The 288,358-nt window shown below is 38.9% G+C and overlaps 6 protein-coding genes and 1 long non-coding RNA gene across 8 annotated transcripts; 5 read left to right on the top strand and 2 right to left on the bottom strand.

Annotated features, from left to right (window-relative positions):
* Positions 1-40,000: 40,000 nt before the first annotated feature.
* Positions 40,001-42,070, top strand: foxl2a (forkhead box L2a). The gene has a single exon (XM_041796606.1). It carries the CDS (start codon positions 40,215-40,217, stop codon positions 41,133-41,135), a length of 921 nt encoding a protein of 306 aa, XP_041652540.1. The 5' UTR covers positions 40,001-40,214; the 3' UTR covers positions 41,136-42,070.
* A 22,109-nt stretch (positions 42,071-64,179) lies between these two features.
* LOC121526417 lies at positions 64,180-133,012 on the top strand. Its single transcript, XR_005993316.1, has 3 exons — positions 64,180-64,455; positions 96,652-96,731; positions 132,941-133,012. It is a non-coding gene; the product is annotated as an uncharacterized LOC121526417 (long non-coding RNA).
* Positions 133,013-133,083: 71 nt separating this feature from the next.
* On the top strand, positions 133,084-191,347 carry pik3cb (phosphatidylinositol-4,5-bisphosphate 3-kinase, catalytic subunit beta). Its single transcript, XM_041805741.1, has 22 exons — positions 133,084-133,159; positions 137,609-137,837; positions 144,303-144,532; positions 148,849-149,028; positions 152,475-152,642; positions 158,469-158,558; positions 160,853-161,107; positions 161,216-161,312; positions 163,314-163,444; positions 163,804-163,854; positions 164,714-164,902; positions 166,535-166,656; positions 168,195-168,338; positions 168,452-168,551; positions 172,350-172,546; positions 172,634-172,743; positions 172,939-173,017; positions 179,449-179,616; positions 179,979-180,102; positions 180,193-180,338; positions 184,100-184,232; positions 189,623-191,347. The coding sequence occupies exons 1-22, from the start codon at positions 133,118-133,120 to the stop codon at positions 189,758-189,760; spliced, it is 3,123 nt and encodes a 1,040-aa protein (XP_041661675.1). The 5' UTR covers positions 133,084-133,117; the 3' UTR covers positions 189,761-191,347.
* A 12,022-nt stretch (positions 191,348-203,369) lies between these two features.
* On the top strand, positions 203,370-235,662 carry LOC121526424 (period circadian protein homolog 2-like). 2 transcript variants are annotated; one of them, XM_041813005.1, is made up of 22 exons: positions 203,370-203,533; positions 210,882-211,451; positions 219,641-219,733; positions 220,042-220,196; positions 220,416-220,537; positions 221,861-222,062; positions 222,941-222,992; positions 223,377-223,519; positions 224,453-224,531; positions 224,901-225,007; positions 225,832-225,985; positions 226,077-226,185; positions 226,279-226,558; positions 227,014-227,167; positions 227,263-227,399; positions 228,103-228,309; positions 228,402-228,647; positions 229,131-230,236; positions 230,405-230,627; positions 230,787-231,024; positions 231,175-231,325; positions 233,122-235,662. In XM_041813005.1, the coding sequence occupies exons 2-22, from the start codon at positions 210,997-210,999 to the stop codon at positions 233,272-233,274; spliced, it is 4,566 nt and encodes a 1,521-aa protein (XP_041668939.1). In that variant the 5' UTR covers positions 203,370-203,533; positions 210,882-210,996; the 3' UTR covers positions 233,275-235,662. The 2 variants fall into 2 exon arrangements, with proteins under 2 accessions (XP_041668939.1, XP_041668948.1); XM_041813014.1 differs by lacking the exon at positions 203,370-203,533 and adding an exon at positions 205,014-205,205.
* Positions 235,663-241,375: 5,713 nt separating this feature from the next.
* her13 (hairy-related 13) lies at positions 241,376-246,821 on the bottom strand. The gene is made up of 4 exons (XM_041811513.1): positions 246,636-246,821; positions 246,384-246,470; positions 246,216-246,297; positions 241,376-242,622 (listed from the first exon to the last, which is right to left on the bottom strand). Exons 1-4 carry the CDS (start codon positions 246,720-246,722, stop codon positions 242,156-242,158), a joined length of 723 nt encoding a protein of 240 aa, XP_041667447.1. The 5' UTR covers positions 246,723-246,821; the 3' UTR covers positions 241,376-242,155.
* An 8,944-nt stretch (positions 246,822-255,765) lies between these two features.
* her8.2 (hairy-related 8.2) lies at positions 255,766-256,967 on the bottom strand. Its single transcript, XM_041813567.1, has 4 exons — positions 256,896-256,967; positions 256,683-256,778; positions 256,515-256,593; positions 255,766-256,130 (listed from the first exon to the last, which is right to left on the bottom strand). The coding sequence occupies exons 1-4, from the start codon at positions 256,956-256,958 to the stop codon at positions 255,766-255,768; spliced, it is 603 nt and encodes a 200-aa protein (XP_041669501.1). The 5' UTR covers positions 256,959-256,967.
* Positions 256,968-262,655: 5,688 nt separating this feature from the next.
* On the top strand, positions 262,656-285,427 carry cab39 (calcium binding protein 39). The gene is made up of 9 exons (XM_041812223.1): positions 262,656-262,866; positions 267,692-267,847; positions 269,645-269,809; positions 272,561-272,679; positions 276,860-277,028; positions 277,450-277,509; positions 278,101-278,166; positions 281,958-282,101; positions 282,186-285,427. The coding sequence occupies exons 2-9, from the start codon at positions 267,734-267,736 to the stop codon at positions 282,372-282,374; spliced, it is 1,026 nt and encodes a 341-aa protein (XP_041668157.1). The 5' UTR covers positions 262,656-262,866; positions 267,692-267,733; the 3' UTR covers positions 282,375-285,427.
* Positions 285,428-288,358: the final 2,931 nt, after the last annotated feature.

The raw sequence follows: 288,358 nt of genomic DNA, 5'->3' as shown, positions 1-288,358 counted from the left end.
AAGGCCTGCCTCTAGACCTCCAGCTGACAAGGAATATTTGTTATTTTTTACCTGCTAGTTGTGTTTGCTGGTGATGTCTGTTTGAAGCTATTTGAGGTGTGAAAACAAGACAGTAAATGTGACTTCATCCTCCATGGGTAAGACTTTTCTCAAGAAGCTTTATTGACATTTGTCACAGTCCATCCAGACAGTACAAGGTTGTGCTTGACCACGGGATTGTACAGTGTGAGCGAATCATGTGTGATGGTTGTGTGTTATAAGCAATTTAGTTGCACAGCATGAGCTGACAGTCCGCCACTGCCTTTATAGAGTTAACCTGAAATACCACACTGTACGCCCAGCTTACTGGACATGCTACAAAGACACAGACTGAAATACATGCACAAGTATGCACTGATGGTGAGTGAGGTGATGCTACAAACAAAAAAGCATCCAAGCAGTCAATGCCTTGCTCAAGGGCCCCTTGGCAGAACTCAGGACGTGGACTGGCACCTCTCTGGATACCAGACCAAACTCTAGACTTGTTCCAAGCAGGACTACAACTGATGGCCCTCTACTTCTCACTTCTAGTCCTTGCAATAAAGCTACTGCTCCCCTCAGTTATTAATATATAAATGTATTTTTCTTTGCAGCTTACATTTTTCTAAAACTTTGGATGATGTGTAGTTCTACTGTGGTCTGTGAGATTTTTTTAGTATTCTAAAGGTATATCAAGAGACAAGCATCATAAAAACAAGCTTATGCTTGAACTGTCTCCGTGTGTGGGATTGTTTTATATGTAACACACTTGTCCCTGTGCTAATATACATTCACAATAATAAATAAAACTGACCTTATTATCTCTCCTCTTGGCTTGATACCCTGTGTGTTTCTGCAGCCTCTCTGAACAGCCAGGAGCTGTTTTGAATAACACATCCACTAAACAAACACAACAGACTGTTATCAGGCTTGGATCAGCCGCTCAGACAGGCACTAACAGCTTTCTGGTCCTCACAGCAGTCCACAAGGGGGCAACAAATCTGGGCCACATGTGTGGCACAATTAGGAACTGTGTCCCAAATCCAAAGTGGATAGTTCTCATTCCAGTAAAAGAGAGCATCCATACTCAAAAACAGGGTTGATGTTCAGTGTTGTCCCACAACAAAGAGAAATTTAAGGAGCTGATTAATAACAGACAAATTCCAAATATCTAAGGATGGTAATGAGGCTTGTGAAGGAGGATAAAATTCCTCCTTCAGAAGCCTAAAAAAATAAATAAATAAAAGACTGATATTTTCTATAAAGTTTTTTCCAGTGCCTGTAAATGATATGTTGGGGTGGGCATCATAGAAGACAATTTACAGTATTTTGAAAAATAAAACCTTTTTAGAAGGGCCCTCAAAGGATAGATTTTTTTAAATCATGGTTGATCTCAGAACATCTCCCTGCAGCTAGATTTGAAATACTTCCACCACTGCTCCTCAATGTCCTCATTTCACTTTAAAAGAAAAACAATTAGACAGCTCAGTGGTCGAGTCAGAAGTCATCTGCACCATGTTTTATCAAACATTTACCTTTTTACTGTTCCCTTATTTTCTTGGCTTTCTTTCAAAAATATCATCACACCCACGTTGACTGCCAACTGTTACTACTTGAAGCCAAGCCCGAATTCAAGAGAGGGGTCTGGCCCCTCTCACAGACCATTGCATCCTTCAGAGTGGATTAACACTAACATTTTCATAATATATTCAGGATTATATATTCAGGATTAAGATATCTGTTAGGTGACCAAAGTTAAATTAGGAGTTACAAGTAAAATCTAATAATAAAAACTTCATACAGCTGACTAAAAATCTGCTTACAAGAATGAAGCTCGTTTTTCATGAAAATCTTAAATCTTAACAGACGACATCAAATCACCCCAATATTAGCATCTTTACATTGGCTCCCTGTTAGTTTCAGAATTGATTGTAAGATTTTACTCATTACTTCTAAAGCACTAAATGGTCTGGCTCAAAATATATATAAAGAACTTTTAACCCCTTACGAGCCAGCCCCACACCCTGGGATCCTCAGGTGGGGGGCCCCTGGTCGTTCCAAAGTCGAGTCTTTCTCCATCAGGGCCCCTCAACTTTGGGACGACCTATCTAAGGACATAAAGCGTGCAGAAACAGTCACTGCTTTTAAATCACTTCTTAAAACTCATTTTGTAGACTTGCTTTTTACCTCCGCCAAGGAGGTTATGGGATCGGGTGGATTTGTTTATTTGTTCGTTCATTTGTTCGTTTGTTAGCAACATAATTTAAAAAGTTGTGGACAGATTTTCATGAAATTATCAGGAAATGTCAGAAATGGCATAAGGAAGAACTGATTAGATTTTGGGAGTGATCCGGATCACCATCTGGATCCAGGAATTTTTTAAGGATTCTGTACTATTGGGAGATAGGGCTAATGGCAGAGGTCTGCACTGTTACCACTTTACACCAGGAGATGGCGGACATGAATAACTTCAATCCCAGCAGCGTTTTTGGGTGTGTTTCCATTCAACGTTTTGGAGTTTATAGAGTTTGAAAGACACACACTCGGTTAAGGAGACGAGTCGGCGCTTAACAGAGAGAAAGACAGTGAATTGTAGCGAGAATACTCACAATGCTGGGAGTAATAGAGGAATATTCACCCTCTGCCATGACTTCCAGTCCTCTGGTGAGACCATGGGTGCATCGGATGGCACCCGTAGTGAAGCCTATGCTTGAGTGCCAATGAGTAATTGGCAAATGCTCTGGTGGGGGGCACATGGGGACGGATCCAGGAATTTTTTAAAGGATTCTTCACTATTGGCAGGTAGGGCTAATGGCTGAGGTCTGCGCTCTCCGAGTGCTTTTCTAGTTTGTGATGTCGTCTTCTTACTCCTTCTTATTCCTTTAATCATTTTTCTTCCTTTTTTATCTCTATTTGTATATTACTATAATTACTGTTATTGCTATTTCTATTGTTTTTATTATTACTATTATTATTATTATTACTACTACTGTTTTTTGTTTGTTTGTTTTTTAGCTTGTTTTAATATATTTTACTTCCTGTTTGTGTTTTAATGTCTGTTAATATTCGTATTGTTTTGATTTCCTATTAATCATGGCCTTGGATTTATTTAGGCTGATCTTATTGGTTTATGCATTTACCCTCTAGATGCTTGCATTTTCCTTTCTCTTAGCTATTCTTTTACATTTATGTTTCATTAAAATTCAACCTCTCTTATTGTTTTTTAGTTGTTATTGCTCCTCTTTTAATTGCTGTTAAAACTTTGAGTCCCCTCGGTCTCAGGTTTTTGTTGCTGGGTTCCTGTGGTGGCTTTCAAGCCATCCTTTTACATCCCTGCTCGACCTGCAGATGTGTTTTCAGCTCACCTTAGTAGACACATCTGTATTGCATGCTATATTTTGTCATGCTACAAAAGTGTCATTTCTGACATTCAGCCCTGACATTTGAAAGCTACAACGCCACTGGGTCAAAGTCTGGTGAAATTGGTGTACTCTGATCCAGCCTTAAATTAAATCCAGCTATGAGCAAACACCACAGAAGAAGAAAACAGAAACAGAACAATTTTCATTTTAAATCACTTCTTGGATATTTGAAGTATAATTTCATGTAAATAAATGTGCTAATTTAGTGTACGTCATCATTGTTTTTGTTAAATTCCCCGTTCTCCTCCCTCCCCACAGTCCCCCCTGCAGGTAGCCAGCCCTGGTAATACCAAACATGCCCCACAAAGGCTCATAATTGCCAAGTGCTATTAGATGGCCAAACGGGATCATTTCTTCAAAAGAAACATTAGCTGCCTTTAGGAAGGAGTGTGAGGGATTGGGGATTGCTGCTCCCCCCTAATCTGGCAAGAGACCCCCACAGTCACACTCCTCCACCTGGCTCCCATTACCCCTCCACAAATCCCTAATCCCTCCGTTTGTTTTCCCGGATAGAGACTGAGAAGAATGGAGGAGAGAGGAGGCCAAGGAGAAAAGGGAAGGCAGGAGTCGGGGTCATGGGTGATGGTGATAATGGTGATTTAACTGTTATTTGTCTGTGCTGATTTACTGCTGTTTCATCTTTACATTTATTGAAGATCAATTATGCCCTAGTTTATCTCCAATTTATCATAAATCTCTGTGTCTGGTGCAGTGTAAATTTTGGCAGCTATTTTAAACTTAGTCTTGAGATTCAAATGTTTTTTTAAGGTTTAGTCACAACACTGCTTTTCATACACTCATTGTATTTCAACAAGTTACACAGATTTTATCAGAGCTGAAGAATTTAACTTTGCACAGCTCCACTACGACGTCATTCTAATGGATCCCAGTCAGTCCATATTTCTGACCAGTTTCTTGCAAGTTCAGGTGTTAACCAATGTGAAAGGTTTTTTTGGTTTGTGAAATAAAGCTTTTTCCCTTGATTGAGCCACAAACAGCAGCTCACAGGATAACAGACACCTTTCATCCTCTGTGCGTAGAGTCTAACAAATACACAGAGAAGCGTGTGCCGGGGTTAATCTCACAGCTGACTTAACCTCTCATTAATATGAAATTATAATGCCAAACTATCATCCACTGAATTAATTTAGCTATGATTCTATTTCATGTCATCAAGAAGTGAAATTGTGATCTTGATCACTGACGTTTGAATTGAGCATGGTTTATTAATCCTGTGGCGTATTCACCTTCAGCTCTCGTCAGATGGTTAAAAATGCTCTCGATGCTGTAAAGAAATCTTTTCACTAAACACTTAATCCTGCTCTGGACACAGGCTGTCCTGTGACATGAGAGCGTGTTTGGTGCAGCACTGTGGTAACAGTTGGCACAGTTCATGACGCATAAAGAAATGCCAGGGGGATTCAGATAGTACACAGACAGAGGAACGACTGTATAGGGCTCATATGAGTTACAAAGTCAAGTTTCATTCAGAAGGAGAAGTGCTTGGAACTCTGATCAGGCTCAAGATTATATGCCGTGAGTGATAACTCTCCGCTATGAACGCCAGAGTCAGATCAGATATTGTATAAATCTGTTAATATTTTACAGCCTAAAAAACGATACTAATAAATACTGAGTCATAAACACATATAAATTCATGCTCCATGTGATGACGTATGAGTGACGTATCCTTGCCCAGGCCTGGATGCACTGAGCAGTGTGAGTGTGGGCCAAAGGGGGGTCGGGAGAGGGGGTCAAATGGGCTTTAGCACAGCACAAATATGGCACGGTACAAATGACCTAGCGTGAGTGCGCCCTTAATAACAAAATAGGATGAAGGAAAGGAAAATGGCACTCAAACCGAAGTTAGCTACTGCAGCTTACAGAGAAGAACTGTTTGGAAGAACAAGCTTTTTTGTAAATGGCTCATCATTTCAGATGCTCATCCCACAAGGTTTATTTGGTTGATAGTTTATCAACTTTTCAATTAGGAATTTCTTATACTATGTTAAAGGGGCTCAGCTAGCCTCTTAGCCCAGTACGAGATTACAGACAAAAGTGACCTGAAAATGTGGACATTTCAGGTTTGGTGGACAAGAACCATTAAATATTATCATGATGGTGTACGAGAAAAGGACACCCAAAGGGTGTTGGTGGGGGTCATCAAACACAGCCTTGTTTGAGACTATTATGTTAACAGTTAAGAAATAATAAAATAGTTCCATGAATCAAATATAAAAGGTTATTATAACTGTTGCATTACTGTTAAATGTTCTCTACCTCTTCTTGTGTCCGTTTACTAACCTTGTTTTTTTTTTTCTTCCAAAAAGAAATTTGAAAATTCTAATTTACAAAATAAAGCCATTATCAACCCTCACAAGATTATAAAGACATCCTCTGTGAATATTTAAATTAACAGAGGTCCCCAGGTAACACTGATCACATGTGAATACATTTTGAAAGTGATCTGGATCATGTTACAGATCCAGAGTTTTCTAAATTTACTTTGTTAAATTTCATTCATGACCATTTTGAACAAGGAGCTGCCTTGGCACTGTGTCAGTTTAGTGCTTAGGAAAAGGAAACATTTCCTGCACTTGCAGTTTCCCATTGAAAGAATTTAACTGGCGAAACCAAAGTTGACTTTTATTTTGAAGGGGCATCAGACTGCTTACAGGAAATGTCTAAATTTAGTATTTGCATTTGAACTCTCAGATAAAATGCTGTTTACAAAGCAAAGCTGAACATTTTCTTGATTTTTGATCAGTGTGATAAATGATAAATTCAGTCAGTAGTGAGAAATAAGGAAGCCATTAGCCTGTGTGCAATCACAATCAAGAGATGCGGTATCTATTCTACTTATTATTTTAAATTACAGTGAGAAACATCATTTCCACCTGGGACGAGTCTTTTAAGATGGAGATTGCCCCCAGAAAACGAGGTCATCTGGGAGTATTTGTGATAATGATCCCCTCCACACCAGGTAAATCAGTTAGACTGTTGTAAAAATACGTTTTTTGTAAAGGTTAGGAATCACATTTAATGTACTGTATGTAGAAGTTTTCTGATGACAACTGCAGTATAGAGATCCATTTAGAACTGTAAATACTTTCCTTCATTCCCATTCAAGCCTAATGGCTGTCCCCCACTTCCGACCCCCAACAGACATTCAGGATCATGCATAACTATCACTGCCTGTTGTGGGGGCAGTGTTGAACCATGTAGCCAACACTTCAAGCCAGAGCAGCAAAAACACAATGAAGAATAATCATTTGAAAAATAGCAGAACTTACTCTGGCTTTCTGAGAAAATGTCCCCAAATATTGAGTGAGTTGCAGGGTTGCCAGGTCTGGGTGACAACAAGCCCAACACTGAAATTCAACATAAGCCGGTGAACCTCTGCCACACCACATACACTGCTTGTGTCAGTGCAGGTGAGCTGCTTCTGTATGCCTACGTGCCGTTGGTTGTGTGCCATGTTCTTTGTTTCCCTGCTTCTCTGCTGGTTGGTGTAGTTGCATTTGCGGGTAAATAAAGTTGTTTATTGTGCTTTGGATATTAAATACACATACAAAAGACCTCAAAAATGGTTCTGCTTAACCCGGGGACAAAAAAATCTACCCGCAGCAGTTCATAAGAAGTGGCCCAATTCAGACCTGGCAACACTGGTGAGCTGTTAGAAATGTTTATTGTAAAGTAAGCTCACCTGCACACAGAGACAGGCAGACAAAGCAGCAGCAAAGGAGTCTAGATTAAAGGGATATTTCGGGATTTTTGAAGTTGGTACATATGAGGTACTTGGCTATAGTAGTTGCATTAGCCTCCAGTGATTTCTGTGAAAGTTGCTCCTGTGGTTATTACGAGCTCAGAGAGACCGAATAATGGTTGTTGATGGGAACGTTTTATCCACGTAGTTTAACCAGTTTTACGTAAAAATGGGCCAAGAAAATATGTTGGCTTGCCTGTATGCTGTCAAATATGTACAAAGCGCTTAATTTCTCCAGAAGAAAAAAAAAAAACCTATGTGTCAGGCACTGATTTAGGATGCAGCTTTCGGCATTTTGCCTCCTTCCGCCACGCACTGATACCCTCTGATCAGCTATGTGGGTCTGCGGTCTTCTACAGGGTTAATAATACCGCAACAAACTAAAACAAAGATAACAGACCCTTGTTATAACCACAGGATCAACTTTCACAGAAATCACTGGAGGCTAATGCCACTACTATAGCCAAGTACCTCATACGTACCAGCTTCAAAAATCCAGATATATCACGTTAATGTTTCTGTGACCACTCCTGGAATGCATGGGTCTAGTTTCAAGCGTACATTCTTAGGTGCATAAATGAGCCTTTAGTCAGGTTTTAGTTGCCAAAAACTTACAAGAAACCCAGCATGATCAGACAAGTTCATCTTGTTGGATAGATATCCTTATTTCTCAAATGGATATTGAACTAAATACTCACTAGATATCTGCATTCTGAGTAAATTTGAGCTTATAAACTCACCAGGAGCCTGCCATGTTTTGTTCCACGCTGGTAGTGTGGCGTCATAGATCCACAGCGCTCGTCACCGTATGCAGTAACCACTGTTTCAGACATTTTTTCTGCTTGCAGCTGTTGCTGCCATAACAGCTTGTATACCAGACACAAGATTGTTGTGTGTTGATTTTGTCTCCCTGTTGTCTAAACTCTGTCATTCCTCCTAAGTTTTACCTCAATAAAACTCCCTACAAGTGACTGGATTCAATGTATAGTGGAAGCATGCCGGGAGCTTTTCAAAATAAAAGCATTGTGACCATACGAAGGGAGGTCCTCCAAAGAAATGCTAAAGTGGACTTTTACTTTGAAAAGCGTAAACCGGAAGTGCTTTCGTACTGTGTTTATCTTTACCTGAACCATGTAAAAACAGAAAGCTTCATAAAGAGTTGGCGTTTGGGGAACAACTTCATTAAACATCAAACAGACACACTTTAGGTCGTGGCCCTCATCTGGGTTATCAAGAAACGGATTTCAAACATATTCTGCAGATGTGGAATAAATATAAAAAAATAATAAATATTTGCTACAAGAATGTAAATATGGCTCTGTATTTAGCATTTTCCTGTCTAGATGGACAGATAAATGCTCATGGTACAAATAAAACATAGAAGGGACCTCAAATTTTAAAATTCTCTGTGTGTGAGATGTGCAGCGTCTCTGAGATGCAGCCATAACACTGGCTGCCAGTCTGAAACAGCGGTTACTACATAGAAACGGTGATGAGCGCTGGGAAACTGGGACGTAACACCGCCAGCATGGACCAAAACATGGTGGCATTCTGGTAAGTTTATAAGCTTAAATTTACTCAGAATGCAGATATCTAGTGAGGTTTTTTAGTTAAATATACATAAAAGAGATACAAAAACCTCTCCAACAAGAGGAACCTCTCTGATCATGCAGGGTTCCTTTTAAAAACATTTCAGACAGTTTTAGTCGTGTGGACATTTAGGACATCTGACTAAATGTGGACATTTAGTCAGATGTCCACATTTGAGTCTTTAGTTGTGGTTTTAATGTTAATTCTCTATGAAATAATTAAATCTGCTAAATGTTTAACTTAAAATAAATGTAAAGCACTCATATTCATGCACCACCAATATCTGAATTGGAATAAATTATTATGATGAAAATAATGATGTACTTTTTGTGCACAGTTGAGAAATATCATGGATTTTGAAAGTCAACAGACCAGCACTAACATTTTGAAGAAAACTAAACTTGCTTTGTCTCTGTTTTTATCGCTAAAGATCTGCTTTTAGCTGAATTTAGTGTAGTCTTCCTCATGATAAAAAGGTACTCAAAAAACCTTTACAGTCATAGTTTTTGTCGACTAAATTAACACTGGTCTGGTGTGTGTGTATGCGCTGCCGGCCTCAGCGGCCTGCTCTCTTTAATAAAAGTACTGTTTGTGTTTCTCCTGATTGGGAACACATTGGGACTCGGTCGGGCCCTGCCGGGGCTGGGGTGCCGGGGTCTCAGGCAGACCGGGGGTCCTGTTCTCCGGGGGTCTCTCCTCTGGTCCTTCCTCTTCTCTCTTCAGAAGTCCCGTCTGCTCTGGGGGCCACATGGGGCAGCGGGGTCGCCCCTGAGAAGTGTCCCGCCGCGGGATGACCCCGCACTGCCTCTATCAGGGGGTAACCTTAGTCCCCTCCTGACGGACCCCCTCCTCTCCCTGCAGGGATGTAATACACACTCACACACGCACAAGCTGCTCACCAAACAGCCACACAGGGTGATGAAATACACGTGCACTCTCGAAATTCACATACGCAGCCATTGTTCTCTCTGTAGCAGACCGTGGAGCGCTCACATGCACATTTACACCCCTTACCCTGACACAGACCCGCTCATCACCACAGAAACCTTCATGCAGGTCTCGCTCTGCTCTACCTGTGTGGCTTCAGCTCTGTTGTCTTGACGACACACTGTGTTTGAGATCTCCACATCAGATTGTGCTAACATGATCAAATTCAAGCTGTTGGAGCTTTAAGGCTCAGTGAGACTTGAGAAAAAGGAGCAAAATAAGTTCAAAATCAGCAAAAAGATGGAGTAGGGCTGAGGGGATTTTACACCCTTTTTAAGTTCCTCAGTCTAAGGCTCTTAGTGGAGACAGTCAAGATGTGCTGTTTGTTATGGTTTAGTAAGGTTTGACTTTTTTTTCTCATAATTTCAACTTTAATCTCAAAGTGTGCAGCATTATTGATTTTTCCTGCACCCCTGGGCAGGGCCACCCATACAGGGGGGAGAAAGGGGAAAACTTTGTGGGGCCCAGCCAAAATGGAGGCCCATGGCGGCCAGCAACAGCTTTGTTGGGGTTCAGTTTTTGGCTTGCTTATATTTGAATCAGGGTTAAAAGATTCAATCATTTTAATTGTGATTGATCTCAAAATTTCTGTAGTTAATCACAATTAATTAATTACATCAGTTTTATCACATTTTAAAATTCTGCTCTTTTTCATTTAAACTGTTTTTGTTTGATTTTGTTTTTTTTCCATACTCTTAAGCTAAAGGTTATCAACTTCCTGTTTGGATACAGATCTGCTTTTATAGGTAGATTGAATATTTTAATAGGAATTTAACCAGAGAAAAAGAAACTTATGGATTGTAAAGAAAGAAATCAACACTAACAAGGTAAATGTTTGAAAACACAAGATGCAGGTGACTTTTGACTTGTCTACTGAGCTGTCTGAGTTTTTAAAGTGAGATGAGACATTATGATGGAATCATTTTACATCACTGTGTAGTGGTGCAGTGGCTTAACCAGTTTGTTGAAAAAAGACAATGAAGCAACCAATTAATTGCAATTTTTTTTAAGTAGTGCTTTGAATATGGACCTTAATTACAGTGCAATTAATCTTGGCTGCCCTACTTCTAACACAAAGTTGATGACTAGTTTCATCCAAGTTTGCATGGTGCATTCAAGACTGTTGGATGTTTCATTGATGCTTCAACACAGCTTAACCCATTGTTTATTTCCCACATGAATTCAGTCCAAAATATATATATATAAAACAGAGAGGAAAAGAGCATTTTACTTTCCCTATCTCTCCTAACTGTCACATTTTCATACTAATACTATATCATACCTCAAAAGACCCCTCCCCTTTTCTACATTTGGTTTAAACCAAAAGTAGTAACTGAAGCATGTACACAGACTCAGAGTAAAGCTTCAAGAGGCAGTGAATCACTAAAGTATTCATGAGAGCATTAGCGCAATAATGTGCAAACATGGACTTTTATGGAATGATTCAGACTAAGTTAAACTTTCACAGGTGAAAAATTATCAAAACGGCCTTATTAGCCTCCTGGCTTGCTATTTCACACTATTTTTGACTTATTTTTAGTAATAAATGTTCTTATTGAATCAAAAGCGAATAAATGAGTTGCTCAACAGAATGAAATTTGTATCAAATAAAGTAAAACACAATACTGGGAGGGCCCCTGCTCCTCCCTTAAAAATGTCTAAATGGTATAGTCCAGCGCTGCAAAATAATGCAAGTAAATTTGATTGAACCATAATAAAAATATTGCTCACAAATTGAGAAATTATTGTTCAAAAATACATTAAAATATATTGATATTTGTAAAAATGACGCAACATTTGATGTTTGGCTAGCTGGTTAAGGGGGGCCCTGTGAAATATTCTTTCTGGGGGCCCCAAAATCCCTAGCTACGCCCCTGGATATTAATAAGAACTGCTCAGAGTTGCATGAATCATGTAACAGCGAGGGTTAGGACTAGTTTTTTACCACTGTATCATAGAGGACATATTAGGTTGCTGATTTCTTTTATTAATGGAAGAAAAACAAAAGTTGAAAATAAAAAAGGTAGGCTTTTATCAGTGATATGTAGATGTTTTAGACCTTAACTTACCAGGAAATGTCAGCAGAAAAAGATTTGAGTAATTCATTTGTAGCTTTGTTGTTACACTAATAGGCAAGTATAAAAGAAATAAATCCAAAAAATGCTGAAAGGCTTACATAATAGTAATAATAATCTAATAACACCTGTATTTATTGAATGCTTTTTCAGACATTCACTCTTTCAGAAAATCCCATGGGGGAAACTTATGTTACTACATATTTTTGTTGTCTTTTTTAAAAATCTCACATGCTTCTCTTGTTAATGAAATGGTTTGTTCAGCAGTAGGACTACAAGGCACAACCTCTGAGCACCCCTAAAGCTCTGATCCTAAAATCGCCCACATATAAAGATAAAAAATAGACTCAGACAACCAAAATGAAGCAGTTGGATGAGAAATAATCAGAAATTTGCATTTTTAGGGATGTAGAAAGAAAGCCTGGCCCACCACGCCTCCACACGACCTGAATAGCGAACACATGGACTCTTTATTAGCTCATGGAGTTAACAGGCAGCAGCGGCGCTCTGACATGAGCTCATGTGTTTGGACAGATCTGCTGAAGGTTTAAGACCAGTACCGAGAGCCTTATCTGATCCAGAGATAAAGTCTCGCACTAAGAATGAGAGGAAAACACACACAGAGGCAGCTAGTGAGAATGAATGGTGAGAGGAGAGCGGAGGAAAAGAGAGAAATGTGGAGAAAGGAGGAAGAGAAAGAGAAGATCCGGTCCAGGTCCAGGATAGACACTGTAAGAGCGTGTCCTTGGAGACCCCCGGCTGTAGAGTGGACTCTGGGTGTATGTCGGGGATGATGTCAGTGTGAAATACAAACGTGTGGACAGATATGAGAACCAAAGCACCACTGACCTCACAGTGTGTATACGTGTGTGTTTTTGTGTGTATATATGGATGTTATTTTAAGATGAGCGGTTTTATGAATGAGTGGGACATCTGTGTGAGAGAGGGCTTCATGTCAGTGTTCAGTTCAGCTGCTAGTTTTGATTTAGTCTTTAGAGGAGCAGTTCTCTTCTGGTCCAACCTCAGGACCCTCTTCTACTTCCTAATGATGAGTCATTTTCAACCACTCTGTTTTCTTTAATAAAACAAAGGTTGTAGTTTAGACCTCAGATGGGACAAAATAAGGACTGAGTGAAGAGACAGGACGTGTTCAACACTAGAAAGGCTAACTAGAAAGACTGTGAAACATCATTCTGACTGTTAGATTGCAAACTCTATTATCTGCAATAATGAATACCAAATATAACCAGAAATACATTTATTTTATTAGGGTATCTTTCTTATTTTTTTTTTTAAATAAAAGAATAAAAAAATGCACATTTAACTCATTCATATGGACTTTTTCCAATTTGTCACCATATAAAGCAAACTGTAATCATTCCATATAAAACTACTGGTGCTTTTTGATAGATAATTCATCTAACAGAGTGCAGAACAAGAAAACAACAATCGTTGTCTCTGATTTGCTATAGTGATGGGAATCCCATCTCTTTCAGTGATCCAGATCATTTGGCTTGACTCAACAAAAAGACCCAGCTCCCAAACTCTCTTCATTCAGGTACCAGTCTGGCTTCATGGACCTGACAATTTAAGCACTGTCATACCATATGACTGATATTTGGACAGGTGTTTTACTCCAACTATGCTAAGTTTTTAAAACTGATGAAAATATATCATTATTTTTTAAAATGTACTGGATCCCCACCATCAAACACAAATCGTTAATGCATGGTCTGCCTGTGGTAGAGGACAAAAGATCATCCCCACTAATTAATCAAATAACACAAATCGTTAATGCATGGTCTGCCTGTGGTAGAGGACAAAAGATCATCCCCACTAATTAATCAAATAGCACACAGACCGACACAATCTATATAAAATAAAACTGGTAATAGTAATGATATGAAACGGCTCTCAAATGGGATCCTGCTCTTATTGCTCACATAGAAGAGTGTGATTATCACTTACTTGATTTTTTAATGGTTTTTTTTTTTTTTTTTTTGGTTATAGTTTATTAAAACAAAATGCACTTCATCAAGTCTTCACCCAGGAGAAATATAACCAGATAAGCAAAATAGCAAAGGAAACTTGTTATATCAAATAATATTTTCATTTATTATTGTTAATATTTTTGTTGTTATTACAATACAACTATTTTATCATATTTCTCTTATTGTTTTATTATTTTTTTATTTTTTGGTATAAAACTATTTTTGTCTGTGCTAATTTTGCATGCCACTGGTATCAGGCCAAAACCTAGTATTTCCATTTTTCTTGATTTAATTTTATTTTTTACATAAATCTTTGCTAGTGGTCACACTTCACACTTTCAGTGGGTTATTATGGATTTTAAATCAGTATAAAATGTCAAAAAGATGCTTACTAACACCATGCAGTGTTAAAATTAATAACAAAATGCCCTATTTTTTAATTCCAAGAGAAGAGGTCATTTTGAAGATACAAGGTTTTGGCACACCGGCAGCGATGCTTATTTAGACTTCTCTGTACTAACATATTTAGCTTTGATTCTTAAATTATGAGGTAAATTTAGTTTATGAAACCATGATGAAATGTTTTGACTACAGCCAAACTGTGTCCTCTGATGTGTCTCATCATAACAGCAGGATAGAGGTGATGGTTCCCCGGAAACTGTCACTGAAACCAGCCCTTGATCAGCACCACAGAGCGGCACATTTATCCAGACTAATAACAGCCTAAAACCTCCTCAGCCTGGTTCAACTAAACTACTAAATATCTCAGATTCGTCCAATAGGCTGCTTACTCTGTGAGAAACAATGAATGTCTCTAGTGCAGTTTCTCAAAATAACATTTTAAATGGTAACAAGACACTTTAAGGAAAGTCACGGAGCATTTTAACTTTTACTTCAGTAAAGTCTGGTGTAAAAGGGAAAACAGTCAAAACGAGTTCATCATTGCAGAAGCCCTACGAGGACATGCATATGTAGCCTGCTTTCTGTTTTACTCTGTTTAGCATGAAAACTTGTAAATAATGGCTGTTTAGAGATTCTTGACAGAAGTGAGCTAAATTAACTTATCATGGCAAACAGAGTACAATAAAATATCTGGGTGCATGCTGAGGACAGGGGCGTCCAAAACACGGCCTGCGGGCCAACTGTGGTCAGTGATTCACTATTAACTTCTAAAAATAAAGTGTCCTGCATTAGGACAGGGAGCTTGTGTTGTAAGAAAATAATGCAATCAACTATATTTGTTAACATTTTCTATCAAAAAGAAGCATATTTAACTCGGTTAAAAGCTAAATTGTGTTACTGCATAGGCTTATTCTTGATTTTGTTATCTATTTGCAGACATGGATTTGTGGCTTAAATGAGAGCCAGCATCAATGGCACAAAATCACAACCAGAATGAAATCAAATGAAGTAGAATTACAGCAGCAAATACCGACATGAATCATTCCCTTTTGCCCCGATGGTGCTGCATCTTAAAACACCTACATTCATGTAAAGTTCAGCTTAGTTCTGTGTGCCATTGGTATGTGTCTGATGAGCCATCAAACATGTTCTAATACTAAGAGTACTGTAACTTACACTGGACTGATTTTACCAACTTTGGCACACTGAAGATGAGGGGTATCACAGTGGCCCCGTCATCCTGACATTTTTCAGCATGCAGCCCCAGGTAAAAGAAAGTCCAGACACCCCGACTTTGGGCTGACAAACATCATGACACATTTTGCAACATATTAAAAACAGCCGATGATTCATTTTGGGGTCCCGAACTAAAGTTTGAGTCCAGATTTAGTCCATGAAACAACATTTAAGCCAAGTTTTAGTAAAGAAAAAAAAATGTGTTTCCATTTTAGTCATCAGTTTCATTGAAACCTTGTGTAAAGTGTATACTATTTACTTATTCATTCATTTATTCATTCATTTATTTTCTTTATTCTAAATTAATTTAACCAGGAAAAATCTCAGAATTTATGGCCAAGAAATACAGCAGCAAATCAAACAAAGACACAGCAAACACAGACATAAATCAACCAAATTTTGGGTCACAGAGCAGAAAGTCATCAGACTAAACACCCTCAGCCTGATGCATCTTCTTCCAGTGCCTTTGGTCTACTTTTAAAAAGATACAGAGAAAAAAGCAGCGTACCTAAAACAACTTTTATCCATTTGAAGATGCATTTTAGGGGCAGATAGCAAAAGCAAAGTAACACTCACAGGCTCGACAGAGGCAGATTTAGTATGTTCCAGTGGCCAGTGAAGGCAGAGAAACTCGATCATACAGAGGACAAAGGTGAGTTAGATTACTGTTTTACACCTCAGTGCTCAGTATTGAAAATTTGCATGCATATAAATCATCACTGTCATCAATCAGAGGTGTGAGAGTGGCAGCTACACATATTTTATTCTTTGCAGAAATAAAAAAGAAACTTTAAAAAGCCTAACAGGAGGCTTAAAAGACAGTGACTCCTCAATCAACTAAGATATATGAGACGACGCAAACTCAATCACATCTTTGTAAGACCTTCAACATAAACTGATAAAAGTGCCGACATACCCTGAATGAAGGACTTTTACTTGTAGAGAAGTATTTTCTCTGTTGGTTGAATCCTGTTGATATTGAAACCTTGTGTGTGGCTCTGGGGTTGTGATGATCAGATCTACGCATATTAACTGAAATATGATAACACACGTACTGCATAGTTTATTCAAAGAGATGATAAACGGTAAAAACACCCGTTTTCTCACTTGAAAGAATCACACTATTTAGTGAGATACCGTTAATTCAGGTTCACATTAAACGATTGAAACGTCTGCCTTCTCTACATACAAGTAAGAGAGGGCCTCAGTGATAAAGGCTGGGACTCTCTGCTGTAGGCCACCAGGCCTGGTCCATCCTGTCCTCAGAAACACATCAGATCTATGAGCAGGACTAAAGAAATGTTAGGAGAGATCTGTTTCTGGTTTACCGCTTTGCACCACACACTTAAACCCCATCCAGTGTTCTGAATAATCCAGGAAATGTCATCTATTTCATCTACTTTCTCTTTTTTTCATATTCTATTTCAAGTTTTCTCAGTTCGACGTGCACTCATGAGTTTTTGCAATAATAATTGTTTCTATAAGCGGCAGAATCCGCTTTATCAGCCACATGGAATACGGCTGTGGAATACTTTTGGAATAGTTTTGACACAAACGTAGTCAGAAAAAAGTGAGTTCAGCTCTGTTCTTTACAGCTGCAGCTAAAGGCGAGCTCTGCTCTCCAGGACTGTTCTTATCCTCTAAAATCTGAGCGTCTCCCTCCTGGGGAGATAACGGGAAAACAAAACGCTACAGGAACACTTTTGTACCTGCAGCTATAAAACCTCTCAACTACACCAGCATAAGATGATGCACTTTAACTTTGGACGGCTATTTTAGATTTTAGAGTGGAGGCCTGAGAATATATGTGGTATCTTGATTTATCCGTTTAAACATTTTAAATTTAGTTTTTAATATGTTTTTTTTTTTAGATGTGTACTGAACTGTCAGTTAATGTTGCTGCGGTTTGTTGTTATCTTTAAAATGATGAAATGATGATGTCCAGTCTACAGGACAAATATCCCTTATGAGGTACCGTTAAAGACTTTTTTCAGTGATTTATTTGTGGGGGATCTGATGCCTTTATTTATAGAGAACTGTGGATAGAGTTGGAAACAGAGAGGTGATAGTGGGGCTGACATCTGGGTAAAAATAGCTGCAGGCTGGACTTGAACCCTGCCTGTGCCTTAACCATTCAACCAGCGGTTCCCAACCTGGGGTCAGGGGACCCCTAAGGGGGGAGCTGAAGAGCTAAGGGGACCACAAGGCCACGTCTGCTCTGACGTTGTCAAATTTGCTTTAAAATTGGTTAAAACATGCTGACACATGTTGAAGGTGACTAGTAGCACTAAATTATGAAAAATATTAAAATCATGAAAAATGGTGGTATGAGGTTTTGGCCCAACTCTGGTCAGATATATTATTTTGAATTATAATTAGAAACATAATGTTTGACAGCATACAAGGGCCACTAAAAAGACTTTTACAAATAAAGAGAATCCTTTAATTTTTGAGCCAAAAAGTCAAATATTTGGAAAATACATCAACATTTTTTGAGATTATAAAATCATATATTTGCATGAAAACAAACTCAGAATTTCAGAGGTTAAAAAGTTGTCAATTTATGGGGAAAAAACTTGAAATGTCTTTGTTTAAATAGACTTAGATTTTGCATTTTGACATTAGAAACTCAGAATAAAAGTCAAGTTTTAGTTTATATAATTTATGACTTTTAAAATAAAGTATCGTTTTTGTTTTTTTTTTCATTCCCCAGTTTTTAAAATTGAGAATTTTAAGGTTTTTTCTTTGAAAATGAGCAGATCCTTTACTTCATTTTTCCAGACTGGCTCTAATACACTGTCTGAGTAACAGATAGTTTATAAACAGATCAAGAACAAGCGTAGCCCTACTGTGTAGGGATATTTTCAATGAAAACAATTTAAATTCATTTTTACAAGTGGGGCTTCCTGTTTCATAGTTTTGTGTAGCCCACAGGAAAAAAAGGCCAGGAACCACTGCATCCAACATGAAGGACTTTTATTTGTAGTGTAGTACTTTAACAGCAGGGATGGGATTAGTATTTTTTTTTTTTTTTTAATATTGATTAATTGATTGATTAACCCCCTTAATGATACTCCATTATGAACCAGGTCTATTTTTGGTCGTCTAGTCATCATTTAAGTGGGCCGACCTTGCACACATTCTAACCTGTCACCTCCTTTAGCTTGCTTAATACGTTTTCTCCTGCTGATTTCACACAGATTTCACACACAGACTTGATACCAGGTTTTAGTATGGAGTAAGGATGATGAAGCTGCTGCAGCCATACCACGAGTCTGAATGTTTGTACCAGCAGAGGCAGAGCTGAGGGTTTCAACCATTTACCACATTTTGGTTTAATTTGATGTAAATATCACCACTGGTGAACACAGAGGAGCATCAGAATCAACCAACCTAACAGCTTGTGCTCTCTCAGCCACACTGCATCACAGAAACACACAGATAAACACATGGACGCCTTCTCTCACCTCACCTCTGCTTGGGTTTAACAAATTACACACCTACTTTATCTGTCCTATCTCCCTCGTGAAAAAAGGCTGTCAGCGAACATTTATGGTCATGTTTGTTGTTGATTAAATTAACACTGGTGTACATCGGCACTGCAATAAAATATTAAACATAAAAGTAAAACATAAAATGTTTAATTAATAAACTGCAGTCACTGTCACTTTGAGTTTTCTCATCACTTCTATTTAAGCAGCATTTTAGCTGTTAAACTTTCCCTAATCCTTCAGGGTATTTTTTAATGCTTTTTCCAATGCAAATTGCAACCAAATGTCATTTTATGGTTTAACTTTACAGTCTTGCAAACCTCCAAAGACACGGTTATTGTTTAAGTTTTTTGGAGTTTCTTTAAGTTGATTTGTAAAGCCAAACAAAGAGGTAAATTTGGGATCATTTAAAGGTATTAGACCTGATTTTTTTAACCAAATAACTGGCTAAGAAATACTTTTTTCCTTTGCATTTTACCAAAAACGTTCACACAGTTTTGTCACACTATTTTTACTATATTTCGAATATTTTACTAAAGACATGAACGCTGTGGCTTAACCACTTCCCCGTTTCCCCTGAATTACGTTTGACTTCTTGCACATCTGCATGTCTATCCATTATTGGATCATTACATCTGCAGACAGCACACATCAGTACCAGACCTCAGTGGTCGCTGCTCGCCAAGGCTTTGGTGCCCAGCGTGATGTTGCTTCCTGCAGGAAGAGGGAGAGCAGAGGAAAAGCAAAACAGGACATCTTCAGATCTGTCGGGGGAGCAGCCCCTCTCCTCCTCCTCCTCCTCCTCCTCGTCTCTGCCCTTAGGGGAAAAGGCACCAAAGGAAGCGCTCCCTCCCTCCTTTTATCCCCCCTTCTCTGCCCTCGCCCTGCTCCGCTCTCCCCGGGATGTGCTCTTCTTTTTTTGCTTCTAATACTCCTCTTTCCCCCAGAATCAAACAGTGATGGATGTCACCTTGCATGATCTCAGATCCTGACAGACACCTGTTTACAGTCCGGAGGTTTTCCTCACTGTGGTACTACTCTGTTAGAACTCACTTATCATGTAAAATAACGATAAGTAAGGAATAATGTTGGTAGTGCTTTTAATACTAGGAGCCGTTGCAGAAATGTGGAGGGCAAATATCAAAGTAAGGTCCCTCCACATTCAGCTAAGGACAACCAGAGCAAGTGAACACAATATTTCTTTAAGGTAAAGCTAGACAGCTACAGGATCTTTATTTGAAATCTAAATTCCCATAAAGCTAACAGTACCCACCTATCACTTCTTATAAGAGCCCCATAACTTAAACTCACCACATCTAAATATTTCAACATGTACCAGATGTTATTTATGAAAATAAAAATATATGCTCACAAGTGGGGCAATATCCATTTTTATTAACTTCATGCCATTTTACCTCAGGATACTGCACACATTCATTGTTCCAATATGTCTATAAGGATCTTCCTAAACATTATTTGGTTGTTATGAAGACATTTTGGGACTTTTGGACTCTGTTGTTGGGCTCAGGGGCCCTCCAAAAGGACTTTTTTTGGACAGTCAAACACTATTTTTATGCTATTTTAATTTGCCTAGGCTTCTTATTTGCTCCAGGTCTTGAGTCTGGAGTGTTTTCTCAAAAGCCCCAAAAGTTTATAATGGTTTGAAATGAAACCATTAGATGATGACAAATTTATGGACCTTTGCTGGTCCATAACACAACATGGACATCATTTCATTTTGCGGCCAAATTGTACCAACTGAACATTTCCCCCCAGGCTTGTTTCCACACTTGAAAAAGAATATTCATGTGTTCATAACCATAAACACCGTCTACAGTCAGAGAAGAAAAATGTGTGACTTTAAACATATGTTAGGCTTTCTGTGTCTTTTAAAAGATGATTAATGCCAATTATAACTTTTACACTGAAGACCAAGCCTTCCTTCTCGTGCGTTATGTAGCTTTAATATAAGGAGATGGGCAGTTTTTATTCATTTTTGAGAGACCAGAGAGACAAAAGAGAGAAAAATCATTTATCAATTTTTAAGACTTTTTAAGACCCCGCAGACACCCTGCAACTATTTACTGTCACATTAATAATTTCATATTTAATCATTTGTATTTAGGTCTCATGTACACCCTCATGAGAGATGTCTGTGTCTGGTTTGATTATGGAAAAAATAAAATAATAATGTGCTCAGTGAATTCTCTCTGCTACAGTAAAATACAAGTGAACATAATTTTGAAAACATTTATGAATAGAAAAACAGACTTTTTTAGAAAGTTACAATGACTGAAAAATATTAAATCTTGTGATATTTGTGGCATTCTTCACCTTATTGTTATTTTTTATTTATTTATTTATTTGAGATTTTTCTTTCTCTCACTTTAAAAAAAAAAAATAAGACATTATACTTTTGATGCTGCAATTTATTTGATTCCCACTTCCATTTCACTTCTGCAGTTATGCTTTTTTATAAATTTCTTTAAAGCACGTTTGATGTCTCGTTCCCCAAAACATTCCTAATCCTCATTTTATCTACATGTTTGGTACATTGACTAAAACTTCTTTAAGGCACTTTACCTTGTACATCACCAACTCCACCTGCTGGACTGAATTTTCAGACTAAAGTAACATAAACAAACATGGCCAAATGAAATCTGTATTCATGAATTAGACCTAGTCATATACATGTGGCTAGCTAAAGGAAAACTTGAAATCTCAGATGCATCAACTGCAGAAAGCACAACCAAAAACATGGAAATATGCAGACTTCAATGTAGATGAAGAAGTCAGAGCGCTGATCTCAGAAGGATCAATACCTCTATTGGCCTCATGCATCCAGCAGTAATAACTGTGTTTCTGACTGGTCCAAGTGAGCCTGAGGGGACTCGGCCGCGTTCCAGTTGGGAACAGTAAATATAAACTCTCCTCTCACCCTCCGCTCCCGGCTGATCCGCTCTGAAACCATCCTCAAGGTTACCACAGCCACTGTGTGAGCTGTTTGTGTGAGTTTGTCTTTTTGTGCGTGTGTGTTTCATTGCCTGGTTTTCCTGTTTGTTATTGCGGTCATGATGGAGCGTAAGAGAGCTGGAGTTAAAGGAGGTTTGTGTGGGGTGCCGTGTGCAGCAGATCCTGCAGAGAGTGACACTCTGTTGGCCGAGCAACGTGTGTTTTGGTGGTTGCATGTGGTTTAGACATCCCATCCTCATAATATATTCAGTGGATGTGTTTGAAGTCGGCCGCCATGGCCTCAAACACCATCCCTAAGTACTGGCGATATCACGCACTGAATGAAAATGAAGGCCAAATTCAGAACCACAGAAAGTCCCTTTCGGACAGTTGATTGCCCAATAGCTCCGTTTGTTTACGGTAACTTTTTCAAACAAAAAAATGTTAATTTTGCCCTGGATTTTTCTTTTTCCATCACTGATTCATCTGTTAAAACCACACACTTTGTTTATTAATCTGATTATTAATCCTATAAATGTTTCACATTAAATCTCATTATCACATGTGCATATGTAGCACTAAAAACTGGAAATTTGGTCAAACATGGAAAAATGCGAAAAAAAATTGCTAAGTTGAGAATCTGTCTGCACAATCCTGTGTTTACTTCAATTCAACTGCATATGATTGTTGGAAATATTACTTTAAAATCATTCTCTTTTGATGTTTAGACCATTTTTTCCCATTGTATGCTACAGGTATCTTTTGCGTAGCAAAGCTTGGGAACCCTGGTTAAGACCAACCAGGTAGACTATTTGGACATTTTCAGTCATATTCTATTGGCATCTGCCTAACCTCACAAACAAATGATTTATATACTCAACACAGCCTCAAGGGGATCATATTTGTGAGCATTATGTTTAAAAAGGAAGCCCACACTTGTAAACAAGTATTGAGCTTTGTTTGTCAACAAATCACAAGTTGCAAAAGCTCCCTGGTGCATTGAAATACAATGCATCTGTGTCAGCCTCTCAGCTGTAGAAAGCAGGGACCCCAGATTAGACAGGGTGCAAAGAACACACTGCTATGATTTGGTACCAGATTCAGGCAAGAGAATATATCCATCTATTCATCCATTTTCTATACTGCAAATCCCGTTGGGGGTCATGGGGGTGCTGCAGCTTATCCCGACTGTCAATGGGCAAGAGGAGGGGACCTCCCTGGATTGGTCACCAGTCAATCGCAGGGCTGACATATAGAGACAGACAACCAGGCACGCTCACACTCACACCTACAGCCAATTTAGAGGGCTCAATTAAACTAATGAGCATGTCTTGGTGGTGGGATGAAGCCGGAGAACCCACGCATGCACAGGGAGAACATGCAAACTCCACACAGAAAGGTCCTGACCAGGAAGCGGACCAGAGACCTTCTTTCTGTGAGGCAACAGCGCTAAGACCCTGCTCTGTCATGCAGCCCCAAGAAAATAAATGCTTGGACTGAAAGTAAAGACTAAAATGTGAGGACTTTTTATGGACTAAAACTAGACTAAAATGTTTTTTGAGATTTTGTTGACTAAAACTAGACTCAAACTATAAAGGGTAGAAATGACTCAAATACGTGTGACTAAAACTAAAGGGCATTTACTATAAAGACTAAAAGTGAGACTAAATTTTTAAAAAATTAACATTAGTTTGGATGTCGTCTGTTGTCCAGTGATCCCTGCTGGGATTATTTGCTTATGTTTCTGGTGGATTGTTGTTCAAGATGTGAGACATGTTTGCACCATGAGTGAAGTTATCCACTGAGTCAGATCTCTGGCCCATTAAAAAACATCTCAGAAAGGACATCAGAGGCTGTCAAACAGGGGTTGTCTGATTAGTCTTACAACGCTTTGGGGAGGTTGAACAGTGAGCCAATACCCCTGTTATTTTACCGTCTCTTCCATGTGGTCATCACAGACCAAGGCTCTGTACATGCAAGCTCCAGGATGTTCCACTGCTGATATTACCTACCCTCATAGCTCATGGCCCCTAATTTCCCCCACAAACCAAACAACTAAGGTGAACACTACACACCTGCCCAGACCGCCCATAAAGGGGGATGAAGGGGACAGCTTTCTGTAGGGCCTACAGAAGTCAGCAAAATCATAAAGCAAAGCTGTGATAACCGTATTTAATATTCAGCATGATGATACGAACTCTTATCAAAGCAATAAAAGTGAATTTCATCTATTTATGCTGTAGTAGCCTTTTTCAAAATGCACACTCCTTTCCTTAAAACAGAATTACCTTTCTTAGTAATGCAGATGGGCACACTGACTAAACCATTTGGAGAGTAATTTTAAACTTCCTAGCCAAGCCATGATGTAAACAAAGTTAAGGACAGCAGAGAATAGAGTAAAAGGAACCGAGAAAACATTATGGGAAAAAGTTAAGTACTTGCAAAAAATGGCAAAATGGATTAAAGGCATCATAAATGGGTGAAAGGTGGCAAAGTTGGCAGAAAAAAGCAGTGAAGAGGGGTCAAAGAGTGGCAATAATGGGAGAAAAGTGGCAAAATTTGGTTCCAAAATGAAAATAGAAAGGGAAAACATGTGGAGAAATGGCAAAAAATGGTTTAAAAGTGGCAATAAAAAGGGCATGAAGTGGTAAAAACGGATTAAAAGCACCATAATGGGTTGAAAGTGGCAATGTTGGCAGAAAAAAGTAGTGAAAAGGGGTCAAAGAGTGACAATAAAGGGAGAAAAGATGCAAAAATTGGTTCCAAAAATGAAAACAGGGCTAAATCATGTCAACAAAATGGCCAAAGGGGGTTAAAAAGTGGCAGAAATGGATTAAAGGCATCTTAAGCAGGTTAAAAAGTTTAAAGTTGGTAGAAAAGCGGTGAAAAGGGGTCAAAGAGTGGCAATAAAGTAGCATTTGTTTACAGAAATGAAAGAGACAGGGCAAAAGCGGGTGGAAAACTGATGAAAGGGGCATAAAGTGGCAAAAATGGATTGAAGAGGGGAAATTGGGTGAAAATTGACCCAAAAAGAGTCACAAAAATAGCTGAGTAAACAAATGAAAAGGGGTTACTATTGGCAAAATGGGTTAAAAGTAGCAAAAAATTGGTTAAAAGTGGGGAAAAAAGTGCCAAAATGAGTATAATCTGTGGTCAAAGGGTGTTAAAAAAAAAAGGCTGCACAAATAAATATTTTCAACATTAGACGGGGTCATAGTTTGGTACACTTTTCAGCTCCAGAGGGAGGAGACTGTTAGCCAGGATGCTAGCACCAATGCTACTGATCCAGCACATTTGCATTGATATCAGCAATAAATCACAACTGTGAAGGGCCGAATCTCTGGGTTCTTCAGGGGCCCAGCTGATTCTGTGGCCATCTATGCCACTGAGGGAACGCAGACACAGGTTATAAACAGCTGAATTACTGTCACTTTGATCAGCTGTCAGATTTTATCTTATGATTTTTAGATAAAGCACCCAGCTCAACCTTACGTCTAAAGAATCTGAATGATAAAGCTACGATGTTACAGGTTCATTTAGCACACTTTTGTCCTAAGTGATAAAGATCTAGAAAGGAGGGAATAATACAAGTCCCAAAAACAAGTGTGAAGAAGTTTAAATTATATTTGTTATCATTAAAAGTCCCATCAGTAACATCTTTATTAACATTATCATCCTCAAGGTTTGATATTCCCAGCCTTGACTTTCAGATGTTAACTGTTACACAGACCATAAATTACATACAGGTAGTTAAACCGCTCATGTTGACTTCATTTTCCAGTGTAATGCATGGAAGCTGTCTCTTACAGCAGCTTCTGTTAGACCAATCAGCAAGATTGTCATTAGCAGAGTAGCATAGCATGGACCCTGAAGCTATACCTCAGTTTAATGACTAATCAGGAGATGGTTAGATAAAAGAGCAGCACAAGAGCGCTACAGAGCCCTGATGAGAGAGTGAGAAAGCAAGCAGAGAGAGCAGAAAGGCCAGCTGGTGTTCAGAGGAGACAGTCTGGCTTCCCGTTGCTCGCTTTCCATGCAGCGATTAGATAACATCTCTTACCTTATTCACTGCAGCCCACATACACTCTGCTCCTTTGTACACGGGCAGGGTGGCATGTCAAGAATAACCTTGCAGGGTTGCTCTGGCAACGGTTGGGTTCAAAGGCAGGCTGCAGGGTGTGTCTGAAAGTGAAAGAGTCAGACATGTTAGAGGAGTGTTCCTTATTTTGGCAATAAAAATCTCAAGAATGTTATATTACTCATGAAAAAAGACAAACCTAGTCATGCAGCTGAATATAAAGGGTTGATGTGCCTGAAAGGAGTCTGATCCAGGACAGTTAAGGTGACATGATACTAGGGATGAGTCAAACAAGGCAGCAAAAATGGTTGTAGAGATGATTATTTTCCTTATGAATATTTTCCTGATAGTTCTTTAAGTCAAGATTAACCCATAAGAGCCCACATCTATTTCTCCTCATAGGGAAATTATGGGGGCATACCACAGACTAAACAGAACAAATACAACACATTTCTGACTTTTTTCCCCAAACACCTAATGTTAAAGATATGAAATGTTACATTTATGTCACATTAGGCTTTTATGGTTTTTCATTATTATTGTTATCTATTACTGGAACATGCATTTACCTTCCAGTCTTGATTTTTAAGTAACACAATTTAGCTTTTTATTTGTATTTTTACAGCAAAGGCCAAAATCAATTAGATTTCACAATAAAAATATTTTTCAGGTTTTTGAACGGGCCCTCCACAGTTGTGATTTAATGATAACATCAAAGAAGTGTACCGGATCAGTAAATCTAGGCCTTTCAGCCCCATTTTTTAGATACTTACCTCATTTATGCCACTTTAGAACCCCACTTCCATACGTTATCTTTCTCTTTCTCTTCCATACTTTATCTTTCTTGCCACATTTAACTGCTTTTCACTGCTTTCCACCCATTTTTGCCTCTTTTTGCATTTCTGCATCCCATTTGCCTTTTTTTTTTCGTTTTTGTCTCTTTCATATTTTTCTGTGACTGCATGCTACTTTTTAGCCAGTTTTTCCCACTTTTTACTAGCTTAGCTGGCGTTCTCAGCTCATTTATACCACTTTTTGGTCCATTTTCCCCCCATTTGTGCCACTCTTTAACCTATTTTCACCATTGTTCACCCATCTTTTCACCCATCTTTCCCCCTTGTTACATTATTTCTGACATATTTCTGCCAATTTAATCACATTTTTGCCTCTTTTGAACCCTTTTCACCATTGTTTCCGGTCATTTTTCCACTTTTTTTTTAATCAATTCCATTTTTTTTACACTAATTCATTTTTGTCACTGTTTTGCCCTGTTAGGTATACCTGGCCAATTTTTGCATTTCTTGCTACATTTAACCCATTTTTGTATTTAAATACATACATTTCTAAAATATAAAATATGGTAATCATTAACTTTACAGTGAACCATGATTTTGCTGACTGCTGTGGGCCCCCAGTTCAGCTGGGCCCCAGAAAGCTTTCCCATCTATGCATAAACCCATCCGCTCATGAGCGGTCTTGCCACCACATCATTATGTTCAGTGTGTTTCACTCAGGGACTTCATAATTAACATTTAGAGGTCATGTGACACCTGTGTTATGGTGGGATCTTATGGGTGAAAATAAAACAGAAATAGATGTTTGCATATTAAATGCACAGGGAAGGTAATAAAAATCCTGCAGGTTTGCACCATGTATCTCATCAAAAAGTACTCTTTAGTAACATTTAATACACTCTTGGGTATGTTACATCTACTCTTCTTTAGGATCAATACAACTTCAAGACTGAAAACACTGAATTAGGTTTTCAATATGAGCTAGAAAAGCACTCAGAGAGCGCAGACCTCCACCATTAGCCCTATCTCCCAATAGTAAAGAATCCTTTAAAAAATTCCTGGATCCAGACGGTGATCCGGATCACTCCCAAAATCTAATCAGTTCTTCCTTATGCTATTTCTGATATTTCCTGGAAATTTCATCAAAATCCATACGTAACTTGTTGAGTTATGTTGCTAACAAACTAATTAACTAACAAACTAACAAACTAACAAACCCTGCTGATCACATTACCTCCTTGGCGGAGGCAATAAATTGGACAATATTACACAGATAATTCCTCCATTTTTGTAATCATATCATTCACAGTATGGAACTGCATAAAGTTTATGAGGAATTAGAGAAAATGGGAAACTTGAACAAGAAGAAGATATTTATTATGAACATCACCTGTTCATAAAGAGATGAAAAGAAGTGTTTTAAGACACCAGGATGAAAAATGTTTGTTTACATGTACAGGACAGGTATAGCAAAGAAAAAGAAGTACCTCTTTGTCCATGGCAATGATAAAATCAATGCAAACTCTAAGTTCCTCCCAGTTGTTTTAAGTTTGATAGGGATTAGCATGTAATGTGGGTACACATCAGTACATCTCTGACTCCATACCAGCGACAACCAGGGGCCAGAAACCCTGCGTTTTCAAGTTGTCCATCAGTCCCTATGAATGGGTGGATACGCCCAGAGACTGCCAGCAGTACTCAGGATCTTTGGACTGGCACAGCACGACGGGCGTTATACCAGATCCATCCAGCCTGTTCGATGGCCCATGTATTTGAAACACTAGAACATCATGGAGGCATCATATCTCCCACACGTTGGGTTGTGGGAGATTTTTTGGGTTGCCAAACGATTTAGCCAGAACTCCTTTGCAACAGTTTTTAATATATTTATTTCTAGACTACACATTTTAGCCACATGGTGGGTTCTACCCTATAACACTAACCCTCTCCACCATAACAGACACAAGACAAGGCTCTACCAGCCACTGGATGGCAAAAGACATTGTTCCAGACCAGACAGCCACAGAAGGCCCAGGGGTCACGTATGCAATGAAAGCCTACATGATGGAGGTGAAGGGGCTTTTTTTCAGGTTTATAAAATAGAAAATTCTAGGTCAGGACCAAACTGAGTGTGGAATTAATGTATCTGAGCTAGCACCAGTCATCAACCTAACCAACCAGCCACAGAAAGCAAACTTGGCAACATTTTTTTTTTTTTTTTTTTAAGATTTATTTTTGGCCTTTTTGCCTTTATTGGAAAGGGACAGTGGATAGAGTTGGAAACAGGGAAGAGAGCAGGGAGAGACATGCAGGAAATAGTGCCACGGGCCAGATTCAAACCCGGTCGCCTGCATATATGGCACGCGCCTTAACCACTCGACTACCGGCGCGCCAAACTTGACAAGATTTGACGTACAGACAACAAAGTTGTTGGGTTGGGGAAGCTTCTATCTTGCAAAAAGCGGGTAACCAGAAAAAAGTTTGGAAAAAACTGCCCTAGACCATTATTACTTCCCACATTCACTAGATCATCCACCCTAAAGGTGTGACCTTGGTTATATTTTCAACTGATTATTTCCCATACCCCTGGTCAATGCAAGGACATCCAGAGCACAACCAGGTTGTGTCAATCCTCCTTTCTGCCCAATGGGGCCCTCAGAAGGGCTTACTCACCATCATAGGCCTTACTGCAGCCTCAGATTTTGGCCCAAACACGAATACAGTACTGTTACTGTACAGTACTGTTAGCTTTCTTTCCCACAGGGCTTTAGAATGTGTTAATGAATTGTTTTCTTGAGATCATTAACCAGAATAATAATCAATAAGTAAATAAATTTATAAAAATATTAAAAATGTATTCAGGAAAATTGAATAAAAGAAAACTTATGAATGTCTTCTTTGGGTTTCCGTTACTTTGCTCAGAAATGGGGGAAATGTCACCAGAGAGCTACTTTTAACTGTTTACATTATTACCAGGGCTGCCAAGATTAAATGCAGTAATCATGATAAATTAGGATCAATAATTTATGCATACATTTTTTAAATCATAATTTACCAGGCATGCTTAATTGTTCCTTTTAGCACACTTTCATTAAGTCACCACAACATATCCCTGAGCCACAGTGATGTAAAATAAGTCTACCACTGCTTCTTCAACTTAATGTCTAATTGCACTAAAAAAAAACTGACAGCTCAGTTGATCTGGGAACTATTTTTTTTACCTTTTCACTTTTTTCTATTTCTTTTTCAGTCCATAAAAAGTTCTTTTTTTCTGTTAAGTTAATGCCATAATCTTCAGTCTACCTACTGTATAAATGCAGATGTGTATCTAAACAGGAAGACTTCGATTAAAGCCAGAAGAAATATCCAAACGGACACAAAAACAGTTTGAAATGCAAAATAGAGGAATCTTAAAATATGATAAGTAGTTAATTGTCATGCACTATAGAAATCCTAAGATTATTTGCACTTAAAATTGCTGGTAATTTTCAAGCCTTAATTTGAACAAAACAATGCCAATCATTTGGCCTCGTATTTGGGCTAGAAGCATGGATCAGCATGGTCAGGTATGTTCTACATAGTGAGTAGATATTCTTCTACCACCTCTGGCTATTATGATAGAGCTGTCTCAGAAAAGAGCCACAGTGACAGTAAACATCTTCCATATATCAGATATCATTTCTCAGCAGGGCAACACGTAGACCACCAGAGCAGAGAGCTACCCCTACCACAGCTCAGACAGCACATCTCTGCTGTTCTGCACCATTACCAAACACTATTCTCACACGCAGCTCAACTGTAAAGGTCACTCTGTTCACCTCTGATTCCCCCTCCATCTTTCAACTGCACAATCCCCTGTCGAAATAAAGGAAGTGTGTGAGGACATAAATGCATTCATACAGCTCGTGTGAACGAGTGCGAGCGGTGTGAATGTGAACGTCTGTTCCCGTTTCCTGTCAGTCCATGCTTTGATCTGTCTTCAGGGTGTCAGCTGGCAGCCATGTTTGTTTGCCCAGGGAGGTAGGCTACCTGTGTAATTACCTCTAACGAAGTGACTTGTTTTGATTTGGCCTGAAATCTAATCCTCAGCCGGGATGAAGACGTGGAACTGAGTTCGGGGTTACTTGGGGTTTTTAAAGTGCGAGTCTGGCGGTGACTAGTTGACATGTTTCAGGGTGAAGCAGGTTCAGCCAGCGAGCTCTGATAATCACCAGCTCCTCTCCTTTATCTTTCTTTTTTTCGCCATCATCTTATCTCCTTCATAGCCTCTCACATTCAGATTGACTTAATGCACCAGTCCAAAAAAACTCTTGTTGACTATAAAGCTCTCTCTCAGCTCGAACACGCTCTCAGTACTCACATACTTCAGCTCCTGTGAATCATTTAAGTCCTGGCAGTGGTTCAAGAAAACCTCAAAGAGAATCTTGTTGGCAGGAGGCTGCAGCACTTCACCTCTCAGGAAAGGTTAGTAACAACACAATGTGGCTACCCTCTCCAGGTCAAAAAGAGGCGACTTAATAGCACTAGAAGTGTGCTAAAATTCACAATATGTCTTTCTAATTCCTCTATTCTTCTAATGTACTCACTCTGAGTATGTTTAAATACTTACCTCTGGACTTCTACAGGTTAATAAATAGTTTACATTAAACATTTGTGCCTTAATATATGCTTAATATGTTCTATATTTAGGTCTAGCTAAAGCAAGTTTATTTAACTCTTGCTTAAAATGGAAAAATGTTTGGCACAAAGGTTCCCGGTGAAGGTCTGGTGCAGAAGGGTAACAAATAAATGACTTTTGTAATTTAGACAGTGTGCTGGAATTTTCTTGAATTTCTTAGTTGGATCTTTTACTTAACCATTTGATTAATTCTCTAATCTAGTGTTTTTAAAATACAGTGCATGATATTTCTGCTGCTGCAAAAATAAAGATAAAAAAGTAAAATAAGAATATACTTTACTTTTGTTTTAGCACTGATAATTACAGTTTAAAGAATTAATGCATTGATAACAATCAACTAAGGCCCAAAATTGAACATTATTTATTTTAAATGAAATAAATGGCATGCTTTATTGTCCATTTCAGAACACTTTGTCTCCCTGCAGCCACAGTGATGTAAGATAAGTCCATCACTGCTCCTTAATAGCTCATTTCTGTGGAGAAAAAAACCTTCACAGACAACTAAGTGGACCATTCAGATGTCATCTGCACCTGGAGTTATCAACCATTTACTTTTTTGCTGTTCTCTTGTGTCCTTTTCAAAAAGTGGGTGTGCATCCGAACGGGGAGTAATTGCCCTCAGTGTGAGAAGGTACAAAAGTCCAAAATGAAATTCTGAATTGAAATTCTGATGATGAATCATGATTAAAAAAATTAATTGTTTGATGACCTTACTAGAATAAAATGTTTTTAGAACACAATTTTTTTAGTTTCACTTTGTTATGTTTTGTTTCGCTTTGCTTGGTTAAGTCATGATAAGCAAAGTTAAGTTAAGCCATGTTTTTTTGGGCTTTGTTTAAAATAATATTTATTTGGGGGCTTTTTAGCCTTTATTTGAGGGAGAGGACAATGGCTAGAGCCCAGCGAGAGAGTGGGGAATGACCTGCTTTGTAAGCATTAGGTATTGAAACCACTAGTTCATCTGTGCCCCGTGCTTGGCTTAGTTGAATTTATTATTGTTTTGTTTAGTTTTAACTTTGCAAAGCTGATGGATTGGCCAGATTCCATGTTTGTAATCAGTAGGATTGAGGGAAAAAATCGATATAGCACAGTATCGTGATATTTTGCATGGCGATATATCGTATCATATCTTCTGCCAAGTATTTTTTTTTTTTTCAAATTAATTGCTAATATAAACTTAAGTCTATGACACTGGATAAATAGCATCAGTTGCTTTTCTGCCCACTTGATGATGCTGTCACGCCCTCTGTCCAGTGAGTCAGAGGAGACGGTCATACAGCAGGAGAGAGTAGGTATAACCAATATGGCAGCACCAGGGAAAGGACATTAGGGATGAAAGCAGGGCATGGACATCATGGACATGACACATGGGGTTTGCAAGGAGTGCCGCATGAAAATGAAATACTGTAACACCATAAAAATGAGGGCAAGGCTGAAGCTAAATCAGCTAAACAGTTGAAAAAAATGTATAGATGCATACATATCGCAATATATGGTATCACAATACTCTGTGTATTGCAAAATGTTTAAAGTTGCAATAATATCGAATCATGGCATAGGGATTGTGATAATATCTATCTTGGGGCCATTAGTGATTTCCACCCCCAGCAATCAGGTAGATCCATCATGAAAAGCTTTAAGCTGATTCGTTCATTGGTCAAAAGATAACCTGACCAATAAACATCATTCTAAGGAGAACAAGGCTGCAGCTACAAGCGAAATTTGGCTGAACTGCAAGCCTGTAAACAATGGCGACCAATGAAAACATCAGTGTGAATGCAGCTTTAGCAGCAGTTTTAGCAGAACAGGACAACATTTACCTATTGAAAGGAGAGCGAAGAACCACGCTGGAGCTTTTCTTGGCGCAAAAGATGTTTTTTTCCTTCTTCTACTGACCGGCTTAGGCATGAGTTTCATTTACCAACCGGCTCCACTGATAGTGCACGGTTACATGGCACACCAAGACTTGGCTAGCCACAGCATTTGAGAACCACTGGTATAGGTGATAGATAGTTCAAATTGAACTAGTAAAGTTGTTAGGTCCTGTTGTGACGTTATGTCCTGAAATTGCTCAGTGTGCAAAAGGTAACCTCTGCGGATCACCACCATTGCTATGCTTTCTCGTCAAAAATTGCTTACATGACATTATTTCTATTACACAATGCAAGTGGTAAGCCAAAAGTGCTGAATCAGATTAACAGATTGGCTGGTTGTTTTCTTGATTGACTGATTAATTGCAGAAAATGAAACATACAGAAATTCCTCAGTATACACATCATATAATGTGGTTTTAATGGCAGGACAGATTTATAAAAAAAAATTCACTGTATGGTCATTAACACTAGAATATATCAAATAAAGATATTTTAAAAACATAAGAACCATGAATCTTTTTGGATTGATTTTGAAAAATTGCATTCTTGTATTTTCATGGGATCTTTGCTTTTTTTCCTGCATATGTCCGAGTCATAGTTACTTTGGAAGGCCATAGAGCTTCCCATAAGCTTCCTGCAGCCGATAAGAAACGTAAACACACTGGGCAAGAAAAAAACCATCAGACTCGGACAGGAGCTAATGAAGGCTGATGGTAATGTAGAGCAGGGGGCTCTGCTCTCACCCAATGATCTGTGTGTTTATAAGAGAGAGGATGGACTGTACAAAGTAAGGAAGTGTCCCTCACACACCACCCGCTGAGCGTCCCCCTTATTAAGACATTTTTTTTCTTATGACAGCGCAACAGCTCAAAAGTGAGACTATGTATGCATGTATACACGTGTTTATTTTCCTGTGCACCCCCCTCCATCTGCATCCCCCCTTAACCTTAATCCACGCAGGCTGGGATGTAAAGGAGATGGGTGGAATCTGTTGGTCAGTGTTTATTTGCTCTGTCTCTCTCTTCTTTCTGAGAGGAACAAGAGTCATGTTAGAGGAGCTGCATGAGGGCTGAGGGGACATCCTTCTTCTTCATCCTCCTCCTCTTCACCTCATTTCTCTGTATCCCTCCTTTCCCTCCCCCCAGTCATGTCTTAATGCTGTTTAAGCAGGAAAACCAGATGCAAACGAACCAGAGACCAACAAAGAGAGATCAAACAGGGCCAAGCAGTGAGAGAGGTCTATCCTAAACATGTGGTCCAAAACAGATGATTATAAGCACGGCTCTTAATCTCTGATGGGAGTCTTGGTATTGCAGATAATTCAGGAGAATCATAAACTATAATTATTTTTTCTAGACAATAAACTAACCTCATTTGGAATTCATTATCCATTTATAACTCCTGCTTAGTAATGTAGTAGTGCCTGCAGATGTGGGTAACCACCACATTTTTAAGTGACCTACCTATCAAACAAAACATAACTGTCCTGCATGATAAACAGACATGTAAGATAGTTTTGTATGATTAATTCACCAATAGTATTCTAATATTATCTCTCAGCTTCTGCAGTGTCATTGAGTAAGGATCACGATAGAACAAACAGCCAAAGAAGAGCAGATTTCACCATTACCACTGGCAGACACACAACTACATGATCATGCATTTTGAGTGAACTATTCCACAATTCTCAGCAATGTTGGGGTAATGCATTACAAAGCAACACAACAGTGTACTCAGATTACTTTTTATTGTCTTTGCATCATAGAAGGGGGGTGTAGAAGTGAGCATTCTCAGTGCAAACTGAAACATGAGTGGTAGTATACCTGCATATACCCTGCACTACACCACTGCTCCCACTGCCTCAGCAGAACAAAAACCACTACAGCTCACATCCCCAGTTTCATCTATTCAACCCATCACCCTCTGGCAGGCACTACAGGTCCAACAGGACAGGAACAAACAGATTTAAAGACAGTGTTTCCAACAGCAACAACTGGACTCCAACATGCACTGAACCCTCATCATATTCCTCCAATCAGAACTGCAAAACAGTAATACATTCCCATTTCAACGGATGCAGAATAATTTACTCACGGTGCAATATGTATTTCACTGTGCTTATTTATGTTTACATGGTAGGTACCTACTAGCTCCTCTTATTATACATCATCATTATCTTTACTGCATGTGCAATGTATACAAATAACCTTTTTTAATGTGAAATATATATGTAATATGTGTTAGACTGTCTTGGCACAAGTTGTACATGCCTGAATGTTGTGCACTTCCATGGAAAGCATTTCTAACTTCCCTGTTCATTTGCATACTGACAACAAAAGCTTTCCTGTTTTATTTTCTGTGCTGTTTTTAACCAAGCATTCCAAATTGAACTGGTTCCCAATTTGTGCGCAACAACACACGAGTTAAATATCTTTGCTGTTTAATAATACTTTGCTTGTGCACATTTTGCATTGTGCATTGCTTTAACAGTACTTTCTATGTTTGTACTTATTAATTTTACTTTCTTATTGTTTTCTTTCTTATTGTGTGTTTTTTCTTGTTAATATATATTTTTCTCTTTCTACTACTTTATTTTGTTTGAGAGCAACTTTACTGTACAAAATAAATATAGATTATTATTTTTCAGATAAAGACTGGCTGCATGTAATTTTGTTAATATGATACTCATAGGATATTGATGTCAAATTACATTACTTTAACTTACCCATTAACAGCAAGAAGGAACTCTGAAAACAGATGTGGACTTATCAAAAAGAAACCATTTTAATGTCAAAAAATGGAGAACATATATACATACATATATATATATATATATATATATATATATATATATATATATGCTTATAATAATAATAATTGCAATAATAGTCATATAGAAATAATGTTTTTTTTTTAATTGTAATAATTTTCCTGTATTTTTTTTTTCTATCGTGTGTTGTAGATCCTGTTTGAAGCGTCTCTAGTCCCGGGTGTTCTGCGGTCCCGACCTGACCCGGTGGATCCGTCCGCCGCATTCCACCCGCACGCGCTCTCGTAAACATCCTAAACCAGACCTGCGAGGGCAGGAAGTGCGCGAGGACAGGAATTCCACTCTTTCAAACTACATTACGGCCGGTTACAATGATGGCTTCTCAGTTTATTGTACCACACGCACACCGCGAGCAGGTTGTAAAAAAAAAAACACACAGGGGAGCCTTTTCAAATCAATGAGGGAATATTTTAGAAAATTTCACCGCTAAACTAGGAGTTTGAGGATTTCTGCTAGTACTTTTTTGTCATTATTGATATTAGAGGCTCAATAATGCTTTATATCTAGGCCCATGTCATCTGATCCTGCAGAGAACAGCCTATAGAAATGTCTTGTCAGTAAAATAAAATGTATTCAATAGCACTGTGACTCGGTCTGGACTATATAATAAATAAATCAGACTGATTTTTATTCATTGTTTTTGGAAATGTGTGCATGGCTGTGTTGATTAAAACGTGTTGGAGCGCGTTGATGCTGACGTAGCCTGTATTTATCTGAATAGAAATCACGGACTCTCCTTCTCGTGCAGCCCTGAAAACGCATCTCATCCTCGCGCATGTTGCAAAGCTGTAGCTGTGAGCTCATTTAACAAATAGGATACGTGTTTTTCCTGCCTTCTCTGCTTTTGCAGGCAGATAGATAGAGAACAGGCCTACATTAATTTTGTTTGTTTGTTTTCAGAAATAACTGTTCAGGTTATTTAAGAGGCCTACAGTGTGGCATTCAGAGTCAATTTCCTCTTGAAAGTTGATCTTATTTATTATTTAGGGAATCTACATGACCTGGCAGTATTTAAAGTGAGGCGAAGAGACTGAGAAGATAAAATGTCAACTTGTGTATGACAGCTACCACACTAGCCTGCGTTAGCTTTTTCACTTATGCCATTATTCCCCTGATTAATTGCCAGTACACTCTTTGGTTATTTTAAATCATGTTTGTGTGTTTATTTACCTCCTACTAAAGTCACGGCCTATAACAACAGGCAATACTATCAAATTAGCATTCCGGCGCCTCACTGAAGCTTACATGGAGTTTCGTGTTTCAGCTCCTTGTTTTGTTTACGGATTGTCGACATGCTAGTTTCAAGTTTTGTTGTGACGTGACGCGCGTGACTGCGAGAGCTCAGACCCTGGAAGGTAAAGGGGGAGAGATTCACTAATACAATGAGTCCGGATTAATTTAAAAACAATTAAGTCCGTTCATAAATACACACGTTTCCACAAGGAGAATTTATCCTTAAAATAAATCAAACTGCGGTGCTAATTAGAGGTCAGCCACGAGGCCCATTGTTTGGCTAATTAGGCTAAACATCAAAGAGGTCTAATGGTAGCATAGGCTATTTGTTAAATTCTGCTGCAGACAGGCTAACATTTGTATTTTTTCAGCACTACAGAATACTTTTGGATTAAGCCTAACATTGAAAACAGAAAACAGCACACTAATCCTCCAGTAATAATTGTACAAGAGTGTTGGCTACGTGCTAAACTGTTGCTTTTTACCCAATTAAGTTTGCTGGTGACGGTGTTTTTGTGCGTTACGTGGGCCTGTTTGAACCGGAAGGAGTTTGTTAAAGGTGCCCTCTGTTTAAGGAGAAATAACGTGAATTTAGTTTCTTTTAAAGTGGAAATAAAGAGTATTAATGGACGTTTAAAAATCATGTAATACATTAAATTTAACTTTAAATTTAAGCTATTAAGACGGTTTTAACTTTATTTCCCCAAGTGATAATTCGGTGTTCTTTGAAATGGGCTAATTTAACGAACAATTAGCACAGTTTAACTCCTGTAAAGCCTCATACCTCAAATAATAGCTAGAAAAAAAATGGAACCGAGATGTTTATTAAACCTTATAACAAATTTTAAAAAGAAACACTGCCACAAAATTTCATATATATTATTTTTTGGAAAACATTGTGTTTTTGGCAACATACAATCCATTGGAGGGCTTCTTTTTTTTTTTTTTTTTTAACCATTTAGCAGATTTGACACCTTTTTTTTAGGAAATAATTGATCATATTTATTAGCTAGTGGTCTCGCAAAATCAATTATAACTATGTATCAAAGGGTTAATAATAAAATAAGTATTTAAACGGAGATATGCTTCTCTAAAAGTGTTTTTCTTCAAATTGCACATGGTGAATTTTTATTTTTTTATTTTTTTATTTTTTTGCAGAAGCAATGAAGAAGAGAGGACTACAGAATTTCTCCCGGACAATAGAAGACTAAACATCTCAGAAAGCATGAGGGAAACTTAAACACTGTGACAGAGGGGGTCTATTTCGTTGTTTTTCCTTTAAAACAAGCATGTGTCCACGCATGGGCAGTAGCCTAAATGGCCAGAAGTAGAAAAGTTAGATTTCTATAGTGAAATGAAGTTTGAAAATATGTTAGAGAATATCTTTTATATAACAGACAATCCATCCTAACGTATCTGGGTTAAATAGTGTCTTAATTGGCCTTAAATTTGCTGACTGGATTTTTGGCCTCTGGCTTTATTTGATAGCCGTATTATATGTTTAATCTGACATTAAACAGTTTGAATGATGTCATGTTGTAACTAAGCCGCAGACTTACAAAGCAGGGGTGTATTAGTGGTGTTGAGATTATCAGGAAATGCTCTCGGTCTTAAACATGTGAACAAGACATTGAAACAAGAACAACACGGCGCTGTAACGCTTCTAACTGGGACTGTGTGGTAATTGCACGTTGAGAGATGGCTGGCTCTCAGCGCGCCTCAGCTGCTGCGGCCTGCAGGCTGCAGACTGGCTGCAGGGCGATGACACACATGCCAATGCTGTTCCACCTGCAGACTCCCAGAGCACGGAAATACACTCCTAGAGAAAGCCGAGGGGACCCTCATGGGTGGCCGGAGAAATGAATACCTCCTCTCCTGTGCTTCCCTCTCTATGTGAGATAATGAAGCTGCACTGTCTGCTGCAGGATTTCACAGCTCTGTGGACGTGTTGGAGATTTAAGAGTGGGAATAGAAGCCAAGAAGTCAAAAAAGGAGTCAAACACAGCTTTGGTTTGTTGAGTTATCATTCAGTTGCCGAGGTGAGAAATGCATGCAGAAATCTGTGACACTGTGCGTAATTTCAACGATGTACAGAAAAGAAATAAAGAAAAAAATGTAAATAAACAGTCTCTCTCTTCCTGGTTCATCATCTTCTTTAAATAAAAGTCAGAAAGTCTGTGTTTACACTAACAAATTCATGCATTTCCCCCAAATTTCTTAGAAAATGATACGCGCAAATTTCTGATCTTAATGGAAATAAACGTCCATATTTTCCAGCAATATCTATAACTATTTCAAATTCTCTTGCAAGGTAAATAAATGTAATTTTCTGTCCCAATTTTTCTATTTCTTCATGGGTGTGATTAAAAAATCAGTCTGTTCTGGAGAGCTTATTATTTTTTCATCCACTTTAAGCACCGGAGGCGGAACTCAAATGCGCACAAATCACAACACACTACGTCGCAGCATGGAGAGCATTGGAGCAAAAGTAGCCTGTCAGTGTGCTTGAGATAAAAGAGGAAAGGGCTGGGCTTACACACTCTCAAAGCTCAACTTGGATTGCGCCTCCATCAGAAACCAGTTTAGAAAAATCCTCGCTGAAGAAGGTCTGCTGCATGTCTCCCACCGAGCTGCGAAATAAAGGTTTCTTCTTCTGCGCAAACTTTGGAGGAAACGCGTCCGTTTGCGGCGCATCCTGGGGTTGTGCAACTTTTCTTTGTCCGTCAAGGTTTGGAGCGTCTTGAAGAGGTTTACGCATTGGCATTTGGACTGGAGTTGTTTTGTTTTGGTGTGCGTGATGATGGCCACTTACCAAAACCCGGAGGATGACGCAATGGCATTAATGATCCACGACACCAACACGAGCAAGGAGAAAGAGCGACCCAAAGAGGAGCCGATCCAGGAGAAAGTCCCGGAGAAGCCGGACCCGTCCCAGAAACCTCCGTACTCCTATGTGGCTCTCATCGCCATGGCTATCCGGGAGAGCACGGAGAAGCGCCTCACTCTGTCCGGTATTTATCAGTACATCATCAGTAAGTTCCCCTTTTACGAGAAGAACAAGAAAGGTTGGCAGAACAGCATCAGGCACAACCTGAGTCTCAACGAGTGCTTCATCAAAGTTCCGCGGGAGGGCGGCGGGGAGAGGAAGGGGAATTACTGGACCCTGGACCCGGCCTGTGAGGACATGTTTGAGAAGGGGAACTACAGGAGGCGCCGCAGGATGAAGCGGCCCTTCAGACCTCCACCGACGCACTTCCAGCCGGGGAAGTCCTTGTTCGGAGGAGACGGCTACGGCTACCTGTCCCCGCCGAAGTACCTGCAGTCTAGCTTCATGAACAACTCCTGGTCGCTCGGCCAGCCGCCCACCCCCATGTCCTACACGTCCTGTCAGATGGCGAGCGGCAACGTGAGTCCAGTGAACGTGAAGGGACTGTCAGCACCTTCCTCTTATAACCCTTACTCCCGCGTGCAGGGCATGGCTCTCCCCAGCATGGTGAACTCTTACAACGGCATGAGTCACCATCACCACCCGGCGCATCCCCACCATGCCCAGCAGCTGAGCCCGGCCACCGCGGCCCCTCCTCCGGTCTCCTCCAGTAACGGAGCGGGCCTCCAGTTCGCGTGCTCACGCCAGCCTGCGGACCTCCCCATGATGCACTGCTCTTACTGGGAACACGAAACCAAACACTCGGCGTTACACACGAGGATTGATATTTAAAGTTTACCGAATTATCTGTGTAAAATTAAGACTGAGAGTGATTCCTGTGATTTCAAAACTGAACCAAGAGTATTTTTTTAAAGAGACCTTGCTGACGAGCTGTTTGGGTCCATGAAGGCCGATTAGGAGGTATGCGCAAGCTGATGTTGAGGAGGCTTTACAAAATGGGACCTGGAGCTAAAGAAGCCACCAGGACGCACCAGGTAGCACAATCTCATGGAGCCATTTCGTGCGCCTGTTGGACTCATGGCCATACACCTTGGTATTGTAGTCATAAATGTGCCTTTTCACCTTTCACGGGGATACACGCCGTTGAACTTGTTCAGCTGTGTGCGTAATGATCTCTTTTACGCACGGCTTTGCCAAAAGAAACAAGCTCTAAAATGCTTTAATGTGTTACTAAACCAGAGCCCAATTTGGCTTTCTAAGTAGCTCTCAGCTCTCAGGCCTGCGTGCTCAAACCTCACCTCCTGTCATGAACTCTAAAGGGGTAAAAGTTCAAACTCTGGTTAGCGATCCAGTAACTATCGAAACAGAAAACAACCCAGGGTTTTCATATTTTTGATCCCTTGTTTGTATGATAAAAGTGCCATTTTGACGCCAGCAGTGCCAGGCTTTGTTAATCTTTCTATTATTTTTTTTTTTTTATAAACGTGATTAGCTGTGTTGTCTCATTCATGTTGGGGCCATGTTTCATTTTAATTAGCACTTTTCCCTCTTTTCTAGGTTTGTGAATTTCTTAATAAACTTGTATTTCTTAAAGTAACACAGTGGTCATGAAGTAATCTGTTTTTACGCATTTAGGCTGTGATAACCACTGTTGTGTTCAGGGAAAAAAACAACCAACAATACAGAAGAACAAAAGTCTAGGTGCTTCACTGTCAGAATAGTCTTTTTTTATTTATTTTTTTAATGAGGAAAGTCTAATCTTAAAGCACGCATTAAAGTCACGGTTAACGCGTAAAATCTCTGCTACTCCGGCACAGCGTCTCCAGGAAAATGAATCCATGTTTATTGTAATTATTTAGAAAATTATTGTTATAATTATTATTATTCAGTTCGTTAACAGTTAAGATTGATTACATCTCCAATACCATGAAGAACGTGAATATTAAAAATAATATTTTTTTAGTATCACTGATTTGTTTGTCTCATATCGACAGATGCCTTTTAAATTAAATAATGTGTTGAAAAGGACACAAAAGATTTTCTAATTTCATGATTTCACATACAGAATTTTTACTCCTTTATTACCAGTAAAAATCTTTATTTTTCTCATTTTCCCTTATTATTCCATGTCCAGAAAAAAATTGCAGCACTTCATATCGACCAACGTCCTCTGATCTATTTTGTAATATAAAAATGCATGCTTTCTTCTACATATTACAACACAAACTAAAGACACAGATGTGTTATTTAATTGATCCTCAGCTCTGTTTATTGCAATAAATTCGCTAAAGAGCCAGTCAGTATTTTTCTCCATTTGTCTTACAGTCTGATTTTACGCAGCAGATTAAAGGATATCAGCGTTTTGGCTATAACAGCAAGGGAAGCCAAATTATAAATAAAAACATGTATTTTCTACATTATAAGTCAAAATATTGACTATTTTACAACATAACGTACAGTGCTTAACAAATGTATTAGACCAGCTGTCATATTTGTCTCAGAGACCATCCAGCATCATGAAGTGCTGTTTCATTTTCAGTCAGCTCTCCACGTTTTACCATTTTGAACAGGAATGAGGGATTTCAAACTGAATTCACCTTTTTATACCCAAATTTGAGCCGGCTCACTGGGCTTCTCTGAGAAGTCAGAAATGAATCAAGCATAACATTCAACCACTAAAACTCATTTTTCTCTTCAGGAATGCAAGTAAATAACTATAATTTGACATATTAATCAAGAAATATTAATGTTCTTTACTATTTTTTCAGTTTTTTTGTAAATCAGTACATTTGAAAATTCGTGGATAACAATAATAATTCTATTTTAGCATTAAAAATATCATTTGGGTTAAAGAGCTTCTACATATTGGTGTATTAACCATTGCAGAAACATCAAAAATGATTCTGGTAATTACCAATGCTGTTAATTTGGGGCAGCTGTGGCATAAACCTTACTTTGGTCAGGGTTAGGGTGCTCTAATACATTTAGTACTGTATGTATTTCCAGACATGGTGAAGGTGGCTGCGTTTTCCTGTGCTTGTCGTTGTTAAACAGCATAATCAGTGGACAAACAAGGCTCTCTAACTGTTAATGCTGGTGTTTATATGTCAGTTAAATAAGACAGAAACTTTAGAAGGATAAAGCTCAACAAAGACCGGAAGTGTATTAACGCGAGACTAACTAACGCTGTAAGGGTTGGAAAGGTAGCAGACAGGAGGACAGGAGCCCTGCTGTCCTGTCAGAAATCTGTTTGCTGGGGGAAAATAAACTAAAGTGAAATTATTACAAATATGCCAAGATATTTTAAGAGCAGAATGAGACATAAAAATCCTGTTATAGTCGTGTCTTAGTGAGTGTGATGAGTTACGCACACGCGTCCCCGTGCGCTCCAGAGCTGCACTCATGACCAAAACAAAGAGATATGTCGGTGATCGTTTATAAAGCAGCTAATCCCGCATTAAACCACATTATCACGACTCTTTAGCAGAGTAGTGTCGTCTGTGATGGACGTCTTCATCTGAGGGATGATTCACGTCCAAGCCAGCACGCGCACCGAATAATAACACACCACCACTCACAGCTAACATGACTTTATGCAGCGCGAGGAGGTGACTCACCTTGATCCTCTCTTTGCTCTCATCAGTGAATGTCAAAATAGAGTCAAAGAGGAGAAGACACACTCCGGAAATAGAGAACACTTAGACATCAGTGTCAGTGAACCAAAGAACCGAAATAACCTAAGAGTAGGGCTGAACCAGTGATGCTGCATGCATGCATGCTTGTTCGTCTCTGTTTGTTTGCTAGAATCCTCTTCAACCTTGTTCAGGTCTTAAATATTTGATAGAAATGACTGCTGGGGCTTTTTAAGCCTTGTAATCATGTCGACTCCTGAAGAGAGAGCAGAGCCTCTTATCTCTTTGCTGTTTTCTTCCTGTCAGTGCTTTACTCTGAGAAAAAGGGAAAAATCTCCTGCAGCCTTTGAGCGGTCAGACTGTTGCTCACCATGGAAACCGTGAACACAGGGGCTTAATGGTGCTGCACATTACACCGTCACACCAGTCTGAGGCATTTAAACGACTGGCTATAGAAAGAGAAGCTGGTTCTACTGGTGGGCTTCTGTCATGCAGAGGCATCAGGTCAGTTCAAGTGTTTGGAATTAATTGATTCATTAGTGTGTGGTGCAGCTGGGATAAAGAGCTGCACACACACACACACACACACACACACACGTGAAATAAAATACACATGCATATTTACCTGTTATTAATAATTTGCTCACTAAAGCTTCAGATGGTGAACATTTATTTTTTTAAACATGAATTCATGCGCAAATGAAAACCAAAGATTCAGTAGAAATAACAGCAGGGAAAGAGTCACGTGACTTTAACATCTGAGTTAAAGGAGCAGGATGAATTATAATCCACAAACACAAACTGAAGAAAAATAATAATGTTTGGCTGTTTTCTGTGCGTCTCTGAGCTTGAAGCTAATGTTAAAGTTTTTCTTCAAAATCCTTTAAAAAAACAAAAATATTGAAATAATGTTGGCGATTTTAGACATTAAATAATTTTTTTTTAAATTACATTTTGGGGTTCAGTAAGACCATCACAGACTGTTAACCCTTAAAGCCTGTTTGATACATACCTTTATGATACCTCTATCTAATCAATGTGATCAGTGAATTACAAAAAAAACTTCTGAATACAATCTGAAAAATGATTTTAAAAAATGCCCTAAAGTGGATTATCAGTTACCAAAAACACCTAATGCATCAAATGAGATACAAAAATATATATTTGTTAAATTATATGGAAATTTGGATCTTTTTTTTTTTTTTTTTTTTATTTCAGTAGAAAGTGAAATAAACATTTCATTAAAGAAATAGACTTTTCTCGCTATATTTGTGTTTTCAGGCTTTAAGGGGTTGGAATAGCATATTTTAAAATGGACCAAAGGGGTTATCACACTCTTGTAAATGCTATTCTTACACTTGTAAAATAAAATTTAATCTTAAAAAAAATAATAATAATTAAATTTGCCACAAGCAGTTTTTTTTAATTCATCTAAAGTTTGCAAGTTGCATTTTGAGGAAACTTTGCAGCTCTGTATCTTGAATAAAGGGAATTTCAACTTTCAGTTCTTATCAGTTAAAGCTTTTTAGGCTACTCAACTGTTTTCTTTTTTCAGTGTCAAAATCTTCTTTTTAGCCGCATTTTTTTATTTTGTACTCTTAATTTATAGCAGTTGGGAAGATTTTACTGAGAGGCTTTTCTGCTCTAATTAATTAGCTTTTATTTGTCCAGAAAAACTGAAGGCATTAATTCAAAATTTTGAGGTACTTAGACAACAGCTAGAATCCTCCTACTTTTAACCAGTGTTTACATCAGATGTGCCATAACGCATCTGAGAGGACAGGTCTTTCAGGAAGAAGAACTTCAGTGTGAGAAAATGACCAGTTTATCACTGGCAGACAAATAAAAACACTTCATAAATCAAGCTGTAATCCTGCAGCACTAGGATGTCTGCATTTCTCATCACGGGTAAAAACAGATTTGTTGTACTATGTTAGATGCAAACAAGATCTTTTCCTGCTTCTAGCTTAACCAGCTGTTTGAATCAGCCACTTTTACGCATGCTGAAATCTTCTAAAAGCTGAAATACAAATACTACCAGATTAGGAATAACGCTCCCTGCAGCCATGCTCCCTGCAGCGTGCGTAACGCGGACACTCCTCGGTGCCTCTGCGCGCAGAGGGAGCGTGGATCTGAGCCTGAAATGTAGCTGTGTATTCTCTGCTTCCTCACATTAATGTTTTGTAAACAACAAGGAGATAAGGGCACGTTTGAAAGGCAAGTGTATTCTAAACACTCTTCTTAAAATAATAAATACAAGTGTTTGACGTGAAATTACGTTTCCAGCCTTTACGCACACCACAGGCTGGATTAAGTGGCGCTGAAATCCTGCAGGATTAAAGTTACTCTGCGTTTATTCATGCAATCTATTATCCTGTTTTTTCATTCAATATTGAGAAGCTTTGGCTGGGTCAGTTTAGATATTCTCAGGGTTGTAGGCCTGCGCTTTAAAGAGCGCATTAATCAACATATATAGATGCAGAGCAGATAAAAGGCTTTTAAATTCTAATTTGTGCTTTATTTTTGGGTGTCTCCGTGCTTTTTTTGTTAATTAATCCCCAATCATGCTGCCCCGCGTGCACTCCACTCCCCCTGCATGCATGCTTCCATTAGGCCACACATCTATACATTCACATGAATTACTAAGTCAAACTGGACTCAAGATGCTAAACCCAGTCTCTCAGCGTGGACTCGGGCGCGGCAGGTGTGCATTTGCGCAGAAAGGTTGACAGTTGAGCCGGGCTGCGGGAACAATGGGCCTGCATACAGGATGTCTCCGGGGCCGAGAGAGATAAGGCCAGCTGAGGTTCATGGCTCCCATGTAGGCCTGATCTCAAATAAAGTCCTCTTTCACACTGATTATACAGCCAGGACATGGAAGTCTGCAGCCCGATCACACATTCTGGAAACATTCTGCACATGCTGTGCATGCTGCTTGAAATATCAGTAAAATAACTGGTAGTTTTTGACATAAAAATATGTATATAACTGCATTGTGATACAAAAAAGAGCCAATCGGGAGCTTTTGCCATGCGTAATCAAGCTGGAATTTACTTTAAGAGGGCATTTTAAGACATAATTAAAAATATTCAAGCAACAAAAATTTAACTATTTCCATTCCAAAACTTTCAGTTATCAATTTAAATCGACTTGTTTGCTTTATCATGCTGAAATAATAATGCATTCCAGATCAAATCTACAAAATATGCACCGCTGTACACCACTGACTTATGTCTGAGCTGTCTTTGTGCTTTAAAAAGGCCTTTCTGTTCATTATTTCTGCTCGAGGTGAAAAGGTTTGTCAGAGTTCGGTTTGACTTCCCTGCGTCTTTTTCCGCCGAGCGCGCGCTGAATAACCGTGATTGCGTCTTTTGTTGTGCTCTCCCAGATGACAGATTAGAATCAACAAGACGAATGAGGTCAACTCCACGTAGAATCAGCGCATCTGACCCTCGTTTCTCCTCTTCACTGAGAGGAGCGAACACACCCCGCGCGCACTCACGCGCGCGGCTCCATGTACCGGGCTTCGTTCCGGGTATGACAGCCTGCACGCTCCACGGGGCACCGGCGATGCGACCCGGCCGGTCGTGTCACGCGCAGGTTGAAGGTTTCCCAATGCCGGCACACAATTGAATTCCTGACATTCTCGCGAATGTTTGAGATTGAGGAGCAACAGTTTCCACCTAAAGCTGCGCACATCAGCCCAGCCCCATTGAAAAGGAGAGTGGGGGGTCACCACTGTTTGGTATACATCTGCTCCAAACAGGAAAATATGCGAAGATTTGATTCGCAGAAAATCCGGCAATTGTTCCAATCAGCGTGAGTTTTTTTTTCTTCTCTTTCTCTGCTGTAGCTGCAGAAATACTACAAGTTTGATATCGGAGCTATTCCTACGACATTACTCAACACAGAGCTGTTTATTTTCCCTCTGGTGAATCTCCAATGTAATCAACGTGTCACAGTGATCTACGTGATGTTTTCACTGACTTCTGATCTCTATCTTTATGACAAGCCCGTGAGACAATAGATTACACATCATAATTCTTTAATACGCCAAAATAATGACAATAGAGTGTGTTGATTGTACTCCACAGTTTATAAATAGGAACTGTGCGTTTTGTTAGAGGGCCCCTGGTCAGCAGAGGTTCATCTAATGTCTAGAAATACTGCTTCTATAAATACACACCAGTGTTATCTATTCACAGACTGACATCTATTCACGGAGAAAATCATCACGCACTGACCTCTGTTTAGCCCCAGCCGCTCAGATGTCACACCCCTACCCAGGTCTGTGGACATGAGGGGGGGCACGGCTCTGATTCTGACCTGCAGACCAGAGGAGACTTATGCAGAAAAGGAGGGTTCACTGGTATAACACAAGCTGTAAGGATGTCCTTTGGTTATTAAAGACTTCTTAAAATACAAGATGTAATTCATTTGGATGAACAGAGAAAAGGGAACAGTAAAATGGCTGCATTTACACACTAAAAGGAACTTATTTCTATCATATATTTCTTGCACTATCTGCTCACAGAGTCATCACAGAAGGTAGGGGAGACCAGGGTTGGTTGTCCCATGTCAAAACATCTGAGAGAATTCATTCCCAAATATGATGGAAGCATGGGGTCTTCCTGTAAAATGGGTGTCCCAATATAAAAGTAGTAAGCTAACACCCATTAAAAACACACTGATCAGGGCGCAGATGGCCCAGTGGTTTGAGGGGCGTCCCAGGTACACAGTCAGCCCAGGTTGGGATCCGGCCTGCGGCCTCCCCACCTCTCTCATCCCTGTTTCCAGTTGATATTTTTTATTTTCAATATTTTATTGTTGCTTATGTAACATAAACAAAGTGTGACAGTGTTGACAGCACCAAATATTTTTGAATTATATAAACAATCCCCCCAACCCTGCCTGTCCATATCCACCCTAAATCTCACAAAAAGAATGAATAAATAAATAAATAAATAAATAAATAAATAAATAAATAAATAAATAAATAAATAAAATAATAATAAAAAGAAAATGTGACAGGAAATGGTTAAAATAATGGTAATAAAATAAAACTGAATTAGGAAATTATAGTAATGATCTGTTTCCATATCTGTCCACCATCCTCCTCTGTCAACAAACAAACAAACAAACAAACAAACAAACAAAAAACGATCTATGGGGACAGTAGATTTAGCAATGGGTTTTTCTAGAAAACTACAGTTTAAAAATTAGGGTTGTCAAGAGATTAAAATTTTCAATTCTGATTAATCTCAAAACTTTTATAGTTAACTTGTGATTAATTGCAAATTAACCGTGACCCTTTTCTCTGTTTAAAATGAACCATACAGGAATATTTCTAAAGATTTATAGGTCACATATTATGCAAGATACACTTTTCTAAAATATGTACCTTTGGCCTGTCCACAACCCCCCAAGAATCAGAAAAATCCACTTGCTCCCATCCACTTCTTTCTCCACCTTTTGTGCTGAAACAAGCAGTTCTCAGATTTTCCCTTCATGATGTCATGTGGGGGGTTGGCTCCGCCCCCAGGTCCAGTTGGCCCTCCTCGCTTGGAAGAAAGTTCTGCCCTCCTCTTCTGATCCTCCTCTCCAGCACAACAGGCAGACAGATGGGGGTACTGACCTTTATGAACTTTATTGAATAATATCACAGTGTAGTGTCCAACTTCAGACTTCTGGGAGTGAACTCCTCTGAACAACGGCTTTCATACATCACACATGTACATAAAGGACAGGGTCAGTAAAGTCTGAAATCACTTAAAGATCATTCCCTGGATCCTGCACACTAAAAAATACAGTAGAGAATTTCAGCCTCACATGGGGGGAAATAAAGGCTTTTCATCAAGAGGGCTCAAAACAGGATGGTACAAAAAACAGGTAATAAGTACTGTTACAGAATAACACTGCAGATTACTGGGAGAAGTCAAGTCTCCAGTGGTGGTACTGGGTGTTTCAGACTCTACAAACTCCGGTTAACTCAGCTCATGTCGCCAGTATAAGCACAAATAGCTTCAGTCTTATCTGGCATGATCTTAAAGCTGAGCTTGCCATTCAAACGTCCTTTATCAGTTTCTGCTAACTTGCACTGCATCACTACGGCACAGCTTCCTGATTTCACAAACTATAGGATGGGTCAAGGGTCATACAGAATGCATGTGTGTTAACCATGAAAAAATAGCTGTGTTTAAATGAATCTAATTTTTAAAAAAAAACACAACAAGGGGTTTAACCAATGTAGAAAGTGTTTGATGAATTCTTGTAACATCAGCAATTTGGTTCCTGAAGGAGGCTTCTGAGGCCTATCTACAAAGTCCGCCATATTGAAAATGCCATCTCATGCTTACTTAAGGTCTTAAGGTCAACCACATGTAAAGCTGTGAGTCCATGTCTCTTGGTTAATGGTGTTTTTGTGAGCAGTGGAGACAGTGAAGCTAGCCAAACATGCACAACCACACATGTCTATGGTATCCACAATGCTCTTTAATGGTTACAACACATCAGCTTTACAAAGCATGGTTTTACAGCGGCTATCTCATCGTACATGAACAAAACGGTAGTCACACAAACACCTCTATTACTGTAGAGAGGAGAAAGGAAAACAGGATCTTGGTTACTGGCATGCATCCTAGTATTAATGTCATCAACTTAAAGTTTGACCAATGAAGACTATGTATGACTAACGGCAAAGACTAGCTAAAAATAGACCTTTTTTAAAATAAAAACCCTAACAAGAAGTAAGTTTAGTTTTCGTTGAGGTTAAAATGAAACAGTGCTGGACTGCTGGTGGATCAAAGTTTATACTTCTCCTCTGTGCATATTTAGTAAAACATAAGGAAAGGCTTATCAAGGAGCATTCAAGGCATGTCACTATTTTCTGTATTTAAAGTATTTATAGTGTATTGATATGAGTGTTTCATGTTTTTGTTCATTTTACTGTATGGCCACTTAAATCAGTGCCAAGGAAAAGTTTTGACTGAAAGTAAGACTGAAGTCTAAGGACTTTTTAATGACTAAAACTGGACTAAAATGTTTTGGGGTTTATCTTGACTTGAATTAAACTTCTGAGAGTGGAAGTAACTGAAATATGACCAAGCAAAACAAAAAAAAATCTTAAGACAAAGACTAAATTGAAGTAAGGTGTGAAAACTAACACTGGTGCAGGGGTAGAAAAAGTACACGACTACTGTAGTCAAGTAAAAGCACAGGTACTCTGGTGAAAATGTACTTAAAGTAAACGTACTGGTCTAGATATCAACTCAAGTAAAACTAAAAAGTATTTCATTCAGAATGTCCCTTAAGTACTGAGTAGGTACTGAGGAGTTGAACAGTAAAATATGATCTTCTTATTGGTAATTACAACATGAGACTATGAACCTCTAACCAGGTATTCAGGTCGAGTCACACCTCTATCATTAAAGAAACACAACAGTTACTTTGGGATGTAATGTGGAATCACACCCTTGCTATAAGGGATGCATGGTGTTGGATTTTTACCAGTATCTGTAATGCCGATATATACAAATCAGTTTTAGCCTATATTGATTACTACATCAATATTTAAATGCAGTTCAGACCCCAAACTCCATTCCTGCAAACAAAGTGTAAGGAATAATGATGAATAAAGAAAAAATACTTCAGCTGACATAGGTCTGTTGATCCAGCCTAAAACTCCACTAATTTATTTGTTCTTATTATACAGCTGATGTAGGCAGACGTTCGAAGCTAAAATATCAGTAAATATCAGTGAAATGTTCCAGACCTGCAGATACTGCAGATTTAGTTTTAAGCAATTATCTGCTGATACAGATGTCATGCAGATAATATCATGCATCCCAACTCACTATGTGCTACTGTGTAGTCAACAGAGGTGGAAAAAGCATAAGATCATTGTACTCATGTAAAAGTACAGTTACTCTGATTAAAACTTATTTAAGTAGAAGTAAAAGCACTGATTTCAAAATGTACTAAAATAATACAGAAAAAGCTATTCAATTATTGTAATTTGAGTAAATGTAATAAAAAAAAGATATTCTTTTATTAGTGCCACAAGGGGAATTAGTGACTTTCCACCTCTGCACTGGTGCATTTATATTGATAGTGCTGCTCAGACTGACCTCAAGAATAAAAGCATCCTCTAGTTGCTCCCCTGGTAAGTGAGCAACACAGTATCACTCAAAGGTACCAGTGTTAATTTCGTCAACTAAAACTCTGACTAAAAATGTTCGTCGACAGCCTTTTCTTCCATGACCAAAAACTAGACTAAGACTAACAAAAATAGAGCCATGATGACTAACTGACAAAAAGTAATTTTAGTTTTTGTCAAGATGACTAAAACTAGATTAAAATGTAATGTAGTTTTCATCAGACATTCAAAATCTGTGATATTTCTCTGCTGTGGGTAAATCTGTCAAGAAAATAAATTCTTGGACTAAAAGTAAAGACTAAAATGTGAGGACTTTTTATGGACTAAAACTAGACTAAAACTTAAAAGGATAAAAACGACTAAAATGTGACTAAAACTAAAATGCATTTCATTTAAACACTAAAACTAGGACTAAAATTAAAAGCGCTGCCAAAATTAAGACTGAAAGGTACATTTGTAATTTTGACTGTCATGCTAGAACCAGACAGAGAGGTGGAGCTGAGACCGGTCTTGATAAACAGCCATGCTGTACTGGCTCGAAGTCCTATCAGCTATGCCCCTAATTATGCATTACTTGCATTTATTTTTTATTTTTTTACCAAAATGGACCCCTCGTTAGAAAATCACCCACTTTACAGTGTATGCTCCTACACGTTAACTTTCCAACCCAAACTTTTTTTGGCTGAGGCTGTAAACATATTTAATTCTGCTGTAAAAAAAACAGCTTTTTAACATGTGTGTGTTTGTGACTGCTGGTGCTTCTGCAGACTGCCTCAAGTGGACACTCATGGAACTGCAGTTTATTAAATGTCAGCGTCTGCTGAGGTCAATGTTTGGATTAAAGACACAGGTGACTTTTTTTAGGTTAGAAAAGCTAAAGAAACAGAATAACTTTTTTTTCTTCTTTTTGGCTTTTTGCTTTAAATTGATAGGACAGTCAGGAAGAGAGAGGAAATATGGGGAGAGAAAACTGGGGGAAGACGTGCACCAAACAGCGCCACGATCAGAAACTAATCCTACATCCAGTGCAGCTCTTTACAAGGGTACCTGCTCCACCCACTGAGCCAAACCTGCACCGAGACACAGAATAATTTTAAAATCAGATCTGGCTTCATAATAATCTCATTTGCGCTTTGTAATTGTGTTTTTTTATTTATCATAATAAGCAAGTAAAATGAAGGAATTAAGTGCTATTAAAATATTTGTTTTGTGTTTATTTTTGTGTAATTGGATCAGCGAGAGTAGGATTGTATATCATAAAAAATATTTGAGAAAATAACCATATTAAAGAGAAGCATGCACATATGTCCAACATTTACAATGTGAGTCACATGTGTGACGAACAGCCCCTGGAGCTGTCACACAGTCATCCCCATATTACCTCTTAAAAATGTTGCTAGCTCTTCCATTGCTATACTGTAACCGGCAAGTAATCAAATCAAAGCCACTACTTTCTACTTTCCCACAAATGTTTAAATGTAAAATGGTGTACAACATTGGATTTTTAATACAAAAAAACTGTGAGATATTTATGTGATGCATAAGATTCACAAAATGTTTTGTCACTTCAACTCTTCACTCAGACTCATCAGTGTTTGGTGTTTTCTTCAGACAGTGTTTGGTTTAAAATGTGCAGGGCATCAGACCAAACACTAGAAATAAATATAATGATGAGACAGCCTACCCCGGTCTCCCCTACTCTCAAAGAAACGTTACCAAACAAACAGGTTTTTTAAAAAGTAATTACAGTTTCTTCTGCCAAACAAACCAGTTTGAGCAGACAAAAGCAGCAGTCAGTTTTACACAGCTGATTCTTCTTTGGATGTGGCGGAACTTGCCAGCTTATACTGTAAAGGGAAATGCGATAAAATGCTTCCGTTCCCTTGATTATGAGCTGCAAATCGCTTTGTCGGGATTTAAATGGCAGCTCTTTTTTCCCAGCCTGCACTGATGGAGTCTATTTATAAAAGCCCCTTCTTCCTTTCTCTCCCCCCCTTAAAAACTTCCGCAGGGTTGGCAACAAGAAGCTATTAGGATAACTCTTCTCCTGTTAACATTCCAATTAATCAAAGATGAAACCAAATGCCCGCTGGGATCATTAAGGCCCAGCACCTGTTTGTGTGATACTGTAGGCTGGATAATAAACCAGTGCGTGGTAATGGTCAGACTTTGGCTGACCTCTGGGGATACTGGGATACATCGAATCACTGCAGCACAGTTAAACATCAGCCCTATATCACTGATAGAAATATAACCTTATTCGGATATGGATGCCAAACAAAGAGCTTACTTCACAACCAAAACAATTCCATAATGCTCAGTCATTTGTACTATCAGGATTTCCTTATGTTTCAAAACAGCTCAGCCCAGGCCTCTTATTGCATGACAGGAATTACACAAATTTAATGATGCAATCCTCAATTCAATTAAATGATGATTCAGTGGATTATCGGCTTTTATAGTAATCTCTCTAGCAAATGTGTATTTCATTGTTACATTGTTATTCTAATGTCTTATAATCACAATTTGTGTACTGGATCCCCCTCTATTAACTATAAAGTTAGCTACACAGGAAGTTGGCTGCAGGCTTGACCTTTGTCCCGCCTCCTCACATGCCAAACTCAGATCCCAGACTCTGCAATTCAATTCCAGCCATATTTCTTTCAAGCAATTACATACCTCTTGGCAAGGCCTCACAATTAAACAAATGAAGATATTTTGATATCCATAATTATACGCATTCACATAAGGTACCCTTTCATGTTAAATATGCTTTTTATTACACGCCTATCAGCTGTGATGAGATTATGCACAGAGAGGGTTTGGACTGAGTTAGGGTACATTTAATCGAATAAGAGGAGCAGTAATGGAAGCATGCTGGACTCAGGATTACACTGCACAGGCTGCTCCCTTTGAGCCCAGCTTGTGTTTGCTAGATTTCAGACAATGAGGACGTCACGAGGGGAAGTCCAAGGTGGGGCCTTTGACCCCAACCCACCAAGCACAGCCTAATTTTGACATCACTCTGAAGTTGCATCACTCACATTTGCAGCCAGAGCAGAATGATTAAATGCACCCATGAGTGAGCTTGTGATGGTTTGGTTCTGATTATGGTGTGATCTGTACACATGGCACTATAACAAGGCAAGTATCCATGAGCAGTAATGACAGTAAATACCATTCATTCAGCTCTCATTGAAAGCAGTCACAATGGGGCCTAATTTCTAACAGAAGTTAACCCAAATGTCCTCTCCATGACAGAGCTCTTCAGTCCTTTATTAAACATGACTCATAGTTCCCTTTAAGTCTGCTCTATTGGTCTCTGCTGCCCCCTAGTGGTAGAATAACATTAATATAGCCCTTTTGTAATCATACTCCCCTTTCCTTAGTGCTGGGATTCAGTGTGAGGATGTCTGCAATATTTTTATCATTTCATTCAGTCCCTCAGAGATTAATTCAAATGGTCCAATCAAATTGGAATAAATTAATCTTAATTTGTTTCCCCTGTAATTTCATGTAAACACAACCGTATTAGACATATTCACTGACCCCCATACTGAGGGCGAGCTGAACCATTTAAAAAATACATCAAATTTCACTAACTTCCTTATTTATTTATTTTTACTCTTGAAAATATTTTTCTGGGCTTTTTATGCTTTTATTGACAGAGGAGAACAGTGGAGAGAATCAGAAACAGGGATTACAGGGCGGGGGAGAGACATGCAGAAAGGGGCCACGGGCCAGACTTGAACCCTGACCAACCATGTACACGGGGCGCCACCTACACACCTGGACCACTTGTACCCCTTATCTAGTTATTTTTAAATCAGCTATTGAAAAACATTTTTTAAAGATTGCTCTGTAATTTAATAATCTATATGACAGTATTAAATGTAGTGACTATATGTCTATAAAATAAAATAGAATAAAATAAAATAAAAATAAATTAAACTAAATAATTACTGATATTAGACATAATCAGCCACTGATGCACCCTTGGGATGCAATGCACACCGACAAAAGAAGTCCATTGTCTCTGCAAAAAAACTTCATTTTGATCTTTATTTTCCAAAAAGGAGGTGCGCAATAAATAAATAAATAAACAAATAAAAGGTTCTCATGGCTTCTACTGCCTCTCTTGCACTGGTAAGACTAAAACAAAAAAGCAATAAAAAACAAAGGCCTACCTAGGTGCATGCTGATACTGTAGTTACCTACCTACATCATCAGATGCCTACAGCGTTACCAAATCACCCAACAAAATTAAATTAAAAATAGTTTGGAATTAAATATACCAAACAATTAATTAGCAAAAGAAAAATACCATCAAGAATATATCCATAAATAATATAAGTGAACTACATATGAACTGCAAAAACCCTCCTATAATATACAATTAAATTATTTATAATTCATGTAAAATGGATCAAATACACGGCCCGTTTCTGGTGCAAAAAATGAACTGATCCTAAAAAATGTGCATTTTTATCATCCCCCATTTGTCTTCCCACACCACAGTGGTGAAACCATTACCAGAGCCCAGATGCACTAAAGTTTTGGATTGTCCGTTCATCCATCCATTTTTACATCTGAGCAATTCTTATAAAAGCTCTATTTAAAAAATCTTTAAGGAATTTCCTTTAGGCTGCACCAATGTCCTCTCTGACTCAAACCTGACTCAAGAACAAACCAATTAGAATTCAGAGATTTTAAGTCAAAGGTCAAGGTCATGGATATCTCACTTGAAATGATTTTATTAAAACTTAGCACAAATGTCCACTCCACCCCAAGGACAAACTGATGGCATTTTTGATGTACAAGTTCAAGGTCACCTCTAATTTTGTGAGCACTCCACACGTAGAATACTTTGAGGGATTTTTGTCAGACTTGGCACCAAATCACTACTGTATCTGAGGGTAAACTGATCAGATTCTGGAGGTCAAAGTTGAATATTTAAATATGCAACTTTTGCTTATTAAGCCTGTTTAAATGTATTCAGTTTATGCAACCACAGATTACACCAGTGTGCTAGAATATTTTGTAAACAATATGTCTGCCTACACGAAATAAATCTATAAGTATCACAACTGCTGATAATTTTCTCTATTATTTTCTGTAAAAAAGGGAGAATAGAGCTTATGACTCAAAAAGCCTTAACTCATGCACAAATAAAAAAAATAAAAAAATATTGGAGACAGTTGAAACAAGACTTTGAAACTGTCTTCAAGCCATGGCAGCAGAGATCATCATGTGCTGGTTATAACACGGCTGTTTCTCATGTGACTTTGTCATCTGCACCAAAACAAGGATTCAAGTTAGTGATTCATACAAAACAGATCATGGAAAGATGACTTTATTGCCTTTAGAGCTATTTCTAATTTCCAAGAAATGCAGCAGTACTGCATCTTTTGTCCCATTGGTCTGCTTGAAGTCTAACTGAGCATGTGCAGTGCTGCTGCTGTCTCTCAGGCATGTTAATGTCTGGAAAAATAAAACATTGCAAACATTAACTTGCAGGCTCCCTTAATTATGCTGGCTTTAAAAGGAACCCTGCCTCTTGACTTTGTCAAATTAACACCGATGACTTTTATAGGTATGATATATAAAGAAACAAGGTTTCTTCATTTTGGAGAGAGATACCATTTCTGTGCAATGCATTCTGGGTGCTGGTGTCATCTGGCTGTATTGCTTTCTTTTCACATATACTGGAATTAACTCGCCTCAATCTAATTCACACTAACTTCACACAAACTTCTTCTCTTGACTTAAACTGCACAGGTTTTTAAGAATGACACTCCATAGGACAGGTCAACATGTTTATACTTTAAAACCATGTACAGTTTTATTGATGATGACATTGAGGAGGAGGTAACTGTAATGCAAACTGAGATTACTATGATTGAAAAGATGTGAGAAGAAGAAAACTGTAACCACACAACTACACTACCCAGACTGCATTGCACAAAAATGGCTACCCACATAAAAAAATCTTTTTTTAAATACTTGGATATTATTTATACAACATGTAGAAGGCACTGGTGTTAATCTAGTCAAGTCGACATGTTTTAACATACAGGGTTATTTTTATAATGATGCCTGTGGCACTGATGATGGACGGGAAGGCCTGGCTCACAATCACCGTTCCAGTTCATCACAAAGGCGCTGGATGGGATTTAGGTAAGGGCTCTATGTGGGCCAGTCAAGTTCTTCCACATCAAATTCATCAAGCCATGTCTCTCTAGTCCTTGCTTTGTGCACTGGGGCACAGTCATGTTGGAATAAAGAAGGGCCTTCCTCAAACTGCTGCCACACAGTTGGAAGCATAGCCTTGTCTAAAATGTTTATGCTGAAGCATTAATACTGGCCCCTCACTGGGGATAAGGAAAAACAGCCCCATGCCATTATCCCTCCTCCACCAAACTTCACTTTGGCACAGTGCAGTCAGGCAGGTAACTTTCTCCAAGCAACCACCACACCCAGATTCGCCTATCTGACTGCCAGACAGAGAACCATGATTCATCACGCCACAGAAAACGTTTCCAGCATTTCAAAGTCCAGTGTTGGTGTGCTTTACAACATTCTGACGCTTCTTGGTGATGTGAGGCTGGCATGCAGCTGCTAGACCATAGAAACCTATTCAATGAAGCTCCCGCTGCACAGTTTTTGTGCTTACATCAATGCCAGTAGAAGTTTTAAACTCCTCAGCAATGGAATCACTAGAGTGTTGGCGACTTTTACCTACCATGCACCTTAGCGTGGAATCTTATGTGGTCTGCCGTATGTATGAATGTATGTGAGTTGCTGTTGTTCCTGAACTCTTCCTTTTTCTAATAATACCATTTACAGTTGACTGTGGAAAATCCAGCAGGGATAAAATTTTTACAAACCGTCTTATTGCAAAGTTGGCATCCATTACAGTACCATGTTTGAAGTCAGTGAGCTTTCTAGAATTACCCATTTCGTATCACACATGTTTGCGAATGGAGACGGCATGGCTAGATGCTTCAATTTTAAACGCTTGTGGCAACAGGTCGGACAGAAACACCTGAATTCAATAATTTACAGTGTGACCATGGGTGTAGCACAGGGGGGATAAAAGCTACTGATTACCCAGGCCCACAGTAGGGAGGGGCCCTTGAGAAACCAGCTATAAAAAGTGTGTTTTTCTTTTATTTATTTTCAGTAATAAGTGTTCTTATTGAATCAAAAGCAACTAAATGAGTCATTCAACAGACTGTAATTTGTGTCAAATAGAGTAAAATACAATGGTGGGGGGGGGTCCTGATGGTGTAGTCCAGCACTACAAAATAATGCAAGTGAATTGGATTGAACCATAGTAAAAATATTTCTCTTAAATTGGGAAATTATTGTTCAAAAATACATTAAAATTCATAGATATTTGTAAAAAATTACACAACATTTTATGCTTGGCTGGCCAGTTAAGGGAGGCCCTGGGGGCCCAAAATCCCTAGCTACACCCCTGGTGTGATCAAATAATTTTGTTCATGTAGGCCTTGTCCACACAGAGACAAAAACAATCTATTTTTTGTGTAATTTTTAAAGTCCATAAACATTACATTGTTTCAAGAAATGTCTATGCCTGGCATATGAGCGGCGCTCCAACTGAAAAAGAAATCTACCAAAAACAGAGGAAACTGTGGCGCTAGAACACTCAAACCATTTCTCTTACTGAAAACTTTCTCCTGGATGCCCTTCCTGTCGCACTACGCCGTGGCTCTAAGAACATGTGGATGCAGTTCTCCATGAACATTTGTTGCTCAAGGTGGTACTAGAGGAGCAGAGGACACGGTTATCTTGTCCTGTAATCGGCCATTATTGTTGTTGTTGGCGGGTTAGCGCATGCGGGTTAAGAGGGCTATCTATATTTGAAAAACCTGGTTTTTAAAAGCACTTTTTCAAAATGTATCAGACTGTGTGTTGTAGTTAACCAGTCTGTCCACCAGAGGGCAGCAGAGCTAAGCTTTCCAGCTAATAGTTTTCCAAGAGACTCATATTTGACAAATAATTCCTTGATATGGATTTTTCGTGGCTTGCTGTTTTTGTTAAAGGGATTAAATGATAGTTAACAACTATTTAAGAGACATAAAACCGTCCAATTTAAAATTTCTTGTTGTACTGAAATTAAGAGATTGTTCCACAATCCCCTCGTGGATTTCGGTGAGGAGGTTAAAAAAATATTTGGTTTCTAGGGAATCACAGCTCAGAAGTTAGATACGGGTAGTACTTGCTAGAGGAAAGCCGGCTCAGATGCCTCAGAAGGTGACACAGACCTGCATCAAGTAGCTGCTGATAAATGAGAGAAGATCCGGCCTTCAAAATAAAAGCCTCAACGGGCCGTTAGAGAACACTGGGAAAGTTATCAGTGGGGTTTTTCTAAAGACAGCTTTTTTCCAGCTAAGGTTTGTTATTAATGAACACTGCCATGGTGTTGTGCTAAAGGAAATTACCGAATGATTATTTTTCATATATTGGTAACAAAAACTTATGCTTGTTAGAGTTGTTATGATAACAAATTTGATAAAAATCCAGCAAGGACATGCCCCAGTCTGAAAAATATAAATACCCAGATGCTTCTACAGTAGCCTACATGATCATCACCTCTTGAAAGAGCATCTAAACTCAGACTCACCACATTTAAATATTAACAAGGCCAGATGCAACTTATATAATAAAATAAAGCTTAATGTATTTAGGCTCACTATCGGTGTGCTATCTTTTCTTCTGCCACAGATAATATATTTTTCATTTGTCATTTTACCACATGGTCACCCACTAAATTACTGTTTCAGTATGTCTACAACGATCTATTTAATTATAATTACCTTGATAGGAAGACATTTTGGTGCTTTTTGGACTTGAACCTTGGGGCTAGAGCTCCTCCTCTGGGACATTTTTGGATCATCACAATCTATTTTGACACTATTTCATTCACCCTCAGTCCCTTTACATTTGAAAATACATGTTATACTCAGGGCTAAAAATAACTTCTCTGACTTTTTCACACTAATTCCTAATACCCGCAGGTTTTTCTTTTATTTGAATGACATTTAACAAAAGTAAACTGGTGTTTTCTTTTGGGGTTAAGCTGTAAGAGGTGTCAAGAGTGCAGGTTCAGGAGAGTGGAGACATTTACAGCAACACTCAGGGTCTGCAGGTTTTTATCTGCTGCAGAAACCGACTAGCAATAATGCCGATGTCTCTATGTGACCTCAAAGGAAACAAGACCACATGAAAAAGGTTGATTTTTCCTGTATTTGCATTGAATAGTTTGTTATATTTTCCACTGTATCAATGATAGAAAAAGAAATATGCTCCTTGGACAAAATAAGTACATTTTCTATGAAAAAGATTCAAAGTGAGCCATATCATTGACTATTTAAAGTCATCAGGATATATTTCTTTAAGAAACTGGGTGGGCTGCACATGAGCAGTATGTAGATAAAAGATGGATCATTTTTCTCAAAAGGGTTGCCAAAAGGGTTGCCAAAGGTTATACAAAATACAATACAAAAAAAAACAGGTTTTAATCTAGATTTTCCAGAAGTACAATTTATGTATAAAATTGATCTGTTAGCAAAGTAATTTTTGGTATATCCTCACATTTGATGAACACTAATAATGATTACGTCTTCAGGCTCCTTAGAGCAAGAGGCCTCAGGCATTACCTTGTGACAGTTCTTGTTGTGACTTTACATATAGAGTTTACGTGAAAATGTTGGTACTGTTCAATACTGTTGATCGTTTAAATAATGGACATTGTGTTAATATAAAATACATGGTGTTTAAGCGTATCTCAATAAGCATGATCAGTTTTGACAACCCTATCTAATGCCATTTGCTCCAGCTGTGTCAATTTGATTCCCATTTTCTGCTGAACAGATTCAGATAGACTAAGTTTAATCTGATTGGCAGTTTATCAGGGTTGTAACTGCGGGAGACATGCTGCTTAAGTAAAAAAAAGAAAATTAGTACAAGGCTGCTTTGCTGGATGCTGTGGTATGGTAAATTAAGATAAGAATGGTTGAATCTTGTGATGAAATTTGAAGCCTACTCAGTAAATAAGGCTGTTTCAAGTGCAGAATAGTTGGAGTGGGGTGTAGTCAAAGTCGGGACACTTTGGGAGTTTTTATTTCTATTTCATTTTCACTTTTTGTTTTCAATTTTAGTTTATTTTGTATAAGTTTACCACTGGTTTGTTAGTTTAGTTTTTATTAGCAAAAATAATTCCTTTAGCTTTATTTTTTTTTTATTATTATTTTTAGTGTTAGTTTAAAGGGTTCCTTTGTAGTACTATAAAATACTTGTCAGGGATGAGTCCCAAAATGGTCAGAAAAAGTAAACATCAGACAATTTGAAAAAATAGATTAAAATAGGCTACTTTTAACCTTTCATTTTACTTTTTCAACTATGTTTGACACAACTCAGGACATAAAATCAACATTTTGTGAAGTCTTGGCTATTCAAATCAGACCATTTTCAACTCTACAGGCTTGAGTGTACGTAGCAGTCAGTATAATGTGTCAAAGACTAAAATTAAGGGTTTTTTTGTCCCTAAGTTATTGTATTAGGGTCCTCCCCTGCACTTCAGGCAAGGACCCTATTGTTATTCATCCGTTTCTTTCTTCTTATTAGGGTCCTTGGACCCCTTCTAGCAAGAGCTAGAAGGGAGCAAGGACTCTATTGTATCTGCTCCGTTTCTTCTTATTATTATTCCCACGCCTCTTTAAACCTTAATTTGACCGCCTAAACACAATCAAAAACTCACCAAAATTGGCACACACCTCAGATTTGGTGAAAAGTTTGATAAAATGAAAAAAATAACCCCAAACATGCCAAAATGTGCTCTCTAGCGCCATCTAGGCACACTAAAATGGTCCTCATGGCCAGTAGGAATGTTGTAGAGCGATCAAACCAACACTGAAACGCTCCTCTCATAGAGACCCACAAATCATGCTCTGACACCCCTAATCTATCTCAAACAGGAAGCTGGCAATTTGCCTTTCAAAATAAAAGTTTCCAGGAAAATTGGTCTCCAAACAAAACGTAAAAACGCCAAGGCCTTGAAACGGGCGGAGAAGACACACTGGGCCATGCTGATCAAAAGTTCTGAAGGAATTTGCTGTTTCTCGAACGCTTTTTCGAAACCAAGCCCTCAAAGTTGGTCAACCCCAAAGAAGCCCGCCCTGCTGCTCCCATTCAAATGAATGGGGTGAGAAGGATTCAGGTCCACATAAGCTGTGGCAGTTGGGCCTCTACACAAAAAACCAAAGGTCCTACAGCTTTTAAAATGACATGGATGGATTCCTGACAAAATTTACTACAAAATTATCTTATTTTTAGAGAGATTTGGTCAAAATTGTGGCATCTGTGAGGTGAGGTTCAAACAAATTTCAGTCAATTTGACTCCTGAAAAAAAGAGCAGTTGGTGATGATGTCACTCACTGATTGACAGTTCAGTGCAGCTGGTCATGTGACTCACTGAAGGCGGGAAAATGGAATGTGTAATACACACCCATTATAAAGTCTGAGGCTCCTGACAGAGCTGCAGGTACACACCTCAGTCTAACTTTTAACAGGCCAAAGGGTCAAAAAGGGATGAAACCCTCAAAGTGGAGGTCAAACGGGCATGAGGGACGTGCGACAGGCCGAGGACCCGACCAATGCTGCTTGCAGCTTTAATTTTGGTTAATTTTGTAAGTACCCAAAACTCTTTAAGTAAATTTATTTATTTTATCTTATTTTATTTTATTTTATTTTATTTTAGGGGCTACCACCCTATCGGTCTATGTCGTCTTTTCTTGTTATGATTTTAAACAAAAAACAACCAAATTATACCTAATCACCATAAAGACAGACCCAGATAAAATGTTTAGCTATGAATGTTATGATTTTGAATCTTTATGCTCTAGTTCCCATACACAATACAATAACAGTCAAAAACGATGTGAGTTCAGCTAGAGGGCGGATTTTCCCTTCAGTCGAAATGTTGCAGCTCTGCTTCCACTGAGGCTTTTATTTTCTAACGTGCCGAGCGGAGGTCCTATTTTGCGTCAGTGACTCGGACTTGACGGCGGTGGCGGAGGGAGAGCTGGCGGAGGAAAAATCAGCGGCAGTGGTTCACCTTCTGAAACAAACAGGAAGCGACACCGCGCTCCTGTCCACCTGCAACGGCCGAGGACTGCGTAGGGAGACAGCCGGGCCGTGGGTTTCCATGTCACGTAGACTTTCTGACGTGAGAAACTACTCTGTGGTGAAGACGTAGCTGATTTATTAACTTTCGGCTGTTCGTTCCGCCGGTACAGGCTACTCTTCAACGACCTCACACCGTAGAGAAACTATAAAGGTAAGTCCGCACTCGTTCTTTTACGTGATTGATTTCAGCTGCGTCCTTCTCATCTGCTGGGGGGACGTCACGACTAACTCTGTTTGTCGTTCTGTCAGTTTAATGTCGTGTGACGTCCTTTGAATATCAGCCTTGTCACGAAGATTACACGAAGTTATTTCAACCAAGCTCCTGATTTATTTAACTTTTAACGAGTCTTTATTTAGCCTTGAAACATCTGGTTGCCTTGTGTTGTCCTTCCAGCTGTTGCCTAACAGAGGGTTCATTTGGAAATGCCTACAGCCTTTAAGTTCCCAATTCATGCCTGTCATCTGTTGCCCTTGGTCTATATTGAAGCCGTATTCCTCAGCAAACCCTTTTAGTTTATGTAAGATGTAAACATGGCTTGTACTTTGTTGGCTGTCACTTTCTAACGGAGACAACAAACTTGTTGGATGTATGTTTACCAGGTGCTCCCTCCATACTGGAACAAGAATGCAGCATTATAGCTGCCTCTGCCTGTAGGTGAACCTGATGCCTCACAGAAGCACTTCTGGCTCTTATAGGATTTATCAGAAGTCAAAACAGTGCATTTTCAAATTTAGTTGTCTTTAGGACACATGTGATGACCTTATCTCATGCCTATAATCAGGAGGTCTGCGTTCCTTTTGATTGTATTTGTCAGCCTTTCCTACTCTGACCCTCTGTGTAGCCGTAAAGCCCTAGTTTGAGCAAACACTGATCTAGAAGTCACAGGGATAACAGTAAACTGTGTCAGTGGTGATGGCTGTCTGTTTCATTTGAGGATGTGAAACTTTGGAGAGCAAATCATTTAGTCAGCATTTCTGCTACCCACGTTGACCTCAAGAGACAGAAGTATGCAAGAAAAGCGGCATTTGAATGGCTTAAGTAGTGTCAGCCTTCTCATGTTGTGGAGCTTGTGTTGATTCATAAAAATAAGCCTGAATCAGTTGTGCTTCATCCAGGTTCAGTACCTGTCCAAACAAGTTGGCTGACAAAGTAACAGGCAGGCTTGAATCAGTGATAACATGCATATTAAACAGGGCTGCATGATTCTGGCTGAAAGTGATGTGTAATATCCTTTCGTTCTGTGATATGAAAATACTGTAGGAGTGTAGTGGTTCACTGAGGTCACAGTTAAGTTCCTACCTCAGTTTTGAGAATTTAATGATTCAGAATTCATCTGAATTTCAACACAGATGACGATGCTTCATTTTGATACCCCACCACCCCAGTGTGACACCCCCCCCCCCCACGCCACTCCATATGAGAAGCAAGAAATGTGATGGAATTTGATTTAGGTTGATTTATGGTTTAATTTCTTATCCCGTGTCTGACCGGCATCTTATAAAGTTATTTCTGCCCAACATTTACAATACCCAGACAGCTTTTATTCTCCTGCTGACTTTCAATGTTGAAAAGTATCAATTCAGGCAGTGACAACTTTTAACTACACAAACTTATTTACACATTCAGGCATATCAGCAGACATGTTCATATCTGCTGATAAAGCTAATTGACTTTCTAAGCCATTATCTACTGATACTGACATAATATAATGTATGGTGTGACCTGCAGCTTTGATGGCAGTTGTGTGTGCTGTTTGTGTGTTTTTTTTGTGGTTGGTGACCTTGTGTTAAGCACAAAGCAAATAGTCGGCTTTGTTTGATATTGAGTGATTTATTTAATACTTTGGTATCATATTTCTGCAGGAACTGCTGTTCTCTCAAAGTCTCTGTGTGCATTAAAGACATGTCAGGAAATGAATCACTGATCAGAGCTACGTCACTGTTTTTCATGGTTATTTTCTAGTTAAAGAGATACACAACCACACACCACAAAGCCCAGGAATACACACGTACACTTATGGACTTAATAGTGAGTGGGATGCAACGAGAGAGAGCACCCTGTGTAGTTGTGGGTTTGGTCCCTTGCTTGGAGGGCTCTTTATGGAGCCCTGAAGGTAAAAGTGCATTGTTTAGGGGTCTGCCATGGTGACCCTCAGGTGCAGGCCCTTGTAGACGGAGGTACCACCAACTTCATAGATCTCTAAGTTTATAGGCTATAAATCAAATCACCCAGTACTATGACAGCAGAATAAGTCATAATTGTAAAGAAAATGTAATTTATCGCCATACGAGTAATTAACACATTGCAAAAGCCTGAATATATCACAATAAATACGGAAAAATATATTTTATTCAAACAAGTGTTGCTGTAACACTTGGCTTGTATGGCCATTTTAACTGCTGCCTGTGTCAACCGTTTCTTTCACATCATTTTGATAAAACTCAAGCCATTAGATAAAACGTTGATGCCGAGTTAGTTTTTGGAAATGAAGATAGCTTTTGATATCTTGATTCGGGAGAAATATGTTGCAATAAGCCATAACTGAAGCTATTGCAGATCCATTAATAATAGTTTAATTAGATCATTTATTCTCATCAGTCTGTTGAGTTGTCATACATTACAAAATCCACATGGGTGGGGGTTAATATTTGCTAAGCCTTTACTAGACACAGACATGTTTCATAGAATATTATTTGAGTGTTTTGTGGACCTGATTTTCATCAGTGTCTTGGAGGTTGCCGTTAGTTCACTCCACTGTTTGGCATAATACATTCTTCATAGTAAGATGATACTATCATGATAGACAGCTGATCTTTGTGTTGATGCTAAAGCATGCTGAAATATGATTTTAAAATACTGTTTTAAGACCACAAACAACACACCACTGATTCTCATTAGAAAAACATGAACTTTGTTTTCTAAATGCTGGGATCTGTTTCTGTTTTTATGTCAGTCCTTGTAACATCCAATACTGTTTCTTTCCTTTCTAACAAGAGAAAGCCTGGCACATACTATTTTTTGTAAAGATTAGGTTTTGGGTGCCTTTATTAGATTGGACAGCTAAAGAGAGACAGGAAATATGGAGCGAGAGAGTGAGAGGAGGCATGCAGAAACAGCCAGAAATCCACACTGACCTGTGCATTAAGGACTGTACTGTCTTTACTGTAGGGGGCATTACATAAACTAACAGATCATCGACCATCGTCCCTCATTTTATACATCGTTGGCATGGCTGTGTTTGCTGTGCTTCTTTCATTAGTCAGCTTGCTTCCTTTATTGGCTATCATTCTGTCCAATGTGTTGATCCACAGAGAGATGCTCAGCTGTCCTCTGTGTTTCCTCAACACAAAAGATGGTGAACATGTTTAGTATTTACTGTTTTGAAGACAACAGAAGCTCTAGCATTATTTGTAGTTTAGATAACTTTACCAGGCTGACACATTTTGGCTTGTAGCCTAAGGCTACACAGTTGTTCTCTAAAACCACAGGTGCAGTGATCATATCTCTACCTATCTTTTGTTTTCTCTAAGACTTTATTTGTCCTCCATGTACCGTGGCAGTTGGTAAAGTTGTGCCAGAATGACCAACTTCAGCTCTGATATTTTACTATTTCAAATTGGGACAATCCCTATTGTCTTCTGAGCAGATTGGGGAGAGTAAAATCACTCTTAAAACACCACGCATCACAGAAAAGTCTGGCAAGACCTTCAGATAAGTGGAGGTTTGCTGTTTTCCAGTGTGCACCCAGCCTAAGTTGATTATTTTTTTTACCTCATTATCAGATTAATGATACAGTTGGTTTCCACATATACGGATTTTTGTCTTTGTGTTTTCCTGGAAAAACAAGAAAAAATGAAATAGCAGAAGACTGTTGTTCACTCTTCTATGTGTAAAAATATAAACCATAGAAGATGTGTAAAATTCTTCCAACAGTAGAGGTCTACAGTTTTTGAAGTTTATGAAGTTTACAAAGCTTGCAAGGATAAAAGAGAGTGTGCATTTCCAAAAGACTGTAACCCAGTGTGCTTCAATGTGAATCAGTCTGTGAATCCATGTAGTATCACAAAACTCGACATAAAACTAAAGTGTGACAGCATTTTCTTCCTTCACAATTTTCTCCTGTGCCATCCCAAAAAGCTGATGACTCAAACTTGGATCAGTGTTTGCAGGGGAGGACATCCTCAGAGCCACACAGCATGTGACAAAAGAGAAGACGCATTGAGTATCAGCTAGGTTTAGCAGCGTGGTATTTCCGTCAGGCAGTGATCCCAGCTGCCTTGCTTTGGGTGGGTTCTGCCTTCAGGCCTCTGGCCGAGGTAAAGTTAGAGAACACTGATAAGACTCACTGACGTCACTCCATAGACATCAGCCAACAATGCAGCTATTTACTCCAAGCCAGATTTAGTCCCAAAGCAGGCCTCTCCCGAAAATCTGGGCACAAATGACAGCAGAATTTTAAATAACTGTGCCACAAAAAGATGGCAAAAACAAGTTTTAGAACAGTGATAACGTCCACATCTTGTACCACTGACCTTACATAGTTAAACCCTGCAGAAATGTGATGTAATTTTCTGTGGAAGACTTCTTATTGTTTCAGACTGAGTAACTTGAACATGAAGGCTGTTTAATTAGAGCTGAATGTAAGGTTGGCTGTAGCTGGAGAGAGATTGTGTTTCTGCTTTTTTTAATCACACCAAATGGAAACATTATGAGATAAAGCTTAATACCAGACTTAATTTACATACAAAAGTGCATTTAATCAGAACTATTGTGTATTCCTTCTGTGTAGCATACAGCTCTCATGAGCAAAGACTCTATAAAATGAAAACAAAACATGAGCTGTAATGGAATATTGCATCATGGTTAAACCAAACATACCACACAGTCTCTGAGAGATAAGTTTACTTTGTTTTGGCTCTTCCCGACCATGTTGGATTTCAAATGAAACAAGGACTATCAGGTGAAAACTGCTGACTCTGAACCTGAGGATTCCTCTCATTCATGCTGGCTGATGCTGGTGTGAAAGCTTTAAGTCAACACTTGAATATTTATTGTTGGAGTAGAGTTTCTTAACACATACTGGCTGTTTAAAAAAAAAAAAAAACATAAAAGAAGGGCTGGGCAATTAATCACAAAGTAGATTAAATTGCATTATGACCTGCTGCAATTTACAAATCACAGACAGGCCAATATTTCTTTAACTTGAAATTTGTCAAAATAGCAGTCTAATGCATTCATTTTTTTTTGCTGCAGCAGAGATTTTATGCACATTTTGCAAACATTCAAGTGTCAATTTTTTTAAAAAAATGATTTACAAAAATCCTCCTTTTTATGTTTTATGTATGTTTTGTCTCAGTCAAAATGAGTGACAAAAAAAATGATCATCCCTTTCAATTGATTTGAATTGAAGTAGTTTATTCTAATATTGATGAAGCTTAGCATTAGTTCATGGAAGTCATACCCTCAGCTGTGGTCAGCTTATGACCAGATTCACCTCCCCCACCCCAGCTGCCTCCTTTATAGCTTAAAGCTTATTGCACTCTCATATTCAAATTCATGCTTCTATTTTTGCAAATCGTTAATCCCTACATACAGGGAAAGTAGTGTTGCTGTGTTAAAGACCAGGAACACTATCAGGCAACAGGCGCTGGGCAGGAAGCTGAAATAGTAAGAGTTTTGCTATACTGTGTGTTAAGGATGGAAATTGTAATATATCAGAGAATTTAACCCTTTCCAAACAATTTGAAATATCACAATAAAAGGGAGAGATGTGGGTCCATAATCCAAGCTAGAAAAACTATTTGATAGCTTATTAGCTTCCACTGGGCCAATGCTTATAAAGGCATTCAGCAACCCTTCAGCTAATACTACTACAAGTGTTTACATTGCTAAATGCTAACATTATGTTGGTAGTTTTGTGCATTGTGATAGAAAAGGCAGATGGTAATATTTGCAATGTGATGGTTGACTGTTAATATTGGCTTCGGTCAGCACAGTTATCACATAAACATACTGACAAACTGAAGTCTGTTTTATACTGTTCTCATTGGAGAGCTTTAGCAGTGTATCATATTTAAGAGCATCATTCGGTCGTAGGCAAAAGGCTGCCAGCTCAGTATTGGTGATGATCACCGCAGTGATGATATTCCATATGATAATTCCTCTTATAGAACAACAGAAACACAGGCGGGAAATAGTTGGAAAACGTAAAAATCAACAGATTATCCTTGAACTCCACCAGCTCAACTGTTACAACTGAGACTAGACAGTAGTAACCCAAACTAGACCAACCCGAACTACCCACCTCTACAGTCTGACTGCTAGGTGTCACAAAAGCCTAGTTCAGACCAAGGCTGGGTTATTAATCAAATTTAGATTGAATTGCAAAAGGTGCAGCTTGTATTTGGCCTGAAATATGTGTTGATATATCAGTTTAATACTGTTGTTGCAGCAGAGATGTTACGCTTGAAACATCATGCAAACATTCAAGTGTTAATATTATTTTAGAATAGTTTTTCAAAGATCAGGGTTAGGGTTAGCTAACTAACCACATGACCAAACCAGCTGACCACCATAATACAGCATGGCACAGTCATTGCTGAACCATAAGTGTCTTGTTTTATGATGGTGGGAAGCCAAAATTATGATTAATATTGAAGCTTGATTAACTGCTAAGTACTCAGGATGGGGACTGATATGATTTATTGATATTGATGCCATTATTGAATCTTCTTATTGATTCAGTTCTTTATCAATTCCCTTATCAGTTCCTTCCTGTGAATTTTCTGTTTTGAAAAAGTAGACTACAGGCTATGTTTTCACTGTTAACAACTCATTTTTTGAGTCTCTTTCTCTCTGACACTGAACAGAATGTCTATCCCACCTTTAGTGAGAGCCAAAGATAAGCACACTTAAACTACTGGCTATAATAAACAGTTTTGATAACTAGAAATGTTAAATATAAAGTGTTTGGGAAAAGAACGTGCTAAAATAAACAAAAATTCTGTTTTGTTAGACATGTCTCAGTTAACACAAATTACTCCCTGGAGCTTCAATCTCTGAACTTGAATTAGAAATCAATACTGCTCATTTTCTTTCAAAGATAAAACCTTAAAATAAATATAAAACTAGTCTCTGGATCCTAGATCTCTGGGTGTATGAAGACAAATTGAAGTCTTGTATAAAATTAACAGTCCTTGTGCAAAAAGATGCATGCCTTGCATGAAATGAATGTTTGACAGATGTTGCACGTTGTGCTGTTTGCATAATTTGAAGCCACTTTAGCCTGTTTTTGTGACTGCCACGTTTACTTCTCTGGTGCTCTTTTTTTGTTCCCGCTGACTGCCTCTCATGAGATCAGGTTTCTCAAGGCACGTGGAAGTAAAGCATTGATAAAGGAATTGCTAGGATTAAATGTCAATGGCGTGGATAGATTGAACAAATCAGAACAGTTTCTTGACTGGAATTGATTCTCGATTCCCATCCCTACTCGGTACTATAAGTTCCTACAGCCTTGAATTTCTTTGCTTACGGGCATAGCTGATGGAGGGGACAGGAATCGTAATCAGGCTGAAGTTGCCATGGAAAAAAAAGACGCAATTATTTCCAAAATTCACAGCATGATTTTATCTATCAAAATATTCTACATGTTGCCATTTAATTCTATTAGCACAAGATTTCCATTTCTCCTTTCACATCAATCTGCTTGCAGCATCCTGAAACCAGCTGTTTACTATACGACTAACTAAACTGCAGAGAACACTATCAGACAGCCTGACTGGAGCTGAGACAGCTCAGTTCAGACTAGTGCTGCACGATTTGGTGATGATGTGTGATTGTGGTTATACTGGACAATATTGCCACTTTCCCATTATGATATTGTACATAGTATAAAGTATATAGTACATAAATGGTACCATGAGTCTACTTGTTTGGTTATTAAGACTGCAAAGAATAATGATCGTTTTGAAGTGTGTTTTTCTTAAAACGTTTTTAAAACATTCAAATATTAGGTAGTGCAAAAAATTCAAATCATCAAGTTCATTTAGCACTGCTTTAAATTACCTGATGTTTTCCAAGGTTGAAGGCCTTCTACATAATGTAATAGTGGCACTAGTCAACTTACAGGCCTCTCTGCAGGCATTTTTTAAACCTTTCAAGTGCTACTTTATACAAACAATTAGTTGCAATCTATTATGTGGTTATGTAATAGCACAGCTTGACATTGCAATTGCAACTAGATTAACCACGCAGCACTAGTTCAAATAGCTGCAACTGTCCTTAGCAACATTCTGAAACAGACTTGTTGCATAGTAAATCTTTGGTCTGGTCTGGCCTGGGCAAAATATTCCCAATTTTCGACACTGTACCTTTAAAGCCCTGTACTGCCAGTGTGTTTTTGTTCTGCAACATGTTGCATTGTCAAACTCCTGAGTGTTTTGTGTCAGTGGTCCTTGACCAGCTGATTTTCTCCTGATGAGTGTGTTCTCTACCTTTTCATTTTCAGTCTCGCTGATGCCTGCTGGGTTTGAATGCCGTTTAATGTTGCTGTGGCACTGAAAGGCAGCTTTATTTAACTGCAAAGAGAAAGAGAACTGCAGCAGCATAAGAGAAAATTCTGTTTCGTTTATTTTTTTTATAATAATGCATTCATATGAAACACCCGTGATATTTCTAATGGCCCATTTTTCTATACAAATTGTATGCTCTATTGTGAGAGTCTTTGCCTGACGTTAAACACCTGTGAATGCTTGCAGCTGTTGTCAGTTATTGTTTGTATTATCCTCAGTATTTTGTATTTCACCCTCTCTACCCCCACTGAACTCTCTGACACTCATTCGCACTTCCTGCTGCTGTAGTTTTAGAGTAATCACTTGTCATTACAGTGAAAGGCTTGTGTAACATCCTCTCTAGAGCAGGATGAAAAGGGAGTTGTTAGGTGTGTTTTAATATTTTTTGTGATTGTGTTCAAGCTAGCTGTACATTTTGTCTGGTAGCTTGCATGTTAACAAACGTCCTGATGAATTAAGAATGTACAATTTTTGCCTGTTGATACGTGCTGTACCTTTAGAAAGCCAGAGGTAGAAGTAGAAATTGCCATGGCAAAGAATGGGGCTGACGGAGAGATGAGAGCGGTCTGCAGGAATTCTCCACTTTGCTGCACAGCAGGCCGAGACCTGCCAAGGAATGCAGGGAAGACAGCATGAGAGGCAGAGAGGGAGACGTAATGAACAGAGAGAGAAATGTCAGAGGAGGTACCGGGAAGTTTTTGACAGACAGACTGAGATATTACATGGAGGAAACTACAAAAAATAAAAGGAAATGTCCTCCCTTTATTGGTTTTCTATAGCTAATTTGCACACAGCAGAAACATTAAATCATTGCAGTAAATCAAGCAAGATTGAGCCATCACAGATGTGTTCAGAGGAACATTCAGTCACAAAATTCCAAAGTGCAAATGGTTCAGGATTTTCCTTCTTATCTTCCTGATGGATTACACTGAACTGTCTTACCTTTGATGAGTCTACTGGTCCCTCAGAAAATAGTTGAATTGGCACAATTTATTTATCATGAAAAAAACCCAAACCATATGTCATTTAGTATATTTGAGACAATTCATCCACACTATTCAATAATAAGATTGGTTGTTGTAAATGCCAATGAAATGTGTAGCACTCTGCAGTCTGCCACAGTTCTGCAGGTAAAAAATGTCACATTAGTTTGCAGAGAAATGCTAGAAGTGCTGACATACTCCCTGTTTACCTTGCAGGTAAACATCCATGTGCATGTGTTGAATGTGGTTACATATCGCTCCATTCAAGCAGTTGTGGGCCAGTTATTTGATAGTACAGCTAAAGAGAGACAGGGACAGGGGAAAGCTGAGTGAAACTGAACTGTTACAGACCAGGAGTTCAAGCAGTGATTAGTGCTTTTAGGACTTGTGTATAGGAAGGCAACTATGTTGAGAATAGAGGAATCCATTCAGTGGCTTACTGCATGTATACTGATTTTAAATTCACCAATGTATTGATTTTATATATTTCTGTCCAAGTCAAACTAGGAAATGTCAGTCAGCTGTTACTGCTCAGGATATAAATTAGGCCTGACTGATATGATGAAAAGATGCAATGTGCAGTAACGTGCATAATATTCAGTATTTGATTATGATGATATTGCTTGTGATAAACCAACAAAGGGTGTCAAATGTGCACACTCACTATAAACTTCCTATGTTTCTCTGCTTTACACTGCATTCCAAATGATTATGCAAATTGGATTTTAGTGTCAGGAATATTCAGTTTGTTGTTTTTCAATGAAATTCATGGATGGTATTGTGTCTCAGGGCTCTTTGGATCACTGAAATCAATCTCAGACAGCTGTGATAATTAGTTTTAATTAGTCCAAACTACTTAAGAAGGACGTTCCACATTATTAAGCATGGTTTCAGCAATATGAGAAAGAAAACGGATCTCTCTGCTGCTGAAAAGTGTCAAATAGTGCAATGCCTAGGCCAAGGTATAAAAACATTAGATATTTCAGGAAAACTTAAGTGTTATCATCGTACTGTGAAGAAATTTGCTGGTGCCTCTGGAGTCCCACCAACCTCAAGGTGTAGGATCGTCCAGAGGCTTGCAGTCGTGTATATACCTACTATTCAGCCACCCCTAACCAATGCTCACAAGCAGAAATGGTTGCAGTGGGCCCAGAAATACATGAAGACTCATTTTCAAACAGTCTTGTTTGCTGATGAGTGCTGTGCAACCCTGGATGGTCCAGCTGGAGGAGTAGTGGATGGTTGGTAGATGGCCACCATGTCCCAACAAGGCTGTGACGTCAGCAAGGAGGGGGCGGAGTCATGTTCTGGGCCGGAATGATGAGGATAGAGCTGGTAGGCCCCTTTGGGGTCCCTGAAGGTGTGAAAATGACCTCGGCAAAGCATATAGTTTCTGACTGACCACTTTCTTCTGTGGTACAAAAAGAAGAACTGTAGCAAAATTATCTTCATGCATGACAATGCACCATCTCATGCTCTAAAGAATACCTCTGTCATTGGCTGCTGTGGGCATAAAAGGAGAGAAACTCATGGTGTGGCCCCCGTTCTCCCCTGACCTCAACCCTATTCCTCAAGCAAAAGATCTATGAGGCTGGGAGGCAGTTCACATCAAAACAGTAGGGCTGACCGCTTCCATTTGATTGGTCGATGTTTGGTCGAAAAGCTTTTGTCCAACCAATATCACCCCGGTCAGTTTAATTCATCTGTCAGCAAATAGGCTGCGTGGTATCATCTCCTTTCATAATCTCCTTAAAGTGTTCATGTTAGCCTTAGCTTCTTATACAGACAAAAAAGTAGAGGAGATAAAAGGCGATGTTTGCTGGTCATTGAGTCCTGACGAGCGAACTTTTTAACTCTCACCTCCGTAAATAAACGCTACATGCTGTCTGCTTCATGCTCACAAATGACACAGCGTGGGCTGGAAAAGTGATCTGTTATTCGTTTCCATTATAAATGAATGAAAACAATGATCTAAGGTTATTTTGTAGGCTGTATGAGTTCAAAGAGTTACCGAGCTGGAATCGTGGAGATCATACGATCAAAGGCAGGTAAACGCTGATTGTCTTTCAGTTACTTATTTCTTTAGTACGACTTGATTAGCCTAAAAAAATATATAAATGCTTTAAAAGGCAAAAAGGCTCTCTTATCCCTTATTGATGTGAGTCCTTACTTATAGTACTATCAGTCCTTCTCCATTGTTTGTTGAATAGGGAAAATTGCAATACATTTGAAAAGAGTGGTATGAACTGAGTACAGCTGGAGATGAGTAGTTATAAAGGTCATGATTCAATCTGTTTTATCCATTTTATATTGCTGAATAAAATGGCAAATTAACTTCGCAGATTTCACCACAGATTTCAATACTAGATTCATATTTAAGTTGAACTTGCCACAAAGTTTTAGGGCACTGATCTGAGCAGATAAAGTAGAAAATTGTCCTGTAGCAGGCTAGCAGCTGAAGACAGCGTTATGATTGGACTACTCCCAGCACAGCTGGAGTCTTTTCTCCTTAAGGCTGACAGTTCAAGGTACTACATTTTGGTTTAAGCAGCACAATGCTGATGTGCTCTGAGATTATGTTTTCCTTGAAAAGTGGATGTATGTTTTTACACTAATGAGAAGATTAAATAATGCTATTTCCCAGAACCTGTGAGACTCTACAGCATGCTGTAACCTGTTGATAAGCTAAAACATTATTGATTCCTGGGCTTTGAAAAAATACAGAACTTTGTTTTTAACTATCTCCATCCCTATCTAAGTGGTTAATTTTTCACCATCTAGTCTTTGTGTTCCACATTTCTGTTGCTTGTCTCTCTTGTCTCATCCATCAAACTAGCTACCCATTGCGCTGGGAGCATGTGTGCCAGCTGGAGATTCATCTGATTGGCCTATTTATCCAGGACTCCATTTGGTTGGTCAAACAATGCCAACAGAGTAATGACTTGTGCATATGAAATGTAGTTCTAACTCATTGGCACCTTAGATGTCTTTTGTGAAGTATTTTTTGTGCGTTTTCATATCACAGTGATGATGAAAATGCAGTTAATTATTAAGAACTGTTCTTATAACTCTGCTTGCTAATGAATACCCAGTACTTTGACACGTCCACATGAATCCTTCTTGAGACCACCTCATGAAGCCGTCTCAGACCTGGTGTCTGAGTCCAGTATGCTTGTGGCCACACTGACTAAATGGAACCTGGTTTTGGTGTCATATCTTTTCTGATAAGGGCTTGGTTCCCTGATATGAAATCACCCTCAAACAGGTGAACAAACTGTGAACATGCAGTCATGCAGTGATGTCGTGCAAATTCATGCTTTCCCCATGAAGTCATTGGTTTATTAAGTCCACAAAGTCTGCAGAGTGTCAGGAGTTTATCTCTCCGTCCATGTCTCTCATTTCTGTGTTCCTTTCCTCCTGTTCAACTGTATGACGTGCGGCTGATTGCAGCCTGCTACATCATGGTGTCTGCCTGGGTTGTTATTATGCTGTGACAGTTCTGTGTTTCTGGGTGAGCGACAGTCCCGTACCCAAGGCTCAGACGGACCTTTGCTCAGTCAGACAACAGGAAGGTAACTGATTTACAGCAACCAAGAGGAACTTTTGACAACAGACACTCACACTCCACCCACCTCAGGGCAGCCGCACAATAGCACCTTAAAATAGAGACTGAAGCAAGAAGCTAAATAAAGAGCCATAGGAGGAAGAAGAGCGTAAAGACTTAGAATAGACAGACACCACAAAGAGATGCACTGTAGACCTGTTGCTCCACTCTGACGATGGCTAAACCCCTTTATGTGTGCATGTTCATCTGTGTTAGAGACTTGTAAACACCCCACCGTGCTGATCAGTGGGTGTGTATTGTTTTTTAGAGATCAACAGACAGTGCTCTTTTGTTTACGGTGAGGCACTGATGACGCATGGTCAAATGTAATGGCCCTGCAGACCACACTCGGTTTGGGGAGTGTGTGAACTGTGAGCACTGGTGCATTCCTCTTGCATTCCTTTTGCATGTTTTGAGCCCATTACCTTAATCGCCTTTGCTGGACAATTTCCAGACTCTAACTTAAGACATATCTCAGCGAAAATATTTCCTTACTGATTTGACTAGTCTGATAATGGAGCTTTGTGCTTGGTGAAGCAGAGGTTGTTTTCAATTCATAGTTGCTGCTTTTACAGAGTCAAATTCTTATCATGAAGATGAGGTCAATCTCATCAGGGTCTTCAGCCATAATTTGGTAATTGTTCATTTTTATAAAGATTTTGTGAGATATGTTTGAAATAGAAATTCTTTTAAGTCACCAATAATGTATAAGTTGTACAAACAGTGGACAATCTAAGTTAATGATTTTAAAAATAACAAGTATTGAACATTTTGAGACTCTTAATCTAAGTGCTTTTTCACACCTCTGGTTTGGTTGACCTGGTCTGGATCATGGACCATGTTCTCACATTGCTTCATAAAAGAGGGGCTCCTATGTTAACATGTAACTTTGCCTGTTAAGATGTTTTTGATTGAAATAACTTTTGATTTCAGTAAATATGACCTCCTAATGCTTCAAATTCAACAATTGACTATTTTCAGTTCTTTACAACCTATAAAATCTTCTGAAACTCTGTTGTGCAGAATAATTTTGAACCATGCATCTTACGTTTTTTTTTATTATTGAAGAAAAATAGTTATCATTAGGAGGTTTGTTCAATGAAATATTAATTTTGCTCTAATGTTTGATGACATGAAAATACTGTCATTTGCATCAACTATTTAGGAAAATCTTAGAAAAATATCATTTGCATAACAATTTGGAACAGGGTGTAGGGCCAAAAACATGCGCCAGTCTTCCACAGTGAAGTTGGTGCTGAAACTTTACACTGGTATTGGCTCATTCTCAACAGTTTGATGGCTGAATTGGTACTGGGAAGGAAAAATAGTAATGGAGCATCTCTAGTTACTTCTCCTACAATCGTTTAATAAATGGAGCGTTCATAGCCTACCTTGGACTGTTGCCCAGGTAAAGTCTGTGTGTTAGAAAAGCTGCATTCATCAACTTTGTAATATTTCTTCTACAGACTGCAGTCTGATGAGAGGAAGAAAGGAAGACACTTGCACAACTGCCTCTGAAGCTTTGTGATGTCTAACTGTGGTTTATAAAACATATTTGTGTGACAACGGTAGCTGGTTTGACCTGAAAAGTTCAATGCTTCCTGCAGTATGTTTGGATTTGGGTCAGTTCATGCTCTCAATAAACAAATCACACTAGTATTTCACTATGAAAACACCTAAGAATCTCTTTGAAGAATTATTTCTTTTGCATTTGAGGGCAGTTTTCAGGAGCCTTTTCCCATAAATTACCCCCTGAAATTGTTTAGATAATTTTCTGATATGCCTTCATGCATCTCTAAGAAGGATGCAAGTGATTGGCACGTTCTAATATCAGGTTATTTTAGATGAAGGGGAAACCTTAGTGATATATGCAGGAGGAGAGGAAGCTTTCTGTAAAGGTGACTGTGATATAACTGCAGTATTTGTAAAGATCTGGATGCAGTACATAGGAAACCGTAAAAAGTGATAAACAATCAGCTGAGAAGGGCAATTAAAACTATTGAGCAGCTTAACTCTGCTCACCCAGCTCATTTGATCAAGGCTATCATCACTCACACCAAGCAGCGACCTTCAGTGTTTAAAAAAATGAAGTCGCTGCAGAAGTGCAAAAAACTGCATTTCTACAAGAGATGAGGCTGACTGCAGAAGCACAGGAAGTCTCACATACACCCCACATAAAAATATTGTTTTACAGTAGAAATAAATGTCCCCTTTACCAAAACAAACTGTTTCACAACACCAGAAGTTGCCATCTTTGTTGCATCCGTATGAGGTAGCCTACACATATAAAAATGAATATCAGAATATTCCAGGACTTTTATCTCTTAAATAAACAGATTTGTGGGGAACAGTTTGTGTCTTTATGGGCACACACTGCACACTTTATGAGGGGGATTTTTCTTTAAACCTTGTTCATTTTTGGTTTTAAGAAGGATGCAAGTTACAAAAGTGAAATAGTAAGCCGTTAAAATCAATTTGACAAATACTCATGCAAAAGGAAAGACTTGGTCCTAGAAATACAAACTGGTACCTCATCTGACTGTGCCAAAACCAATAAGGAGATGGAATTCATTTTTTAATGAGGAAATTCTGCTTTGTTCCCTTATGAAACAGGGCTACTGAGGAGAGAAAGTAAATGTGACAAAAGAGAGTAGGAATGACATGTACGGAATGGTCATAAGCAATAAGTTGAAGCAATGACCAGAGCACTGAGGATTTTTCCCTCTGGACATGGGTCACCTGCTCTCCAGCTGAACCAGCATCCTGAGGCATAACATTTATTCACACATTACATCATTGTCCCCTCCTGTCTCTGTCCTAGAGGTATCTGTTTTTTAGTCTGACTGGCTTTAACCTTGATTTTCACTGCTTTCTGGTGCATTAAACATCCTCATACGTAAACTCTTTTATGCTGCATGCATACTTTACCCATAAGGCCTCAGTCCTTTTTACGGAAGGCTTTTTATTTCCCGTGTCTATTCCTGGTGGGACTAAGAACTCTTTAATCAAGTTGCAGCTTGTATATTGTAATTGTGAAGCCCTTTGGCAATAACTCTCTATCTTCATGAATAGTGTTAACTTCCTGGCAAAACTTCCTTTTCTGTTTGGTATTTTTATCTGCAGCATTAAGGCTGACATCTTTGTCCAGACATCTGGGAGTTTTGTTTAAATATTTAGTCTCTCTTCGACTGTGAATTATGATTTACACAGCATCTTTATTTCATTGGTATGAACCCAAAAACTAACTTAATGTGATTTACTCAGCATCAAGAGGGATAAGTTCGGTGAAATAACGTCTCAATACAGAAAAGTAAGCCAGGCTTTTTAGGACTGCCATCCAAAGGAAATAATCTGTTTAAACGTAGAAAGAGGAGAGTGAGTGCTACACAGTTTCTTAAATGTCTTAAACATTGAAACCAGGATCAGGTCTTCAGGATGAGAGGACAAAGACATGATGCAACAAGAAGAAAAATGACTAGCCAGTTTAATGCAAATAAAGCCCACAGTAGAAACAGCAGTCAAAACTGAAAACCCAGGGCACTTTGTTATAAAAATTAGGGCTGGGCAATTTACCCTAAATATGGCAATATGGCCTGCTGCAATTTACAAATTGCAAAAGTTGCAATTTTTCATTAGCTTGAAATATGAAATAAGTACCAATTTTTATGTGCAAAATGTGAGCTTTAACATTTTTTGGAATAAAAAATTCCTGCTTTACTAATGTATATGGTTTTCTTATTTAAAATGAGATTGCATAAATATGTCTATCCCCTTCAATATAGCAATTGATATCAAATTTGCAATATGAGCCAAAGTTTTTTTTATATTTGTTTCAAATAATTTTTCCCCAGTATATTTTATCTAATATTGTGTAAAATTATGATTTAGAATGATTTATTGCTTGTATTTATTCAAAATATATATGATGAGGAACCTAAGAATGATTGCATATTAAATTGCAATTAAAATATTGGGGAGAAAAATTGCAATTAGATTGTTTTTGCAAATTTTCAGCCCTAATAAAAGTCATTAATTGAACAGGGATGTCTTCATGTTCGATGTCCTGATGAAGACCCTTTTGAGTTGAAACACATAATCATTTTTTTCATTATATTTTCTTCGTTTTGCATTTTATGTTTGTTTGCTGAATGGAGATCAGTCATTCCGATGCGTTTTAGGTGGTGTGGGAATCTGACTGCTGATTGGCTTTCAACAAGTAGTACCCTGCAGATGTGTGGCACAAGTTTAAATGTGAAATTCAAAATGAATTGTCAGCTGATCTTCTGTGCAGATACCCTTTTGCTGAGAGAAATCATCCTGTTGATGAGAGCTGGTGTGTCATTAGTGCAGGAAAAGTTGTGATCATTAATTGTCAACATGGACTGTTTAATCAAAGCCTATTGACTGGATTGGACATTAATATGCATCACAGACCCTGAATGCTCTTAAAATGGAAACCAGAACACTTTGCATGCTGAAAATCACAACCTTTATGTAACTGCTCTACAATCCTGTGTAGAATCAGTAGAGATAACTGTTGGAGTAAATATGCAGCTCTGCAGTCTCAGGATGGGAACATGCAGGAGGTTTATGACGCAACCCCAGGGTAAGAAAACTCATCTGATTACAACTGAAGATACTCCTTCTCTTTATGGCCAGGCTGTTTGAGAACATTAAGAAAATTTACGAGTGATTGACCCACCATTTAATAAAAAATAGAGGGCGTATTGGCAAACAAGGTTTTTAGTGTAGGAGACAGACTATGGAAGTGGTCCAAGGTGAGGGACAGGGAGAAACTTGGCTGCGGATGCCCACGGTCATTTAGCATTCAGGCATTCCTCACATTCCTCCAACAGAGAGAGGGTGGTGGAGAGGAAGGGTGTGTGAGGGGGGTGGTATCAGTGGAGAGAAAGTCATATCAAACCTGGATTCTCACTCTGGTGTTTGTTCATTGATAAGAGGAACACACATTTGAAGGAGAGCTCTGACTTACATTTTTTGTTGTATTTAGTTTATCCTTTTGTGTGAGAAACCACAAACATAATCCACACCACTAACGTCTGTGTCCACTAATCTGTGCAGTGTGCTGGAAAATGTTTTCACAGTACTCAGAAAGAACTCTAATTTAGCTAAGAGTTGTTTGATGCAGCGTTGGTTCCAGGTTAGACTGAATAATATCCCTGCAGGAGTGTGTCCTCTCTCAGTAGGGAGTGACTTTACTGCAATTGATGCTACTTTGGCAAACTGTGTCAGTTTCATCAGTGTTTTCATCAGTGTTTGACTTCTCACATTATGAGCAAGAAAGCTCCTCGGCCCAGTATGGGGATGAAACTTTTCTTCCCATATCCCTTGTTATGGACAAAACATGTCTGTATCTTTATAAAACCAGATTTGATTTACAAGGTAAATATAGACAATAGAAAAATCTACATTATTTCCAAAAAAGTCCAGACTTGCATTGCAATTATGGGGAATTTCCTGGGGATGGGTTGTAGTACTGCATCTGAGGGTATTTTAAAAAGTCACTGTATTGCTTTAACTAGCAAGAAGACAGAGCTGTGTAATTATTTCATATTTACAATAAATGCCTTGAGAATATGTGTCTGTTTCCTGGGATGCAGATGGCCTAGTGGTTTAAGGCGCACCCCCATGTACTTGGGCAGCCCGGGTTCAAAGCCTGTGGCCCTTACCCGTATGTCTCTCCCAAACTCTCTCGTCCTTGTATCCCACTCTATCCAATGTCCTCCTCTATCAATAAAGGCACAAAAAGCACCAAAAATAAATCTTATAAAAGAGAACATGTCTGTTTCCAGCAGCAGCGCCACTGTGTGAAGATGATATAAAAATGATAACAGAACTTCTGTTCAAGAAGGAGGTCAAACAACCAACCTAACAAAGAACAAGTCTTGTTCATAGCTCATCACAATGTCACCAAAGTCAAACTGTTTTGTCTAATTTGATCCATGGAAATGCAAGTTAAAATGATTCAAATCTTCTTTTTGGGGTAAACCAGTGACATGAAATGATCTGAAGTTTATGACTAGTAACTGTGCATGCTGCAGCAGCAGCATTAGATAGATCAACGTTTTTTAAAGGCACATAGATCTAGGGCTGGGAAGTTAATCAAATTTTAGATTAAATCGCAATATGTCCTACTGCAATTTTCAAATTGCAAAATGTGCACTATTTCTTTAACCTGAAATATGTGTTAAAATACCACTTCAATACAAATTTGTGCAGTAGAGATATTTTCCACCTCTCATGCAAACATTTAAGGGTCATTTTTTAGAACTTTGATGCAACATTTCATAGGAGCAAAAATAAATGCAATTAAATATGTTTTAAAGATTGTTCTGCCTCACTTTAATCTATTTCATGTTTTTCTGGATAGAATATAGAATGAGTTATTGCCTGTGTTGGTTTGATAATACATAAGATGAGGAACTTAAACATTACGTGCACATTAAATCACAATTACAATATTGGAAAAAAAAAATCCCACTTATTTTCTTAAATGGTTCAGCCCTACATAGAACCTTACCTCACAACCCTAGATCTTGTCTGTAAAGAGTTAGAATTAGAATTTCCCATACTTACTCTGAATGAGGGGAAAAACAGAGCAAAATGTACCATTGCACACAGAGGCAGAGGAAAAAAGGAGACAAGAATTCATTTGAGCCTCTGTCCTGATGTAACTCAGCATGAAAACACTTGCAGCACTACAGCGCACTTGTAAAAACATCCTGGATTGAATCAAATACTACGCTGCTTGTGCATGCACACTGGAAAGTGCTTGGTCTGACCGGCTTCTTGGATAATGTGGGGTTTTTTTTGAACACCTGGGAGTGTCACCATAGACGAAAGATTTTTTCAAATGTTTAACAGTATGAAAATATGGAAAGAAAAGAAAAGGAAAAAACTTTAAGTGAACAAAATAACCAACAAGTACGGATTAAATGCATAACATATCCTTTAATAAGGTGTTAACATGTGTTTAAGTGTTTGTTAAGACTGTTGATGGTTTTATTTGTGCCTGATGATGCTGCTGCAGCACCAAGCATGTTTAGACATAACAATAAGATAATTTCAACAACGCTGACTTACCCCCAGAAAGACAAATTGAAGTGTTTTAAATCTGCATTGCCTTGAAACACTTTTAACAGTTTGACTTCAGTGAACAACTTAGTACTGAGCCACATATGGAGCAGGGCCTACCTGTGATGTGTGAGTAGATGAGTGAGTCATTACACAGCACCTTTGTTTCTAGATGATAATTAAAGCAATACTACAGCTATTCTTAAATCCCCACAGATACTTTCTCACAGTATCAACTCCCATTCCTAATATTTGGTGCATCAAAAGTAACAAAGTGACAGGGCATGATTGCTTTGGATAAGAAGTGTAGCATGTTAATTACAGACCTTAATCTAATTATTTTAACTTGCGAATGCTTATAGTCCTAATTGATAGACACATTTTTTTCTGCAAATCTTTTGCCCAAAATCTGAGGCTAGTTTATTAGACTGAAAGTGAAAAACCACACTGCAAAAGCTACCATGGGTCAGAAAGTCCCTTTTAGGAATTTTTAGGAGGAAAATATGACTCTCTTTAATGGTGAAATAATTCAAGACTGAGTTTGCACTGCTAAACAACAGGTTTTGATTGTCTTGGTGAGAATTTCTTAGTTGCTAAATTGGTGATCATCCACAGTGTTGCAGCATTTACTGTAAGCTCCACATAAGCAGCAGAAAAGGAACAGCTCCACTGGTACAAACAGAAGAAGAACTGCCCCTGGGGGTTTGATTCACAGCTCTGCAGGTGATCTGACGCCCTGCAGTGATGTGATCAATGCTCTGCAGAGAAGGGCGTGACCTGAACCACACAGAGAGAAAGAATGAGAAAACACCAAGAAAACAGCCCCGAAGATACAAGTGATAAACCACATTTTCACTCTTAAAAGAAATCTGATTCAACTCTTACTTTTCCGTCATTAAACCCAAAATATTTTCAGCATCAGCCTCTGAAAACACTCACTGACGTAAGAGTGAGTTTGCTTCCATTAAAAAGAAGCAGAGCTAGCTTTGGTTTTAGCCCTGCAGCTGTGAGGTCGTCACTGAAGCTCTCAATAGTGAATCCTCTGTGCGTCTGTCCTGAATTTCTGCTGATACTGTAACCTATAAACCCACCACTGTGGATCATGTGATGCTTTGAGATGAATCTAGTCAGGGAGTTAAACATTGACTCTCTCTAGTCCCAGGTTTTATCATTCCTGGAGCTGGCCATCCCCCTACATAGTTAAACTGTGAGGAAGACATTAAAACGATTTTTCTCGCCCTTTTTTTTGGTGGGAAACACAAAAGTTTTGATTTTTTTGTGGGGATGCTCAATTATGTCGGCATGATATCTGCAGATAGTAGCTTCAACACTCGATTATTGGTATCAGCAGATTTGAACATTTCTGCCAGTTTTACAGCTTCAGCTCTACATATCACAGAACATTTGGGTAGATTAAAGCAAAATCAACAGTCATTTCTCACTTAAAATGTTTCTTCTGACATCCTGATGTCTTAAATTTTAAATTTCACTTTATTTTTAAAAATGGAGATTATTCTGAGCCTTTTGGCTTTTTGTACATGTGCATTTGGCATTTTAGGTCACTGAAAATGCACATTTTGGACAGCGTTTTCCGAGGTAAAGATTTTTGTGAAACTCTAAATGCAGCTTTTATATGTGGACAGGGAAATATTGTGTGAGGCTTGTATTTCCACTGGTTTCTTCTTCGATTGACACCACTAGTATACAAGATTATTTGGCTGTAGTGCACACAAAACATGTTGATGTTTATTGCCAAAATTCGTACATGTTGAAGAACAGAGATGCCTGAATGGACTACAGAGTTCACTGCGGCTTCATTCATCACTCCAAAGGCACAAACCTCACCACCATTGCTTTGTTTTGGCCTAGACCAGTTACTGGTTGTTGGGATAACTTGGTCATTGCAGGGAAATGGCAAGAAAATGTTTGTGTGTCAGAGACATTGATGCAACATTGTTACCTGTTCATTGTAGGACCTTCTACTGTTGACATGAGGCTTCCAGCATAAAATGTGTGTTTTTATGTGGACAAAGATGTTTTTTCTACAACTGAGCATTTGTGGATAGAATTATTTTTGCAAATGAAGGAGGCAAACCTCTGTTCAAAAACACCCTCCCACATGTGGTCTAGGCCTGGGGCTAGAGATACAGTCATGGACGAAAATATTGGCACCCCTGGAATTTTTCCAGAAAATACACCATTTCTCCCAGAAATTGTTGCAATTACAAATGTTTTTTGGTTTACGCATGTTTATTTCCTTCATGTGCATTGGAACAACAAAAAAATCTGAAGAAAAAAGACAAAATTGACATAATTTTACACAAACTCAAAAAATGGACCAGACAGAATTATTGGCACCATTTCAAAACTGTGGGGAGATCATTTTATTTCCAGCATGTGATGTTCATTTAAACTCACCTGTGGCAGTAAAAAGTGCTGGCAATCTAGAAATCACACCTGAAGCCAGTTAGAATGTGTAAAAGTTGACTCAACCTTTGTGTTGTGTGTCTGTGTGTGTCACAACAAGCATGGAGGAGAGAAAGAAGAGCCCAGAATTGTCTGAGGACTTAAGAAGCAAAACAGTGGAAAAATATGAACAATCTCAAGGTTACAAGACCATCTCCAGTGATCTAGAAATTCCTTTGTCCATTGTGTGTAATATAATCAAGAAGTTTATAACCATGGAGCTGTGGCTAATCTCCCTGGATGTGGATGGAAGAGAAAAATTGACAAAAGAATGCAACGCAGGATAGTTGGAATGGTGGATAAACATCCTCAGTCAACTTCCACACAAATTCAGGCTGTCCTGCAGACTCAGGGTGCAAAAGTGTCAGCTCGAACCATACGTGGTCATCTGAATGAGATGAAGCGCTATGGCAGGAGACCGAGGAGAACCCCACTGCTGACACATAAAAAAGCCAGACTGGAGTTTGCAAAAATGTACCTGAGTAAGCCTCAATCCTTCTGGGAGAACATTTTGTGGACAGATGAGACTAAGGTAGATCTTTTTGGAAAAGCACGTCATTCTACTGTTTACAGAAAACAGAATGAGGCCTATAAAGAAAAAAACACAGTACCTACAGTCAAACATGGTGGAGGTTCAAGGATGTTTTGGGGTTATTTTGCTGCCTCTGCCACTGGGTGCCTTGACTGTCTGCAAGGAATCATGAAATCTGAGACTATCAATACATTTTGGGCCGCAATGTAGGGCCTAGTGTCAGAAAGCTGGTTCTGGGTCAGAGGTCATGGGTGTGCCAGCAGGACAATGACCCCAAACATACCTCAAAAAACACCAAGAAATGGTTGGAGACAAAGCGCTGGAGAGTTCTGAAGTGGCCAGTAAAGAGTCTGGTCTAAATCCCATTGAACACCTATGGAGAGATCTCAAAACTGCTGTTGCAAGAAGCACCCTTCAAATCTGAGAGACCTGGAGCAGTTTGCAAAAGAAGAGTGGTCCAAAATTCCAGTTGAGAGGTGTAGGAAGCTTGTTGATGGTTATAGGAAGAGATTGGTTTCAGTTGTTTTTTTTTCCAAGGGTGTGCAACCAATTAAGTTGAGGGTGCCAACAATTTTGTCCAGCCCATTTTTTGAGTTTTGTGTAAAATTGTGTCATTTTTGTAATTTTTCTTCAGATTTTTTGTGTTGTTCCAATGCACATGAAGGCAATAAACACATGTATACCAAAAATGTTTGTAATTGAAACAATTTCTGGGAGAAATGGTGTATTTTCTGGAAAAATTCCAGGGGTGCTAATACTTTCGTCCATGACTGTATACTTGCTCTTCACTACGCAGACGTGGAGGCATCATGGCTTCCATGGATTCCCCTGGTCAGTTTGACAGATTGGCTGTGCACATCCTCAAAAATTTACACAACATGTAGGCAAGATGTAGTATGCAAGTGTGATAGAAGTGGTATAAAGGCAGAAGAGATGGGATAATCAACACAGCAGCAGAAACTGACAAAAGAAGTCTGCAATTCTCCACATCTTTACAATGTGTTATTGTTACTGCACAGATAAAAACATGTCTATTAAACAAGCTGGGAGGGATGAATAATAATCTAAAAGTTAGGGTTTTAGCTTCTAAGAATAATGATGATTAGATTGGTGTTACACTTCTAACAGTGACCATGTAAACTGGTGACTTTTAACCTTGCAAAGCAGATTGATATGCCTGTTTCTGTTTTTCTCACTGGTGAATCCATCTCGAAAAGCTCCCGTTTGAACCATTTTGGCCCAAGTAGAAAGTGACAGGACCAATCAGCGTTGAGGGGCAGTAGTTTCGTGTGCTGGGAGTCGTGATGTAAACAAGCAGCAACAAGAGGTCAGTGCAATTATGGCGGAAGAGCTTAGCGTGGATGCTGCTAAAGCGCCAGTTTTATCAGAACTTGTCAACATTTCTTAATTAAAAGAAGAACAAACAACAGCATGTACTGACATGTCTACAGTCGCCATGGTTCGCGTTATGCAGTTCTATATGGAGTTTTGTCCTACAGTAGAGGCTCAGCTTGTTAGCGGCTATGCCACGTGTTTTGTTGCTCTGATTGGTCCATAAAGATGTGACAGACAGAACGTCCATCCAATCATCCTCAGAGTTTTTTTTTCAAAGGCCCTGCCCTTTTCCAAACGCTGTCTATGAGTGGATTAAAAGATGGATGTGTGAAACAAATCCATCTGGTGTGCCAGGTTAGGTGACTTTCAGTCATGTGACTTTTTGTAGTAATTTAGACTTTCATTAAATTAATATTTGTTAAGTATAGTCTGACATAATAACAAAAAAGTGAACAAGTGTCATTCGTGTGGTTCCTTTTTTCATCAGCTGCTTTAACATCTACAAAACACCAGTTAGCATGGTCTCTAATTAAAGCATGACACCAGACCCATTAGGGATGCACAATGATGGATTTTTGTTGATATACAATATTCCAATACATACAGATATATTTAGCTGATATTTGTATTTAAATATAGCTCTGACCTAAATTTTTAACACACTTTAAAGTGTAAGGAATGATGATAAATAAAGACCAGCTGATATTGGTCTGTTGGTCCAGCCTAAAACTCCACTTATTTGTTTGTATGGCCAGTATTTACAGCTGATAAAGGCAGCTTTGTATAGCAAAAATATCGATTGTAAATGTCAGCATAAAGGTTCATATCTGCTTTATCTTTTCGTACATAAAAGAATGCAAAAGGAGCACACTGCAACAATAAACTCCTTTAGGTGCACAACAAAAGAAGATTTTCAGAAAATATCCCCGTTTTTTTTTTTTTTTACAATGCTGGAGAAGGCTATGAGTCGAAATGCATCCATTGTAGCAACTGCCTTTTCTTAGTAGTTTCTTCATTCCACATATGTAGTTTACATCTCACACATCAGGTAGTTGTGTATGGCCTGAGCCCCCTGTGTGCCTTCCAGTGGTATCCTCCATTCGCACACAACCAAATATGCAGGTATATAAAAATAAAGTATATCTCCGGCCTCAGGGTTACAGATTACATCCGGAGGGACTTGATGCTCTTTACTGTGACAAACAAGTTTGGATATACTGCATAATAATTTCTGTATCAGATGCAATCAACCTGGAAAATCAGCATATTAGATATTGGTTCAAAGCCAATACAGTGCAAACCATTCTGATTCAGAAGGGTGGAAATATCTGACCCACGCGCTGACATCAGAGTTGTTTTTGTCCCACCCCAGCAAACAAGATAGGGCATCAAAACCACAGAGAATAACAGGAAGTTTACCAGCTTAATCAGAGTGTTTGCATGGCATGTCATCAGAGTGTATAGCCTCACTGTGTGTTTTTCCTGCTGTATATTTGTTTACTCTATCACATCTTGGGTCAGATGGCTGAACTCTTTGAACTGTAAATAGATGGTGCTGATTGAGGAGCATATGGGTGGCTTTGGGCACTCTATCATCAAATTTAGAGGTCATGACCTTGACTTTAACAGAAAAGACTTTGTAAGGGCATGGTAGGGAATGAAATTTGAGAAATTACCTAATATTAAAGAGTGCATGTTGGCTATAAAACACTGTTTATACTGTGTGTGTCTCTCTAACGTTCCATATCTGTGTTTACAACATGTCTCCTAAATCCAGAATAAATCCAATAAGCTTGTTGTCCACTAAATTGGCACTGACTTTTGTGAGAGTAGCTCGTAGCTACACATTTACAAACTTTTGTCAGAGAAATGGTGTTTGAAATAGTTTTCCCTTGAATAGGTAACATACACAAGCAGAGTAAAGAGTGCATTCAATGGAAAATCATTTTTCGAACATCACTGGCAGTTATTAAAGAAGGTTTTAGGATTTAGACTGGGATGTACTTTCAGGTTTATTAGCTTGCTCCCTCCATCCATTCACCACTTATCTCTTTTGGGGGCCGGGGGGCTGGAGCCTATCCCAGGTGTCATTGGGTGAGAGGCGGGGTACACCCTGGACTGGTCAGGCAATCACAGGGCTGACATGTAGAGACAGACAACCAGGCACTCTCACACCTACGGCAAATTTAGAGTCACCAGTTGACCCAACAAGCATGTATGTGGTCTGTGAGAGGAAGCTGGTGTGAACCCACGCTTGCACGGGGAGAACATTCAGATTTTTCTTTTAGAAAAAATATCCAAAATTTGTGAAAAATTATGCCAAATAATATTTCTCTATTAACTTAAAATCCACAAAAGCCATGACACGTTAGAGAAGAAAAACACTGGCCTAATACCCTTAATTCTCCTAGATCCTTACAATAACGAAGCCTCCTGTTTTTCTCATTAAAGGATGTCACCTTGCTGCAACATTAGCTGTAGGGAATTCCTTCTCCCACTTACGGCTCTGCACGCTGCTGTATCTGTGAGGTTTTATTTTGGGTGCTAAAAGGATTTCACACCTTGCAGATGTGACTCAAGAATTCCTAATAGCTGTGACTGATACTTTCCTTCATCCGTTTTTCTTCCACAGTTACTTTAGAAAAGTCACCTTTCTCTGCCTTTTAACCACCGTCAAAAACAATGAACATCTCAGTTGTTTCAGGTGATAACTGCTGAACATTTCTAAAAGTAGAAACAGTGACTCATACACTTAAAAAGTTAAACTCACAGCTTCTGCTTGTTGTTTCAGAGGTCTTGATGGATGGGGATTCTTAATGTGACTTTGCAGTCATTTCTCAGCTGTAACCATAAGGATCTTGATTACTTAGGATTTATTGGGCTTGATATTGAGAGGAGGCAGAAGAATGGTAAGAGATTCTGTAGTCCAGGGTGAAAAAAAGACTCAGTCTGGATCACAGTGCTGCTAATTTTGTATTTTTCACTTGCATTGCCTCAGATTTGTTGCTGTGTACAGCTCCTATTTTGCTAATACTATACATCATTTACTATTATATTGCAGGCATGCATTTGTTTAATTTGATGTAGGACTATCATTGTGTGTATCATTGGAGTGTGTGAAGACAGCTCAGCAAAACCATCTGACTTGTGCAGCGTACTGGTGAGAAAGCAAAAAACAAATAAACAGTGAAACCGAGGAGGAGTTGATGGAGATCAGGAAATATCTGAACTTTATGTCAGATGATCTTAGCAAAGTGGCAAAACAACAAGGTATGCTGCATGACCTGATGAATGGGATAAAATAACAGAAGAACCTCATGAGAGAAAACGATAAGAAAATAGACAGCTTGGAATGGAGGATATAATCATGAATGGACTGGAAACTTCACACAGAAGCTACAGCAGCGCTGCAGCAGGTGGAGGTAAAGCTGGAGAGGACGCTCCAGCGGAGGAGCTACAAACGCTGGAACAACAAGTTATAAAAATCCATCTGCGTAAGAAAAAAAGACAGTAAAGCAAAGCCTTCCATCATTGTTTGGTTTCTGAGCTCCTGAAACAGGTCGAGAAACTAAAGGGAACTGGTGCGTTCATATATGAACATCTAATTAAAAAGAACGCTGAAATCGCCTGACAGGCATGCAACCAAGAAAAGAAACAAGATACAATCGAGGTTTACAAGAAATGATACGATTGAATGGCACAGCTGAGAAAGCAAAAGATGTAATGATAAGAGAACTCAAAGACCTACGATCATAAGTTGTATCTATACAGTAGTGGGTCCTGGGGGGGGCAAGGATTACAGGAGGTCGCCCCCCCCCCCCCTTAGGGGACCCTGTCTGTTCTGACCTTGTCAAAATTAGATGTGTATATATTCCTTTAAAAAGAAAGTAGATCATGATTAGAAATATATTGTACAAAGCCTGTAAGGGCCACCTTAAAAGACAAAAAAGAGGATCTGTTAATTTTAAAGCAAAATTTTGGTGACAAAAGTTTTTGAGATTATAAATTTTTATATTGACAAGAAAGAAAAATCAGAAATTCAGAATTTAAAAAGTCATAAATTTTAAAGGAAAAAAAAAACAAATTTCCAATTTGATGAAGTTTAAAATTTTGACATTTAAACTAAAAAAATTCAGCTTTTTAAAATCATAAATTTAGAGTGTTGTAAAGGCAAAAATTGACCAGAAATCAAACTGAAAATAGTGGTTTGATTTTTGACTTTTCTATTTCAAAAGTTTTGGTTCATGTACATATACGATTGTGGTAATAGTAAGAAATGTATTTTTTTCTTGTAAGTGAATAACTTTTTAAACTGGAGACTTTTTTAATCTTTTACTCAGAAATTAACAGATCCTCTTTATCTTTATTTTTTTCAGTGATCCTTATATTTGTAATAATGGATAATGTATAGCCTACATAGATCCCTTTTCAAGAACATGTGTCTGTAAGCCTTTTATGTAGGGATTTTGTCAATGAAATCAATGAAATGGATGTGTACTTTTTCCAAGTGAGTGGGGGGCCTAAAGAACATAGGCTGGTAACTACTGCTGTAGAGAAGTGGTTCTCAAATGGTGTGCTGCGGCACACTGGTTTGCCTTGAGACGAGTCTAGGTGTGCCGTGAGATTTTTTGCTACTATAGGTCATATTTACAACTATTCAGCAACACATGATTGATTTTTTTTTAAATTTACATTATCAGTATTTTATAAACATTTATTTCCATGTACGGCTGCAATTTCCATTCACCTAATTTAAAAATCCCTATAACACCTTAAAAGGAACACCGTCCTGAGCGTATTAAACCCCAATTATTAATTAATGAGGAAGACCCACCGAAAAAAAAACAAAACAAAAAAAAAAAAACCAGCCAGTAGACAATATCATGATAATTATTTGTCATTTGGCTTATATTAGATAATAGATGACATCGTAATGAACAGATGAAGTCAATATTAGGAAATGATTTTTTAATGCATGCTTGATAGGTTGTTTTGCATGGAAATAAATATGGTGTGCCTTGAAAACTTGGCTGGATGTTAGGTGTGCCTTGGGCAAAAAAAGTTGGAGAGCCACTGCTGTAGAGCATCAGGATCATGCCTTTACACGTTCAATGACAAACTAGCTGCCATATTTAGCAACACAAATGATAAAAACACACCAATACTCTGTGGTGATTTTAATATTGATCTGTTAAACCCAAAAGGACATTATCTTTATACACACGATGTACAGTAACAGCCTCACTCATGTCTTTTATAAAACAAACTAGAACAACAATAGCTACAGCTTTTTGAATAGATGAAATATTCACAAATAAAGTAATTATATATGATCTATATATGATTATAAAATAGTTGGATGACTGTTACAAAGAAAAACAAAAGATGAATACATTTAAAAGATAAGGCACAAAACGTCTAGAGCCATCGCTGCTCTCAAGGTGGGCTTAGGACAACAAAACTGGAGTGAAGTGTACATTATTAAAGACCTTGACAATGCATAGTGAATTTGCTGCCCTGCTGAAGCTATTTAGTAAAGAGGATAGGCATTATAAGTAAATCCCTTAAATAAATCCCTCATTGTTTTTATGTTTTTCATTGGGAGTGTTTTTCCTTTATTTGGTAATGGAAATAAACTGACTGACTAAAATTAATGATAAAACAAAAAGTGTGTGAAAAAAATAGAATTGTATGTATTTGTAGTGTTGCACAGTTATTTAACAATTCACTGCAGCATAAGGCGGGTTTATAACTTAGGGACTTTGATGATTTATAAATTACCTCCTGATGTCAGGGTTTCATACAATGCATTCGCACAGAATAAAGTCTGTAATGTACCTGGATCTAGACATTTCTGAAGAAGATCATGAGAGTGCTGCATGTCTGATTTTAGATCTGTAGCGAGCCTTAACTTGTGAACAATCTCCTGTAACTCTCCCAATACATATCGAGGTTATATAAGTCACCTGTGTGTGTGTGCAGCTGAGCAGATAGAGGAAGAGAGACAGTCGAGCATCCCTCCATTAATGTACGAGATAGGGAGCGTCTACTGTTAACTATAAACCTCTCCTGATACTTCTAACAGTTTAATGCAGTTGATGCCGTTGCTGTTATTCTGCGCTCTGTAAATTTAGGGTCATTATGCATCTATGACAACCCTTCTCAGCTGTTGAGGCCTAACCACTGAATGTTAGTGACACATTTCAAATTGTAATTTGTGTTATGCATGAATGGTATGTCTAATAATATTTATATAGATCAGGCATTTAAAAAAAGACAGTAGGAAGCAGAGCAGAAGTGCTGTGCATAAAAAGAGAGCAGCACTGTAGGCACACACAGAAACAGCAGAGTTTAGATGAAGAAGTTAAGTTAAATAAAGACATTTTTACACATAAGTTGAAGTTAACTGGAAGAGAAGCACTGTTTATAACCTATATGTGTCTAAACTTAGTTAACAATGTCCTGTGCAGCCGCCATTATTTTTTCTACCAGTAAAAGGAGCAGAAAAAGCTGCACAGATGTTGAAAAAAAAAAAAAAGTATAATTATCACCCTAAATTATAGAGATGCAGATTCACATGGGATTAGTATTACCTGTGGACCTCTGTGTGTGCTGAAATATGATATGTGATTTGAATTTGCATCTTTCTGTGTTCAATTCACATGGGATTATAAACACAGATGTCCTGCTTGATTATTATAAGTTACCAGAGGTCTCTAGGTAATGTGTAACCCCGGAAAACAAGGCATAAGATGGTAGAAAAAAAACAACAACAAAATGACACGAAAAAAGTTTTACATACAAAATAGTGAGATTTTAAAATGTGCTATAATGGATGTGATTAATCAGAATTAACTAGAGATATTCTGAGATTAATTGAAATTAAAATGTATATCTTTTGACAGCATTTTATGTAATGTTTTATGTTGTATTTTGCAATAGTGCTGCATAATTTGGTGATAATGTGTGATTGTGATTACGCTGGACAGTATTGCAATTTGTGATTATGATACAATACATAAATGTGTTCCATGCAGACACATGCATTTCAACTTAACACAAACAAATATTAAGTTGCATTAAAACAAATTTAAAAAACTGAAGTTTTTACAGTACTACTTTCAGAATAACTTAATATTTTTAGATAAATTAAAGTGTCTGTTTTTAAAATAAAGCTACCTCTATAAAGTACAGTAGTGGCACTATAGTAAACTTAAAGGCCTTTCTGCAGGCACTTTTGTAAACCTTTTGGTACAACTTGATAGAAAAATAATTTCTTTATTTGTAATTATGTAATTGCACAGCCCGATATTATGATTGCAATTGTGATTAATCGTACAGCACTATAGTGCAGTTAATGCACTGTTACTGTTACCTACTCTACATGATTGAACTGAAGAAATCACTGAAAGGGGTTTGATGGTACACAAAGAGAGAAGAGTGCCCTTGCTGACCCCTCTTCTGTGAGCGCGCTGTACTTTCTGTTGTCTTATCTTGAATGACTGGCGGCTGGGGCCCCATTTAGGGGGGAGTCTCCATAGGTACAGAGTCTCACTCACTTAATATTCTTTTGTTTCCACTGCTGTTGTCGAATCAATCTCATTTCTCCACTTCCTCTTCCTCTTTTTTTTTACACTTTCTCACCTTCTCATAAACAATATAAACACACACATACAAAAAAATCTGCTTCTGGATGACTACTACAATTTGCGGTTTGACCCCCCTTCCCCTAACAGTCAGTTTGTTCTTTCCTCTGTTCAGATGCAGTGTCCCAGCCGCTGTCCAGACACCCCCAGTGAGGAGCAGAGGCACAGGAAATAAGAGACTTCAGGAAACAGCAGGTAAAACCTCTGCCGCTCCTGTGTGAGAACATGTCCTGTAATTATCTTGACCTACTTTACCTGTGCTGCCGCCGCTGCTGTGTATGTATACTGTACGTGTGCGTGTCTTATTGGAAGAGGAGGAGCAGAGCGCTGACTCGGCTGGAATCTGGGAGAGTGGGCCTCGTCCTGACAGGCGGGGAATGTGTGGAAGTCAGCCAGCATGCTTGACTCTCATGTCAGAGATCAGTGTTACACCACCTGGGTGCACTCTTACTGCATTATCTTTTTGTTGTGTCCCGCCGACTTGATCCATTATGAAATGTGTAAGGGCACTGAAAGAAGTGCATCTTTAAGAGCATTTTTTTTTGTTTTGTTTATTTGTTTTTGCCACTTGAGCTTGGTGTAGTATAAAAGTCACTTTACTCCTGTGTTTCTCATGGCTCTCTTTCACCTGGCTGTCTTTTTATTTAAACAAGAACTGAACGTTGTGCCACCTGAAGCAACATATTGGACAGTTTACAGCTTGTCACATTATGTTCTGACATTGGCAATAATGCAGACTAAACATGGGTAAACCTATGTTCTATATAATGTTTAGATGGATTTTAATCTCGATTAACAGGCTACAGTTTGATTCAATGGTAATTAATTGAAATACAGAACTATTGAGTCCGGTCAGGTCTGATCTGATCAGATTAAATGCATTTTGATTATAGAATCCCATTACCTTTTTGCTTTACAAAACTTAGAAAAGGGTAAAACAACATAACTTCAATAGGCTGAATGCCTGAGTTTTTTATTGGTTAAAGAGACAACATAACTCTCCTGTAAAGGTAAAAACTCTACACAAGCTGCATGAGATTAACAACGCTGAGCAAAAGCATGGCTGAACAAGCTATGATGATAAGCAGCAGAGCCTCAGTGAGCCAATATCTCACATTGAAGCCAGTGCATCCACTGATGCATGTTACATTTTACCAATCCAGGGGATCCACAGGCCAACACGCTTGGATTTTTGGTGCAAAGATCAATTATCTGAGTCTGATTGGTTTATCTTCATGCCACTAATACTTACAGAATATCTCAGAATAAAAGGATGTCCATAGCCAAGAGGGCCAAGTGTTTGTTCTTGTGTGTGTTTCAGGCCTATGCATGTGCAGCTTGTTTCACAGTAAGGGGGGAGAGGTTCACTTTCCCATATTGAAAAAAAAAAAAAAAAAAAAAAAAAAAATCAAAATATGGGTCTTGGTTTAAGGCCAGTTGCCTCATGTCTGTTTGTCTGTAAACCAACATGCCACTATTTTGTAAGGTCAGTCACAGCAGGCATGGCTGCAGGAAAACTGCAACTGTAATGCCAAAGCCATGCAAAGTTGAGAAGGATTATTTCCTTATTCTAAGTATTTGGGGCATGTAAAGATTGTCATAATAATTACAATGTTACTGCTGGACTATCAGATCTCAGGGGAAATTCAAAATGTTTCAACCACAGGGAACCAAGAGATTTCCCAGTTTTGCTGAAGTTGTGTGTAATGTGCTTATGATCTGCAGCCTCTTTAGTGACAGTTTCTCCTAAAATACATCACTTCACCAAAGTGAATCCTCAGAATTAACAGAATGGACATCATTTGCATTTATAGATAAATAAAAGCAACTTTCTCCCCCTACAGTTACCCTGTGCACTGATTGGCAGTCATGTTTTTAGAACTGATGATTTGATTGGTTGGACTGCACCATTAGAATTCACTGTTAAAGTAGTGAAGTGTGCTTCTCTCAGCTCTACTGACCTAATTTATCAACCAAACCCCAAGTGGTGTGTGGAGGCCTGCTGCTTATCGGTTGTGGCATAGTTTGATCATTACAGTTTGTCCTTTTTGAGTGTTGGAAAATGATTTCCTGCTACATTACATTTGTTGCATATTGAAGCTCTGCTTTGTGATTTGTTGAACCATCAACAATGTTTCTGAATAGGCTCAGTGATCAGTGCTGAAATAAGAAGCATCATTCAGTCAATGCTGCTTTTCAGATCTGATTATTAGCCATAATGCCATAACCATGCAAGGCAGACTCACCATGAGCTACCTGAGTTAATCATTGATATGTAGTCTAGGGTATTGGTTCCCAACCTGGTGTCCCCCAGGGGAGTTGCCAAAGATCTTAGGGGGGTGCAAGGCTTTGTCTGCTATGAGGCTGCCAATGTTAGATTTGCAAATATTGACTAAAACTATGATAAAGCAGTTATTAAGTAGTTTATATAAATGTCTTTAGATAAGAGAAGCATGCATAGGCCTTTTTAAGGGTTCTATCAATGAAAGAATTGAAATCTACGTTGATTTTTGGCAGCAGTGTGTCACTTTTTCTTCTCTCTTGGGTGTTCGGGGACATGTAGGGGGGTGCTCCAAGGAAAACGGTTGGGAAAACTGGTCCAGGGTCCGACCGATCTTGTTTTTTTCAGGGCCGTAACGATTATTTTGTCATTCAGGAGACAGATAACCAATGTTTTGACCTGATGTGCATTTATCACGATTAACAGAATTTACCTAATGTGGAAAAAATAACGCAATACAGCAGGGAAAGAGGAAGTGTGTCACTGTGTCAGTGGCACCCAGGCTTAAGTGCTGATTGGCAGGTACAGAGGGGATGATGCACCTTGCAGTTTAGCCAAATTAGCATACTTTTTGATTCATTAATTGCATCAATTATTGGTTAATAAAGTGCCGATACTAATAATTAGCCAAATGCCAAATATTGCCATCAATAATTGGCCGGGCTGATAATTGATTAACCCCTGATATGGTAGAGCACAAGTTCATAAGTTATCCACATAGTCTTAAGAAAATTAAGAGTAAAAAAAAATGAGAGAGAGAAATTATTTGCAAGCATGATGTATACCACTACATTGCTATACATCATGAGGAAGCTACTCAGTTGCTCTGCAAAATTTTATCACAAAATATAGAATTTAAATGCTTTGTGGTTGGATGTCGATGTTTGGACCCTGACTGATCAACAGTACTACTAGATCCCAGAATACATACAGTAGGTTTTTATCTGGAAGAAATGGACTAAGGGTGTAGTTTCTCTTTAAATCTAAAGTTCACTCATTTTCGGTTTTCTACTAAGAATCTCCCTTTTTTCTTACTCTTTGCAAGCTTTGCATGCAGGATTGATCCTTAAAGTGATTTATAGATCAATGCATGTGGAATAATCCTCAGTTCCAGCCTTAGTTTCTGTTCTCTGCCATGTTGGCATGTTTATCTTCAGCAGAGCTCACAGAGCAAACATTGTCTGAACTTCCTCCTCCACTCAGATGACATGCTGAATAGGGTTGTGCAGGTGCAGCCTCATCAGCTACATGCATGAAAATAACATTCCCTGCCGGCAGCATGTGCAGGTGTACAGTAACCACCAATAATCAGTACGGATACCTTCCCTTTCGATTTGTCCATCCGCCTCCTTCACTCCCACTTAACGTGGAAAAAATAGCCTGATCCGATTACTTCTGCTATGTTCTGTCTCCGGAGATCTTCCGCCAACCCTCCCGTATTACCACCACAGCAGGGACGAGGTTTAATGGCAGTGCAGGCTCATTACATGGCTTCTACTTAGATGCCTCACTTGTGTTTTTTTCCCCAGAAATGACCTTAAGTATTAAAAGTGACTCAGACAATCCAAGGAAGCCCTGCCCTTAGGCTCATTCTTGGTTGTGTGTTTGGGTGGCATTATACTCTCAGCAATGACCTTGCCACCCCGATGTATTTCAGTGTATAATTAGACTAGCTCATGTTTTCTGGACAATACTGCATGTACTAGCACAATTTAATTATAGACTAGCAGCAAAGATGGGCGGTGTTCTTGCATGAAACATTTTATTTTGATGTCTGGAGGAACAAGAGATGCATTCGTATGTCCATCTCAGTCGATGGCAAAGATCACACAGTATATTTGGCATTGACTCTGGCTTTTGTGTGTTGTATTAATAGTAAAAACCAAACTGATTGTTGTGGCAGAGCAGCCTAGACAGATGGGTGGATGTCTAAACTGGAGGGGCGGGCATCAGCGTGTGATTTACTGCTGCTAAGTGTTCCCAGCAAACCAGTCACCTCTACAGCGAGATGACAGCCGCAGCCAAGACATGTCTCCCATTCCAGGCTTGTGTGTGTCATTCTGTGCCAGTGTGGGGCCCTTTGTTTATGAGGGAGATAAATGGTGTATTGGCAAGATGCTAGGAGACTAATCCTGAAAAATCAGCCGTGTGTGTGGGAGCCATCCCTGCCACATTCACACCACGGAAGTGTTATTTTTTTTGCTTCTTTCTCTCTGGTCCAATCTTCATGGTGGCAGCTGTGGAGGCTGTGTGTCTGCATTAAAACTATCCTGCTCTATTTTTACATAAAGACTATCTGCAGTTAGACGTTCAGCCTTCACTGACCTCAAACAACCTCTCATTCAGCCCTTTCCTTGTCTGCCCTTGTTTTTCCTGTCCATCAGACTCTTCTGTCGTGGTTGTTGATTACATTAAAATCTCTGTGCTGAGATTTTGTAATGCTGAGGAATGCTGTTTAAATCATACACTGTAATGTAATAACATCAGCATTAGCCATATACATCCTGCCTGTCACATCATTCAGCCTGGGGCTGTTGACAAAGAGGCAGATGCTACCTGAGGTTACAGAGGCGGATATGTGCTGCTGCTCTAAAAACAACAGGAACTACGTTATCAAAGTTTGGCCCCATGATTTTACTTGATAGCAGAAATTAGCAGCAGATTTGGCTGCCACATACACTCTAACACATAAGCAATCATAGCGACTAGTGGTGTTTTTATTCACAAAGACATCATGAACATTCATGTTGTATTTCAGTGTGACATACTACCAAAGCGCTACATCATTTTAATTTACTGTTTTCCCATGAACAAGACTGATTTCTGCTGTTTTAGTTTGATCCTGGCTTCTTTATGTACTTTTCCTGTGATAACAAGTTTGATTTTGAGATCTCATGAAATTCTCTGGAATTAAGGTTATCACCTGAAAACATCTATCCAAGTAATTTTCTATCTGGTCATGGTTGCAGAAGGCCAAGCAAACTGACCCAGATGTCCTTCTTGCCAGAAACTTTTCCAGCTCTTTCTGGGGAATCCAGGGGGTTAATGGACCAGGATGGATAATAAATCCTCCAATAATGAATACAAGAATCTGCATTATCTCAAACTCTACTGATCAAAGCCCCTTAAGTCTACCAACTATAGAGACCCTTACTCACCACTCCAGAGCCTATAAAACAAATTACCAGGGAATAGTTGTCACACAAAATAAGGTAATAATGGGGCTAAAAAAATCAAACATTAAAATGTATGAAAATTGCCAGTTTAAGTGTTTTTTCCTGTTTTAGTCTGATAGCCTACAACAGTGTCAGAATCTAAAAACACTCTGGATTAGACCAAGAGTTAGCAGTTTTAAAGGGATTAATTAGCAGCTGTTTTGACTGAAGATTAATTGTTTTAATCTGATTTAAAGTCAAAGTGCCAAAACAAATATTCCCTAGTTTTCTAAGTTGTCTTTGAAAGAAGGCCAAAAAAATGTTCATGTAATGAATACTACCGCAGCAGCCATGCTGGTCATCATTTTTCATTCATGTTTTAGTGCTTCTCTTTAGACTCATAGTTTATTCTCTTTGAACTGATTCAATCATCGTAACTGTGAAAATAATTTAACTGTAAAACACTTAAATTAACACACTGTAGGTACTACTGACCTCTGGGTCAATACCCAGCACAGAGACTGGGGTGCTTTTTCAGAATAGCTATCCATACAGATACCTATACAAACAGAATACCTATATACATACAAGCAAGTAAACTACAGTCAGCCTTTAATGTTGTCTCGAGAAACCTCTGATTTAAGACTTGTACTTGTTGCCAAGGAGACCAGAATGATGCTCAGGATAGTGCTCAGAAATTTACCTTAAAGACCCTGTAAAGTGAAATCCAAAATGTGTGTCTTAACACACTAGAAATGTTGGAATATGGTTGCTGCAAACACGTGACAACACTGAGATCTACATGTGACTGAATTTTGGATTTCGACTGTTAGAAAGTTTTTCACCTCTTTCCTGGCTTGGTTAAATTTGGGCAAATATTTATGTGGACTGGTGATGTCATCGGCCCACAACAGGGAGTTACCCTGCCCCTAAAGCTACAATGATAACTAGAAAAGCACTCAGAGAGCGCAGACCTCCGCCATTAGCCCTATCTCCCAATAGTAAAGAATCCTTTAAAAAATTCCTGGATCCAGACAGTGATCCGGATCAGTTCAGTCTGTTGTTACATGATATCACTGCCTTCATTGAAAGTTAACAGTCAGTTTAGTCATCGTGAGGTAAACTTGCCAAATCTATCAGCCACAGTGGTCTCTGGATCATTTGAAGCATCGTAACAGAGATTTGAGCCAGAAAACAGACTGTCTGTTCTCTGGCACAGAGCCAGGCCAGCACTTTATGGTAATATTCTTCACATGCATGCAAAAAAAAAAAAAAAATTCTAAAAAATTTCATTTTAACCACGGTAAACCCATTTTTACCAGTTTCTATCAATTTTTCATTACATTCCACCTAGCTAATTTCTAACAATTCTTTGCACTTTAAAGCCATTTCAGCCACTTTTTAATCCCTTTTTTACTTTTTTATGGGCCCATTTTTGCTTCTTTAATCCATCTTTGGTTATTTTTGCCACTTTTATCTAAATTTTGCCACTTTTAACCGATTTATCTCATCCACATTTTTTTCCTTTTTTTTTTTTACCATTATTAACCAATTTAAAAATTTTTAACCCATTTGATATTTTTAACAAAAGTTATCATTTTAAGAAGGCGTTTTCAAAACAAATTAATAAATAAAGATATTTGTTGTTTTAATAAGAGTGGTTAATATTCAGGTCATATACAAAATATGGACATCACAGCTTAGCTTCCCAATGGACTATGATTTTGCTGACCTCCATGGTCCTCCAGTTTGGCTGGGTCCCAGAAACCTCCCTCTTTGTCCTTACTTATGGACAGCCTTGTCTGCACATGACTATTCTTGAATTTGCATGGCTGAGTTCAACCACCTTCAGGTACAGTGGGGTCCCCGGTCTCTGGCACCTTTATTTTGGGGGTCACGGGCTGAAACGGTTGAGGACCACTGGTTTAGAATATTTTAAAGCCAGAACTCAAGAACATTTGACCAGTGTATGCACGTGTTTTTCTGCTGAAACCTTTGTTGTTATGTTCTGTTTTATTCATATGATTTTGCCTGGACTCTATTGTCAAAGATTTTTTTGTATCTCAATGTGAATGCTCCTGCTTAAATAAAGATTAGATTAAAAAAAAAAAAACAACTAGTCCACTTTGGTCCAGTCAAGCTACATGAAAGAAAAAATCAATTTCCCTCTCCAAGTTTTAGAGATTCAGTTTAGTATGACTTCAGCCAGACTAACATGCTTATCTGCTTTTAAAATCTAAACTAATGCAGAAATGTGACTTTTTCTAACTACATAGAAACAAACTGATAGACATTCATGTTCATTTTTACTTCACATTAACTGACCAAAGACATGAAATATCCCTGATGATATGGGCAGACACTTTTTATAGACCTCAGGTCAGTTTATTTTTTAAACCTTAACTTAACCCACATGTTCAAGTCAGGTTTCTAGTCCATTTAGCCATTTTAACCCAGACTTTATGAGACACTGCCTCAACAGAAAGTGGCCACTGTATAGATATATTGTCTATTGGACTGTTTGTTGGATAAATAAACTCAATAAAACATGTCAAATTGGTGTTTTGGAAACTGTAAAGGAGATTTTCACTTGTTCATGAACATAAAATAGCAGGACTAAGTGTGCTATGAGAAACTGATAAACACTGTTGCTGTAGCTATGCTATGGCACTTTTCTTAGGGTGATTACTTGGATGAATGAGCTTGAACTTGATTTTCCTGAATTATCAGGAATGTGTAGTCATTAAAAGGTTAATGTTATCAGTAGTGGAAAATTTTTTACCTCAAAAAAACAAACAAAAAAAAAAACACATGTCATCTACCTCAATAGTGGCTCATTGTTTTCTTGTCAAATTTTCCATGGAAGGCTTCCTTCCTCTCTGCTTTTAAAAAAGAAGCTGTTGTGTCAAATGGAACAAAGGCTAACCTTTTGTCATGCTCATAGAGCAGCTGTTGGTACACAGATCTACTCATCAACACAACAGGAGGAACCACAGCGGCCATTTTCAGTCAGGCTACATCGTCTGTGATCAGTGGATAGTGAGGGTCAACCACCAGTTATTCAAATAGCTGTTTTAGAAGACATGGAATGAAGAAGTCTCCCATGATTTTCAAAATAGATGCTGTGGTTTTGTTTTGATGACATCAGCTCTGTAGAAGAGCAGGTTTTATTTTTAAATGTTCTGAGAAATCAAATGCTTTAGGTTCATTGTCAAGAACAGATGACCACAAAAGAATCCTCTTGTTCCTTTTTCACAGAATCCAAACTGTCTTTGGTCATCGCCATCAGTTTCTCAACGGCACAAAAGCACAGCACTTCTGTTTGCATCCTTCAAAATAAAAGCCCCCAAATTATCGTACTTTTCCCCAGGGGTAACTAATATTGCAGCTTGACTCTATTGCCCCTCCAGCCCTCAGAGCTTTAACCGGAGCCCGGTTTGTCTGTGTGAGGCCGAGCTGGTCAGTGCTTTGTGTTTCCATCCGTGTGGCTGTGAGCGAGAGAAATGCTGTAAGGGGGACGGTTTGTTGTGAAGGGTTGATGGGGGCAAGGGCATCACAAGGGCAGTGTTTGTGCAGGGCACGGGACCGTCCTCACTGACACGCACACAAACACATACAAACATGCACGCTCACTGGCCAAAAACAGAGGCTTATTGTGGACGCCAAGCCCGGTCGGGTCCACTCACTACAGTCACACATTGTGTCACACATTGCCTCTTGAGCTCTGTTTTTCCTCCCTTCGCTTCTCTCTGTAGCCACCCAAATTACTGTCTATCTCCTCTCACTTCCTTCAGCAGGATGATAAACTTGTTTCACTTCAGATTTTACCACTCATCCTCGCTGTAACCCCTTCCAGGCTGCAGTCATCTCTGAACTTCCATTTCTTCTTAACAGACTCCTCCTCCTTTCACTTTGAGGCATCCTCCCATCCCACCTTTGTTTTGTCTGAAAACGCAGTTTTGTATCTCCCAACTTGTGTCTGTAAAGTTAATCAGACTCTTAATCCCATAATAATCCCACATTATTATGCAGGCAGTCAATAAAATTAAAATCCACATCATGTTTAATAACTCTTGAAGTATAAGCTGTGTAATTAAAATGTATTAATGCTGATCACTGTGTGGGGCTGTGAAATTTGCAATATTTCATCATCATTTTCTTAAGATTGGGCTCCTGATGGCTGCATGCATGCATTTGTGTTAGGTTTAGAGCCCAATAAGCCTCCTATATGATGTTATTGTGTATGATTGGGTTAAATGCAAAGTACTAAGTAGTCTGGAGAGTAGAGAGCCACTTCACAAGTACAGCCCATTTACCGTCTCAGCTAATTGATATTCTTTGTAAGAACTGAAGTATCCATGGTTACTAATGCAACAGTATGGCTCATATCAACCATCATTGCTCTCTGTTTTTCTTAATGTAAGCCCTGTTTTTTATTAAGCACATAAAGCTTTGAACTTCAATAGCAACTTTTTAAATTACTCAAATGTTCCATCAAACTGAAGTTTACTTTTGACTACATTTGCACCTATCAGTTAGTATTTAAAAAGACAGTGCTGTGTGGTGAGCGCATGTTTAGAATAAATACCTCAAGAATGTGGGTTGAAGACTTTTGTTTCAGTCTCAATGATTAGAGCTCACAGTGGCAAAATCCACTATTCCAAAATATTAGGATACTGTGGAAAATTACAATTACAATATCATTAGATTTCATGTATAGCTTATTCACTGGTCTGATAGATCCTTTACCTAATCCTGCAGTATAGTTTCACTGTTAAAGGGGACATATTATGCAGGCCTGTCCACAATCCCCTCAAGTACCAGAAAAATCCATTCCCTTCCACCCTCTCTTTCTCCACCTTTCAGGAAATGTGTGCTTAAACAAGCTGTTCTCAGATTTTCCCCTCATGATGTCATATGGGGAGTAAGCACCGCCCCCAGGTTTGGTTGGCCCTCCCTGCTTAGAAGAATTTTCCACTGGTTCAAATCCCTGTCAGGTCCTTCACTTTGGATAAAAGTGTTTGTATTATCAGTAGTGCCACATCCATTCTGAGAGGGGTGTGGTCAGGGGCGGAGTCAGACAGCTCATTATCATTTAAAGCCACAGAAAGACACAGAAACAGCTTGTTCTGAAAAGGACTTGAAACAGAGGGGATTTTAGACATGCAGAAGTCCTATACTAGAGTGTTTATTCAGCAACAAACTTCACAGGCATGTTTTGGGGACCTCTGAGAACGATATAAACTTGTCTTAAAGGGTAAAATATGCCCCTCTAAGCTGCTTCAGACAAAGTGAAGTTCAATAACTAGCAGAGCTCTATCTGTTTGCTGCAGAACTGTTCATTTTATCATCTTTTTGTCCATCCAGCCTTCACAGTAAGGTAATAATAGTCCAGTAGTAAATGAGACGCCATGTGGGAGTTCTTGTCATTGTTCTCAGATTTTCAGTAACAGCCAGTCTAAACACATTTGGTTCACAACTATTTATCTATCTGCAACAATTCAAATGTGGACAACAAAAGGCGTTTGTGTGCTTCAGCAGGGACGTGGGCTGACGGGTGCATGAACGGTTAAATAGACCGGTCTCTGCAGCCTGCAGTCTATTGTTTTTGGCTTTTCTGCTGAGAAACAGGTTCACTGTTATGGCATTCTAACATTTTTATGGAGCTGTAGCCATCAATTTACAACAGCCATCACAAAATTCTACTTAAGCAATAGCTAGCATTGCCAGATGGCGTTAAACAAATCCAATGTGAGCCTCTACAAAGTAAAATAATATCTTTGAAAGTTACAGTATTATTGCTGCAGTCTTGGTGCTTGTCTTTCAACAACACAGCCTGACAATGTCCAGATTTTCAGTGACTCCATTTCTGTGTGCTGCACTGTTGCTACATTAGCCCAACTACAAATATCTGCAAAGTAAACACCATTAGTGCATCCTCTGGAGCAGAACCCATTCATCCGTTTCTGGTGAGTCTCACTTTGGCTGTAAATATGAAGTTACAGTTGGGCTTTGGTCAAGATTACTTCAGTGATAGAAGCCCCCCCAAAAGGCAAAGTTTTGTTGTTTTTACAATGAACGGATCTCAAGCTGTCCTTGCCACTGCTCTGGAGCAGGGGTTCCCAAACTTTCAGCCTGAGACCCCCAAAATAGCAGCGCCAGATACCGGAGACCACCACCGTCCTAGGAGGTGGCTAAAACATAAAACATGCAGAAAGCATCATGTATGAATTTACATTTTAAGGAGTTTTTTGTGAATATTAATTACATTTAAGCAGTATTATAACTTCAAAACTATGGTTTTATTTTAAATCAAACTTATTTAAGGTTTTTTTTTTACAATAAAGGATAAAATATACTGCTTAGAAATGTTTTACATTTCTCTTGGCTTTTTTTGGAAAGCATCCCCAAACCCCTCTCACTGTACATAAGGGTGGTTGAAGCATAGTTGAACCCAGCCATGCACTTTTTTTAAACTTTACTTTAATTAGAGTGTAAATCTCACCAGATTACCATATTTTTATTTTTTCCCCTTTAACTATTTTATGTGTGTTTTTATTTTAAAAAAAGGTAAAACAACCTATTTGAAATCATTTAAAGATTTTTTTTTTTTTTTTTTAATGCGTCCTACGACCCCCAGGTTGAGAACCACCGCTCTAGAGGACTATAGCCAGTGACCAAGCAGCTTATTGACATGGTCAGACCCCTCCCCAGTCTGCTGGTCTTTCATTGCTTCAAGTTCTCAGTGTACATGTGAAGTTTTGTGACCCCTCAAGTTCATCACTGAGTACTTTTGAAAACTACTCCCCCCTGTGCTGCATCCTTCCAGTGGACTTAATACTCCAGACCTCTTTTGACCCTCATCTTTGCAGTGGAAACATAATTAGTTCTTCCAAAGGTTACCATCCTGGGGGAACATCCTGCTGGGGAAACACGGCTTTTACTTCCACAAATAAAGAACTACACAAAACGTTACTGATGCAGTCATGTCCCAATATGATCTCCTGCAACACTGGACTGATCCCAGTCTCCACCCTAAACCCTCACAGACTTAAATCAGGTGTGTACTACGTGAATGCATGAGTCTATGAGTGCTGGAGCTTGAATGAAGAAAAGCCTTTAGACACTATTATAGTATCACACATTGGAGGAAAATGCACCAGAGAAAAAAGCCACAAGCATCTGTTTCACTGCAGCGTTTATGTTTCAGCACACTAAAAAAGTAACAACTAATGCTTAGAAACCCCAAATAACTCTTCAAAGTTGCTATGAATCACCACATCCACGCTTGTTTATTTCTCAGTCCTATTTGAATTCTGCTTCAGAATATGTTAGTTCACATTTAGCAGAAGCTGGACGATCACACCCTTCTCGTGACTGAGTTTGCTGTGATCTCTGGGTAAGTCCCACAGCCAAGGCTGTTGATACACAGACTCACAAAGAGTGTGTAATTTAGCGTTAAAACGTCCATACCAGATCCTTGAACACATGATGATTTCACAGTGGATCAACACTAAGTACTGACTTAGTTACTGGAGATATGCCTGAGCGTGGAGTTTAGGATTCTGCCACTGAGGCATATTTAAAGCCTTAGTTTATTCTGGATATTTTCACTGCCGTTTGCCACTGCAACATCTGCCTGTTTGTGTCCTTTACATTCTCGATTGATGTGTCACGTTTGTAAGTGAAGTAAATACAGAACTACACACAGATCATGCATATCATACTCAGGAGTGTTAAAGAAGAGCATGAATATCAATTTTTGAGGCATCTTACATTAATGTAAACTAGAACAGCTTCCTGTATGGTCAGATTTTACAGCTTTAGGTTACAGCTTCCCATGCTCATAACAGATGTATTTTGGGCCTATTTTGAGGAGGACAGTACTATGGATAGTGAAGGAAAACGGGAATTAAAGGAGTCTCAGGTTAGACCAGAACCCCCATGCTGCCTGCTTACACCACAGGGGTGTAATGGTATTTGTTTTCATCCTGAGCTCAGTCCTAGGTTTGTGGGGTTACTGTTTAATGCACTTAGTCACATGATGAATACGTCTAAATAAAAGAAAGAGGAAGGGGTATGGTGAATTCACTTCACTTGTGAAATGGCACAACGGACTACGTAAATATTTTCAGCACTGATTGTAGAGAATACAACAGGTGTGTTTGTCATATATTCAATCTTTAGCTACGAGGGATGGGAGTTTATTGTATTTTTGGTATGTACACATGTAAACCAGGGCTATTAACTGTATAAATATATGGAGAAGATCAACAAGGAAATCCACAGTATGAACAACATGGTCGAGGCTTTATTGTAACCTCTGGTGACGTACTGTTTTTTGGTGATGTTCGATGATGAACAAAAATCAAGTGGTATCTTATTTCTTAGGGGAAGGGGTAGACAAATAGGTTGTTTCCGTAAAGTTAAAGTTGGAAAGGGTCCCAAAAAACCGACTCGCACGTCCCACTTTTTGGCACCCCTTTGTAGGGGTACCAATCCTACTATCAGGCCCAAAAAGGTGGAGAAACAGGGGTTTGCACTAGCGTCACGTCAGCGTGTGACATGACTGCTAGGCTCTGGGCTGCAAAACACGTAAGTCTATGTGAGGAGTGGCAAAAATGGGAGAAAAACTGACTCATCTGTGCTTAAATCTGGGATATTTGGACTCGACAGAGATCAACACTGTTTCCTAGTCTGTAGAAACAGACATCTGGCCACAAATCAAGTTTCCTTACGTTTATCTGGACCTGATTTTAAGTACACAAAGCAGAGCCTGAGGGCTCACATCAGCCTGGTTTATTTGTGATGGATGTGAAACTAAATTACTGCTGAAGTTTTGTGAATACGAAGCTTTGTTGATTCTCTGTATTTTAACTAGTTATTCATCTACTTCTCTCTTTAGGTAACCTGTGAAAACATCGCTCTGTGGCTGTTGAACATACTCGTAAAACTTCAGGTTGCAGCCTATTTTAAAACAAGATCAGCGCACCCAGGATTTCTGACATGATCTAGTTTGTGTTAACACTAGTTAAACCCTTAGTTTATTTTAAATGTGGTAAATTCTCATAGTACAGCTCTAAGCCTTTATATTATATAGAATAAACTATAGACTAGATCTATTGCATATTAATGTGCTGTTATGACTCTAAACATATCTGTACACATATTCCATCAGCTGAGGATCTTTACTGACTGCGGTTAACATATTTAAGATGTGTTTTTTTTTTAAACAGCACTTGCAGCTGAAATAAGGCTGTTTAAGGCTTACACCGTGTTCCACATTATTATGCAAACGAAGTTTTTCTCTGATTTTCTAAATATCAATGCAAATGACAGTCATAATATTTTTCAAGTCATCAACAGTTAGAGTATAATTCAAATGTTTTTGAACAAACTTCATAATGATAACTATTTTTAAAAATAAAAACCTCAAAATGCACTTTTCCACATGTTCCACATTATTAAGCAGGCCACAGGTTTTCAGCAATATGGGAAAGAAAAAGGATCTCTCTGCTGCTGAAAAGTGTCAAATAGTGTAATGCCTTGGACAAGGAATGAAAACATTTGATATTTCAGGAAAAATGAAGCATGATCATCGTACTGTGAAGAAATTTGTGGCTGATTCAGAGCACAGACAGGTTTGTGCAGATAAAGACATAATGAGGAAGGTTTCTGACAGACAAATACATCAGATTAAGAGAGCAGATGCTAAAATGCCATTACAAAGCAGCAAACAAGTGTTATGTGAGTGTAATGGTTGGACCCAGGATGCGGAGATGAAGGAGCAGTTTTAACAGATTTTATTGTGCAGGTAAGTGGAGAAGGGAGGGGGGATTCCAAGAGTCCAAGGGAGTGTGAGAGTGTGCTGGAGCTGGCTGCGGTGATCTGGGCAGGAGGCACTGGAAGAGGAAAGGAGAGGCACGTTAGAAGCGAGCACAGGAAAACACAAGCACTGGAGGTTACTCAAAATGGTCATCAAAAGAACACTGGTAAACTTCTCTGGTGGATCTCAAGAGAGAAGGAGCCTGGAGCTGATGTTTACCGTAAGGTAAGGTTGGCGAGACTCAGGTGCTGTAGAGAGCTGCAGCAGGTCTTAAAAAGTGATCTTCAATGAGTGATTCGCTGCAGGTATGATCTCTCCACAGCACCAGGGGGGCGGGGTGGATGCCTCAGGAAGAGCAGAGAAAGTTAGCAGCCAGTCACAGCCTCCGGAAACCGGAAGTTAACCAAAATAAGACGAACTAAACAAAGTAAAACACCACAACAAGTATTCTAAGCTGCTGGTGCCTCTGGAGTCCCACCAACCTCAAGGTGTAGGATCCTCCAGAGGCTTGCAGTCATGCATAAACCTACTATTCAGCCATCCCTAACTAGTGCTCAAAAGCAGAAACAGTTGCAGTGGGCCCAGAAATACATGAAGATTCATTTTCAAACAGTCTTGTTGACTGATGAGTGCCGTGCAACCCTGGATGGTCCAGATGGAGGAGTAGTGGATGGTTGGTGGATGGCCACCATGTCCCAATGAGGCCAGGACGTCAACAAGGAGGGGGCGGAGTCATGAGGAGAGAGCTGATAGGCCCCTTTAGGGTCCCTGAGGGTGTGAAAATGACCTCAGCAAAGCATATAGAGTTTCTGACTGACCACTTTCTTCCATGGTACAAAAAGAGAATCGTGCCTTCTTTAGCAAAATTTTCTTCAAGCATGACAATGCTCCATCTCATGCTGTAAAGAATCCCTCTGTGTCATTGGGTGCTATGGGCATAAAAGGAGAGAAACTCATGTTGTGGCCCCCATCCTCCCCTGACCTCAACCCTACTGAGAACCTTTGGAGCATCCTCAAGCTAAAGATCCATGAGGGTGGGAGACAGTTCACATCAAAACAGCAGCTCTGGGAGGATATTCTGACATCCTGCAAAAAAAAAATTCAAGCAGAAACTCTCCAAAAACTCACAAGTTCAATGGATGCAAGAATAGTGAAGGTGATATCAAAGAAGGGCTCCTATGTTAACAGGGAACTTGTCCTGTTAAGATGTTTTTGATTGAAATAGCTTTGATTTCAGTAAATATGACCCCCTGATGCTGCAATTTCTACAAATGACCATTTTCAGTTCTTTTCAACCTATAAAATGTTTTAAAAAGCTGTTGTGCTTAATAATGTGGAACAGTGCATTTTGAGGTTTTTATTTTTTTAAAAATAATTTCTGTCATTATGAAGTTTGTTCAAAAACATTTGAATTATGCTCTAATGGCTGATGACTTGAAAAATATTCTGACTGTCATTTGCATTAATATTTAGGAAAATCAGATAAAAATATCATTTGCATAATAATGTGGAACGCGGTGTATACCCCACCGATTTATGTCACTTTACCTCTCTCTAACTCTGCAGCTGGACCAGCAGACTCATGCTGCATGTGATGTCACATTCATAGCCTTTGCAGCCCTCCCACCAAGTGAAGGTACGGGTGTCTGTGGAAATGCAAACTATTGTGGTGTTAGCATACTGAACCATACCAAACCATACTCAGTCAAACCAGACCACCTGATGGAAATGAAGCTAAAGGGGATAGGTTAAGGGGTGGAAATGGGATTGGTTTAAGACTAGCACAAAAAATATGTTTTTGTATAAACATGGTTTTGACATGGGAAGATTAGCATGCTGCTTTTGTGTTCAAGTAATTTAACTTAAAGACAAAGTCACTGCGAGGAAACTGATGCAAGAACTGAATGTTTTCTTGTTACCTTTATAAAAGTGATGAATGGTTTTGATTTCGGTATTTGAATGAATGAATGCTCTTCTCAGTCAGTAAGGTGACTGCAGATGTTTTCTGTCAGCACTGAAAGCTCATCTTCTGCTCTGACATTACACAGAATCCTGACAAAACCAAACTGATGATGTTTTCAAGCTCATGAGAAAATCCCTGAACCTGCCTTCTGTCACCACATCTCAGGGTGATGTGATTGAGGTTGTGCCTTCTTATAAACATCTTGGATTCTTGATTGATTATTCTTTGACTTTTAAGCTACACATTGACCAACTTGTGAAGAAATGAAAGTTGCAGCTTGAGTTTTATTTCAGAAATAAGTCCTGTTTTCCATTTACTGCAAAGAAAAGACCTGTTTCTGCCACTTTTATGCCTTTAATTGATTATGGTGATGTTTTATACATGCATGCATCTTCTCAGTGTCTTAAATCTTTAGATATTGTGTACCATGGGGTGCTGAGGTTTATAACAAACCTGAAGTCCTTAACTCATCATTTTACTCTTCATGATCGAGTTGGTTTGCCTTCTTTATCAAAGCGTAGGATAAATCATTGTCTTATCCTTATTTTTAAGACCATACTAAATCTGCTCCCATCTTACTTGTGTGATCTCTTTCATGTGAAAAGTTCTGGAAGTTATAGTCTTCGCTCTGTGACTCAGTCACGAGACTTATTTTTGCTCTCTGTTCCCAAAGTCCGTCTTGAAATGGGTAAAAGGATTTTCAGGTAGGCTGCCGCTGCAGCCTGGATTCTACTGCAGGAGGCTCTTTGTCTTGGGGAGCTGGTCTCTTTAAATCTTTTTAAAAATAGACTTTGTGCTCTGTGATTCAGGATTTGTTTGATCTGTGTTTAGAACTGTTGTATTTCATGTCTGTAACTCTGGTAAGTGTGCTGCTGCCTTTCTTGGCCAGGACACTCTTGTAAATGAGATTATTGATCTCAGTGAGGTTTTCCTGGTTCAATAAAATTAAATAGATCAATAAAATAAAAAGACGTTACAACGTGGATCTTTTACACATGAATATGCAGAAACACCGTGTGGAGAAACATCATAGTCATCTTAAAGGGGCAGGATTAAAAAAGTTTATACCTCTTCCTTCTCCTTTTTGCTGGGGTAAACTGAGATGATTATGTGTTTGCAGGTCCTTTGCTTTGCTGTTCCTTTGCTTTTTCTACAGTTTTGTTGCCGTTTACACGTACAAATACAGATATCAATCAGTCTTGTTTGAGTAACTATGCAACCAGTATTTACATAGTTTGAGTAACCAGTGTCGTCCTCTAATTCTGCCTTATTTGTTCCGGCTGTATTTTAATTTTGTAGATGAAACCTTAGCAAATCTTCTGCATCAGTGATGACAAACAAGATACTTGCAGCTGCCGTACCACATATTAAAAAAAATAATAATAAAAAATCCCATTTTAGGGAGGATCTTGTGGCATCAAGGATTTGCCAGTAGTGTCTAAATCATGCACGTCTCCGAGTCATGTTACAGAAGGGTGTTTAAGCTGCAGTACAAATGTGCAGAATCAAGCATTACTGCATGCAGAACTCAGTGTTCTTTCCCTTCAGACTCTACATTCACGCATACAGCACACACAGAAACAACTTGCAGACTTCTCTTCAGATTTCTACTGACAGCTTCAGTGTGCACACATTAATTCAGCAGTGTCTTAATTGCTTTTAGTGCATACTCTTAGATGGACTATGCATTGTTTTAACAGCATGAAATAGATCTGTTCACCTTGCACTTTCCTCAAACTGTCTTGCTGAAGTGGCCTGACTTGACCTCCTCAGCGCGGTACTGTAGTAGATGCAGAGAAGTGCACATCAGACCTTATAATGTCTTTGAAACGTATAGAACTGGCTCTGTCTAAATCTGTTTGGTAGACTGAGCCATCATGCTGCCATGGACGAGGTACTTGTAAAAGTGCACTGCTGTCACAAGGGGCTGTTATGTGGACATGTGTCTTTGTCTGATGTAACAAAAGGCCCTGGATGTAGGATTAGTGTCACCGTGGATTAATGGTCAAATTACAAGTGCTTATTTAATTACATCTGAACTAAAACCTTGTGTAGTAATGCAGTTAAAGTTTGGGTTTGCTCAGCATAAAACACTGTTGTGGGACAGACATACTGTGTTAGTTAAGGTATCTGTGCTTCGAAACATCATTATTGTGATGTTGCAGCAATGCCAGGTGAAACAAGACCAGGTTAAAATCCTAGTATATGGCAGACTGCAACTATATGGGATGCCTGCTGAAATGCCAGACTGAATTGTGTGTTCTGGCAGAGTGATTATTTTTTAGGGTGTGTAATTGTGCTGTCCCTAATGTCTGTGGGTTGAGAATTAAAGAGGCCTTGAAGTTTAAAACATAAAGCCCTGTTGGCAGTAAACAGCTAACCTGACATGTCAGATCGACTGAATATATTTCACAATCATCTGGGAAAGCACTCATAGAAAGTGTTTGAGAAGGGCAGGACGTTCTGTCCATCACAGTCATGACGGGCCAATCAGAGCAACAAATGAAGTAGTGCACATGTGCTACTCTTGTGCAGTCCACCACTGCCTCAGACTGTTAATGACTGAGTTTAAAATTGATGCCAAAGCCACTCGGGGGACATGCAAAAACATTTTCTCTGCCCAGACAAGCTTTTGGTTTGACTCTTTGCTCTTGTTTTGGAAAGAAATGTAGTCCAGTTCCAATTAAATGTTTTAAAATGGCATTTTGAAACCCATTTCAGGTCAAAGAAATATTGCACCCTCTGTGATTTAAAAATTGCAGCAGGATATATTGTGATTTAATCTAAATTTAGAATAATTATGCAGCCCTACACCTGACCCCCTTTTTTCATTTGAAAAGTTGCAATATGCATCACAGAAAGAAAAATATCTTATATGTTTTTCAAATACTGTTCAGCCCTTATTCAAAAAACTAGGCAAAAAATAAATGCTTGGACTAAAAGTAAAGACTAAAACGTGAGGTCTTTTTATGGACTAAAACGTCTCGAGTTTTTGTCAACTAAAAGGATAGAAATGACTGAAATGAGACTAAAACTAAAAGACATTTCATCTAAAGACTAAGACTAAAATCAAAAAAAGCTGCCAAAATTAACACTGGTCTACATGCCTAAATACATTGGCTGCTGCTGTGTGGTTGGCTCATGAGGCATTTCTGTCAATGAGCAGTTGATCAGGTGTACCTAAAGAAGTGGCCAGCGAGAGTACATCATGTTAACTGTGAATATTATCTTGATGATTTCTGTTATATATACAGAATTTATTTACACGTATAATAGTGTAAGATTTACTGTAATCTCAATAATGTGCAAAATAATAGTAGTTATTTGTACTGAGTAAATGGTGAGCTCAAAGTTACCACAACTTGTTTTCACAATAAATTTCTCTAACCTAAAAATGCTGCATATTAAGTATATCTCTAAATTGTGAACCCAAAGCAGCTAAATCACTGATAGCTTAAACTAAATACTAATGGATCACTTGGAAACACTTAAGACAGGGCCGCCTTTATGTGACACAATAAACTGTTTCTGTAAGAGAGGTGCTTCTGCATACTTTGAATTCTTTTCATGTCTGTAAGAGCAGAAAAAATGTTGTTTATTCTAACCATGCAAAAATGTTTATCCAAGATCAAGTTGACTGGGCTGGAAAAAAGTCAGCATCACTGGAAATAACTCCAGGAACCTCAGCCGCTGATTCAGCGTTGATCATCGTTTTTATGAATGACTGGTGGGGACTTTTGCTCTGGGACTTGTTTGTCACTCACGCCCTGTTTGGTGTCACTGCTTCCTGTCTGAGAGGCAGCCGTGTGCCACTGTATCACTGGAGGTGGTTAGCACCCTGGAGCGCTTTCAGCTGTCAGATGTGGTCAGGTCACACACAAATATATATACACACTCTTCCATTCACACAGGCTCCCACTCACTGACTTCATTTACATTTTCTCTCACATACAGTTTTCAAGAAGATGATCTGTCTCCTTGTGACTGTGAGAATATTTTTACAGGGCATTTTTGTCTCAGCACACTTCCTCATTTCTAGTTCTATGAAGCGTCTCTGTTTCCTGGAGGAAGCAGTGCTGGGATGATGGTAAGATTTAAACTGGCACCACCATGCAGTCTGGGTTTGTCCAGTACAGTTTGGGAAGGTTTGTTACAGTAAAACCTTAAACGTTATTTACAGGAAAATTGTTTTATTTTGCCTTTAATTACTATAAACAGTGTTACATTTTATTTCTTCACTGTTTGGTGAACTTTTGCCTGAAATTAAAACTAAATTCACCTGTTTTTGTTGCTGTGGTATCTAAACAGGTATTCATATTGTTTGATTTTAACTAGTAAGGTATCAATATTTAAAATTCTGGTATCATGCCAACTCTTTGTCACACTACAAATTATTTATCATGCCCTCCTGTACAGGCCCAATGTTTTATGATGGGCTTCGAAGGATGCAGTTGGGCCAAAATACAGCTAAATTCTTGCAGTTTTATCTGGCCCCAACTCCATCTTTGAGGGTCAGCTTTGTAAGCTTTGTACCCCAATAGAGTCCTGTCAATGACATAGGTCTTGACAGATGGGTTGTTTTGCTGCCTTTTCCAACGTTTGGCCATGGAATCATAAATAATTGCGTATCATACTGAACTGATCTGGACCGGACCGCTTGGAGGAAAAGTAGCTCTACTGATCAAAATAAATAAAGTTCTGATGGATGGTAAAACAAAAAAGGATATTTGCTGAAATAGAAGTGCATTGTGAGATGTTCAAATTAAATGTAAATGCAGCAAAGCCTCTTTGTACAGAATACAAGCATACAAACATGTTCAGTCATAGACGGAGCCTCTAAGTGTGTCAGAGGTTAAATGACTGTAAACCCACGTGTTTACTGACTACATCCACTCCTAAATACAGTAAATCTAAGTACTGCTGATTCACACACAACACAAACACACACTCCATCTGCACACTTCTCCAATCCCAGACAAGCACATACTCTGTTCTGAGCTAACAAGCTCTAATATCCAGCCAGATTTTACATAGTAAGTACATTGTGCACAAAGCTACAACCACGCTCCTTTCATCTCTGCTGCTCTGAAACGTTACGTTGTTTGGTGAGAGTTACCTGAGGAAGTTTCCTGTGCTGTGTCAACAGTGATGGAGATAAAAGAATTCCCTTAATGAATGTATCATGTGCTTTTTCTAGGATAATTTTTCGGTTTTTGTTGACTTTCTGTTTTTGATCACAAGACGCACAAGTACAGCTGTGTGGGTGCAGCAACATCAGTATCACTGATGTGTCTGGGCTCGTTTGGTGTTAGGAAGTGAAACAAGATGATGTCTAGATGATGTAGTGAGATTGTTTTTTATTTTCTATATCATATGTGAATCAGATTTGGCCACAACTAGTTATTTTTTATGGAGATGCACAATGTTAGCTTGATATTGGTGTCGACATGATATAAACATTTTTTGCTGATAATTGAACCAATAAATCAGCTGTAAATATTGGCCGTATAAGCAAATAAGTTTGTAGAGGTTTAGGAGGGAACAACAGACTTTTTTTCTTTTTTCACTCACATTCCTGAAACTTTATAGGGCTTTAAGATATGAAGATTTAGGTGAAAACTACATTTATATATTGATTTCAATATCTGTATGGGCTAAAATTAATATATAAGCATCTGCATGTCAAACATCTGCAAAAATCCAATATCATTCATCCCTCATATAGTATTATAAAATATAATTTTAACCATAATACCATTAAATCCATTTTGTTAGAATACAATCTGAATACAAAACACATGATTTCATCACAACTTGATGGTATTAGGGTTTAACATTTAATCGCAAATTAGATTAAATCAGAATCTGGCCTGCTGCAATTTACAAATCGCAGATGTTTCAGTATTTCTGCAACCTGAAATATGTCAAAATACCAGTTTATTATTTTGTTTTTTCAGCAGAGATTTTATGCACATTATGCTAACATTCAAATGTTTATTTTATCATGCTGTACACAAATCCTGTTTTCTGTGTTTATGAATGTTTTTGTAAATGAGAACAAGAATGATGTAAAAATGAGCATCCCCTTCAATATAGCAATATCAAATCTGCAATATGAGTCATAGTAATTTCAATCAGACATTTTTCAAAAAGTGTTTGTAATTCTATCTCACATTGTATAGTGGTGTTGTACTAAAGACCACACCATCCGAGACCAAGACTAGCCCCAGACCAGAGTGCACCAAGAGAAGACCAAGACTTCTGAGGGTTGAGAAAAAATGAAGACCAAGACCAAAAAATCATTTTTTAAAACAAGGTTAAACAGTCAAAGAGCATTCTCTCTTTAATTTTATTTTTCCTTTACAATAAATTTGACAGATATAAACAAGGTGTTTGAAACTCTTTCATGCACAACATGAGGTGAATGAGGCCTAAATTGTTCAGAGGTATTTCTGACAGAAATAAATTGGACTGATGTCTGAGTTTTGCTGGTTTAGCTTTGTGTTGTTTCAACAAGTGCTTCTTCTTATTATCACATAAATGAAGTCTATCAACAGCAGATCAGTGCTGGTCTCGACTGGTCTGGATGGAAAATCCCGAGTCCAAGACAACCAAGACATTCAAAATGTGGTCTTGAGACCGGTCTCACGACCAAGACTGTTCTCGAGTACAACAACACTATTTTGTTGGCTATTGTATAGAATTATGTAATGCTTCTATTTGTTGAAAAATACATAAGATGAGAAACCTAAAATAAATGCATATTAAATCACAATCACAATATTAGGGGAACATTTGCAATTAGATTATTTTTATAACTCGTTCAGCCTGAGATGGTATTGCTCCTTCCAGTTTAGTGATATTAGTTGGATTAGGGTTCTGTTAGTTCCCTTTGTGATATCTTTACAAGATGGCCCTCAGTGCTGGTCAAATATAACGTAACTGTAACACAACCAACTGCCAACAGACTGTAGATGTGGCTGCTGGACTTTCTCTCCAGACTCTACTACCCTGATGTAAACAAACAGTGAACAGATATCATCTTGTAGCACTTAACAGGTAAATTGTATAAAGGCTATGTCTGATTAAACTGGCATATGGACAAGAGCAATGAGTCACTGAACTTTACGTAATTATTATCTGTTTAAAACCTTCACAAGAATCTGTTCTTCTGTAAGCTGTCCTGACTGTAGTTTAATCATTAATTGAGAAAATGCTTTGGTTTGCATAGTGGACAGGACTTTAATACACTGTCTCCACCAGTCTAAGCCCTACTGTGCAGACTTTCCCTCCAAATGTTTAACACATCAGAACTTGTCCACAGGAGTATTTTGGCCCTGTCTTTTGTCCAAAGAGAGGAGGTGGAGATGGTACCCCAGCCCATGCTGTGTCACTGACACACCTACTCCCCCCTTGCTGGAAAGACTGACTCAGACCCGTGTGTCTCAGACTCCTTTACCAGAGTACATGTTTGCAGTGACGAGTTGAAGAGTTCTTAGATCCTCTTTGTGAACTTTATTTTTAGCATAGCATGGAAGAAAATGTGTCACAGGACCCTTAATCATCAACCCTGACCTTTTTACACATAGACACATTTATGTTAGCCCTTCTTTTTCAATCAGTCACACCCACAAACCCACGGACACACGCTTTATTGTCGAGCCTCTCACAGGCCTGTTAGTGTCAGACAGAAAGTGCCTTAGAAAGAGAGTGCTGAGTAACACCAGTGTTTAAATAACCGTAATCACATCTGGCCTGAAAGCTTCACAACATGTCACTGTCACTGGTTCAGACGGACCACTTCCATTAACAGCAGCTCTTTGCTTCACATGTATTATTTAAGGTCAATTTTATGGCTAGTTTGAGTGAACTGTGTTTTAAAGATGCTTATGTTGTTTTGCTTTTACCTATATGTGGGTTTATTTTAAACCAAACCAGTTTCTACATTAGTAAAGCCTCGTTTTGATCTTCTTTGTCCTGTTATGCACTGACACGCCCCTTAGAGAAGCTTAATCTGACAAAAAGAATCAAAGATGTGAACAGATGACAGGCCTCTTTTTTATCAGACAGCTGTAGTTTGTAAAAGGAAGCAGTTAAGACACATTTGGTGCAAAAACAAATCTTTTGCATGAAGATAAAGATGAATTTTTTAACCCTACACAGGCAACTAAATAACAGGGCTTTTTATATCCACCAGCTGTCAGCCAAAAAATAGATCATTAGTCTCTTAATTTAACCTGCTGCTCAAGTTGCACCAACTTTGCCTCTACATTTCAACGATCTTGCATTAACTTTTGAAATGTTGCAATGTTTACATAGAACTAATACTACAGTGTTAAAATCACTCATTTAATGTCTGAACTTTGGTGTTAAATCAGGTTTGTGACCCAAGTTTTAAACCCTGAAAGTCTTCATTTAATTAAAAAGTTTACAGATGTAAACACATAGGTGTTATTTCTAACACAAAATGGATTTTTGCAACACTGTCATCACCAGTTTAAATGCATGCATTGTGCAGAAGTGCACATCAGTGTTTATTTCGTCGACTAAAACTCTTACTAAAAATGTTTGTTGACCGTGACAAAAACTAGACTACTAGCCAAAGATAGAGCTGTGATGACAAAAAGTGACAAACAGTGAGTTTAGTTTTTATCAAGCTGACTAAAACGAGATTAAAATGTAATGTAGTTTTCGGTGGACATTCAAAATCCATGATATTGCTCTACTGGTGGTAAATCTGTCAAAAAGCAATGCATCTGTATCCCTGAAAGCAGGGACCCCAGGTTAGACAGAGTGCATGGAGTGCACCACCATGACTTGGTACCAGATTTAGGCAAGAGAATAAATGCTTGGACTGCAAGACAGAAATGTGAGGACTTTTTATGGTCTAAAACTAGACTTAAATGTACCCTTGCAATAGTCTCCCAGCACCACCCAAAGGCAATAAAACACTCCAGAATTAAACTATAACATAAGAAAGCCTTATTTTGGCTCTTACAGTTAGCAAAGGGATAGGTGTCAGACAACTTAGTCCAGCTGTTCCAACATTAAAGCACAACCCAGTAACGAACCAGAACATCACCTGTCATTGTAATTAAGTTGACGCACTGTAATCAGGTAGAACATGTGCTCTCTCCTCTCCAAGTTCAATGTCTGTGATAACAACAGCATACAGTGAGTGTACTAACTTTGCACAGCATCTCTGTTGGTCATCCTGGGGCTTCAACTCAGCTGGACTTTAGCCCAGCGATTTGTATAGTAAAAACAACTGTTTAAATGTGTGGATGCTGCTAAAGTGCCAGTTTTATCAGAACTTGACAACATTTCTTCGTTAAAAGAAACAAAGAACAGCAGTGAGTTGATTTCTTTTCAAAAACCACAAAAGTCGAGTACTGACATGTCTGTAGTCGCCATGTTTCACGGTATTCTTCAGTAGCTGTGCACACGCAGCTCGATAGCGGCTACATCACGTGTTTTGTTGCTCTGATTGGTAGAGATGTGGCGGATAGAACATTCACCCAATCACACTGTTTTTCAGATCGTCTGCATTTTCTCAGACGTTTCCTATTGAAGCTTTGCCAGATGGATGTGTGAAACAAATCCATCTGGTGTGTCAGGTTAGGAAATAAATGCCATGATATGAATTTAGACCATATCGCTCAGCCCCAGCAAACACAACTTTCTCATAGCAACGCATTAAAAAGCTAATGTTTTAAAATAACAGATCAAATCTCTCAACAGTGTGAGCTTCATGCCTGGAGCAGCTAAACTTTTTGTTGATAGTTGATAACTGACCTAGGACTATTTAAAACTGCAAAAATATACAGAGTTACAGTTTGTTTTCAACTGTTATGTAATACAAAATCTGCCTTTGTTTGCATAGAAAACCGGCACAGCAAATGTAAGCAGGATCCTATTTCTGCAGCCTCAAACTCAGTCATCAAAGTCTGCCTGAGGAGCCGTGAACTGAAGGATCACGATGAAACACGGTTTATGTCTGAAACTGTAGCTACAGTAACTGAACTGTACCCTTCAGGCTCGGCTGTTTGTTGTCACATGAAACTCGCTCGCTCTTCTCCCTGATCTCACAAACCCACTTGTTCTCGTCTGATCCAGCCGCTGAAACCTGACCTCTCAGCAGACCTCTGGCTGTCTGCCACCATACCCTCAATAACCCTGCTCACCTGTGAATATATGCAGCACAGAGTGAGAGAGGCCAAGTGCATCAGCATCACAGACACACTGCTCAAGCTGTCTGTTTTATAAATCATCATGTGTGGAACCCATCGATGATGAGACAGGAGTTTCTATACATAAATGTTTGTATTCTTCTTCATCCATCCCTGAGCAGTCAGTGTTGTCAATGAATCACTCAGACAGATTTGGTGTTGTGTTACTTTTCATGTGTGTAACTGTGCACCTTTGTGTCTGCTCTCTAACTGCTCGTTTGAACACTTGTCACTGCCAGAAAGTTTGTCACTCAGACATAGCAGTTCTGCAGCGTTTAATTTTCAAGGCCGGTCAATAGCATTCATTTTTGTCTTCATGAGGTTCCAGGTGATTTCCCACCTGGAACCACGTATGTTTTGGGCCATTGTCGTGTTTGAAGACAAACAAACGACCTAGACCCAGTTTTGCTGCTGTCTGCTTCAGGTTTTCTTTCAAAATCTCCACATATTCTTCTTTCTTCGTGATTCCTTCCACCTATATGAGATTCACAGGAGCATCCCCACAGCATAATACTCCCACTGCAATGTTTCACTGTGGAGACCGTGTTCTTTTAAGGTATTATGCCTATCACTTCTTTGTTCAAACATAAGCAATGTCTTTATGGCCAAAGAATGTTTGGTCTCATCTGACCAAAGGACACACTTGGAGTATGCATAATCCTTCTTCAGGTTTTCTAAGCAAACTTCAGTTTGGCTTGGAGGAGTCTCTTCTGCAGAAGTGGAGTTTTTTCTTGGTCCATTCCTGTGCAGGGCTCTAGCGATGGTCTTCTTTGAGACTACAACTCCTGATTTGGCTAAGTCCTTCACTAGAGTCTTGGCAGTTGTTCTGGAGTCTTCAGACACATCTCTCACTAGTTTTCTTTCCAGGGTCTTTGAAAACGTCCTCTTCTGCCAGGCTTGTTCAGTACCGAGTGGTTCTCTTTAATTTCTTGATTTTACTTCTCACTTTAGTTCTTGACACTTAGAAGTGCTGTGATAACTTTGTATATCCTTCTCCTGCTTTGTGAGCTTCAACAATTCTGTTTCTCAAGTCTAAACTGATTTCTTTTGGTTTTGCCACAGTGCTTTCTCAACTAAGAGCTCAAACCCTGGCAGAAGTTTTTACACTGTGTGTAAAATAAAAGACAACCCTCAGTTTTAACTTGATTTTACAAGCTCTGAGCATTACAAAGCTAAAGCACATTGTTGCACAACTGCTGAGGCTAATAATTTGGACCCTGGTTTGTTTTTCTTTTCTGTGAAATAATTTTGATTCTGTCTGCTAAGTAAAATAGTGTAAACATCCAAAATAAAACTAGGATGTCTGGAAAATCGTTGTTAAAAACTCTTGCTTTGTTTAGCAAGAAAAGGAAATTTTATAGGGGGGCTAATAATTTTGTCCTCCTCTATAAATCCATATGTAAGAAATTTATTTCTCTTTGTTTGGGTTTAAAAGGCCTTAAAAGACTTAAGTTTGTTTTTTAAAGTGTACAGCAACCTGTTTACATATGAATATCAGCTCTGGAGATATGTGATTTAAGCCAACTAAATGCCCTCTTCTCCATCCTCTTTCTTGCTGCACCTGCAAGTGCATGCATGCCGAAGCAGAAAGAAACAACTCCAACTCCTATGATTTGTCATAATCAGTTGAACCAAGGGTAAGAATTTAGACCCTGAAAGTATGACAGTTAGTTAATGATTGTATGTGCTATTGTTTAATAAGGTTATTAAAGGATTACATGGCATGCTTTGTACTCTATTGGGAGGGACAGGCAGCTGCAGATGAACATAAAAGAGAGAAAGAGTGTGACATATATCAGTAAAGTAATGCTACACCAAAGGCATTTAACTTATCTAACACTAAATGTTAAATGCTAGCATTTTCACAACATTGAATTGAATCCCATCTTCTCCTCATAGCCTGCAATCCTGCACAGTAGTTTTATACATGCTCTTGTGCTGCCTTTGAACATATTATTGTCATTTCCAGATTTTGATTGTCCATTTTTATCAGATTTCCAAACATCAGAATACATTTGATCCTCACACAGGATCAAACACTGAAGGCTGTTTCCATTTTCATGGCTGATAATGTTAAGTGGTCGAGAACCCAGCAGATACTGCACCATCCTCAGACACGTGACATACAGTCAGCTCATCCGCTGCTAGCCCAAGCACTTAACTTGCAGGGGAAAGACCATTAGAGGCAATCAGGGCTGTCGTTTTTAATGGGAGGATGGAGATGAAATGGAGATGGACCTGTGGCCTGGTGGAAGAGTTAATGTACCGGGCCATTTGAGGACTTGCTGATGAGAAAACGGCAGGTGAAAGTGGTGTGATAGTGCAGCTGTGGTTGTGGCACAATCCTGAACGGAAACCAAACTGTGGGCTGGTTTTACATCAGCAGCTGGGAGGCCACTTACTGCAGTTAGCCGTAGAGTTTTCCTGCAAATGTGCACGTTGATTTTGTCCTTACATTGCCATTTTTCAAAAGTTGTATACACAGGAAAAGTCGACTGTCAGGATGTTTCTATATTAGTTTTAACTCTATATAACATCATTTTATATTGAATAGAGCCCCAATTTTTTTAAAAAGGAGAAAAAATAAAAGTAAGCGGCGGAGAGAGGCGTAGCTGAGCAGTGCCACTCATCTTTTGTTACTGTTTTGCTTGGGACCCCTCTACCAGTGGAAATGACACACAGGGCTATAACTCCAGATAGCAAAAGGGTGTCTTTTTGCACTGTTTCTTTATCAGTGACACGTTCTATCTTTTCTACTCTTACTTGACCATTACATTAACGTGGTCACAAAGTGGAAAAAATAAATCTGAGGGGAGCTACAATCATTGGTTTAATGTTGTGAAGCATGACTCTATGCAGGGCCTCATCTGATTGGACAAATTTTGCATGCTGAGGATGAATTCATGGCAAGTGTCATTTTAAAAGTTCGTTTCTAATATTTAATGCCATCTTTTGTGCAGAGATTTTATCCTGAGATCGTTTTATATCACAAAGATGAGGATAATACAATTACATTTTTAGCCCTAATTCCCCAGATTCTGAGATTTGAGTCGTCTTGTCTCAGTGGCAGACAGAAATAGCCTTTCCCAGCCTGTGGTTTTATACACGTAGAGAGTAATGGAGGCTTGGTGACCTCCTCCTGTGTGATAATTACCTCAGCATGGTTTTGGGTGTAAATGTGTGTGTTTTGGGAAAGCTTCCATGGTGCTTATGTATTTATGTCCACTTTTAGCCGGTATTATCCATCTTAGTGTAAGTGTTTTCTTTGTGCAAGAGGGTGCCTGTGTCTGTGTGTGCGTTCTCTGCCTGGGGACCAGCTTGTCGGGGGGCTGACCTTTTGTTCTGTTTGCTTAGTGGGCATTCCTCTGAGCACTGGCCCTCACCCAAGTCAAATTCTCCGGTTTAAATACTAGTCACTTTCCATCCCTGCCGGCATGACGGCAGCAATGAAAATGCCCAATATCTTTTTATTTCTAAAGTCAAAAATCCAATGTTGTGGTCATTGTGTGTTGCAGGTAACGTTCAATGTATGATAGAGGGAGATGTCTCACTTTAAATATGAACCACTCTTATCATCCGTGTAAAGTTTTCTACAGCTGATGTTGAATCACATGCCTCTGTCACCTTCATGTTAAAGAATAATAGAATGCTGCATGGTGATGTTTTTTATAAGTGCAATTAGTGAATGATTAGTCAAAGTTTTTCTTATCTTGATTTTTGGACTGCCTCAGGAGCTAAAATGTGTCAAGGTGAAGACCTCTCCTAGTTTCAGATATGCATAAGTGGTAGTCAAGCAGTCAACTGAGGATTTTTGCCTTTACATCAATATTGCATTTTGTTTTACACAATCACAACATAAACAAAAGAGCAGTAGAACATGCTGGTGAACAGAAAACATAATGAAGCAGTTTAATTACATGCACAGTGATCACTGTGGTCTGGAGCCATACAGTCTACAGTGGGATGAAACGAACTCCCAGTTGCCAAGGGTGAACTTTCCTGAACATTTCCTGCTTTGTTCACACATTATTTGCTCCTGGCTTCATGCTAAACATATTCTGGAGTGAGGAAGTTCCATGCTTAGGCAGGGAAAAGTCTGAGGGAAAAACTTTGGCTTACATTTGATTTCATTTGCAGTTCTGTGCAGGGCACACGCAAGATAATTTTGCTGATTTGGGTCAGATTTACCCATTCTGACCTAAGTTGGTAAAGGCCCAAAATTCTAGCTGGAACCAGGGATTATCTTAACCGATCTTATTGTGGTGTGAGATGTGTTAAGTGGGATTTCACACGGAATGCACAATATTATCTGCATGATAATAGCAGAGATGCATGATACTATCTGCAATATATAAGTACTGGCAAATGTGAAAATTTCTGCAGATAATTACAGCCAATATATCAGCCACTCATATCAGCAGTATCGATCATAAAGCAGCCTTTAATATCAGTAAATGTACAAATATACCATCAGATAGGTGGCTACCTAGGGCACCACACACACAGGGAACCCACCGTGAGCCCTGAACAGTCTGAATGAACCCCCAAATGTAAATAACTTTCTGCTTGCCTGCTCCTCTCTCAGCTCTGCTTGACTCAGCCTCTTTGCACTGCAGACACTTGGTGTTCTTTACAACAAAACCGGTGCCGCTTTGGTATCAGCTAGGAGGTGCTGTAAAAAAAGGATTTACCTCGGAATCGCATACACTGATCTCTAAGATTCTGAGTCGATTCAAAATTTCCAAAAATGGTTAAAATTAAGTTTATACACTTTTTATTACATCCTAAGTGTGTTTTCAACATCAAACACACAGCTGGTGTTTTCCTCCGTCAGCTGCAGAAGGATTTATGTTGAGCTGTTAGCATTAGCAACTCTAGCTCTCAGTGTAATGCTTACATTAATGTGGCTGACACACTTACTGTATGTACTGTCTTCGCTGTCTGTGGAGCCCTGAGTTTCTCAGCCTGTCCCGGTTTGACAAAAGAAAAGTTTGAAGACTCACTGTGGGTTCTACAATCCCAGGTATGAGGAAACTTGGCCTAGTGTGTTTGCTAAGTGTGCTAAGCTTCTTCAGAGTCTTCTTCATGTCTGAGTTCAAATCATACAGGCACATTCACCTGGAGTAAAAATAATCAGAACAACAAACAAAATGCTTACCAGCACGGACAAAAAAAAAACAGAATCTATCATCTTTTTACATCAAGTACCGGTGTTACAGTTTAATGGGTGACTGTGTTAACTTGTGACTACACCTTAAATGTGTCTGGGCCAATGATGGATTTCGAAAAAAGTTAAGGGGGCCCATTATTACGTTTTTCACTAAGTTCCTATCCTCTTAGCATGTATTAAACATCACAGAAAATGCCTCAGTTTTCACAATGTTGTTACACCACAGCAAATGACCACACATAGCTGAATATGTCACCAGAAGACATGGTCACTAGTTAAACCATAACACCTGCACTCCTACAGCATCCTTAAGTTTTAAGATCATATTTCCTCTGACTAGTTCATTGCTGTAAACTTTTATTATTGTGATAAGCAGCGAAAAAACATTACAAATATGCTAATAAAAGTAATAATTTGAACACATGTACTAAAATTTTTAAAGAGAGATAATAGCTTGTAGCATGTAAGTGCACAGCAAATTGGAGTAGATGCTAAAATAATCGCCTCTTTATAAGAAATAAGGGATGTGATGTGAATCGGGAATCAGTTTGAATCAAAAATCGGTTCTGAATCTAATCATGACCCCAAGTATCAGAATCAAATTGAATCATGAGATACTTAAAGATTCACATCTCTGGTATCCGCCAAAATAAGTTTGGAACTATCTGCATATAAGATAGTGGCAAAAAGTCATTATCATGCATCCATACCTATTTTGGTTGGATTCCCCCCTTCTGACCAAAGGCCCAATTATCAGATGGATCTAAAGAGTTTCCTTTAATGTGCTAAGAGTGATATTTCCATCACTGACCTGCTCAGAAGACAATCAGAGCTGCTCCAACTTGATCAATTAAACATGTTCTGTTTTTACATAACCCTGTTGGGTGGGGTGAGGATCGAGGACAGTCAGGCAGGCATTAGCTGGATTGTTACATGGCATACAGCAATAGTAACCTTGCAAAGCAGATGGATACGCCCATTTACTTGTTTCTCACTGTCGAAGCCATCTTGTTAAGGTCCCGTCTGAACCGTTTGGGCTCGGTTAGAAAGTGGCAGGACCAATCAGCAACAAAGGTCAGTACTTTAAGGCACAGCAGAGTCGTGACGTTAGCAGGCAGCAGCAAGAGGCCGGTGCAATTATGGCGGAAGAGCTTAGCGTGGATGCTGCTAAAGCGCAACCTGACCCGCCAGATGTATTTGTTTCACACATCCATCTGGGAAAGCTTCAATAGGAAACGTTTGAGAAAAGGCAGAGGCTTTGGAAAAACCTCGGAGTGTGATTGGATGAACGCTCTGTCTGTCACGTCTCTTTGGGCCAATAAGAGCAAAAAAACACGTGACATAGCCACTATCAAGCTGCGCGTGTGGAGCAAGTGAGGGATAACGCGAAACATGGCAATTATAGACATGTAAGTACTCGACTTTTGTGGTTTTTGAAAAGAAAACAACTCACTGCTGTTCTTTGTTCTTCTTTTAACAAAGAAATGTTGTCAAGTTCTGATAAAACTGGCGCTTTAGCAGCATCCACGCTAATCTCTTCCTCCATAACTGCATCAGCTCTTGCTGCAGAGATGCAGATTCGCACATGATTTCGTCCTGTCACTTTCTAACCAGGCCCAAACATTTAAGATGGGAGCTTTGCAAGATGGATTTGCCAGTGAAAAACCAGGAAACGGGCGTATCCATCTGCTTTGCAGGGTTAGCTAAAGCGTAAGTTTTATCAGAACTTGACATTTCCAAGTTAAAAGAAGAACAAAGAACAGCAGTGAGTTGTTTTCTTTTCAAAAATGAAAAAAGTTATTCCTACGTCACGAGTTTTGTTGCTCTGATTGCCGGTAGAGATGTGACAGACAGAACGTTCATCCAATCACACTCCGAGTGCCTTTTCTCAAATGTTTCCTGTTGAAGCTTTCCCAGATGGATGTGTGAAACAAATCCATCTGGCATTTCAGGCATAGCCAATAAGGACGCAATTTGACTGAGGAAGCACAACAAACACAGCCATGGCAACAATAGTAAATGTGAAGTATAAAGTTAAGGATGCACCTATACCGATCCTGGTATTGGGTATCGGCCTGATCCAGTCCCTCAAAGCTGGTAGGTTATCTCCTGGAATTTGTATTCCACAAGTTACAGACATGGTCAACTGGCAGAATAAAAGCACAGACGTACCACTGGATTAAGGCAACCAGCTCTAAGCCTTTTTTACAAGGTTGTTTGCACTATTTTCTCACAGAATTGTCTTTTTTTTTTACAGTATGTGGTTAAAAACACTTGTGTAATACAGTTTTGTACTGGAATGTTACCTCTGATGCACTTTCTTTGTTTTTTGCTGCATTACCAGTCGACAGGGTATAAAAGTTTACAATTGAATAGTAATTTCTGTAAGTTCTGAAGCGTTGTTTTTACCAAACTGCTGGTAAACATTTAAACACTTTATAGTTTAAATAAATATAAACTTCAGTAATCTATATGTACTCATTTTTTGCCTTTAACCCAAAACAATTACCAGTCTTATCTTACAGTAGGGCATGCAGGTTATTCTTTTAACACTGGTATCGGATCGTATCAGATACCCAAAGTCCAGGTATCGGAATCGGTATCGGACCAGAAAAGGTGGATTGGTGCATCCCTAGTAAAGATAGACTGATGTCAGATGGCAACAGTACATTTCCTGTTAAACCTACCATGGTTAAACTGTCAAGTAGAGTAGCTGAAACAAAATTTCTACAACAGTGGATGTAGCAGGTAGCTAACAGCTAACCATATTTAACTTGTTTGCTCTAAGTTGTGTTTGACCAGACAACGTTTTAAGTTTTGAGGTTGGAGACACTATAAAAAAAATCTGTCATTATACCTTTGGGGTCTCTCCTGTTATCAAAATCTGATGTCACTTTGCAATCATTGTCCCCTGCTGCAGATTTTGGGCTCACTTTGCACCATTTTTTTTTAGTACATAGGTTTGTAAGAAATTTAGAGGTCACTTTGCATGCAAGTGCTTTGCATTTCATTTTACTTGCCTTATTTGGTTTGCCAAACTGTGTTTTATTTTCCTCTCAACTGTTTTTTTAAATAGTAGAACAAACTGATAATATTTTATATGGAAATTGGAGGGATTTTTTTTTTTTTTACAAAATGGTTGATCTCACTCAGACACAATACAGGAAAAAAAAAACATATTTTGAATGTGTACAGCATGGGGATCCACAGAAGCACAAACAAGGCCTTTGATTTTATTCAATTTTTTCAATGGCAATATCAAAATATGGAGTATTTTTGAATTTTCTTTTCTTTTAAGCTGCAAAACATACAAGTCTTCTCCTCAGGAGCTACTTTCTCCAAATGATGATTCATGCTTTTGACTGTGTTTAAACTTTATGTGTCAGGTCTGTGACTTAAAGTCAAGCGTGTCTCAGTATTTCAAACCCTGTTAGAACTGGCCTGAAGATCCGAGTTTTCTTAAAAGAATGACCTAATGACATTTTGGAATAACACCCTGAGCTGTGAGATTTCCGGGAAAGTGTTTGCAGTCAGCACAACATGTGATTATAGCGTGTTCACATGAAATGTCATAGCCTTTAGCTTTAGATCACATAGGATGAATGACTCCTGATGTAACTTTCTGTCTAGGAGATCAGAGGATAATTTAGTCTGTTTAAACCTCCAAGTGACCACTACAAGAGTGTGAAATCATGCCTTTTACTTAAATGATGCTTGGTATAATACATTACACTCCCTGACAGTGGATCTGAAATGTATTTGTGTCCTCTGCTGCTCTAGGTCCTTATGGTTGAGGTGGTGTGTGCTGCCCCTTGCCATGCCTCCTGCCATGACAGACCTCCTGGACATATGCCTTTTCAAGTTTTCATTAATATGTGCCAGAGGAATAGTTTAAGATGCATGACGGTGTGGATCCACACTGTGGACTTTCTTCTGCCCACTGGTATCTACATCCAGATGGATGTTCCTCGCGAGGCCACCATTCAGCACATCAAACTGGTGAGTAGGAAAGAGTTTGATTTACAGTGCTGGTTTAGGTTTAAATGGAAAAAATATCTAACAAACCATAATTCAAGAATACAATCTTCCAAATCTTTACAATGGGTTATTGACAGTACACAGAGACAAACATGCCTGCTAAACTAGCTGGTGACAGATAAATTAAGTAAAATTCTGCCAAATAAGTGGAAATATGGTTAGAGTTTTGGTTGTAAGCTTATGGCTTTTGGTGGTCTTTGCAGCTGCATTTTTTCAAAGTTTTTATAACAAATAAAAATCTAATGAATAAGCCATATTTTGACAGTACAATGAGAAACTACCATACCTTTTTTTACATTAGAAGCACTGGAGCTTTCAGTTACGACGTTCAGCTTGAAAGAGGGACCGGAGCATGACTAGTTTGGTGGAGTCAGACAAAATCTGCTTGCGTCTTAGTTATTTTTCATATATCTCTCTTTTGCGGTATATATTTCACATCCATCTGGGAAACGTCCCGTACACAGTGTTTGGGAAGAGCAGGACCTTAAAAAAAATTTTGGAAGGTGACTTGACAAAGTGTCCGTCACATTATTTGCCAATCAGAGCACAAAGACAAAATAAGGTTGTAGACAGTGTTAATTCCCGCGACTAAAACCGAAGCTAACTTTCTTTCGGTTTCCGGTACAACTAAAACCCTTCGTAGCTACTGCCTTGTTCTCCTCTAATGATGCTGATTGGTTTAGTTTTTGGACTTGGCACAGTAGCTTTAGACTGGAGCTTTGTAAGATGGATCTGCCTGATGGCAGACATGGAGTTTGGCCAACCCATCCGCTTTGCAAGCTTAATTTTCTCGGACTCGAGTGTAACCAAAACACCAGGACCATGTCTGCACCATAAGGAAAATATTAAAGAAACCAAATGCAGACACTGTGGTCTGGTCGATGTTACTTTTCATAATTGATTCCACTTCTGGTCCCTGAATTAACAGTCTAGTAGCCACACTGAGTGTGTCATGTTTGTTGTTTACATCTCACACATCTGGTAGTATTATATGTCCTGAGCTCCCTTGTGTGCCATATAGAGGTTTCCTCCAGTGATAGTGAGTCATTCATAGTTAAGTATGTTTTCAAGACCACCCATGACGCCGTTGGATGCACATGCAAATGTGAACCCAAGGTTAAACAGCAGGCAGCCTTCTAGCCCTAGGCATAGTCATTTGGCCTACTTATCAAAGCCCATGCATCATTTTTAAAGCTGCAAACGTGGTGTCAAGTCAATATCCTAGCCTTTTCACCCATTTCTGCTGTTTAACAAGTAAAAGGATGCAATAGTCTGTTCACACATGGAAAATGATAACTAAATATATTGATCAAACCAAGCAAACCCAGCAATCCAGAAAAATAATCACATATTTTTGTGATGCATTTAACTGTGAAAATAAGCACAACTTGCACAATAAAACCCCACTTACACATGTAAAATCCACAAAGATATAAGAAATATCACTTTGTCTGTGGGGAGTGATTAAACTGACACAAGCTGAAAGTTTCTCACAGTAGCTTTCAATAAAATGTGTGCCCATATATTATCCCATTGTCTTTGCATGCCTATTGTCCTAACAAAGGAAAACACAGTCCACAGACCACACTTTAACACTTACAAGCAAACACAGCCACACAGCTGGGCCGTCAGACATTATCTAATGCCTGTTTTCAGACTTGGCTGGTAACACCGGCTGGGATTTTCGTTGTTTGTGAGCAGCACATCTACACACGAAAAGCTCATGACATCATGCAGGACTGCAGCTGATTTTGTGAAGGACAGAGGTGGCAGATTAATAATTCTTCAGGAAGTTGCTAAAAGAAAGACAAAGCAGGACAACACACCACGGTTGTTGGTGCCAGACATGCAGGTTGAGTTTTTCACAAACTGATGATCTACTGGTAGAACAGAAATAATAATAAAACAATAATGAAATGATAGTAATAATAATATAGTTACTACATTTATTTATAAAGAGCTTTCAATCAAAGTGCTTTACATAGAGATTAAAAGAATACAAATAAAAAAGTTGACAATAAAAACATTAAAGAATCAACAGATATATTGAAACATAAAAAACTGACGAACAATATAAGACTCATACGCAACAGTAAACAAGAGGATCGTTAGCTTTGCTCTAAATACATCAAGGGAGGATGCCTGCCTAATTTCCACAGGTAGACTGTTCCATAGTGTTGGTGGGTGGAAGGAAAAAGCCCACTCACCAACTGTCTTTTTATGGACCTTTGGGACACTCCGAAGCCCAGTCCCCTGGGAACACAAAACACGAGTAGGTACATACAGGTTCACCAAATCAGCCAGGTACATTGGTGCAGTGCCATTCACAATTTTATAAGTTAGCAGTAGTGCCTTAAAGTCTGCTGTAAACTGAACAGGAAGCCACTGAAGAGAGGCCAGCACTAGAGTAATGTGCTCATATTTACTTGCTCTGGTCAGAACATGAGCCACTGCGTTCTGTAGACTACGAAGACTCTTTTTTGGCAAGCCTGACAGAAGGATATTACATTAATCTAAATGCGATGAAACAAAAGCGTGAATAAGAACCTCAGCATCCTGAAACGACAGAACTGGTCTAATTTGGGCTAAATATTCTATTTGAAATCTCTATGGTTGACAGAAAATGGTGTGAAAAAGAGAAAATACCCAGTAAGTATCAGTGCACTTCACCAAAATAAGATGTTTAGAGCTTGACTGTACATCACAGGGTTGATGTTTCACAAGTTTTTAAGACAATTTTTCCAGGAGAGACAATGGGTTAAAAAAAAATAGCTGAGGGCTCAAGGGGTTAACTCAAATTACTTCAATTTTCAGTCAATGCAACTAAATGCATTTTTACCCCATCAACTTCTCATCCCTCTAAACTAATAATGACAGAAAGAGAAATAAATAAAACACATCATCAAATATAAATTAATAGTACTATAAGAGTTAAAATTTACTATTAAAATATCTTAAAATTAATATTGCAAAAATAAACAACTGTTTAATGGTCTTATAGCTTGGAGCTAGAAACTTTCCAGGAGTCAGGTGGCACATGCCCTGATTCACTGAAGGCATTTGAAGGAAGATATAAAAGCAGACTTTGTCTTGGATGGTTGGAGTCCTGGTGATCTGTTTTTACTTTCCTAAATAAGCTTATTGTTCTTTGCTGAATTGTTACCAAACCAAACCAAACCATCATGCTTAGAGAATGATTTTAATTGTTGACCTGTAGAAACTGATATGAATTCTTGTGGACATGCCATTTTATCCCCAGAGAAACCTATGAAAAATGGTAACCCAACTCAAACCAACATTATATGATATCACTGTGACATTTGAAGAACTTTGTTTATCTTCATGGGACTAAATATTAAGGATATGCATGTTCAGGCCTTTACGTTTATTTGACTAAAAACTCAGTTTAAGTGGATGTAGATGCATAAAAGATAGTGTGTTGGTATCCACAGATAAAAGATCATCATGCCCCCAGGGAAGCACAAACACCATGTACAGGAAGCGTAAATGAAGGAGAGAGGGCAATGAAGAGGAAGCCATGAGGGATGGCCTGTTAGCGTAGCAAAAGGGTGAAGTTAAACTTTGAACTTTGCTGTGCCTCCAGGAGCTCCATACTAAGTTCTTCATCAGATATCAAGAACCGGATGAGAGCAGTTTTATGAATGACTCTGTTACATTCATGTTAGAGCACATAGGAATTCCCAGAAAGCACAAGCTTTCAAATCCTTTGTGGAACTTACCATTGAACATTTGCACTTTCTATGTATGTGTAGTGAGTAGAGACAGTTTGCTTTTGAATATTACTATGTGACTAATGTTTATAGCAGTGATCTTCAGACACAATCTTATGAAATGGTTTCTGGGAACATCATATAAAGAATCCTTTTTGCTGTAAACACATGGTTAGTGGAGAGATGTGATCAACATGACATGAAATCACGAGTGTTCCTGGAGATTGAGATATTTAGGAGGAGGGCATATGTGACCTGTTTGCGCCACATCAGAGCTCTCTAACCTCGCTGTGGGAGCACAGGGACATGAATCACGCCTGGATCGGCCTCTGAATGTATTATTCACATCCTGGTCGTCTCACCAAAGACATGTGTCATGTTGCCATGACTCATGTTTGTTCCTAATCATGAAACTTGCACTTTGGTAGCAATGTTATGTAATTATATGTTGTCCCTTTTAGTTTTAAGACTGCGTTTGCATTTTTTGTTAAGTCATGCATGGTTAAACTCCACCGAAAACAATGCCTTAAAGCTGGCTGGAGGATGCTATTTATTCTGGTTGTACACAGTCAAAGGAAGGAATTGTCTAATTGATCCTCCTGGAAGCTTAAACACCTTCCTGATGTTTTGTTTTGACATGCAGACGCACTTAAGTGAAACTTTTTCCTCTCATTTCCAGCTCTTATGGAAGCAGGCTCAGTCATTCCCACTGTTTTCCACCCTTGGCGAGATGGAAAGCCACATGTTCGAGTGCGTCAACCAGGCAGCCGTGCACGAAGAACTGGAGGACGAAACTCGCCGTCTGTGCGACGTTCGCCCTTTCCTACCAGTCCTCAAGCTTGTGACGCGCAACTGTGGCCGAGCAGAGCGCCTCCTGGACTCCAAAATAGGAGTGCTAATTGGCAAGGGTAAGCAACACAACTTTTATTTCTCTCTAATATAAAGGAGAGGATTATCATGCATGCTTTCACGCACATTACTCCCTCCCTGATGGATTCGTTTTCTGTCCTTGTTTGACATTGCCAATAAAGGAAAGCACTTACAACTTAGTAAGTGGGTCAGTAAATCTTTCCCCAACACACATCAAGCTGTAAGCACCTCCTCCTGTACAATAAGCAGCTCTCATACTCAGCACTTTTACCCCAGCCATCAGACACGAGGTCCATCTGCAGCTGGCTCCTATCAGAGGCCCCGCTGTCTGACTGGACGTGTTCCTGACATGTCTAACCCTCCCCTCACCTGTCACTGTGCATTATCTCAGAAAGAGATAAGGTTTTTTAGAGCAGCAGAGGGGATCAACCAATACTTTAGAAATGACTTCTTCATTGCAGTGGTTCTACAATTGTTTAAACTTTGATTCTGCAGCAAAACGTATGTTTCTGCAAAAGGCCAAGATATACTTTATTCCTTATTGTCAAAGACCTGAACTTTGGGTGGGCAACTTTGTAAGAAGTGGCTAGAAAATGAGTCAAATAGAACAATCCAATGCACTGCCTTCTCAAGGTTTTTGCTAGGGATGCACCGATCCACTTTTTTTCATTTCCGATCCAATTCCAATAAATATGTGCCAATACCAATACTGATTCCGATATATATATGTGTATATATATATATATATATATATATATATATATATATATTTATTATTATTATTATTATTATTATTATTATTTTTTTTTTTTTAGATTTTTTTTGGGGCCTCTTCAAGCCTTTATTTGATAGAGGAAGGACAGTGGATAGACTTGGAAACAGGGGAGAGAGTGGGGAGAGACATGGGGCAAGGGGCCACAGGCCAGATTCGAACCCGGGCCGCCTGCGTACATGGGTAGCACCTTAAACCACTCAACCATCTGCGCTCCCATTAATATACAACAATTATTATTGTTGTTGTTGGTGTTGGAGAGGAGGACGTTTTTGTTCCTCTGTCTACCTTAAAAATCGGCACCACCACCACCATATGCGCTCGTCGGAGCGAAACTCACACAGCTGGAGCTGGTTCTAAACTAACGGGACTTTAGTGAAATATTTACCAACACAGTCTCCTCTGACCTCAGACATACAACTTATAAAAGCTCCAGATCAACCAGCTAAATGACTCCTCTGAACAGTCTTGAACACAAACAGGTGAGCCAGTCTGTGTGCTTTGGAGAGAGTTAACTCCTCTCACAGCGAGCCTCAGCTGTGCAATATTATAACTCTTATTGATCATATTTGACATGGAATGAATGAAAAGTCAGTCCCTCCTCGTACAAACTTGAATGAAACAGTGAAAAAAACGGCACTGACGTCCTGGCTGTGCGTAAAAGTGCCGCGTTACGCACGGAGTGAAGAACAGAGAGGGACAAACCTCCTTTCATCTTCTGCTCCAATAAATATCACTGTTTATCAGAGGACAGAGAAAACACACCGCAGACGTTCGCAGCCCGAATGTGATTTTAGAATGTAATATACTCGCAAAATCGTGTAGCTCCTGACGTGCAAAGAAAGCCGCTATTTTTCTTAAATAGCCGGCATGTATTTAAAATCTCGCGTACCCCCTGGAGTGCCTTCACGTACACATACCCCTATTTGAGAACCACTGCACCAAGCGCGTGCTGGCCGTGTTTTTTTGCTTGCGTCATCACAACGTCGTTTTTCGGCCTTGTTGTTTCGGTGATAAAAGTCTTTCGGCCGAAAACCGAAAATGCACTTTTGGGCCATTTTCGGCCGAAAATTTTCGGTGGCCAAATTTTCGGTGCATCCCTACTAAATAGCATAACTCAAGTAGGTTAAACTACTAGTTTAACAGTCGGTTGAACTAATTACCTATCATTTTTTATGAACACGGGCTTGAAATCCCTGTCTATACTGTCTTTAATGAACCTCCCACCACTAGAGACCTCTGTAGCTTCAGTTAATGGCCGCAGCTTTCCTCTCTGACCCTTCACCGGATATAAACAATGAGAACTCGATGGTGGCTAAGCTGTTAGCATATAGTAGGAAGACTGCGGAACGGAAGTTTTCCAAAGTAGTAAATGGAAATACAGTGGTATGCGGGCTGTCGAGGGTTAAGCTCACGTATGACTACTCACCCGAAGTGAAAAGAGGCCAAATATCAAAGCAAGATATTAATCTGCAAAGAGGAACGAAGGCGGGCGGCGCTAGCTTTCAATGCTAGCCACACTGTTGAGCGTATCAGGCTAACGTCACACCCTCTCTTCTTTGTGTTCTCTCATCTTTAGACTAGTTTTGACTATTCTAAATATAGATTTACATTTAATCGACTAAGTTTATACCGCTAAGAACATCCTAACTAATACTAGCTCAGTTACACACAGACTGTCTCGTGTTAGACTGCGGTGCGTTCATGGTCTACCGCAAACTGTGGGATGGATTTGGATCGGTCACTTGGATCGGTGCCGTCAGTCAGATATCCGATCTATTAATTACGTCCATATCAGACCCGATACCAATACTGGATCGGATCGGTCCCATCCCTAGTTTTTGCAAGACCAGTTACGGTCAAGTCAAAATTTGCTGTGAATCTTACATTAAATCAATGAACCAATCATTCTTTTATTTGTATAGCGCCACTTCATTATAAAGGTTTTATAAAGACCATACATAAAGGTAGTGTCTAGACCATACCTTATGATCTTGACAAAGACAAACTATTAATCCACCGTGAACACAGCAGCAGTAAGAAACACCTAGCAAACTTACAGTGGCAAGGAAAAGCTGTGTTGGGGTTGTCAGGGGCTAGAGGGGAGAAGTAAAGAGAGAGGGATAGAGACAAACAAATAAAACAAAGCAACAATAATAAATAAGATGAAATTAATGGCTGCCCTGGCCATAGATTTACGCTTTGTTTCCTTCGATATGTCCGCAAGGCCTGCAATGATGTTAACAATCTGTTTAGTTTTAGCAGCAATAAGCATGCACAGAAAAAGACTGATAAGCAGCTTTAAAGATAATGAAATGGAGAGGTTTGATATTGGTAATTAAAGCAGTTGGAGTTGAGCAACTCTTAGTTTCACTTTAACACTTTTGATAATGATAATAGATTAAAGCCTGATATTAATAGTTGTATCTGCTGGAGGTGTGCAGGCCATCTACCCCATCCAGAGGAACGTAGTCCTAGTCCGTACGTCTTCAACCTCAACAATATCCAAAAACATTTTAGTGACTTTCTTGTGCAAAAGCTTGCTGGCTGCAGCTTTGGAAAACTCTGCGCATGTGCAGTGCGTGCATTTGCAGAGTGCAAATGTCATGTGCTAGCAGGCAGGAAAGAAGGCATCTAAAATTGCCTCTTCAGTTTTCTTTTTTATACATTGTATTCTCTTAACTATACAATGCACCCTATTTTTAATTGTTATTGCACTGTACTGATATGCTACAATGTATTGTGCATAATATATTGAATAAAGATTTTTTACAAAAAAGGAAGGCATCCAAAAAGGGGTGATAGATCATATTTTTTTCCTTTTTTTGTCACAGCAGTTTTGATTTAAAGAGCATTTCAACAAATAACACAAAAATACTTAAATGTTGATTCACTGCACTGCATACTCAAAGATTTACCAAATCCATTTGAAAAAGAATGATCACTTGTTTCTTTCCTGTCATTCAAGGCTGTATTTAATAAAGCATATGATTGTTAGTGGATAAAAACAAGCAATTAGAAACAGCTGTAGGAAATTAAGAGATTTTTTCCATTTCAAGAAAAGTCTAAGTCACTGAAATAATTGAGAAAAGTTGTGAATTTTTAATGAAATTGAAATTGAGACTCAATGTAATAACAATGATCTCTTCTAATAACCCACAAGCTCTTATTGTATGAAAATATACCTGTGTGCAGGCAAAGACATGCTTAATTACTTTTGTATTTTACTTTTTCTCTTTGATAAAGCACTCTGAGACCAGCCTGCCCATTAAGCAATGACCATCAATGGCTTACCCTCTTTGTGAAGGGTGTCAATGGTTGCTGCCTGGACAACCGTCAGCAGTGTTTCCCATGATGATGTGCTCTAAACCAGAGTGAGAGAATAAACTCTGGAAGCCTTTTCAAAGTTGACTTTGCACAATATTCTACTAGTTTTGAGCTGTAAGCTGTAATAATCAAGATTAAGGCAAAAAACATCTTGAAGCATTCCATTTTGTGCATGGTGAATCCAGAATTTATAAGAGTATCACTTTTTAGATAAAATTACAGGAAAATGAAATTTTCCATGATATTCTAATTTATTGAGATGCACTAGTTCTACTGATAAATACAAAGACACATCTGTTTACTCTGGTTTTCTAAGAAATCTCATATAAACACATTTTCAGCCCTCTTGTGAATGAGACAAACCTTGTCAGAGGAAGAACTGAGAGGTGGGAGGGGGTCTGTCTGTCTAATTGGAGGAGACTCCTTTGTTATCGACATGCTTTCCTCTTGGCTCCGCTTTGGTTTGACGTGATCTTGTAGGAGCTTTTTATCAAACTTAAGTGGTGTTTTCCAGTGGAACCCCACAGACCTGTCACGCACACCTTACCCCATGCAGATACTATTATACACTCACTCTGTGACCTTGTTTGTATTTCACCTCACAGAGCAGCTAATGTGGTAGAGAGTCCATCATTTGAATGCTGAGGGCCATAAGAATGTTAACTGGCTTTAAATGTCAATGTGTTATTTTCATTACCAACGGAGTATTGTGCAGAAACCTTGTGATAAAAACACAGAAACAAAGAGTCTGGAGGGTGCAGAGATAAAATCTTAAAAGCTTGAAGAATAGTGGCATTTAGAATCAGTCACAGTTAACTGCACTGTAAAGTTGAGATATAATTATAGCTTGATTAGGCAATTAAATTAGACAACTGTCCTTGTCCCAGTTTACACGCATAGCAGGACGGTTGATTAATTGATGGGAGCATGTCCAACTACAGGACAGTGCCCCATTTCACCTTGTTCCTGTGGACCTTCTTCCTGTTGATTGTGCTAACAAGTTAGCAAGTAGCTAACAGGTTATGTATTAATGAAAACATGGACAAATCTCTACATTTTTATCAGTCTGCACCACTTAAGGTCAGAATGCCCAGGTGTCCATCCTCACCTGCCAACCAGCCAGGTTATTAGATGACCCCAATGTCCATCCCTGCAGGTGGTGGATGCCATGTTCTTAATCAAAGCCCGGCCACCAAGCCCTCGCCTGTAGAGCTCACCCATCCAAGCTGGCTCTGGGGGGGGCTCTGATATTTCCTGCTACCAGGCAAGGTAACTGTTATGATGTAGCCGGTTCATAGGGGGTTTATGAATCAACTTGTTGGGAAACAGTGTATTACTTTCCTCATCTTCTTGGTAAGACTTTGCCCCATGTCAAGGAGTTCCAGTAACCCGGGGGAGAAGAATGAGATGACTGGTACAAGCAGTTGAAATAAGATTCTTTAGGCAGGTGGCTGGGCCTCAGCCTGACAGACAGGGTGAGGAGCATGAACATCCCTGTGGAGGTCTTCCAGTCCTGTCTAACAAGGAAGAGGCGTCAGGGTGGACCCAGAACTCACTGGAGGAATTATATATCTAATCTGGCCTGGGACCATCTCTGAATCCTCCAGGAGGAAGTCTGGGCCAACTTGATTAGCCTGCTGCCACCGTGACCCGACCTCGGATAAGAGGAAATGAATATAGTCACTTCATAGACCCTCTAAGCTTTGCTTTTGAAACAAATAAGATAAGCTCTGTACCGCTGGCTTTTGGTGATATCTGAAGGCAGGTTGACTGGCTGGACACATGTCAACTCGTGCATTGCTCAGCAGCAGGTTAAGCTAAAAGGCATCTCTTTTTGTCTGGGCATTTTCACCCCTTGTGATACGCCCAGAGACTGCTGGCATTTTTTGGGCCCTTGGGACATCCAACCATTCAATGACCAGGGGCTTGTGGCAATCCTATGAGGCAACCCTAATGAGGAACCCTAGGCCATGCTTATTTGCCACATCCACCCCTTAAACTACCCTAAAAGTGTGGATTTTGTTATAATTTCAACAGATTATTTTCCCATGCCTATGTCAACATGCAAGGACATCCAGAGCACCGGGATTTTGTCAATCCTGCTTCCTCCTCAATGGTGCCTCAGCCTCAATTTTTGGCCTAACCATACCTAAAAGTTGCTCAGCACTGTGTCTAGAGATAAAGTGCTGCAAGAACTGAGTTCACAAGAGAAATACTGGAAAAAAGAGATATACATGTGGTTTGAGTTGTTATTAGCACCTATTTAAAAGATTTCTAATGATTTAAAGGCCTTTTTAAGTAACTATATTAAGTAGTCATAAAAAGGGTCTGCAATCTATCGTCTCCCTGAAAATCTCACTTTTAAAGCAACCACATAACAACATCTTTGTTTGACTGTCTCCAGGTCTCCATGAACTCGATGCCATAAATGACCAGGAGGTGAAGGACTTTCGCTACAAGATGCTGCGTATAAGTGAAGAGAGGATGCAGCGATTTCAGATGATGACGTGTTCAGAGTGGATGCAGGCATGCTTCTCCCCTCAGCTGGAGCCCACAGCAGGGACATCCATCACAGACGGGCTCAACGACCAGCAGGCTGACCTGAAAGTCATCATCCACTTCGACCAGTCTCAGGTGAGAGTCTGAAGCCCACAGCAGCAAAAGGTGAATCTTAGAGCCCTCAGGAATAAGCTGCTTCGGCATGTGTATTTACAAGAGCACCTATGATGCAACAATTATGCAAAGCAAGGGGAAACAGCAAATGTATCTTCATTGACTATGAATTAAAGAACACCATAAACTCATTAAAATGATGTGATGGGGGGTAATAATAATCGCATTAAAAATAATAAGGAGCTTTTATGTTTATTGGGATTACAGTCAATATGACATTGACAGCATGCATTAATGTTACATTGTGCTGGATGATGGTTATACTGCCTTTTAGAGAACAAGAAGTCACTTAGGATGATGGCTTATTTACTGTATGCATCTTCGGCTCTTTGTCGTGTTTCTTGTTAATTAAACCAGAGAAAACAATAAACAATATGTTGATAACCCATCAACACAAAAGCCTGACTCAGTGCACCTCTACAGCACATAAAACCACTTTGTTTTAATATCTAAAGTGTTTATATGACTCTGCTGCCTCAGCTCTGTCTTTTTCTGCTCATAGTTGGCAGCTCCAAAAAATTCACGTGACTGAGGCCAAAAAGAAAGTCACGTGACAACACTAAGTGGGTCAAAATCATCAGAGAAATTATGCCATCCTCTCGGACACGCACACACATTAGCATGGCAGCTCAAGGGACGAGGCACTGATTAAAACGATTCCCCTCCTTCCATCTGTCTTTGTCTCTCGCTTTGCTTCTGTCAAAAATTTAATGTTATTTCATTAAAAAGCAGATGGTCAGGTCCACCCAGGCCTCCGTAGATCAATTTCAATCAGCATCACAGAAACAGAAACTGGCCATCTGGGTTTCTGCGCTCAGGTGCACACAAGCAGGAAGTCTCATTGAGGGGTCAGACACAACACACCACAATATAAGAGGAAGTGTGCATGTGTGGTTTGGTGCTCTAAAATAAACGCTTACTGACCACTTCATTAGGTACACCTGTTCAACTGCTCATTAATACAAATCACCCCATTACATGGCAGCAACCAGTGCCTTTAGGGAAAAGACATGGTCAAGATGATGTGCTGAAGTTCAAACTGGGCATCAGAATAGTGGGGAAAAAAGTTATCTAAGTGGCTGGAAACTCAGACCCAGACCAGGCTTCATTTTCAGGTCTTACAAGGTCCAATTTTGGTGGTCCTGTGTGAATTGTAGCCTCAGTTTTCTGTTCTTAGCTGGGAGAAATGACAGCAGGTAGGGTTTTCTGCTACTGTAGCCCACCTACATCTGCTTGCTTTTCTATCAACTCAAACCAGTCTGGTCATTCTCTCTACCATCAATAAGGCATTTTAGCCCAGAGAGCTGCTGCTCACTGGATATTTTCTCTTTTTGTCTCCATTCACTGCACACCCTAGAGATGCTTGTTTGTGAAAATCTCAGCAGTTTGTAAAATAATCACACCAGTGGGTGTGGCACCAACAACCATGGCACATTCAAATTCACTTAAATCACCTTTTTGGTCCTGATGCTCTGTTTGAACTTCAGCACATGGTCTGGACCATTTTTAAATCCTTAAATCCATTGGTTGTTGCCATGTGATTGGGTGATTTTGATATTCACATGAAAAAGCAGGTTAAAGGGTACCTAGTGGAGTGATCAGTGAGTGTATATGACAATTACCCCTTGTTTCCACTTGTGTTTGATTCTGAAGGGGAAACAACTAGAAGGCCTTTGAGTCCTATGGGAATCTCTATGGCAGGGGTCATCAACTACATTTGGTCAAGGGACAGCTTTTTGCTATACATGCAGTTTCGGGGCCGATCCTTAAAGATAACTAAAGATATTTTTGAAATGGCCTCATCAACATATTTTTGTTTAGATATTTTGATTTTCTTTCAAATGTATGTATTTGTTAGGCTCTAACAGTGAGATCAGTCCTATTTATCCCAGCCAGCCAGAAGGGGTTGATTGAGATGTTTTAGCTAAATATTCCAGAAGCCAAAAGTTGACCTAGAAAATGGCAGTTTTATCAGGACTTTACTGATAAAATTATGTTTAACATGCATCCTATTTGCTAGTAACTGCTGGTTTTCGGAAAAAAATGGATGAAACATTGGAATTTTGATGAAACTTTCAATCTCAGTTGTTTTTGGAGTTGTTTTAATAGCTGTTAGGAGCTTATCTTAAAAAAAAAACACACACAACCTATCTTTTCCTCTGCACATGTTCGGAATTTGGTGATGCTCTGGGGGCTAGATGGGACCATGTGGGGTGCCTCATGTGATGATCACTACTCAATGGGATATCCGATGTGCTCCCATCCCTAATATTTTTGTCCAGGAAGTTGCCACGAGTATCTTGAAAAAATGTGCCTTTTGCTGTGGATTTCAGAGATTGTATGGCAGTGTGCTAACTTGGCAAACAAGCCACTATCTATCTAGCGGTGTATGGTGAGCCATGTATTTATCAGCTTTATATGAAATATGGTTAGAATAATCACTTTGATATAAAATATTGCAGGATCTATCAGTCAGTAAGAAGTACTGTCAGAGGGTTAGGCAGTTTGAAATGTATTATTACATTTAAGTGAAAAGTTAGAAGGCATGATGTAATTGAAAAAATGGGTTAGTTTATAAAAAAATGTGGATTCGAATGGCTAAACAGGTTAGCCTAGCTTGTTCAGCAATCCATGCGTCCTTTTCAGAAAACAGTTCTCAGAATATGCTACGGCAGGCCAACTTCTTCACCTGTTACTGGACATACAACAGTACTCATGTTTTGTTTCGATAATTCCCAGATCAAATATTCCGGTCTACTGAGTGAAGACAAGCAGATAAAATTATACTCTTCCCATGACTAGAGTTTTTTTTTTTTTTTTTTGGATCAGGTTTCTTCCCATCTGTAAAGATTTGCACTACTTCAAGGTTCTAAATCCTCTCAGCACTGTCTGCTCTGCAGCTTATGAAGCTAAATATGGCAGCCAAGCAGATAATTGTTTTCACCTGAATTATTTGATACTGATTAATAATATGACACCTTAAATACCACAGTTATTTAAAGAAGCAGCTTTCTAAATATATTTGCACAAAATGAGGGTGGATTTGAGCTGTGGTGAGAACCACAGCGACTTCCACAAGCCACACTGGTGGGTTTTTCAGTGTTGCAACCTGTGTTTCAATTTAAATGTGCTTGGCTGTCATTGCTATTGTTTCTGAATTAGATTTGTATTGCAGCAAGATCAATTTTAGGGGAAAATTTCCTAAAAATGACCACAAAATGGCTCAGCCTCACTGTGTGTTTGTGCACTTTTGTGTATAAATGCAACCAGCTTTGCCAGGTTTAGCATATAAAACATGATTTCCCAACAAGAAAACTGAGGCTAGTGAAAATGTTCAGTGACTAGTAACTTTTCATAGTTAAATTTCTGCAAATCAGTGCAAATGCATTAAGAAAAGCTCTGTTTGGTCCAGGCTATAAACGTCTCTGTATAGGCCACTTTATTGCAATCCCTTTCTGTTGTCTTGCCTAGAGAATAAGACCCCGTGTTTTGTGAAGATTACCCTTTAACATAAGGGTTCACTTTTATTAAAAATACATACAGTTAGTTATGGCACTTTAAAAAATGACAATTCTAAAATTATTAACCTTGTTTAAAATGCTGTTAAAGTTTTTTTACTTTGCATTGGCAATTTAGCATCTTGTCCGTCTTCTCTGTATTGAATACTGTTCAAATAGTTTAGGAAAGTGAATAAAAATATTTCTGTTGAGCTTAGCACTGTTTGTTTTTAATATGCTGAAAACGGCTCTATTTTATGTCATTCGTTACTAATGGGTAGCAGTTTTTCATAACCTTGTGGAAATTATGATTCAATCTCAGGTACAAGGTCTTTGCTGTGCTATAAATAGAAGGAAGCAGTGAGCGGTGTAGTATTCAGAACATATGAGAGGCTGTAGCAATGTGTGAAGGGCTCATATGCATGCTCAGGCAATTTTATGCACACAATCTGTTATAGTGCGAATTCATTCAGCCACAAACGCACAGGTGGTGAAGTGATGACTGACATTAACTCACTGAATTATAGGACATTCCTACTGTTCATCTCTATCTGATGTTATACTGTTTATCTGTTTGTGAAAGGTGGGAGAGATAATGTTTCACTGTCTTTAAATTCCTCTTCATTACCTTCTGTATTCTCATTAAACTTTCCTCATGACTTTCCTGTATAATTTTGTCCAAATTTGACTGAAGAAAAACTTAACAAAATAAGAACAGAGATCTGCCATGATTAGACACTGATTTAAGATAAACACTAGAAAGAATCTGTCGTCTTGCAGGACTCAGCCAGTGTGTTGGTACCATCGTCCTGCACCCCCACGGAGCTGATGGAGCAGGCTGTGAGGAAGTGGCTTACCACCCATGGGCCCGAGGAGGAGGCATGGCGGGGTCAGTACGTGCTGAGGGTCAGCCACTGTCTGGAGTTCCTCTGTGGAGATCACCCCCTCTGGCAGTACCAGGTCAGTGCTTTCACAGCAGACACAGTTGGATGGCTATACAGTGCCTATAAAAGTATTCACCCCCTTGGATGTTTTACCCTCTTATTTATTTTATAAATCACTCATGGTCATTATTGTTTGGCTTTTAGGCAAAAACAAGTCATGTTAAAGTGAAACAGATTTCTACAAAATTATTTCAAGTACATAAATAATAAAAATGCATATTGTAAAATCAGTGATTGCATAAATATCCATCCCCTTTAAAGTGACTTACCAAATTCAACAGAGGTCCAGCCAGTTGGTGTTAATAGTCTGTCAATTAGTGGAATGGGGATAACCTGAGTGCAATTCAGGTGAGTGTAGTATAAAGACACCTGTTTCCAGAAGGTCCGGTCTCTGGTTAATCAGTATTCCTGGCTACCACTACATTATGAAGACAAAAGAACACTCCAAGCAAATCAGGGAAAAGTTATTGAAAAGTCTAGGTCAGGGGACAGATACAAGGTAAAAATTCCAAAGTGCTATAGTGTCCGGTTGTCCAAGCCAGATTGAGACCTATCCACACGACTCAGTGCTGTGATTGCAGCCAACCTACTAAATACTGACTTGAAGTGGGTGACTATTTATGCTGTCACTTAATTTACATAACATTTTTTTTTTATTTGATTGACATTTCTTTTTAGGAATCTGTTTTCACTTTGACATTAAATTGGGTTTTTTGTAATTTAGTAATTTAAGTTTTTGTTTTGTTTTGTTTTTTTCCAAAAAATGCCAAATACTATTGACAATAATTGATTTCTAAAAGGGGTGAACACTTTTTATAGGCCCTGTAAGTCCCTCTGTTTCACCCTTTGTGTGGATATTATGTCCAGAAATAGCAGAGATTGCCCTTTTAAACTATTCTTTCTGAAATGTTTGTAGCCTGAGATATTATTCTTCATCTCAGGCACTTAAGTTGTGATAGAGCAATGTGTTAATAGCTTCAAAAGCCTGTTCACTGATTGTATAAAGACACATCATTCAGTGTTAATGGTAAGTCAATTCTGATGTCAAACTGTGAACAATTTTCACTTTTGATGGCTTGTTTTTTCTGTCCTTAACACAGAAGGATAGCAACAACATTCCCTTAGGTTACCTTAAAGACTTACATGTTTAAGTAGTTTTAAAGTGCATACATTTTATTGTTACTTCAGTAGATTTACTGACCAAAAACGTTCCTTTTGATCTGTAAGATCCACATGAATTGTGGTCTTTTATAAATATTCCTGAGTCACTCAGTCATGTTTCTACTTGACTTATAATGTGTGATGGCATAAGCAAATGCAGGTGTTCAAAAGCTAATATTTACAAATGCATTAATAGCACACGGTGAAAAAGGGTTTGTCATCTAAAGAGGATCTGAGGTCAGGCTTTGTTATAGACAGATACCTGATATCTGATAGAGATCAACAAGTGTGAAAAGAAGCTATTATAAGGTTTAAATACCCACTCACAGATCACTTTATTATTTCTGTGTACCTTTTCAACCGCTCATTAATGCAATTATCAAATCAAGACAAAATGCTGAAGTTCAAACCGAGCATGAGAATGGGGAAGAAAGATGATTTATGCGACTTTGACTGTGCCATACATGTTTGTGATCAGACTTCCAAACCTACCATCACCAACCAACCAGTAGTGGCTTTGAACAAACTAAAACTTCCAGAAAAGCCGCTGCTGAGTGGTGTTAACACAAGCAGTCAAAACAAAAGGCGGCCACAGATCCAAAATTAGCTCAAGGATTTATTAACAAAAAGCTTCCATTGAAAATTATACTGATACTTGAATAATAATGATTACTGCCTTTGAAAAACTGCTCCGCTCCCACTCTCACATGAGACCCCCATCACCCTGATTTATGTTAAAATATCAAAACTTTGAAGGATGTTTCAAACTTTGGCTACATACTAGGGATGTATCAATATCTCACAGTACAATAATACCTCAGTAGCAAGCCCATGGTACGGTATTCACCGCAGTATTAGAACTTTAAAAAAAAAAAGAAACAACAAACGAAGACTTAGTAAAACAAAAAAAAAGTGACGTCAGCATTTATTAAAGAACAGTTACACTTTAAATGTTACAAAGATGTGATGGTATTTAGATGCTTCTGGTTCTGCAGTACAGCGATATTACCAATATTACACCCCACTACATACTCACAAGAGGCTGACAGTGAACCTAAAATGATACCGAGTACAGTATCTGCCATGTTTATGAGTACAAGAACAAATACTTAGGCTCGGTATCAGCACCAATACCCAATATTGGTTTCAGTATCTGTGCACCCCTTATCTCATCAATACCCTTAAATTACCAAAATGTATGTCGCAGCTCTGACCTAAAGCAGAGGGGGGAGAAAGGCCCAAATCCATCCACTTGCACAATCCATCAGGTCTACACACAACCCTAAAATTAAGATATGAACCAACACCAGGAAAATATTTTTATGTCTTAAGGTGTGCCTCTTTCCTAACCGTGGGCTGTAAATAATATCTGTCAGTATGGCCTCGACACAGTCATTCCCCCTAACCTCTGCCATCAGCTCAGCATTCTGGCTCAGAGAACTGCTGCATGTTTTTTTTTCTCACCATTCTCTGTAAACCCTAGAGATGGTTGTGTGTGGAAAAACCCTGTAAAACAGAAGTTCATGAAATACTCAGACCAGCCCATCTAGCACCAACCGCCATGGCACGTTCAAAATCACTCAGTCCCATTTCTTCCTCTTTCTCATGCTCAGTTTGAACTTTAGCAGATCATCTTAATTGTGACTTGCTGAAATGTTTTGGTGGCTGCCATGTAATTGGCTGAGTGGATGCTTGCATTAATGAGTAGTGCATTGTGAATATTGAAGCTAATAGTGTACAAGTCATGCATATTTAGCAAATCACACTCATTAAATTCCCTAAGTAGTGACAGAGAAAAGTAGAAAGTAAGATACATTTCAAACTAGTAAGAGCTACTATCAAAAGTTCAGAAGTGGTTATTTATAGATGGATATTTTTACTGATGCTTCCAGGTGATCTACCAAAGCAAACAGCAGCAACATGATTACATTTTGTACCTTTTACTGCTGTCACCAGACTGATATCAGACGTGACATAGCCTGACCTACATCATTTTTTCTTTTATAATTGCTCAAGCATAATTTTTATCAATTTTATAACAAATAATTGAAGGTACAAAATCTTCAGAATTTACACCAGATACATATGAAAGTCAAAGCCCTGTCCTTTGCTCCCTTTCAGACTTTATCTGCTGACTGTAATCTCAGACCACTTGACTTTAATACTGAGTCCTGGAGTTAAAAGAAAAACAATCTAAAGCAAAACACTTGCTGAAAGTCAGGTTATGAGATAGAACCTGGTTTATTTATTTGATAGTTATGCTTATGGGTGAATATATTTCTTTTCCTATCCTGTTTGCAGTACATCCGCACATGCATGCAAGCCAAGGAGCCTCCACACCTCACCCTGGTCCACACCAGTACCGTCAAAGCCCTGTTCGAAAGGGAAATATCCACCATCGGAGCCGTGGTTAGCCGCAAGTCCTCCAACCCACCTCTACCACTACCTCCCAAGAGAAGAGTTCCCACGGTCAGTCAGCTAGCATGTGTCACCGTGTTTATGTACTTCTCCTATCTCTCTCTTCTCTATGTTGTGGTGTTACTTTCATATTCAACACTTACTCACAGCCACAGACTCTTTGGAGTCATCTGGAATCTATCTGGTGGATCCATTTTTTTAGTGTGATCAAACTCCACTACTGTGTTTTTTGACATTAATACCAGTGATAAAAGCTTCTGCTTTTAAAGCCAGGGTACACCGTGCAACTTCAAGCCAACTCTATTAAAGTCATGATCCAATTTCAGCTCACACTTTGTACGTGAATCAACTACAAATCACGTCCAGGGCTCATGATTTATGTGGTCAGACTGTACAAACTGATGGTGGCAGAGACTTGAGCACTCACACTGCTCAAGTGAAGTCAGGACGATCTGTGATAAATGAACGTCTGTGCAGTCTTCTTTTGAGATTTTTATTCAAAGGTTCTGTCCTTCCCAAAATCAGACGATATGTGAAACATATCCCATGCAGCTGATATGTGAAACAGTCTATATGGTATGGCAGGTTATGAAATCATGTTAGTTTTAGAGCTTTATTGTGTGTAGTTGTCACATTAGAAATCAGCCGGAGGCAACAAGGTTAGTAAGTGTTAAAATCAAACTAGCTTATACTCAGTGAAAGCCTGGGTGTGATCTCACTTTAAGTACACCCTTAACTGGTGCAAACACCACATCGGTATCGGCAGATTTCTGTCGAAATTTACAATATTCTGGTTATAAAATCTGACTATATCAGCGGTAAATATTGGCTGTATGTACAAATAAGTTAGTGGAGTTTTAGGCTGAACCAACAGACTTGGGTCCGCTGAAGTCTTTTCTTTATTCATCACAACACTAGTCTTTTATAATGGACTACAACAGAGAGCATGGTCTAGACCTGCCCTCTTTGTAAAGTGTCTTGAGATAGTTTCAGTTATGAAATGGCACTATAATAACAAAGACTAATTGTTTGATTGATTGATCATCATTCCTTACTACTTAAAGTGTATTTAAAGGTCTTAAGTTTTAGGTATGATCTATATGCATTTATGGGTATCTATATCGGTATCAGCTTAAATTATTTTGTTAAAATCTGCAAAAATCCAATGTTTTGCATTCCTAAACCCTATGGATTTGCACTGAGTCCTAATGTCCTTTATTAAAACAGATATTTTCCTGTTTTCCTCAAGTTTTTTGAAAGTTCTCCATGTTGCAGGCAGGTGTGTCTCAGAACATATCAATTTCAGTCCAACTGAGGGGCATGGTCCTGTTGGAAAATGACGGCAGTGCATAGTACTCTCTTATGCAGGAATGCCCCTGATGTTTTCACATGTGAAAACTATGTTTTCTAGCATTGTGCATAAAAATGAACTGACATAGATAAAATAATCAAAGCAAATGGAAAGCACGTTATCCATGTGAACATTTCCCCACCTAGTTAAAGCCATTATTCACCTCTTTAAAGATTAATTGAAGGAGATGGAGGGAAGTTATCCCTGAAAAACTAATTCCTAATGGTCACATTTTTTTAAAAGTTGTTTAAACATGTAAAAGATGGGGCAGGATAGCTTAGTGGGTTACATCGCTGGAATGGGGGATTGATGGTTCAAATCCCAGACAGTGCATGGTCAATTTCCAGCTTGGACCCTTGGGCAAGGTCTTTAACTCCTGGAACACCTGTCTGTCTACCTGTCAGATTTAAGTTGCTCTGGACAAAGCGTCTGCTAAATGGCATTGTAACGTTGTAACAAGAATGAAAGAAATGTTTTTCAGTTCTCTTGCAACAAATTAAACAATTTACAAAATCAAAGTGAAATTTTTGAATTTCCAAGGTATCTGCAACAGTGTAGGCTGAAGCTAAAACTTATTCAAAATCTACCCCTATTATTATACAAAAACATAACCATCACAGGAACAAGTGCATAGCAATAAAAATGCTGATGCATTATTATTGTTGTTAACATTGATTGAACATGATGAACATTGACATTATACAGTCTTTTGAGCCGTATCAATGTACTGCATGTTTTTATATGTTCAGAAGAAAAATTCCACAAATGTACACGTCTAACTGACAGTCAATGAGATTTGACAATTGTTTGTGTCTTTGGTTTTTGGAGAATGAATGGTACTCTCAGATTGTATTGACCATCTCTCATTATAAACAACGTCTGATCAGTGTTTTTATACTTCAGCGCAGTTAAAAAATATCTCTACTTGTTTTCTTCTCTTTTACTCTTATTTATTATGGTTGTATTCAGTGCCAGTGCTAACTTTCCTGATCACTGATTATTTCCCTGTAACAAGAAGATAACAACAGCCACTTACTGTAATACCAGCCAGTGTTTACAGAGTCAGGTTCATGCTTCCTTGAAATCGTTTGATTGATTCACCTGCACTGAGGGAAGCAGGTGTGGAGCTTTACCGAGTAAACACGTCCTCTGCAGCTGCCAGCTGTCTTTTATTAGGCAGACCTGAACATTCGCCACATTGTCAGAAAACATCACCAGATCCTCACCGCTGGTGCTGCCCACAGGTGCACAGTGACATCACTTCTCCATGTTTGCAGACACATTTAAAATGTCAGGTTGATTTAAATTGGTTCCTGTCAGCTGGTCCCCTGGGGTTTTTTAATTGCCTGCTGCCATGCTGACCATTTTGATGTGAAAGTCATCAATTATTCATAATTGTCAGTCATTGCTACATGACTTTATTATATAGAATCACCAGTGTTAAATAGTCTTTTATTACCGTTTCAACCTCGTAATTAGACACCTTTTGGTTTATATTGAAACAAACATTTTAACCACATTTGCACCAAAATGTTTTTGATGTTAGTCCCCCCAAAATGAAGCTATAATAAATGAAAGCCAATTTTCTTTTCTTTTACGGATCCATTAAATATACACTTTTAAAAATGTGATTTCTTTTTTATGTCACTGCTCAAAACATCTGTCTCTACAAGAAAGACAGAATCATGGATAACATGTTTGCTCTACTATCTTTATCATCAAGATAGCATCAGGCTCTATGATTCCTTCTCATCACTAATTCACCATTAGAGGGTGACGATAAAATCTTAGTCTACATGAACACAGAAATGCTTAAATAGCTCAGTCTTGTTATAACTAAGACATATCCTGAAAATGAGAAACTACTTTTCTAAGGCCAAAGTTAGCTAGCACAGCCTTAAATACCTGATGTATAAATGAGTATAGAGCTGTGTCCTGCTTATGTTCACAGCTGATGGAGATGTGTAACATTTGTGTAAAATGTGGGGACTTTGAGTGACTAAAGACACATATTTTTGATGACTTAAACTGACTGGCACTACAGCAATATAACTAAAAAACAAACAAACAATGACTGCAAGCTGCACTCAACAGGCTCCTGTCCTTCACTCATGTCAAAATTAGCTGAAAGTCGGGGTCATGGCATGACTACAGACTGGGCTACCACAGTGATGTCGGTCAGTCCCAGAAAAGTTAAACCACTCTGAACGTGTCTTTTTATACAAAACCTGAAGAGAAAGCACACAGAGTTAACTGAATCATGTCATCTAGGACTGAATGGGTCTTACCATTAGGTGGCACTATGACTGGTCTTCAGTGCTGACATACAGATGTTATCATTGTTGAGCAAATACAGTTTAAGGCAGATTTTATCCTGTGTGGCTGAGTAACAGTTACTCCTAGGGATTTTCCCAGGCGTCTATTCCCCATTCAGCTAAAAGCTCATTTAAATTGCATTTGACCAAAGTCCAAAGAGGAGAAAGTATTTACTTAAACAGTCAAATGCCTCACAGGGTCATTGTGTCAGCAGGTGTGATGTGAGCCTGATATACTCTGTACAGCCTGGCTAACATTAGCATCTAGCTAGCTAGCTAATTTCGTGCTTTTATACGTGGCGTCTTTTCACTTCGGATGAGTAGTTACACGTCAGTTCAACGTTTAAAAGCCTACATAATACTTTTTTTTTCATTTAACTACCAAAAAACGTCATACTGCACTGTTTATATAACACGCTACCTGCTAAGCTTCTCATATTTACGTCCAGTGAAGTGCTGGGGGAAAGCTCAGACAGGAAGGCAGCAGCCATTACTGTTTAAAATGGCATTATAGACCAGGATTTCAAGCCCGTGTTTATAAAAATAATAGGCCATTTGAAAAATGAATTTAGCCATTTAACCTTGTGCGTCCCTTGTTACTCCTGTTGCATGGTGATACATCAAACTTTGAGGAGCTGGGACAACCACCCCACTTCAGTTTTGTATATGATCCAAATAAAGTTTTGTCTACAAGGTCTTTTCTACCCACTAAAATTGTTTCAAACTATCCTCAAGTCTGTGGTCCCCCAAGCTATTAGAATAACTTAAGATTTGATAATTGTGCAGCCAGCCTTAATGCACAGGTGTCCAAAGCTTGAACCAAAAGGGGCCACTGGACTTGATTAAGGTTCTTGAGGACTTTTGCCCTCTTTGGCTCTCAGTTGAGTTTAGAAAGGAACGGCCTTTAAGAACCTCATCCAAGTCCATTAGCCCCTTTGGATCAGGCTTCAGCCTGAGCCCCGACCTGGACATCTCAGTGAATCGGTGTTTCCAAAAGAAACGTAGTGTTTTCTTTAATGTAACTTTAAGTCAAAGCTAAAGATCTAGCATCTTTCTAGGAAATTCTTTATGAAACAAGGGCCACAAATGTTTCTGTTTCAATTGAAAAAACACTTTTTTTTAAGTAGGTCGGTGTGTAAAATGAGAATATTAACCGAATAAGATGATTTGAAAATCTTTTGCATGCCATATTGTATAAAAGTGGCAATATTACAAAACATTAAATGCTAACTGAGAATCTTTTTATTGTTTGGACGATTATCTCCCCATTTTAAATCTAATCCCAGTAACACATTTCCAAAAAGATAGGTCAGGGTCGTGTTTACTTCCTTGTTTGATCTTTTCTCATCTTTAAAACCTCACTTTGTCAGCATTTTGAGACAGAGGTGGCCAGTTTCTGCAGTCATTCAATGAATGTCATGCAATTCTTGTTCAATGTAGGATTTATTTTAACAATTCAGGCTCCTCTTCCTCTTATTTAACATGTATATTGCCCTGACACCATGTAGGTATTATTTAAGTTTGTTATATTTGTGTTTTTTCTGCTCTCATTTCATCGGATTGTGCTCTTTGAATGATTCACAGTTGTTTTTGGACGATCAAATGGTAGCACAACCGTATGGCGAGTTGGAGACAAAAATAGACAGCGGTTCTTGTGAAGCTGTTAGAATGTCACCATAGCAGTTTGTGTTTCTGCGATAGGAAGTTAGATATTTTCAGGAATGAAACCTGTTATTCGATGTGTCAAAGCTGTGCAGGAGGAAGTCTGAGTTATAATCCAAACAAAGCCAGAGCAGAACACAAGGAGGGGTTTGTGTGTTTGTGATGATGCTGTACAGACATACAGCTCTAGTTTCTTCATGTAATAGTAGAGGCAGTCACAAATATAGCCTCATAACAGACAAGGGGGCGAATAACACACTCACAGAGGCAGCAAACAGCAGGAAGTCTGCTTGTTAGTCATGTTCATACACTGCAGAGGTCATGTGATGCTGTTTTTCCTGCTTACTGCTGACCCTTGCAAATCCACTTGGCTTGACATCATACTGACCTGCCTGACCTCCCACATTGTTTGTGTTTGTGGATGTGTATGTGTTCACGCAGGGAAGTGGTGGGTGTGAAGAAGCAGCATGTTGGAGTACATTTTTATGGTGCATTATGCTGATTTTGCTCACTTAAGTCTCTTTCTCTCCTCTCACTTTCCTCCTGCAGCAAGTACAGACGTGTGTGTGGGATGTGTCAAGCCCATTTAAGATAATGCTGGTGAAAGGCAGCAAGGTGAATGCAGAGGAGAACGCCAAGGTAAGCTCCTGCATCATCCATGGCCATAAAGCAGTCATGTTAATGTGTCACCACCCCCAGAAAAACATCTCCCACACAGTTTACATTTACAGGAGTGACACACTGACACAGTCAGTCAGGTTGATATCAGAGATGTATGAACGATTTTTTGAAGCTGCCTCAACTTGAATTTAAATGCACTGCAGAAACCTTCTGATTTGAGCCAATGACATTAAACCCCGAGTTTAAATTCCTCAAATATTAGGAGGGAAATTTCTAAGAAAAATTAGCAGTAGAAAAGATGATATAGAGAATTTGTATCTTTAAAAATGCCCTTTTCTTATTCAACTTGAAAACAGGCATCCCTACAATCCCAATTTCAGAAAACTTGTAACACTGTAAAACATGAATAAAAAACAGAATACAATTTATAAATCATGAAAACCCATAATTTATTCACAGTAAAACAGCATGTCTCATGTTGAAATTGAGACATTTGGCTTTTTAATGAAAAATTACCTCATTTTGAATTTGATGGCAGAGACACATCTCAGAGAAGTAGGGGCAACAGTCTAAACATTTGTAAAGTGAGGAAACCAGTTCCTGGAGTTTTGGGAGAGGAATTTTGTCCCATTCTTGTCTGATGTAGGATTCTAGCTGCTCAACAGTCCTGGGTCTTCTTCACATAATGGTGTGTCAAATGTTTTCTGTTGGGGAAAGGTCTGGACTGCAGGCAGACCAGTTCTTGCCCTGGACTCTTCTGTTGTGAAGTCATGCTGTTGTGATGCATGCGGTGTGTGGTTCACCGTTGTCTTGCCGAAATATGTAAGGCTTTTCCTGAACAAGATGCATCCTGGATGGGAGCATATGTTTCTTTTAAACCTATATATACTTTTCAGCATTGATAGTGCCTTTCCAGATGTGTAAGCTGCCCATGCCAAAGGCCTTAGTACAACCCCATACCATCAGAAATACAGGCTTTTGAACTGTGCACTGACATCAAGCTGGATGGTTCCTCTCCTCTTTAGTCCACAGGACAGGGCACATATGGTTTCAGAAAAAAAAATCAAATTTTGATTCATCTGACCACAGAACAGTTTTCCGTTTTGCCTAAGTCCGTTTTAGATGAGCTTTCGACCAGAGAAGATGGCAGCATTTCTGGATCTGTTCTGGATCTGGCTTTAACTTGCATATGTAGATGGCAATGTGAACTGTGTTGACAGACACAGGTGTTCCTGAGCACATGCAGTGATTTCCAGTACAGAATCATGCCTGTTTTTAATGCAGTGCTTCCAGCATCCAATACTGACCTTCAGCCTTGTCCTGTGGGTACAGAGATTTCTACAGATTCTCTTAATCTTTTGTTGATATTATGTTCTGTTGATGATGGGATATTCAGCAAAGTCTTTGCAATTTCATGTCAAGGAATATTGTTCTGAAATTGTTCCACAGTTTTAGACAGTTTTTTTTTGCAGATTGATAAACCTCTGCCCATCTTTACTTCGAGAGAGTCTGCCTTTAAAGGTGCTGCTTTTATGCCAAGTCATGTTGCTGATTGGTTGCAAAATGCTCAACCTACTTTTGCATTATTACCACTTACTTTTCTTGCCTTTATTTGCCCCAACCTCACTTTTTTGAGATGCTACTGACAGTATTTTTATTTTTTTTTTTTTAACTTTTCATTGATTGTCTTTGGCCAGCAGTACATGTAAAAGTCAGCACTTAGACACATTTCCCTGTAAAATGTAGTTAGTGTAAAATAGGAGTAGAAAAAACATAAGTAAGTGTAACATGGCTTGCACACCTTCGAGTAGTAATAAAGTGCCTGTAACATAACCAACCCCCATGAAATGGTAAATGTCTCACTTTCAGTGTCTGAGACGCTTTTGTTCTTTTGTGAATAAATATGGGGATATGAGTGCCCCAACTTTTTTGGAATTGGGATTGTATAAAAAAGTGAAAAGCTGCTTTCTTAAAAAAAAGTATGCCATTTATTAAGGATACACATTGAGTCTGTTTAGACAGAGGTCATTGTTTTTGGTCAGCCTGGACTATTGAAAACAAACACACTTGGTCCTCTTACTTCACGTGTGCTCTCTTCAGTAAGGATCTTGGTGTTTATTTTAATGATATTTAAAAATTTGATCACCAGATCTCTTCTGTTCTGAAGTTGAGCTTCTTTCAGCTGAGGCTAAAATTAAAGTGTGTCTCCCTCCTTAAGATTAAATGAGGGTGATGGGGTCAGCTTGTAGATATGTCTTAGATAAAAACACTATTCTGCATCCTTTCTTTCTCTATTTGCCCTTCCTTTATAGGTCCAGGTGAGGGCAGGGCTCTTTCATGGCACAGAGCTGCTGTGTAAGCCGGCAGTGAGCAGTGAGAGCAATGGGCGTTCAGACCACACGTGGAAGGACAGCATGCTAGAGTTTGATATCTCTGTCAGCGATCTGCCACGCATGACCCGCCTCTGCATCGCTATCTATGCTGTCATGGATAAAGTCAAGAAGCAGAAGTCAACCAAAAACGCTCACATAAATAAGTACCAGACCATCCGCAAAGCAGGGAAAGTGGTAAGAAACTCTGGACTGTCTGCAGATCACAGTGGGTCAGATGAGAACAGCAACATTATGATACTACATACTGATGAATAATTCCCTTTGTCTTTCTGTTTGATCCAGCACTACCCCATTGCCTGGGTCAACACCATGGTGTTTGACTACAGGGGTCACCTCAAGACGGGAGACATCATCCTGCACTGCTGGTCTTCATTTCCTGGTATACACACAAATGAACACACTCAGGATTATATATTATAAATAACAACAAAAGGTAAACATGTGAAAATTAAACTGCAAGACGTTTACAGCAACATTCAACACAAAGCAAACTGTGCGTGTTTGGAAGTGGAAGGACGATGTCCAAGTGTTTATTCATTCAAAGAGTTGACTAGCATAAAATAAGCTCCAATAAAACTTGAGGGATTTGTTTAAACGTCCTTTGAGTTTTTTCCCCTTTTCTGTTTTGTTTGATGCTTTAAGTGTCTACTTAAAGTATCAAACAAAATAGAAATGAAAAAAATAATGATGTATCTGCTTATTTCATTATCTACACAGCTTTTTAAAACATGATTTTATGAAGAAAACGAACAGCAAACATTTGTATGCCTGATTTATATTTGTATTTATATTTAGGCACAGGTTTGGCTCTTGTGGTGGAGCTGGCCCCAATATGCCCCTGGTCCCTGATCCTGGCTTAGCTTACAAAGAGGCCTACATGCATACTGCACTGTTGACTGCAAGTCTCAGAGAAATGTCTTTCGGCAAACTGTGTTTATTCTAGAGTAGGAATGAGTATCGAAACCTGGTACTGACCTAGTCCCTATCAACACATCTGATACACACGTGGACAAAATTGTTGGTACCCCTCTGTTAATGAAACAAAAACCCACAATGGTCACAGAAATAACTTGAATCTGGCAAAAGTGATAATAAATAAAAATTCAATGAAAATTAACCAAAGAAAATCAGACATTGCTGTTGAACTGTGGTTCAACAGAATTATTTTAAAAAACAAACTTATGAAACAGGCCTGGACAAAAATGATTATAGAATTATAAGAATTATGCATTATGCAAGAATTATAAGACAGATTTCGGTGCTTCATTTCGGTACCCCTCCTCCCCAACGAGATCCCTGTCACTTCAAAGAAAAGGCATGAAATAAGCCAGGTCAAGAAGTTACGTCTTGTTCCCTTAACTTGTTTGTGCTGTTTACATCCTTTTCTAAATCATTTTAAATCCCAAGACATCTTTTATTCACCTTCCAACTTTAAAAACTGCTTTTTATCTCAGTATTGATTGGTTTCGAAAAGAAAACAAATGATACCCAACTCTACTGTGGAGTGAGATTTATGTCTGCTGATGGCAATACATCTAGTCAGATCTTCTAGCTGGTAGGGCTGTCAGCATTAATACATGAATTGTGATAAATTCAGACCAATAATTAATTGCTTTATTGTCTGTTGCACACTATAACATCTTCCTTTACAGTGATGTAAAATAAGTCCACCACTGCTCCTTAATATCTTATTTTAGTTTAAAAACTCAGACAGCTCAGTGGTAAGTCAAGGTTATTTAACCCTTGTGTTATCAAATGTTTACCTAATTTTTCTATTTACCTGAGGTTCCTTATTTTCTTTCAGAATGAAAGCAGGTTTATATCCAAACAGGCAGTCAATAACCTTTAGTTTAAGACATCACAAAAATCAGAAAAATGTCAAATGCTGGAATTTCATTATTGAGAGCTCAATCATGATTATTTGAAGGCCCTGCTTTCTGGAATCCAAATCTTGAGACATGCAACACTTCCATGTCTCTCTTAGTGGCCGAACAAATGCAAAAATCCTCCATCTTCTGCCTTAGGCTGATTAAACCTCCGTACCTCCCTTCTTCCTGCGTCTTCTTTTTTTTTCTTCACAATAACAAAAACAAAAACAACTGCTGTACAGAAGCTATCTCAACCTTGACTCAAACATAATACACCCACTTTCACTCATATGGTTTTTTATACACAAACAAGCAAGAAATTTGGAACTGGGACCAGGAACTGGCTTAAAAATTACACTGACCAGTAGCGTCTAGGCAAAGTATTACTGAGCAATGCAGAAATATCAGCTCACCAGTATGAAGTGCTTACATGTAGATTCAGCCCAAACCAGGCTTCACTATCCAACAGTAACCTTGCAGTGAACTAATTTCATTCATTTGGTTTTTCCTAGATGAACTTGAAGAGATGCTGAACCCCATAGGAACCGTTCAGACCAACCCATACACTGAGAACGCTACAGCACTGCACATCAACTTCCCAGAGTACTCGTCACACCCCATCGTTTTCCCTCCCTTTGACAAGGTCAGACATTAGTCCTGCTCATCAAAATGTCCTTTTTAGCAACCATCTGGTATGCCAGCGAGATAAAATCTGTCATTTCTGCAGGCATGGATGCAAACATGTTCAGTCTAAAATATCTCTTACATACTGTGTGCAGATTTTACCTGGTAAAAGATAGTTTGACAATGCCTTTCAGGCCTTTTTCAACATACTTGACTGCAGCTGAATTTGTCATTGCAGTGTCTTAGTGTCCTTCATAATGGTGCTGAGTGATTAAGACGAATTGGTGGCTGTTAGCATCAGAGTATAAAGACGTGCTCAGCCTGACTAATACTCTGTATGAGTGTATTTGTTCTTACATGGCTGTCTTCTTTTTACAGATACTGGAAAAAGCTGCAGAGATCGTTGGAGCTAGTGACTGTGCACCCATGGTGAGTGGACAAACAGTGTTAAATTATTGCATACAAAAGTATTTGCATGTATTCAAAGGGCAAACCAGGTGAAAATAAAGTGGTTTGTTGTTTAAAGTCCTCCTTAAACACACTCTTAACCTTCTACTACTCTTACACACGCTGATAGGTTCCTTGAAATCTGTTGTTATCACTTCAGAAGGGTGTAGCAGCAAAAATATTTCAATCCTCCTCAAAACTAGCAAGATGCTAATCAGATTATTGGATGGTTTCCTGTCTCAGCCCCTCAGATACAAACCCAGTGTTCTGGGTGTGTAACAGGCAGTTATGTAATCTTGTGTTACGTAGAGGGCATGCCTGAACGAACCCCTTTAACGTGGGTGTGTGGAGTGAAGCCGTGGATTAGCACCAGCTACAACCTACTGTTTTTTATTTCTGTATATTCATTCATGCATTGGGGTAAAGAAACACAGATATCCCTGAATAGTAAATCATTCAAAAGTTTGACCAGCTATCTGGTTCATTTTAGCTCCTTTTGTTCTAAGTTAGCACTTACATTGTTGGATATTTAAAGCATATGTATTCCTATTTAAATCAGATAGTATGTAACTTAACGTTGGTTGTTGATGATAGTAGTCCTTGGTTTTTGCACCTTGATGAACTGCATTTAAAGCATAAAAACAGATAGATAACTGGCACACTCCTGCCATCTTGTGGATTAGACAGTCTCTGATGCTACTCACCATCATCTTCATACTTCCATTAACATCTGAGTACATTTACATCCAGCCTGTCTGTGTCTTTCTCCCTCCAAATCTTATTTGCCTTTATCTTCCCCACTGAGTTGATAGATTTTCCATCATCTTCATTTCTCTTTTAGGGTCGTGGGGGTAAGAAGTTCCACATAGAGCTGAAGGAGATCATGGAGCGTGACGCGCTCTCTCAGCTGTGTGAAAACGAGAAGGATCTGATCTGGACACTACGCGGTGACTGCTGGGAGTATTTCCCCCAGTCGTTGCCAAAGCTGCTACTCTCAGTGAAGTGGAGCAAACATGAGGACATGGCCCAGGTAGACTAAGTCTGCTCTTTTTTAACATGTAAGCAGGACAAACTCTGCCCTGAAAGTAAAGAAGCTGTCGGCTTTCATGCATTAATCATGATGTGATTAGGGTCTATAATTTGTGCTTGAGTGTTTTTTTTAATTGCAGTTAATCACCTGCTTTATTGTCCTTTGAAGCACACTTTGGTTAAGGTGCTGCATCATCTCTCTTCAGCCACAGTGATGTAAAATAAGTCCACCATTGCTCCTAAATGTCTCATTTCACTTCAAAACACTAACAGACAGCTCAGTGGACAAGTCAAAAGTCATCTGCATCCTGTGATCTTGAACATTTACTTTTTTTTTGCCATTGTCTTATTTCCTTTTCAATCTACAACATGTTCCTTTTCTGGGGTTAGTTCGTGTGATAATCTTTGATCTGTCTGAACATCCTTATTTTCTTTTACTATAAATGTATATCTGTATCCAAACAAGAAGTCAGTTACCCTCAGTTTAAAACAAAATTTAACAAAACAGTTTTCAATGCAAAATGGTGGAATTTTAAAATACTTCTAAAAGGGCAGTATTCTCAATTATCTTTACAGATTCTCAGATTACTCATTATTATCAGGATTACATTTTATCATTTGACAGCTCTAGTAATGGTAAAATCCATGTTAAATGTCTCTTTTTTTAATTTTCACACTATATATATATATTTGTATATATATATATATATATATTTTTTTTTTTTTTTGTCAAAGTATGAACTAAATTTTCTTAACAGATCTGCAGGTCTTGGAAAATTTCATCTGAAACCGTTCCAGGTTTCTAAGACATAAAAAAATCCCCCAAATTTGCAGGACATTACCAAAAACTTCAAATTTTTTAAATCCCATGAAAAATACCGTAGAATTACCTCAAATATGTTACAGACTTTGAAGTAAAACTCTAAACAAAAGCCCAAAGATTTAAATGAAGTTTTCACAAAACTTGACATTTTTTAAGCAATTTCTCCCAACATTACAATGCTAATGCCACCCAAAATTACTAATCAAATTCCCCAATTAAAAAAAAATCCCCGAACATTGCATGGAAAATTATTGAATTTCTCCAAAGAAATTCTTCCAAACATCCAAACAAATTTCCTAAAAATCCCATTAACATTCAGGAAGGTGTAATTCCAACCTCAAATTTCCAATCAAATTCTTTTGAATACACAACAAATCTCAAAATTTCCATGGAATTTCCTAATGTTAATTAAAGCAACACCATGGCTATTTTTGAATACCCAGGGTTGTGATATAACTTCATCTCCTCGTCAGATTTGTGTCTGATCACATCTGCGTCTTAGTTGTTGATGAACTTTGCTGTTTCCTGAAGACAGTATTATGTTTGAAAAGCAGAGATTCATCAGTCACAGCGTTCAGCAAACAAACACAACTGTGAAACAGACACCTGGGGTGTTTACTTCAGCGCTCCAACACAGAAAATCTGAACAAACAGTTAAAACTTTTAACCACCTTTGCTCATATTCAGACCTGTACAGTGATCCCTGTTATTTTTTACTACAATGTGAAAAGTGTAGTGCTGTATCAAGCTCTGATAAATGTTTCTGTTTCTTCCTCTGAACATCCCGATGTGTTTGTTTTTGTTTCTCAGCTGCAGGCACTTCTTCAGATTTGGCCCAAACTTTGTCCCAGAGATGCTCTGGAGCTTCTAGACTTCAACTATCCTGATCAGTATGTCAGAGAATATGCTGTGCGCTGTCTGCAGGATATGAGGTAAAAATTTCTATCCACCTACATGGATGCTTTTATACAAATCAATAGCCTACACTACTGTCTTTGTTTGGTATTCAAGCTTCTATGTTTATATCACCCACTGCACACATTGTATAGCACCTCCCTTACACTGTTCAGGTCTATATTATAGATATATGCATCAATGGAAGCTCCTGTTAGTATTTTTAAATGGACTTAAATTTACATTGATGCATCAATATTGTCCAGAAGGGCAAAAGAGACCATTAGCGCAAATACAATTTATTAAAAAGGACCACAGTTATGCTATAGCAGCCATTGTATTTAACCTCATTGTTCTTATTTAGTTCTTGCTTTTATTGTTCTTTCAGTGAAAGAGTAATACTTTACTTGCTTGTACCACAGCTCATCTTCTTTATGCTTATTAGCTACTTTATTTTCATTACTGGGCTCATTGCAATATATGTTCAACTGCATAGAAGGTGGTGGAATATTAAAGGGCAGGTGCTATAAAAGCTAGTCTGCCTCGTTGTGTTCATTGTCTAATTGGTGTGATGGATGGTCTGATTGTGATCACAGCTTGGCGGAGTTCTGTTGTCCATGACAGATTTTCCGGGGACAGTTGAGTTTATCCTTATGTATTGTTGTGTTTTTAAGGTATATAAACACTGCCTCAGGAAAGCTGTCATCCAAGCAGAGCTGGGCACACATGCATTAATATTTGTATCACTAAGTTTTTGGCATTAAGCTTTTTAGCTCAGTTTGTAGAGCAGGTACCCATGTGTAGGGGATGTAGTCCTTGACACACTGATCAAAAAATATGTTTCCTTGTCCTGGTACATGCTAGGTGCATGTTTTCCGCCAGTCTCTGGACTGGTGTGCCCTGTTTCTCATTAGATGTACAGTGTTAAGATAAAACCTTTTTATGGATTTGGATTGTTTAGACTCTTTCTGATGTAGCAGGATGGTTGCAGTTGTAGTAATATGATCAATACTAAAGCTTTTACTGGTTAAATAAATGACTATAAATTTTTGTCAGTTGTCTAACAGATTCGTAGATTATGGGTTAGTTGGATCTTGAAATGCTCGGATTTACAAGAGTCATAACTTTTTAGCAAAGTATGGCATGATACTTCTTCAAAATAGTTGTATAAATAGTCATGATAATGAGGAAACTCACTGGCCCAGGGATGAACTTTTAAACTGATTTTAATGATAGCGTTTGTTAACTTCTGTTTTTCAAATGAATCAATGGATTAGATGTAATCAATGTTAATGTCTTTCCTAACAGAGTTCAATTTTTGAATTATCTTAAAGCCTGTAGCTGTTTTCCACTGAAAGACTCATTGTGAGTGATATTTTTGACTATTACAAAAAGCCGTATGAAATTTTAAGTCCTCATAGGAACTTTAATTCATGTCAGTTTAAGTTTTTACTGGTTGACCTGAAATGACACTGTAGCACGAAATCCTTTAAAGTCCACCCAAAAACAGAAAAATGAAGCTGAAAAAAATGGCATGTTTATCTCACTCTCCCATCATCCCTTTTTGTCCCACCAGTGATGAGGAGCTGTCTCAATATTTGCTACAGTTGGTGCAGGTATTGCGTTATGAGCCTTACTATGACTGCGCCCTCACCCACTTCCTGCTGAAGCGTGCTCAGGGGAATCGCAAGATAGGACACTTCCTCTTCTGGCATCTACGGTTAGTACACTTGTACACATGTCTGCAATTAAAGGTTGTGAGTTCCTGATAAAAACTGAGTCTTCAGAGATTCCTCCTCTGACCGATTCTGTGTTTTCTGCTGCCCTCTACAGGTCGGAGATCCACATGCCTGCTGTGTCTGTGCAGTTTGCCCTCATTCTGGAGGCCTACTGTAGAGGCAGCATCCCTCATATTGAGGTTTTAAAGAAACAGGTAGGTCACAGACAGGAGTTGAATTAGGTCACAGCCATACAGTCTAACAGACAGATGACAGAGTGGTGGATGGATGGATGGCAGGTTAGAGGGTTAAATAGGTCAGAAACTGGTTGGCTAAATATAGCTGCATTTCCAGCGTGTACTCTTGTTCGGTTCAGTCCAGTATGGTATGCAATTGTTTGCATTTTCACAGTCAAAGGTAGAACAGGTAACATAATAGCTGATCCAAATAGGCCTACTCTTTTGGCACCATTCTGTTAAGGTACTAATGGTGCATTTCCACCAAGCAGCCCAGTTTGATTCTGTACAGTTTGGTACAGTAAACTAAGGTCTTGCTTGTGTTTCTGCGGTCAGTGTCAGTGATCTTGATAATGCTCAAGCCTTAAATAAAGGTTCATGTTAACAATGGCTATGATGATGATAATGGTTTGGCTCGGCACAGTAATAAGAGCCGGCTTTTGGCACTGAAACAGCTCCTCAATTTGTATAGTTTGGGCTTTTTTGCTTCTATTAAACGTTTAAAAAATGGAAAAAAGGAAACAGTCAGCTCTCTTTATTCACGTGAAAGAGCTGGCTGTTAGAACCAGCTAATTCTCCTAACACAGACCGTGGTCTTAAAACGTACAGAAATTTTGATGTTTATGTGGCTGACCATGTATGTAAATACCTTCTTTTTTTTTTTTTAGTTTTTTATTAATATGTCAAAATATGTTCATCAGACATGTATTTCATGGAAAACTACACAAAGAATCATTCACAAATACTCTTTCTGTTTACAACATCACATTCAGTTGAGGTCACCAGTTAAAAGGGTCATGCTTTAGACCGTAACACCAGCGTTTGCTAGCGTTAGCTTATTAAGTGCTCGTGCTAAGATTTTACCGGAGAAAATGCTATTACCCACTTCATAAAATGATTTTTCATGTATCTATTCCTGACATTTAAAGGTTGCCTTGAACAAAATGGGCTTTACAAAGATTTCCACTTGGAATTTCTGGACTTATTTAGCACTTGCATCCAGGAAGTAACATCTATGGGGATGTCAGAGCCCACTTGAACTGAAAGACACTCACTTTTGCTTAAAAATAAATATTTTATGATCTTATATTCAGTCAAGTATTTTATGGACACAGTGTTTTTTGTAATCTTAATGTCTACCTCTTCTTCTTTGTCATGGTAAAAATTCAGCCGATCCTGTGTAGAAAGTAAATAATAATGATAATAATACATTTTTTAGTAAAAAGCTGTACATAAAGTTAAACCAATGAAAATAAACACTTGTAATAAGAACGTTGAAAAATCTAAAAATTACTAAAACAAAAGAAATGCAGTGACTTATCATGATTAATCATAGCATAGTGATGTGATTTACTTGATTAATTTTTTAAATTGATTAACAGCACTAGTAAAAACATTATTAATAATAATAATAATGTTCTGTCTTACCTGATTTAAAGTTTTAGCACATTTTGTTCTTGAATTGATCAGATTGATTGGATCAGAGCAATAATGACTTTTACAGTCAAAATTATCTAAATCTTACTCAAATGGTTCAAACAAAAAAGTGGGGCTTAATATCTGGGCAAAAATCAAGATTGTAGTATATGACTTTATCCAATTTCATTTTCCATTTCTGTCTGAATTTTTTTTCAAGATTTGATCCAATGTGATAGTTGAAATGGGTTTACTTTATTTATGAGCATTGCTCCTTTTCAGGCATGCTCACATGCACATGCAAAGACCACATTTGTTTTCGGCAGGGATGCACAGTATTATTGGCGTGATATCGGTGGAAGATTTCTACAGATATTCACAAATGGTATATTGACCATACACATCAGCAGTATGAATCATATATTGGCTTTAAATAATGGTAAAATATACAAGTGTCCCATCAAGTATTGGTTGTTTCCTAGGGTGCTACATACACAAGAAGGCTCAGCTTGTTTTGTGCATGAATACCTCTGCTCAGAGTTTTCATACGTTAGATAGTGTGTGTCATGGAGCTCTGAGTTTTATCACTATTTATGGATTTCTTACTCACCATTGGACTTGACTGCTTTAAGTACACGTAAAAATAGACATTGGTACGTCTTCCTCTACACATTTATTCTCAGCAAATTTCCAGATCATCTCTCCTATTTTTTAATATTGAAGGATGGATTACAAAACCTGCAATCATTGAACTTTGTGCAATTTGTTGATCCAAAGTCTGGTGAGAAAAGGCTTTTTCCTTTTTTGGCATCTGAATTTAAACAAGTGAAGACTTTTGAATCCAAACTTTCTGGATGTTACTGTTTTGATGGATGACTTCTTTTGTTTTAATCTTTTATTGTATACTGCACCTGATATTAGCAAAAATCTAATGTCATGCATCTCTAGTTTAGTGGTCCATTGCACCAGCTAGTGTTGTACTCAAGACCACACTATCCGGGACCAAAACTAGCCCGAGACCAGCCGAGTAAAGACCAAGATGAGCTGAGACTGAGACAAGACCAAGACCATAAAAATCAATTTTTGATAGCATGAGAAGGTTGAACAGTTAAAGACCATTCTCTTTGATTTTAGTTTTCTTTTTAATAAATTTGACAGATAAAAACAAGGTGTCTGCAACTCTTTCAAAGCACAACATAAGTTGAATGAGGCCTAAAGTAAGTGTTCAACAGGATTTTTGACTGGGAATAAGATGGACTGATGTCCGAGTTTTTCTGGTGTAACTATTTGTTGTTTTAGTAAGTGCTTCTACTTATTGTCACATTAATGAAGTTTAAGAATTGCAGATCAGTGCTCGTTTCGACCGGTCTTGATGAAAAATCCCAAGTCCGGCCAGTCCAAGACCGAGACCAGACTGAGTTGAAATGCTCTCGAGTCTGAGACAAGACCAAGACATTCAAAATGTGGTCTTGAGATCGGTCTAAAGACCAAGACCGTTCTTGAGTACTACGACACTAGCATCAGCCATGTAAATGCAGTGTCTCTGTAGTTATGGTGCAAAGTTAACAATAAACTCAGGTTGTGTCGTTGTTTGATTGCACTATGGAGACATGAAATTGATATAAACTAGTTAAGGACAATGTCCAACCATAATATATTAGCTGGTAGTTACCTGTAGTGAAATGACAAATGCCAAAATGTTGGGATTAGGTTAGAAATAAAGCCTGACGTGTGAGATCGCTTGGTGAAATCATCAATAACATGAGGTGATTTAGCTCTACTTTGGACGGTGGAAGTTTTCTGTGCTCATGGAAGTCAAAAGAAACATGCTAACACCAAACAGCCTGTAAAATCCTCAGCTTCTTGTCATCCTTTGAGTTATCCCGCCTCTCAAAATGTTTACAAAGACAACTATTACTATGAAGGACTTTCACATGTACTAGGACTTTGGTCTTGAGATGACATAGCTGTATCAACTGGTGCAACGCCTCATCAACTTCATCATAAGCTAGAACTCAAACCAGAAATTATGGCCCATTATTTCATTCTTCTAAATATAACTTTACTTTTTGCTCCTTAATGGGAATAGCTCTATTGTTTTGTGAACCCCAACAGGGAGTAGATTTATGGTGTTTTTAGCCAGTGTCACTGTCCTGCCCTCAAACCTTTGCCCTGTAGAGATCCTGACTGTCAACCCTACTTCCTCATCTGCACAGTCATTTATCTGGACCACTTTCCTGTTTGAACGAGCATGCACACTGACCAGCTATAACAATGTTGACAGTTTGTTTTAGGAGAATTAGCTCTCAAACAGAATTAATAATTAATGTTTGCCTCATGTTCCTTTTCTGATGATTTCAGGTGGAAGCCCTGAGTAAGCTAAAGTCAGTAAATGAACTAATCAAGCTGGGAACCATCAAAAACGCTCGGAGTAAAACCAAGGAGGCCATGTTGACCAAGGAGGCCATGATGACTTGTCTGAGGCAGAGCGGCTACTCTGAGACTCTGTCAGACCTGCACTCCCCTCTGAACCCCAACGTCCTGCTGTCTGGCATTAAGTAAGACCACACTATTTAAATAAAATGTAACTTTTTACTCTGTTAAACTGCTTTATTTATCTTGTGTTTCTCTGATTTTCCCGTCAGTGTGGAGAAGTGTCGGTACATGGACTCAAAGATGAAGCCGCTCTGGATCGTGTACAACAACAAGCTGCTAAATGGAGACAGCCTGGGTATCATCTTCAAGAATGGAGATGGTAGGTGGGATTAAAGAGGAGGGGAGGGAGGTTTGGGATTGAGGGGGGTAGAGATACTGCACAGTCATAACGACAAGTTATTTAAATCATCTTCTATCTAAAAGCTGAATAAACACTGCAGTTGAAAATCAGACTTTTTTATATTTTGATGAGGAAGACATTCACTTTTCTACCTGACTTATTTTCTCTTCCCAGACCTGAGGCAAGACATGTTGACCCTCCAGATTTTGAGGTTAATGGATCTACTGTGGAAGGAGGCTAATCTGGACCTACGGTGAGTTTTGTACACCTGTGTCTTTCTAGGGTTTAGAGGGGAAAAGCAGTAGGTTTGGTGGTTAAACAAATGTCTGTGATAATGATGATTGGCACCTTTACTTGAGCTGCCAGAAACAAAACAAGGTGGATAGCCTCTCTGGTCAGAGTGGTCTTCTGTAAAATTTAGGACAAAAGAGCAAGGGGAAATTAGCAAAAAAGAAGCAGACCCCGTTGACAAAAGTGGTAACAAAATATCAGTTGTGATGACGGAAGTGGACACAATTCTAACCTGAAATATGTTTTTTTATTATAAATTAAATCAGTGTGTTCATATGTTTAAAGAAGAGAAGACCTCTACTGATAACAACTCCTATGGAAAATCTCCACACTGAAGGATTCCTTAAAGAAACAAGAATAAACTAAGCAAAGAGAGACATGCTGTGCTAAAGATTGAAGCACTCAGCTTGTCGCCCTCACAGATGTTTGGAGGGGATTCTTTACATGTTTATTTGCTTTTGCTCTCAGTGAAGTTTAGCACTATGGAAGGATTTCCTGTAACACAAGTAAAAGTCATAAGATTACTGGTACCTGTGGTGCAATCAATAGTTAATAGATCCAACAGTCCAACTACCAGTTGAATTTTAATTTTAAAAGCTTTTCCTCAGTATAAGTGTTAATTCCGTTCACTAGAATGTCTAATCCAATCCAATTCAAATTTATTTAGAAAGAGCATTTAAAACAAAAAAGCTGACCAGAGTGCTCTGTAATAAAGATTAAAAACAGTTTAAAAACACGATAAAAACAAAAACAATGTGTTTGTCCACAGCCTTCTTTGCCTGAGAATGATGAGCCTAAAACAAGCTAAAATTAGATCTTTGATTAGTAAAACAAAAAACATGTTTAGTTTTTGTCAAGGAGATTAAAACAAGACTAAATTATTCAAAATCCATAATATTTCTTCACTGTGTCTATCAAAACATGAGTAGACATGAGAAGAAAGAGATTTTAAGGTAGATTAATTTTAAAGTAGGGCTGAGCGATTTGGGAAAATAAATTAATTGCGATATTTTTCCCTAATATTGCGATTTGATATGTGATTATTCTTTAAGTTCCACATCTTATGTATTTTCCAACAAACACCAGCCATAAATCATTCTATATTAAAACCAATACATTGTTAGATTAAACTAGGGCTGTTCAGTTTTGGAAAAATATCTAATTATGCTGACATTGACTCATATTGTAAATTGGAAATGAATTGTTTCATTGAAAGGAGTGAATTTGTATTCTATTCTCATATTTTATCAGAAAAAAATGTACAAAATGAAGAAAGTAGGATCTTTTTAGACTATTCAAAGAAATGGTACTTGAGTGACTGCATGATATGTAATGCATAACATTCCTTCTGCAAAACAGTTTTAGACTGGTATTTTGACACTAATTTCAGCTTAAAGAAATATTGCAGCTTCTGTGAATTGGAAAATTCTAGTAGGCCACATTGTGACTTAATCTTATTTTTAAATTAATTTCCCAGCCCTATATTTAAGTATATTTTAGAATTAAAGCATTGGCAGTGCATTAATATGTGTTTTATCTTAATCTTACAATTCGGATGATTGAATAAGTTCAGAGAGAATTAACACTTTGAGTAAAACTTAGAACTAAAATGTAAGGACATTCACTGAAAAAAAACGAGGCTAAAATGATTTTAAGGGCTGCAAGAGGATTAAAGTTTTTAATTGGTAATTAATTCATTAATATCAGAATTTATGTAATTAAAAAAAAGATAATTGTGATTAATCCCCCTTGTGCCACATATTAATATCCTAGTTTTTTTGCAATTAAATCAGCTTGTTTCATTTTGGATACTTGTACTGTTTTAAACTAAGGGTACGAAATTTCTTGTTTGGATACAGACATGCTTTTATTTTGAGAGAAAAAGGAAATGTAGGTAGATGGAAGATTATGACATGGGCTTAACCATGGAAAAAGGAACAAGTCGAAAGGAAAATATTTTGTAACACAAGCTAAGGTGCAAATGAATTTTGACTTCTCCACTGAGCTGTATGAGTCAGTTTTTTAAACTGGCATCAGACATTAAAGAGCAGTGTTGTGCATTTGTTATATCACTGTGGCAGCAGGGAGATGTTGTAGAATAAACACAAGTTTACTGAAAGGGACAATAAAGCATGCAGTTAAATGTAATTGTAAAAAATGCACAAATGATAAAAACATGGTTTTATAACAGTTGAATCATTAATACTTACAGCTCCATTTCTCATTTTTTGATGGACTAAATTTAGTCTGAAAACTTGAAAGAGCAAAAAAAGATATGTCACTAAATTCATTGAGCATTTTTTATCTAAAGACTGAGAATAGGGATAAATTTTATCTGCCAAATCATCTGTTTTTTACTGCTCTTGAATTTCTCTTTGGAATAATCAAGTACCTACCTACCTCTCTTTTTTACTGTTTTACCTTTCAGTGGGTAGATTATGTCTTCATTTTATTTTATTGGTTCTTAATATGACTCTTGTGATGGTATGACTGATCATGATTTTTTCTAAATGTAGTGTAAGCAACCGGGCCATATTTTTTTTTTTTCAGGAGTTTTCAGATAATTGTGGCTTATAAAACATGTAATGACATATAAATATATATGTTTTTTTTTTTTTTTACCAGAATATACACTAGCTTAGACTGTATTTTTTTGCAGTGTATTTGTTTTTGTTGCCAGCCCCTCTATCCATGTTTCAGTGTATGTGTGTGTGTGCATGTGCGTGTTCATTCGGCAGACCGTCTCTGTCGAGCTTGTTTGTTCCTGCTCTCTGTAGGGAAGGGGAAGCTCTGCTGGGGTGCAGCAGAGGAGAGGACACACTAAATAACCCCATGCTAGTTTGACCTCCGACCCTTTTGCACCCCGGATTTACACACGCACTAACACACAATTTCTGCATCACACCCTAATCAAATCCACACTTTCGCACTTTTACAAACCGCCTTTCTTCCTCCGTCATCCCCCGACACATCTGGAGCTGAGCAGTGGCGGGGGATGTTTTGACAGTTGAGCCTGAGGACGGTGCGTCAGATTTCAGAGGACATGGGTTCACAGGTCGATCACAGTGATGGGATATTGGGAATAAAGGGAGGGACAGTGTAATGAAACCATTATGATGTGGTGGGTGTGAGTTTGTTTTGGGATTTCTAACTGATTCATTTTGCTGCAGCTCATCTGCTGCCTGGGGTCCTTTTCTCAAACTTATGACCTATCGAGTCACCTTAGAAGTGTTTGGTCTCTATTAAAGTTCTGTCTCAAAAAAAATCTTAAAAGAAGTCTATTAATTGAACCTGTTTTGACCATTTCTTTCTCTTGGGTTTGATATCAGTCTCCAGGCATGTTGTATGTTATTAATCTTTACCAGAAAAGAAGCATTTTAAGGCCGTTTGTTTTATATCCTGCAAATTAAGTTTAAGAACTGAAGAACATCATTAAGATAAAAGACGACATGAAATACAACATGTATCAAAATATAAGTCCACAACTTTAGATTGCTGAATGCACACAAAACCCCCTCTTTGGTCCAATTCTTCTTCTAAAATTGCTTTCCACAATATTGAAAAGGTCTCTTTGGGTCAGCTCATCTGTTGCGCCTTTTTGAGCCTCAAATTCACACTTTATATTAAAGGGATCTTAAACCGTGCCCATTTTCACACATTACTAAAAGAAGAAACAAAGGCATTTGTTTGCTCCATCACATAATCATCATACTATAAGTGCTTACTGTCTGGTCCCATCTGTCCTGTCTGATCTGATGAAAACAACATAAGGTAGTTTACTCTTTAACAGGGGGATTACATAAAAAAAAACTTTACATTTAGCCTGATATCTTAATCTCAATTTAAAAAAAAGAAAAGCAGCAGCTGTTGCTGGATCAGGTAGCAACAAACACAGTTCCTCGGTTACACTGCAAAGTTAATGGATCAAATCATATTTCTGCTTCCACATCACACAGACTTAAATCTTGTTGGGCTTATTGTTTTTCAGGGTATTCCTATTTTATTATTACAGGATGCTAAAAAAAACTAATACTTAATAGTGTACTCACAATTACATTAACTCAAAAAAGTTGAACATTATGTAAAATATGAATAAAACAGAATGTGGTGAATTACAAATCATGTGCAAGACAAGATATTACATTTTTATGATGTATTTTTTTCAATTGGAAACATGCACACATTCTGAAGTTTATCCTTTTAATGCAAATTTAGTTTTATTAAAAAAACTAAAAAAATAATTGGACAGAGACATTATAACCACTGTGTCAAATCACCTTTTCTTCTAACAACACTCTGTGAGTGTCCTGGCTGGGACTGAACCTACTAATTGTTAGGTATTAAAGGTGAGGTTCTTCTCATTTTTTAGATTTAAAGAGGTAGTGAACACTTGAACATTTTTTTCATCTGTACACTGAGGTAATTTACTGAATTATAATAAAACACATTAGCGTTGGTTTTATAGCTGAAATTTGCACAAAACTGATAAAAATCAGGATTTTACGGCTTTTAACTAGCTCAAACGGACATCTGCCTTGAAAAATCTTTTCTGAAAAGGTGGGGCTTATGATGGCCGTCACAAACTCTATATAAACGGTAGAGCGTTACCGCCTCTAACTGACTTTACCATTCAGAGAACACTCCTATCCTCCCCTGCCTGCACCTGCACTGTCTCGGCTTTGAGAGCTCCGGCTATAGTAACGCCGCTGCTGGAGCCGGACCGAACAGGTCGTGCTCAGAACCACCATGGTTCACCACGACACAATTGCCTGCATCATGGGGACTCTAGAGGGGAAAACTCCTCCACTTTAAAAGATCGCTATGAGGCAGCAGTGCTGTGGGACTCTGTCTGTGTCTCTCTCTGACAAGGAGACATCACTGTCACTCCCGCCTCATCTGGAAAGCCGGGTCCTTTGCCCCTCCCTCCTCTCAGAACCAAACTGTTCACTTTCTTTGTATTTTTTTTAAATTACGGAGGTGGGCGGAGTTAGCTCTGAGCCGGGGGTTCACTTTTTATCCAGATAAAGATTTTTGCTTGATACACCAGCGTTTCCCACAGGATTTTAGGAGACTATGGTTGGAGGGCTCTGATCCTTCTAGTGAGGATTTATGAAAATGTAACACTGCCAGGGCAAAATCGACTACGGTGATTAAAATTAGACTATGGTGGAGTGCCATGGTCTGTGTCAGTGGCTCCTAACCTTTTTTCCTTAAGGCCCCCCCTCCCATGACCCCCAAAAAAATTTAATATAAATTTTACTAATTCATTGACAAAAATACCAACATAATTGACATACATACTCTTGTTCTTGAAAAAAGATCTATGTGTCAACCATCCATTAATACGACAGTGTGTTAGGGCCACTCTAGAAAAAAATAATGAAGAGGATCTGATCATTTTTGAGAAAAAAAACATGAAATTCTCAAGTTAAAAAAAATCATCAATTTGCATGAAAAGAGTCACATTTTCTTACATTTTTTAAGAGTTGTAAATTACAGGACTATAAAGTTGAAAAGTCAATGATCCAACCACTGTTTTCAATTCGGTTTCTTGTCTTTTTTTGACTTTACACCGTTGTAAATTTATGATTTTGAAAATGTGACATTTTTAAGTGTCTAGTGTCAGATTTGAAACTTTTTCAATTTTTTGCTCGTAAATTTACTACTTTTTAAACTCTGATATTCTGAGGTTGATGGCTTGTAAATAAGTGAAATTATAACGTCAAAAATTGTAAATTTTTTCCCCCTAAAAATTCAGATTTTTTTGCACAAAAATTAACAGATTCTCTGCATTTTTTTTCTTTGGGTTGGCTTTGATATGTTATGTTCATAATTATAATTTAAAAACAATATATATATGTACATTTAATTTTAACAACATCAGAGCAGCTCGATAGTGGCTACGTCACATGTTTTGTTGCTCTCATTGGCCCGTAGAGATGTGACAGACAGAACGTTCATCCAATCACACTGCAAGTTTTTTTCTAAGCCTCTGCTTTTTCCAAACGTTTCCTATTGAAGCTTTCCCAGATGGATGTGTGAAACAAATCCATCTGGCATTTCAGGTTAGTGACATGTTGTGTTAACTCACAATTGTCTTCTGAAGTGTTCCTGATCCCACACTGTAATACGTATCGCAGAAGTGTTGCCTGAGGGATTGAAAATCGGGGCATTCAGTGTTGTTTTTTGACCTTGCCTCTTACATTTTGAGATTTCTCCAGTTTGCCTGATTCTTTTGATGATTTTATGAACTGTAGATGGTGAAATATCTAACATCCTTGAACATTGTTCAACTGTTCAGCTATTTGCCCACACAGTCTTTCACAAAGTAGAGAACCTAGTGTTTCTTCAAAAAATGAATCCCTCATCTCCTTTTTTTTCATGTTTATGCAGAATCGTTCCATATGGATGTCTAGCCACAGGTGACCGGGCAGGACTGATCGAGGTGGTCTCATCAGCAGACACAATTGCAAACATCCAGCTGACCAGCAGCAACGTGGCAGCAGCAGCCGCCTTCAACAAGGATGCTTTACTGAACTGGCTCAAAGAGAGGAACTCCAGGTAAGATCAGATGAGACTGAACACTGAAACTACAGGAATGTAAAAGCTACTGCAATGATCAACGGTGGGGATCCGTAATGTAAGGAGTGATAATGTAGTAGCCTCAGAAAAGCTCATAAAAAACATCATAGGTTTTAAAGCTGTAATACTCAGTCCTGGGCTCCAAGCCCACATGCAGCTCTTTAGTGTGTGTTTCTGTGTGTGTGTGTGTGTGGAATGCTATAGCAGAACAGTTAAATCTGTCATTATATGTTATCATGTGTGGGGTCTCTCACTTTTAAAGAAATGAATTAAGAGTTTGAAAAAATGTTTTGTGTGCTAACAGAAAAGAAATGCTCTTTTTTCTCTCTTTGTGTCTACAGTGATGCTCTTGAGCGGGTCATTGAGGAGTTCACTCTGTCATGTGCAGGCTACTGTGTAGCCACCTACGTCCTCGGTATAGGAGACCGCCACAGCGACAACATCATGGTCCGCAGCACCGGCCAGGTTTGACACTGACATCCTCTCTTTCTCCCTTGTGTTTTTTGTCTTGTTTTGTTTCATTGAGCTCATTGATCGGCTTTTCTCTTCCATCAGCTCTTCCATATCGACTTTGGTCACATCCTGGGAAACTTCAAGTCCAAGTTTGGCATCAAGAGGGAGCGTGTGCCCTTCATCCTTACACACGACTTCATCCATGTCATACAGCAGGGCAAGACGGGATACACAGAGAAATTTGGCAGGTTTGTCTCTCACTTTGACGGATTGTTTGGCTCAAACTGCTTATTAATCACTTTGAGGGTAGTTGGTTTGAAGTATCTGGAAGAAAATTCTAGAGGAATTTAAATACTAGTCACTTTCCATCCCTGCCGGCATGACGGCAGCAATGAAAATGCCCAATATCTTTTTATTTCTAAAGTCAAAAATCCAATGTTGTGGTCATTGTGTGTTGCAGGTAACGTTCAATGTATGATAGAGGGAGATGTCTCACTTTAAATATGAACCACTCTTATCATCCGTGTAAAGTTTTCTACAGCTGATGTTATTAATGTTATTCTGCTCTTTGTTTATTTTGGATCAGTGTAAACCAAAAACATCCCCTTTGATGCAGAACAGCTGTTTTAGCCTAATCACAAAATGTTGAGCAACACATTTCATAACGTAAATTGTGTTATCCATGATATATACAGTGAAATAAGACTGATATATGATCAGGCACACTAGGAAGCAGAGCAGAAACAATGTGCGCACATGTATTTGGATAATAGAGTTCAAATTCAAGCAAAATAAAGTCATTTGTCAACATAAGATGAAATCAACTAAAAGAATAGCACTATAATGACCCATAAGTGTCAAGAGGTGGTAGACAATCTCTTATGCAGCCTCTGTTATTATTTTTATCAATCAGGAAAAGCCACCCAGACCACAATAAAAACATCATTATCACCCAAAATTACAGAGATGCAGATTCGCACATGATTTCTATTACCTGTGGAGCTACAGTATGTATGTGCTTATGGTAGGTTATCTCCCCTGGAATTTGTATTCCACAAGTTACAGACATGGTCAACTGGCACGGGAATAAAAGCACAGACGTACCACTGGATTATTACAGCATGGGGATCCACAGAAGCACAAACAAGGCCTTTGATTTTATTCAATTTTTTTCAATGGCAATATCAAAATATGGAGTATTTTTGAATTTTAACATAATACCTTTTCAAGTTTTCATTAATATGTGCCAGAGGGAATAGTTTAAGATGCATGACGGTGTGGATCCACTTGGTTCTGATACATTCTGTCAGTCCTCCATATTTGGGTCTTAGATTATACATCCTTTTGTCACTGTCAACTTACATTTAAACAATTAATCAGTTTAAAAATATGCATTAATATACATTCCACGGCATGCTTCAATGCCCACTTTTAAACATTCTTGCAATATCCCATCAAGCAAATTAACATTTAACTATTTACATTAGAAGCACTGGAGCTTTCAGTTACGACGTTCAGCTTGAAAGAGGGACCGGGAGCATGACTAGTTTGGTGGAGTCAGACAAAATCTGCTTGCGTCTTAGTTATTAATACAATCCACCATTTTAAACTCAATTGTACTATTTGGATCACTGAAGGATAAAACAGGGTCTTTGAAAGGACATAAAAAGTGAAGCTTTTTTAGGTTTTTGCAGCACCTTCTCCTACCAGCAGAGGGCGGTAGACGCTAAGACACGGCAGGTAAAGTTGCAAGTCTCTCTGTATCAAAGTTAGATAAGGTGGAATTTTTAAAGATGACGAACAAATGAAAATGAAGCTAAATTACAGTGTAAACATTGTGCTTGCATCCTTAAATTTTAAAGGGAAGTTTAATGATGATGATGATGAAATCCCTCAGTGCTTCAGACAAAAACAGAAACCTTGATTTATGGGCTTTATTGAGAATTTCAGTCAGAGACAAAAAAAAATCCCTCAGTCATGTCTGCTATGCTGCAAATGCATTTCAACTCTCTTGAATGCTGAGCTGTTGTGTATATAACAAGCTTGTATAGTTGCCCTATTTTCGAGGGAAAAACCTGCCCTGTTTTAGTCCCAGTGGATCCATCAATAAAATCTTTGCGGTTACTGGTGCATTTTTCTTCTTCACGTGGTGGAACGTTTAAAAGTGCATTGTGCTACAAAAATGGACAGCATGAAAATGTGCACAATAAACCCATACAAATATCATGAACAAAACAAGATTGTGGTCATAATTCTTTCAAGTAGAGAAGATCAGACATGATTGTGAAACTTATGAACATCCTGTTTGTCACATAACAGAGGAAAATGCTGAGACGTTTCTGTAAATCTAGAGTGGCATTTATGGGTTAGGCAAGGCCAAGTATACGTTATCTACCATTTGATTGAATAAGAGGATAAATCATGTAATGTAACTGGAAATACCCGTGTGTTACAGTAATTTATGTCATTATGACCTACTTTCTACACTGCACCACAGGAGAGTGAACATGTGGAGACAAGTTCTGTACAGCATCAACCTGTTCCATGCCTGTAGTGATTATTGTAGAGAAAGAATCAAAACAAACCTATAAATCTGTGATGTATGGTTATGAGAACTGAAGATTTCTAAAAACAGAAGCATTTATTGTGTTTGTAGCATTCCAGTATGCTGTTGGATAACTTTCCACTGCTCAAACAGGATGAAGTGCTGAGCTAAGAAATCCACCAAAATCTCCACTGCTGGCCATATCAGAGTCGTCCAGGTCTTTATTTCATTTTTACTGTCTGATTGAAGTGTAACGTTCTACTCAGTGCTTCCATTAAATACTAAACTCCTCCGCGTACCAAACAGTTAAGCCTCACAGTTGGATGTTAACGAAGAGCAGAAACAAAGTGGCTCTTACTTAAATACATCTTGCCTGACTACAGTCTGACTGAAGCTTGAAATTATCTCTAGCTCAATAGTTTTCAAAGAGAAGTAGAGTTGTGGTGAAAGGGTACGTTTTCATTTAATGGATACATTTCTCTAATGAGGGAGAAAAGCTCTCAAAAGTGGCCTCCTGGTTTCACACTGCAAGTAACTCTCAAAGCATTCTGGGTTAGTTTGCAGTGCAGACCAGGAGGGTCACTTTTAAGGACTTTTCCCTGTCATTTTGTGAAATTCATCCATGAAACAAAAAATTTGGCTTATTCTATACCTTATAGAGTTCAGAATTTATTGAACAGACTCCTCAATTTAAAACAAGAAGTAACTATGGGGGAACTGAACATGATATCTATGTTTGGCTTGGAAATGTCTAGTAGGGCCACACTGTTGGTGGTTTCAGGGGTGGGTTGGGGTTGCACATTATGGGGCAGCCCTGGCAGTAGAACATACAGCTGAACTGCAAAGGACAGTCCTGACCCATCATGAGTAAGCAACACAACATGAATGCATACCGCTAGACAGCAGAAGCTTCCAGTGTAAGTTCCTCAAAGACTCAAACTAACAAAACTATAATCACACTACAACAGAGACAGTGTTTGTCAAAGGAAAAACTAATAAGCAAACTAGGGATTTTTGAGTCTTGCTGGAAAATGCTGAGATCATGAGCATCATGGCATTTGATAAGTACTTTAACCCAAAGTCATATGCTGCCATAATGTCTGAATAAGTCACCAGATCATAGGTGTAACACATAAAGAAACTGTAAAGCGGTGGTTGTAACCTCATTTGTCTCAATCACAGATCTGCAGTGTTGGTGGGGAAGTCACCACAGCTGTGGTTATGAGCAAGATGTACACCTTCTCTGGTCTGCTTGACCTAAACAAAGACATGTGGCATTTTCATTTGGTAGACTAGAGAGAAACTGCAGTGACAGTCATTTGCCTGTTGAGAGAAATATCTGCAGGTTTTTTTGTTAAATTTTTTCTAAAAAGGAAGCATCACAATGAACTTAATTATGTATGGGAGACTAGTTAATGCACTGTTTGTGTCAGCCATAATGATGTGTGTTTGTGTGTCTTCTAGTTTCCGTCGGTACTGTGAGGAGGCCTATCTAATCCTGAGGAAGAATGGGAACCTCTTCATCACACTGTTCGCCCTCATGCTGACTGCTGGACTGCCTGAGCTCACTTCAGTCAAAGACATCCAGTACTTAAAGGTATCAAAGAGAGAGAGAGAGAAATTAGTTGATGACATGGAAGTTAAGATGCATGAAAAACTGATGTAAGCAGCAGTCGGGACTTTGTTGGAATGTGCAACCTCACCACTAGATGTCACTACATTTCAAAATGTTCCTTTAAGAGGTAACTTTACTTACTACCCTCATTCAGCTGCTCATCATCACAAATAAATAAGCAGGCAATCACATGGCAGCAGCCAGTGCTTTTAAATATGTAGATGTGATCAAGATGATCTGCTGGAGTTCAAACCAAACATCAGAATGGGAAAGAAAAGTGATTTGACTGTGAACGTGCCTTGGTAGTTGGAGTCTGGCAGGCTTTCATGATGGTTACACCCAATTCTGACCCTACCATTCAAATGTCCCGGTGGAAATCAGGGCTCATCAGACCAGGCAATTGTTCCTAGTCTTCCATCATCAAATTTTGGTGAGTCTGTGTGAATTGTAGCCTCAGACAGTTTCCTGTTCTTAGCTGACTGTTGCCTTTCTATCAGCTCGAATGATTGTGGTCATTCTCCTCTGACCTCTACCATCAGCAAGGCACAGAGAACTGCTCCTCACTGGATATTTTCTCTTTTTCAGACCATTTCCTGTAAACCTTAGAGATGGTTGTGTGTGAAAATCCAAGTAGATCAGCAGTTTGTGGAAAAAAAAAAAAAAAACTCAGACCAGCATGTCTAGCGCCATCAACCACGGCATATTCAACCCCCTCTCTTCACCATTTTGATGCTCGGTTTGCAGTTAAGCAGATTGTCTTGACCGTGTCTACATGCCTAAATGCATAAACTGTACAGGTACTGTATAATGCTTAATTAGCTAAAACTGGTTTTGTTGTAAAATGTTAAAGGTTGTAAGGACAAAACTTGATAGGAAGTAAAAAAAATACAGCTATAAGACATCACTAACCTCCCTATATTGAGTTTCAGCCTTAAAACCTTTTTTAACTTTTAATCTGAGATCAGTTTTAGCAAACTTGACATTGATGAGGAGGTAACTTTCATGTAGACTGAGATGAGTACATTAAAAAGATGTGGTAAGAAGAACAATGCAGCCAGATGAGCACATGGCTATCCAGAATGCATTTCTCAAAAACTGGAACCCTACAAGGGGGAATTGGTGACTGATTTTTCTCTGGGCTATAGAAATGTGTAGCGTAACATGCAAGGCCACCCATGAAGGGGTACAAAGGTGAGAACTTTCTGGAGGCTAGTCAAACTGGGGCCCATGGAGGTGAGCAAAATCATGGTCCATAGTAAAGTTAAGCTGTGATAACTGTATCTTATTCTGAAGCTCTCAATAACATCTCTTATTAAAGCAACGAAAAAGTGAAAACTAATTTTATTTGTTCATGCAGTAGTACAATAAAGCATTTCTAAAAATGTAAACCCTGTTTCTTAAGATAGAATTACCTTTGATTGGTATTGTTAACAATGTGGAAATGCACACTGATATACATGATTAGGACAGTAATGTCAGGCTTCAGAACTAAGCCATGATGTGCACAACCATCAGGATGCCAGTGAATGAATTAGAGGAAACTGAGAGAACTTCAATAAAAAAGAATTAAAAACTTGTGAAAAGATACACAAAGTGGCTAAAAAGTGGTTAGAATGGGTCAAAAGTGGTAAAAAAAAAAGCAGCAGAACTGGCTTAAATATGGCAAAACGTGCAGAAATAGGAGAAAAGTCACAAAAATGTATGAAAAGTTTGGATAGAAGTGGCAGGAATTGACATGAAAGTGACGAATAAGGACAACAGGTAGCGACAGTTGGTGTAAAGTGGCAGAAAAAGTGGCAAATATGGGCAAATAGAAGTGAAAATTAGTTAAAGTGGAAAGAATGGGTGAAAAGCAAAAAAAAGGGTTTCAAATTGGCATTTAAAGTGGAAAAATGGGTTATTTCCGTTTCTGTGACCCAGTTATTTCAAGGTGTGCACATCTGAGGGTGGCCACCAGACCCAGGGGAGGTAGCTCCCCCTCAACAACGTAGCACGCAGAGTATTAATTGAAACTCAGTTTTAGTTATTTGGGTCAGTTAGTAGTTGATGCAATTTAGTAGCATTGTTATCCACAACATCATTACATTTGCCCACATAGACTAAAGAGGTTGATGAAGCAATTAATCCAAAGGTGGGGGTATTTAGCGTGGTTGGTCGGTGGGTGGGTTTGACTGTTTATGAGTGTCTCTGAGACAGTAAGTTTGTCGAGTTTTATAGAACAGTGACAGAGTATAAATAAATATGTACTTGAATAAATAAGTGGAGAGCAAATGAGGACTGCCATTACAGTAACTGACAGCAGAGTAGTAGAAATGTGAAGGAGTGGTGTTTCAGTTTAATTAGTGACTTTGTGAAACGGTGACTTTCAGCTGTCTGCTTTTGTAGATGTGTTGTTTGACATTGTCCTCCCAAGTGACCCTTTGTTTATTTAGCAGAAGTGTGAGAAAGAACAGGAAAGAACAAAGAAAAGGGAGAGAATAAAGGAAATCTAGAGCAGGTTCAACCATGACATTAATGTAAACAATGAATAATAAAATAAATCAACTAATAAAGGATCAGTCACTGTTATGGTTGATAGTATTAGTTAACCACAGAGGGAAGAAAAATAAAACAGATAAATTTCAAAAATGGAGCGAGAGAAAGCCAGACATCTCAAAAAAAAAAAAAAAAAAGTATACAAATTGAATTTTGAAATTATTGCACATGGAAGAACAATTTATGATGCAGAATCAATTAAGGTAGTAGAAAAAGATTAAATAGATGAAACCATATAGTAATAATAACAAATCAATTTAAAAAATCTACTGTTCTGATGATAACAATGATAACAGCCTTGACAGCCATAATAGTGTTAGAGAGATGCAAATGAGGAGATAAAGAAATACAAAGGAAAAAAAGAAAAGGAAAAATTGTATTAGAGAGTCACAAACTAAATATTATTATTATTATTATTATTATTATTATTGTTGTTATTATTATTAATGATAATAATAAAATTTGTTAAAATGGCATTGAATGTGGCAAAATTGGTAAAAAAGCAGCAAATTTGGTTAAAATTAGCAAAAAGCAGTGAAATGAGTTGTTGATGTCCTGTGATGTTGGAGTGTGCATGGTATCTCATGATGTCTAGGTTCTTGATGTATTTTGATGATATTGTTGAATTATTATCTTGATCATTTCTTTGGTTATATTCTTAATTGTTTTGGATTTTGCTGTTGTTGATGTTGGGTGTCATTTTTTTTCTTCTTTGTCTTTGTTTGGGTTTTGTTGCTTTGTTCTTCTGTTTGCCTCTGCACATATCAAAGCTCTTTGTAAACCCACATTTGTTACAAGTGCTATACAAATAAAGTTATTATTATTATTACTATTAAATGTGGCAAAAATAATAGGATCAAAAGTAGTGTCATGGGTTAAAAAGTAGCATTGATAAAGAATTTCAAAATCACAACCCAACAATAACTACACATTTTAACTCCATTTTAAATGAGGGAACTGTTAGCCAGGACCCTAGCATTAATGCTATGGATCCAACACACACGCACTGACATCATCAATAAATCACAACTGGGAAGGGCCCATTCTCTGGGTTTTTCAAGGTCCCAGCCAATTCTGTGGGCGGGCCTCGTACATAATAAAGACTCTAATTTCAATTTAATAGTCAACATGGCTTGACACGCAGGGTTCCTTTAAACAACGTTCTTAGACTTTCTTTCTCTCCCTTAATTGTCGCAATTCACATATCAAAAGACATCCACTTTTGGAAGACGTTTGAGGTTTGAACTGTTCTTTTCAAATTGAGATAAATGTTTCAAAATACCTGCAAAGAAAACAGTGCTGAATATCACAAACAACAAGTGTAATGGAAGCGAACCCATCTATGGATATGGGTCAGAAAAACAATAAGGTCAACACTCAACATTTGATTTTTAATGCCACATTAATATCCTCAGTAGATTCCCTTTCAGCATGTACATTCTATCATTATACACTCACCCATCATGGCAAAGTGAAAGCAAAATTTTAGACATTTTGGCAAATGTATGAAAAATAAAAAACTGAAATATCACATTTACATAAGTATTCAGACCTGTTGCAAAAACCCATTTCTCTGGATCTTTGCAGAGATGTTATTATAACTTGAGCCCAGCTGTTGAAAATTAAATTGATTGGGCATGATTTGGAAAGGCACGCCTCTCTAGAAAGCCTCACGAATGACAACACATATCAGAGGAAAATAACAAGCCAATTTAGTCAAAGGAAGTGCCTGCTAGTCTCAGGGACAGGACTGCTGCAAGACATGGATCTGGGGAAGGCTACAAAAAAGTTCTGCTGCACTGAAGGTTCCTAACAGCAAAGTGGCCTCCAATAAGGAAGAAGTCTGGCATGACTAAAGACTCTTTAAAGAACTGGTCGCCGTGCCAACGTGAGCATTTGTGGGACAAGGGTCTTAGTAAAAAAGTGACCAAGAACCTGATGGTCACCTTGACTGAGTTCCAGAGGTCCTGCATGGAGATGGGACAAGTTCCAGTAGGACAGCCTTCACTGCAGCCCTCCTCTGATGTGGGCTTTATGGCAGAGTAGCTGGCTGGAAGCCTCTCCTCAGTGCCTCACAGCTGTATTGTCAAGCAATTTAATCAACCACAGGTGGACTCCAGCCAAGGTGTAGAAACATCTCTGCAAAGATCCAGAGAAATGGAACCTGAGCTAAATTTCAAGTGTTTCAAAGGGTCTAAATACTTATGTCAATGATATATTTCAGTTTTTTATTTTTCAGAAATTTTCCAATATTTCTAAAATTTTTCTTTCACTTTGTCATTATGGGGTTCTGAGTGTAGATTCTTAAAATTAAAAATGAACTTAATTGACTGTAGCATCAGGCTGCAACATAACAGAATTGAAAACAGTGAAGAGGATTTTTACAATTATGATTACAATCTGAATGCACTGTAAATATTTCCATGACAAGCTAAAGAAGGGTGTCTGCTTTAAACTTGGGTGTGGCAAAAAAAGAGCAAATGGGAGTGCAGTCCTTATCACTTTCTTAAATTTGACACTTATTCAGTATTCAGCACACACTTGTTATGTGTTGTTAGTGAGTTAAGCAGTTTTAAAACTAATAATTCAACTCACCTACGGTGTAGTGTTAGGGTGAAAACAAGGCCATGAAGTTCACTCAGCAAAGATTTAGAAATTTTGGAGAACATAACAGATGAGATAAGTATTTACTACAGAGCTCAAAATACCAACTGGTTGCAACTGGTGTATTTTTTCACGTTTTTAAATCATATTGTTATCAGTTTGGTGCTTAGACGAAGAACAATCTGTGTCACATTCTTAACCCTCCTCCTTTCTAACAATGCCTCTCTCCTCAGGACTCTCTGGCGCTGGGTAAAACAGACGAGGAGGCGCTGAAGCAGTTTCGCCAGAAGTTTGATGAGGCCCTCAGAGAGAGCTGGACAACCAAAGTCAACTGGATGGCCCACAACGTGGCCAAAGACAACCGCTCATAGAGCAGCTGAGACCCCTCCCAGGTGGGGTTAGGGGCCAAGAGGACACAGAGACAGAGTGTTTGTGCGAGGGGAAAAAGGTGTGGCAAGGAAACAGAGACCGCCACCCTGGTTTTAAGAAGGGAATCTATCAGAATTTCCCAAAAACAAGCAGATATCGCCTCATATGCTGTACCCCCGGAGTAAACCTACTCTCCAAAACAGTTCAGTTGTCCTGCACCATTATTTTCTTTTTCCCTCCTCGCCCTGCATTACTATGGCTCAGTGCACTCTGGAAGTTCAGATTCATGGTCGTGTGACATTTCTGTGGAGTCACGGTGGGTGAAATCATTGCTAGTTTTGCACAGGCACAAGAGCAGATAGAGCACACAGCCAAAGGAAGGGAACTGAAGCGCCAACACTAAAGCTAAACAGTCCCTGAGGAGCTAATGACTGGAATCATGAAGTGGATTGGTTGTCAGGCGGACAGGATAGGACTCTGTGAGGGGACAAGAGGACTACACCCCTGGACTGTGGTTGGTGCAGCTGAGATAAGAGATGGGTGTGGAAAGGGCAGCATTAAAAAATATGAAACATCTGACCCCCATGTCTTAAAACAATGTGCACAACGCCCACAGGAAGTGCATCTTAACAGTCTCTCTACCGCTGCCTCTAAATGTGCCTCAAAACTGCAGGAAGATTGTATTTTTTAAGACTGTTTTATTTTATTTTGCAATTTAAGAGTTTATCATAAGATGTTTTATGTGCCAGACTACTTTATCAGTCCACAGTGAGACATTGTGTTAGGGAAATAGTAATGAAAGAGAAGGAACAATTAGAGGAAAAATGGGCTGAGCCTCAGCTCATTGGACCATCAAACACTGGGATGTTTTCAGAAAGATGTACAAATGGTCTCTTAACGAACTAAACACTTCATTTTACTCTAAAATGACAATGTGCTTTGTTTCTTTGTAAATTTTTGAATCATGAATTATTGGAAAAAGTGTGGTCCCCTCTGACTTATCATAGGTGACCTTAAATCTGAAAGGATGTCAGCTTTCAAGAGCACCATCCCGCTCCTGTTAGCATCCTGATAAATAAACTCACTGATGCTTTTAACACGACAGGACCAAAACATAGAGCAGATCTGTGGTAACTGTATTGTTGATACTGTGGTTTTAATTCTGTTTCTGAATTGAATGTGAAAACATGCCGGTCTCCTTTTTAAGTGTATTTGTTTTTATACAAGCAGGTGTGGGCGGAGTCTGCGGCCTGCATGGGCGGGGTTTATCACTATGGACATTAAACTGCAATGCAAAGCTAATTCCTTATTTCCAACATACGGTGCTGCTCAGCATCTGCATCTGTGATTCATTTTTGTGCAATATCCCAGTATATGAACCATATCCTATTATATAAAACCTTAGGCCCAGGCCTAAGCCTATAATGGTTTTTCTCTCTGTCGGTGTTTGTGTGATGCAGCTATACTTCGCACCACTAGCCTTCAAAAGTCTTAGACACTGGATATTGTCAAATGTACAGGCTTCTATTGTTTGTTTTGCTGGTTTTTGTTTCATAGGAGTTTTATTAAAGTTATTTTCCACTGCGCTACCTTCCTGCCTACACTCTGCTTCAGTGTTCGTTGTGCATGTGGGTTGTGTGACTGCACCTACACAGGGCAGCAACATGAGCTGATTTCCTTTAATGCTGACTTACTGATTCACAGCAGAAAACTTATACAAACCTACTGTTGCATGCTGAATGAGGAGGAGAAAGTATGAACGAAAGTCTCTCCATTGACTGCTAGGTTGTGCTAGATAAACACAAACCCCCAATTCTGAAAAAGCTGGGTATAGTGTAAAATGTGAATAACAGAACACAGTGATTTTCACGTCCTTTTCAACCTTTATTCAGCTGAATACAGCACACATTCATTGATTAACCTTATTTGTCAAGGACAATGCGTAAGAACTGTTGCATCCAATTGGAGAATAACTGATGCATTATACAACAGAATGAAATAGACATTATGTCCATTTGCCTGCAACACATTCCAAAAATGTTGGGACAGCATGCCACATCCCCTTTTCTTCTCTGTCAGTGTCCTGGGGCAGGGAACACTAATCGCTGAAGTAATAAATGTGGAAATCTTTCCTATTCTTTCTTGATTTAAATCTTAAATCACTGTGTCCACTGAGATTTTCAGCTGTTTCAGACATGAATTCTGAGTTGCACAACTCACTTGGAAGTTGGACCAACTTTCAGCCTGATTGAGCGTCGCTGGTCCTGCAGGGTACAGAGGAACACAACGGCCGACCACAGCCCAACCAGCTGCTCTTGACTGGTCGGGCGGATTTCTGACACGGATGATATTTTGGTTGCAAGACTGCACACACTACCACAGTGAGAGCGGACCCACAAGCAGAAATTCCAAATATGGGGCATTTTTGCTTTGTTAAAAACTGTTGGACAGCATCTTAAAACATCATGAAATCTGCAGGAATGTGTATTCGATGTGCCTTTTCCAACTTTAAAAAGGAAGTTAACAAGCTGGCAATAAGTCTACATATGGACACTGTTGACACAAAATTTATCATATTCACTAGTTGTGTTTGCTGCTGATGCTGTTCATGTGTTTGAGAGGAGTGACAGCAGTTTTGTTGCTGTTTGTAGCTATTTGAAGCATAAAAACAATATTTGACCTTTCAAAGAAAACGTCATTGGCATTTGTTACAGTCCATCTTGACCTCATTCATAAACTGTGAGTAGGTCATGGCTGACCATCAGATCATACAGTGTTGGCACTTAAATCACCTGTGATGGTGATAAATGATTTAGTCTCTCAGAATGTGCTGATATTTCTTCACAGCTGTCAAAGTCTGCCTGAAATCCCACAGTGTATATAAACAGCAACACCAGCAAGCACAACTAGCGGCTAAATAATACATTTTCCCAGTCAGCTGAAGGTCTGCAGGCTTAAGTTGCTCAGTAGTGAGTATAAGATTATAAGTACAAACAGGTGTGTAGTCTGTAACCCAGTGAATTAATTTAAATGTACACAGATTGTGCCATCCTGCCTGCCTGCAGGAGTGACCTTGTGCCCGCCATAACAAACTGGTTATTTTTCTTCCCCAAATAATTAATTAATTCCCCAAATTTCCCTTAAACTGTTTATTTTGGAACAAACCATTCATACCACACCCCAAATCCGTAACTCATTATCCAATTCGAGCTCGTCCCATAACACATAAATATCCGGTGCACAAGGTCACTTCCTCTTTGGCAATCTCCTCACCTGGCGGTCACGCAGACAGCACGGCGGGTTGGCAGCAGAAATTACGGTTGATTCTAACATCATAGAAGCTCAGCGGTGAGTGTTGTTTCTTTTGTTATTTTCGTAATATGTTCTAAGTTGATTTAAAACTCCCGCTAAGCGCCTTTGTTCCTCCTCGGGACTGGCGGAGATTTCTATGCCAAACCTCATTAAGAAAACAGCTAATTTAAGCTGCGTGCGGCTGCACGCCGTTTGTCTTTGACTTACTTGTATGTATGTTTGTTAAATTATTTAATATGTAAAAAGTAAATCGCCTTTGCCGAAATGTTGGATACATTCCACTGAAAAATGATAACTTTATTTTTTTAAGTGAAATGCTTAATGAGATTGATTAATTTGTATATTGGATAAATTGTGTTCTCTCGTAATGAGAATTGGATGGGAAGCGCGGATTTTGTGATGAAAGAGTTTGAATTAATGACGAGTTGTACAACAAGTGTTTAATAAAGAATAGTAATTGTTTGTATTTTACTGACCCCTTTTTAGGTCAGGTTTTTTTTGTTACCCCTTCCTTTCCCTGGATTGGATCCGTCGAAAGACTGGCGAGCTACCCAAGAAACTCTGAACCCCCAGCCCCACCTCCTTTCCCAAAGAAGACTACCACGGTTAGGGTAGGAACAAGGACTCTGGAAAAGAATGAACTGAACCGATTTAAGGCTGATTTAAAGAAAGAACAGAACTTTAGTTTTTTGTATTTTTTTTAAAGGCTTCCCTTCGTTATTGATTGTTTGAAGTTGTTTGTGTTTATTATTTGGGAAAAAAATATTTATCAATACACTTACTTTAAACTTAACTTCTGTCTTTGTTGTATTATTCACACACCCTGGGCTTCCTTTGAGATGAACCTAAGTTTTCTGAATTACCTAATTTTCCACTATTTATTATTTCAAATTTTCAATTAATATAATTTTCTTTTATCTAAGTTAACATATTCAAAATGTCACAAGTCTCACAGTCATCCAAAGTGTGCCTTCAGTAAATCATAAGGTGTTTGCAACTGACGTGACTGTGATCTTCCACGTTTTTAAAAATCATTCTCTAAGTCATCAGCTTAGAGGTGGACAAAATCTGAGGAAACCTCCAAGCATTCTTGGGATATTTAGCTCACTAGAAAAGGATAAATGTGAGGTCCTTCTGCCTTGCCCATTGATTTACGACCTCAAAATATCTTATTTTTTAAGATTACTTTTTTGTCTTTTGCCTTTATTTTGATAGGACAGCTGAAGAGAGACAGAAAACATGGGGGATAAAGAATAGGGGAAGACATGCAACAAACAGCAAAAAGATCAGGAATTACCAGGAGCAGTTCATCAAGGACTACAGCCTCTGTATATGCCCTACCAACTGAGCTAAACTTGCACCCATGTGATCTCTAATTAGTTCATTTTTCAGTCAGAGTGGACATTTATGCAAAGACTGAAGAAAATCCCTCAAAGCATTCCTGCGTCATCATGCATACGAGTACGGGAAGAACACACGGCCTTTGGCCTTGAATCTACGACCTCCAAAATCTGATAAGTGCGCCCTAAAGTCCCAGTGGATGCAAAGTTTAAAGTAAATCCAGCAACGAAGATTTTTGCAATGTTGAGATCAGAAGAATGATAGGTGGGTGGTTGGACACAGCTGGTGCAAACAGTAAAAAGCTCAGTGTTGGTTCAGCACTGTTAATGTGCAAATGCAGATATTTTGCATCGCAAAAGGGCCTCATGTTCATCCTTTGCTTGTAAACATAATATCTCAACAATACAGGATTTCTTTTGGAAACTGCAGAAATATCACATCTGAATCTGTGATGAAGTAAATTTTGAGGCTCAAGGTTGAGGTCAAACACAACCATTTCTCTTCATCCCCCTCTGTTCTTTTACTAGGCAGAAGTTATAAACCACATGTGGGAATTTTGTAGAACTACTAGGCAATAATTCTAGTTTTATTCTGTGCAAACTTTGCAACACTGAATCAATGCTACTTCCTACATATGTAAATGAATAAACAGGGAGCCAGTATTTTGAGGTCATTTAGGTTTATATGCTGATGTATGGTTTTATTGCACAGGTTTAATGCGTTTCCAAAGTTCCTCAGTGTGTCTCTCTGGGGCCCAGGCCTGGTATACATTAAGTTTATGGGTGTCAACACCATTTAGCTTGTATGTGTAATATCATGAAAGTAGGCCAGCATTAAATATGTGTTAGCTAAGGTTAAGGGAGTGGAAAACTTTTCAGGATGCAGTGAAGACTGAAAAGCTTTGAGATATCAGCTGCTTTGTTGGTGAGCTGGATGCAGTATTTATGATGGAAGCAGAAGCATCAGCCACTGGTTACAAACAGCAGAGGATGGGAGTGGAGGGAGCACGTTAGCGCAGCAGTAACCACGATACAGATGGATCACACTGACAGTTCTTTAGTAAATGCACCTTTCATTGTTTCATTTTCATTATTTCCCTGTTTACCTTCTTCTCCACAGGATATCTGCCGCTGCATCCTCACTCACTGTGAACCACCAATTTACCAGGTTATCGGATTACATAACTGTAATGTACAGCACACACACGCAATTGGCACTGAGCAATTGTTGTGGCTTTGAGTAATGTGGAACAAAAATTAAGGATGATCAGTGAACGCAGAGACTTAAACTTTCCCCACTGCTGAGAAGGAAGCATTTCCTGAGTCATACAGATAAAAATCCTTGTCTATCTTAGCCTGCACACAAAAGGAGCCTTATGAGGAGAGGGTGGCATTTTCAAAGGCTCCCTGTAACCTTTAATTCTAGATAAGTGACGGGGGGTCACAACAGGCAGCGAAGACACACATACAAGTGTAGGAGCAAACGTACAAGCACCCATAAAAACAGCACTTCTAAACAATCAGAACACTCTATACTATAGAGCTGTAAGAAGTAATTATGTACATCTCATTAAACTTTAGTTTTTGTCTTTATGTGGCTGTTAAAACTGTCATAATATGAATTTTTCTGTTATTGAATATTTCTTTGTTGTAACAACGCTTCTCAGCAATAAATCTTACACCGCTGGAAAGCCTGTTTATCCATCCATCCACCCATTTTCTATACACCTTATTCCGTTCCGGGTCGGGGGTGGGCTGGAGCCTATCCCAGCTGTCATTGGGCAAGAGGCGGGGTACACCCTGGACTAGTCACCAGTCAACTGCAGGGCTGATATATAGAGACAGACAACCAGGCGCACTCACATTCACACCTACGGCCAATTTTAGAGTGATCAATTAACCTAATGAGCATGTTTTTGGTGGTGGGAGGAAGCCAGAGTACCCGGAGAGATGCGTGCATGGGAAGAACATGCAAACTCTGCACAGAAAAGCCCTGTTCAGGAAGCGAACCAGCAACCTTCTTGCTGTGAGGCAACAGCGCTAACCACTGCGTCACCGTGCCGCCCAAGCCTGTTTATTTCTCTTTTAAACAGTACCATTTGTAAGGATCATGCATTTGTGGGATGAGCAGCAGAGCTGAGTATTTGGGTTGCGTCCTTGAAAATTTTGCTAAATCTTCTCTGCCAATGCCAAACAGCTAATTTTGCTGTTGCATAACGGCATGCCCCGTTTGACCAATCTGGATAGGGCTTGTTCAATGAGGCAGCTTCAAGCTGGTGTTCCACTAAACTAAGTTGTGGCATTATTTCAAGTTAGCCCAAACTGAAGGCCAAGTTCAGAATAACAGGGTGTCAGAGACAGGCCATGGGGTGGGTGTTCCAAGAAGATAGCACCATAACAGGACGGTTCCCTCATCCTGTTAGCACAGTAGTTTAATGTAAGCTGTCTTCTACAGATTTGCAGTCAAGGTTTGCAGGATGATATGGCCGACGGCTCTGTGCCCAGACAATCCTGACAGCAGCCAGTCTCAAGTCTCATGTGACCGCCAGGAGGCCTGCCATGACTGCCCTTCACCGTCAGGCCCATTTGTGCTGCTGTCGACTACATGTGTACTGGAACCCGAACATGTGGAGGAATGTTATGTTCAGTGATGAGTCCAGATTCTGTTTACATTAGTTGGACTGTAGGGTCAAAGTGTGGAGAAGATGCAAGAAAACGCTATACTGAATCTTTTGGTGAGGCAGTGTGATGGTGTAGGCCCGTCCCTCATCTCCCTCACTGAATAAACAAGGCCTGTCATCACTGGAGGCAATCAATGCAGAGATGTTGAGATGAGATTCTGCAACCAATCACAAGCCCATGTCTTCACAGTCTAGGACCAAAATCCATCCATCAACATTCTCCCCCACGGAGTGGGGTTTTTCAGAGACTACCTCCAGGATTTGGGAATGTAGAGGGCGGCATGGCTTGCCAGCAGTGCTGACCTCAACCCCACTGAACACTTTAGGATCAGCTTGGGCATCTGTTCATGCCAGAGTGACCAACACAACCACATTGGTAGACTTGAACCAAATGCTGGTTGAAGAAACCGTTTTTCCATTTCAATCACAAAAACGGAAAAAACCAACAACAAAATTCAAAGAATGGTTCCAATTTTAGTTTTTTTCAATCCTGTGTTTTGTGTCCTAGATTTAAAGAAAGACTTGACAAACAGGAAAACATGTGACCCACTGTGAAAGGTAAACATTTTAAATAAAAGCACACACGTTAAAATAAATGTTTACATAGCCATCCGTTGTGTTTTTTTTTTCAGAATAATAATAGGCCTATTTGACTTTTACATTCATCCATCTTCTATAGCCTACCGCTTATCCCATTTGGGGTCATGGGGGGGCTGGAGCCTATCCCAGCTGTCATTTGGAGGCAGAGTACACCTTGGACTGGTCACCAGTCAATCGCATGGCTGACATATGGAGACAGACAACCAGGCACACTCACATTCACACCTACGGCCAATTTAGAGTCATCAATTAACCTAGCGAGTAAGTCTTTGGTGGTGGGAGGAAGCCAGAGTACCTGGCGAGGACCCATGCTCAAGGAGAACATGCAAACCACACAGAAAGGCCCTGATTGAGAAGCGAACCAGGGACCTTCTTGCTGTGAGGCAACAGCGCCAACCCCTGCACCACTGTGCAGCCCTTGACTTTCACAATATGTTATAAATAAGCTTGAGAATTATTTGAATTTGCAGCTAAAAATCACCTAGAAATTTATTGGTCCACAAACCACTCCCCTGTTTTTTTCTGTTTTTGTGGTTAATTTTTTAAAAAATTAACAAACAAAGATGGGAAATGGCTTGTTTTTTAAAAATTTTTGCAAAAGATTAACCTGATTTTTTTTAAGGCTTGTGTCAACCAGGACATGGAACACCCTGGAAATAAACTGATCTGTTTAGGCATGTAGGCGTGAACAAGATGACTGAGGGACAAAGCAAGCATCAAAACCAAGAAGTATGCTGATATGATTGGTCTTGAATGTGCCGTGGTCGAGGTAGCCCATAACTGACGTAAAAGGAAAACGCTTTCTGGAGCCCAGAGTAAGAAGTGGCATTGTCCATAATCGATTTAAGCAATGATTTTAAATCTAAATACTCACCATTCCTTATCAAAGAAACGAAAAGTATGCAACATATTTCTTGTTGCTTGTTCCAAAATGTGAACTCTTTCTCCCTTTTCTTCTTTATTTTTGTAATATTTACCTTGTTGATGAGTTCAATAAACTGGACTTTAAGGACAGCCACATCATTGTGTATAGCCATACAAAGACCTGTGATAAACATTTTGCACTCAGTAGAATGTTAAAGGTCACATATTTTTCCCTTTTGAGACAAGTTTATATTGGTCTTAGAGGTCCCCATCACATGCCTGTGAAGTTTGTTGCTGAAAAACACTCCAGTATTGGATTTTTGTGTGTCTAAAAACCCCTCTGTTTCAGCCCTGCTCAGAATGAGCTGTTTCTGTGTCTGTGGCTTTAAATGTTAATGAGCTGTCTGACTCCGCCCCCGAGTCTGCCCCGCTCAGGAAATGGATGTGGCTTAATGGACGTGGCTCTCCTGCTGAGAGGAGGATCAGGAGGAGGGCAGAACTTTCTCCTAAGCGGGGAGGGCCTCCCAAACCTGGGAGGTGGTGCTAACTCCCCACATGACATCATGAGGGGGAAAATCTGAGAACAGCTTGTTTTGGGTTCTGACTCTTAGGGGGGATTGTGGACGGGCCAGGGGTATATATTTTGTTATAAAAACATGAAAAAGTGTATTTTGCATAATATGTGACTTTTAAGGCAATGCACATGGTGTATCAAAGCCTTTTTTAAATAAACATCAGCAATGAAACAACCAATAATCAATGTGAGACCTGTCATCATCATCATTGAAATTATCTTAACAAGTACTAAGTGCTGGGTCACTCAAAAAGAGCTGGGCACAAAAATCCCAGAAGTAGAGCAGGACAGTGCGAGCCAACTGTAGTTGGGAGAATCATTCTTCCATGGGGGATAATAGCGGAGAATAGTCTAGCTAAGTGCATAGAGTTCTCTAAAGAGCTGGGTCTTTAGCTTTCTCTTGAAAGTAAAAAGGCACTGCAGATCAAATGGAGTTGGGTAATTCATTCCATCATTTAGGAAAAACAAAAGAGTCGGGCTAGAGAAAATATTTTGTTGTCATTAAATGAGCTGCCATCGTGTGACTGGCTCATGAGATATTTGCATAAGCAGTTGAACTAGTATACCTAATGAAGTGGTCAGTGAGTGTAGATGATGTTTTCAGTGGTAAGGATAGTGCAGAATTATCTGATATTAAATGAAGAGGATATCTGGTTAGATAATCATGATAATCATGACCAACAGTCAAAGCTTCAAGGCTTTTCAGATGCAACCACCCACATTGTGACTCATTGTTGTTTAGGGAATTCCACCCACCTGTAGGTAGGGTCTACGAGGCTGCTGCCACCACCAGCAAATGAACATTGTCTCTGTATACAAGTGTCTAAATGAGAGGATCTGTAAATGAGCATTATTTAACTTTTCAGATGTAGATCTGTCCATAGTTTTGAGTGTGTAGGCTACATTTTGATTCACAAATAAATCCAACAACTTCTTCTGCTTTGATTATGTCAAAAGGCTTCACTTGAAATACTATAGAGGCAAAAACTTTTTGTCTGCATAACGTTGTCAGTGTGATGTCATTCACTTGGCGAGGCGGTATGTGAGAGATTTGGTTCTCACATGTTCTGCTGAGTGGACACAGACAGACTGCAGGGAGTCCTGTCGACTAGAGTGCCACCTCAGCAGGGCGGTGTGGCTCCAAACTGACACTCAGTGTCTCGATTTATGCGCTGAGATTTTCTATGGAGTCTGTTAGCTGGGGGAAAATATGGTGTTGTGTCTGCAATGCCAGAATGTGGAAATGACACCAGCGTGTGCTCTCCCTGTCTGAACTAATCAAGATGAGCTGTGATGAGTAAGATTGGCACAAAGCAGAGCCCCATTCTCTGTAACAGGCTGTTCAGCTAAGGTTCACTCTGGAGTCAGAACATGATGTAAACCTTCTTTCAGCTCAAATGTTATACCTGATGATGCAAGCAAGAGAGGGTGGGAGGGGAAGGGGGGATGGAAAGCATTTTTTCAAGAGCTGTTACATTTTTGTCATCTTGTTCAGACAGGGGCAGTTAAAGTAATTTTGAGGCCCCATTTGAAGAACAACATGAGGCTGTTCTCTATTTAGCTACAAGCAATTGTAACAAGGGAACACAATACTTTGAAGCCTCTCTTTTCAGAGAAAAAACAGAGATCAAGAGCAATGGTTCCCAACCGTTTTTCCCTAGAGCCAAGACTGTGAGAGATTCCCAAGCAGTGCAGATTAAACAAAACCTGACACGCCAGATGGATGTGTGTCGCACATTCATCTGGAAAACCTTCAATACTAAGCGTTTGGGAAAGGGCAGAGGATTTGAAAAATGGAATGTGATTGGAAGAAGGTTCTGTCTGTCACATCTCTATGGGCCAATCAGAGTAACAAACCACATGACGTAGCCACGACCGAGGTGCGCATGCACAGCTAAGGAAGAATAATGCGAACCATGGCGACTAAAGACAAGTCAGTACACGACTTTTGTTGTTTTTGAAAAAACTCAGTGCTGTTCTTCGTTTTTCTTTTAAGGAAGAAATGTCCTGATAAAACTGGTGGTTTAGAAGCATCCACGCTAATCTCTTCCGCCACAATTACGCCGGCCTCTTGTTGCTGCTTGCATGTCACGACACTGCCGTGCTGAAAAGTACTGCCCCTCGTTGCTGATTGGTCCTGTCACTTTCTAACCGGGCCAAAACGGTTCAGACAGGAGCTTTGCAACATGAATTGGCTAGTGAAAAACACGGAAACAAGCCGATCCATCTACTTTGCAAGGTAAGATTAAACATAAATAGATGAAAAGTGGGAAAAACTCAAGCTAAATGCATAAGATATAAGTATATCAATATGTGTTTTCCTGTTTTGGTGGTCCCACTGTAAAATATTTTATGAACACAATTACAACAAAGATTACATAATGGACTGCATTTTTACAGCATAAATGATTAGCAGATTGTACAAAAATATATGGAGGTATTGTTGTTTGCTGATAGGAAATGCAGAAATTATGAAACAATTACTGGTGCAAGTCCTGTACAGTATGGACCACTGTCCCCTGTGTGTAAAATAAATTTTATATCAAATTCAAACTTTTACCAGAGTGCCTCCCAACATTAAAACCTTTTGCACAATGAGTGACGTTGCCGACTCAGTTGAAGAGTTCCTGCCAATGGGGAACAATGTCAGTGTTGGAGTGGATGGCATGCTAAATTTCATGAGACATAAACTACTTACTAGATTGCTCAAGCTGACATACCTTAGGTGGTATGGTAACTTGAAATGTCTTTTAAATTTACTATATTATAAGTTCTATGAACTTGTCAGGGTTTCAAGTTTACTAAAAATTTCTGACTTTATGTATTGCACTCTCAATCCTTGGTTTAAGTACTGCAAACTCAAACTAAGTTGAATCTCAGTTTTGAACTGGAAATAATGAATTTGAAACTAGTATAGCTAACTTGAAATCATTTTAAGTCAGTGTAGTTGCAATGCATTTTAAATAAATAAGTTATTTGAACTCTGAAAAGTCAGGTTTAGTTTATCATTTCTGAGGAAATTCATTTCTATATTTTTTAGTTAGCTCGACTAATTTTATTTTACAGAGTACAGGACAGGAAAATCCCAAATCTGAAATATAACAACCCAATTGCACAAGCTTCTGCTCATCACATCTAAGAAAAGTATCATCACTCAGACTCACCATATCTTAAAATTGCAACATGTCTCTAGACCAGGTTAACATATTAAGATAAAAAAAATGCATAAACTCGCAAATATGACATTTTTATCAATTGCAAGCCATTTTGCCCCCCCCCAAATATCCAGCAGTTTGTCCTTTCAGTGTGTCAGGGGGTCTACTTAATAATAATATCCTTGGTGTGAAGACATTTTAGGACTCTGAGAGGCTTGGGACTGCTGGTTGGGGCCAGCAGCCCTCCCCAGTGACTTTTTGGACGATTAAAATCTAGTTTGATGCAATTTTATTCACTTCCTCTCCTTATTTGCATTCCAGATACACGTCTTAACCACTGAAAGTAATTTCAGATACCTCATTTGATACCAATTATATCTTCAGGACCCTTGTAGCACGAGCCATCAGGTTTATTGACAGCTTTTCTTCTGGTTAAATAAGAGAAGACAACTCACGCGTGCCATGCGGCTGTTGAAGGAAATGTGACGCAGTTTGCTACAGTATGAAGTCCAGCTATTCTTCCATAGACGACTTTGCCCCGTCATCTCAAGACTGAATTTCCATTGAGTTTACACAAGAGTTATACATATATTTAACATATATATGGGTTTAAAGGTGTGATTTCTGATGTTGCAATAACTTGTAGGACCGTTCACTTTAAACGGCATACTTATGGCTGTATTATCCGTGTTTCCGCGCTACGTAAGCTCAATCAGAGCCGGGGGAAATAAAGAGTTTTTACCACTGACATTTTGGGTTGTTGGGTCGTTTCTTTTTTGTTTCCTCCTCGGACTTTTGCATTTATGTAATTTCAACACTCGATACGTTGTTTTGGCCACTTCGTCGTCATAACCAGCCGGTCTCACACTGCACGATTCACACAACATGGAATTCCACGTGCAGTGGATGGCTTGTTTATATAAAACGATGGACAGCTCTCTGGGCCAATGAGCTCTTGTTATTGCAATTTCGTCACGTTCTCCATGGAAACCAGTAGGTTTCAGCCAATCAGGACACGCGTAAGGTGGAGTCTGAATTGAGGTCACGCGCAAAGCTCGCCGATTTGCTAGTAGGCCGTTGCCGGAGAGAGCTGGGGAGGATCCATTGACTACTGTGTCAACCCGTCTGACTCCCGTCGCCCATTGAGGAATGCTAGAGGATTTTACCGAGTATTTTATCCACCTCTCGATTTTATTTCTTCTTGACACCAAGAACGACTGGACAGGCGATTTTTTGGTCTACAGAACAGGTTGGTTGGGTCATATTTTGCGCTGTCGTTTTAGAAAGAAAGAATAAAGGAGCGGAAAAAAAAATAAGTTGCATAACTGAGTCCGATGTGCGCATGCGCGAAATTTCTGATTGCTCTACTTTTTGGACTTTTATAATAAAATACATCGGTTTGAGGCTTTATTTTCAGTCGTAGACCGGGGACAATGTTTGTTTTAGTGAAAAGGCCCGCCGGTAGCCGAAAGGCTGTCGTTTTCCGGCGGGTTTTAAGTGAAACTGTTACTTTTACATAACTGTGTCAGTGTACCGTGCAGTGGATTGCAGGTCAACGTGTGTGAGGATTTTGAATAGCAGGTCAATTGGAGTTATATGGGGGAAGGGATGCTTTTTCTTGTTAAAATATTCTTTAAATCACATTTTCCGATTGTATATCGTCAAATTTTGTTAGAACGTCAAGTTATGCTAAAACATAGTAATTGACTATAATGCCAGTCGTTAAAAATGAGCTTTAAGCCAGTTTTCAGTATCAGTTGGCTGGCTCACCAACAGGATAGGAGACATTGAATGTGCTCGTTTTTCACATATTTTAGACGGAAAATTGGCTTTCTTTCAAAATATGACCTGCATTTCCAGCAAATAAACTACAATGTTCGTTTATTTAAGTGAAATTTATGAGTAATAAGAGAGTTTTTGTCTTACCTACCGTGCTGAGGCCTACTGTCTTTACACAAAAATCTGTTTTGCCTTGCTATACTGTACCCTACCTGTAGCTAGAAGCTTCACAATGTACATTTTATAGTTCATTGCTTTTCAGTGAGATTTAAGTGAATATTCAGGCTTTAACTTTATCTTGCATGACCAGAAGTAGACATAACACTGTTTTTATTATACATTTTGACCATTATGAGGCTTTTATTTGACTGCTTTTGGGGGGTTTCTGGTAAAGTGATTAAATCTTGCTACTATTGCTTAGTTAACTTGTATGTCGGTGTGCTTGTACAACTGAATTGAATGCTTTTAGATGATACTATAGCAGTTTTGGTAAATGCTATTTCTATGCCATGACTCATATGTAATAAATAATGAAATAACTTAAAAGTAGTACAGTGTAGTGACAGATGCTGTGATGTAACCCATTGTTTTTTAATCTTTTTAACGAATATTGGCGTAAGAATGTAGTTGAAAATACTTATTAGTCCAAAATGATTGTTTCTTCTGTCATTTTATCCATTAAAGGTAACACTTTCCTTGTAACTAGCTAGATTATATAAATTATGATAATGGGTTTCCATTCTTTCATTATCATCATAAATGCTAATTCTGTTCCTAACTCATGCAATTTCTGTTTTATATTTCATTCAAGAATTCTCTTCATTAGATTGTGGTTGGATACTAGTGAAGCATGTGGTTTTATGAAACAGGGCTACCACTGCTGAAGCCAAATCCATGTGACTGGAGCAGCGTTGTATAATGTCTGAGATCTGTGCTAGTGTGTTGGGTGTATCAGCGCTCTAACTGCTACAGTGCTGGGCAGAGGGAGTTCAGTTTCATTATGTCATTCTGCTCTTCAGCTCAGAGTTGTACGTTTGCGTATGGGACATTTAGGAAGACTTGAGGATAACGCTTTATTTCAGGGATATGATGGTCTCGTCTGCTGGCTTGTTCTGCTTTGTTCATCAAGAAAAGAGCCTCTGGTAAGCTCATTCATACTGTATACTCTTAGTTGGAAAACTGTTAGAAAAAAACTACAGGAAATTGTTCAGATATACTTAAGATGGATTGGATCATTTGCAATATTAAGTGTCCATGGCTTTTTGTGCGAACTGTGGAGGAGATAGGGCTGAATACGTTCATGATAGGATATAGTTTCTATCTTACAAATCAATGACAAAGCTCTTCACGCAAGAGAGGCTCAGGCATGTTGTGTAAGTGAATTGTTTTGCTCCATTAAAAATACATATTTTATGTCATTCATTGTTGGCAAACCAAAGCTTTAATGTTTCTCCATACGTCTTTTTAGTTTTAGAAACGGGGTAATATGAAGTATTATGCTGGTTTGATAGTCATTTTGTGGTTTTTATGAGTTCAAACATAAGTCACTTTTAAAGTTGTGGTCATTAGTCAGCTAATAATAAGCCTTTATTGTTTTTACTGACATGTTTTAACCTGCTGTTAACCCTTACTTCCTCCTTATTGGCTGACATCACTCCAAGCTGTTGTCATTCCCTTCTTAATCTGATTGGCTATTGCAGCAGCCAATAGGAAGTTCCCTTTGATCGCTTGGCGGTGGCCTAGGTCAAACCTGGGAGTGGGTCATTTTCTTAGGTGTCAGTGGGTGCGTGGGCGGACTGAAAGTCTTCTAGGTTTTTTGTATTTCTTAAAAACTTAAAACCCTTTCTTAAAACTTGGAGAAGTTATGTAAAACGGCTTATGTAAAGAGTGAAGAATAGACAGGCAGCCGAATTTACACTCTTACATAAATAGCTGCAGCTTAATGTTGGATTGGATGGCAGGGAAACAATGAAATAATTTGGTTTTGGCTCCTGTGCTGGTTTCCAGTAGTTCCTAATATGGCATTAAGGGACATAAATAACTCAAATTGTTTCTATTCTGCTATGGAGATTGTAGGAGGAGGGGGAGGTTCAGTTTGTAGTCTGGGTAAAAACTAATGCTCTGGTATGTTTTATGTAAGTTTATTCTGGTGGATGTTATCTAATTGCTGTTTGCCACATGAAGTGAAATGTATCCTGTATTCATAGTGTGGATGAACTGCCATAAAGTTTCTAAGGAATGTAACAGGTGACTTATGTAATGACTTCATTTGATGTATCGATACTAGGATTGTCAGTAATACCAGGCTTTTAAACTTCTGCTATAACTCTTCTGAAAATTAAACAATATTTAAACCGATCTTAATACCACAACAACAGAAAGATATGCCATTTGCGCACTGTTATGGATAGTCTATTGTTTTCAGTTATGAGAAACTGTAAGCAGACTCCAGTTTTCTGTCAATTTCACATGAACAGTGTTTTGGTAGTGAAACATGGCCAAACCTTTTCGTGCAATTTTGATTGTGTGCAGGAGTTTATGATGGATGTATTGCACTGTTATGCACCTAATAGGGGTGCAAAGGTTGATAGAGGTCAGAGTTTGGTTTGTGCCTAATTTTTGGGGTCATATTTTAAGAGTTCAGTTTTCAACAAAAACTACTGGATGCATGATTCTACTTTTATGCAACTAATTTCAAGTTGACAGAAGTGCAAGATGCATTTTGTTCCGTGTAGTATTTATTATGGATGCACAATATCAGATTTTTGCTGATATCCAACACGCTGATATATGCAGATTCTTTTAGCAGATAATGATACTGATATTTGAATGCGTACTTTAGACCTAAAACTTCAGTCTTAAATCACACTTGATGTTTAAGGAATACGAATGAACAAAGAGACAGACTTCATATGACATAGGTCTGCTGGTCCACAAATTTATTTCTCCATACAGTTGATATCTACAGTTGGTTTGGGCTGATTTTAAGAGCCAAATTACTATAAAATCCAGATATAAGCTGCACAGTGAATACCTAATTTTTCATCTAAAATCTTGGCTGTGGCTTTTATACCAGGGCGACATATATATAAGTATAAAGCACTGAGATGTGCACCGTCATTTCTTTAAATGGGTGCAGCTCCCAGCGCCACACACTGTATGAGACCTAATGTGATGTGACCCCCCTTGTCATTTTGTATTGCAATGGTCACTTCACTACTCTGAACTTGTTTGAATACATAACAACACAGACAGGTGAGTTTTAGCACCATGCTTTTTAACTGCTTTTCTTCCTCTTTAGGTCATAATCTTGCATTTTAAGAAAATGGGGAGTATACATTTAGTGTTACCATTAACATTGAGTGCTGGTTAGACTGGAAACACTCCTCAGCAAGGATACAAACCTGATCGTAATAAAAGAGCAATACAGCTGCACACAAACTACACATTGTGGACTTTGCTGAACAAAATCGACAGTTTGAACCTTTACGCCATGGCATATTTTTACAAAACAGTGTGGCATCCAGATCCATCTAGAGCTGTAAGCAGAAACTTTCCTCCAGAGTACACTTGACCCCAAAGCCAGGTTCCATTTGGTCAATGTGAATGTGAACATACCGTACTCGGGCACTGGGCCCAAGTCCACTTGGGGAGGTGATCTTTGGCACAGCTCATTTGGACTCCTGCTCAGCAAGAGATATTAATGACACCATAACCCAATATGTGACAGGGAATTGCAGCAACTACTTCATGGCACCATCATAACTACAAAACATCTTTCACCAGTTTGGCAGTTTGTCACCCTTTAGAAATCTAGTCAACAAATAGTCTGTTATGACTTACTGTAAGGATGATTGCAAGTTGCAGTCAGTAAGTAGAGTTGCCAGAGCAATTCTAAATGTCTCCTTTCTCCTCAGACCCATTGTATCCGTAGCACAGGCCCGTTACATCTTCTGAGCTTCAAGGTTGATGTGGAAATACAAGGAGGGCGGTTGCTGGCATCTCACATATGTTGAAAAGTAAATTCATAAAGCAAGATGGACTCTGTTGCCCGCAGACATAAACAACTCTCAGTTCATGGCCTAAGTGGTTGCATTGTTTGCCTCTAATTCTGTCCTCTTTTTGGCAGATTTGCAAACCAGCTCTGTGCATACTGCCACCTACAGTGTTGGACTGTGTACACATGCAAGCATGCTCTAGCATGGTATAATGTGAGAGCATTTAAAGTAATGCAAAATGTTGGCATAGAGTTCAAACACAAGGTAGTTACCAATGTACAGATATGCAACTGCTGAGTCATCAGGGTGGTAATCAAAAGTGCCAGGTAACTATAAACAAATTGAAAGTATTCCTTTAAGGCCCCGTCCACGTGGAGACGAATTCAGAAGTATAAGCAAAAGTTTTTTGTCGTATCAGCATTTCATCCATACAGAAGTGGCGTTTTGAGAGTCCATAAACACAACTTTTTGAAACCAGGTCCAAGAATGAACAAATCTGTAGATTTTATCATTTTGTCTCTGTGTGGCTAGCCAACCGGATCTTTCCTGAAACGATTACATCATATATAGCATAGTCCGTGGGTCCAGCCAAAACAACAATGGTGGATTACAGGGTAGTGTTTGTGCTGCAGAGGCTACTGAGCTTATTGTGGCCTTTACAGCAAAATCTGACACTTTTTTACCACCACTGCAGACAGCATACACTAGATGTTCTTACATCCACTGCAGAGAACAACCAGAAGGGCAACCATGAGACAGTTTGAGGCAGTTGACTGTTATCTTCTTTTCTCTTTTGGTGCATTTCCATGGCAATGTTACAGCACCACTCACAGGCTTGGCATACATACTACAGAGTTTTCAGTCGTTTCCAGTGGTTCTGTGCTTGCACGGACATTTCCTGAAACGATCCCCTGTTTATAGAATTTTTTTTTTTTAATGAAACAGAAATATATTGTTTTCGTCTCCGTGTGGACAAGGCCTAAATCTGGTGGCCATCGCCCAGCACAGTGCTGTGTGGTGTCATCTCCATATTCTCTGTTGGACTCTCTCTTCCTCTTAAAAAAGGTAAAAAGGCAAAATGCCATCTTTGAAAATATAGTGTTAACAATAACAATCAATAAATGGTTAAAAAAAGACTGCCGTTTTAAAATTTTCCCTGAAAATAGGGATTTTCAAGAGGTTTGGGCTTCACAGCTATGATTCTAATTTATTAAGTGTGTGGTCACATGACTAAGTGCCACAGGAGGCCCTGATATGGCTCTTACAAAAGAAAGGCATGCCAACAACATACTTACTGAGTAGTTTTATTGTGTTTAACTTGTTAAAAATAAAAGTTTGTACTCACATTTACTCAGCATTAGACAAGCTACAATACTCAGTGAATTTCAATAATAAAATCTTGGAGTTACGGTATTTACACTCCTGTGACCGCCAGTCACAGCCACACCCAGCTTCATCCAACATCCTGGAATGTGGCATCAGTTTAAACATACCTTCAGCAGGCAGACACATCGTTAGAGATGCTAACCCCTTCTGTGTTAGTCGCACCATTTCAGCACATAGCCTGTCGTTGCAAAAACTAATGCCAGCTCTAAAAAGAGAGGGAGACGGGAAATTTTTGCAATATTAAAAACTGTCATAAATATATTCAGTCAATGTATCAGTTATAAAAATTTGCAAACATTTTCATGCTGATATTTAACTTGTTTAAGCTAGTATCTACTGATACAGATATGCTGAGAATGTTGTGCATCTGTAATATTCAGTGGTGGGTTACTTTCCAACCATATGACTGCATGCACCAAAATGTTGATGTGAGTATGAGTACTATTGCAGCAATAGTATCTATCTAATGAAATAGATGTAGTTCTGAAAAGTTTCAGCCCTGACAATACCACCTAAGGCATCAATCAGTTGAATAACAGAGATGTATACCAAACAGCTGTTGACAAAGTGTGAAAGTTTTGGAAACTTTTACAGCTTTAATTGATACAAAGCATGAGATCTCTCTGACCTTTTTGTGTTTTTTGTGTATTGGGGGCAAATCACTGTGTTACATAAGGCTTTGTTGATATAATTTAAATTTAAATGGCAATGGGCGATGCATCAACACGCCAGTTTACCATGTCTTTGTGCAGGACCTGTAGCCTTTGCATTAATGATAATGTTGTTTTTTGTGAGGGAGAGCAGTGTTCTCCCCAGAGAAACATCCTACCTGTTCATTAGATGACTTGTGAAGGGCAAGAGGGAATTCTTATTTTTTACTAATGATTTAAGATACATTTGTTGTTCTGCGGTCAAAAATTGCCCTTATGGTGGTTTACTCCTGCCCAGGTGAAGGATTTGTTTGTGTCCTGTCTTCAGTGTTTTCATCTCTACAGACTCACCTTTCATGTGAAAAAACTCTTGAAAAATTCAACCAGATCACACCGGTTAGGGGCTTAAGTCCACCAGGAAAGGGCAAACAGCGGCCTATTTACTGTGCAGAGCTTTTGATGGATGAACCGCTGCAGTGTTTGTGTGTTTTCATGTATGTGTGGCAGTTTGTGTTGTTGTGTGTGTGTTAGCACACAACAAGAGGTCAAATCATTTATGCTGCTGTGCCCTTTCCTTCATCACTGACTTTTAAAATGCCTAGATCCAGCCCTGCACAGACTGATGAGATCAAAGTGTACTGTATTTTTTATGCTTTTTGTGCTCATTCCTATTGATTGCTTCGTATTCAGGAATATTTCTTTACTATTGATCTGCTGCCAATTTTAGTCCAAAGTATTATAAATGGTTTGTCTGAGTGCCTGTGTTTTTACTTTCCTTCTTTAGACTGCACCCCCACCGAGAGGGATCAACTCCATTTACCTCCTACTGCCATGCACTTCATGGCATTGCCATGTGGAAGGTAACTTAATCTCCCATATTTTGCCCCCTGGCTCGTCCCATGTCGGAGGACAGTGATCCAAAGCACTACCTGTACTCAACCCTGGAGGGGTGTGAACGGAGCCGTGAAAGGGTCGGCTTCCAGGCGGAGGAAGAGGAACACTCTCCCTGTAGCTCCATCAGCCAACTCCACCGCATGGCCAGCAGTTACAGCGAGGGTTGTGGCAGGCAGGATGGGGTTGAACTGGAAGCGGAGTTGGGATTGGCCTCTGAGGGGAGCGACAGCAGCCACGAGCACCCAGCCTCACCGGGTTCCCCACATGATGACAGGAAGCGGGCACGCCCCCCATTACACGAGGACGTAGAGATGGGTGGCAGCGGCTCAAGTGGGAGTGGGACTGAATCCCATGGTAATGAGTCGCATGGCAATGAATCCCATGGCAATGAATCTGTGGGCAGTTCCAACGGTAACGGCAAGGATTCTGCTCTCATGGAGTCTTCAGGGAGCAACAAGAGGTGAGACATATCAGATGCACTGAGTCGTGGTAAATACAGTTTTTTCCCCACACCATAGGGGGGCAGACCATCTAGGTCACGGAAGTAAGGTTCATTAAATGTAATAGAAGAGCCATTTTCTCCTGTGTGAGTCACTGTTGAGTGAATCTGTTTGACAGGGAGTTATCAAACTGAGAACAGAAGCTGGTAGCTTTTACTACTATTTATTAGACAGACCACTAAAGGACATCAACTGCTGATTCTGCGGTGTGAACTTTCAATTATCTGGCCAAACGATTGCAAAAACCACAATACAGGGGTAACATTTAAACATGTGATATAATGAGAGAACAAACTCCTGAAAAATATCTAGAATTTTTCAGGGTGAGCTGCATGTGTAAATGCAAACAGTCTGCCTTTTTGTATTTTTTCTGTGTGAGGTAGGAAGTGTGAACACAGCTGGAAATATTGAGGAAAATTCAGGGTTAGGGTGATGGTGTTTATGTTATGGAACCGGCTCCAAACCAAAGAATGTACATTTCCTAACCACAATGATCTCTGTGCTTACACCGCTTTATTATGTGTTCTGTTCTCTTCCTATGTTGGTAATATGAATGTGTCAAACTACAGGGAGCAACAATTTAAAGACAAAAATCACATCAGAGCCTTAGGCAGCTGACTCTCTTGCTTTGTCTGCTAATACGAGGCCGGTCTTTTAACGCCATGTACTGACCCACTGACCCCTCAGATTTCCTGCCCCCCTGGCCCCTCTTATCCCAGTCCAACAGGGATAGTCAGCCACTGGAAGGTGCTATGTAAACAAGCAACTTGGGAAGATTTCAGGGGCAGTTCTCCTGAAAGTACACACGTGAAAACAGTCTAGGAATCTGCCGGTGAATACTGTGTTTACATTAGCCATAAGTAAACCGATTTTTGTCTCAATTTAAGTTGAAAAGGGAAGAATCAGAAAGGTTTAGATCCCCTTTGAAACTGCTATCTCAAAGCTGGGCACTTAAGAATATTTGGAAAGTTTTACTTAAAAATATACACAGTGTAAATTAGATAGGTCTGCAGTGTTAATCATATCAAGGTGCCAGTGTGTTTCAGAGTCATTATACCATCCCTTGTGTGCACATATATAGTCTCTACAGTATATAGGACTTCCAAAAGAGAAACCATTCATCAGCAGGCAAATGAACATCCTGCTAGATCACCTAAGTCTAAATTTGTGATGCTCCACAACACTCCGCTCATTTAAGTTGTAGTCATAGTATAATTGGGTTATTTAGGCCTTGTCCGCACGCAGACAAAAATGATATATTTCCAGTTCTTTTCTGTAAATACGGGACCGTTTCAGGAAATATCTGTGTAACCACGGAACCTCTGAAAACAACTGGAAACGCTGTAGTGCGTATGCCAAGCCTGTACACGGTGCTGTGTTGCTGCCATGGAAATGCACCAAAAGAGAGAAGAAGATCACAGAAAACTGCCGCAAACTTTTTTTCTGGTTGCCCTTCTGATTGTTCTCCGCAGAACAGTAGGTTTAAAAACATGTGGTGTATGCTGTTCACGGTGGTGGTAAAGGAGCATCAGATTTTGCTGTAAAAGCCATAATAAGCTCAATAGCTTCTGCGGCACTAACACACCCCTGTAATCCGCCATTGTTGTTTTGGTTCGACTGCGCATCGGCGTAGGTGTTACCCTATGTACAATGTAATTGTTTCAGGAAGATGTGGTTGCCTGTCCACACAGTGTCTACAAATTTGTTCCCTCTGGGACCTGGTTTCAAAAAGTAGCCCTTATGGCCTCCCAAAACGCTGTTTCCGTGTGGATGAAACGCTGATACGACAAACAATGTTTTGCGTATACTCCTGAATTCATCTCCATGTGGACGGGGCCTAAGTCGAACACCTACCTGTTTTTTTTTTGTTTTGTTTTGTTTTTTTAACATCCTATAAAGATACAGACTATGCTTGCTCCCTATATGATGAATTTTTTTTTTTTTTGTTCAAATTCTGAGTTTGAGATGTAATGTCAAACACACTCAGCCTTTTGTTTGTTCTATCTACCAGCAGTTTTCACTTTTCTCTGTCTTAATTTTCACCTCTAAAGGAAGTAGCACATCTGTTGGTGGTCTTCTGTTACATAACGCAGCTGTACTGTTTTCTCCATCATCCATTAGATGTTGATAATGCAGCTAAACATCATGCAGTTCACTTAAATGTCACCACTGACATCAAGCCTTGAAAACAACTACAGATTCAGATCTCACCAAAATGTCAAGCATACATTGATGAACTTGAAATATACAGCAGTATAAGATGCTACTGCCACATGCATTTGTAGTTTGTATGTGAAATACTACTTAAAGGTAGCCAGAGGTGTTACTTTCTCATTGACTGATGATGCTGCACGCAGGAATGTACGGACTGAATTAGTTCAAACACACCGGAGGAACTTGACACAAATGTGACCCATTAGGAGTATCAAAAGTAGGACAGTGGCCACTCGCTTCAATTTGGCATACAAACTCTTGTTGCTGCTTGACTGAGGGGGATAAGTGGTGTAGCGGCTAAATGTCCTCTTACATGGTTGGATTTAAAGCAAATTATTTTTAGTAAAGCTTATTTCCTGGCATAGTACAAGAAGATTTGTCGTAATGTTTTCTTTCTTGCTTCATTTGCAACCAGATTTTGGGATTAACTCCTGTAAAAAGTAGTTGATTGCAACTATGTTGATGAAAAAATATATACAAGAAAGTTTTTAATTGGGACTTAGATAGTTGTGATTGTGGTGCATGCTTTAAAGCAGCGTTTGTGCTTTGGTGCATTCCCTGTAAATGTGAAAGGAAAATCTTAACAGCTAAAGGCAGTGGAGAGCAGCTGATAGCTAGCTGAGGATTTGTCATCATAAACTGATACTGCATTAGATGACGTCTTGATTTACGTAATAGAAGGGTGTCCTTGAATTCTTCCCCCTTCATATCTCATTCAAGGGTGAATCAGTGAGTAAAAAAGGAAAAGGAAAAGGAGTGAGGACATTGTAGAGACATTGAACAGGCTCTGCCTGTTTCCTTTATTCCACATATTTTGTTCATCTAAGCTCTGATTTAAAGAGCACTTATGTTTGGCTTTTTAATCTCAGACTGGACTTTAGAAGTTTGAATTTGTAAGTTATAATCTACATTTTTATTATTCCTTCTCCTTGAACTGTACTTAAGAAACCAGCTAACTCCAAGTAGGTCTTTTGTATTCTGCTTTCATTCACTTTTTACTCTTCTCTGTCTCATTTTACAAAAGCAGTCTTGACTTAAAGATTTTATTTTGTACTTCCCCACTGACTCATAGCATTATCTGACACAGTTTTATTATTTAATTGAGGTTTATCAGATCTTAAATACATTTTTTCACTTACAAATGAAGAGTTTGAATACCACTATCTTAAAGTAATTTTAGGATTACAAGATAATGCTGTACTAGGTTGAACACACTTACACCACATTAATCTTTACAGGCAAATGCTGTTTCTTAACTTCTTGGATTTTTATCGGAACTATTTCTCAACAGCTTAAACTATGGATGCAGGATATTATTGGCATGATATCGATATTGGTAAATATGAGTTTCAAATGTTGCTTCACTCAGGAATACTCTAATATATTTTACCATTTTATTGTAAAATGGATATACAGTTTTACTTGGTGGAGAAGGATTTGCTCAAAAGATACTCATTGGGTTAATCAAGCGGCATGCTTTGACTTTCCAGGGAGCACATGGGTAGTGACCCTTATATTTAAATGTATTTATTGATGGGATAGCCCCTTGAGATGGATCATTTCGTTTTTAAGGGGGTCCCAAACAAAGATACATACAAGACAGGAACATTGCAAGACAACCCATACAGTACAGACATTACAAAACATTAGAAGAAACATCAAAACACAGACATTATAGAATATTATACAACAAATACAATACAGATGTTGAAAGGAAAAAACAAAGTGACACAGACATACACAAAACAATACAAAAAGCTCTCCCAACCTAACCACTCCCCCCAGAGGACGCAGGTATATGTATAGTATTTGTATGCAACAAGTTGAGAAACACAGACCCATTTTAAGTAGAGCACACAAAAATTTTAGCAAATGCCTTTGAGGTAAATTATAGCACAACACCAACTATAATTTCACGGTTACAGCAAAACTAAAAGCAGGAGCAGTGTGTTTGCAGATGAGTTAAGAGAGATTTCTTAAAGAGATGAGAAGAAGAAATTGATCTGAGTGAAACGGGTAGATTATTCCAGTCAGAGGGGGCTTTATATTGAAAGGCATAACGTCCAAGTTCTTTATGTATTCTAGGAACAGAGAAAAAGGGGTTGTCTGTGTGACGGAGACTATACTGTGATCTGTATGGGGTCAGATATTGTTTAAGATAAAGAGGATAATTAAAGTAAATACATTTAAAAATAAACAGTATCCAGTGAAAATGCCTTCTAGATTTAGGTGATAGCCAGTTTAGTGAGTCGTACATTAAGCAATGATGGGTTCTGTCGGGACATCTTAGGATAAACCTGCACAGGCTATTGTAGATGACATTGATAGAATGAAGATACGTTTCTGACGTGTTTTGATAAATTACATCTGCAGAGTCCATTACTGGTAAAATAAGCTGAGAGACAATCCTTTTCCTGGTTTGGAGAGTGAAACAGTTGATGGAGCGATAAAGTTGACCCAAAATACAGTTTATTTTCTTGATGATGAATTCAATGTGAAACTTAAAGGATAGCTGAGAGTCAAGCCATAACCCGAGATATTTATATTTGTTTACCTCCTCCAATGGTGACCATCAAGATAAGTAATAGGCCATTCATCAGAGTTTGGGATCTTGAATCTAGTGCCAAAAAGCATATTGTAAGACTTTCTCTTGTTTAGCAGTAGTTTGTTAGAGTAGAACCAATTTTGTACATTGGCAAAGTTGGTTTGTAGTGTTGCCTGAAGTTGAGAAATGTCAGTCCTGGTAGTGTAGATGACTGTGGCGTATAGTTGAATTTGAGAATTGAAACAAATTTATGGCAAATCATTAATAAAAATACAGAAGAGTAATGGACCTAGAGAGGAGCCTTGTGGCATGCCCTTTTCAACCAGTAAAAAGTCAGACTGAGTGCCTGAAAGACTGACACACTGATGTCTGTGATGGAGATAGGAGTTAAACCAGAGGAGAGCACTGCGAGATAGTCCAATGTTATGAAGTTTGTCCAATAGAAGATAGTGATCAACCGTGTCGAAAGCCTTGGCCAGGTCTATGAATATGGCACCGGTGAGTTTGTTATTGTCTGAGGCAGATATGATATCATTTGTAAGTTTTGACAGAGCTGTGGTTGTAGAGAAATTGGGCCTGAAACCAGATTGATGTGATGATCTCCAGGCCACCAGGGCCGGCACCACTGCTTGGGCTAAGTCCGTCTATGACCTGCTGGACATCACTTGGACTGATGGGGGTAAAGAAAAAGGGGGTGTCACAGACGGGGTTGCTCAGTGTGGGATTATGATGGGGAGAGGGAAAAGGGTTTGGGCTAACAATCTTAGAGAAATGCTGACTGAAGGCATCAACTATCAAATTAGGATCCTTTAGCGTTTCTTTATTTACTCGTATATGTATAGTTGAGCTTTTAGAAGATTTATTGATCATGGTATTAATGATATTCCAGAATTTTTGGGGGTTGTTAAAACCATCAGCTAACAAATCTTTATAATACCTGGATTTTGCGTTCCTTGTTTGAGTTGTGCAAATGTGTATATATGTTCAGGTCAGCAATATCCTTTGTGTATTGGTATTTTTCCCATGCCTTGTCCCTTTCTTTGAATAAGCAAATGAGTTCGGCATTTATCCACGGTAAATGTCTACCCTTAACTCTCATTGTTGTCCGGGGAGCATGCCTATTAATAACTTCATTAAGCTCAGTATAGAAGTAGTCCCAAGCATCATTAACAGTGGGTATTAGCTGAAATCTATCCCAGTTTATAGCAGTGACATCATCAATAAAGTTTTCAACATTGAAATTTTTGAACCTCCCCACTTTTATGAACTTGGGGGAGGCATGGAATTTTAATTTTCCAGACCCAAAAAAATGATTGAGTGATCACTTAGGCTGTCTGGTAAAACCCCTGATTTTGCAATTCTGTCAGGATGTGTGACCAAAATCCAGTCCAATAGAGTCTCTGATGTTAAATGCACTCTAGTTGGTTCTGTAATAATTTGTGTAAGATTTGTGCTACTGAATAGATTTTTGTCTTTGCCAGCTGCACTATCAAGCCAGTTTTTGTTAAAGTCACCAAATATAATCATTTCTCCTGGGCGATCAAGAGAGTTAATGGTAGACAATATACATTCAGTGGATTCTGAAGGAGAATTTGGAGGTCTATAAATATTTCCAATGGTTAGATGCTTATTTTTATGACAAGTTAATTTAACAAAGATACATTCAGAGTTCAAAGGCTGGGGTGGAGGAGGTTAAGCTTTGCCAGCAGCAGCATGGTGCATCAGCATTAATGCAATCAGGGATTAGTGAGAAGGGTGTAATATTTACGTACATCGCTGTGCTGAGAGAAAGAGCTGTGATTGTGGGAGGCGATTACTGGCATGAGCTGGCTGTCAGCTGATCACGGTTGGGTGTATGCCTAAGTGTCCTGCATTTATTGGCAGATATGAACATTTTGTGCTGATATTTACACCTGAGGTCTACACAGCGGCGCAGGGGTTAGCGCCTTTCTGTGTGGAGTTTCCCGTGCATGCGTGGGTTCTCTCCGGGTACTCCAGCTTCCTCCCACCACCAAAGACATGCTTGTTAGGTTAATCGATCACTCTAAATTGGCTGTAGGTGTGAGTGTGAGCGTGCTTGGTTGTCCGTCTCTATATGTCAGCTCTGCGATTATCTGGCAATTAGTCCAGGGTGTACCCCACCTCTCGCCCAATGACAGCTGGGATAGGCTCCTGCCGCCCCGCGACCCCTAACGGGATATACGGTATAGAAAAAGGATGGATTTACACCTGATATATTGGCTGTGAGAAAGTAGCTAGATAAATGTGTAACACACTGAAATGATCTGGACTGTTAAGTGGAAATGGTGCTCATTTGACTTATAATGCGAGGGGTGTGGCCTTTCAAAAATTGCTTTTCTCTTCCTTAATTACACTTTCACTATTTGGTGCATTGGGTTTACATGTCTTGAGAAGCTAACGAACAGGACTTCCTGTTTTAATCAGAATACAATAATAGTAATCCCAAACCAACACAAAAACAATAGGATTGGACCTCTTTGGGGCTGGAACCCTTATAAGTGGACAATAACTCCAAAGAAAGCAGCTGTAGAGAAATGCCAGCCTAAGAAGCTTCACTATAAACATGCGATGTCATATGTATCTTAAGTGGTGCATTTACAGGAGGCACATGGTGGGAGATGTCCCCCCATCCCTCGCTTTTGAGGATTCCAGCTAAGATGAGTGATTATATACAAGAAAGGGAGAAAAAGAAACATTTTGCTAAATATACCCGTGCAGCCCCCTTAGTACCATCTCTGTGTTGGAAAGGGACTCACTGTACATGAATGAGTACCAGTTTAGCTTAGTAGTCAGATGATATGCTTAACCCCAGATGTCTGGGGTTTGTGTCTGACCCTGATCATTTTCTGCACGTTTTTCCCCTCTCTCTCCTCCACACATTCTCTGTTGCTATTTATTGTGACAGCAAGGTAAAGTAGGCTACAAATTATTGGAATGACAGGTGAAACTTTTAGGATTTTAGTAATGTGTTACAGTCTTTTAGTAAGTCTCTTATGGACACTGCATAGGTGCCACAGCTTGGAAGTCAGTTCAAAGATATTTAAGAGAAAAGGGTAGTTTATATATGATGCTGAGCAAGTTTGTACTTATTATGAACTCTCTGTGCCTTTCTTTTATACAAACACAAAGATGGACCTGTTTGACCCTCCTGTTTGCACCTGCTAGCTACTGCCCATATTTTTATAGTCTTATTTATTCAGGGAATACAGATGGCCTGTTTTAGAGAGTACCACAAACACATTCAAGTCCTTGACTTTATTTGTTTGGTCTTACCTTTTGTTTTGGCGGTCTTACCGTGCTTTCACAATGTTCTGGTTTATGATCTCTCTGTTCATCTTCAATAACACAATATGTTATTTATGGTTACAGCTCCAACTCTCACAGCCCATCGCCGCCAAGCAGCTCCAATGCCTTCAGTCTGGTGAGCTCGGAGCAGGACAATCCATCAACCAGCGGATGCAGGTTAGTAAAAAGCTTAAAACTTCACTTTCATCATGCAATTGAATCAGAATGCCTGGACTCCACTTTCTGCATTTAGAAAGTCTAAACTACGATAGTGCTAGACTTACTTACTGTATTTCTGTTTAAGATGTACAGTTTGTTGCTGGACAAACATGCATGCAGCTGTTTAAAGATGTAGTCCCCTCAACCCTCTGGTTTTATACCCCAACCTTTCTATACTGGAAAGCCATGCTCTTCCAGACTGTGAGGGCAATGGTGAGACCTTGTCATTCTGACGCACGTGTATTTGTCTCATGCTCACCCTGCAGTAGCGAACAGTCAGCCAAAGCTAAGACACAGAAGGAGGTCTTCAAGACCCTAAAGGAGCTCAAGATGCACTTACCATCAGAAAAGAGGAGCAAGGGCAAGTCCAGCACCGTCAACACGCTCAAGTATGCCCTGCGATGTGTCAAACAGGTGAAAGGTAAGACCTGCTTCTATCGGAACTTTTTTTCAAACACATGCTCGTTCATGTCTTTATGTTGTTTGTAAACAGCAGCTATGTTAACAGTGGTTACACTGCAGAGTTAGCAGAAGGTTTCTTAGATTCTGAATGAAAAAGTAGAGCTCTGTCTGCATGGTAAAAGGAAAACTGACCTCAGACTGCACGCTCGCACTGATTGATTGTCTCATTGTTTTGCAGCCAATGAGGAGTACTACCAGATGCTGATGATTAATGACAGTCAGCCACCAGGGTTTGATGTCTCCTCCTACACTATTGAAGAAATCAATAGCATAACCTCTGAGTACACCCTCAAAAACACTGTAAGTATCTCATGAACCTACCTTCAATACAAGAGAAATTTCTGAAGAGTGGAAAATTATAACATTTATTTGTTTTTAAGCTAAGGGAATGGAGAATTGTGTGAGTTTTAATTTTCTTTAACACTAGCTAATACATCAGTTGTGTCTGGCATATTGAAATGGGGCAATGTATTTTTTATTTAACCAGATTTAAAAAAAAAAAACAAAAAAAAACATTGAGATCAGGATCTCTTACACAAGGGTTACCTGGCCAAGAGGTCAGCAGCACATGCCATAAGAATTTTCAAAGAAATGACAGCATAGATTAAAACATACAATTTTAGAGGTGCAACAGTGTTTTCAATAAGACGTGTGGGAGCTATAACACAACAACAAACAACAATTTAAGATTTAAAAACGCAGGCACTGTTCAATGGTCTCACGCTGTCTGTCTCCAAGGATAAAACAGAGAGCTCCAAGTGGAATAACGTCAGAGTTTCAATTATTTTTGTTTTACATTGTTGTAATTTTACAATTTTGTCATTTTTACCAGTTTATAAACAATACTGTCAAAATTATATATGAACAGGCTACTTGTGTAAAGCTGCAGCTGTAGGAATACTCTTTTTAGTCTACTTGTTTTAAAGTGAAAATCCCTGTGTAAAAATGTGCATGAAAAACACTAAAATAGATTAAAAACACAGTAGAGGACGCAAAATCATAATTTTCAAGTGGTGCAGAAAATTTTCAAATCCATTTAATAAAGTAGATCAGAATGCAAGTATTAAATGTTTGATGCTTAAAATATTTTGACAAATATTTACATACTACATGTATTTATCAAAAGGTTTTTTCAAAGGAAAAAAAAATGACAGGACTTTCACACAGTATTTGTATATTGAAAAATATAGATGGGACAAAGTTTGGTTTTCTGTTACTTAAAAATGAGTTTTAAAAATCAGAATAAGAAAGAATATTTATAAAACTGACATCATGATCTGACCCTGAAAACATCTGGATACATTTTTTTTCTCTGTTTCCTACTCTTCGTTTGTGTTGAGCCTGATTATTGACAATACTATTTCTGAAGAAAGCTTTTAAAACTTCAGCATAAGAAGCTAAAGTTTTAACAAGAGATGTTGCACCGCAATTGGTGCATTTACAGGAGGAACTCTACAGCTGATGTCTTTCTTAAAATGACTCTTACTCTTCCTTGTAGATGTGGATTATACTGTATAAGGAAAAAACAAAACAAAATACACTTTGTTGACTGTACGTGTACCTGGTGTTGAAAACACCGTAATGTATCATGAATTGAAAGTTGTTCTTTGTCTGAATGTACAGGATATATTTGCTGTGGCTGTCTCACTTATCACGGGGAAGATTGTTTACATTTCGGACCAGGCGGCAACCATCTTGAATTGCAAACGTGAAGTGTTTAACAACGCCAAGTTTGTGGAGTTTTTAACGCCGCAGGACGTCAGTGTGTTCTACAGCTTCACCACACCTTACCGCCTGCCCTCATGGAGCATGTGCACTGGAGCAGGTATTAACTCTCCCCAGATATTAATTATAATTATTGTAATCTTGTATATTTTATTCAAAATTGAAACAGTCTCCCTTATACTGTTTGAAATTATCTCCATCACCTATGAAAGGGCACGTGGAGAGGCCACATGGAACACGATCTGTAACACCTGCAAGCACAAGCATCTATTTCCTACACATGACCCACCCCCACACACATGCTCATACACACATAGCACATATTACATTAACATGCTCAATCACCCAATAACAGACAAGCCCACTCACACACACTTGCCACATAATCAGATGACACATAATTATACATTGGTGTAACCCTTGGTTACTGTCATGTAGAGCTAATGCAACCCTTTGCAGATGCCCTTCAATGTCTTATGATGTTATTTTTGGCATTGCATGTTAGAGCTGTTAGTAGTGGCTCTGTCTGTAAGAGCAGTACATCCAAATGATAAACATTCCTAATCCAAAATCAGCTATCAGAAATTTGCGTCTTCATCATTTATGTAACTGTTTTTTGAGTTTGTTGTTGCCTTCTGACATCTAAAGCTGCAGTTTTTAAGTGCAATTTTGGTATTAAGGGTGATTTTGAAGTCGTAACAATTTACTATAATTTGACATGGAGGCAGTTATTGCTACAGCTATGTCAAAGTAGAAAGGATCTCTATGTAATTTGGACTGTAATTTTCAGTTGCATAAGAGCAGAAAACTCTTGACTCTATAGCATCTCACTTTGTTTACGTATTTTTTTGTTAAAGAGGCAGTCTTGTCCACAGTCTGTTAAATATGGATGACTAACAGAGAGGAGGGGGGTTAACAGGTAGTCAGTCTTATGCATTTGGTGATATATTCATCCCACCTTCTCTCTCTCTAATTCAGAGTCGTCTCCCACGGAGTGCATGCAGGAGAAATCCTTCTTTTGCCGCATCAGGTGAGTGGCAGTGGCTGCAGCTTCTTTGATCCATAGTTTCCTGCTCAAACAAGCTCTGAGTCAGCACAGTGTCACTGAGAAGAGGGAGGAAGTCAGCAGCTGTGAGCTTTGCAACTGTTTCGCCATCTAGTGGCCATTGAGGACATTACAGCTACAGTTGAAATTGTGATGTCATTGCAGTTATATAAATTTAAAAAACTTCAGCATGCAAAGCGTCATTTCTTATTTTTTTTCAATATTAAACAACTGAAGAAAAGTTTTTGTTAGTTTGCAAAATGGCTCCAAATTTTGGATGCAAAGTATTACATCTTTTGAAAGCATCTTTGCATTAGGACTCATTATACTTTTAGCAAACAGTGACTGAAACATTTCTTTATCCTGCAGTGGTGGAAAGGAGCATGAAGGAGATCTCCAGTACTATCCATTCCGTATGACTCCTTACCTAATGAAAGTCCAGGATGCTGAGCTGGGCGAGGAACAGTTCTGCTGCCTCCTGCTGGCTGAAAGGGTGCACTCTGGATATGAAGGTGAGTCCCATTCTCAGATAGTCTGACATTACAGTAGTGGGATTTCTAGCCACCAGTTTGTATGTACATTTTCAAGTTGCTTACAGAAAAAGTGCCTGGAAACACTTGAAAATGGAAAATTAATACTACTTATATCAGAAAAAAATATATTCTTAGAGGAGGTGGAAAAATCAGGGAATTGATTTAAGGAAACTGCAATTTTTGCAGTGGAAACACATTTTGTGAATCAGCAATGACGTATCTGGATTAACACTCTTAGTAAGCATCCAGGGTGGTCACTAGAACTTCTCCAAGAGCACACAGGGTTTGGAAAACTTGATAAAAAATTTCCGTTTCCACTGGTAAGAATCCTCCATTTTGTTTATTTCTTCTCTAGTTTCCTAGATACAAGGTCCATCTGGTCCTTTTTGTTTATGAAGGTTAATAACTGAGTGAAACAACTCAGTAGTATTTGAGTATGCCATAATTGGAGCTGTTTAAATTCTCTAAATAATGAGGAAAGAAGCTGCTCTACTTCTGTCATTATCTTCTCTAGGATACACTGGACCAAACACTGTTCCACAATTCATTCAGCAGCTTTGTTTAAAGTTATGCACCTCTTGACTGTTCGTCAAACAAGTGATCAGTGTGACTTCAGTCACTTTTACTAAGTTAAGAAAGAATTTTCATTCAATCAAACTTATGATTCATGTGGATAACTGTAATTGTAGAGAAGTATGAGCAGAGCTGTGGCAACTGGCATATATGATAATCACTTTACATATAATAACTAGTATTTCTCCATTTCAAAATGTTATCCAAATGTTTTATGAACTGATCAGTTCAAATAGCATTTATTGCCTGATTATTAATATAGCAATAATTAAAAATTGAATAAAGCAGCTGTACTAGAGTCACCATTGCATGCTTTCTTTCTTTCTTTTCTCTCACCAGCACCCAGAATCCCCCCTGACAAGCGGATCTTCACCACAACGCACACCCCTAACTGTGTGTTCCAGGATGTGGATGAGAGGTGAGTACAGCTGTTTCCTTCTCATTGTGTAGGCTGCACTTTGCTTTTGTTGCATGGAAAACTGATAAAGTAGTCTATGGTCGTCTTTATTATCCCTGTGAGGAGCACTTTGTTTGTCAGCGAACAGTAAATTTGATCCAATCAACAAGAAATACAACATGAAAGAAACTAATAAAAGAAGAGGTTTAAAAGAAATTACACATTTAAAAAGCCAGTGGCAACCAGAAAAAAGCAATCTTTTGTTGGTGGTTGGTTTATTTATTTTAGAGAAGGAGAATCTGAGACCTAAGAGGTGCACAGCAAGAACCACAACCATGTTCATGATGTTTTTTCCCTTTGGTTAACATTTTGATGTTTTTTTTTCTTCAGGGCTGTTCCTTTGTTGGGTTACCTCCCTCAGGACCTGATCGGGACCCCTGTGCTGCTCAATTTACACCCAAGTGACCGACCACTGATGCTAGCTGTACATCGAAAGGGTAAGAACACCTTCACTGACATAATTTGATAAAATTATTTATTTACTTTTGACTTACTTTCTAGTTTTGTAATCGGTTAATACTGGAGTCAAGATTGTAGTTGCCTCATTGATAACCAGTTTGAGATGCTTTGAAGTATTGAAATAGTTCAGTACTATTACTGAACCATGTAAAACGACTGAGATGCCTCACATTAAATCCTTTCAGTCACTCACATCAGTCCTTATTTGTATACCACCAATTTAGGCAGATCAAGAATGTACTCTATGTTATTGCTTTTCAATACCTATTTTTCATCTGAAAAGTTGGCTACAGCTTATCCATAGGGTGACTTTTATACCAGTATAAAGTGCTGAGACACCTGAAGAACGTGCTGGAATACATAACACAAACCACACTGGCGGTGGTTTGCGCCACTTTTTAACCGCTTTTCCCCCTTGTTTCGTCATAACCATGCATTTAAAGAAAACAAAGTATATTGTTGAGTAAATAAACCTTGTGTAGCGCTAATTTGACAAAGAACACTACTTAGTAAGGACAGCAGGTGATGGGCAGAGGAGGGCAGTGCAACTTTCAGGCCGAGAGCTCAACTACTGAATTAATGGGCAAGATAGTCGATAGTTGACAGATTTCAAAAACAGACTGCAGCTTATATACTGGGGCTACAGTACTTTACAGTCTTTTTAAAGGTAGACCCAGCCTGAGCTCAGAACTAGGCAACAATTATTTTAGATTCAGTGGCGAGGAAAAACTATCTTTTAACAAGCAGAAACCTCATCCTTATTGTTGTCTCTAATGCATGCTTTATCATTTGTTGCCAACAGTGCTGCAGTATGCAGGTCAGCCGTTTGACCACTCCTCGATCCGCTTCTGTGCAAGAAATGGCGAGTACATCACTATCGACACCAGCTGGTCCAGCTTTGTAAACCCCTGGAGCCGCAAGGTCTCCTTTGTCATCGGCAGGCACAAAGTTCGAATGTGAGTATCCTGGTGTGACCATTTGAATAGTTGTTGTTTTAATATAGGTCATTTTGAACATGCTGGCTGACAGTGCGGTTGTGTTTTTCAGGGGTCCTGTGAATGAAGATGTGTTTGCTGCACCAGCTTTTCATGGAGGGAAGATCATGGACTCAGACATCCAGGAAATAAGTGAACAGATACACCGGCTGCTGCTCCAGGTATGGCACACAAAAACACTCTTTTCTCCCACTTAAATAGACATTTTCATACCTATATGTGACGGTTATTATAAAAATATTCTCTACCTGCAGCCGGTCCATAACATGGGCTCCAGTGGTTATGGCAGCCATGGCAGCAATGGTTCCCACGAGCAGTTGGTGAGCATTAGTTCATCCAGCGAAAGCAATGGGAACATCACAGCAAAGAAGACTGCAGAGGAGACAGGCAAGACCAAGCCTCCCAGGACGTTCCAGGAGATTTGTAAAGGGGTTCACATGCTGAAGAACCAGGACTCCCAGGTCGGCCTTCGTTCCCCTTCATCTTCACCTCTACCATCACCTTCCAAACCTGAGCTGAAGAAGGCAGCTGACAGTGAGTTCACTGAAATGATGACTTTATGTAGTGGTTTTGAAAGTTCCTCACAAGGAGAATCTCTAAGTTAAACACAAGTAATTTAGGCCAGAAAGGCAAATCATAGCAGTACAACAAACTATTTGATTGCACTTTTCCCTCAGACTTCAGGATCTTCTCACAAAATGTCCCTCGGCTTTGAGCCATCATCAAAAAGTCTTAAAGTTGTACCTAAAAACATCTAAAGATGAGGTGTATCTCTCTCTATCATCTCATTCTCTAAAATAAAGTAGTCAGGGTTATATGGATGCACATTCTGCAGGAATAATGAATTATTTGCATGGCAGTCAAACATAATGAAATATCAAATTTAAAGCAGAACAAAGCTAAACTGTTGAATATCTGGCTTCATATATTTGCATTAACTTTCTGTCTACCTTTGTGCATTTCTGACGTGTCCCTGTCTTTCCTCCCAGTTGTGGCTCAGAAGAGTCCAGTAGTTCGCCTGAAGGACTCGGCGCCCCCTCTACAGACTAGAGACAGTGCTGCAGCCACCATTGAGGACTTCCCCTGTAAGGACCAGACAGTCCACTCGTACCAGCAGATCAGCTGCCTCGATAGTGTCATCAGGTGAGGGCTAATGTCTGTTATTTTGAAGCATGACTGTTAAAAGGTCTAATATGTGAGGCATGAACTCTCTGATTAAACATATTTTTCTCTCTCAGGTACCTGGAGAGTTGTAACATCCCCATCACAGTGAAGCGGAAGTACCAGTTCTCTTCAAACACCACCTCCTCTAACTCAGATGATGAAAAGAAGGTCTTAGATGATGGCATGCATGGGCCTCAGGACACAAATCCAGGTATGCGCATGAAAAAAGCTTAATAAATAATCCATTTATGGAATGATAATAGATTACCAAAGTTTTCTCAAGACACCTTACAAAGAGGGCAGATCTAGACAGTACTCTTTGTTGTATTAGTTATAAAGATAGACTCATTAATCCACCATGACCTCAGAACAAAGCAAAGTTTCAGTGACAACAAAAAACTTTGTTTTAACTGGCACTCAGCTGAAGCAGTGTTGGGGTTATGAAGGGATAGAGAGAAATGCTGAAAGACAGAAGAGGGGGGTGCATGAAGAGAGAAGTGGAAAATGCAGAAAGAGAGAAGTGGGAGATACAAAAAAGAGAAGAGGTAGATAAATAAATAGAAAAGAGGAAGGTGCAGGAAGCAAGCAAGCAACAACAATGGATAGCATGCATTTATGGCTTGGATGTCTATAATTTCATAAATGATGGTCACAGCGTGCTTAGAATTAGCAGCAATAGCCATATTAGATAGAAGCCTGAACTTTCTATTAGTCACATTAGCTACTAAGATGATAATGAAATGAAGAGAACTGATGTTGGTAAGTAATGTAGTTGAAGTTGAGCTGCACTTAGATTCATTGTAACATTTCCAAAAATGATAATGGATATAAGACTGATGTTTACAACTGTGCACACGTACGTGTTCAACTGCTCAGTAAGTCTGGAGTTAACAGGATTTTCTCTCCCAATACAGACACTTTGATGCTTGATGCTCAGCCGGGTCTATCAAACATGAAAGCATCCAAAAAGCCTCCATCTGGAGCAGCTGCTGTGGTCGGCGGTACCCTAGCACCCCTCACTTTGCCCAGCAAAGCTGAGAGCGTAGTGTCTATCACCTCGCAGTGCAGCTATAGCAGCACCATCGTCCATGTGGGAGACAAGAAACCCCAGCCAGAGTCTGGTGAGTGTTGACATGTGACACATACCCAGTACAGCATATGATACATGAACAATTCTCTATCTTATATTTACATCTTCTTCTTCTTTCCACAGAAATTATTGAAGACGTGGCAGAGAGTCCTGCACCCCCACCTCTGCCTGTCAGCGTGGTGTCCCCACCCAGCCAGGAGAAGGAGGCCTACAAGCGGCTGGGGTTGACTAAACAGGTGTTGGCTGCACACACGCAGAAAGAGGAGCAAGCCTTCCTCAACCGCTTCAGAGAGGTCCATAATGCCAGGGCCTTCCAGAAGGACTGTTCCACATATCTGCACAAGCAGAGAGGTCCAGTCATCGCTGAAGGTATGCTGATTTAACATTTGAGGTATTTACAGTGCTGTTTCAAGGCATAATAATTACATATTTAGTGATATTTACCAGCTGTTACAATCTGTAGATAGGACCAAAAATTCAGTTCATTGACAGCAGGGTCAGGCTAAATCCAGTCTATGTACAAGGTTTACCACTGCTACCAAAGCATGGCACATTTTGTGAGAGATCTTTCCAAGTTATGTGATGAATAGGGAGGCTTGAAAAAAACTAATTCTGCCAAATATGTATGGTTTATGAATCAGCTGTACAAATCAGCAAAAAGCGCATATCTTCTTGTACAGAAAATTTACTCTTTGAGCAATTCTCTGCCAACACTGACATTGTGCAGAAAACACTGTGCATGCCTACAGTAGCCAGTTTAGTCCTTAGTTTATGCAGGAGAGCCAAAATTCTAGTTAGTAGCATTGTAAAGTTTTACCTGATATTAATTATCTGATCTCTGTGTTATCTCAGAAACAACTGGACCACGAGGCACTGCCAAACAGGGCCCCACCAGGCCAGAGACTACTGCCAAGAAAGGCAACCGTAACAGGAAGTCCAAGAAGCCCCGGATGAAGCATCCTGACTCATCAGACAGTGCTATATCAAATCGCAAACCCCGGCCCCCTCTGCAGGGTCTCAACCAAACGTCGTGGTCTCCTTCAGAAGCATCCCAGTCAGCTTTTAATGTTTCCTACCCAGCCATGGTGCCTGCCTACCCTCTCTACCCCCCAGCACCCACTGCCCCGGCTCAGGCTCCCCGCCCTGACCCCTCTCTTTCTGCAGGATTTGGAGAAGGTCAGAGCACTCAAGCCCCACCCACTGCCACAGCATTTCCTGCACCTATTGTTACACCTATGGTGGCTTTGGTGTTACCCAATTACCTCTTTCCCCAAATAGGACAGTTAGGTCAAATAGGGCAGCTGGGGGCTGCTCCAAGACCCATGTTCTTCTCTGAGCAGACCCAGACACAACCTTCTTACACAACTCCACAACCCTTTCAGCCTCCACAGCCAGCCTACACCATGCAAACACAGGCCCCTTTCAATGGCCAGCAGCCGTTCCCTGTACAGACTGCTTTCACCCCCCAGCAGCCATTCCAAACTGCTCAGACCCCCTTTTCTACCCCCCAGCCTTTCCAGGCTCCTCAGACTGCTTACACTACTCAGCAGCCTTTCCAGACCCCTCAACCTGCCTACACTACCCAACAACCCTTTGCTGCCCAGCCGTCTTTCCCAGTGCAGACTCAGTTTGTGGCTCAAGCCCCGTATCCAGCCCAACCCTTCACCTACAGCCTTACCGCCGAGCCTCCTAAAGCCCTGGCGGCGGAGCCCCGAGAAGGAGCAGCTTCACGCTCCTCCACCCCGGCCTCTGGAGCGAGGGAGCCTGCTACATCACCGCCACTGTTTGAGTCGCGATGCAGCTCGCCGCTGCAGCTCAACCTGCTAAGCATGGAGGAGGGACAGCGGTCAGTGGAAAGACAGGACAGCACAGTACCCTCAGCTGGAATCCAGGGCAACAGTTCAGTAGCAGCAGGGGAAAAGATGGGAGGAACATCCAAGACAGAAAGTCTCCAACAGGTGAGAGATGCCATTATCATTCATGACTGTGGATTAGTGCTTCAAGTTTAAATCCATTTAGCAGCTTCATAAATACATGGTTCTTACACATTCACATATAAAAGGTTTTATATGGTAACTCTGAAGTTTGAGGCTTTGTCTCTGATGGTTGGCTTTCTTGTGTTTCAGGTGGATTCTCCAGGAGATGGAGCCCACAGCGATGGAAACTCCTCATCCTGTGACTTGCTAGACATCCTGCTGCAGGAGCAGGAGGACTCTCACTCTGGCACGGGATCAGCCACCTCCGGCTCCATGGGATCAGGTTCTGGCTCTGGTTCAGGCTCAGGGTCAGGCTTAGGATCCGGCTCAGGCTGTGGAACATCAGCTAGTGGAGCTTCTGGGAGCAGAACAGGTCAATAACCTTTTAAGTTTGACAAATAACCCCCAGTATACTTTAATTTCACTCCTTATTTCTGATAAGCTGGTATTAAAATATTATTTTAATTTCTTAACAGTTCCTACGTTTGATCTGTTTTTGATTTTGCCCTCGTCTCTCTTTGACCGTGTACAGGAAGCAGCAACACAAGTAAATACTTTGGCAGTGTTGATTCCCTGGAGCATGATCACAAGACGAAGGCCAAAACCAAGATGAGAGGCGAGGGGAGCTCTGACAGTTGTCAGTCCCAGGCCCAAGTCTCATCACAAGGGGACGGAGATCATTTCATTAAATATGTTCTTCAAGAGCCACTCTGGCTGCTCATGGCCAATGCTGACGACAAAGTCATGATGACGTATCAAATGCCATCCAGGTGAGTCATGCATGAAGTCAACTTTAGAACAAGGTGTGATTTAAAACAGAACAAGGAGGCCTTTCTTAATACAGATATTTTACAGTAAAAAAAAAAGTAAGGTTACATACTTTGCCATGACTTTGATTTGTTGTGCTTTCTGACCTGCAGGGATATCCAGAGGGTTCTGCGGGAGGACAAGGAAAGGTTAAGGCAGATGCAAAAGAACCAGCCTCACTTCACCTCAGACCAGCGGCGAGAGCTTGTGGAGGAGCACCCCTGGATGAGGAGGGGAGGTCTACCAGCTGCTATCAATGTCAAGGTCTTTACCACAAACTTACTTGTATCTTGAAGATCTGTTTTCAGTAGGAGTGTAACGTTCACAGACGTTACGGTTCAGTTCATACCTTGGTTTGGGGGTCATGGGTCAGTATGGGTAAAACAAGGAACATAAAGTCTCAGATAACTGGAGGTGTCCCTTATTTATTTTCCGTGTAATAGTTTTGCAGCTTGCAGTTTTTTTCCCATCTTGTGTTGTTAAGAGCTACATGTAGTAGTTGGCAAAGCCTGTGACTAAAAATAAGGTAAAAGCAAAATCAAAGGAAGTAGAAAATTATTAGTCTAATGTCTTTTTGAAATTATAGAAGAAATTTGTTTAAAATGCCAGCAGGTTTCCTGCTTATTCTTGAAAAGTCTTAAAGGTCTTTAATTGGACACCTTTAAAAGTCTCATTTAAACTTTCAAAGGTCTTAAATTAAGAGGCATTCTTTTCATCCAATCTTCATTTTCTATTCAACTTTATGATATTGATCATTCTTTTTGTGTGTGTTTGTCCACCTGGCAGTTAATGGCATTTACAGCACTGCAATCTGTACACACAAATTGTTTCATAAATATTCATGCAAATAGTTCAGGGAGTTCAGTGTTGGATTCTCAAAGTTTCCTAAATTAAGCTTATTGTACACTACACTAGTGAAGTTCTCTAATGTCAAGGCTACCATTGCATAAAAGCTCATCCTCATTTTGAAAAGTCCTCCTTTATAGAAAGCATTATTCTCCTTTTTAATAATTAAACTGTTTGGACACGGCTTAGCTTAACTGCTAAAATATATTTTTATAAATATCAGTTAACCGTATATTTATCGATTAGATGCATTAAATGTGCCAGAAATCACCAAATTTAGGTGTTTATAGTCCAAAAATGTCTTTGTCCTTATTCAGTTTGACATGGCATAAACAGCCGATTAAATTGCATTTTTTTTTTTTTTGCTTAGGTCTGGTGAATTGAGAAATCTCACGTACCTTTCATTTTTGACCAAAAAGGGGGCATTGATTTTTATAAGTTCAGGTCCAGGGGTGGAAAGAATAGCTTTTGTGTACTCATACTTTTTTTGAGTACTTCTCAAAGTCAGTACCTCTTCTTTTACTTGACATGACGGTCAGTAGCGAGAGAATGACTCCACATTTCATCCTCTAACAGCTGTTGCATTTGACTTTAAGTTAAGTCTCACCCTATAAAAACAACCTGGGTAAAGATTAATATTCTCTTGTGGTTATTTCACATTCGGAAAATATCGTATTTTACTGCAGTACTAAGTAATTTTAATAAGTTTTAAATGACTTACTTTTTACTACTAGTTAAGTAGATTTATAGATTACTACTTTTACTCCTACTTAAGTATATTTTATTCAAAGTTACTCTACTTTTACTTAAGTACAATAGTCTAGGATTTTTTTCCACTTCTGTTCAGGTCTTAAAAAGTCTTAAATTTAAATTTTAAAAGGGTGTAGGATCCTTGATATTTTATTTTTGCAGATATTCAATATATAGAATTTTCTAAACTAATTTCAGCCTTTCTGGGTTCACAGTGGAAGTGATTGCAAACCTGGATTTACAGCTTTTCTTCCTCATTATGTTAAAGTTATTAGTGAAATCAAGACATCTGTTTACTGTGAAGTAAATACACTGTATAGTCACTGTCATTCAATTTAAAAGTAGTAAACATCATTGTTTTGATTGGAAGCCCTTGGCAGTGGAATTTAGATACTGTATGCATGAAGATGTGATGAGAAAAAACACTTCAGCATATTCAACATATCCTTTGTTTGATTATTTAGGAATGTGTGTACTGCGAAGACGCGGCAGCTCCAATTGAGGAGGATCTGCCAGACATGGACATGAGTGAGCTTGGTGAGGAGCTGCGCCAAGAGGACCAGAACACCCAGAGCCAATCAGAGGCTTCTCAGCCTCAACAGGAAGCTGGCTCCTGAACTCACAGACACTAACAGCCAGCAGGGGGAGACACTGCACCTGCTAAAGACCCTCATGATAAACACACTCACACGTGCACATTCTGGATGTGAAACAAACAGCTATGTGCCTGACCATCCTCACCAACACAAATACACTCACAACATGAACTCATCTGAACTCTGTGTTGTTGTTGTTGTTGTGATACGAGGATGCGTGACGCTCATGTGTTCATGTGTGTGAAGCAGGACGGCTTCATTTTAGCCAGCTCGCACACACCCACACACCAGATCCAGGGCCCAGTCCCTGTGGATGGAGAACTTTGGCCTCTGTGATGAACTTTTATTTAATTGTTTTATGTCGTCTTCTTCTTCAAAGGCAGATATGTGCTGTCAGTTAATTTAACCAAACAAATGAAAATGTTCTCAACCTGCAGCCCAGCTCTGCTATTTGAACTTAGGCCACCAGACATTGTCTTTTATTCTTTCTTCTTATGTCTCATGGTCCCGTTCAAGCCCCAGGACCCCTTTTGTGTCCCAGTAAGGAACTTTGTACAATAGTAGAGGTGCTCATTGGATTATGTAGGCAAGGTAGAAGGGCATGGACCAGCACTTTTGTTCCACTGAAGAGTTTTTATCCCGTGATTCTTCTCAGACCAGAGCGTTTTTCAGCAGAGGAGGCACTTTACTCATCAGCCAACAAAACGTCATGTGGGCTTTTTCTGTTGAATTTTCTCAAAAGTGACAATCTGACTTAGTGCAAGGTGTTCATAACTTAATATCTTATTTATTTTCTACCAAATAATCTATCTCTTATAGATGTTAGTTTACATTGAAGCCAAAGCTACACAGCTACAGACATGTTTGTTTAAAAAACACTCAATGTTTAATTCTACAAACTGGCGCTGGTTTCTTTATCTTATCTGTCCCGTGTTGTTCACCAATGTAAGCCTCAAAACAGCATGGTGGCTTTGGGAAGTGGAGCATTGCGTTGTTACATGGTGCTTTTTGAAATCTGAAAATGGATGCATGAAAACAGAAGTAAACAGGATGATGGTTTAAAATCTGAGGCTGCAATCTTTGAGATTTCTTTTTCCTTATCTCTTGCAGAAATCTCTTTTTCAAGGCAGCCTTGTAAGCTGCAAACTATTGAAAAATGTTCTTTTTATAGTCAATATGGTGCAGCTCTACTACAAAGTGTCATTTTTAGACCAAATCAGTGCTGTTTCATGGGTTTATAAACCATGCACTCTTCCCTTTTCTTCTCTTTTCCAGTTAAAATAGCTCGCCACACTTCATCTGCTTTCACTCTTGGAGATTATGTAACATTACTCGTATATTCCATGCACAAACAGCGAGGCTGTGAATGAAAAGCCTTGACTGTTGTTTGTGCTGAAGTTCACCACAGAGATCGGTATTAAAGCATCAGCATTGAAGTCTAAGAGTTTGGTGGAAACACAACATTACAGTTGTAACAAACTAGGGGACCATGATGCCTCAGTGACCGTCTTTGGTTCCCTGGGTTACATAGGAAGTGGTGACAGTGAGTCCTTCGTTATCTTAAAGTATTCAGAAGAGCGCGGTCCACATCGTCTGGTCGAGGTTATCGGCACAAGAACTGGGAACAACTCCTGTGCTACAGCAGAGACACTGTTGGGGCAGGGTTTGTGAATGTAACACAGACTGGACCAAGAGCATCTTGCTGGCTTAGTTTGTCTTCATGTTGTTGTTTTTTTTCATCCAAATGTCAGAACATTTTTTTTAATTATTATTATATTTTTTTATGTTTCTTCTTCTGTGTGTTTTATTTTATTTGTTTGACATCAGTAAGAGTTTTTGAGAGTCATCGGGGACAGCCCCTACCTCCATAAATCCCAGGTCATGTTGATAGCAGCACAGAGTGCGTGAACGAATGTGGGCTAAGCATAGGGTCGGATACTTGAGTGATTCCTGTGAGTGACAGGCATGTGCACAGAGAGGATGTGTGCCTGTCAATGAAAACAGTCTGTCTTTTGTCTCTTTTCTGTGCAAATCTTGAAGGGGGGGCCTCCAACACTCACCTGTGTATAAATTATTATAAATGAAAGAATGTAGTCAAATACAGTGTAAATGGTCAGTCTAAGGTGGAGAAAGATGCTGCATTAGTTCCTAAAACTTGCCTTTTTCATAGGAGAGGGAATCGTTTTAATGACTTGTACACCTGTTGGCTGTTGGAAGCACCCTGACCTGTAAATGCATCCACACGGTACCAGCACATGATGCTGCGTATGGTCATGTAAATTTTGTTTCATTGCCACTGTATGAGTCTGTGCTATATGAAACTAGCACAGGTCTGTGCATTTTTGTAGGTAATAAGATGTGTTGTTTGAGACATGAAGATTATGTTGTAATAAAAATACTGAAATATAACCTGTCCCTCTAATGATTTATTATTTTGCTCAGTTTTAACACTTTCTAAATCATACAGTATTGCCATTGTGAGCACATTGGAGAGAAAAGTCCACCACTACGTCCATTCAATAAAATCTGGTCGATGAGAGTTGTTTCATGTTAAAACTGAAGCGTCTTGTATCTCTCTCAACACAGTATGACTTCTATAGAAATTGTCAATATTATTTAGCTTTTTTAACATAAAATACATGACAAAAAAACCTTTAATGTCAAAGTGAAAACAGATTTCTTCAAAGCAATGCCAATTAAATCAAAATATGTCATGTAAAATACAAGACTTAAACAAATGGGGATCAGTGAATGTGCCTCAAGTGATTGTAGTATAACTTGTGTCTGGAAGGTCCAGTCACTAGTTAATCATGGCTACCATTACACCATGAAGACAAAAAGAACACTCCAAGCAACTCACAGAAAAAAATATTGAAAGAATTCAGGGGATAGACAGAAAAAAATGCACCAAACATCCCACAGAGTTCAATTAAATCCATCAAAACAAGAAATGGAAGGAATATGGCACATGTGCAAATCTAGATCAGGCTGTCCTCACAAACTGATTGACCGTGAAAGAATGAGACTTGTAAGAGAGGCCACCAAGACACCTATGACTACTCTGAAGGAGTTACAAGCTTCTGTAGCTGAGATGGGAGAGACTCTGCAGACAACAACTGTTGCCGGGTTCTTCAACAGTCATTTGAGCATCAAAGAGAAAGCCACTGGTGGAAAAACTCAGAGTAAATCATGACGAGTTCATCAAAAGGCATGTGAGTGACCAAAATGGGGCATTTTAATCAAGGTAATTGCCAGCAAGTTGTCTGATGGCATCATTTTCACTAGTAATAAAACTCTTTGGCTTATCCTCCTTGTGGAGGGGGTCAGTACTGTCTTCTGGACAACTGTCAAGTCAGCAGTCTTCCCCATGACTGTAGTTTACTGAACCAAACTAAAAGACCTTTAAAAGACTCAGGAAACCTTTGCAGTTGTTTTGAGTTAATCAGCTGATAGGAGTGTGACATCATTAGCTGAAAATATTGAACTTTTTCACAATATTCTATTTTTTAAGAGAGTGAATTTTGCGGTTTTGTTAGCAATAAGCCGTGACAATAAAAAAAAGACTAAAAATGTAACTGTGTGTAATGAATATATTCTCATATGAGAGATCCAATTTTTTAAGTGCACTGCAGAAGTAAATTTGCTTTTCCATATTTTAACTTATTGAGATGCACCTGCACATAGTCAGGTCTGGTCACTTGCTAAAATGCTTTATTAGGTTTTCCATGTTTAATTTTCTTTTATCCTAGCTTTACACTGCTGTCTTAATGTTAAAATGCTGTTTTTAAACCATGTATGCTTATAGAAAACACAAATTTTAATTGGCTGCAAAACCAACTATCAACTAAACAACATTTACTGGGAGGCTGCCCACAAAACATCATCATCATATATACAAGCGCCTGTTTAGATCATTTCTAGTATGCTGGAAAGGTTTACTTTAGGAAATATGGACTCATTGTTCAGTGACAGGGAAACAAATTCTTTAAGAACTGCAGATTTCCTTACTGTAAAGTTATAGATCGAGCAAAAGAGACTGATTTTATTGGTCTTAGGTGTTATCAAACTTGAAAAAAAGTCCTCAACAGCCAGAGAACACTAAGTTCACAGACTCCCTTAGAGGTACACACATAAATATGACAGAAAAATATATAATTAATCTTTTTTGTTATCTCTGTTGAATAAAAACATCGGATACAACTCATTATTGAGAATCAGTGAATTGTGTGTAACATGCTGCCGCTCAGAGAAGTCATTGTTTCCTCACAGACAGTTGAGAAGCACCCATGGCCTGCAGAGAATCCCCCGGGGATCTGTTTCACTGCCATATGCTCGTCTGTGCCGTTGGATCTCTCTCTCGCCAACTGTTGCACTACACTGACCTCTGACCTCAGAAATCATATGCACAGTCACAAACCCACAGCTGATGAATTTGGACAAAAAGTTTTCCCTCCTGTTTGAGCTTTTTTCTGTTTCCCCGCTAAAATCAGATCTGTTAATGCAGCCAGCCTGTCATCTGTCACTTTGTGTTAGCAGGCTGTAGTGACATGCTGGGGGAGGGAGAGCCAAAAACCAACACAGGTTTTCATTTATTGGTGGGATAACACTGCAAGAGAAAGAGATGCAATTAAAAAAGAGTAAAAGATGACCAGACGAAATGTGAGCAATTAAAAAAGTGAATGTCTTGAATGAAAATATGCAGGAATTCAGTTTGGTGCACTTTTTGTTTTTTTACTGAAGGTCTCTTAGCTACTCTGGGGTAAAACAAATACTAATGATGAACAATACAAGGCTTAATTTTTGGCTGACTTCTGAGGTCAGCCCTACAGATATATGTTATAAACATGATACATTAAGTTAAGATACCCAATGGAGCAGCACTGTATGCCAAATATGATACAAAATGATACAATACAATAATGTACAATTTGATAAGATACAATATTATACGATAATGTACCATAATGTATAGTACTATACAATACAATATGATATGATAAGGTGCAATATGATACGTTACAATGCAATATAGTAATGAGTTATGGTATTAAACAATAAGGTACAATGTATGGTAAAATACAATATTATTATATGATATGATGTGGCACAATATAATACAGTACAATAAGGTACAATATGATACGATAAGGTACAAAATGGTATGATATGATATGGCCTGCACTCACATTGCCAAGTCCAACTAGGCCTGGACATGGGCACACGCAGTACACAGGTTGATGCTCACAGCTGGACCAATGGAGTAATACACTAGCAACATGACAGTGATTTTTAACAACTTTGTGCCTTATTTTGAGAGGTTTAAGCTCTTTAACACTCCAGCAATGTTTAAAATGACTGTTGGGAGGAACAGTTGTATCAGTTATATGTCATGTGCATGCTGCCTGCAGGTACTTGTGTGGATGCATGTTTAACTGTACAGTGCAGAAGCTCACACCTTCCTTCTGAGCCAGGGAAGTGTACTGTACTTCATTACAGTACAAAGCATTTACACTGGTAACAAAAATGGACTATGGTGCTGGATTGCTTAGTCACTGTGTCTGATTTGAGCAGGCCTGAGGCACTCTAAGCACCCTCACTTCCTACGCCCATGACAAGAGATAGGCCCTATTTAGCCTACTAACATGATCTAGGTTCATCCAAGCACCCTTCCTGTTCAATTCTCACCAGCTCCACCAAGGATTCGGCCCTGACAGCACATGTCTTTGGTGTTTTGATGAGCAGCTGCCTTTCTCTGTGTGTGTGTGTGGTGTGTGTGTGTGTGTGTGTGTGAGCTGAATGATCCCTTTGAAGAACGTGAGCCTGCTTGTATCCTTTGTAGCTGTGACCATTTGACGCTCTTGTGTCAAATGGTCACAGCTTTGATCAGTGTGTCTGTCCGCTCCTATTTCAATGTGTTTCCTTCACCATTCACACCCTTAGTCCAGTGTGTGTGTGTTCACCCCACCATCACATCCTGCACCACCAGAGTCTGTTCATCATCATTTTTGAAAAAGACTACTGGACATGTGATTCCCACAAAGTATGAAGCCTACCAGTGTGACTTTCACTGGTTAAACTGGCTGTGGAAGAATCTTAGTGAAGTTTTTCTGTGTGGAAAAACAATAACAGGAGGTGGAGCTGTCTGTTCTCCTCCTGCTGGTACATCGGTCAGGATGGCCTTCACAGGATCTAACAAGTCTTTGATAATGTGCTCATAGACTGTGAGGTGATAGAGGAGACACATTGGGGAGGTGTGACTCTTTTTAGAGAAGTGGTGGAAGGTTTGAGGAGTTTGTAGGCAGAAGAAAATCTGCAAAAGCATCTCATGTTGATGGACTCAAAAAACATAGCACTAAAGAGCATTTTATGAGGGAGAGGGAAAAATGGACAAAAGTGTCAAAAACAAAAACAATGCAAAAATAAGTGGAGAGTAGCATAATGGGTTAAAATAGTTTTTAAAAAACAGCATACATGGGTAAAATGTGGCAAAAAAATATGCAAAATGGGTTAAAATAGTAAATAGCAATGGCATAAATGGGTCAAAAGTGGCAAAAACAATGCCAAATTGGTTAAAATAGTAAAAAATGGCATTAATGGGTCAAAAGTAGCAACATTTGTAAAATCTGGCAAAGAATAATGAAAAATGGATTAAAATAGTAAAAAGAACTGCATAAATTGGTTAAAAGTGACAAAATGGGTCAAATGTAAAATGGATTTCCCTTTGGGGGTAAATAAAGTTATTGTATTGTATTGTAATATGGTAAAAAACAATGCAACATGGGTTAAAGTAGTAAAGAAAACAATGGCATGATTGGGCTACAAGGGGGAAAATGGGCAAAATAAGGCAAAAAAACATTGCAAAATGGGTTAGAATAGTAAAAACAATGGCATAAATGGGTTAAAAATGGCAAAAAGGCCAAAAGTGGCATAAATTTATTAAAAAAGTAGTAAAAACGTGGGAAGGTGGTAAAAACATAGAAAAAAAAGCAAAAATGGTGAAAGTGGCCAAAATAGTCAAAAAGTTGCAAAAATCGGCTCAAAGGTACTGTGGCAAAAAAATCAGGCCAAACACAGAACAAACACACCTAGAGTAGGCATTGGATGAAAAGGGGCACGAACTGGATAAAAGTGGCAAAAAAAAAGTCCAAAAAAAGTGTAAAAGCAGCAAGAAGTGGCAGAAATAAACAGATGTGTCAACAGACAGCTAAAGTAGGCAACATTTGCAAAAAAAAAGTTACAGAAATGGGCTATAAGTGGCAACAAATTGCAAAAAAGGGCAAAAAAAAGTTTAAAAATTGTTTTAAAAATGTTGCAGAAGTGGGTGGAAATTGCAAATGGCTTAAAAGTTGCAAAAATAGCCAAAAAGTTGCAAAAATCGGCTCAAAGGTACCGTGGCAAAAAAAAAAAAATTAGGCCAAACAGGGAAAAAAAAGCATCTAGAGTAGGCATTAGGTGAAAAGGGGCAGGAACTGGATAAAAGTGGCAAAAAAAGTGCAAAAGCAGCAAGAAGTGGCAGAAACAAATAGATGTGCCAAAAGACAGCTGAAGTAGGCAAAATTTGTTACAGAAATGGGCTAAAAATGGCAACAAATTGCAGAAGAAGGGCAACAAAATTGGTAAAAATTGGTTTAAAAACGTGGCAGAAATGGCATAAAATAGGTCAAAATATGTGGTGATGACCGATGGAAAAAGTGGTGAAAGTGGCTAAATAGTACCAATAATTAATCATTTTAACATCAGAACCCAGTTAAAGCTATCTTATTTTGACACACAGCTGCAAAATGAGGTAGCTGTTAGCCAGGATGCCAGCCCCAATGCTACTGGTCCAACACACACTCACTTTTATCTTTGATAAATCAAAACTGGGGAGGGCCCATTCTATGGGTTTTTCTGGGGACCCTGAAAGTACCTGCATTTGACTGGTGGGTGCTAATTTCCCATCCTGAGGATTACCATTGCATCTTCTGAAAAACAGTAATGACAGAAATCTTTATTGCTACTTTTCCTGAAGACTTTTTATCCTGTTGTAACACATTGAGTTATAGCAGGCAAGATCTTGATTTACACATAATTTTATTAAGCAAATCCATACATTTTAGAGTCATTTCTAAACATGGTTACAACATAAAGTGGTCATTCTGAAAGACACTACTGGTCCAATAAGCTACAAGTCTTTATGAAATACATTAGGAATATTTATATTAATCAGAGGCATTGCCAAAGTTCAGGGTTTCTAAAAGAGCTTTTCTTTTCCACATACAAAACCTATATACACAAACACAAAAATGTAACCTTCAATCTGTTCCTTGTATGTCCTTTGTTGAGTTAAACATGAATGTCGAAGGTCAGGGTTTCAGCTTCTTTCAGGAGAAAGGAAAAGTCAAAGAAGCCAGGGAGTCATGACTGAAAAAGAAAGAGGGACTACTTTCTGGTGGCTGCAGGATCTGTAAAGAGGAAAGCAACCGAAGCTTTCAGGTGTATTTCCTTTTTAGAGAAGCTTTTCTATAAGCATACATGGTTTACTTCTATCTCACTGAGAAGTTTCCTATATTTCCAGAAATACAAAGTAAATAAGCTGCTACTTTTGGTCATAGGAAAAGAGCTGAAGATAAGGTCCATCTGAAATACAGTGATCTGCTCTTAAGCAGGATTTTGGGTGTTGTAGGCAAAGTGGTTGTTACATCTTGTAGGAGAAACATGATCTGAGCATTACCACAGGTAATTTGTAAAATATTCATGCATATAGCTGCTTATCTACAGGTGTAAATATGCCCACAAATGAAAGGTAGACGCTCCAATACTGCTGTTTTAGTTATGTTCCTGTGAATGCTGGAATTTTCCTCTCAAGGGTTTGGTCTGGTGAAAAAAACTAAAAAATAGTCCACAATCTGACTCCAAACCCCTACCAGGGCCTCCACATGGAGCGAGGGTAGGTCACGGTGCGCATGCTCAGAGCCTCCCTGCTTTCTGAGGCCTCTGTGGCGCTCTGGTTGTGCTCACTGTCGGTCTCGTCCAGGTCGGAACACAGGTCCTCACTGGACATGGTGGAGGGCGCTGGGGAGAGAGCGGAGGACGAGCTGCTGGACACGCTCCTTCCTCCCGGCGAAGCGAGAGCCGCGCAGTGTGACTCGCCGCCTCCGTGCCAAGTGCTGCCATTACTTCCAGTCGTGTCGGTGATCAGATCCATCAACACGTCCTGGAGGTGGTCTTCGTTCAGGGGCATACACTCCAGCAGGTGGTTCAGGAGCTCCGCTGCCACAGTGGAGTCGATCCCAGGACAGCTGGACACGAACATGTGGACCTCATGCATGCACTGGATGTATCCTGCTGCAAACCGCTCACTGGCTTCTCTGTTCAGGGTGTCGGTTTCTGTTGGAGGGGAGACAAAGACGATGAACTCACTGTTCGTGGTCTGAGCCAAGTCAGGAACAGCTGCATGTTTAGCACATCTCATGACTTTACAGTGATACAAGAAATTCCCCATTTTCTCTTATTATCCAAGTAAAAACAAAGCATAATCAGATCTAAAACAACTGATACAATTACAGTAATTTGATTTATAACCTCTTATTGAACAGCACCCAACATCTTTATCTTGTGATCCCTTATTCGCTTAATTTCTTGTGTATGCTACCAGTGGTGACCAACACATGCACACAGAGTGATTCCTTTCCTGTTTTTAGCTGAACACATTTTAATATCCTGATTCTAATCTCAAGATACAAACAACTTTGTGTAACAGAAGCTGATTTTCATTGCTTTCCTCTTAAGATGACCATTAATGGGGGTCCTGTCCCACTGATTTGGAAAAATGGTGTTACATTTTAGGTTGGACCTGAAGCACATGGTGACTTCATCAGCCCTGAATCGTGCTGTTTTTATCAGAAACATGTCTGAGTGTACTTCATCCAAAGACAGGCATGTTCTTTCTTGTTGAAATAGAACTGTAAAATGTTGGAAAGTCAGACATCTCTAATACTGACCTTCATCTAGTGCCTATATTAAAACACAGTTAATCAATATTCATGAATTTATTGGCATATTGTAGCTGAGCACAGGACAGTTTTGCTCACTCGGAGGCCTTGGACAGGCCAATATGAGGCTTTTCTCCATTTAAAAGCGACCACAGCAAGGGAAGAAAATACTGAAGCATCCCAACAACTTTTCCATGAGGAAGATGAGACTGTGATGAGCCAAAAACCAATCTTTGCTGACAGAACTTTGGCTGAAATTCTGTTTAGTTTTTGCCTAAATGAGACTAAAATATAATTTTGTTCATGTCAGACATTCAAAATCCATGATATGAGCGCGCACAAGCTGTTAGGTAGGATGAATCAGTAGCTCTTCTTCCTTTTAGCTGTAGAAAGCAGGGATACCATATTTTGCAGGCATCATAAACACAGTATTCTGACAAAGATAGCAGATGTTGTACAGTTGAGCTTCTTGCTTACTCTTATGTTTCTTTCATAACCACTCATGAGTGACAACATAGCAATGCTCTACGCGTATGCACAGCCACGGTAAAACACCCATGTTGCTCCGCCGCCGTCACTCATTTATTGACTTTGACAGCATTTCACAATAAAACACTTCACTTCCTTTGTGCATCACATGACTAAGGAAGTCTTAAAGCATTAGCTTCAAAATAAGATACTGGTATGAATCACAGTAAATATTCAACAATATTCTTCTCATCTTACTGAAATAATATTCTTTGCTTTCTTTTAGCAAACTGTAGCTTTTAAGTAAAACTGGACTCAAATATTTCTTTAGTTTTCATTAACTAAAAAGTGTAGAAATGACTAAAATAAAAAGGTAGCCAAAGTAAGGACTACATTTAAGTAGCTCCCAAAATGAACACTGGCTAACAAAGCCACACGACTACAGGATACATTCAAATCTGAATAATAAATACCCAACTGTTCTTCATCATATCCCAAACTCATCACATCATAATATTCTAACATGTCTCTAGGCTTGGTGTAACTAATAAAAATAAGAAATAGATAATCAACATTGATAGAATATGCACTCTACTGCAACAAATGCTATTTTCCTTTATGCCAATTTACCATGAAGTAATCCACAGATCCATTATTTTAACGCATCTACCCAGTGGTGCATGGAGAAGTTGGTATACTTTTAATTTACCCTCACATTTTTGCCCACACAGCAGTGGATATCTGCTTGAAACCAAGGTTGTAATAGTTTTGGATTTTTAATTTGTTTCTATTTTAATTTTGTTTTTAATTTTCTTTTAAATCTCAGTTTCATTTTTATTGTTTTCTCTTCTGATTTGTTAGTTTAGTCTAGTTTTTATTTTGCAAAAATGCTTTGTTTTAGTTTAGTTTTTTTTTTTTTAGTTATTGTTTTAGTTTGATTGGCAATATGGGGAACTTGTCAGGGGCGAGACCCAAAAGGACTCCTCACTTTTCTCTTAATTTATTCAGTTTTTATGTTTGTATAAACCCCAAGTTACCACTGTATAAAGTATTTCCGATCAACATCAGGTGATTTAACACTCTCCAGGCATGGGTGTTTTAGTCAGTATGCTAAAAGTAAGGAGATTTAGTCTCTAATCTTATGTTATTTTAGTTAGTTTTGTCAGCACAGAATTAAGCTTCAGCTAGTTTTTGAGTTTCTTTTTTAAAGCTTGTTTTTTTTTTATTTAGTGATTTTTATATTTTAGTTTTAGTTACTTAGTTGTTTTTAATTAAATATGATAACCTTGCTTGAAAAACTTTATTTAAGAGCACAGAAAATTTCGACAGCCTCAATAAAGACAAACGCTACCAATGTTTTTGTTCAATTTAGAACGTGTTCAGAAACTTGTGTGCATTTTTGATAACTGAAAGTGAAAAACTACCCAGGATTTGATGCACAGGTGTTCAGTTTTTGTTCAAACAGGTTTAAATGTGATTTTATTTTATATCAGAGTTTGTACGTTTTTCCCCTTGGGGTAACCATCTGTCATCTTTATGAGAAAAAAGCAAGATAAAAAGACTGAATCGAATGTATGGTGTGATTTTTGGCATTTTTGGCATATTGCCCAGCCTGTCCTGAAAGCTGCTTTTTTGCAATAAAAACAAGAAAATGCCTTATTTTTACCTGCACAGAGTGACGAAAGTCAACCCTCATAGTGATAATACATTTGAAGAATTTTTGGGGGAACAAAGACATGTAAGACCATCTTGTGTTTAGTTAATCAAAAAGAAGCACAGATTATTACGAAACTGACCTCCAAAAGAGCAGATTTTACAACCACCACTGGCAATACCCTGAGATAAAGACATGATTATGTTCTTAGAGTTTACTATTTTATAATTCCTCAGCAGTGTGGGGAGTTATGTGTTACAGCAATGCATCAGTGGACTCAGATGACTTTTTGCCAGAGTGGGGATTGAGAAGTGGGTAAACTCTATGAAGCTGAAAATATACCTGCATTTACCATGCACTTCTCCACTACCTAACTAGAACTGGCCTGATATGAAGACATTTTGAGGCTTTAAGAGGAGTTTGGACCTTGCTGTTAGGGTGTGAGGTCCTTCCCATGAACTTCTTTAGATGATCAAATTCTATGTTGATGCTGTTTTTTCACTCTCGACTGCTTATTCATATCTAAATTCCTAATCTTAATCAGTGGGAGTAACACCTCATGTTTGATAACGACGAACAAAGCCACTCTGAGCATGAGGTCCCAGACATCTTTGCCTAATGGTTAAGCTGCCTATGGATACGCGATCAAACATTTTCCCTGAACCATTGGCGTATTTAACAGATAAAAATCTGACAAAAAGGTTGCAAATGTTGGTTTCTTGGGTCCTGCACTCATGTCTAAAGATTTCATAGGATAAAACCTTAGTAATGCAGACATTTCACATAGTAGCATGCCAAATTTACAATATTAAACTACCCATAAATCCCCTTAAAGTCTGTAGGATGTTACATGGAGCTGTTCAGACCTTGACTCCTGTTCTTCAGGATGTCCTCCACCTTCTTCACCGTCATCTCCAGCACCTCTGCGTTCTCCATTTTGGCATGAAACTGTGGAAACAACCAAGCAAGCCTCATTATTACCACAACCACCTGTCCGGGTGAGGTAAAGAGCTGAAGGAGCATGGTTTACTCACGTCTGTGTCCGCCAGGAGAGTCCTGAGCTCCTGCAGACTTTCATTGATGCGAGCTCTCCTCTTCTTCTCCACCAGAGGTTTCCTGGTCTGCAGAGACACATATCACACGTTATCTACTGATAAGATACGGATGCAGAGTTTGTATTTCCCAGTATTCCTGCTTCAGTGTGATAACTGTTGGAATAATTGTGCATAGGCGTGACAAGTGCATGTGTGCCCTCAGAGTGATTCCCTATCAGTCCCGGTTTGTACCTTTCTGTCCGCCTTCTGGATCCCCTCGTAGCACTCGTCCTCCTCCATACCGGGTCTGGTGTCGCTGGGCCGAGCCGCGGGGGCCATGTTGGTTGGATCACCGCTTCTCTGCCTCTTCCTCCGGACTCTTCAGCGAGGAGCAGCTGGCAAACGGAGCCGGTTAATGGAGGAAAAAAAAAGACCCCGACCCACTCGGAGGCGAGGCGAGGCGCCCTGTGTTTATTGTGCAGTCCTAGTGAGACGTGCTGCTGGCGCTGAGGGGCTGTTGTTAGTATTTATAGGGCCTTATTAACATGTGAATAGGGGCCGGGCTGCTCTCGCTGGGGGACAACAGAGCGCACACGGCCGGAGCCAATGAGCGCCCACTCCCTTTGTCTCCGGTCAGACCCGGTCTGCGCCCCGAGGAGCTGGATGGCCTTTAATCACACAATTTGTTGTGTGAGGGGACCGGCCGCACGTTTTTTTTTTTTTTCACAAACTTTGTTACTTCTGCTATGGTAGCCCATTTCCTCTAGGGAAAAAAATGAAAACTAACAATTGAGATATATATATATATATATATATATATATATATATATATATATATATTTTTTTTTTTTCAAATAGTGTCTAAATTATGAGATAATTTAAATAATGAGATAGAAAGTTATGTCGCCGAGCATTAATAAAAAATCTGTAGGTCTTAATTATGAAGTAACATCTATAATATTAGAAAAAAAAAAAAAATTATGAGAAAATTTGTATTATGAGTAAGACATCAATTATTTTTAAAAAAGTAAAATAATATTCAAAATTACGAGATTTTAAATCAAAACTTTAGAGTGGTAGTCATATTTTCAGATAAGATGTTAAAAATATGAGATAAAATTTAAAAATGATATTTTAAAAGAGATTATTATGAGATTGAAGAAAAATTTGAGGAATGAAAGTAAACAATGGGAAATCTAGTCACAGTTATGAGATTAAAAGTTGAAATTATAGATCGGTCATAATTATTTTTTAGTCCAATTAATCACAATTGTGGGTTATAAAGTAAAAAAAATGTGATTTAAAAAATGTCAAAACTCTGAGATTGTTATAATTGTAACCCCTAAAAGGCTGTTGTATCATATTTGATACATACTTTTATGATACCTCTATCTAATCAATAGGATCTAAAAACTAAAACAAAACAAACAAACAAACAAAAAAATCTGAATACAATCTGATAAATGATAAAAATGCCCTCAAGTGGATTATCAGTTACCAAAAACACCTAATGTGTCAAATTATATATAATTTTCAGGAAATTTAGATTTAGAAAGTGAAATAAACATTTCAGTTCCAAAATGTAGAATTTTTGGCTATAATTTGTGTTTTCAGGTTTTAAAGGGCTATGATAGAAAGCCATGGTTGAAAAAAAAAAATCTTTGGTCTTGATTTAAACAAACAAACAAACAAACAAAAAAAATCTATAACTGTGAGACAAAAACTCAAAATTATGAGACAGAAAGAAAAAAAATGAGGAAAAATTCTACATCATGAGATTTACAATAAACACTTTTGAGTGGTAGCCATTTTTTGAGATAAAAAGTTTAATTTTATGAGATAAAATTTAAAAATTATATTGTTTAAAGGGAATATTATGAGATTAAAGTCAAATTTAGGAAACAAAGATTAAAAAAAGATCTGAGCTATCTAGTCAGTAATAAAATAAAAAGTCAAAATAATAGATAAAAGTCCAATTTATGTTTTAAAAAAATAAATTTATTGGATTTAAATCTATTATTGTGAATTATAAAGTTAAAAAAAATATGATTCAGAGAGTCAAAATTATGAGATTACTGTAATTTTAAGATAGAAAGCCATGGTTGAAAAAAAGTTAGGTCTGGATAATGAAATCAAATCTAAAATTGTGAGACTTTTTCTGAGTAAATATAATTTTTAATATAGAAAGTTTTTATGTTTTAACTCTCGTGTAAATTTTCAAACCTTACATCCATGAGGAGGTTTTGCACATAAAAGCGCACTTTAAACACAATATTGTGTTTTGTCTTTTGTCTTACTAAGTATATAACTAAACTTACTGACTCAGCGCTAGGTTCATACTCAGTCAAGATTGCCAGCTCGCCTTGAACACCCGTGCAAGGTCTGGTGTCCTGTGGCAGGGATGGAGCAAAGACACAGATACGGAGCTACAGTACGCCCTGAGATGAAAGTCAGAACACCACCTTTATACAGAGCATCCCCTACTGCAGACAGGATCTGACCAACGTGGTGGATAGCTTCACTCATGGTACAAAACACAAAAAACAACAGACAACATTAAACACATGCAGACACACACAGAAACATCTAAACACACATCCAAACAAGGGCATGCCCAAGGGCATGATTGGAAAGCTCGTGTGAAGAAATAAACACCCCAGTGTTTTACTTTTTAACTATGAGGTTCTAATTTTCATCTCAACTTTTGACTTCTATCATAAACAAAAGTTAAGAGATTATTTTCATGAAGCCTGGCTTTTTCATTTTCATTGGCAGGACTGGGCTTCCATACCACTGACTTTAAACCAGCTGTATATAATTCTGAATCTTGTAGGCTTAAAAAGGTCTGTTGGAGTGAGCATCAATAGATTAAACTGAGACATCTATAAATAACTGTTGAAAGCCTCCTCAAGGTTGTTTTGAAGCGTGATAATCTAAAATGTGGGCTAAACAACACAACATGACACAATGAGACTGGAAATAGAGCTTGTTTCCTCACAGGCAGGTTTTAACGCACGGTTGTCTGATTTCACGCAGCTCACGGTCTCTGCCCTCTCTGCTTCTCTTCCCGACCGCCCCTTCTTTCTTTCAACCTCTGTGACCAGTCCTCTGCAGATTGAGCGGCTGTTTGGCGGATGTAACGCGATGCCTTCAGTTGGCAGCTGCTGCTGGCGGCCCCTCGGCCCAAACTGAATCAGCCGGGGGAATTAAGGGCCCTTCTCCAAAGAAAGCGACAGGTGTTGCCCTGCGCCTCGTTTGTTCTCCTCGTTGTTTAGTGACTCCTGGTTTGTGTGCAATCACAATCTCCAGTTTTCTGAGAGAGTTTATGATGTCTGCAGTGTGCTGGTGAAAACTAACATTTCCGTCTTTGCGCTTGGATTGTGGAACAGGGGAGCGTTCAGTTTTGAAAATCATGACGTTTAACACATTTAAATTTGCTGGGATGGTTAAGATGGTGCAGAAACGTTCAAGATCTGGACATTCTGCGCTTTGATGAGCTGGTTCAGACTCTCTCGAAGTCTGTTTGCTGACGCCTGACAATAAGAGCACTCATCCCTCTGCCCTCGTTACTATACATGTTGTGTGTAGTGTATTATCATGCAAATTCTCCTCACAATGAAGCAGTTCAGTCTGATCGACAAAGAAAGCACACAGACATGTGTGCAGCCCTCCAGGTAAATGAAACTCTGCTCTCAGGTGCTGTTTTACGCACAGTTCCACAATTGTGCAGCGCTTCCTCCCACAATCACTAGAGTCCACAGTGAAGGAAGAGTCTCAGACCTTTCAAGTGAAGGGGTTTTGGCACCTCGCCGGCCCCAGATCTCTGTTCCAGATCTTTAATGGTGTGGACTGTGGAGAGAGCAGCTGTCTCTGCTCGCTTTTGTTGGTGAGCTCCGCTGAGGGACCAGGCGTCCCCCCTCTCTGTCTCCCTCTCTTCAGACCAGCCGCCTGGCTGCATGTGGCGACCAATCATAACGGCAATAGTAGCAGGAGAATGGGCCATATGCACGTTTCTACTTCTCTGAAGCCAAAGATTAATTGCATCGTTGATAATAAACCGGGACTCTCGCGCTGGCTACTGTCATTCACTTCCTGATGGGTTTTGCGCACAGTTCTGTCTGTTGTATTTCTGACTTGTTTTTGATTTGGATGCTTTAAAGGCAAATTTAGACTAAAAATGCCAGATTTGGGACATTTGGTGTGAGTGCACAATACAGAATCTCTCAGAAATGTTGCTTTTGTGTCATGGATCACAAATAGATATCCAGGTCGAAAATGCGTCGATGGTTTAGCCACTCTCCTCTAAGAAACTCAGAAACCGGACTCTCGGACCTCTCCATGTTAAATGAACACTTTTCTTGTGGTGCCAAAGGCGTCAAAAGATTGGATTTGAAAAATAAGACCACCTGTTTGTCCTGGTTGATCAGGTAATCCAAATGTAAAGGTTTTAGATTTAGCTGAAATTTGGATGATTCAAGACAATCATGTACCACACTGGAAGATGGACTTGTATCTGAAGCTCACAAGTTCCCCTACTTCAGCACTGCTGATGTGTCCTTGAGCAAGGCAATGAAGCCCTAACTAGGACAGGGGTGTCCAAACTTTTTCCACTGAGGGCCAAATGCAGAAATACATAAGGATGTTGGGGCCACTTTTATATCTACCATGTGAGATATATAAAAGTTTGTAAACCCAATTTAAGTTAAGACATGCTGAGTTACTGAGTGTGCCTAAAAGACTAGTTTAGTCAAGACTGCTTTGTCAAGAAACACACTTGATTTATTAGCAGCTATTAATTAGCACTTTTATGCTGCCAAAGCAATTTGCAGAGAGAGCAGCAGAGCATAGCCCGGCAAGTGCAGCTTAAATAATGCAGCATGAGAGCGGTCAGCCAATACATGCTTAGAGCAAATCAGCCGGGCGTCAGCTGATGAGGGCTGGTGTGAGATCAGCTGATCTCAATTACGGCAGCATGTGACTCTTTGGCCTGCCCAAACTAACACTATATGCTCAATTCAGTGGCTGAAAAGGCAAATAGAAAATCCTTTCTAGTTTTTTGGAAGGCCAATCAGATTTCAAGGGGCCCTGTTTGGCCCTAGCTACCACTGGCTCAGCTCAGGAATATTATTGGTACTACTGCTGTAACCCATCAGGGAATTATAAAACAAGATATTACTATTATTTTGGTTGCCAATACAACCATGTACAGTGTTGTCTCAGTTTAGTAGCAAAAACACATGATTGAATTCTTCTTGTCAAAATGTTTGTTTACAGAGTTAGCATGGTAATAATGCCTTGTGCTGAAACTATGATGTACGGCACAGTCAAGCGCAAGCTTTAGGTTCAAATGTGGGCCATATTTCTTTTTATTACTAGAATTTGCTGCGGGCCAATCAAAATTGGACAGTGGGCCACATTTGGCCCCAGGACCATAGTTTAAATACTGGCTTTGGACCTGACAATGTGGACCCATGGAGTGCATACTAAAAAAATAATACGTGTACTGACACTACAAAGGGGGGAACAGTGAAATACATATCTGTGCTGTTTAATACTTTTTTTTTTTTTAATTAAGAACCAAAACAAAGACACTAATCATTATAGTAGCCCTTATGGAAATGCCATCATTATAAAGGTACTACAAACAACTGTAACAATACCTCTGTTCTTTAAAATCATCATGCTGAAGCCATAAACTGTGGAGTTCAGCCATTGTTTATTTGTTGGTCATTTGACACCTGTGCTTTTGTGGAATTGTGAAAATGTCCTCTGTGAAAGCTCAAGAGGCTACATCATTGTTCACCTAAAACAGACTGGATATCCACAACCTTAGCACATCAAATTCCCACTCTAAATGAATGCTACTGATAATGCCTTTGATTTGTGCATCATGGCCCTTTAATTACACACACACACACACACACCCCCACACACACCCACACACACACACACACATATATATATATATATATATATATATATATATATATATTTTTTTTTTTTTTTTTTTTTTTTTAAATATGTCTTTATTCATAGAGGAGGGTGGTAGAAGTCAGAAACAGGAATGAGAGAGTGGGGAGAAGCATGCAGGAAAGAAGCCACATGCTGGACTTGAACTCTGCCCACACCTGGGTGCACCTTAACCACTCAGCCATCTGTGCCCTGCACATCTGTCCTCTTTCAGTGCTAACAAAGCAAATAAATCTTTAATTTTATCATGAACATTTGTGCTGTCTCTGCCATGACAAGTCAAAATCTCTCCTGGGGAAAATGCCTACACTGACTTTTTGCTTAAAATGAACTCTGCGTGATCAGACAAGTTCATGTTGTTGGATAGACATTTGTATCTCTCATATGCATATTCAACTAAAAAAACTCACTAGATATCTACATTTTGAGTAATTGGGTTTAAAAATACACCAGGAGGCCACCATGTTTTGGTCCAAACTGGTAGTGTGACATCATAGTGATGCAGCGCTCCTCACCGTTTCTATGCAGTAGCCGCTATGTCAGACTAACAGCCAGTGTTACGGCTGCAACTCAGAGACTATCTCATGCACACAGAATTGTAAGATTTGAGGTCTCTTCTATTTTTTTGCACCACGAGTGGTTACCAGTCAAACATGACAGAGAAATGGTAAATACAGAGACATATTTACTTTGTTGTAGCAAATATGTATGTCCACATTGGTAGAACATGTTTGAAATCCGTTTCTTGATGAACCAGATAAAGGTATAGGCTAAAATGTGTCTGTTTAATAAAGCTGTTCCCCAAACTTCTACTATTTATGAAGCTTTCTGTTGCCACATGGTTCGAAGTGTTGCAGGTAATTATAAATCATAGACTGTAGAAAGAACTGGACAAACCCCATGTGACGTCAGCCGTCTGCATACATTAGACGGACTCAAACAGCTCTTGAAGCCAATCTGTGGGGGCTTCCATATAGAAATCGTGGTTTTAGCTGAACATTGGATCAACCTAACGCCTCGCCCACTAACCGCGATCCTGTCAGCCTGCTAGCTAGGATTCTGGTCGACAGAAACATAGCCTCTGCCTGACGAGCCATCTGTCAATCAAATGAGACGCGCCAATCAGCTTTCATCTTAAATATAATCCAAATGATTGTGGTACAAAAAAAATCACCCCCCGTACAGGGAGAGCACAATAAGACACTAGCTAATGAGACACGTTTGGTGTTTTGAACCAGGCTGTAAACCAGTTTATTTCTAGTATCAAAACCGGCTATTTAACAGGTGTCCAGATGTGACTTCCGGTGTTCCATCAGCCAGCCTCAAGTGGACACCCGTGGTACTGCAATTTTTTGCACTTCCGCATTGGCTTCACCTTTCAGGACCGGAGGTTGCCACTTGTTATAAACCCAGTATGAAAACACTTCCGGTTTGCACTTTTCAAAGTAAAAGCCCATTCTAGCATTCCTTTGGAGAAACACTCTTTGTATGCACATAATACTTTTATTTTGAAAAACTACAGGCACACTTCCACTATACACTGAATCCAGTCACTTGTGAGACGTTTATTGAGGTAAAACTTAGGAGGAATGACAGAGCTTTGACATCAGGGAGACAAAGCTAACACTCAGCAAACTAGTGCCTGGTATGAAAACTGTTATGGCAGCAACAGCTGCAAGCAGTAAAACATACCATAGACATAATATAAGTATATTATGTCTATGAAACATACTGCCAGCCTGGAAAACCGGTTACTGCATAGCAAGGGCAAGGAGCACTATGACTAAGAGACGTCACAGTACCAGCGCAGACCAAAACATGGCGGCCTCCTGGTGAGTTTATAAGCTCAAACTTACTCAAAATGCAGATATCTAGCATATCTGGTGAGGATTATTAGTTCAATATACATATGAGAGGTAGAAATATCTATCCAACAAGATGAACTCGTCTGATCATGCAGGGTTCCAATTAAGCTTAGAGAGGGTAGAAACACCCACTTAGTCGCAGAATCCGGTCAGCATTTAGCTGTGTGTCCAACTGAGTAAGTGCTGACTTTAATTAAGGTTTATGTAAAGTCAGTTTTCACAAAATCAACTGAGAAGAGGCAGAAAACATCCAAGGCTTAGCTCAAACGTCCAGGAGTAAATAAATGTAAATTTTATCGCTACAAATGAATCATTTTCAAGCCATCTTAAAAACAAATATACAGTTTTGATGGCAAGAAATCCATACACCATTTGGGTTAAAAGTGGAAGTTCCAATTCATTAAAATGTTATTTCATACCAACATAATTTTCTCCGTATCTAACTATATTCAAATTATCTTCATCATAATAAAACCAATATATATCATGTTGAATATCAATGATTTTCACTCCTTCCTCACAAAATGTTGGATTTCTTTTCTTTTTAGTTCTTTTGAACTTAGGCTACATAACACTGATAGGAGTTAAGTGTAAATGTGCCTGACACTAGACTTTTTTAAGGAATGATTACAGTGACAATACTTCTGTTAACAACAGATAATCTTTATATTTATGCCCCATTTAATTAATTATATGCTGAAAAATATATTTCCATGCTATATGAATCGACTAGGTACATTGATTTGTCACCATCTAATTTTCTAGTTTTCTTATTAACCTCAAAGATTTGGGGCTTTTCCAGAAACATTAAGGGCTTTAGCCCTGTTAGCCCCCCACCTTGGTTGCACCTTTGCAACTGACTGTAATAAGAGATTTTAAGAGGTACAGGACCCAGAAGGCTAATTTATAGTCCTGTGAATGTAAAATTCTCAATTGTCTGACTGTATTTGTAAAGAGAAATTCATTAATAGCACAAAATTAATCACTGAACTAATAACTAAAGAAGAAAACACTTTCTCAACTTTTGACTCCAAGAAGATTTAAATTATAAGCCAGTGGATCATGTATTTCTGTATTGCAATGATACTTCAAAAGTTGAGCCAAATCATAAATGATAACAAGACATATACAAGAAAAAGACTGTTCACAGAAGTTTATAAAAGTTTCTCTTTTTATTACCTTTATGATTAATATTTGGGTTAATTATTCCGCAGAAGGAAGACATAAACATCTATATAATGTCAAGCAAGTGGTCTAAGAAGCAAAGTCATAGTGCCATAAAATATCAAATAAATACAGCTGTTAATACAATAAATACATGAAAGATTAATAAGAGCCTTCTACAATGCAGGCTACAAGAAGTTGACTTCTGAAGGGAAGTACTGAGGAAAGGTCTGTATAGAATCATTACAGCACACCTACAATAATAATGATAATCACTGGAACAAATCTGCCCCACGTTTGTCTTCTGAGCAGCATATCTATAAGATACATAACAGAGGATGGCCTAACAATAACGCACAACCAAGATCATTAAATCCACCCGGTCACCAGGGCCTCCACATCTCCAGCAGCCCCAACTGGGAGTTGTGGAGTGCTGCTCTCTCTGGCCGTCCTGACACGTGGCAGGTTGGTGCTTCTCTCTGGAGCTGCCTCCCAGAGACGGAGTCTCCTCTGAGGGGGGTGCAGGGGTGCCCTGTTGGAGGAGGAGGAGGAACATCACGTCTGGGTGAAAGCTGGAGAGGGCGCTCATCTGTGGACCTGGGCAGGGACTTGAGGAGGTGGTTTAGAAGACGGGAGCCCAGAGTTTTGTCCATCCAGTCGCAGGTGAGGAGCATGTTGTGGACCTCGTGCATGCACTGGATGTAGCCTGTGCTGTATCTCTGCTGGGCCTCCAGGCCTAATGAGGGGTCTGCAGGAGGGAGAAGAGAGGAAATGTGAACTTATGGCACCCCCTAGTGGTGTCAGCAGAACATGCAGATAGTGAAAAGGCTTCAGCTACCTCAACTTCTACAGCTATCACTAATTCAACTAAAATATTAGAAGGTGGGAGACAAGAGAAACACTTTTGTATTATTCTCTTCATTAAAGATCACTTTCCTACAACTGGTGCTGCAATCTGCTGCCAAATAACAGCCAATTAGAGGATTTAAAATTAATTTCTGCAATATAACAGTTGAAATGTCCTTGTTATTGACCCAAAAAGACAAACATGAGAAGATAAGAGCCAGTGCAAAGGATTAAATTGAAACTTTAACCAAATCTAGGGACAAAAACAAGGATTTATGCCACTCACCATTGACTTTGTTGTTCTGGATGTTCTGCAGATGCTTCACTGTCATCTCCAGAATATCTGCCTTCTCCAGTTTGGATTGCTGTAAAGACACGAGCGGCCCTGGAGTTATAACTCGATCCATCACTTATTGTTTACTTTTAGAGCAAGCGAGACACGCGAGATACTCACATCCAGCCTGAACGCTCCGATCACGGTTTCTTTCAACTGATCCAAACAGTTATTTATCCTCTCCCGTCGTTTTCTCTCAATGAGAGGCTTTCTCAGCTGTAAATATAAAACATAACGTCGATTAAAGACTGCTAAAGCGGTGCGTCATCACGTTGGAGCGCGTAACAAAGTATCCAAACTCAAAGGAGAAGTAGATATCCATGCGTAAAATACCTTTCTCTCCTCCTTGGCACTGGCATGTTTCCCCACGTTGTGCGCCATGGATGCAGCAGTCATGTTTCTTCTCTGCGCGCCTGTGCCTCCTCTGCTCTGAATCTCAGCGCGTCTCTAGGGCCCTCGGCGCGGCACGGCCCTCTTATTTATCGGGCTCAATTAGCATGTGAATGCTCCAACTCTTTGGCTGCGGGATTTTCCCACACACGGGGTCCCATCAGTCAAGACTGACAGGTCACTAGCTCCATTCAATAACCGAGAGACCCGGCCTAAAAAAATACCCACAAGCGACAGATGTCCAGCCTGAAACCATGCACCATTGCTTCACCCTCCCACCCCACTCTCCACCCAACAAGAATAAAAAAGACAAAACTGCAGTTTCCTCTTCTCCCAGGGAGGAACAAGAGTGTGCAGTTACCGTGCTTTACTCCTGGGAGCCCCTTGGCTTTTCTATTCGGGAGCAACATTACACTATTACTGCAAAAAGGACCCAACTACATCCTCAAAGCGCACAGAAGAAAATCACCTGAGAATTTATCTGCCCATTTACAGCAGTCTATTCCTACAGGAGAGACTGTTTGACATCATTTCACTACATAATGTCACGATAGATAATAGGTTTATAACTTTTATTTCAGGTTTTAATTGTATTAGTAGTCCTGCTTGTTGTCTCGCTTTTTTAGTCAGACTTGTTTTTAGCTTTGATCACTGTCCATGCTTTCAAATGTCAGACATCTGCTGGTATCTGTTAGCGAGCAGATGCCAGATTGACCAGATGTCCCCCCACCTTTGGGTCCCTTAAAGCGAGGGCCCCTGTTCTTAGAGCCACGCGACTGCCAGGCGAATGCCGGGTCGTGGGAACCGGAGCTGAACAATGGCCGCCATTCATTCAAACCTAATCAGCATGAAGAGCGTAATAACCTCCAGAGAGAGTGGACAGGCCGGAGGGTGAGGAAGGGGAAGAGGAGAGGGGTGGGGAGGGGGGACTTTGGCAGGTGACCAGTGCAAGAAGACCACTGCCCAGGTCAGGTGTAACTCCACAGAACACAGTCCAGATGAATTCACCAATCAGAGCAGAATTCCATTAAAGGGCAGCTGGCCAGATTTGAATAAATAAATAAAATTTACTTAGTATAATAAAATACTATATCATAGAACACTACAATATCTTCAAACTGCACTATTTGATACCAAACTATATTACACTAACCTCAAAGACATACCCCAATTCCAAAAAAATTGGGACACGGTGCACAATGTGAATAAGAACAGGAAACAGTGATCTGAAAATGTTTTTCAACCTGTTTGCAATTCATTGTAGCATCAAATTAAGATATTTAATATTCAAAGTGAAAAAACCTTATTATACCCACACTCTTCAGCCATGCAGTTGTAACTCCTGCAGAATGTGGCTTTGCATTTTTTTTGCAGAAATTAGCAGGGATGTCCCTAAAATGATTTCATTTGGACGGACACATGTGCTACACCAAACTTGTATGCACCTCTCAGTAATAATGGTGCCTTCACAGATGTGCCAGTTACCCGTGCCATGGGCACTAATACACCCCTATGGGTACTGGCTTTTGACTTTGTGATTGTGGTAAATGATAAATGGACTATAACGCTTTTCTAGTCATGTGACAACTCTTTTACACCGCAGGTCCCACCTACCCTTTCACACCCTTTCACTCACAAATGAATGCCATTCACACACTCTCATACCCATTTACACGCCACAGACAAAGCAGTCGGAACAAATCAGGGTTAAGTGCCCAAGAACACATTGTCATGTGACTGCAGGAGCTGGGGATCAAACCCACAATCTTCTGATTGTAAGTGACAGACTCTACCTACAGAGCCACAGTCTGTTGGATTACAATCCAGAGGGGTCTGGCTGCAGACGGTACATCTCTGACAGCCCCTCTTGCAGACATTTCACATGTGAGACACTGTCTCTAGCAGAACAGAATTACACTGTAAAACTTTCAAAATAAAACTGGATTAAACTTCTGTTTAGGTTTAAGGTAAGGGTTAGGATACCAAAGGTTAAGAACATGCAAAACATAATCAATAAATATTTAATCAAGCCAAGTAAACAGTCTGCTTACAGGAAAAAAGCTCATCCTCCATTAAAATATTCTAACACAGCAAGCGTAGCTCCATTAGCTGCATAAGCTTTGCTAAAACTAGGTGAACAAAACAGCTATGTAAATGTAGCTATGTTATCTATGTAGCAAAGTTAGCTCTAGTTATGTTTGCTAAAGCTCACACTGCTAAACCTCATGTTGCTAAAGCTAAAGTAGCCAGATTGACTTATGTAGCAACATTAACTACGTAGCACCATCTTGTATCTACTTCTAAAATAGGTCTATGCATAATATAGTCTTTGTTTAGACCTCTCATCTTCTTCTGTGTTTTATTTATGTTTCTTAGTCCATAATGTTTGCAGTGTGGTTATTTCATGAATGTAACTGCCAGACTCTGTTAATCAATAAAGTTGAATAAAAAACTGGCAATATGATGTAGGCCTTCCATCTCTACAGAGGGTAACTTGAGTTGCAGCTTGTTAACTTGATTTAAATAACTTTAATGCAATTGCTTGCTTCCAATTGAGGCCATTTTAAAGGTCTATTATTTTCCTTTATTGGTCAGTCCATGTCAGATGAGCTCAGGCTCAGAGAAGTCATGCATGGTACAGTCAAAACCTGCATTCATAGATGCAGTGACATACTGTGTTAACTGGCAATGGTTTTCAGAAGTTTCCCCAAACCCACGTTATAATATCCATCACACAATGATGCCGGTTTTTCGTGCAGTGCTGCCCGAGGGATCAAAGGTCACAGGTCCTTAGGCTCTTCTGCTGGTTTTCAGCCCTGCCCCTTATGTGCAAAGATTTCTCTTGATTCTCTAAAGCTTTTGATGATATTATGGACTGTAGATGGTAAAATCTTGAAATTCTGTGAGGAATGTTGTTCATAAACTGTTGGACACTTTGCTGATGCAGTCTTTAAACCAAGTGGACAACAATGTCAGAATGTGTGCATGTTCGATCCAAAGAAATTCAAAGACAAATGAGAAACAAAGTGATTGAAATCTACCAGTCTGAAAAAGTTTACAAAGCCATTCCCAAGGCTTTGGGACTCCAGTGAACCATGGTTGGAGCCATTATCCACAAATGGAGAAAAACTGGGAACAGTGGGGAACCTTCCCAGGAGTGGCCGGCCAACCAAAATGACTCTTAACAGTGCAACAACAACTCATGCAGGAGGTCACAAAAGAACCCAGAAAGACATCCAAAGAACTGCAGGCCTCACTGGCCTCAGTTAAGGTCAGAGTTCATGACTCAACCATAAGAAAGACACTGGGCAGATATGACATCCATGAGACAGTTCCAAGGCCAAAACCACCGCTGATAAAACACACAAATGCTTGTCTCACATTTGCCAAGAAACATCTTGAAGATCCCCAAGACTTTTGGGGAAATATTCTGTGGACTGACGAGACAAAAGTTGAACTTTTGGAAAGTGTGTAGCCCATTACATCAGGAGTAAAAATACCAACATTTGATAAAAAAGAACATCATGCCAACAGTCAAACATGGTGGTGGCAGTGTGATGGTCTGGGGCTGCTTTGCTGCTTCAGGACCTGGACCACTTGCTGTGATTGATGGAACAATGAATTCTGCTGTCTACCAGAAAATCCTGAAGGCCAAATCCAGCCATCAGTTCCTCCCCTCAAGCTCAAGCGTTCTTGGGTTATGCAGCAGGACAGCGACTTGAAACATACCAGCAAGTCCACCCCTGAATGGCTAAAAAAAAAAAAAAAAAAAAAAAAATTAAGGTTTTGGAGAGGCCAAGTCAAAGTCTCGACCTAAATCCAATTGAGATGCCTTAACCTGACAGTTCATGCTGGAAAACCCTCCAATATGGCTGAGTTCAAACAATTCTGCAAAGAGTGGGCCAAAATTCTTCCACAGTGATGAGAAAGACTCATCACCAGTTATTGCAAAAGCACTGTAGCTTAAAAGGATTTTCAAATCACTGTATTGTTTTGATTGACATTTTACATATTTACTACAGTACTCTGATATAGTCAAGCCAAGTCAAAAAGCAAATTTTAAAATGGCGGCTGCTGGCTGAAGAGCTCTAAAATGAAGGGAAAAATGCTTACTTACTTACTTAATTAGCAATACAAATGAGATAAAAAAAACAGAGAAGAGGAATAAGACAATACTGTGCTGGGAAATCAGATGTGAGCATATAAAAGAATTGTATGTCTTGAGGCATAACCTAAAAGAGTCAGTAGAGGGGGCACTTGTGATTGTGAAAGAAAGGATGTTCTACAGTTAGAGGCCATGACTGAGAGCACAGTCAGCTTTTAGGTTATGATTAGAGCAGGAGACGACCATAAGGCCATATCTGCAGCTGTGAAGGGTCCATGTAAGGGGTCATGAGGTCAGCTATAAGGTTTGGACTAGTACATTCAGAGCTTTAAAAACAAACAATACAATCTTAAAATAATTCTTCAGTGAACTGGGAGTGTAGGGAGGCTATAACTGGGCTTATATGATCCAGCGTCATGTATCTTGTCAACAACCTGGCTTCATTATTTTGTACCAGCTGAAAGGGGGAAATAGATGACTGACTGATCTAGAAATACAGGGAACTGCAATAATCTAGCCATGAAAGCTTAAAACATTCAGCTTATGTTTGCTGTTGTTTAGTTGTAGGACAATGAGGACAATTCATGCTTTTATATCTTATGGCTAAAAGAGATGTAAGATCAGATAAATGGTTTTGTATGATTGGGAGTTAAAGCTGAGTGTTGTCAGCGTAACAGCAATATGAGATGTGCTGCTGTCTTCATTTGTGGTAACATGTATAAAGTGAGAAGAATAAAGCCTGGGCAACTCATTAATATAACATGATAAATGGTGTTGGATGCAGAACAGAAGTCCAATTTCCAGAATATACTGCAAGAAGGAAGTCATTATCTGCATCATAAACTATGAGAAGTGTAGGATTAGGTATGAGCGACTATATGCTGTTAAGAATCTGGATTTGATTGCTTTTTTTTGCTCCACGAATTCCTTACAGTATCTGCTTATGCAGCTGTTATGAATTTCACCTTGACTGATTAATAAAAGATATCCTTGTCCTCTGGAAAAAAAAAAAAATCAAAGTGTAATTACATCAACTTTTTTTTTTATGTCAAAAGACTGTAAGGTTGGCAGTTTTGGGTATTTTTCTAGTGTAACCAATGACTACAAGTACTACTTCACTTAAGTAGCCTATATTTTCAGGGAAGTATTGCACTTAACTGTATTCTACATCAGTTAAAAGCACAGATAATAAAAACTAAAAGGCAAAGGTACATTTGAGGACATTACATTTTGACCTTTTATACACATGAGTATTTTCACTTTACTTGAATCATCTACTCAAACTTGAATAGATTTATGGAGCAGTAATTCCACTTTTACTTGAGTAAGTTTCAAAGTAATTGAATTTTTGCTGGAATACAAGATTTTTTTTTTTTTTTTTTACTCTTTCCAGTCCTGTAAGCTTGTGCAAGGATGCCTTAATTTTTACGCACTACTTACATTGAGAAGCATCATGTGCAATCCCACGTCGTCAGGTGATTCGTCAGTGGGCTGAGCGCGCCCTCCCACGGACACTGAACATCCTCGCGCTGTTCAACCTCCACTTGCAGTGACAAGAGAAGTCTACAGGGGGCGACAAAGGCTGCTGCAATGATAACAGCTCTGCTGCCTCCGATACCAGCTAGTGATAGCAGTCAGACTGAGGCAGAGAACTAGGAAACGGGGCCGCTAACTAACTAACGATACAGTGATAAACAAGGGGAGGCGACGGACAAGGACAGCCAGAGTGTTACTGGTACACGGAGCACCTGAGTTGCCGTTTACTGTCTTGATTTATCGGGAGGAACTCGTGAAAACGCCGTTCACAAGGTATTGTATCTGTCATGTTATGAATTTATATAGTGTGAAAAGCTAGCACACCTTAGCCAATAAAGCTAGCGAGTGACCACATTTTCTAATATTTGATAACAGGAAACTCCACAGTGAGTAGAAACTATTTATTAGGACGTATCCTGCAATTTACCCTGTATTTAAATCAGGCATGGGCTTCAACAGTACAAAGCGAGGAGCCACTGCAAGGCCTGGCTAACGTTATGCTAAGTTAGCCCGCTAACTGACGTTACCAGTTAGCGCACGGTGTAAAACTGATTACTGTTTATTAACGTTACTTTCTAAACATTTTGTCGTTTAACACAAAGCTAAAGCAGCATGAGATTTTTGGTTAGATTTGCTTCAGGTCTGCCAGTGTCGTGCAGTGTGCCGACAACAAACAGTTGAACAAGAGAGCCAGTAGTAGCACTGTTGTTTGGTGTACAGTGATTGAAACTCTATAGGCCACGTTAGCTAATGTTATCAAGCAGGTGAAAGTTAGCAGTTAAGGTTCAGGTAGAAGAAATGCTCATCCAGGAGCGGCTTAAAATAAATTTGAAGGATAAAGCAAGGAGCAAGTGTCCGTCTTGAGCAAAGTTGGCAGGCTTCACATCATCACAAAGCAGGCATGGATAACAGAGAGGGGCGGTGCTCACTGTCAGCTTCATGTTGCAGTGCTTGCTGGGCCACGAATTTGAAACTTGTCTGAATTTGTTAAGTCTCGCTAATTCAAGCATTAGATGCAAAAGCTAGTAGGGGAGATTTGAAATAGTTTGTGAGACATGTAAATAAGCCATAGAGGTGATAAGACTGGCATTAGCAAGCTGCTCGCTAGCTTATACTGCCAGATGATAGCAGAGCATCTGCCGCTGTCTGGACTGAAGGGTGGGGGTGACGTTATCGGTAGAGCTGTCTTCAGACACTCTTTTGTTTGTTTCTGGAGGGTTACTACAGTTCACTTTCCTCTGTTGAAGATATGTGTGATATGTCCTAATATTACCGTAACTCCTCTTAAAAGAGTACGCTGCCGTTTGGACTTTCTTCACTCTTGTCTTGGCCATGCTGGGACAGGTTGTGGAGAAGTCAGACCCGCAGGTCTGTGATGTTTATTGGCCTAACATCACTCTAGCACACGATGCCTGACTAGAAAAGGAGTCATTGTGGGTGACCAGCTGATTGCGAACCTGCCATATGTGTTTCCACCCTATTTGCGTCACTGACACCGAAGCAGGTCAGGAGTACAGAGGCGGTCCTGCTGCTGCCTGCTGGCTACATTAACGAGCATTAACTCGTGCCAAAGACGGATTTGGCCACCTGGCGAAGTCGAGGTGTGTCTAGATTTATAAACATGTAAGGAAGCACAACTTAGGTGAGTGCATGGGTCACCAGTGAACCCAGAGAAGTTTTATGTCACACATGACACATCATAGATGAATGGTGGACAGCACCTCCCACTTCAGTGCTGCTATATTCCTGGCCTCAGCTCTGCTTTCTAAATGTAGACTGCTTGCCAAGATATACGAGGAAGAGTGACTGCTCCAGAGTTTGTGTTCAGAGTTTAGAGGATCCTATCTGAACGACAGGTCGGTGTTATACCACTTCAGTGTCCACCTTTTAATGAGTGAGGATGTGTAACAGTTTTTAAAAATCTTAAATTACACTCATTTATATGATTACACTTTGATTAAGGTTGAATCTGCATTTTAGGTGGTGGTAATCTGGAGTGTTTTCATCCAGCCTGACCACTTCATGGGTGAAAAGTACATTTGGGCTGCTTGTGTGTTTACTATACGTCATGTACACTTGTTTAGAAAACTTTTGCCCCATATGATATGTGAGGTTCTTGGGTGGGTCGTGCTGATAAGGATTCTTGTTGTGTAACGTAGTTAGATGAGAGCACAAGTGAGATATGGATGTGACATCTGTCAGTTCCATCCCCCGTGACTTTGTGTCTGTCTGTTTTGTATTTTGTTGTCTTGTTATCCTATGTTAGGGTCATTGAAGGGGACCCAAAAGTGTCTTGACGTAATAAAATTACTGTATTAGTCACAGTGTTTGAATGTTATATCTTAAATCTTTTTTAGTCAGCATTCAGGGCGTAGGTCTTACAAAGGTCTGGGGCTGTGTCATGGCCTATGTCACAGCAAACACTACATGGTTAATCATTAACCAGCAACTGAAGAATTGAGATTTTATGATGCAAAATGAAGAACGAGGTCAGAACTAAATCACATTTTTAAAAAAATGTACCAGTTAAATTGACATGTCATTGGCAATTAACACTGCAACTGGTTCCTTATTGGGGAAGCTACATCCTTCCTTTGGACACAGTGCTAGCTGCCACAATAGTTTGGAGCTAATGGTGCATTTATTCATGTAAGACTACTCAGTTATGGAAAAAAATCACAAGTAATTATTTAACATGAGTGCTTTGTGATTCAGCAAACTTAAATACTGTAAAACAAGCAATAAATGAATATCAGTGAGTGGCTAAAACATAAATATTAGAGATGCAAGGTATTGGATATGCTGAAATTTAGATTAAAATTTAAAATTAATTTTTACCAACACTGATACTGATATTTAACTGTAGTTAAGGGCTAAAACACAGTCATTGAAACATACAATTTAAAGTTGCGGTAGAACAGATTAGCAAGTTTCACACTTTAAAGTATAAGGAATTAAGATAAATGAAGAGACAGATTTCAGCTGACATAGGTCTGCTGGTCCAGCTTATATCTCCACTAACTTATTTGTTCATATGACCAATATGTAACTGATGTAGACAGATTTTTATTGCCAAAATATAGGTTGTAAATATAGGTAGAAATTTTCATATCTGCCGATAATGATCATTTACTTCTTAAGCTAATATCTGCCAATACTGATTCATACCGATAATATTGTGCATCCCTAATTAATATGTAAAATACTCATTTATAATGAAAATGAATAGACAAAAGAATGACTTTCATTACTTTCAAAAATTCCCAACAAACACTGAAACTTTTGCCACATGACCAAATTAATGGACAAAACAAGCATAACAGCATGTGGCACAGAAACTGTTAAATCACAATTGTCTTGTTTTTGTATTTATTAAAGGCAAATTTTTGCAGTTGAAAGTGGAACTTGATATCTTAAGTGTACTTAAAAGGTGAATGTCATAAAACAAGCTTTGCTCAAGTTGAGTATGGCAGAGTAATATGACAGAAAAATGGGCTCCAGTCGTGGAAAGTTGGCCAACCAGTAGTACCTTTTTTGGGGTTAAGCTCTACAGAAGAAACTGCTTTGCTCTCAGTGTTAATTGGTGGTAATACTCTTTAATAGGGATCGAAATCAAAGGAAAAGCCAAAGAGCTTGATTTCAGATACAGAGGGCGATGATCCTATGTCTTGTATTGTGTGTGGGATGTTTCACTAGCATGGTTATGTTGTCTAGGAATGCACAATATTATCAGCATATTGGTGTCAGCAGATATTAGGGATGTCCGATATTGGCTTTTTTACCGATAACCGATATTGCCCAACTCTTAATTCCCGATACCGATATAAACTGATACCGATAATATACGGGGTTTTTTCCACCAAAACTAATGTAAGGTAGCAACATCACATATACCCTGTTGTGAAATTAACACATTATGTTTAATTTAGTCACTTTATTGTGATGCCCCACTGGATGCATTTATAAATGTAACAACAAGGCTTTCAAATGCAAACATCTGATTTCCCTGTGCAAAAATGAGAAACAACTTCCAACTTAAGTCATGGAGAAAAGTGCCAACATGGCACTGCCATATTTATTATAAAAGACAAGTGCTTCTTTTTTCTAATTTTTTTACATGCTTCAAACAACAGCTTGGATCATGCTCTCCCTGAGATAATCCTGACAATACCTGGCCACTACAACCAGGGCAAAATACTTAGTTTTGACTTCTTCACAAATGGCAAAACTACAACAAAAACATTGAAGGCAAACAGCTTCAGTCCAGACTAGAGTAGTACTAGTAATTGTAAACAAAGGAGTAAAAATGTTGGCTGATCTAAACTCAGGGTAAAAGTTTTTTTAAATAATTTTTTTTTTTTCTTAATTTTTTAATGAAAAGCCGATAATAGCATTTTTATGCTATTATCAGCCGATAATATCGGACATCCCTAGCAGATATGAACATCTTTTCTACAATGTACATCTAATATACCAGCTGTAAGTATCAACCATGTGTAAGGTTATAGAGTTCCAGGCAAGACAAAGAAAACCTATGTTCATCTTTATTCCTGAAACTCTATCATATTTTCTAAAAACTGAAATGTGTTTTCTTTGTACATCCTCAGACGTAAAAGACATGATTAAGCCTAAATGACGGAAGTTTTAGGTCTGAACTACATTCATATATCAGTATAGATGTCTGTATCCACTAAAATGAACATGTAAATACCAGCATATTCCACTGTTGTGTATCCTAGTCTTGCTGAAGAAAAACATTACTGAAACTGGTTTCAAAGTTATTTTGAGTCATGAAATTTATCCTGTGGTGAAACAACTGTCCCTTTACTTTTGCATTAGGCTATTTGTTAGTCATGAGTGATCCCGTCTTTACTCTTTCTTCTCACAATTAAAATCTCAAAATTGAGCATAGTGTCATGTAGAAAAAATATCCTGGATGGACTTGAACATTGTGTTTTTTGGTCATTCATTAGCTGACTTATTATTATTTATGGTGTAGCCAATCACATCCCTTTTCTATACATTTGTTGGTACAATCTTAAAGTTCCTTTCCTCGTTTTTACATGTTCTGATCCAGATTTATATTTCCTTCCCATAGGTGGACAGTCCGCTGCCTGGTTGCTCGTGGTAACGCTCCGCCATGCCTTTCCCCTTTGGCAAGTCCCACAAGTCACCGGCGGACATCGTCAAGAACCTTAAGGACAGCATGACAGTGCTTGAGAAGCACGACATTTCAGACAAAAAGGCAGAGAAGGTAGAGTGATCCATGTAGTTTGATTATTAGTGTTAAATGGATGTTTAAGGTTCTTCTCCCACCCTGAAATGTCCACATAAAATCCATTAAGGTTAAAGTCAAAGTCAAATTTAATCTAGATAGCACAAATTAAAAAAGCGTGAGCCAACCAAAGTGCTTTACAGGGCAAAGCAAGTTACAGATAAACATGTATACATAAAAGTGCATTTTTCCCAAGCTAGGAACAGCTTGAAATGTTTCTTTAAATGTTTTTTTTTATTATTATTCTAGGGCTGGAGGACAAAACAATACTGAAACAGAAACTTTTTAAAGGTTGTTGATGGCATAAACTTATAACGTTCGAAATGCATTAGTTGTAAAAACATACATCTTGTTCATTAGAAGATTTTTATAATATTTACGTGCTAAGGATATTACAAAGATATCCGTTGATATTAAGGCTGAACAATTTGGGGAAAAAAATGTAATTGCAATTTTTTTTCCCCCAGTATTGCAATTGCAATTTGATATGCGATTATTTTTTGAGTTCATTATATTATGTTTTTTACCAACGAACACAATAGGAATGGATGTATTGAAGGTTGGTATGATTTTTATGTCATTCTCATATTTAATAAGAAAACCATACAAAAGTATGATTCCCTGTAGATGATTGCATATTTAATGCATAACATATCTGCTGCAAAAATAAGTTGTAAACTGGTGTTTTGACACAAGTTTCAAGTTAAAGAAATATTACAACTTCTGCAATTTGAAAATTGCATCAGGCCATATTGCGATTTAATTTCATTTTTGATTAATTGCCCAGCCCTACTTGATATGGACTCATCTAACAGCTTATCAAAGGGCATTAACTGCGATCTATCTGCAATTTTTGACCTGCACCCCTGGCAGAAAAGGATTTCCTTGTTTCTTCTTTTTGTGAGGAAAAACAGCTGAAATGAACTTCAATCTGTTTTCACTGACTTGACATTCTGGGTCCATTCCTATGAAATTTGGCCAATAGCTTGGCCCCAAACAGACACTTTATGATACTTTAACACAGAGGATTTTCCAACATAACCCTTAACTAATGTTGTACAAGATGCTCCTTGCTGGTTTTAATCAGTTTGCCTTTGGTTTGGAGAGAAGTAGACCTCTGCTGATATTATCAGCAGAGGTCTACTTTTAAATGACAGACACAAAAGAAGAACTAAAAATTGCTGATTGCTGCTAAGCTCCCAATACAGACTGGCATCCTGTGTTTAGCAAAAGCATCAGACTAGTTTACTTTTTACTTGGAAAGTGCTTTACTTACTGTCTCACATTTATTTTAACCAGTTCTGTTATCTGTACTTAAAAGTAAAATAATACAGTAAATTTACTAAGGTTTAACTATTTAGGTGTGTGGCTTCTACAGACCCACTGGTTAATATTTTAGCTGCATCATCCTGCTATAACTGTAGTGCTGGACAGTCAGAAGTTGACTTATGATTTTGGCTTGACTAAGCAAATGCTTTACTGCATGCCGTGTTGCACTTATTTGTCCTTTTTGTCATTAATGGTGAATGTTTCAGAGTTTTTGTTGTTATATTTTTGCAGTAGGGTTACAAAACCTCTATCTTAGTTTATGCTTTTGTTATTATGTATATATTTGCTACCTTTATTTTTACTTATTTTCATTCATCACACATTTTTCCAAAATGTTCAGACTGTTAAATTGCTAAGGACATCCATAAATACATGTGATACAGATGTTTTGATTTTTATGCGTACTGGAGCAGCCCTAACTGCATGTACTATGTTTCTGCAACTCAGGCTACAGAGGAGGTGTCAAAAAGCCTGGTGGCCATGAAGGAGATCCTGTATGGGACTAATGAGAAAGAGCCCCAAACAGAAGCAGTAGCCCAGCTCGCCCAGGAGCTCTACAACAGCGGCCTGCTCAGCACCCTGATAGCCGATCTGCAGCTCATCGACTTTGAGGTGAGACTTCACGACTCTGTCATAGGAGTGAGAGAAAATATTAAATGAATGAAACTGAAATGGGAAGATGGTTAGTATGTGTGAGAGGTGTCTGAATATTCATGATAAACCTGTCAGTGTTGATATGTTGACAAACTCACACCTCACTGCAATATGTCAGAGTGGTGCTGTGTGGTAAACGCTGCAGTAGGCTTTCCTGACTCACCCTATCACAGCATGACTCACAGTGTTGTGAGAACACTCTTTTCCTTTTTTACCTTCACTCAGCCGCCCACCAGTAAAAAGGTGGTTAAATAAAAATTCATATCACATGTGTATAACCAGGAGATTGAACATTTTTTACATTTGTGCACACTATTTGGACATCACAGTGACACATTTTTGTTTCCATTTGTCAGTATCTTTATCGCTGTGTGGAGATAAGGTCTGTTACCTCTACCCACACTGATGTACTGAAAATGAAAAACAAGACTGACTACAACAGCAGTTTTTTTGTTAAAAATATATTTATCTCTAGGGATGCTTGTGATTCACAGGCTAAATGGTTAAAGTGGGATCCCTTTGTAGTTGGTACCAGAGTTAAGAGTTGATTTCTTGTGGGAACAGCGCGGTTTAACACTATTTTGAAAACAGGGAAAACTTGTCCAGAGGCAGTTCCAGATTATACATGCATACAGATGAGGATGAATTTATTACCCCTCCCCCATGACAATTTCATTTTTTAGTATTTCCCAAGTGCTGTTAAACAGAGCAAGGACTTTTAACACAGCTTTTCCAAACATCCTCATTTTATTTTGGATGCTTACATTATTTTACTTTGCACGCCGAAACAAAAATATTTCAGGTAAACCAAATAGCTCAGTTTGTAAAATCAAGTTAAAATGAAGGGCTATCTTCCAATTTGCACATAGTTTTAAACTTCAGAAAGGGTTTGAGATACAAAGCATCATGGCAAAAACAAAAGAAATCATTTTAGACTTGAGAAAAAGAATTGTTGATAACCACAAAGCAAGAGAAGGAAGTTATCACAGCGTTTCCAAGTTTAGAGAGCTGGAGTGAGAAGTGTAATCAAGAAATTCAAAGAAAACCACACAGTCCAGAACAAGCCTGGCAGAGGTAGGAAAAAAAGATTTCAAAGACTTTGGAAAGAAAACCAGTGAGAGATGTGTCTGAAGACCGAGAACATCTGCCAAGACACCAGAGAAGGACTTAGCCAAGTCGGGAATTGTAATCCCAAAGAAAACAGTCACTAAAGCCCTGCACAGGAATGGACTGTGAGGTTGCAGACCAATTCTGCACATTGGAAGCATATCCTTTAGTCAGATGAGACCAAACCAGAGTTCTTTGGCCACAGAGATATTGGTTATGTATGGAAAAAGAAGGTTACCTTGCAAAGCAGATGGTTACGCCCGTTTCCGTGTTTGTCACTGGTGAGTCCATCTTGCAAAGCTCCTGTCAGAACTGTTTAGGCCCGTTTAGAAAGTGACAGGACCAATCAGCGACGAGGGGCAGTACTATTGGGCGCGGCGGGGTTGTGACATAAGCAAGCAGCAACAAGAGGCTGGTGCAATTATGGTGGAAGACATTAGCGTGGATGCTGCTAAAATGCCAGTTTTAACAGAACTTGACAACATTTCTTCGTTAAAGAAGAACAAAGAATAGCAGTGAGTTGTTTTCTTTTAGAAAACGACAAAAGTCATGTACTGACATGTCTACAGTCACCATGGTTCGCGTTATGCGGTTCTCTATGGAGTTGACTCCTTCAGTAGGGGCACAGCTCAGTAGCAGTTACGTCATGTGTTTTGTTGCTCTGATTGGCCCGTAGAGATGTGACAGACAGAACATTCATCCAATCACCCTCCGAGTTTTTTTTCATAGCCTCTGCCCTTTCCCAAACGCCATCTATGAGTGGTTTACCAGATGGATGTGTGAAACAAACCCATCCGGCATGTCAGGTTAGAAAGAAGGGAGATTATGAAAGAAATCAAAACATGCATTGCTCCTGGTGAAGAACTACCCCCAGGAGAAAATAAGTGTAAGTTATTGACTGGCCTACACAAAGACCTGACTTGAGTCTCATTAAAAATCTGTGGGGTGAACTGAAGACCAAAATCCATGCCAGAGTACCATCAAATCTGGAGAAGCTTGACAGATTCGCCAACAAAGAATGGACTGGTATTCCTCGGAAGACTTATCTGAGTTGTGGAAAACTACAACAAACATCTGCAGACTGTTATCTACCTAAAAGGAGACACAATTAACTATTACCGTTTTAACCCTGGTAGTTTTTGTTTTTTGTGAAATAACTTTGTTTCTGTTACCTAGGAACATCCCTAGTTGTTGCAGGGCACCAGTAGCCTAGCAGTTTTATCTCTGTGCCCCATGTATGGAGGCTTTTGTCCTCGACACTGGCAGTCCTGATTTGGGTGTGGCATGTGACTCCTTTCTTGCACGCCATCCCCCACTGTCTTTATTCCTGTTTTCTGACCCTATACACTGTTGTATCCACGTTAAGGGCATAGAAGCCCAAAAAGTGAATCTTTAAAACAAAGTTATTTCTTAATTGGCTCATTGCCACCATGCGTACTAGGTTAAAAAACACAAAAAAAACTTGCACCTAGAGGCTTTCCACTTTCATCAGGCACCATATCGAACTGCTTATCCTTTTTGTCTTTTGATAGCTTAAATAAATTCTATACAATACATTTTGCTTCATCAAACATTCATGCATATTTTTGTTGTAACCCCAAGGGTAAGAAAGATGTGGCTCAGATCTTCAACAACATCCTGAGGCGTCAGATCGGCACACGGACACCCACAGTGGAATACCTGTGCACGCAGCAGAATATACTCTTCATGTTGCTTAAAGGGTAAGGAGGTGCACTGATGTTTACATGACAGATAATCCTGCCCCAGCTGATCAGTTACATTTCTGTTAACTTGATAGTATTGTGAGCACAATGGGACTCATTCACCAAGATGATCTTTTTTTAAATGCAGACTTACACATTCATGTCATCAAGTTTCCTGCTGCATTTATACACATCAAATTTAACAGATTAAGGAGTCAGCTTTCTAAACTTAAATTATATTTTTTTACACCATTAAGGAGGTAAGTATTGATTTAAAAATACAGTATTAATTATCAAGTACTTTCACATATTACTGTGGCAATTCTGTGGTAATTCAGTGGTATTTTATCCTAACCCTTTACACCTCACCCTCGTAATTTTGTGGCTGTCCTCAGGTAATTACATGGTATTTTACCAACACAAGATGTTCAATTTTGAATGAAGGCATTCAGAAATTACCTCAAAGTTACCTGAAAGTTATTCAAGAAGAACTCATGTTTATTTAGTGGTCCAAAATAAAGAAATAATCTTGGAATTATACAGCAAATATATAGAAAAACCTCATCTTATTTCTAAGAAATTACTTAATAAAATACCACATTATTGCCACAATATTATGATGAATTACTTGATAATTGATACACGATTACTAGTTAAATACTTTCTTAATATCACCATATTTTAGAGTCATTACTTATAAAATTCCAAGTTATTACTATTTATTAACCACCTTATTCTTCATTACTAGATTATCATACCTATTACTATAAAATTACTATGTAATTACTCTAAAATGACCAGGTAATTACTTGGTTTTTAGGGCCCACTTATAGTATTACCAAACTGTTTTATTTCTATTAGCCTTTTGTTTATGTACAGGGAGGGTCCCCTCCACGCAGTCGGCCATCTTGGATTTTTGCATCTTGCATGTTTCTACAGTACCACAGAAAGGCCCAAATAACAGGAACCCTTTTTTTTATTTCACTGGTCATTACCAGAAGTGAGCATAGCAATCTAGAATCTGACAACTTGATGTTGCTAATATTCCCCAATTTTCCGCACTGCACCTTTCAATTCATGAATGCCATGTCTGCATAGACTGGAAGTTTGTGCATGTTTTACCTAATTATCATAAAGAAACTCCCCTTTAATGACCATAAATGGAGCTGAGACTATAGGGCAGTGTGTGCACATCGGACACACACAGAAGTCAAGAGAGAAGTAAGAAAGAGAAGTGGAGAGAAATTGGAAGAGACACCAAATTAAAACATTGAAATGATTACACAATGGGCACCAAGTTAGAAATGTGGGGGTGTTCTAAAGTGGATGTAGTGCTGCTCAAAATGAAACCCAAACATGCTGGTTTATTGGCATGATACTTAGTAGCATCAGTAGTGGATGCTAAATATACGCTACAAAAAATAAATCTGTGTATCAGTCACTCAGACAGCACTGCCATCAGAAATGATGTACATTATGCTGTAATCAGAAAAGAACACACTAGTTCAAAGTTTAGGTTTTTTGTAGTCTTAAAAAAGTGTTTGATAGAACATTTACTAAATTTATACTCATTGCATTTTAAAAAAAGGATATAGGTCTGTATCATTTCTAATAAGAATTTAAATAATATCAGCAATAGAAGCCAATAGATGAAAAGTCATTATTGAATTAACTCAGAGCAGGATGGCTTCATCCAGGAATAGCTCTGGCAGATAACCTTAGGCAAAATACAAATTATATTGATTATGCTCAAAAGCCAAATGAAGTCTGTTTGAATGACACTAGATTCAGAGGACGGTTTTGATTTAGTAAGTTGGCCTTTTATATTTGAAAGTTTAGATAGCACTGGCCTTGTCAAGAAATGTAATGTATTTTTATCTAACGGGGACAATGCAGTTTGATACAGTTTCAGTACAGAGCATGAAGCTGATATGCTGCACAGAGAGTTTATCACTATTTAACTCTTGTCTCTAATTTAGCTTATTAGTAAACACATAGTTATAAATGCACAGCATTCATCAGCATGAAACAGCACAGTGCTTGACAGTATGAAGAGGCAATAAATAGATATACTACAATAAATTAAAGCCTGAAATCTGCAAACCAGATCAAATTGGAGGTCCTAAACACTAATCTAAAGATGAGTCCAGCTCTGTTTCATTTTTAGCCAGCATTTGATCAGTTATGTTTATGATTACATGCAAGTTACAGTAAAACATAGTCCAGGATTGAAATGAATGTTACACTGTCAAGAAGACTTAGCATATAAAGAGGAACTAGGCAGGAAGGTCCCCTTTCCCCTGTTTTATTCGCTATATATAGAAGTGTTAGCAGAAGAAACTTGACAAAAGAGTACACCAGTTAGCACTTTATATAGATATAATAGTTCATTTTACATCACTGGAAGGTTATTTACATAAAATAATTACAAAAAATGAAAAATGTTTTTTTTCATTTGCAGCTCATATCAAACATTGCATGACTTAGTTAAAAGTTGACCCATTTATTCATGTTATTGTGCCACTCTTACTGTAGTATATTTGAGTGTTGGTTAGTGCAGAATTAATCAAATAATGACTTTACACCGTCACATGCCTACAAGTAGTCTTGTGTGTTCTTAGTTTCTGTTTTATGAATTTCAGACAGGCAGTGGTCACTCATGTATTTCATGAATATCTGTGAAAACAGAGCTAGAGGAGGGTTAGTAAGCTGTAAAGTCATAGAACAATTTCAAGACATTATAGGCCTATAGGCATTATATAGCTAAAGCCAAGCTTACCCTTTTGATTGCTTCTTTTGATGTAAGACTCCTAGCATGCCAACTATTTATCTCGTGTTCGCCCAGATAATCATTGTCAAGTTTGACTTGTCTTACTGAGTACCTCTCATGCCATATTCTTTTTTTATTGACTTAATGTTTTCAGCCTATTAGAGCCAATTTAGTGAAATGCATTTTCTGAATCAAAAGCCACAAGTCGTGTTTTATTATAAACAAATAAGTTCTCCATTTCCTAGGGAATGTATTGATTCTCTCAACTCGTGATTTAATTGTATCACTTCTTTTTTTGCATGATATCTGATATCTGTTCACATCATTTGGAAACTGGGCCGATATTAGCAGATGTCAATGTTAGAGCAATGCATTTGTACACCCCTGTTTGTGGTTAAACCTAAATCAAACTGCTTTAAACTCTAGTAGTGTGCAGTTTTGGCTATTTGTTTTGTGTGCAGGGTTTGCGTGCATTTCTTCAAAGCACAGATACACCATTAGCTGTTAGCGTACAACAAATGGATTTGTGCTTTATTCTGTGTCTTTAATAAAAGACACGTAATAAAGCTTGTAAACAGCTTTGATGCCACTCAGGTCCACAACTTGGTTGCTATGTCCAAAATGAGAAAATCAGCACCATCTAACTGTTTTATAAGGCTATTGTTGTCATTTTCTGTGTATGAAACTTGGAGTGATCAGTCCGTGGTACAGCGTTTTTCTCTCTCTCCTGTGCCTGTCTCTGAAACTCTGTTGTGTCATGGTGAGGATGCAAAAAGCTTTCAGCTCTTGCTTAAACTCAAGGCCTCAGCTTTCTAGAAAGGCCGAAAGTTGCAAGATACAATTGGCCTCTGCACAGCAAACCAGGATGTTTGTGTAGTAAGGCTTTATGTTATGGTTGCACTCCACTTCACCTGGTTCAGCACTACACCTGATGGTTTTTATAAGTCATATTTTTTGTCTTCACTGATTTGATCAGATACAGTACAACAAGCTGCTGGGGGAGACAAAACCGTAGCTTACTTTACGTCTGATTAACAAACTAATTTCCTCAGTACAAATTGCACCAATTCTTCTGAAGTTATGCACAACATCTCAGATTTTTTTTGTGTGGTGGATCATCTGATAAATTTGTTTTTAAAAACATTAATTTAAGTTGGCATTAGGCTGAAAGTCACATTTAGATTTTTATTCAAACTCATCTGTTTTCTTCATCCAATCCCAGTGTTGTTGGTACAGCTTGTATGTTGATATGGTCTTTGAAACATGGACTGTAGATTATGTTCAGTTAGTTCTCAAAGCACAGCTAAATAACCTTTTGTTTGGCTTTTCCTTTCCTTTGTTATATATTAATTCATTTGAAATTATGTGCTTATGTGTTAACCATGCTCCAGTATGATGACCCTTTTCCCATGTTTGTGGTTTTTGCAGGTACGAGTCTCCAGAGATCGCCCTAAACTGCGGTATCATGTTGAGGGAGTGCATCAGACACGAACCACTGGCCAAAATCACGCTGTGGTCGGAGCAGTTTTACGACTTCTTCAGATACGTGGAGATGTCCACGTTCGACATTGCCTCAGATGCATTCGCCACTTTCAAAGTAAGTCCCCCTTATTTGTTCAGCTGGTGAAGCTCAGATTTGAAAACTTGTGTTAACTGCTTCGTAAATACCCCTTTTGGAATGTAGATTTGTTGAAAAGACTTCTCAGTTCTAAATAACTAACAAACTATAGAAGAGGGATGAACTGAGCAGTGCTCTCTACTTGTCATCTTTTGTTCTTTTTTTGGTTGAGAGCCCCCTGGTGGCAGAATTTGCACAATGTGCATTTAAGAGCCAGGGAAAAAATCCTTACATTTTAGAATATTTTAATCTTCTACATTTTATTTACAAGCATCTTTTTAAAAGTCTAAGACAAGAGTTTCTTTTTACTACAATAAATATTTCTTTCTGAGTTTTTCTGACAGAATCTTAAAGGTGGAGTCATGACCAAAACCTCATACTCTGACCTGTCTCTTTTCAGGACCTCCTTACAAGACACAAGCTACTGAGTGCAGAGTTCCTGGAGCAACATTATGACAGAGTAAGTCTATTATGAACTCAAACATTGATATGGAAATGATTAAAGTCAAACAGAGAGTAAAGACTTTAAAATTGTCTGTACTTTGCATGTATTTCATCAAGACAAAAAAGAGAGATGTTTAAGTGGTATATTGTGAAAATGTTCTGATGGGATGTGAATTCCAGTGAGTGGTCAGAAGATGATTAATACTCTACGTAGGCACACTGTTGAGTTCCTCTCAAAAAAATAATGAAAAAAGTAGCATTTATAAACCTGTCAAAACCTAAAGAGTGCCTTACCACATGATTCTGAATACTATTTCCAAAACTGTAAGATGAACTTATCTTTTGTCTTCATACCAGTGACTTCTAAATTGAAATTTTGGCTCACTGGGTGTTTGACATGTTGACAGTCTCTTTCCCAACAATACCACACCATCATTTTTGACATCATTTGTAGGCAGCGTAAACAAAGCAGCTGACAATCTGCGAGGGCAAATCTCTAATTTTCCTGTCACTGTGTTGTTATACAAGACGTTGATGCCTTATGAAAACCATCACTTGACAGATGTAGTCTCTTCCCTGATGTTTTCTTCTGTGTCTTTCTCTGTAGTTCTTTAGTGAATACGAGAAACTACTCCACTCAGAAAACTACGTGACTAAAAGGCAGTCTCTCAAGGTAAGGGCCCTGGTTGTGCCAGTAAACACGTCTCATTTAGTGGCGCAACTCTGTTCAGAGAGCTATTTAAAGACGGTTCTCTTCACAGTGTTGGATTTCCAGTGCTCTTTCTCTCCATTACCTTGTCATGACCGCCATCTAGTGGTGGGAGCATGCACATGTTTGACATGCTTTTTTTTAAATAGCTTAATAGCTTTATTTTTTGGGCTCATTTAGAGCAACTTTAGTTTAATAAATTGGTTGAGTGGAAAGCCACAAGTTGTATTTCAGTAAATTCTCAAATAAAGACCAGTAGTCAGTTCTTGAAGGCTCAAAATCTTGAGCCTTAATCCAGACTCCCATCTGATCAGAGTACACAAAAATAAATAAAGAGCCTGATATGAGTGTCCCATCCAAGGTTATAATAGTTTTGGATTTTTCATTTGTTTTTATTCTTATTTCATTTTCACAAAACCTGTTCAAACAGCTACTCTATACTTATCATTTTATTTATTTAACAATGATGAATACAACTCCGGACATAAAACCACCACTCTGAAGTTTTATTTCTTGACCAATCAACCAATCAAACTAATCGATTTTACTCTCCCCAGACCTGGGCGTAGGTCCCAGTCAGTATGGTTGGGTCAGATACTAAAACTAAGGATATTTTGTCTTTTTAAAAAAAATTTTTTAGTTTAATTTAGGTTTTAAAGGGCAATATACAGTTTAAGTTTGTTTTCGTTTTTTGGGTGAAGTATAGTTTTTATTTAGTTTCAGTTAACTAAAATGATTTTTGAATTTTAGTTTTAGTTATTTAGTTAGTTTTAGTTAACTATAATATCCTTGGTCCCATCAGAATCCTTAAAAAATCATTTTTGACCAATACATTCCTTAACTGTAATGTTGATTTCAGATCAACATTAACATCTTTTATGTTGTCACACTTAAATCTCACATTTATGATGTTTTTGAGACGGGATTAGAGAGAGAGAGTTTGGAACGAAGCAAGCACCCTTTAACTAGTTTAATAATTCTTTTTCAAACACTTTTATTTTGTTTAAAACTCTCTTTTAGCCTCCTTGAAACCAAAAAATAATTTGTATTATTGTAATGTATTGTTGTCATCTTGATATTGTTAGCTTTCAGCAGGGGTCGAAAGTAACTGATTATATTTGCTCAATTTACGGTAATTGAATAGTTTTTTTCATTTTGTGAACCTGTATGTTTTGAGTACATTTTGAAATCAGTAATTTTACTTGAGTAGATTTTACTGTGCTTCATTACATTTGAAAACGCATCAAGTACTGAGTGAAATAAAAGCTTAAAGTAAAAAAGAGGAGATTCTAGCTCTCTGTTAATGACATGACACTGGCGGGTAGTTGCCAGGAGCATTTAGTGAGAGAATGAACCACGTCACCTCCCCAAACAGATGTTTTAGTTTACTTTCATTATAAAGGTTACTTTAGCTGAACAACCTGGTTGGAGATCAGTGTTTTCATGTTGTTATTGCATGTAAGGAACAGTCATATTTGACTTTACAACTCCTCAGCAGTTACTCAGTACATAAAGTAAACTTTAGATTGAATGCTTTTTACTTTTACTTGAGTAAATTTATAGACCAGTAACTTAAGTTCTATTTAAGTCAATGTTAACTAGAGTAACAGTTCTTTTACTTGAGCACAATTAGGGCTGAACAATTTGGGAACATCATTCAGGCCTAATTGCCTTTTTTTTTTCTTTTTTTTTTTTAACCAACTATTGCGCTTGCAATTTAATATGCGATTAGTTCCTGAGCTCATGTATTTTCCAACAAAAGCAAGCACTAATTCATTCTCTTCTATAATCAACACAATATTAGATTAAACAAGAGCTGAACAATTTTGATAAAATGTCTAATTGTGACAATTTCGACTCATTTTGCTAATTGTATATTAACTGTTGTATTGAAGGGAGTGATTATTTTAATAGAATTCTGGTATTTGACCAAAAAAACATACAAAAATGAAGAAAAATAGGGTTTTTCAGTACACTGTTCTAAAAATATGCCAGTAGAATGATTCATGATATGTAATGCATTATGTCTCTGCTTCCAAAAAAAAGTTTTAAACTGGTATTTTGTGACAAATTTTAGATTAAAGAAATATTGCACCTTCAGCAATTTCAAAATTGCAGCTATCCATATTGCGATTTAATCTAATTTGCGATTAATTGCCCAGCCCTAAGTATGATAGTCTTGTCTGTCCACCTTTGGTTATGAAAAAACTCCCACTTTATGAAATGTTTTTACATTATGATATTTACTTTTTCCTTAAATATGAACTATTATACTTCTCAGAGAGAATAAGATATGAAGGTCGCAGCTTGCAGTTTTGTAAATAAAGGCCCCGGTCTTATTTAAGGACTTAAAGTAAAGAGTAACGTTCTCCCTTTCCCAGTAATGTAATGATTCCCTCAACTTATGATTCGATTTACACAATTTAATACGAATACCTAATGAAAAAAAGGAGTAAAATATGCTCTTTTATAGTTATTCTGCATAACTTAATCAAACGATCATGGTGTGCTTGATGTACCCAACATTTTGTTGTCTAGTTCTTTGTTAATTTTTACCTTGAAAGCTTCTTAATACTTCTTTTTCTCAGTTAAGTACCAGTTTAAATGGCTTTATCAGCTCACAGGGGTTTCATGTTTTTTTCCCTGAAAGGCACACATGTATGAAGTTTCTCTATGAATACTGGCTGTGGGCCTTTCATTAAGACCTTTATTTAATGCTGTATCAAGTGATGTCACTTTCATTATTAAATTTAGTATTAACTGGATGAACTGTTTTAGTTTGCTACGGTGAAGCAGCAGTCTTTCCTTTGTAAAAGGGTTTTTAATCTGGACATTTTTTCACTATTTTTTTTTATTACAGTTTGTTTTTGCTCTCAATGAAAACATAATGAACACTGTACACTAATAGAGTTTTAACATAAGCCTGGCACACATCAAAAGACTGAATAAGAGAGCTGTAAAAAGTGAGTGAGCCCCCTTATAACAACAAATAATGACAGATTTAACAGTTTTAGTTTGTGGTGGAAAAGAAGATGACAATACATCATAAACAGGACTTTGGGATAGGTAAGCTAGATGTGGCAAGCAGTTAGCTACTTTTTATATCCATGCTGTTGTGATTTCAGCTCCTCTCCTTGTTAGTTTGATTGTAGTATGTTTTACAAGACAGGTTATAAAAATTCTTGTGTCGTTGCCACAGATAAACAAGTTGATCCTCCATTTCTAACTTCCCTTTAACTTTATGCTTCTGTTTATTATGCTTGTGTTAGTTGTGATTCCTCTCTCAGCCAGCTTTCTTCCTGATATTTGTTCCATTTTCCATGACAATTCACAGACAATCAGCTGTTCTCAGTGTTCCCCTAAGCAACAATTTTTGTGTTCATGGCTACTGAACATGTTTAGTATTTAAAATTTTTGACTGCCCTGATCATTTTAAGAGCATTAGGGAAGGTAAAATTAATCTTAAACACCTCAATCCACAGTAAAATTTTGCAAGATACCCTTTAAACCATCAGAAAATCAGGTCTTTGCTGCCTTTGGGCAAAGTGGGGAATTGGACCAGAAATCAGCCTCAGCTTGGCTAACTGATAATTTCCAATTGATAATTCTTCTCCTATATCCTTTTCAACAGTTAATTCTAATAGCTTGGTGAAGAAACTTGGATTAAGAAGGTTCAAGATTTAAGATTTCTCTGTGGACAATGAGGCAGATGCATCCTAACATTAATATTTATTTTTCTTTGTCACTATGTTTAGTTACTGGGGGAGTTGCTTCTTGACCGGCACAATTTCACCATAATGACAAAATACATCAGCAAACCAGAGAATCTTAAACTTATGATGAATCTACTAAGGGACAAGAGCCGCAACATCCAGTTTGAGGCTTTCCATGTTTTTAAGGTAAAATTTAAAATACAGCTGTTGCCACATATTAAAATAATTTCAACAATCTTTGCTCATATTAACATCCTCACCTTTTTCCAGGTGTTTGTGGCCAATCCAAACAAGACGCAGCCCATCCTGGACATCCTGCTGAAGAACCAGACCAAACTCATTGAGTTTCTCAGCAAGTTCCAGAACGACAGAACAGAGGACGAACAGTTCAACGACGAAAAGACTTACCTGGTCAAACAGATCAGGGACCTCAAGAGGCCTGCCCCCCAGGAGGCCTGAGGACAGGTGCAGGGGTGGGGTGGGGGTGGGGAGCCACTAGGACCACGTCTGGACAACAGCCAGACAATATCTGCTTAACGGACCCATCAGCAGCTACAGCTCTGGTTTCTGAACAAAAATTGAGGAAACATGAGAAAACTAACTTACCCATCTTCAACTTATCCACTCATCAGGAAGTCGCCAGCTCCTCTGCTCCTCCCCGAACTTTTATTTTTAGTCTTTTTCCTTCAAAAGAACAAAAGCAACAAGAGAAAATAATAGATGCTGCTGCTTCCTTGCACATTGAGACAGTAAGAGTCCATCACAAAGACAACAGTCCATCAAAGTGACAGAAAATGTCAATCAGCTAAAGCAAGGCAGACTTCCTCATAAACAAACAACAAAATCAAACAAGTTTACACACGTCTCACAAAAAAACATGCATTCACACATACTGAAACAATATCAGCTAAATCCTTGAGATGGAAATGGTACGAGCAAGTTGGTGTGTTTGTTGCATGCCTTGAAATGTGACAGATCCACAGGTGAACCCAGCATCGGCTCTGTGGTGGCCTGCCCGGTCCGGCTCCCACATTCAGTGCCACGGACTCGGAAATGCACGTGCATCACAACTATACAGTTCCTATCTATGCCTTCATCCAAAAAAAAAAAAAAAAAAGACGGGTTCAATTCTTAATTGGTTTTGGACGAGCTCTCAGATGCCATCACTTGGAAACATTGACCTCCTGTGTGCTTTGTTACGACGCAGCACTTGAAGCACTTGAGGAAAGGAGGGAGGGGATGTAAGGTATGAATTTAGTAAAAGCCCTATCTGGGTCACTTTATTGTTTTTTTGTTTTGGGACAGGGTTAACATGTACATATGCCTTTTTTTGCTTTGTAGATTTTTGTTTAACCTTGACATATGAATATATATATATTATATATATATTACCTTAAACATCAAGTTTTTGGTTAATTGTAATCAAATTACTTTCTAAACCATAAAAGAAACAAGCTAAGTGATTTCGTTTTTGCATTTCATTTTACTGCTGAAATGGTTGCTGGTGGATTTCTTTGTACATAACTTAGGGCCAGCTCACGTTTAGCTAACCTTTAAGATATTAACAATTTGTACAGCGGAGGAATGTCATGGTATTAGCTCTGGATCTGTTAACCTTCTTTATCCTTCTCTCCATTTACATTTTGAACCTGCAGGAGTGTGAGCATTAGAGAAGAGGGAGGGGGGTGTTAGGAGAGCGTTAACTGAAAATAAATCCTGTGTTTGTGCACTTTTTGAGGTGCCGAGTGATCACCTAACTGGAGGCGAGGGTAACAGGGATTCCCAGCCCTCGTCAGTATCATTAACTTGTTTTGTTTTTCATTCTCACGTCTTTGCGAGCGGCAAAGGAGTGCTGTGTGGATGAAGGGTGAATTCATAAAGACACTCTTAACTCCCCCCTTTCTCCTCATGTTTGAGCCTTTCTCTTCATAGGATTATAATTCCAGTACAATTGAGCGTAAAGCATTGTGGGTAGCAGAGTAATTCAGGCATGTTGGACTGTCCTCATGGTGCTGAACTAGACTGATAAAACCACAGATGAGTTCATTTACAGTGGTCTCATTCATACAAACCTCCAAAGAGGCACATAAGGAACTAGGTCAGTGCAGACAGCAGCACTGCTCAGAACGTCTTCAGTTCCTCCATCATACACATTGAACATGCATGTTCCTCCACTGGCTGTGCATGATGCTGTACTAAAGATGTTGTACTGGAATTGTTTCTTTTTTCCAATATTTAACAACATTGAAATGTCAAATTGATCTCTTGGCTGTGTGCTGACTGGCTCCAGTTTCAGCATAGAGCGTGTGGGTGCTTTCAGAAGTGTCAAAGGCCTGGGCCCTACAACTGAAATAAAGAAAAAAAAAAACATTTGGAATAAAATAAAGCTGTGGTTGTTTTTTTCATGTGGACACAAAATTACCCTTTTACAGTAGACTGTATCATTAACATTTATTTTGCAGATTATTTTCTTTACAAGTGTGAATATTACAGCCATTTTGTACTCAAAATGATGGTACTTTTTGGAACCTGTTCCCACACAGTACTTTACAAACTATTTCCCACTGAGATAAGCAAAGGTGTGCTCCATCTTAGATTTGAGCAATGATTATCTTTTACTGTAAACCTAAATGCCCCAAATTATCACATCAAAAATGCACATTATTTATTGATTTCAGTTTCAAAATGTGAGCCCCCACCTCTGAGAGTGGTGTGAGCCTTTAGTTTTGCAATTTTAATGCCCTGGGTGGGCCCATTGAGTCTGAATTTAGGACACTAATGTGTGTGTGTTAGATTTGTCAAATGATTAAAAAAATATTATTTCATATAATTTTTTATTTATTTTTGCATTTTGAAATTCTACTATTTTGCACTTTTGTGACATTTTGGGTGTTTGTACAGTCTTAAACTAACAGTAATTAACTTTCTTTATGGATATAGACGTGTTTTTATTTTGAAAGAAAATAAGGAAGCAGAGTACTGAAAGACTACTAAACTTAACCATGGAAAAAGAAACTTGTAATGGGTTGAAAAATAAATAAGGGAACAGTAAAAGAAAGGCAAATGTTTGATAGCACAAGGTTCTAATGATTTCTGAATTGTCCGGCTTAACCAGAGTGTACTGAAAGGGCCAATAGAGCAAGCAAATACTGTGATTTTAAAAAGTTCACGCACCACTAATGGACCTTAAATGCAACCAAAATGACGCATTAATGCTGACAGCCCTACTGAGTATGTATAGCCACGGTACAACCTGCAACAAACTTTGTAAGGCGGCTCCAAAGCTGATAGGAGTGAAGCCAAGGAGATGAATGTGTGTCAGGAAGCTAACCCTAATGCTACTGATCCAGTGTGCATGTGTTGATATTACTAAATGACATCTGGGTAGTGCTGTTTGGCTTTGAGTGGCCTAGCTCTTCCAGTTGCAGGCCTGTCAACACATATCAGTATACGCTAAGCATACAGTTGAAACCAGAAGTTTACATACACTATATAAAAAAGCACATAAACTTTTTTTTCTCACCATCTAACATTAAATCAGATTAAACTTTTCCTGTTTTTGGTCAGTTAGGATAACCAAAATTATTTCTATTTGCTAAATGCCAGAATAATGAGAGAGATCAGTTTTTAGACAATTTTTTATTATGTTCTTGAGAGTCAGAAGTTTACATACATTTCATTATTATTTGGTAGCATTGCCTTTAAACTGTATGACTTGGGTCAAATGTTTTGGATATGCTTCCACAAGCTTCTCACAACAGTTTGCAGGAATTTTGCCCTCCTGGCAGAACTGGTGTAACTGAGCCAAGTTTGTAGGCCGCCTTGCTCGCACATGCCTTTTCAGCTCTGCCCATAAATTTTCAATGGGATTGAGATCAGGGCTTTGTGATGGCCACTCCAAAACATTGACTTTGTTATCCTTAAGCCACTTTGTAACCAGTTTGGCAGTATGCTTAGGGTCATTGTCCATTTGGAAAACCCATTTGTGCCCAAGTTTTAACTTCCTGGCTGATGTCTTAAGATGTTGCTTCAGTATTTCCACATAATGTTCTTTCCTCATGATGCCATCTATTTTGTGAAGTGCACCAGTCCCTCCTGCAACAAAACAACCCCACAACATGATGCTGCCACCCCCATGTTTCACAGTTGGGATGGTGTTCTCAGGCTTGCAAGCTTCCCCCTTTTTTCTCCAAATGTAACGATGGTCATTATGGCCAAAAAGTTCAATTTTAGTTTCGTCAGACCAGAGAACATGTCTCCAAAAATTAAGGTCTTTGTCCCTGTGTGCATTTGCAAACTGTAATCTGGCTTTTTTATGTTTCTTTTGGAGTAATGGCTTCTTCCTGGGAGAGTGGCCTTTCAGCCCATGTCGGTACAGGACTCGTTTGACTGTTGATAATGACACACTCTCACCAGCTTCAGCCAGCATCTTCACAAGGTCTTTTGCTTTTGTTCTTGGGTTGAGATGCACTTTTTGCACATTCATCTCTGGGACACAGAACCCGTCTTCTTCCTGAGCGGTATGATGGCTGGACATTCCCATGGTGTTTATACTTGCGTATAATTGTTTGAACAGATGAACGTGGCACCTTCAGGCATCTGGAAATTGCACCCAAGGATGAACCAGACTTGTGCAAGTCCACAATTCTCTTCCTGATATCTTAGCTGATTTCTTTTGATTTTCCCATGATGTTACACAAAGAAGCAGTGTGTTTCAGGTGTGCCTTAAAATACATCCACAGGTGTGCCTCTAATTAACTCAAATGGTTTCAATAAACCTATCAGAGGCTTCCAAAGACATGACATCATCATCTGGGCTTTCCCAAATTGTTTAAAGGCATAGTAATCTTAGTGTATGTGAACTTCTGACTCTCAAGAACATAATAAAAAATTGTCTAAAAAATGATCTCTCTCATTATTCTGGCATTTAGCAAATAGAAATAATTTTGGTAATCCTAATTGACCAAAAACAGGAAAAGTTTAATTTGATTTAATGTTAGACGGTTAGAAAAAAAAGTTTATGTGCCTTTTTATATAGTGTATGCAAACTTCTGGTTTCAACTGTATGTCAATCATGCCCCTTTGATGACAAGTATTTTTAGAACTTATCAAAATTGTATGTAACAGGACACAATACTTCAGCATTCTCCAGTATACAACACACCAAAATAAAATCTAATATGCAGCTTTATCTGGAAGTCCCAAAAATTTGCTGTCCTTTTCTAACAGTGTAAAAGGTAATACATACTGTTGATTTTCTTAAACCTTGCTGTGCCCCTCTTGGCATAACTTCAGACTTCTTCTAGGGCAGTGGTTTTCAACCTTTTTTTGTCCAAGCCACACCTAAGCTCAAGCTAAAGTGTCAAGGCACATCTTATATTTATCTCTACAAAATAGCCATTTAAAAACAGTAACTCAAGTTGTTGTATAGTTGTAGAAATAATGCATGGTTGCACAAATTCCCAAGGCACACCTAGACTAGCTGCCACACCAGTTGAACTGGTCTCAACTGGTCCGGCCTTAGAACCCACCAGTCTGTCTTGACAGATGATAGATTGTGGCCCAAATTTCCCCAAAATTTTCAACAACGCACGTTAGGTTAGTTGAATATGTTGCAGTGTTTCTCACTGGCAAATCCATCTTGCAAAGCTCCCGTCTGAACAGTTTGGGCCCGGTTAGAAAGTGACAGGACCAAGCAGGAGTAAGAGGCAGTACATCCGGGCGTGGCAGAGTCGTGAGGTATGTGAGCAGCGACAAGAGGCTGGTGCAATTATGGCAGAAGAGCTTGGTGTGGATGCTGCTAAAGCGAATCCGAATTTGACGTCATTTCTTTGTTAACAGAAGAACAAAGAACAGTGGTGAGTTGTTTTCTTTTCAAAAACGACAGAAGTTACGTACTGACATGTCTATAGTCACCATAGTGTTATTTCTCGGTAGCTGCACACTTGTACCTCGATAGCGGCTACGTCACGTGTTTTGTTGCTCTGATTGGCCCGTAAAGATGTGACAGACAGAATGCTCATCCAATCACACTGCAAGTTTCTTTCAAATCCTTTGCCCTTTCCCAAATGCTTAGTATTGAACATTTCCCAGATGGATGTGTGAAACACATCCATCTGGCGTGTCAGGCTACTTACGTTGCATTTTTCCCAAAAAATTAAACAATGCATTTAAAGTTATAAAGCCAGTTATATGCACTTATGTCTTGCAAAAAACAGAAATTCCAGTAATCAAAGATGATTATATCCACTTTTATGATCTTATGCTTCGGTCTGCACATGGTGTGTGATCGATGACTTGATGAAAATCCTTGATGGCAGATTTTGTCATATTTTCTTCAGCTTAATCATTTAATATTTGAAATGATTAAGGGGCACAATGGGTTAGAGACTTCTCTGTCTCTCTCTTTCAGTTTAATAGAAAAACAAGACCAAAACGGAAGC

This window comes from Cheilinus undulatus, linkage group 2 (assembly GCF_018320785.1).
Source record: "Cheilinus undulatus linkage group 2, ASM1832078v1, whole genome shotgun sequence".
In the NCBI taxonomy this organism is placed as follows: Eukaryota; Metazoa; Chordata; class Actinopteri; order Labriformes; family Labridae; genus Cheilinus; species Cheilinus undulatus.
Note: the sequence above shows the minus strand (reverse complement) of the source record. Positions and strands in the feature narration are given on the sequence as shown.

Excerpts from the sequence above, each read along its gene's own strand:
- foxl2a (XM_041796606.1), top strand. The coding sequence starts at position 40,215 with ATGATGGCCACTTACCAAAACCCGGAGGATGACGCAATGGCATTAATG.
- pik3cb (XM_041805741.1), top strand. The coding sequence starts at position 133,118 with ATGGATGTTCCTCGCGAGGCCACCATTCAGCACATCAAACTG. Across the intron at positions 144,533-148,848 it reads TCCACTTCGACCAGTCTCAG|GACTCAGCCAGTGTGTTGGT; the intron begins GTGAGAGTCTGA and ends GTCGTCTTGCAG. Across the intron at positions 172,547-172,633 it reads GTCCTGCTGTCTGGCATTAA|TGTGGAGAAGTGTCGGTACA; the intron begins GTAAGACCACAC and ends TTTTCCCGTCAG.
- LOC121526424 (XM_041813005.1), top strand. The coding sequence starts at position 210,997 with ATGTCGGAGGACAGTGATCCAAAGCACTACCTGTACTCAACCCTGGAG. Across the intron at positions 219,734-220,041 it reads CCATCAACCAGCGGATGCAG|TAGCGAACAGTCAGCCAAAG; the intron begins GTTAGTAAAAAG and ends CTCACCCTGCAG. Across the intron at positions 227,400-228,102 it reads GCCTCAGGACACAAATCCAG|ACACTTTGATGCTTGATGCT; the intron begins GTATGCGCATGA and ends CTCCCAATACAG.
- her13 (XM_041811513.1), bottom strand. The coding sequence starts at position 246,722 with ATGGCCCCCGCGGCTCGGCCCAGCGACACCAGACCCGGTATGGAGGAG. Across the intron at positions 246,471-246,635 it reads TCCAGAAGGCGGACAGAAAG|ACCAGGAAACCTCTGGTGGA; the intron begins GTACAAACCGGG and ends GTGTCTCTGCAG. Across the intron at positions 246,298-246,383 it reads CTCTCCTGGCGGACACAGAC|TTTCATGCCAAAATGGAGAA; the intron begins GTGAGTAAACCA and ends TTGTTTCCACAG.
- her8.2 (XM_041813567.1), bottom strand. The coding sequence starts at position 256,958 with ATGACTGCTGCATCCATGGCGCACAACGTGGGGAAACATGCCAGTGCC. Across the intron at positions 256,594-256,682 it reads TCGGAGCGTTCAGGCTGGAT|CAATCCAAACTGGAGAAGGC; the intron begins GTGAGTATCTCG and ends GTGTCTTTACAG. Across the intron at positions 256,131-256,514 it reads CCAGAACAACAAAGTCAATG|ACCCCTCATTAGGCCTGGAG; the intron begins GTGAGTGGCATA and ends TCCCTCCTGCAG.
- cab39 (XM_041812223.1), top strand. The coding sequence starts at position 267,734 with ATGCCTTTCCCCTTTGGCAAGTCCCACAAGTCACCGGCGGACATCGTC. Across the intron at positions 269,810-272,560 it reads TGCAGCTCATCGACTTTGAG|GGTAAGAAAGATGTGGCTCA; the intron begins GTGAGACTTCAC and ends TGTAACCCCAAG. Across the intron at positions 277,029-277,449 it reads ATGCATTCGCCACTTTCAAA|GACCTCCTTACAAGACACAA; the intron begins GTAAGTCCCCCT and ends GTCTCTTTTCAG.